At 45.6% G+C, this 237,437-nt stretch overlaps 4 protein-coding genes across 5 annotated transcripts; 2 read left to right on the forward strand and 2 right to left on the reverse strand.

The window, feature by feature from the left end:
- Positions 1-24,294: 24,294 nt before the first annotated feature.
- ing5a (inhibitor of growth family, member 5a) lies at positions 24,295-70,343 on the reverse strand. Of its 2 annotated transcripts, none has more exons than XM_068041765.1 (8): positions 70,268-70,343; positions 69,063-69,134; positions 58,653-58,819; positions 57,313-57,415; positions 51,624-51,717; positions 30,404-30,539; positions 29,441-29,502; positions 24,295-29,022 (listed from the first exon to the last, which is right to left on the reverse strand). In XM_068041765.1, the coding sequence occupies exons 1-8, from the start codon at positions 70,302-70,304 to the stop codon at positions 28,983-28,985; spliced, it is 711 nt and encodes a 236-aa protein (XP_067897866.1). In that variant the 5' UTR covers positions 70,305-70,343; the 3' UTR covers positions 24,295-28,982. The 2 variants fall into 2 exon arrangements, with proteins under 2 accessions (XP_067897866.1, XP_067897865.1); XM_068041764.1 differs by having other exon boundaries at positions 57,304-57,415.
- Positions 70,344-88,172: 17,829 nt separating this feature from the next.
- Positions 88,173-100,226, forward strand: dtymk (deoxythymidylate kinase (thymidylate kinase)). Its single transcript, XM_068041766.1, has 5 exons — positions 88,173-88,368; positions 91,047-91,155; positions 93,909-93,999; positions 94,860-95,057; positions 98,521-100,226. The coding sequence occupies exons 1-5, from the start codon at positions 88,242-88,244 to the stop codon at positions 98,629-98,631; spliced, it is 636 nt and encodes a 211-aa protein (XP_067897867.1). The 5' UTR covers positions 88,173-88,241; the 3' UTR covers positions 98,632-100,226.
- Positions 100,227-102,959: 2,733 nt separating this feature from the next.
- On the reverse strand, positions 102,960-204,553 carry atg4b (autophagy related 4B, cysteine peptidase). Its single transcript, XM_068041767.1, has 13 exons — positions 204,495-204,553; positions 178,748-178,849; positions 163,046-163,117; positions 156,132-156,230; positions 155,639-155,740; positions 151,623-151,695; positions 128,023-128,102; positions 124,123-124,325; positions 122,406-122,484; positions 121,338-121,483; positions 120,014-120,070; positions 116,755-116,842; positions 102,960-116,650 (listed from the first exon to the last, which is right to left on the reverse strand). Exons 1-13 carry the CDS (start codon positions 204,502-204,504, stop codon positions 116,577-116,579), a joined length of 1,185 nt encoding a protein of 394 aa, XP_067897868.1. The 5' UTR covers positions 204,505-204,553; the 3' UTR covers positions 102,960-116,576.
- Positions 204,268-233,110, forward strand: LOC137375120 (peroxynitrite isomerase THAP4-like). The gene is made up of 3 exons (XM_068041769.1): positions 204,268-205,117; positions 224,513-225,291; positions 232,047-233,110. Exons 1-3 carry the CDS (start codon positions 205,044-205,046, stop codon positions 232,127-232,129), a joined length of 936 nt encoding a protein of 311 aa, XP_067897870.1. The 5' UTR covers positions 204,268-205,043; the 3' UTR covers positions 232,130-233,110.
- The last annotated feature ends 4,327 nt before the right edge of the window (positions 233,111-237,437 follow it).

Below are 237,437 nucleotides of genomic sequence, written 5' to 3' on the forward strand. Positions count from 1 at the left end.
GAAAGAGTGGGGGTGGGGAAGAAGGGGGTGTCAGGGGAGGGGAAAGAGTGGGAGTGGGGAGAAGGAGGTGTCAGGGGAGGGGGAGCTGGGCAGTTGAGGAGTGGGGGTGGGGAAGAAGGGGGTGTCAGGGGAGGGGAAAGAGTGGGGGTGGGGAAGAAGGGGGTGTCAGGGGAGGGGAAAGAGTGGGGGTGGGGAAGAAGGGGGTGTCAGGGGAGGGGAAAGAGTGGGGGTGGGGAAGAAGGGGGTGTCAGGGGAGGGGAAAGAGTGGGGGTGGGGAAGAAGGGGGTGTCAGGGGAGGGGAAAGAGTGGGGGTGGGGAAGAAGGGGGTGTCAGGGGAGGGGAAAGAGTGGGGGTGGGGAAGAAGGGGGTGTCAGGGGAGGGGAAAGAGTGGGGGTGGGGAAGAAGGGGGTGTCAGGGGAGGGGAAAGAGTGGGAGTGGGGAGAAGGAGGTGTCAGGGGAGGGGAAGGAGTGGGAGTGGGGAGAAGGAGGTGTCAGGGGAGGGGGAGCTGGGCAGTTGAGGAGTGGGGGTGGGGAAGAAGGGGGTGTCAGGGGAGGGGAAAGAGTGGGGGTGGGGAAGAAGGGGGTGTCAGGGGAGGGGAAAGAGTGGGGGTGGGGAAGAAGGGGGTGTCAGGGGAGGGGAAAGAGTGGGGGTGGGGAAGAAGGGGGTGTCAGGGGAGGGGAAAGAGTGGGGGTGGGGAAGAAGGGGGTGTCAGGGGAGGGGAAAGAGTGGGGGTGGGGAAGAAGGGGGTGTCAGGGGAGGGGAAAGAGTGGGGGTGGGGAAGAAGGGGGTGTCAGGGGAGGGGAAAGAGTGGGGGTGGGGAAGAAGGGGGTGTCAGGGGAGGGGAAAGAGTGGGGGTGGGGAAGAAGGGGGTGTCAGGGGAGGGGAAAGAGTGGGGGTGGGGAAGAAGGGGGTGTCAGGGGAGGGGAAAGAGTGGGGGTGGGGAAGAAGGGGGTGTCAGGGGAGGGGAAAGAGTGGGGGTGGGGAAGAAGGGGGTGTCAGGGGAGGGGGAAGAAGGGGGTGTCAGGGGAGGGGGAAGAAGGGGGTGTCAGGGGAGGGGGAAGAAGGGGGTGTCAGGGGAGGGGGAAGAGTGGAGGTGTCAGGGGAGGGGAAAGAGTGGGGGTGGGGAAGAAGGGGGTGTCAGGGGAGGGGAAAGAGTGGGGGTGGGGAAGAAGGGGGTGTCAGGGGAGGGGAAAGAGTGGGGGTGGGGAAGAAGGGGGTGTCAGGGGAGGGGAAAGAGTGGGGGTGGGGAAGAAGGGGGTGTCAGGGGAGGGGAAAGAGTGGGGGTGGGGAAGAAGGGGGTGTCAGGGGAGGGGAAAGAGTGGGGGTGGGGAAGAAGGGGGTGTCAGGGGAGGGGAAAGAGTGGGGGTGGGGAAGAAGGGGGTGTCAGGGGAGGGGAAAGAGTGGGGGTGGGGAAGAAGGGGGTGTCAGGGGAGGGGAAAGAGTGGGGGTGGGGAAGAAGGGGGTGTCAGGGGAGGGGGAAGAAGGGGGGTGGGGAAAGAGTGGGGGTGGGGAAGAAGGGGGTGTCAGGGGAGGGGAAAGAGTGGGGGTGGGGAAGAAGGGGGTGTCAGGGGAGGGGAAAGAGTGGGGGTGGGGAAGAAGGGGGTGTCAGGGGAGGGGAAAGAGTGGGGGTGGGGAAGAAGGGGGTGTCAGGGGAGGGGAAAGAGTGGGGGTGGGGAAGAAGGGGGTGTCAGGGGAGGGGAAAGAGTGGGGGTGGGGAAGAAGGGGGTGTCAGGGGAGGGGAAAGAGTGGGGGTGGGGAAGAAGGGGGTGTCAGGGGAGGGGAAAGAGTGGGGGTGGGGAAGAAGGGGGTGTCAGGGGAGGGGAAAGAGTGGGGGTGGGGAAGAAGGGGGTGTCAGGGGAGGGGGAAGAAGGGGGTGTCAGGGGAGGGGGAAGAAGGGGGTGTCAGGGGAGGGGGAAGAAGGGGGTGTCAGGGGAGGGGGAAGAGTGGAGGTGTCAGGGGAGGGGAAAGAGTGGGGGTGGGGAAGAAGGGGGTGTCAGGGGAGGGGAAAGAGTGGGGGTGGGGAAGAAGGGGGTGTCAGGGGAGGGGAAAGAGTGGGGGTGGGGAAGAAGGGGGTGTCAGGGGAGGGGAAAGAGTGGGGGTGGGGAAGAAGGGGGTGTCAGGGGAGGGGAAAGAGTGGGGGTGGGGAAGAAGGGGGTGTCAGGGGAGGGGAAAGAGTGGGGGTGGGGAAGAAGGGGGTGTCAGGGGAGGGGAAAGAGTGGGGGTGGGGAAGAAGGGGGTGTCAGGGGAGGGGAAAGAGTGGGGGTGGGGAAGAAGGGGGTGTCAGGGGAGGGGAAAGAGTGGGGGTGGGGAAGAAGGGGGTGTCAGGGGAGGGGGAAGAAGGGGGGTGGGGAAAGAGTGGGGGTGGGGAAGAAGGGGGTGTCAGGGGAGGGGAAAGAGTGGGGGTGGGGAAGAAGGGGGTGTCAGGGGAGGGGAAAGAGTGGGGGTGGGGAAGAAGGGGGTGTCAGGGGAGGGGAAAGAGTGGGGGTGGGGAAGAAGGGGGTGTCAGGGGAGGGGAAAGAGTGGGGGTGTCAGGGGAGGGGAAAGAGTGGGGGTGGGGAGAAGGAGGTGTCAGGGGAGGGGAAAGAGTGGGGGTGGGGAAGAAGGGGGTGTCAGGGGAGGGGAAAGAGTGGGGGTGGGGAAGAAGGCGGTGTCAGGGGAGGGGAAAGAGTGGGGGTGGGGAAGAAGGGGGTGTCAGGGGAGGGGAAAGAGTGGGGGTGGGGAAGAAGGGGGTGTCAGGGGTGGGAAAGAAGGGGGTGTCAGGGGAGGGGAAAGAGTGGGGGTGGGGAAGAAGTGGGAGTGGAGAGAAGGAGGTGTCAGGGGAGGGGGAGCTGGGCAGTTGAGGGGAGGAGTGGGGGTGGGGAAGAAGGGGGTGTCAGGGGAGGGGGAGCAGTGGGAGTGGGGAGAAGGAGGTGTCAGGGGAGGGGAAGGAGTGGGAGTGGGGAGAAGGAGGTGTCAGGGGAGGGGGAGCTGGGCAGTTGAGGAGTGGGGGTGGGGAAGAAGGTGGTGTCAGGGGAGGGGAAAGAGTGGGGGTGGGGAAGAAGGGGGTGTCAGGGGAGGGGAAAGAGTAGGGGAGGGGAAAGAGTGGGGGTGGGGAAGAAGGGGGTGTCAGGGGAGGGGGAAGAAGGGGGTGTCAGGGGAGGGGGAAGAAGGGGGTGTCAGGGGAGGGGGAAGAAGGGGGTGTCAGGGGAGGGGAAAGAGTGGGGGTGGGGAAGAAGGGGGTGTCAGGGGAGGGGAAAGAGTGGGGGTGGGGAAGAAGGGGGTGTCAGGGGAGGGGAAAGAGTGGGGGTGGGGAAGAAGGGGGTGTCAGGGGAGGGGAAAGAGTGGGGGTGGGGAAGAAGGGGGTGTCAGGGGAGGGGAAAGAGTGGGGGTGGGGAAGAAGGGGGTGTCAGGGGAGGGGAAAGAGTGGGGGTGGGGAAGAAGGGGGTGTCAGGGGAGGGGAAAGAGTGGGGGTGGGGAGAAGGAGGTGTCAGGGGAGGGGAAAGAGTGCGGGTGGGGAAGAAGGGGGTGTCAGGGGAGGGGAAAGAGTGGGGGTGGGGAAGAAGGGGGTGTCAGGGGAGGGGAAAGAGTGGGGGTGGGGAAGAAGGGGGTGTCAGGGGAGGGGAAAGAGTGGGGGTGGGGAAGAAGGGGGTGTCAGGGGAGGGGAAAGAGTGGGGGTGGGGAACAAGGGGGTGTCAGGGGAGGGGAAATAGTGGGGGTGGGGAAGAAGGAGGTGTCAGGGGAGGGGAAGGAGTGGGAGTGGAGAGAAGGAGGTGTCGGGGAGGGGGAGCTGGGCAGTTGAGGGGAGGAGTGGGGGTGGGGAAGAAGGGGGTGTCAGGGGAGGGGGAGCAGTGGGAGTGGGGAGAAGGAGGTGTCAGGGAGGGGAAGGAGTGGGAGTGGGGAGAAGGAGGTGTCAGGGGAGGGGGAGCTGGGCAGTTGAGGGGAGGAGTTGGGGTGGGGAAGAAGGGGCTGTCAGGGGAAGGGGAGGAGTGGGGGTGGGGAAGAAGGGGATGGGAAGGAGTGGGGTGGGGAAGAAGGGGGTGTCAGGGGAGGGGGAGCAGTGGGGTGGGGAAGAAGGGGGTGTCAGGGGAGGGGGAGCAGTGGGGTGGGGAAGAAGGGGGTGTCAGGGGAGGGGGAGCAGTGGGGTGGGGAAGAAGGGGGTGTCAGGGGAGGGGGAGCAGTGGGAGTGGGGAGAAGGAGGTGTCAGGGGAGGGGAAGAAGGGGGTGTCAGGGGAGGGGAAGGAGTGGGGTGGGGAAGAAGGGGGTGTCAGGGGTGGGGAAGAAGGGGGTGTCAGGGGAGGGGAAGGAGTGGGGTGGGGAATAAGGGGGTGTCAGGGGAGGGGAAGGAGTGGGGTGGGGAAGAAGGGGGTGTCAGGGGAGGGGAAGGAGTGGGGTGGGGAAGAAGGGGGTGTCAGGGGAGGGGAAGGAGTGGGGTGGGGAAGAAGGGGGTGTCAGGGGAGGGGGAGCAGTGGGGTGGGGAAGAAGGGGGTGTCAGGGGAGGGGGAGCAGTGGGGTGGGGAAGAAGGGGGTGTCAGGGGAGGGGGAGCAGTGGGGTGGGGAAGAAGGGGGTGTCAGGGGAGGGGAAGGAGGGGGGTGTCAGGGGAGGAGGAGCAGTGGGGTGGGGAAGAAGGGGGTGTCAGGGGAGGGGAAGGAGTGGGGTGTCAGGGGAGGGGAAGGAGTGGGGTGGGGAAGAAGGGGGTGTCAGGGGAGGGGGAGCAGTGGGAGTGGGGGGAGGAGTGGGGTGGGGAAGAAGGGGGTGTCAGGGGAGGGGGAGTAGTGGGAGTGGGGGGAGGAGTGGGGTGGGGAAGAAGGGGGTGTCAGGGGAGGGGAAGCAGTGGGAGTGGTGAGAAGGAGGTGTCAGGGGAGGGGAAGGAGTGGGGGTGGGGAAGAAGGGGGTGTCAGGGGAGGGGAAGGAGTGGGGGTGGGGAAGAAGGGGGTGTCAGGGGAGGGGAAGGAGTGGGGTGGGGAAGAAGGGGGTGTCAGGGGAGGGGGAGCAGTGGGGTGGGGAAGAAGGGGGTGTCAGGGGAGGGGGAGCAGTGGGGTGGGGAAGAAGGGGGTGTCAGGGGAGGGGGAGCAGTGGGGTGGGGAAGAAGGTGGTGTCAGGGGAGGGGAAGAAGTGGGGGTGGGGAAGAAGGGGGTGTCAGGGGAGGGGAAGGAGTGGGGGTGGGGAAGAAGGGGGTGTCAGGGGAGGGGAAAGAGTGGGGGTGGGGAAGAAGGGGGTGTCAGGGGAGGGGAATGAGTGGGGGTGGGGAAGAAGGGGGTGTCAGGGGAGGGGAAAGAGTGGGGGTGGGGAAGAAGGGGGTGTCAGGGGAGGGGAAAGAGTGGGGGTGGGGAAGAAGGGGGTGTCAGGGGAGGGGAAAGAGTGGGGGTGGGGAAGAAGGGGGTGTCAGGGGAGGGGAAAGAGTGGGGGTGGGGAAGAAGGGGGTGTCAGGGGAGGGGAAAGAGTGGGGGTGGGGAAGAAGGGGGTGTCAGGGGAGGGGAAAGAGTGGGGGTGGGGAGAAGGAGGTGTCAGGGGAGGGGAAAGAGTGCGGGTGGGGAAGAAGGGGGTGTCAGGGGAGGGGAAAGAGTGGGGGTGGGGAGAAGGAGGTGTCAGGGGAGGGGAAAGAGTGCGGGTGGGGAAGAAGGGGGTGTCAGGGGAGGGGAAAGAGTGGGGGTGGGGAAGAAGGGGGTGTCAGGGGAGGGGAAAGAGTGGGGGTGGGGAAGAAGGGGGTGTCAGGGGAGGGGAAAGAGTGGGGGTGGGGAAGAAGGGGGTGTCGGGAGGGGAAAGAGTGGGGGTGGGGAAGAAGGAGGTGTCAGGGGAGGGGAAGGAGTGGGAGTGGAGAGAAGGAGGTGTCAGGGGAGGGGGAGCTGGGCAGTTGAGGGGAGGAGTGGGGGTGGGGAAGAAGGGGGTGTCAGGGGAGGGGGAGCAGTGGGAGTGGGGAGAAGGAGGTGTCAGGGGAGGGGAAGGAGTGGGAGTGGGGAGAAGGAGGTGTCAGGGGAGGGGGAGCTGGGCAGTTGAGGGGAGGAGTTGGGGTGGGGAAGAAGGGGGTGTCAGGGGAAGGGGAGGAGTGGGGGTGGGGAAGAAGTGGATGGGAAGGAGTGGGGTGGGGAAGAAGGGGGTGTCAGGGGAGGGGGAGCAGTGGGGTGGGGAAGAAGGGGGTGTCAGGGGAGGGGGAGCAGTGGGGTGGGGAAGAAGGGGGTGTCAGGGGAGGGGGAGCAGTGGGGTGGGGGAGCAGTGGGGTGGAGAAGAAGGGGGTGTCAGGGGAGGGGGAGCAGTGGGAGTGGGGAGAAGGAGGTGTCAGGGGAGGGGAAGGAGTGGGGTGGGGAAGAAGGGGGTGTCAGGGGTGGGGAAGAAGGGGGTGTCAGGGGAGGGGAAGGAGTGGGGTGGGGAATAAGGGGGTGTCAGGGGAGGGGAAGGAGTGGGGTGGGGAAGAAGGGGGTGTCAGGGGAGGGGAAGGAGTGGGGTGGGGAAGAAGGGGGTGTCAGGGGAGGGGGAGCAGTGGGGTGGGGAAGAAGGGGGTGTCAGGGGAGGGGGAGCAGTGGGGTGGGGAAGAAGGGGGTGTCAGGGGAGGGGGAGCAGTGGGGTGGGGAAGAAGGGGGTGTCAGGGGAGGGGAAGGAGTGGGGTGTCAGGGGAGGGGAAGGAGTGGGGTGGGGAAGAAGGGGGTGTCAGGGGAGGGGGAGCAGTGGGAGTGGGGGGAGGAGTGGGGTGGGGAAGAAGGGGGTGTCAGGGGAGGGGGAGCAGTGGGAGTGGGGGGAGGAGTGGGGTGGGGAAGAAGGGGGTGTCAGGGGAGGGGGAGCAGTGGGAGTGGTGAGAAGGAGGTGTCAGGGGAGGGGAAGGAGTGGGGGTGGGGAAGAAGGGGGTGTCAGGGGAGGGGAAGGAGTGGGGGTGGGGAAGAAGGGGGTGTCAGGGGAGGGGAAGGAGTGGGGTGGGGAAGAAGGGGGTGTCAGGGGAGGGGGAGCAGTGGGGTGGGGAAGAAGGGGGTGTCAGGGGAGGGGGAGCAGTGGGGTGGGGAAGAAGGGGGTGTCAGGGGAGGGGGAGCAGTGGGGTGGGGAAGAAGGGGGTGTCAGGGGAGGGGAAGAAGTGGGGGTGGGGAAGAAGGGGGTGTCAGGGGAGTGGGAGCAGTGGGGTGGGGAAGAAGGGGGTGTCAGGGGAGGGGGAGCAGTGGGAGTGGGGAGAAGGGGGTGTCAGGGGAGGGGGAGCAGTGGGAGTGGGGAGAAGGAGGTGTCAGGGGAGGGGAAGGAGTGGGGTGGGGAAGAAGGGGGTGTCAGGGGAGGGGAAGAAGGGGGTGTCAGGGGAGGGGAAGGAGTGGGGTGGGGAAGAAGGGGGTGTCAGGGGAGGGGAAGGAGTGGGGTGGGGAAGAAGGGGGTGTCAGGGGAGGGGAAGGAGTGGGGTGGGGAAGAAGGGGGTGTCAGGGGCGGGGGAGCAGTGGGGTGGGGAAGAAGGGGGTGTCAGGGGAGGGGGAGCAGTGGGAGTGGGGAGAAGGAGGTGTCAGGGGAGGGGAAGGAGTGGGGTGGGGAAGAAGGGGGTGTCAGGGGAGGGGGAGCAGTGGGAGTGGGGAGAAGGAGGTGTCAGGGGAGGGGGAGCAGTGGGAGTGGGGAGAAGGAGGTGTCAGGGGAGGGGGAGCAGTGGGAGTGGGGAGAAGGAGGTGTCAGGGGAGGGGAAGGAGTGGGGTGGGGAAGAAGGGGGTGTCAGGGGAGGGGAAGGAGTGGGGTGGGGAAGAAGGGGGTGTCAGGGGAGGGGAAGGAGTGGGGTGGGGAAGAAGGGGGTGTCAGGGGAGGGGAACGAGTGGGGTGGGGAAGAAGGGGGTGTCAGGGGAGGGGGAGCAGTGGGAGTGGGGAGAAGGAGTTGTCGGGAGGGCGAGCTGGGCGGTTGAGGGGAGGAGTGGGGGTGGGGAGAAGGGGGTGTCAGGGGAGGGGAAGGAGTGGGGGTGGGGAAGAAGGGGGTGTCAGGGGAGGGGAAGGAGTGGGGGTGGGGAAGAAGGGGGTGTCCGGGGAGGGGAAGGAGTGGGGGTGGGGAAGAAGGGGGTGTCAGGGGAGGGGAATGAGTGGGGGTGGGGAAGAAGGGGGTGTCAGGGGAGGGGAAGGAGTGGGGGTGGGGAAGAATGGGGTGTCAGGGGAGGGGAAGGAGTGGGGCTGGGGAAGAAGGGGGTGTCAGGGGAGGGGAAGGAGTGGGGGTGGGGAAGAAGGGGGTGTCAGGGGAGGGGAAGGAGTGGGGGTGGGGAAGAAGGGGGTGTCAGGGGAGGGGGAGCAGTGGGAGTGGGGAGAAGGAGGTGTCAGGGGAGGGGGAGCTGGGCGGTTGAGGGGAGGAGTGGGGGTGGGGAGAAGGGGGAGGGGAGCTGGGGGGGGCGAAGCGGGGGTTGGGGAGGGGGAGAGGCGAAGGGCAAATCCCCAGCAGGCAGCAGGTTGGGGTCCAGTCTGTGGCTTTCAGGCTTTGTGATATTGGAGATTCCCTGGTCCAGTACCTCCATCCCCCTGTCATTAGAAGATGGGACGTGTACAAGCTGGATGGTCTGCACCTGAACAGGACTGGGACAAATATCCTTGCAGGAAGGTTTGCTAGTGCTGTTAGGGATGGTTTAAACTAGCTTGGCAGGGGGATGAGAACCTGAGCGCAGTCTTAGGACAATTTCAGGGCAGGGAACAGGAGGTAGAAAATTAGCAAAATTAGTGAGTGACTCTGAAAGGCAGAAGAAGCAAAGGTTAAAAGTGTGCAGCACAGGAATTTGGCAGTGTTAAAGGGTATTTATTTAAATGCAAGGAGTATAGTAAATAAAGCCGATGAGTTGAGCGAACAGATAAACACATGGCAACACGATATCATTGCTATCTTCATTACCGAAGACTAAATCTAGAATTGTGCCCCCTCTCATTGGGCTTGTTACGTGCTGGCTAAAAAAGTTCTCTTGAATACAGTTCAAGAATTTTGTCCCCTCTGTGCCCTTCACACTGTTTGTATCCCAGTTGATATTGGGGTAGTTGAAATGCCCAACTATTATTGCCCTAAAGTTTTTGCACTCAGAAATTTGCCTACATATTTGTTCTTCTATCTCCCTCTCTCTATTTGGGTGTCTATAGTATAGTCTCTATCCTTGACTTGACTTAAAGGGGGCAAGAATGGCAGCTCAACATTCCTGGATATAGAGTTTTCCGGCGGGAGAGAGAGGGAGGTAAAAAAAGGAGGGGGTGTAGCATTATTAGTTAAGGAATCAGTAACAGCTTTGAGGAGGGATGATATGCTAAATGAATCATCAAATGAGGCCATATGGGTGGAGCTCAGAAATGAAACGGGGGCAGCTACATTACTGGGAGTGTACTATAGACCCCCAAATAGAGAGAGGAGATAGAAGAACAAATATGTAGGCAAATTTCTGAGTGCAAAAACTTAAGGGCAATAATAGTTGGGCATTTCAACTACCCCAATATCAACTGGGATGCAAAGAGTGTGAAGGGCACAGAGGGGACAAAATTCTTGAACTGCGTTCAAGAGAACTTTTTTAGCCAGCACATAACAAGCCCAATGAGGGGGGCGCAATTCTAGATTTAGTCTTTGGTAATGAAGATGGACAAGTGGATGAAGTAATAGTGGGTGACTATTTTGGAGATAGTGACCATAATACAGTTAGTTTTAGAATAATCATGGAAAAGGACAAAGGTAAAGGTTCTAAATTTTACAAAACTGAGAGGTGACCTGGCGAAAGTGGACTGGATACAGCTACTTGAAGGAAAATTAGTGGCAAACCAGTGGGAAGCATTCAAAAGCGAGATTCTACAGGCACAGTGTAGGCATGTCCCCACAAAGATAAAGGGTGGTACTGCCAAATCTAGAGCCTCCTGGTTATCTAAAAGCTTACAGAGTAAGTTAAAGCAGAAAAAGAAAGCTTATGATGATCACAAATATCTTAATACTTTAGAAAGCCTAGAGGAGTATAGAAAGTGCAGGGGTGAAGTAAAAAAGGAAATTAGAAAAGCAAAGAGAGGACATGAAGTCATTAAATTCATTAAAAGCAAGAGGATAACTAAGGAAAAGGTAGGGCCTATCAGAGAAGTACAGGGGAACTTATGTGTGGATGCAGTAGATGTGGGCAGGGTTCTTAATGAGTTTTTTTGTCTCCGTCTTCACAAAGAAGAGGGTTGATGCAGACGTTGTAGTTAAAGAGGAGGAGTGTGAAGTGTTAGATATGATAAGCATAATGAGAGATGAAGTACTAGAGGATCTGACATCCCTGAAAGTGGATAAATCGCCAGGACGGATGGATTGCATCCCAGGTTATTAAAGGAAGCCAGAGAGGAAATAGCAGATGCCCTGAGGATCATCTTCAAATCCTCACTAGATATAGGCAAGGTACCAAATGATTGGAGGTCTGCAAATGTTGTACCATTGTTTCAAAAGGATGCGGGGATAGGCCAAATAATTACAGGCCGGTCAGTCTGACCTCGGTGGTGGGTAAATTGTTAGTTTATCCTGTCCCTCAGAATAGATTCTGTCACTTAGAAAGGCATGGATTTGTTAGGGGATGGTCATGTCTTACTAACTTGAATGAGTTTTTTGAGGATGTGACAAGGAGAATTGATGAGGGTTGTGCAATGGATGTGGTTTGCATGCATTTTAGTAAGGCATTTGACAAGGTCCCACATGGTAGACTGGTCTGTAAAGTGAAAGCCCATGGGCTACAAGGGAAGGTGGCAGCTTGGATCCAGAATTGCTCAGTGACAGTCAACGAAGGGTAGTTGTCAACAGATGTTTTTGTGAATGGAAAGCAGTTTCCAGTAGTGTTCCACAGGGCTCAGTGTTGGTTCCCATGCTGTTTATGTTATATATTAATGATTTGGACTTAAATGCGGGAGGCATGATTGGGAAATTTGCTGATGACACAAAAATTGGCCATGTAGTTAATAGTGAGGAGGATAGCCGTAGACTCCAGAATGATATCAATGGTTTGGTTGAGTGGGTGGAAAAGTGGCAAATGGAATTCAATCCAGAGAAGTTTGAGGTAATGCATTTGGGGAGGGCAAATAAAGGAAGGGAATATACAATAAACAGGAGCATATTGAGAGGGATAGAAGAAGTGAGAGACCTTGGAGTGCATGTCCACAGGTCCCTGAAGGTGGCAGGACAGGTAGATAGAGTGGTGAAGAAGGCATCTGGATTGCTTTCCTTCCTTGGCCGAGGTATACAGTACAAAAGCAGGGATGTAATGCTGGAACTGTATAGAGCGTTGGTTAGGCCACAGCTGGAGTATTGCATGCAGTTCTGGTCGCCACATTACAGGAAGGATATAATTACTCTGGAGAGAGTACAGAGGAGATTTAAAAGAATGTTGCCAGGGCTTGAAGGTTGCAGCGATGAGGAAAGATTGGATAGGCTAGGGTTGTTTTCCCTGAAACTGAGGAGGCTGAGGGGTGACTTGATTGAGGTGTACAAAATTATATGAGGCCTAGATAGAGTGTACAGGAAGGACCTGTTTCCCCTGGCGGGGAGGTCAGTGACCAGGGGGCACAGATTTAAGGTGATTGGTAGAAGGATTAGAGAGGAAATATTTTCACCCAGAAGGTGGTGGGTGTCTGGAATTCACTGCCAAGAATGGTGGTGGAGGCAGTGACCCTCAATTCTTTGAAAAGGTACCTGGACATGCACCTAAAGTGCTGTAACCTGCAGATCTATGGACCAGGTGCTGGAAGGTGGGATTAGTTTGGGAGGATAGTTTATTCACGTGGCGCAGACATGATGGGCTGAATGGCCTCCTTCTGTGCTGTATTTTTTCTGTAGTTCTATGGAAGGGGGGTTTGGGGGGGATGGGAAGGGGGGTTTGGGGGGGATGGGAAGGGGGTTGGGGGGAAGGGGGGTTTGGGGGGGATGGGAAGGGGGGTTTGGGGGGGATGGGAAGGGGGTTGGGGGGAAGGGGGGTTTGGGGGGATGGGAAGGGGGTTGGGGGGAAGGGGGGGATGGGAAGGGGGTTGGGGGGAAGGGGGGTTTGGGGGGGATGGGAAGGGGGTTGGGGGGAAGGGAAGGGGGCTTGGGGGGAAAGGGAAGGGGAGTTTGGGGGGAAAGGGAGGGGGTTTGGGGGGGAAGGGGAAGGAGTTTGGGGGGAAGGATGGGGTTTGGGGGAATGGATGGAGGAGAGGAGGTTTAGGAATGAGGGAGGGGAGAGGGGTGGGGAATGAGGGAGGGGAGAGGGGTGGGGAATGAGGGAGGGGAGAGGGGTGGGGAATGGGTGAGGGGGTTGGGAGAGGGGGGTGGGGAAAAGCGGTGGGGAGAGACAGGGAAATTGGAGTTCAAACAGAGGCGTGGGGGGAAAGGGCAGGGGAATTTGCGGGTGTAATGGTCAGGAGGGGGATTGGGAGGAATCTGGGGAATGGGTGGATAATGGGAGGCCGGTTTGAGGAGGAGTGGGTGAGGGAGCGAAAGGTAGGCTGGGGAGCGGTGTTACGACCCCAGTGAGACCGTTAACATTAAAAATATGAGATGTGATTCCCCCAGACCAATTAAAAAAATTACATGGCAAGATTTCACATTTTAAGACTTATGTCACGGTCCTGTAGTTTTTTTCCGGAATATGCGGTTTGCCTTTAAGGCTTGCAAGGGATCAGTATTGCTTTAAGAACCAGCAAGCCTCAGGGGTTCTAGGAAGGTGCATTTTCGTTGCCTTAGAAACAGCCACTGGGAGTGAGTGCCATGCGATACACTTGTTACAATTCAGTTTTGAAGTGGCTTTTAGTTGAAGACAGTTTGTTCTAACAGAACACAGACACAAAGACATACAGACACAGCTGGTGTTGGCACCTGAAGAAAGAGCTGTCAACTATTTAAACTGAAGGAAGAGGATTTTAGTCTGTTTAATTATTACCTCAAAATTCTAAAACATCAAGACAAAACAGAGATCTCTGTTAATTTAAGCGGAAGGGAGGGAAGTTAGACTGTGACAAGCTTTTATCCCTCAAAAACTCTAAAGTCAGATTGATTCTGTGGAAAGTGTTGGCAAGTTGTTAATTGTTGAAATTCGCTGGAGAAGGAAAGCAACATTCTGTGGGGACTTCAGGCAACATTGGACTGTAAATTTGCAAAGACTCTAATGTTTATATTTTAAAATGTTTATATCTTCATAGTGTTTAATAATTTAGTTCTTCTAATTAAAGAGTTAATTTGTTGATTTAAAGACACCTGGTTTGGTTAGCCTCATTCAGGGGTTAGTAGATGGTACAATTTGGCTGGGTCTTTCTTTAATTTGGAAAGTTTTAAATGATATGTTAGTCAATCTGTGGAGCGACGGGATTAAATTAACAGTGCGTTGGTCCCACCACAATCAGAATCATATATTTTGATTTGGGGCTTTGACAGGAGCGGTCGGTCATAACACTTATTATAACAACTCAACTAAGAGAAATCCCCATTAACTGAGTAGTACTTCGTAAGTAGCTGATACCCCAAATTACAAAGAAAGATATTTTCTTTACTTACTAAAATACTTGAAAACCTCACACCATACTTATACGTTACACAGGCCTCTTTGATTGTGAAATCTTTGTGGTTAAAAGTCCCATATTTGTCCCAGTTGCAATGGGTTGGATGTCCCAGACCTTTCTCAAAGTTAATGTCCTCTTCGTTCACTTCTCCAAGCACTTCTGACCTGGATGTCTGTGAATAAGACAATTCCTGGTGATCCTGTTGAGCTTTTACTTCTCTGCAAAACTCAACTTTCAAAACAGGTTCAACTCTTTGGGCCTTTCACTGTATCAATATTTTCTAAGAGGCTGCCACCTCTGGTTGTCTTCTTTCTTGCAGCCTGCTCTGAGGCTGCTACCCCTGGTTTCCTTTCTTACAGCCTGTCCGCCATCAGAAAATCTATCTGGACTCAAAAGTCAATAGCTTATTGTCCTTTTCCAATATGCAAAGTCCAAATGTCTGGTTTCACAGAGCCTCCTGGGCCTTCCTTTGTTTCCATGTGTTAACAGCTGCCTGGTACATTTGCATCCTCAGAATCACTGACTCCTTGTTTACGATCTGAAACTCTGGGAGGGTGAAACCCATTGTTCTTCAGGTGTTGCCCTGCAGTCTCTGTTTTCCAAAACAAGGTCTTGATCTGTATTCTCTGTTGTTCTGATAATCAAGATTTCTGTTTTGGCCTTAAGCAGAGTGGATGTGAGGTCACCTGACTTCCTGGACTCCATCTTACATTTTTAAAAATCACAGTTTTTTACAACATGTTACAAAGTCCAGCATTTATAACAAGCGGGAACAGAGAGGGGGAATGGGGAGGGGGAGATGGCAAGGGTGTGGCAGGTGATTGGGGCTTGGGCAGAGGTTAAAGAGAGGAAGACTCGGGTTCAAGAGAGCAGAGAGGCAAGACTGGGATTGGTTGGTTGGGCCTCAAGTATAGTGGGAGAGTGACTGAGGAATGGGACAGGTATAGGGCTCAGCATTTCCTGCTGAGACCAGAGCAGCAGTGACAAAATGGTGAGTGGGATCCTGGGAGAGGAGCAGCCAGTAAAGGGATGAGTGAAACCTGGCGACCTTATTGTGGGTAAACAGTGAAAGTTTGTTTCCACTCTTGAGTGAATGGGGAACGGGTGGTGGTGGGGGAGACTGAGGATTATCACTGGAGGAACGAGGGGGAATGCAGAAGGTAGGTTCTTGAACTGAAAACTCCTAGATCATGGCGTGCTGAACCACAAGAGGCTAGTGAGGCAGAGACCAGAGCACCATTTAAAACAGAATGGCTAAATAATTGAAAATAAATTGTCCAACAGGATCTGGGGGGAATGAGATTACAGGAGAGAGCATCAGCACTGTGTCCTGAATTTCTATCATTCTGTGAAAACTTTAGAAATGTTGGTGTTGAGATGAGTTTGGGATGATGTACCCTGTGAGACTTGCTCCAAACACCAAGCCCACTGCCCCTTTGTGCGATCTCTTGGTTAGCTTCAGATCAATCTGTGCCAGATGGTTTTGCTGTGTGAACTCTTAAGTAAAGATCAGCTCTGACTGAGGCTCCCAGTTCTGAGTTGTCACCTTCACATAGAAGCTGAGTCCAAGGAAATAGGGAGAGAGATAAGACCTGTTAAAATTGGCATTGAGTGGAGTGCCTGACCTCACCTTGTGCAGCGATATTCTGACTGTGTAGTTACACGATATCAGCAGATGATAGGATTACTACTAGTTACAGGTAGGATTTTGGAGCTTTGCACCTATTACTACCAGTTAAATATAGACTGTGAATTATTGATACTGGTTTCCCTCATAACCAATTGTACCATTGGTAATCAGTGCAATTTCAGTGAGTTATCTTTAGTTACTGGTGGAATCAAGGTTCCTCCCACTTCTGGTTTCACCTCTGCGAATCACTCCCCCACCTTCAGAGTCCCCTCTTCCCCACACTGATGGGTGGCCCCCTGGTTTTCATAACTTCTTGTACAAAGCTGCTGGTGCAAAACCACAAGGCAAAGATTATTATTATTGGCTATCCCTCGCAGGCGAGGATGATTGTCTTTTGTGAATCTGAAGATGTTGATGAGGCCGATTCAAGATCTACAAACTTTATGGCATGTCGGGCATTTGTTGTCATGTGGGATGTCTGGTCATGTATTATTAGTTCGGGTCATGGCTTGTTCTTTTTGCTGCTCTCACTTTTCCTCTTCATTTTGTCGTCGTTGGGTCTCAAATTGCTGGGATCCTTCCCACAGACTCTGCCTCCGTCTGGTTCGGTCCAGGGCGATGGTCTCCCAGGAGTTGATGTCAATGTTGCATTTCTTCATGTTGGTTTTCAGCACATCCTTGAAGTGTTTCTTCTGTCCTCCTCTGGTGGGCCTGCCCTGACTGAGCTGGGAGAGGACAACCTGCTTTGGGAGCCAGGTATCTGATATCCGGACAATATGACCAACCCAATGAAGCTGATGGTGGATAATCATAGCCTCGATGCTTGTGGTTCCTGCTTGTGAGAGGACACTGATGTTGGTGCGCCCGTCCTCCCACTTGATATGTAGGATCTTCCACAGGCAGCGTTGATGAAATGACTCCGGTGCTTTGAGGTGCCTCTTGTACATTGTCTATGTTTCAGCCCCGTACTGTAAGGTAGGGATCATGACCGCATGGTAGACCATGAGCTTAGTTTCAGTTTTGATGTCACGATCTTCAAACACTCGTTTCCTCAGGTGGCCAAAGGCTGCACCAGCAGATTTCAGGCGATGATGGATTTCTTCGTCAATATCAGCCTTCTGTGGAAGGTAACTTCAAGATACTGGAAGTGTTCCACATTTTCCAGGCACTCATCATGAATCCTAATCAATGGGGCTTGAGGGGTGGGGTGCGGGGGGGCAGTGCATTTGGAGCTTGCTGATGGAGGACATTGGTCTTCTGAATGTTCAGTGTAATTCCCATCTTCTCATATACCTCAGTAAGTACATTGACGATTCTCTGAAGATCCGTTTCCGACACTTACTGCAGCGTATTGGAGCTCAATGAATGAAGTCAGGATGGCCTTAGTTTTTGATTGGAGTCACCTGAGATTAAATAATTTACCGTCCATTCGATAAATAAGCTGCACTCCAGCAAAGAGCTTGTCTCTAGTCAGATGGAGCATGGCTGCTAGGAAGATCGCAAAAAGAGTTGGGGCAATGGCACAACCTTGTTTAGCTCCTGTCTTAACCTGAAATGGGTCTGTAATGGATTCATTGCTAAGGGTCGCCGCTCACATATCATGAAGGAAGCGAATGGTGATGAATTTTGCAGGACATCCACACTTCAACAGAATCTTCCAGAGTGCCTCACGATTTACAGAGTCGAAGGCCTTTGTCAAGTCAAAAATGCTATGTAGTGAGGTTGATGTGGTTTGCGAGCTGTGAAAATCATGTCAGCAGTGCCTCTTGATAGCTGAAACCCACATTGAGATTCGAAGAGTAGCTCTTCAGGAAGTGTAATGAGTGGGTTCAGAAGGGTTCTTGTTATGATCTTTCCTGCAATGGAGATGCCTCTGTAATTTTCAGAACTGCTTGTAAAAAGCTGCTGGCACAAAACCACAATACTCAACTACAGATCACCCGATATTTCTAAGGTGAATGCAATAACATCGTGCCATGTGATCTGATGTCAAGTGTCATGTGATCAAACCTCCAGGAATGCCTCAGACACCAAATGGCAACGTTGATATTTAGACACATCTGTGTTTACATGTTGGTTGATGGATAAATATTGCCATTTACACTGGAAGAACTCCTGTGCTCTTTTTTAAATAGTGCATGGCATCTTTTACTTCCATCTGAGAGGAAAGATGGGGATAAAAACTGAAAATGCTGGCAAACAGTATGGGAAAGGTAAATCCTGAAAGATACTTTAACTAAATTATAAGAGTAGGACAAAGGGACATAGATTCAAACTAAAAAGTAATTTGAAGAGCGATATCAGGAAGTTCGTCACAAGAGATTGATCAATACCTGGAATAGGGGTCAAACCCCTGCAATCATTTAAAACAGTTAGGATTTTTAGAATGACCAAAAATCAGGTCAAATTACCTTGTGTTCTTGTGAATGGTTGTTTTGAAAGAGATTGAACAATTTAATTGTGCAGTTTTCTGCTGGTCAGTAATTTCTCACTGATACATTTTACTATTTGTGATTTGTTCATAAAGGTCAATCAGATAACTAATTGATTGGTAATATAACAGAGCAGGCTGTGATTTAGAAAGGGCATATGGTAGAGGCTGGGTGGTGGAGACTAAAGTAAAGCGTGGCTACCCGACCGGAACCTGACGACGTGTCAGGTTCGGGTCGGGTCTCTCTTCTGGGTCCAGCATTCGGGCTCAGGTCGGGTTGGGCTGGACATGCACGGTGCTGCCTTGCTCCAGGAAGTAATCTTCAAATAAACATTCAGGACGTCAAGGCGGGAAACGTGCAGTTCGGACTCCGCACTCTGGCTGCCCCGACCAAACCCGACTGCATGGGTCGGGTCGGGCATTTAAAAAAATTCAAAGACTTGGGCCCGGGTCAGGTTCGGGTTGGCTGTTGTCAGGTCGGGTTTTAATTTTATACCCAAGCCAGCTTTAGACTGAAGAACAGGGGAGAATAAAATTAAGTTAGAAAATATGTAAAGAAGGAAGAGAGGTAGCATGAACTCAGCGTCTGAGAGCTACTGATTTGATCCTTTTTTGGGAGGGTTGTTCTTGGCCCTATTCACCAAATCTGGCATAGCAAGGAGGCACAGAAATGTGGGAGAATATCAATTTAACATCAGAATCTTAAGTTGAAAGATAAATTCTCTGCAGGAGTGATGATAGAAATGCATTTAGCCCGCACATTCTTACTGAGAAAAATAGAAATTCAGGGTTTCAGCGGAAGATGGAAGGAGTGCCACAGCATTACATCTGGAGGATGTTTATATTGCTGGAGTTAGCTATTACAGTTTTAGCTACAAAAGCAGTTCTCGACCGGGCTCCGCAGCTCGGGGTGCATGAAAAATAACCAACGTGTAGAAGGTGGGCATTGTGCAATCAAGCTATGACACTCTCTCTAATGAATATTTACTTTTTTTTCCCCAAAATATACTTTATTCATAAAAATCTGTAAAAAATACATTACAACACAGTTCAAAACAGCACCAATGTTGACATTCCAAAAAATGTAAAGGAAATCAGTTTTCTTCAATACTGGAGTGAGTTGCCTCACAACCCTTCCATTTTACCTGCCATGTACATTTTACAGCAAAAGCATATTTGGTGTTTACAGCCCGAGGGGTTTCCCAAGGGTCCAGCCCCTCAGTTCACTTTAGTGGGAGGACATTACACTGTGGTCTTTCCCCCATTGAGCCTTTGCAGCATCTGCCCCAAGCTTTAGTGTGTCCCTCAGCACGTAGTCCTGAATCTTGGAATGTGCCAGTCTGCAACACTCGGTCGAGGACAACTCTGTGGTGGAAGACCAGCAAGTTTCGGGCAGACCAAAGAGTGTCTTTCACCAAATTGATGGTCCTCCAGCAGCAGTTGATGTTTATCTCGGTGTGCAGACTCCTGTGTTATAGAGCTGATTGGGATGAACCTCAACAAAAACCACTGCATCTCTTTCCACACCTGCTTTGCAAAGGCACATTCCAGAAGGAGATGGGCAACTGTCTCTTTCCCACCGCAGCCACCTTGAGGGCAGTGTGTGGAGGGGGTGAGACTTCAGGCATGCAGGAAGGATTTGACGGGGAGGGCCTTTTTCACCACCAGCCAGGCTACGTCTTGGTGCCTGTTTGAAAGTTCTGGTGATGAGGCATTCTGCCATCCGACAGGATCCACCATCTCCTTTTTCTGTAGGGCCTTGAGGACGTTCCGTGCAGACCACTGCCTGATGGATTGGTGGTCAAAGGTGTTTTCCTGCAGAAACTTTCCCACGAAGTATCGGTGGTACGGCACAGTCCAACTAGATGCAGCGTTCCGCAGCAATGTGGCCAGATCTATCCTTCGCAATACCGGGGACAGATAGAACCTCAGCACGTAGTGACACTTGGTCTTTGCATACTGGAGATCTACACACAGCTTGATGCAGCTTCAGACGAAAGTGGTCATCAGGATGAGGGCAATGTTGGGTACATTTTTCCCGCCCTTATCCAGAGGTTTGAACATCGTGTCCCTCCAGACCCGGTCCATTTTGGATCTCCAGATGAAGCGGAAAATGGCTCGGGTGACCGCCACAGCGCAGGAGTGGGGCATGGGCCAGACCTGCGCCACGTACAGCAACAACGTGAGCGCCTCGCACCTGATGACCAGGTTCTTACCCACAATGGAGAGAGATCACTGCTCCCGCATGCTCAGTTTATGGTGTACCCTGGCTACTTGCTCCTTCCAGGTCTTGGCGCATGCCCCAGCCCTTCCAAACCATATCCCCAGCACCTTCAGGTAATCTGACCTGACAGTGAAGGGAACAAAGGATCGGTCAGCCAGTTCCCAAAGAACATGGCCTCACTCTTGCTGTGATTTACTTTGGTTCCCGAGGCCAGTTTGAACTGGTCGCAGATACTCATCAGTCTACGAACGGACAGCGGAACCGAGCAGAAGATGGCGACGTCATCCATGTACAGGGAGGTTTTTACCTGAGTGCCTCCACTGCCTGTGATTGTCACCCCTCTTATACTCACATCCTTCTTAATGGACTCAGCAAAAGGTTCGATACAGCAAACAGGGAAGAGAGTACAGTCCTGTCTGACCCAGATTGGATCGGTAAACTTTCTGATTCCCACCCATTGATTATGACTGCGCTACTGATGTTTGTGTAGAGCAGTTTGATCCAATTGCAGATTCCCTCCCAAACCCCATTTTGGAAAGCACATCCATCATGTAGGTGTGTGATATCCTGTCAAAAGCCTTCTTCTGGTCCAGGCTGATGAGGCAGGTGTCCACCCTCCTGTCCCGTACATCGGCGATTGTATCCCTGAGTAGCGCGAGGCTATCGGAGATCTTCCTGCCGGGTACAGTACAGGTCTGATCGGGGTGGATCACCAACTCCAGAGCAGACTTGACTCGACTGGCGATGACTTTGGACAGAATCTTGTAGTCAACATTAAACAGTGACGCCCAAATTCCATGAATGAATTAAAAAAAAAATCATAGAGCTCTCTCTCTGTACCTTTTGGAAGAAGTAACGCAATCCCCTCTCATGCTGCTCAATGGAGCAGACTCTGGACCAGAAGATGATCTTGGAGGCCTCCGTGGCAAAGAACAAGGCCTGCTGGCTCTTCACCTCTTGGAGATCCTCCTTGACCTCGTCCCCATCGACTGCAGCCGGAGCAGATTTTGCATTCTTTTCTGGAGTTGGGACACTTCTGTCTCTCTCTCGCCCTCTGAACTTCTTGATGTTCTCCTTCATTGCCTCCCACCAGTGAACTGGAGACTCAAAGAGGGGTTTCACGGTTCTCGAACCTTTGTAATCCCTTTGTAATCCCGCTGGTCGTCCTGTCAATGACAGTCGGCCAGTAAGAGGCAATGGTCAGAGAAGAACACATGCTTGATGTCACTGGATCTGACGGTTAACAGCATGGGACACAAACAGGAAGTCAATCCTGGAACGGGCAGACAGGTCCGATCTTGACCAGGTGTATCTACGCTGCGCTGTCTGCAGGTTTGCTGAAGACTTCGTGCAGCTTGGCATCTTTTACTATTTCCATTAGGAATCTGGACGTAGCGTCCAGTTTCCTGTCGTCACTGCCGGATCGTCCAGCTGCATCAATGATGCGGTTAAGTCATCACCTAGAATGACCAGCCTGGACGTCGGCAGCAGCAGTGGGAGCTGCTGGAAGACATTCAGCCGCTCACAACATTGAACCGGGGCACACACGTTGATCAACCGGAGCGGAGCATTGTTGTACATTACATCTGCTACGAGGAGGCAACTGCCCACCACCTCCTTAACTTTGGAGATGGTGAAGTTACCTCCCTGCAGCAGAATACCCAGGCCGGAAGAACGGGAATCAATACCCCCTGACAAGATCGCTGGCCCGTGGGACCACCATCGTTACCATTGCTTGTAGCTGCTGAGGTGTGGTATTCCACACTCCTGCAGAAACAGTAGGTCGGCTTTGACCTTGGCGAGGTAGTCCATGGTTGAAACACATCGCGTAGTGAATTTAATGCTACGCATGTTAATCAAAGCAATCCTTATACCAATTTTTAAGTTAGTTGTTGCTTCCCACACCAGTTGTCCTTGCTAGTCTCAGTCCTTGGGTATGTTCCTGCATACCCATCGTCGACACAAGCTGTTTCAGATTCGTTGGGTTTCGAAACCCCTCCTGGTTTTTCATGGGGGGTTTGTTACACTGGGGTGACATGGTCGTGGCGGGGCGGAGGGGGGGGCGGTCTTGTAGGCAGCAAGGATGGGGCTGTCCTCTGCTGTTGTTGTCTTTCCCCTCTGTTCCTCCTTGAAGACATCACTGCTCCCGGCTTCCCGGAGCTGGAGTGCGCCAGACGCTTCTTTACTCTCGGTGTCCCAGAGCTGGGATGCGCTGGGCATGTCGCTAGGTTCAGTGCTTCGGGTTTGGGGCGTGCTGGACCCATCACAGCTTCCAGTGCCCTGGAGCTGGGGGGCTTTCTCTTTCAGCTCCTTTGAGTTCTGCTGCTTCTTTTGCAGGTGCCGTCTTTCCGGCCCTTCCTTGTCCAATGCGGAGGAGCTGCCATCGTCTGTCTCAGACGGTAGCTTCCTCTTGCCACTGATTTGGTGGTGGCCAGTTCCTTTTTTGAAGGTTTTGTCTTTGTGGTTTTCCTTTGTACCACTTGCCACTGACCAGTTTGTCCATCTGCTGCCTCCCCCTCCATTGATTCTGTCTGTAGAGGGGTTTCCGGGCACGGGTTATGTGTTGGGTCGCTGATTGCAGCTGCCTCCCCTTTCTTCTCCTTCTTAGGTAGACATTCCTCGCTGCAGAGAGGGTTGCTTGTCTCCTTCCCAGCACCAGACGCATTCGCCGTTCCTTCCCCTGGCCTTTCCTTGGATTTTGTTGCCTGAGCATAACTGAGGCAGTGTTCGGGGCAGGTTTTGTACAGGTGGCCTGCCTCACCGCACAGGTTGCAGCATTTACTCTGCTTACAGTCCTTCGTCTGATGGCCTTCCTTCTTTCAGTTCTTTCAGACGACTGTGCTGCAGTTAGCTGTCACATGACCAGATTTGTCACAGGTGCGACAAACTCTGAGCTGCCCCGCATAGACCAAGAAGCCTCGACTTCCCCAGATAGCGAAGCTGGAGGATGGATGATGGCTCCGTTGGCATCGACCTTCAAGGTCACCTTGACCTGCCGCTTGCTGGTCCAAAGCCCAAATGGGTCCTCGACATCAGTACTGCTCCCGCCCCCTCGACGTACCTGGTGAGGAAGATGAGCATATCGACGACAGGAACATGGAGCTTGTAGAGGTGGATTGTCACCACCCGGTCGCATAGTGACAGCAGCGTGAAGAGTGGCTCCACTGTGAGGATCAACAGCAGCACCTGGTCTCCCCTTTCCTTGAACACCTTCAGGAACTTGATGCATCCCGCCACATTCCTGAATGTCACGTCGAAATATCTACTGCTGGGGAAGTCCTGCAGGCAGAAGATGTCCGCAGCTTGTAATCCACAGCAATCAATAAGGATTTTCTTAATAAGGTATGGTCAACCGGTGCCCCACCTTCATTATCCTTCACCACCAACCGAACGGTGTTACGCACTCCCTGGCCTGAAGCTCTAGAATTAGTTACAGCTATTTTACTCAAAACGTACCTGGAACAGGATCAAAGGCCACTGATCATGGTTTCTTCCTCTGCCAGGTAAGTAATGAATATTTACTGTACTTTCAAAACTACATTTTCTGATTTTACTTTTTGAAAAACCTTTGGACTTTAAGTTCGCCCATCAATTTCCCACACTTCTTGGTCATAATGTGTATGCATTTGAATCGAAAAGGTATTTCCTTTCACATACGAGTCTGCAGAATAAAATTACACTTCACGTCTCCTGGGGTGGGGCATTACTGAAAGGAATCAGCTTTAAACAGTGGGCCAATCGTGCAAAGCAGTGCTTTTCTGAGCTGTGGTGCGTCACCGCACGCAATATCACTGGAGTGGATTGAGACTAGGGCTGTGAGATTCAAAGGTGGGAGGCGGGCACATGGACAAACAGGGTCACCAGGAGCAATGGATCAGCCACTATCTATTTGAACAGTAGAATATGCTCAAAGGACTGGACGGCCTATTCCTGGTCCTATGTAACGCTTGTGCTGTAGCATTTCAATCATACTTTCCACCAGGGAAATTATTCCAAATTTTTAGCATACTTTCAGTGAACCAATTCTCCTGAAGCTATATAGAGAATGTATGTTTGCTGTAAAATTGATATTCTTCCTCATTTCTGTGTCTCCTTGCTATGCCAGATTTGTGAATATGGCAAGAATCCCCCCCCCACCAAAAAATAAACACTTACCAATTCTGCATTTACGTAGTTTAGTCTATTTTCCTGGAACACTCAAAGGTATAGTAATAATCTGGGTTTGTTCTACAATATTTTATCTACCTCAATAGGGGATTATGCCCTTAAAGCCCGCCTTATGTATGTGAGGCTCATCTTTAATATATTATCATGCTCATTCTTTTTACACTTTGATTCAGTCTTATTTCCCTTTCTACCGTTTACTGTGCAATGTTCAAAACTTGAACACAGTCGTCTGTGTGGTTTGGCCAGGTCATTTGTAAAGCCTGAGCTTCTGCAACTTGTGTTGGCTACAGAAAGACTCAAATAAATGTGTCCACTTTCATGCTGAATAAATACACTAGACCTAACAGATCTCCTCAACAGAAGGTGCAACCAACTATATATAGGCAATACTAATGCATTTATATTTATTTGGAAGACAATACAGTTCTCAAAAATACTTTATTGACAATATTGACATTATTACATGATCTAAAAATACAGATATACATTACTATCATTTTCGTTTTAAAAAAGTTCACAATTTTTCTCGTTTACAAAGGGAACATCCACACAGTCCAAACTAAAAGGCATTATGAGCAACTGTACAACAGGAGATGAAAAAGATCAACAGTTAGGAATCAGATTGTGAGAGTTATCTGATAAACCCATGGTTTAGCTCAGCCATAGTTTTTCCAAATATAGCTCTGGAAATCAAAGATATAGCTGCTTCTTCATTACTGTGGTTAACCCTGCCAACCAAGCTGATCCAGACAGAAAAATTGACCAACAAAGCCTACACAACAGGCAACATCCATCGCCCCACTTGCCATCTCCCTACTGTCCAATGTTCATGGTGACAGAGCATTTTCTTGTGAAGAATATATACTAAACACTGAACTAAAAGCCTGTCTCACACACATACACTACCTTTCATAGCAAGGTCTGAAACAACTAGTCTCTTGCTACACACTCAAGATAGATTATAAACAACTCATGGATTACGTTTTATGTATGAAAGTGCTTTTAGACTTGCCAGTATAATTGTTCCTGTCTAGGGAGAGGGCTCTCTATGCTGTTCCCCGTTTATAAAATTTCACTCAATTGCTGATCTCTGTTGTGTAAGGTGGGAACCCAATTACTATGGTGTGCAAACAGTAGTGAGCAAGGTGGTGTATGCTGCATCCTCATTGTACAGTTTTTGTTTATGTTGCATGAACATGCAGCCTCAAACCAACAGCAGATGTACATATTTACAGATCGATAATGTGCTCAGTTCCCCAAATGGTAGGCGGTTTATACTACTGAGTGCACTGCTGCACTCAATGATAATAACCGTGACTTTGATTAATTGGTGAGAATGAGGGTAATAAAACATGTTGCAAGAAAGGTCATCATCATAAAGCAGGAACCACACAGCGGAGGTCTAACATGCTACTGATTTGATGCAAGTTACTCCCACACAAGTTCTCAAACTTAACTGTGATACAGGAAAGTAGGGGTTGGGAGAGCAGCAATCACCCAAGTGGGCACTCAGTTGTTTTTTTAAATATGAAAAAAAAACCTTGTTTTTAAAAAAAAAGCTGCATCCCAACCCACCTATGCAACCCTCCCCAAACAATAACTTTTCTCTCAATACATTCATGTGTTCCTAATACTGTGTTCCTCTGGATTCTCACTCCTTGTTTGATTCAATTGGATCAGACCAAGACTGGACACAGATCATAAGAGGAACTAGACACTAAATCCATCCTATTTTAAAAATTCTTCTTTTAGCTATATCTTCAGTGATACCAACACATCTGTATGAGTGGGAGGACACACCCCACCATTCACAAACATTAGATACAAGAGGATTAAGGAAAATACATGGCCAAAATAATCTTGGAATAATAGTGGCCAGTGAGTCACACGGCAAAACCATTTCCCATCCAAACTTCTTGAGACTGTGATCACTCTATGCAACAGATGTGCTGATGTTGGATTATGTGTCAATATCTCTGTTTCTCAAAACTATTTTTGGTAATTAATGTTCATGTTGAAGCTGGGTACTGTATTTTCCTTTATTACTGCACTCTAGGAGAGTTGTAATGTCTACCACATGCACTAAATAGGGAACCTGGTCCCAGGCTTTATCTAGACTACAGGTCAGATTGGTTCACTGTGGCATTCTCCCTCATTGTGGAAAGCACTCAGCTCCACAAGAAGCAATGTCTTGCCACTTCTGAACAGGCCAATGTACATTTTTCTATTAAGGATAACACTGAAGAAGGATGTTGTGTAGATTTTATCAGTGATACGTTTTCAAACATGGTCCATGCAGCAGTGATTAACAAAATCTGAAATGGGAATCACTGATGATCTTATCAGTTAATCAGCACTCATAAAAAAAAATTAAAAATTCAGTAACAAGGAAGAGCTATTTCACCTTTCCAAGCCCATTCAGCTAATCCATTAGAACTCTATAATGGAATCCAATTGTATCTTAAATAACCCCAATATTTTTCTTTCATCACCCTGGTTGTAAATTATTCCAAACATTTTTCATTGCTCGAGTAGAAGTTTTTCTCGGTACCTGTTCTGTTTACTTTTCATTCCCATTTATGGCCTCCAATCCTACATCTTTGGCATATTTTGATACATTAGATAATCTGTATCTGATGTACAGCAGTTAGTATTTAAATGCTTCAGAGTCCATCATTAATCACCTTCTTTCTAGACAGTAAAGTATTATTATTATTGTGCCTAGGCTCCTTCATACTTGGGTTCAAGTTGTCTTTCTCTTCTTGTAGTGGTCCAAACCATCTTTTGTGGTACGATGACCAAAACTGAACACAACAGTGTGGTGCATTGTAAACAAATTGAGGAGCGGAACTATCAGCAAGTGGGTGCTACATGAGGCCGATTATCATTGGGCTTTGTGGCCTGTCACCAACAGCTGACAGACCTAAGCCAAATAGATTTACGATAGAAACATTCCAAACAAATTCATATAAACAATCTGCAACTATGTATTAAACGGGTCAGTGCTGGCACAATATATTTTGGATCTTGTAACGGACAAGTGGTCGGGTAAACAGGAATTACAGCCAGTAGCACACGTTTCTCATTCACCTCTGGTTTGGAGAAACTCTGTTTCTATACAGTGCTTAGAGTTCTACCCACGTCTCTCTGGAGTTGAGGTAGCTCCAAGATTATCTGCCTGATGACAGATCAGAACTCTGTGGCAGTCTTGATAATCTGATGCCTGAACCAGAACAAGGTCTGCAGCACTCCAGTGCACTATTAGTGACTGACCAGATGGGATCTGAGGATAGACCAGTCACTGGCAGCTGAGATTCATTCTACTCATCTTCATTAAACCAGTGGCTTAATGGGTGGAGCAGTCCCAGCCAGACAAGCAATGGAGTCTTTACCAGTGTTTCTAAATGATATGCAGCATGGTTACACTCCAGCTGTACTTCGATACACAGCTGGGTCTACCAACCTACACCAAAGCTCTCCGGACTTGGCTAAGCACAGTGTGCCTCTACAGAATAAGAATTTGCACTCCTGTGAGACAAACAGGAATTATACAGGTGTAGGTTTCTCAGGAGTTCAGTTGAGATTCTTAGACAGGCTCGACAGGTTTCCACATGTGTAAGACACTCAGCTGACCAAAAACAAAAACTACTCTAAGTGGCAGGCCATATCTAATTTCCCCACAAATTTATCATTTAATTGTAGGAAGCATGAGAAGGGTCACTCCTGAACTTGGACCTATAATGCACAATCCTTTAAGATCTATAAACATGCGTTCCTGCACATTCAGAATCTCTGAGCTCCACAGATACACATTGGTTATGCCAGCCACATTGAGTCACTGTTTATTCACCACGGTAAGACTGACTTCATATTATTCTTCAAGAAAAGAAACTGGTTCCCGTTTTGATTTGTTTTGTTTTGGTTTTAAATCTTCCTTCAATACTGAACAGGTTGAAGCATTCTTAAAAATATTCAAATCTATATATTAAAAAGACACGTGGTATAAAGAATACACACCAACAGCAGTGGTTTAAAATAAAATATCCCGTTTTTGAGGTGTGGACCCTATGGGTTACAAGCTCCAACTTCAGTGAGATATTTTCCAGGGTTTGCAGCCCTGCCATATAATCCTTTCAATGGATAGTCCTTTACGAAACTTATCACAATGCTTCTATAAATCATAATATTGCACGATAAAATGGACATTCCCATTTTCTTTAAAACATATTTTTTGTCAAAGTATAGAGGTTTTTCTTACTATCACAATCATATATATTATTTTGCATATCACAAAACAGTGTGCCCCATTTAATATCATCAAATTCCTATTAATATCAATTTTAGAGAGGCTGTCATTTCCTTTCTTAAAGCAGCTTTGGTCTCAGGTAACACCAAATCCCCGTCAACAGTTGCCACCGTGGGGGACACATGCTGTGCTCCACATGGATTCTACATAACTGCAACTGAGATACAAATCTGGTGCCTTCATGGGACCAGGGATAGCAGTGGTTGAAATGGTAAATGCTATCTTTAATATCCAGTGAATTACAATTTTTTTAAAATTCCTTTGGCAGTAGGGAGCTGTGTATATCTCAGTTTCACTGTACTGGTATCTCTAGGGCCTAAGGGACCAGGAGTTTGGAGTAATCAAGTCGCTAAAGCCAATGTTTATTGCTGTAGTTTCAATATGGTGACTTCAAAAAAGGTTTGAGAATTTCCACAATGGCTCCTTGTGCTCTAACTTCAACAGGAACCCCTTTACATTTTCACATATCATTCCCATTTATTAATGGCACTCCCACGTTTTGCCAAGTTGACCCTGGAATGGATCACCAATCTCTCGACTCAGAAACTATCATGGAATGAACAGTACATTCCAGCTTATTCAGCTAGAGATGCACCTTCAATGTCCAACAGAGGTTCATTTACCTGGAAATGAAATGTCAAAAGCCTCAACTGGTTTTCATCAAACCAGTCAGAGGAGTGAAATAAAACAAAGTCCCCACCCTCCCATTCCAGACACAAATTAAGGAAGGTTAAGTAAAATTGCAACTATCTTGAAGACACAAGAACAAAAAGCACAATGTGGAGGCAAGTGAGCGTGGAGTAGCTTCACTTCTTTTTCCTTTCCTGGGTACATCGTGGACAGAACCTGTACACAAACAAGAAAAGAGAAGTAAACAGGCAGTATTCATCATGTGCCTCACAAAGTACTCCTTCAATTCCTCAACATCGTCCTCCCCCATCTCCTAAATTGAGTTGTCACTCACCTCAACAAAGCTTTCCCCGAGGAAAGAGACAAAGGGTGTATTTACAGCAGCTGAATCAGTGTGAATGATTAAATTTTGCTTTTGCTTTAGTGTAAATTAACATGTAGATGTCTGGAGCTCTGATTTCTCTAAGACCACAGCTAACAGCACTTCTAATATCAACAACAAACCAAGCACCTTCTGCCTCCAGGATCATTCTTCCTTTGGCCAGAAAATCAATGATCAATTCAATCATCTGTCACAGCACAGGCATTTCTCAAGTAGAACTGTACAATACCTGTGCTGGTCAGTCTTACTTACCATTTCCCTTTCGGTTTTGTTGCGAGGTCCACGCATGCAAAGTGAAACCACTCAATTGGACACTATCGATAATAAAGTAGAAAACAACAGATTAATCCCATTGTCACAAACAAACAACTGGCATATCTCCACAACAACCAGAATAACTATTTTAAGTTTCTACTTGCTATTACAGCAGAACCCACAGGTAACGGTTTTGAGTTGCAGGTGATAAGTTCCTGGATTTAAATGAGTAAGTCACACAGCATCTACTGCTGATACTTAAAGCATATTGATAATAACTGGATATAACTATCAGGTGGTTGGCAGCCAAGTGAAACTGAGAAGAGGCTGGAAGTGACCTTGCAGTACGTGGTTACTGTTGAGAGCAGCACATACAGAAGGCTCTGGAACTGGACCCCTTGTTCACCTACAGATTATAGATAGATCGTCATGCAGAAGGGAAATTAAATTGAATAAAAACTAAAAAAAAAAAATGGAGGCAGGAGAAAGGGAATGAGGGGGTTGGCAAGGAAAACTGGATTGTAACACGATTAATTACAAATTGGTCAGGTTCCAGCTACTCCCTCCACTTAAACCTTGTACAGAAAGAATTTCCAACAGCAGATGATGGAATTTTTCAATCCAAGTGGTGATTTTTCAAAATCACATCAAGGGTCTGCAGAATGTACAAATATGGAGTTATTTTATAACCAAAGATAAATCAAACAAATGTGTCTCTTGTAACTGAACAGAGACATGGAGTTCTCGTAACCTAATGCATGCTTCAAAAATCCTGGTTCAGTAAGATAATTACTCTGCATTTAAACCTCTATGCATGAGGATAGATACCAACTACTCCCTTTACCCAGCTCTACTCACTAACAGGAATGGTATTTAAAACAGTATTGGCAGCAAAAAGTGAAAACAAAATACTGGAAATATTCCCTCACAATTCAGATAATCTAAATCAAAGACACTTACATCCGGGTTATCACAGCCAATCATTTCTCCGTAAGAAACCTGGTGACACAAACAGTAGGTGGGTTCATTGGGATCAACTGGCATGTCCAACACATCAGATGGGTGCATTTTCAAAATGGAGTCAGAGTATTCTGACCTAGAGAAGAAGAAACAAAATTAGTTCCAGACACAAACCTCTTGCAGACTGCCTTACACCCTCCTACAGAGCGGGGCAAACCAAAAGCTTAGGCCGGAATTTTACGCTGGGCGGACGGGAGCCGGACTCCGACGTAAATGTCGGTACCGATCCCGCCCAGCTTGGGGATCCGTCCCGTATTTTACAGATCCCCAGGCTTCAGGTAAAAGAAGTAGGTAGATGGGTTACCGTCAGGGGAAGGAGAGGGAACCAGCAGGCAGTGCAGGGATCCCCTGTGGTCGTTTCCCTCAACAACAGGTATACCGTTTTGGATACTGTTGCGGGGGACGACTTACCAGGGGTAAGCAATGGGGTACAGGTATCTGGCACAGAGTCTGTCCCTGTTGCTCAGAAGGGAAGGGGGAAGAGGAGCAGAACATTAGTCATTGGGGACTCCATAGTTAGGGGAACAGATAGGAGGTTCTGTGGGAACGAGAGAGACTCACGGTTGGTATGTTGCCTCCCAGGTGCCAGGGTTCGTGATGTCTCGGATCGTGTTTTTGGGATCCTTAAGGGGGAGGGGGAGCAGCCCCAAGTCGTGGTCCACATAGGCACCAACGACATAGGTAGGAAGAGAGATGGGGATTTAAGACAGAAATTCAGGGAGCTAGGGTGGAAGCTTAGAGCGAGAACAAACAGAGTTGTTATCTCTGGGTTGTTGCCCGTGCCACGTGATAGCGAAGCGAGGAATAGGGAGAGAGAGGAGTTGAACACGTGGCTGCAGGGATGGTGCAGGAGGGAGGGTTTTGGTTTCCTGGATAATTGGGGCTCTTTCTGGGGTAGGTGGGACCTCTACAAACAGGATGGTCTTCACCTGAACCAGAGGGGTACCAATATCCTGGGGGGGAGATTTGCTGGTGCTCTTCGGGGGGGTTTAAACTAATTCAGCGGGGGAATGGGAACCTAAATTGTAGTGCCAGTGTACAGGATGTTGAGAGTAGTGAGGTCAGGGATATGGTTACAAGGACGCAAGAGGGCACTGGCAAGCAAGAACCTGGTTTAAAGTGTGTCTACTTCAACTCCAGGAGCATCCGGAATAAGGTGGGTGAGCTTGCAGCATGGGTTGGTACCTGGGATCTCAATGTAGTGGCCATTTCGGAGACATGGGTAGAGCAGGGGCAGGAATGGATGTTGCAGGTTCCGGGATTTAGATGTTTCAGTAAGAACAGAGAAGATGGTAAAAGAGGGGGGGGTGTGGCATTGTTAATCAAGGAGAGTATTACAGCGACAGAAAGGACGTTTGAGGACTCGTCTACTGAGGTAGTATGGGCCGAGGTTAGAAACAGGAGAGGTGAGGTTACCCTGTTGGGAGTCTTTTATAGACCTCCAAATAGTTCCAGAGATGCAGAGGAAAGGATAGCGAAGATGATTCTCGACAGGGGCGAGAGTAACAGGGTAGTTGTTATGGGGGACTTTAACTTTCCAAATTTCGACTGGAAATACTATAGTTCGAGTACTTTAGATGGGTCAGTTTTTGTCCAGTGTGTGCAGGAGGGTTTTCTGACACAGTATGTAGACAGGCCAACCAGGGGCGATGCCACATTGGATTTGGTACTGGGAAATGAACCCGGCCAGGTGTTAGATTTAGATGTAGGTGAGCACTTTGGTGATAGTGATCACAATTCGGTTAGGTTTACCTTAGCGATGGGCAGGGACAGGTATATACCGCAGGGCAAGAATTATAGCTGGGGGAAAGGAAATTATGATGCGATTAGGCAAGATTTAGGATGCGTAGGATGGGGAAGGAAACTGCAGGGGATGGGAACAATCGAAATGTGGAGCTTATTCAAGGAGCAGCTACTGTGTGTCCTTGATAAGTATGTACCTGTGAGGCAGGGAGGAAGTTGTCGAGCGAGGGAGCCGTGGTTTACTAAAGAAGTTGAAGCGCTTGTCAAGAGGAAGAAGAAGGCTTATGTTAGGATGAGACGTGAAGGCTCAGTTAGGGCGCTTGAGAGCTACAAGCTAGCCAGGAAGGATCTAAAGGGAGAGCTAAGAAGAGCAAGGAGAGGACACGAGAAGTCATTGGTGGATAGGATCAGGGAAAACCCTAAGGCTTTCTATAGGTATATCAGGAATAAAAGAATGACTAGAGTTAGATTAGGGCCAATCAAGGATAGTAGTGGGAAGTTGTGTGTGGAATCAGAGGAGATAGGGGAAGTGTTAAATGAATATTTTGCATCAGTATTTACAGTAGAGAAAGAAAATGTTGTTGAGGAGAATACTGAGATTCAGGCTACTAGGCTAGATGGGATTGAGGTTCACAAGGAGGAGGTGTTATCAATTTTGGAAAGTGTGAAAATAGATAAGTCCCCTGGGCCAGATGGGATTTATCCTAGGATTCTCTGGGAAGCTAGGGAGGAGATTGCAGAGCCTTTGTCCTTGATCTTTATGTCGTCATTGTCGACAGGAATAGTGCCGGAAGACTGGAGGATAGCAAACGTTGTCCCCTTGTTCAAGAAGGGGAGTAGAGACAGCCCTGGTAATTATAGACCTGTGAGCCTTACTTCGGTTGTGGGTAAAATGTTGGAAAAGGTTATAAGAGACAGGATTTATAATCATCTTGAAAAGAATAAGTTCATTCGCGATAGTCAGCACGGTTTTGTGACGGGTAGGTCGTGCCTCACAAACCTTACTGAGTTTTTCGAGAAGGTGACCAAACAGGTGGATGAGGGTAAAGCAGTGGATGTGGTGTATATGGATTTCAGTAAGGCGTTTGATAAGGTTCCCCACGGTAGGCTATTGCAGAAAATACGGAAGTATGGGATTGAAGGTGATTTAGAGCTTTGGATCAGAAATTGGCTAGCTGAAAGAAGACAGAGGGTGGTGGTTGATGGCAAATGTTCATCCTGGAGTTTAGTTACTAGTGGTGTACCGCAAGGATCTGTTTTGGGGCCACTGCTGTTTGTCATTTTTATAAATGACCTGGAAGAGGGTGTAGAAGGGTGGGTTAGTAAATTTGCAAATGACACTAAGGTCGGTGGAGTTGTGGATAGTGCCGAAGGATGTTGTAGGGTACAGAGGGACATAGATAGGCTGCAGAGCTGGGCTGAGAGATGGCAAATGGAGTTTAATGCGGAAAAGTGTGAGGTGATTCACTTTGGAAGGAGTAACAGGAATGCAGAGTACTGGGCTAATGGGAAGATTCTTGGTAGTGCAGATGAACAGAGAGATCTTGGTGTCCAGGTGCATAAATCCCTGAAGGTTGCTACCCAGGTTAATAGGGCTGTTAAGAAGGCATATGGTGTGTTAGCTTTTATTAGTAGGGGGATCGAGTTTCGGAGCCACGAGGTCATGCTGCAGCTGTACAAAACTCTGGCGAGACCGCACCTGGAGTATTGCGTGCAGTTCTGGTCACCGCATTATAGGAAGGATGTGGAAGCTATGGAAAGGGTGCAGAGGAGATTTACTAGGATGTTGCCTGGTATGGAGGGAAGGTCTTACGAGGAAAGGCTGAGGGACTGAGGTTGTTTTCGTTGGAGAGGAGGAGGAGGAGAGGTGACTTAATAGAGACATATAAGATAATCAGTGGGTTAGATAGGGTGGATAGTGAGCGTCTTTTTCCTCGGATGGTGATGGCAAACACGAGGAGACATAGCTTCAAGTTGAGGGGTGATAGATATAGGACAGATGTGAGAGGTAGTTTCTTTACTCAGAGAGTAATAAGGGTGTGGAACGCCCTGCCTGCAGCAGTAGTAGATTCGCCAACTTTAAGGGCATTTAAGTGGTCATTGGATAGACATATGGATGAAAATGGAATAGTGTAGGTCAGATGGTTTCACAGGTCGGCGCAACATCGAGGGCCGAAGGGCCTGTACTGCGCTGTAATGTTCTAAATTCTAAATTCTAACTGGCCCGAGGCAGGACTTCCACCCACTTGAGGGAGGAGGTCCCGCCTCAGTGAGCTGCCGGCCAATTAGCGGGCCGGCAGCTCTTAGTCTCAGCAGCGCCACCGGGAGCGGTGGCCATTGCTGAAACTGCAGCCCAGCCAACAGAGGAGGACGCAATGGAACCGGGACAGAAGGTAAGTTCGGGCAGCCTCACCAGGGGAATCGGTCGTGCCCTGGTGAGGCTGGGGTGGTCGTTTGGGGAGGGGGGGGGGGAGGGGGCCGTCTTGGATCCCGAGGTTGGGTTGGGAGGCGGGGGCGGCCCTCAATCTGTGCCCGATAACCAGGCCCCCTCCCCGTCCCCCGGGGTGCGGAAAGGCCGACTGCTGTAGCTGGGTGGCCTTTCACGTCCCCGGCATACCCGCTTGCCTTGGGTAAATTACCCGTGGAGGCGGGCGAGGGCCCTGAAGTGGCCGTTAAGTGGCCACTTAACAGTCTTGATTGGCCTTGGGCGGGCTGGCCGCTTCTCACCCCGCCCCCCGCCGGACCTCCGTAAACTTGGTCGGAGGCGGAATCGGGGCGTTTAGGCCTCCCACAGCCTGCCATTCAATTTTACGCCACCCCCACACCACCATCCGACCCGCTGGGGCGGCGTAAAATTCCGGCCTTAATGTCTGATACTCCCTCTTGAGGACTGGCTTACTGAGCTGCTAATCAAAACAACTAACTTAAATAAGGAACTCCACCGCCCACTGCAGCCCCAGCTTCCTGCTGTTCTCAATGCATGAAATTAATCCAACATTATGAAAAGATAAACTTGTATTTCTATACTGCCTTTCATGACCTCAGGATGTCCCAACGTGCTTTACAGTCAGTGAAGTACTTTTGAAGTGCAGATACTGTAGTAATGTAGGAAAGTTCTCTGGCATGTGTTAACAGTGCCACTCATTGTCTCAAACTGGTATCGTATTTCGAGTACACATAATTCTGTTACCTACTTCATCTGGTACACCAGTAAATGAATACTTGGCATCCTAAATAACCTGTTTGTCTAAAGGACTTAACACTTTGTAAACAAAATTAAAATCCATAGCCATGTTGTACATAATGTTGCTCAAAACTCCTTCTCAGACAAATAGGTAAAGATTTTAAGAACATAAGAAACAGAAGCAGTAGACCAAAGGGCCCCTCGAGCCAGCTCAGCCATTCAATGTCATAGTTGATCTTGGGCTTCAACTCTACTTTCTGCCCGCTCCCCATATCCCTTGATTCCCTGAGATCAAAAATCTGTCTATCCCAGCCTTAAATGTATTCAATGATGGAGCATTCACTACCCTCTGGGGTAGGAAATTCCAAAGATTCACAACCCTTTGAGTGAAAAAAAACTTGTCAGTCCTAAATAATCAGCCCCTTATCCTCAGACTGTGCCTCTGTGTTTTAGATTCCCCAGCCTGTCAAGCCCCTTCAGAATCTTGGAAGTTTCAATGTGATCATCTCTCATTCTTCTAAACCCCAAAGAATATAAGCCCAATTTACTCAGCCTCTCATCACAGGACAAGCCTCATCCCAGGGACCAATCGACTGAATCTTTGCCTCCAATGCCTTAAATATGGAGACCAAAACTGCAAAATAATCTAGGTGTGGTCTCATGAAAGCCCTGTATAATTGTAGCAAAACTTCCTATTCTTGTACTCCAATTCCCTTGCAATAAAGGCCAATGTGCCATTTGCCTTCCTAATTGCTTGCTGTACCTGCATGCTAACTTTCTGTATTCTTTGTACAAGCACACCCAAGTCTCTCTCAACATCAACATTTACAAGTTTCACACCTTTAAAAAATTATTCTGCTCTTCTATTCTTATGACCAGTGAATAATCTCGAACTTCCCTACATTATACTCCATCTGCCACTTTGTTGGCCACTCACCTAACCTATCTATATCTCTTTGCAGCCTCTCTATGTCTTCCTTACAGCTTGCACTTCCACCTACCTTTGTATCATCAGCAAACTAAGATACATTACACTCTGTCTCTTCGTCTAAGTCATCATAAACTGTAAATAGCTGAGGGCCCAACACTGATCCTTGCGGCACTCCACTAGTCACAGCCTGCCAACTGGAAAATGCCCTATTTATGCCTACTCTTTGCTTCCTGTCCATTAACCAATCCTCTATCCATGCTAATATATCACCCCCAACTCCATGAGCCCTTATCTTCCCTTAAATCTTTTGTGTGGCATCTTATGGAAAGCGTTTAGAAATCCAGGTATGCTACATCTACTGGTTCCCCTTTATCTACCCTACTTGTTACATCCTCAAAAAATTCTAATAAATTTGTTAAACATTATTTTCCTTTCATAAAATCACATTGACTTTGCCTGATCATACTATGATTTTCTAAGTGCATTGTTAAGACTTCCTTAATAATAGATACCAGCATTTTCATGACAACTGATGTCAGGCTAACTGGCCTATAGTTCCCCACTGTGTCTCTCCCTTCTTTCTTGAATAGCGGCGCTACATTTTCTAACTTTTGATCTGCTGGGTCTGTTCCAGAATCCAGGGAATTTTGGAAAATCATAGTCAGTGCAGTAACTATCACTGCAGCTTTTAGAACCCTTGGGATGTCAGATTTTAATCCCTTAAGATTCTCCAATACTTTTTCTCTACTGATATTAATTACCTTAATTTCCTCATTCTTTTTAGCCTCTGTGTTACCCTCTATTTCTGGCATACAATTTATGTCTTTTATTGGACAGTTATATGAAAAGGAAGAATGTGCAGGGTTACGAGGAGAAAGCGGGGGAAAGGAACTGAGGGAATTGCTCTTTCAGAAAGCCAATGTGGACACGATGGGCCAAATGGCCTCCTTCTGCACTGTAAAGATTCTGTGATTGTGAAGACAGATGCAAAGTTCAATGTCTCTGCCATTTCCTCATTCCCAATAATTTCACCTGTTTCTGCTTCTAAAGGGCCAATGTTTACTTTAGCTACTCTCTTCCTTTTTTATATTACTTGTACAAGCTCTTACAATCTATTTTAATATTCCTAGCTAGTTTACTCTTGTATTATATTTTTTCCCTTTTTATCAACTTTTTGGTAGCCCTTTGTTGGTTTCTAAAATATTCCCAATCCTCAGACTTGCTACTATTCTTTGCAACATCATAAACCTCTTCTTTTAATATACTATCCTCAACTTCCTGAGTAAACTATGGATGGATCTTTCTTGCTGAGTTTTTATTTTTCAATGGAATGTATTTTTGTTGAACATTTTAAATGTTTTCCTTAAATGTTTCCCACTGTTCATTTACTGCCATTCCTTTTAGTCTCCTTATCCAAATGTGATATTGTGAAAGACAATATACTTTAAATCATCATCTCAAATTGTTTCCATCACAAACACCTGTTCACATGACATACATCTCTCTCTCTCATTCATTATTCTGTTCAACCTGTTTCTCATTAAAAGTATCGGCATCCCAGCCAAACAGTACCAGACTCATCCTTGCAGACAAAACTGGAAAACTGTTAACGCGACTGTTCCCTTTACAGAAGACAAATGGACCTGCTGGATACTTTCTGCGTTAGGAACTTTTATTTAAGATTTCCAGGAATTATTTTTGTTGTTGAAATATTTATTTGTTCCTATGACCTGTTACTGTCAGTGAGATCAAGTATGGTTTTTTTTTTTTTAAAACTCAGGGCCGAACGTTCTGGCACTATATGCCCCCACGGACACTTGTAGTGTTCACCTTTACTCAGCCTGTTGTTCCAAATGTTGCACCTCTATTTCTGACTGTTTTTAAGGGGGCACAGCTACCACTTATTCAACAGCCACCTCTAAGGTCTCTCACACGGCACATAGTAGGACAAAATGACAACTCATTGTGAAATAATTTAGCTGGCGGCTGGCAACAGAGATACATGGAGTATCCTTATACTAGGGAATCATTTCTTTATAATGCATAGACAAGGCAAAAAAAAAGCTATTTGAGCTTAAACATTGAGCAACTTTTGTTATTATGCATGAGTATGACAGACAGTTCTGTGGCAGTGTTCATCATGGGGTTATCTCAAGAGGTTGGATAAAGTAACATACCATGTACATCACTCTGTCCTATCCAGCTATCTCAAATCAAATGCACAACTGTTGTTGAGAAGCTTATGAATAGTACCACAGAGAATAATCACAAAAATCAGCAAATGAACTTTGGAGCTCATGATCACTCCCACCTGAAAAACTTATCCTTTTTGTCTCTTCACCTACACAGCTTAATGGAAGGTGTGTGTGCATCTGTGTGTGTGGAGAGCAAGTTCAATATACAAAAAGTCTCCCATCAATGCAATGGGGAGAGAACTTACATAAAAATCTGTTACCTTGTTGGAGATATTCAGCTACCAATCATCTTTTCTGGTTCAGATGAAGAAACACTTGCATTTACAAATGACTTTTCATGACTTCACAAGGTCCCAAAGTACTTTACAGTCAGTGACATTACAACAGAGCAAGAGAGGTGGCTTGAGATCAGTACGCAGGCTAATCCCAAGTCCAATGTTAGAATTAGAATTAGAATATTACAGCGCAGTACAGGCCCTTCGGCCCTCGATGTTGCGCCGATCATCTGACCTACACTATTCCATTTACATCCATATGTCTATCCAATGACCACTTAAATGCCCTTAAAGTTGGCGAGTTCTGGTTTTTCTGTATAATTGCTCACTTAAGCAGCTCTCCTGTGTTAGGAGACACCCACAGGGAGAAACTAATTGATTTAAAGGGTAAAAAAAAATCCCTCATGGGGTTTTTTAAAAAATGTACATCCTCCAACTGCAAGAGTTACTCAATGGTCTTTGATGTCAGAGACTTTGGGGAGTATTGCACATTGCATTCTGCTACTGTGTCTTCTTACACAAGTCCATGTCATACAAGTCCATACATACTGTGCTAATTCATGCTGACCCACAGAAAATCCAAGTCAATTCCTCAAGCCTAAAAAACAAGCATTTGTTCGAGGTCTGGGGGAATGATTTGGGGGAGTGGCATGTGTCAAAAAGAACATATCGTTCAAAGACTGAAGATAAACCTACAAGGTTCATGCACCACAGGTGACTAACCAAGCAACATTAAGAAACTCTAACTATCTTCCAAAGTTTGAACTAATAAAGGTATGATCACCAGACAATGTGTGTGGGTTACGACAGACACTATTGACTGAACTCGAATTAGTGATGCTCAGAAACAGGCCGTAGAGTAGCTGGAATGATCTTTGAACCATTAGTCTTTCCCCAGAAGAATGATAGTAGAGAATGCAGTGCTCCACCCATTTCTCTGCCATTTACACACGTACAAATGTATGAACTAGGAGCAGGAGTAGGCTATGCAGCCCCTCCAGCCTGCTCCGCCATTCTAAAAGATCATGGCTCATACGTTTGTGGACTCAATTCCACTTTCCTGCCTACCCTGATAACCTTTGACTCCCTTGTTTGTCAAGAATCTGGCTACCTCTGCCTTAAAAACATTCAATGACCCTGCTTCCACCGCTCTTCAAGGAAGAGAGCTCCACAGACTCACAACCCTCAGAAAATCTTTTTCCTCATCTCTGTCTTAAATGGGACACCCCTTATTTTTAAACTGCCTGCTAATTTGAGTCTCTCCCACATGGGGAAACATCCTTTCAACATCCACCCTGTCAAGTTCCTTCAGCACCTTAAATGATTCAATAGGATCACCTCTCATCCTTCTAAACTCGAATAAATACAGACCTAACTGTCCAACCTTATCGCATAAGATAACCCTCTCATCCCAGCAATCAGTCGAGTGAACCTTCTCTGAACTGCTTCCAGTGCAATTATATCCTTTTTTAAATAAGGAGATTAAAATTGTACACAATACTTCAGATGTGGTCTCACCAATGCTCTGTACAACTGTAGCAAAACATCTCTACTTTTATATTCCATTCCTCTTGCAAGAAACGACAACACTGCATTTGCCATCTTAATCACTTGCTGTACCTGCACACTAACTTTTTGTGTTTTGTGTACAAGACATCCAGATCCCTCTGCATCTCACAGTTCTGCAATTTCTCTCCACTTAAATAATACATTGCTTTGCTATTCTTTCAGCAAAAGTGGACAAGTTCACACTTTCCCACATTATACTCCATTTGCCAAATCTTTGCCACTCACTTAACCTATCTATATCCCTTTGCACACTCCTCATGCCCTCTTCACAACTTACTCTCCTACCTTTGTGTCATCAGCAAATTTAGCAACCATACATTCTGCCCCTTCATCCAAGTCATTGATATAGATTGTAAATTGTTGAGGCCCCAGCACTGATCCCTGTAGCACTCCACTAGTTACAGCTTACCGACCTGAAATCAATCCATTTATGCCTACTCTCCGTTTCCTGTTAGCTAACCAATCCTCTATCCATGCTAATATGTACCCACTATACCATGGGCTCTTATTTTGTTTAGTAACCTTTGATGTGGCACCTTGTCAAATGCCTTCTGGAAATCCAAGACCACACGTCCGCAGGTTCCCCTTTATCCACATTGCTTGTTACTCCTCAAAGAACTCTAATAAATTAGTCAAGCATGATTTCCCTTTCACAAAACTATGTTGATTCTGTCTGATTGCACTGATTTTCTCAATGACCTGCTATAAACTCCTTAATAATAGATTCTAACATTTTCCTTATGACAGATGTTAAGCTAACTGGCCCGTAGTTTCCTGCTTTCTGTCTTCCTCTCTTGAATAGTGGAGTTACAGATGCTAATATCCAATCTGATGGGACCTTTTCAGAATCTAGGGAATTTTGGAAAATTAAAACCAATGCCTCTATCTCAGCAGCCACTTCTTTTAAGACTCTAGGATGACGTCCATCAGGACCTGGGGACTTATCAGCTTTTAGCTTCAATAATTTTCTCAGTACCCTTTCTTTGGTGATGGTAATTGTTTAAGTTCCTCCCTCCCTTTCAACGCTTGATTCACAATTATTTCTGGGATGTTATTTGTATCCTCTACAATGAAGACCGATGCAAAAAATCTGTTCAATTCCTCCGCCATTTCCTTATTTTCCATTATTAACTCCCCAGATTCTCTCTCTGGAGGACCAACATTTTACTTACTCTTTTCCTTTCTAAATACCTTTGGAAACTCTTACTATCCATTTTTATATTTCTAGCTAGATTTCTCTCATACTCCAATTTCTCTCTCATTATTCTTAATCATTCTTTGCTTTTTTTATATCCTGTCCAATCTTCTGACCTGTCACTCCTCTTCGCTGAATCGTACGTTTTTTTCTTTCAATTTGATACTAGCTTTAACTTCCTTTGTTAGCCACGGATGGTGCGTCCATCCCCAAGAGACTTTCTTCCTCACCAGAATGTTATCTTTGTACACTGGATTGTCCCAAATACCTGGCTTTTCAAGGGAATTCAAGGTCTATGTTTGAATAGACTCTTCTAAGCATGTTCACACAATGAAAACATAGCTCTCGCTTCAATTTGTGCTCACATAAATTATAAAAATAGAGAATTCTAATTTCCAATCCTAAATGAAACAGAGGAATAGCTAGAAACCCACAGTGCACCCAAACTTAAGTCTAAAGTGGTCTTTCAATTTAAGTTAGAAAATTTAAATTTTTTTTTTAATCGCCCTGCTCCAACAGGATGGCACATCAAACTGTGCAGATCAACTTCTGAAGTTTTTAGTTCACTAAACCGGTACACAGAAATTAGAGCCATTAGTAGCAGCAGTTCCCATGGTGGAAACATAAGGTCAGAGGATACATTAATTTGAGAAGAACTGGACTGAGGTTCAAGATAGCCAATAGTGACCAAAACAGAAAATGCTGTAAATGCATAGCATCTGTAAAGAGAAAAGAAAGGATTCAGATGAAAGGTACACAACCAAAACATCTGTTCCCTTTCTTTACTTGGTCAGCTGTATATTTCCAGCATTTTCTGTTTTTATTTCAGCCTTCCAGTGTTTGCAGTTTTCCCTTTTTATTTTACTGTGTAACTAACTATGCCTGTAGTAAGCAAAAGTACCAAGGGGATGTGCTCTGTGGATTTGATGCGAATCAGTCATGAAAGACATTAACTTCAATAAGTGCACAAGCACCGATACATTTTACCCTAAGGGTCACAGACTTGAAACGTTAACTCCGTTTCTCTCTACACAGATGCTGCCAGACCTGCTGAGTATTTCCGGCACTTTCTGTTCTCATTACACTTTAACCTAGATGGAGATACACAAGGATGGGATTAAGCCTATGTGAGATGGAACCCACAGATTGGCTACAGCCCCAATTAACTTCCTTTCGATTTGCTTTCACAGGCCCCACTTAAACAGGACTTGCTTAAAATTAAGGAAGGTGGTAACAACTGTAAAAGTCAGGCTATCAACCAGAAATTGGCCTGACAATTGACAGAAAAAAAATCTAATTTCATCTACTAGAAAGGTGGGCGGTGTTTGATACTAGGATAGCTGGGAAATAAGGCTTGCAGCAATGGTAAGGTATCACTAAAATCTCTAACCGTTTTCCCTCTAAACGTATGGGATCATCAGAAAAAGCAAAGATCTATTTTGAAGAGAAGGCGAATATATCCCTGATCTTTGAGCAAACTTCTATGATCCTGTGACTGCTAGTGAGACAAACTGTTTTCATCTCCAGGTACTCCTTTTGGTGTGGATGCACAACTTGTATGGTTGGGGGGGGGGGGGTTCAGCTACTGTACTGTCTATCCAGCCAAGCTTTGAGCTGAGTGCATCACCCGTTGTTCAGGGACCAATAGCAAGCAGGATCAATGCTTGGCAGAGGGTCTGGGAATAGGTTCATACATGGTTAATTTTCAACTTCTACCTGTTAAGCAAGTTTCTGTTAGAAGGCTGGAAAAGTCAGTCTTGCTTACCAGACAGAGCCTTTAACTGATAAGAGTTCAGCTTTCTTAACCTTAACAGCTGCCCTCCTCAGGATTAACTCCTCCAAGGACATACCTGTGCATGGCAAATGATATCTCAACCAGTTGAATGATTTAATTGACAACTCAGTCAAGATAAAGCCTTCATAAAGGTTTATGGGAGGCCTTCTTGTTCAAACTGAAATTTATTAAGTGAACAACAGAATGAGGTAATCCCTTGATAGTATGACAGTTCTCACGCAGACAAATTGAAAGATATAAAAAGAGGGACATTATAATACATACTTAGAATTCAATGGGGATAGGATGACTGATCCCCACAAACTCAAGAACTGTAACTTGTGAATTAACAACTTATATTTATAAAGCACCCTTAATGTAATAAAACGTCCCAAGGCGCTTCACAGGAGCATCATAGAACAAAGTATGACACCAAGCCACAAAAGGACACATTAGGTCAAATGATCAAAAGCTGGGTCAAAGAGGTAGGTTTTAAGGAGTATCTTAAAAGAAGGAAAGTGAGATAGAAAGGCAGAGAGGTGTATGGAGGGAATTCCAGAGCTTGGGGCCTAGGCAACTGAAGGCACGGCCACCAATGGTGGAGCGATTAAAATCGGGAATACTATAGAGGCCAGAATTAGATGAATGCAGATATCTCAGAGAATTGTGGGTCTGGATGAGATTATAGAGAGGGAGGGGCGAAGCCATGAAGGCATTTGAAACCAAGGATGAGAATTTTGAAATCAAGATGTTATTTGACCGGAAGTCAATTTAGGTCAGTGAACACAAGGGTGATTGGTGAATGGGACTTGGTGCAAATTAAGACATGGGCAGCAGAGTTTTGGATGACATCAAGTTTACGATGGGTAGAATGTGAGAGTGTCCAGCCGGGGGTGCATTGGAATAGTCAAATCTGGAAGTAACAATGGCATGAATGAGGGCTTCAGCAGATGAGCTGAAACAGGGCGAAGTTGGGCAATGTTACTGAGGTGGAAATTGACAGTCTTAGTGAGAATAAGGTTGGAAGTTCATCTCGGGGTCAAATGTGACAACAAGGTTGCAAACAGACAGTTGCCTGGGAGAGGGATGGAATCGGTAGCTAAGGAATGGAGTTTGGAGTGGGGACAGAAGACAATGGCTTCAGTCTTCCCCATATTTAATGGGAGGAAATATCTGTTAATCCAAAACTAGATGTCAAATAGGTAGTCTGATAATTGAGCAACAGTGGAGGAGTTGAGAGAGGAGGTGTTGAGGTAGAGCTGGGTGTTGTCAGTATACATGTGAAAACTAATGCTGTGTTTTCAGATGATGTTGCCGAAGGGCAGCATATAGATGAGAAACAAGTGGTGGCCCAGGGTAGATCCTTGAGGACACCAGAGGTAATGATGTGGGAGCTGGAAGAGAAGTCATTGCAAGTGATTCTCTGTCTACGAATGGATAGATAAGAATGGAACCAGGTGAGAGCAGTCCCACCTAGCTGCATATCAGTGGAGTGGCGCTGGAGGAAGATGGTGTGGTCAACCATGCCAACGGCTGCAGACAGGTCATGAAGGACGGGGAGGGAAAGTTTACCTTCGTCACAGTCACACAGGATGTCATTTGTGACTTTGATAAGAGCTGTTTTGGTACTGTGGCAAGGTTGGAAACCTGATCAGAGGGATTCAAACATGGAGTTCGGGAAAGACGGGAACAGGTTTGTGACAACACTTTCAAGGACTTTGGAGAGGAAAGGGCGGTTGGAGCTGGGACAGAAGTTTGCAATGACGGTAGGGTCATCGGTTGTTTTTGAGAGGGGTGAAGACGGCAAATTTAAAGAGGGAGGGACAACACCTGAAGAGTGGCCAGGAGGGGAAGCTAGGTGATCAGCAGCTTAGTGGGAGTAGGGTCGAAGAAGCAGGAGCTGGGTCTCATGGACAAGATGACCTCAGAGGAGAGGGCACAAGGGGAGTGAGTAGAGAAAGATGCTAATTCAGGGCTAGGGCAGGGGGCGGGGGTGGTGGTGAAGTATTAGAGGAAGTTTGGCCAGGTTGGCTAGTGGAAAAGAAGGACACAGCAGAGGCAGCTAATCGATGGTCTTGATCTCAGTGACAACAAAGTCCATGAGCTCCTTGTATTTATTGGAGGTGAAGGGGGAAGGGACAGGGGAGAGGGTCTTAATAAGATGGTTTCCAGTAAAGAGAAGCCAAGTGTTATCATTGCATTCCAAGATAATCCTCCAGTAGTGAACAGTTTGAGCAAACGAGAGCAGGACCCAATAGTGGTTTAAGTGGTTCGGCCAGATCTGGCAGTGGATGGCTAAACCACTTGTCCACCGTATCCTTTCAAGTCTGTGTCCCTTGGACGTAAGGGAGTGGAGATGAGGGCCATACTGGGGGAACAGCCAGGATGAGAGAGAGTAATGGTTTTATTGAGAACTAGGGCAAAGGTGGAGGTGAAATCGGAAGTGTAATCTTAAGTATAATTATCTTCGTATGCCTGATTCCTATGAAAACACATACATGCTGCTGAACTCTATTATCATGTGGAATAACATATAAACTTATCAGTAAGAACATACATTCCCTAACAAAATAGCTCCACTGTCACATCAGATAATAAAAGATTTGCCCTACATAGTATCAGGAAATATTGCAGACCAAGCTGCAACAACTTTGAATGGTTGTTATTAAAAGCTATTTCTTTGACTAAGCTTTTGGTCAACTGTCCTAACGTATCTCTTTTTTTTATTCCTTCATGGGATCTGGGCATCGCTGGCTAGGCCAGCATTTATTGCCCATCCCTAATTGCCCTTGAGAAGCTAATGGTGAGCCGACTTTTTGAACCACTCCAGTTCATGTGGGGTAGGTACACCAACAGTGTTGTTAGGGAGTTCCAGGATTTTGACCCAGCGACAATGAGGGAACAACGATATAGTTCCAAGTCAGGATGGTGCGTGGATTGGAGGGGAACTTGCAAGTGGCGGTGTTCCCATGCATCTGTTACCCTTGTCCTTCTAGGTGGTAGAGGTCACAAGTTTGGAAGGTGCTGTCGAAGGAGCATTGGTGCGTTGCTGCAGTGCATCTTGTAGATGGTACACGCTGCTGCCACTGTGCGTCGGTGGTGGAGGGAGTGAATGTTTGTGAATGGGGTGCCAATCAAGCGGGCTGCTTTGTCCTGGACGGTGTTGAGCTTCTTGAGTGTTGCTGGAGCTGTACCCATCCAGGCAAGTGGACAGTATTCCATCACACTCCTGACTTGAGTCTTGCAGATGGTGGACAGGCTTTGGGGAGTCAGCTGGTGAATTACTGTGGCTCAGTGTCAAAGACTTTTTGCTATCGCTCTTGATAAGTGCCTTTGGACGTTTTAGTACTTTAAAGGCGCCATATAAATTCAAGCTGTAGTAGTAGATATGCCAAGCTGATTTGTCACATTTCACTTACATTGAGCCCAAGCATCTTGAAGGATTTCTCCCCCCAAGACAGGGATGTCTCTGGTTATCAGCTGAGGAAAAGATGGCAGAGGGGAACTCCAAAGGAAGATACTGTGATCCTAGGCCCATCACCTGAAATCCAGAGCTGCAGCTTGGACAATCCACACTGGCTGAGATAAAGGAGACCATTGCTAAAGCTGAGGGCATCCGCCGTCATGTTGTGTGACATTAACACCGTGCTAAATTTGATAGACAGACCCAGTAGCTCAAAACTGGGCAACCATGAGGCAATGTGGACCATCAGCAACAGAATTGTATTCAACCACAATCTGTAATCGTGGCCCAGTATAGAGGTATAGAGTCATTTACGGCAGAGGAGGCCCTACGGCCTATTGAGTGCATGCTGGCTCTCCACGGAGCTAATCAGTCAGTCCCACTACCGCGATCAATCCCTGTAGTACTGCAAGTCTATTTCCTTCAAATAGCCATCCAATTTCCTTTTGAAGTCATTGATTGTTTCCACTTCCACCATCCTTGTGGGCAGTGAGTTCCAGGTCATTACCACAAATCAAAGACTAACCTAAGCATTTGCCTTTCCAATTCCTCCTCTTTTTAACCATTTATATGCAAGTTGTTGTTGAAACCAGGAGCATGGCTCTATTACCTGAACTTAACAGGTAATACGTGCACAGATAAAATTTAATTGTACTTCTGTAATATTCAGAGTCACAATTCTATTAAGTTTAAGATTGCTCAATAAGTAGTTAAAAAAAGCAAACAACTGGTGAGGCTACAGCTGTCCATAAATTTTAGCTTTAATCTCTCTGAGCAAGATGTTCATCAAGATGCAGATAAAAATTTTTTTTTTTTTTTTTAGAGATACAGCACTGAAACAGGCCCTTCGGCCCACCGAGTCTGTGCCGACCATCAACCACCCACTTATACTAATCCTACCCTAATTCCATATTCCTACCACATCCCCACCTGTTCCTATATTTCCCTACCACCTACCTATACTAGGGGCAATTTATAATGGCCAATTAACCTATCACCCTGCAAGTCTTTGGCATGTGGGAGGAAACCGGAGCACCCGGAGGAAACCCACGCAGACACAGGGAGAACTTGCAAACTCCACACAGGCAGTACCCAGATTTGAACCCGGGTTGCTGGAGCTGTGAGGCTGCGGTGCTAACCACTGCGCCACTGTGCCGCCCATTCTCTGTGGAGAAGCAAAATACTCCACATAAATACATATCCCTCAGTCTACCATTATCATCAAGCCAGGAGACCAACCTTGGATCAATCAGCAGTGTAGGAGGACATGCCAGGAGTAGCACCAGGCATACCTAAAAATGAGGTGCCAATCTGGTGAAATACAGCACACGACTTCATGCATGCCAGGCAGCGGAGAAGCATGTTACAGACAGAGCTAAGCAATCCCACAACCAAGGGATCAGATCAAAGCTTTGCAGTCCTGCCACATCTAGTCAGGAATTGTGGTGGATAATTAAACAACTAACTGGAAGGTTGACTGACATCCTTCCATCTACGAAAGATGATGGACATGCAGTAAACAATCCATTTAAGTGGGGTATCTTCTCTTGGTGCACCTTTGCTAATAGCTGTGAAGGGCATTCCTTGAAGGAGGTTCTGCCACATGCCACAGTTGCATGTGAAGCTGCCAAATGATGCTGAGAGTTGTTGATTTCGACGTTGGTGCCTGTTGCCAAGCTGCTGTAGCAACTGGTCATCGTGGTAGTGCACACTAGTCCATAGAATGTGTCGTCATTTCCCTCTTTCACCAGCTATTGACTCCCAAGTGCAACAGTCAACATTTAGGGCCTTCATGTCACACTTGCAAGCATCCTTGAAGTGCTTTGGGAGCCCCAGTGGTCGTCTGGCCCTGGCTACCTCACCATACTGAAGGTTCTTGGGTACGTAACCGCCTTCCATCCTGTGGATATATCCGATCCACCGAAGTCGCCTGCTTGATTAGTGCCAACACACTTGGGTGCTCTGCCTTTGAGAGGACTACCACATTTGTGATTTTGTCTTGCCAGGATGTACCCATAATATGCCGCTGACAGCAAAGATGGAAATTACTGAGCTTCTTTTCCTGGTAGCTGTAAGCCTCCCATGTTTCACAGCCATACAGCAAGGTGCTGAAAACACAAGCCTTATAAACCATGAGCTGGGTCCTAAGGGTCAGCTTGGTGTTATCCCATGCATGTTTCGCAAGTCGGCCAAAGGTGGTAGCTGCTTTCCCTATGCGTATATCAAGCTCTGCATCAAGGGACAGATTGTCTGTCACTGTGGACCCAAGGTAGCAGAATTTGCTAACCACTTCAGTGGGTGTTATTTAGTGCGATCAGGGGCAGAGATGCAACACCTTGTCCCATGACCATGGTTTTCTTGACGCTTATAGTCAAGGAGAACAAGTTACAGGTACAGGAGAGACTGTCTATGAGTCAATTAAACAACTAACTAGAGAGGAGGCTCCAAAAACATCCCTATCCTCAATGATGGTAGAGCCCAGCACATCACTGCAAAAGACTAGGCGGAAACATTTGCAACCAGGAAGTGCCAAATGGATGATCCATCACAGCCTTCTTCTGAGGACCCACCATCATAAATGCCAGTCTTCAGATAATTCAATTCACTCCATATGCTATCAAGAAATGGTTGAAGGCACTGGATACAGCAAAGGCTATGTATCCAGACAACATCCCAGCTATAGTACTGAAGACTTGTACTCTAGAACTAGCTGCACCCTTAGGCAAGCTGTTCCAGGTCAGCTACAACACAGGAATCTACTTGACAATGTGGAAAATTTCTAGATATGTCCTGTTCACAAAAAGCAGGACAAATTCAATCCAGTCAATTACCGTCCCATCAGTCTACTCTCAACCAGTCCGTCATTGACAGTGCTATCAAGCAGCAATTACTCAGCAATAACCTGCTCACTGATACTCAGTTTGGGTTCCACCAGGGCCACTCAACTCCAGGCCTCACTACAGCCTTGGTCCAAACATGGACAAAGGAGCTGAATTCCAGAGGTGAGGTGAGAGTGACTACCCTTGACATCAAAGCAGCATTTAACTGAGCGTGGCATCAAGGAGACCTAGCAAAATTTAAGTCAATGATGATTGCGCAGTATTCAGTACCATTCACATATCCTCAGATGCTGCATATGGGCAAGGACTGCTGCAGTAGACCTGGACAACACTCAGGCTTGGGCTGATAAGTGGCAAGTCACACACCAATTCTTCAAGTGAGAAACAGCCAAATACAATAAGTTGAGAGAGGAGGTGAAGAGGAAAATAAGACCGACAAAGAGAGAATAGCAGAATAGAATGGTAAACAACATAAAAGGGAACCCAAAAATCTTCTATCGGCATGTAAATAGAAGTGGGTAGTAAGAGGTGGAGTGGGGCTTATTAAGGACAAAGAGGGTAATATACGCTTAGAGGCACAGGGCAAGGCTCATGTAATCAATGAGTACTTTGTATCGGTGTTTACTAAAGAAATCTGACAAAATAGCGGTGGGAGTAGAGGCAATAGATAGGGTAAAAATTGAGAAGTTGCTGGTACCAGAAAACTGGCTAGGCTTAGGGCAGACAAGTCACCTGGTCCGGATGGATTGCATCCCAGATTGCTAAAGCAAGTGGGGGTGGAGACAGCGGAAGGGATTGCTATCATCTTCCAATCTTCCCCGGATACGGGGGAAGTGTCAGAGAATTGGAGTGGGAAATGTGACACCCCCATTCAAGGAAGAGTATAAGGACAATCCTAGCAACTACAGATCAGTTAGTTTATCAGTAAGGTTATAGAAACAATAAATCGGGGGAAAGACCCAAGAATTAAGGATAGCCAGCACGGATTTATAAAAGGCAGATCATGCTTGACTAATTGAATTTTTTGATGAAGTAACAGAGAAGGTTGATGAAGGAAATGCAAAGGCTGGATAACAAAATTCAGGCTCATGGAATAGGAGGGTTAGTGTCCAATTGGATAAAAATTTGTTTTAAGGACAGAAAACAGCGAGTCATGGTAAGTGGATGTTTTTCAGACTGGAGGATGGTAGACAGTGGTGTTCCCCAAGGGTCAGTTCCAAACCCTGCTGGTAGATTCGTCTGTCCAATTAATCTAACAGCACAGATGTTAGGACAATGCCTGGAGAGCAACTGCTCAACCTGCAGCCAAGGTTTCAGCATTTTTGTCCATTTTGGTCATCAGTCCACCTTGGACATTAGCTTAGACACGTTAGCCCAGAGGCTGTATAGCCATGACCTAAATTACATGAAAAATCCTGTATAACTGCCACCTGGGGACATTCCAAATTTTGTTGCAGGAGCTCAGCCTTCAGGACAGCGATGACTGGGGTCAGTTCATTCAGTTTGAGCATTGACAAGTAAACCTAATACTCTTCATCAGACATGCTGTTTGTGGGAAGATCAACATCAGTATCCTACATTATTTCAGATTTCCAGCATCCGCAGTATTTTGCTTTTATTTCAGTATCCTACTCCTCCTGCTTAAGGCTGCCCCCTTCCTACATGCTGGCTGAAGTCCAAGTAAGCTCCAATCTGGCATCAAAACATTAAGCAAATACACCAAGCACACAGCTTCCCCAAAACAAATCCATACTTGCACGAATTCCTCAGGATTGTGGAGAATATAAAATGATGAACCTCACCTCTTATAAGCTAGTCCTTTTTTACAGTACGCTCGAGAAGGGGTATTTTAGATTCATATACTCCCCATATTTGTGAACTTGCACCTGCTGGGAACTGTCTTGATATTATGGAATGGTGGCAGGGAGGAAAAGGAATATTAAGACGAAAAATCGACAAGCTGTTTATGACTAGTCAAACATCCACCCTACCCTGCTTTCTGCTTCTTCTTCTTTGGTACATCATCATCAGATCCCCGTCTGCCACGACCCCGAGATCCCCTCTTGTCTTTCTGACCTCTGCTTTCTAAAAAGGGGGAAAGAGAGAAGCAGGTGAGATGTGCATGTAAATAGAGTGTATATGTAGCTCGATTTGTCAGTCAGTTTTAGCATTTTGAGTTTCAACTCATCTTTTTCTCCTGTTGCCAGTTTATAGAGGGTTTGAATTTATTCTTTACCCTCATCTTAGAGAATGTATTTTTTTCATTTTACATGTATAGCAAAAAGAGGGATCTTTCCTGGACACAATAAAAATAGAAACTGCTAGAAATACTCTGCAGGTCTTGCAGCATTTGTGGAGAGAAACAGAGTTAACTTTTCAGGTCAATGACCTGATGCAACTTTCCACACCAGTGTTTCTGATATTTCTTCAATTTTCCTCACCCAAGGATTCCCCCCAAACTGTGGCTGACAGAGCCCTCGACCGTATTGGTGCCATCTCCCACACTTCTGCTCTCACCACTTCCCCTCCCTCCCAGAACCATGACAGGTTCCCCGTGTCCTCACTTTCTACCCTACCAGGCTCTGTAATTAACAGATCATCCTCCATTTTTGCCATCTCCAGCATGATGCCACGAAACACATTTTCCCTCCACTTTCAGAATTTCGAAGGGACCGTTCCCTCCGCTCCTCAATTACCCCAAACATCCTCCCTCCCCTTTCCATGGCACCTTTCCATGCAAGCGCAAGAGATGCAACACCTGCCCTTATACCTCCTCCCTCTTCACTGTCCAAGGCCCCAAACACTCCTTCCTTGTGAAACAGTGATTTATTTGTATTTCTTTCCATTTAGAATATCGTAGTATCACAGCTCACAATGTGTTCAGCTCTACAGTGGGGAGACCAAATGCAGATTGGGTGACCGTTTTGCAGAACATCTCTGTTCAGTTCACAACTGTGACCCCGAGCTTCCAGTCGCCTGTCATTTTAATTCTCCAACATGCTCTCACACTGACCTCAGCCTCCTGCAGGGTTCCAATGAAGCTCAATGCAAGCTTGAGGGACAGCACTTTATGGCTCAACATTGAGTTCAACCATTTCAGACTTTAACCTCTGCCCCCATTTTGTTTCCTTTTTCTTTGCAGGTTTTAGTTTTACTGTCTTGTTTTTCTCTTTTGCTTTTGGGCAGCAGCTGTTCATCCTTCTGCCATTCACACCTCCTCTAGACACATCTTTTCTTTCTTTACTTGTCTCGTTACCACTCCCTTTCGCCTTGTACCACCACCTTTTTGCCATTTAATCTTTCCTGTCTTCCACCCTATCACAGACCTTCCCTTTTGTTCTTTTTCCAACACTCTCCCCTTTTACTTGCTTAAAGCCCATTACATTTCTAACTTTTCCCAGCTCTGATGTAAAGTCACAGACCTGAATTCTGTTTCTCTCTCCCCAATGCCACCAGACCTGTTAAATATTTCCGGTATTTTCTGTTTTTATTTCAGATTTCCATCATTCGCAGTATTTTGCTTTTGTTCCCTGGACACAGTTTTATTTCTTAAAGGCAAGAGTCCAAATAAGTGGCCCGAGCCACAAATCTCTGGTAACTTCATATTTCTGACACCTGCTTCGATCCTGCACTCCCAAAAATCAGTGTGTGGCCGCTCAACCCTGAGTTAGCTTACAAAAAAACCCAGACATTCATTTATGGTAACAGAAATACAACTGCAGTTCCTTTACTGAGCATAACTGAACAAAACAGGGAAGCAGAAGAGAGTAATCTGGGAGAAGTCTGCATCAGGATCATTAAGTTGATTAACACAACAATTAATTAATCTTTATCGAGTGGGTTGCAGCAAGTTTTCTCCTTATTGAGAGAGAGAGATGGTAAATGGATATCCTTCTGGGCTACTTGAAATCTGCAGTCCAGCTAGCTTCATTGTCATGGTTCAAGGCTGATATGTGGTCATGAATAGTAACATCAAAGAAAAAGATGACGATATAAACAAAAAAGACAGACGTTGCATGAGGCACAATTCTCTGCCAGCTTCATATTTCTGGCATCCATTGGAAACCTGCGCTCTCCAAAAAAAAAAATCAGTGTCTGGCCTTTGGACACCAAGTTAGTTAGCAAAGCCAGTTTTAAATAGAATTAAAAGTTCCCCAAAACTGAGACTGGTAGATGTTTGAAATAAAAACAGAAAATGCTGGAAACACTAAGGAGGGCAGGCAGCATCTGTGGAGACAGAAGCCAACATTTCAGGTCTGTGACCTTTCATCAGAACTGGCAAAGGTTTCCTCTAAGGACTCCATCCCATTCTCCGACGCATCTGCTCTGGTGATGCAACCTTCCACAACAGCGGTTCTGACATGTCTTCCTTTTTCCTCAACCAAGGATTCCCCCCACTGCGGTTGACAGGGCCCTCAACCGTGTCTGACCTATTTCCCACACTTCTGCCCTCACCCCTTCCTCCCAAAACCGCCACAAGGTTCCCCTTGTCCTCACTTTTCACTCCACCAGCCTCCACATTTGAAGGATCATCCTCCGCCATTTCCGCCACCTCCAACATGATGCCACCACCAAACGCATCTTCCCTTCCCTAGCCTGTCAGCATTCCGAAGGGATCATTCCCTCCACGACACCCTGGTCTACTGCTCCATCACCCGACACATCGTCCCCTTCCCACGGCACCTTCCCATGCAATCGCAGGAGGTGTAATACCTGCCCTTTTACCTCCTCTCTTCTCACCATCCATGGCCCCAAACACTCCTTGCAGGTGAAGCAGTGATTTACTTGTACTTCCTTTAATTTTGGTATATTGTATTCGTGCTCACAATGCAGTCACCTCTACACTGGGGAGACAAAACGCAGATTGGATGACCGCTTTGCGGAACACCTCTGCTCAGTCCAAAAGCATGATCCTGAGCTTCTGGTTGCTTGCCATTTCGCCACACCCCCCTGTTCTCATGCCCACATTTCTGTCCTTGGCCTGCTGCAGTGTTCCAGTGAGCATCAACGCAAGCTCAAGGAGCAGCATCTTTGATTAGGCATTCTACAGCCTTGTGGACTCAACCTTGAGTTCAACAATTTCAGAGCACAACTGGCCTTTTCTTTATATTTTTCTATTTTTTTTTTAATTTTATTATATTTTTTTTTAACCACGTGCCTGTTTTTTCATGTGAGCAGAGCTGCTCATCACTCTTCCATTAACACTCTATCTGGACTAATGCTTTGTCTTTCACCACAAGCATTAACACACTCTTTGCCTTTGGCGCATGACAGCTTTGTTATTTAATTCTCCTACCTTCTGCCCTATGACACACCTTCTCTTTTGTGTTCTTCCCCACCAACCTCCCCCCACCGCTTAAAACCGAATTCTTTTCTAACCTTTGCCAGTTCTGATGAAAGGTCACAGACCTGAAACATAAACTCTGCTTCTCTCTCCACAGATGCTGTCTGACCTGCCGAGTATTTCCAGCACTTTCTGTTCATATTTCAGATTTCTAGTACTGCAGTATTTTGCTTTTATACTGATAGACGTTTGTTCAGCAACAGTTTTAAGGGTTACAGAACCAAGGTGGATAACAGATCAGCCATGAACTAATTGAATGGTGGAACTGGTGTAGAACTGAATTTATTTTATTATAGGACTATTAGAACTTAGTTGTCATATCCTTAAGTATATCATTTAAAATTGTATTCTAGATGTAACATAACCACAAAAGCATGATGGATAAGCTCTGTCGAATGTTAGTTAGAGTTCTCTACAAATCATGACATGTTGAGAAGCGATAAAAAGGACTAATTCAGATTATGTAAAGATCCTTTGTTTAAAAGTTATTAGAATGTGGATAACCCCAGGGGGGCTGTTAGCCTTTTAACCAGAAAAGACTGAAAAAATGTCCCGTTTCATAGCTATTTGGCTAGACAAGTGCCTATCAATCTCGTTAAGTGGTCATTTTGATGAATAAACAAGGAAGCACGAATCTGGAGCCCCCCTGAATGGCAATGACCTAAACCAGGTTCAAGGTACCATTATGGAAGGGCAATTAGGTAATGACTGACCAATCAGATGGATAGAAACAGGGTTTTATCCAATAGGGCACACAGCCACGCTGGGAAGTGTATAAAATTCGCTACATTTGCTGACAACGCAACCACTAGATGGCACAGTACAGGCAAATGTGCGCTGTCTGCGACGTCTCAGGCAGCTGCCAGTAATAAAAATGACTGCTCAATTTCACACAAAAAAGCAAAATTGAACCCAAACCCACTCGCCCCTCAATGGCCTTGACTGCACCTCCACACCCCAACAGTACCCCACTTCCTCCCACAATAGCCATTTCTCTTCTCTGCTCCCTCATGCACCGCCTTCTCGCCACTCCATCCCTCCTTCCCGCTCGCCACTTCATCCCGCTGCTCCCACCTGCTCGCCACTCCATCTCGTCATTCTCTCCAGCATCATTCTGCTCGCCGTTCCCTTCCGTCACTTGCTTCCCGCCTCGCCGCCCGGAGAAGCAGTGGGATGGAGCAAGCAGGGTGGGATTGGCGAGAGGGAAAGCAGCGGGACGGGGGAGCAAGCAGGCGGGAGCGGGATGAAGCGGTGAGCAGGGAAGAGAAATGGCGATTACGGGAAGGAGCGGGGATTACTGGAGGGAGCAGTTGAGGCGGCGACTGCGGGAAGGAACGGGGTACTGTTACATTCTAGGGGCGGCACAGTGGCGCAGTGGTCAGCACCGCAGTCTCACACCTCCAGGGACCCGGGCTCGATTCTGGGTACTGCCTGTGTGGAGTTTGCAAGTTCTCCCTGTGACCACATGGGTTTTCGCCGGGTGCTCCGGTTTCCTCCCACAGCCAAAGACTTGCAGGTGATAGGTAAGTTGGCTGTTGTAAATTGCCCCTAGTGTAGGTAGGTGGTTGGGAATATGGGATTACTGTAGGGTTAGTAGAAGTGGGTGGTTGTTGGTCGGCACAGACTCGGTGGGCCGAAGGGCCTGTTTCAGTGCTGTATCTCTAAAATTAAAAAAATTTTTTAAAAATTAAAATTTAAAAAAACTGTTGGGGGGATGGAGGCGGTGAGGTAACATTCCGACATTATGATATCTGACATCATTACACGGTGATATCGACGTGTGTATGGGTGGACTCATACTATCAAGCTGGCAAATGCTCGGGCACACCGATGACGCGGTGATCACTCTGCGCATGCTGTGTTGTCAGGAGACACTCCGTATAAAATAAGGATCTGTAAGATGCTAAGCGCACATCAAGAGGAGAAGACAGAAAACAGACAAGAGACAAGGTCCCTAGTTAACTGGAGGTTGAGGACCGGTGTTCCATCGTGAACGCAAATGCTGATCGCTATCCTTTGCTAAGTATTACAATTTTGTGCTTATTGTGGAAAACTTAATAAAGTCTGTGAAGCTTGTGAAAACACCGTCGTACCCATGTGGTTCCATAGCTAGTCTGAGCTGGAAGTCCCTTTGAGATCTACTCTCCCAACTTAGTCAGTAATTGACCAAGTCTTACAATTAAATTAAAGCAAATGTCAGATCTTACACAGGCTGGAGACATCAAATGGCCTACTCCTGTTTCTATGCAGGTAATTTTCTATTGAATACCATGGATCTCTATTTCAACATCATTTTCTGCTTCAAAAAAGTTAATACCATTACTTACTCTTATTACCTCTTCCTCCTGAGCTTTCATAGTCACTCGATTCCAACTTTTCCTTCAGATCAGCTTCAAACCTAGCCAGTTCAGCATCCAGCCGCCTGATGTGTTTATCAACCTGCCATAAACAAATAAAAAATTTCCTACACAGTGAAACATAACTTGTGTGTTCAGATATTCAAATGTGCATCACTGTGACAATATGCCTTGAAAATGAGACAAAGAATCTGAGACAGGGAGGTGGAAAATGTCACACCTTTCTATCACTCGGGCACCTAGCCCAACTGACACTTACGTGCCTCAGATGCTACTACATCAGAAGATAGTCATTATTGGAAATTAGGGATCTTTGAACACACAGCAATACTGTTCCACTTGAAAGCATCAATGCTCCTTTGGCAGATGAATAAAATAACAGTTTTGAAATTATATCACCTTTTCAGTATGCAGAACAAAAGTAGTATTATTTTTACCTTGCTATGTCATTTCTGTCTGTACTATGCCCTGTATACTGAAGGGGTGATGTAATTTCAGAATGGTGCTGGCAGAACAACACATGAGGTAAATGTGGAAAGATGGAAAAATGAAATACCCGGCTGGTCAGAAAAAATTACAGACACCTATATGTCCAGATATAATTTGCAGTATTTCCAATTTGCCCCACCTCAATGTCCCAGTTCTCTTGTGGTACTATTGTCATACTAGACAGTTTGAGGTACTTTCAGAATTTGTACTAATTTAGTGCATAATGTGTGGTTTAGTTCATTTGGATTGCACCAAGAAAGCTGCTTTTTTTGCAGTTTTATGTAATGTCATGACTTGGGGAAATGGAAATATATAAACCATGAATATTTTAGAAACATTCCTTGGACTATTGGAGCATTGCACATGCAGTGATTAAAAAGCCATTGTCCATCAGGTCCATTTCCTGCACAGAGTATGTAAAACCCACCTAATGACACTTTGTGAAATGCTGCTGCATTACCCTAACCCCAAGAATTAATTAACCTTAGGTTCCCTGCAGACTAACAGACCACCTACCATTTCGGGCAGCCATAAAGGCGGGGCTAAAGTGTGGCGAGTCAAAGAGACTTAGCAGTTGGCAGGAAAAAAGACAGAAGCGCAAGGGGAGAGCCAACTGTGTAACAGCCCCCGACAAACAAATGTTTCTGCAGCACCTGTGGAAGAGCCTGTCACTCTAGAATTGGCCTTTATAGCCACTCCAGGCGTTGCTCCACACACCACTGACCACCTTCAGGCGCTTACCCATTGTCTCTCAAGATAAGGAGGCCAAAGAACGCTAACCCCAAGAATTAATTAACCTTAGGTTCCCTGCAGACTAACAGACCACCTACCATTTCATACGTGTCCATTGCTAACTGCACTTTGTCATCGCTGTATTCTCTGCATTTATTGTAGGCAAGCTGAATCTTCTTCAGTTGATCAACCCGTTGATTCAGAGACAGTTCCTTCACGTTTGATATATATTCAGTTGCCAATTTGTCGATCTCGACTTTTTTATCTGCAAACAGCGAGCAATGCAATTAGACAGGTACAAGAACACAGTGGCGCAGTGGTTGGCACCGCAGCCTCACAGCTCCAGGGACCCGGGTTCGATTCCGGGTACTGCCTGTGTGGAGTTTGCAAGTTCTCCCTGTGTCTGCGTGGGTTTCCTCCGGGTGCTCCGGTTTCCTCCCACAAGCCAAAAGACTTGCAGGTTGATAGGTAAATTGGCCATTATAAATTGTCACTAGTATAGGTAGGTGGTAGGGAAATATAGGGACAGGTGGGGATGTTTGGTAGGAATATGGGATTAGTGTAGGATTAGTATAAATGGGTGGTTGATGTTCGGCACAGACTCGGTGGGCCGAAGGGCCTGTTTCAGTGCTGTATCTCTAATCAATCTAATCAACATATTTAGTACCCTCTACATATATGATTTATCACCTCCCCATACGCCCACACCTCCCTCTACTCCCATTAATAATTCACTGCTCTCAAATACACACTTTTGCCCATCAAAAAATAAGATGTAAAAATTGAGTTCTTCATTGTCTTACTTCTTTTTCACCTATTTGTGCATCACCACCACTCCACCTCCGCCATGAAATGTTGATTCCTCCTGGGTTATTAATCCAAAGGAAGCAGGTATTCTTTACTGCATCACCCAAATGACCATGATTTACACAGAACACAATGCTGGCAAGATCATTAGAATCATACAAAGAAATTTACAGCAGGAAAGGAGGCCATTCAGTCCATCATATTTATGCCAGCCGAGAAGTAGCCATCCAGCCTAATCCCACTTTCCAGTTCTTGGTCCGTAATCTTGTAGGTTACAGCACTTCAAGTGCACTTCCAAGTAATTTTTAAATGTTATGAGGGTTTCTGTCACTACCACTCTTTCAGGCAATGAGTTCCAGATCTCCACCACCCACCATCTGGATAAAAACATTTCCCATCAAATCCCCTCTAAACCTCCTACCTCTTACCATAAATCTATGTCCCCTGGTTATGGACCCCACAGCCAAGTGGAATAGGGCCTTCCTATCCACTCTATCTAGACCACTCTTCAATTGGGTCTCCCCTCAGCCTTCTCTGTTCCAAATTAAACAACCCTGGTCTACCCAATCTTTCCTCATAACTAAAATTCTCCAGTCCAGACAAGGTCCTCATAAATCTCCTCTGTATCCTCTCTAGTGCAATCATATCTTTCCTCTAGTGCAGTGACCAGAACTGCATGCAGTACTCCAGCTGTGGTCTAACAAGAGTTTTATACAGTTCCGGCATAACCATCTAGCTTTCGTATTCTATGCCTCGGCTAATAAAAGCAAGTATCCCATATGCCGTCTTGACCTCTTTATCTACCTTTCCAGACACTTTCAGGGATCTGTGGACATGCACTCAAAAGTCCCTCTGTTCCTCCACACACACAATCCTGCCATTTATTGTGTATTCCCTTGCCTTGTTAGCCTTCACCTCACACTTCTCCAGATTGAACATTTGTCACTGTTCTGCCCACCTGCCTATCCCAGTGTTATCTTCCTGCAGTCTACAGCTTTCTTCTTCATTACCAACATCACAGCCAATTTTTGTACCGTCTGCAAACTTCTGACCATTACCTTTTGCTTTCAGACTCTGAACCAATTTTGGAACCAACTTGCTTTCGATCCCATGGGCTTTTACTTTCATGACCAATCAGCCATATGTGACCTTATCAAAAGCCGCACTAAAATCTATAAAGATCAACCCTCTTTGTTACTTCTTCAAAAATTTCAATTATGGTAGTCAGACGAGACCTTCCCTCATTGATTAATCTGTGTCTCTCTCAGTGGAGATTTAGCCTGTCTCTCAGAATTTTTTCTAATAATTTTCCCAACACTGGGATTCGGCTGACTGGCTTGTCATTAGTTGGTCTACCCCTTTCTCCCTTTTTAAATAATGGTACAATGTTAGCTGTCCTCCAGTCCTCTGGCAGCAAACCTGTAGCCAGAGAAGATTGGAAAATGCTTCCCTTAACAGTCTAGGATACATTTTATCTGGGCCTGGGGATTTATCCACTTTTAAAGATGTTAAACCCCTTATTTATCCTCTGTCACTATGTCATTTCCATCTAATATTTCACACTCCACCCCCCCAAATTGCAAAACCTGTATCACACACTCTTCTGTGAAAACAGATGCAAAGTATTCATTAAGAATCATAACCAACTCCTCCGTCTCCACACATTACCCTTATGGTAACAAATAGGCCCTACTTTCTAGATATCTTCTGTTCATAGAGTCATAGAGTTATACAGCACAGAAACAGGCCCTTCAGCCCATCGTGTCTGTGCTGGCCATCAAGCACCTAACTATTCTCGTCCCATTTTCCAGCATTTGGCCCATTGCCTCATATGCTATGGCATTTCAAGTGCTCATCTAAATACTTCTTAAAATGTTGTGAGGGTTCCTGCCTCTACCACCTCTTCAGGCAGTGTATTCCAGATTCATTCCACCCTCTGGGTGAAAATATTTTTCCTCAAATCCCCTGTAAACCTCCTGCCCCTTACCTTAAATCTATGCCCCAAATCTATGTTCTTTATGTATTTATTTTTTTAAAAACTTTGTGCATTCCTTGATTTTACTTGCCAATAATTTTTCAAGCCCTTTCTTTTCCTAATTTCCTTTTTTTAATTTCACCCCTACACTTTATACTCCTCTAGGTTTTCTACAGTACTGAGCCTTTGGTATATGTCATAAGCGTCCCCTTTTTTTCCTTTATCCTCTCCTTTAAACTCTGATATCCAGGGGACTCTGGATTTGTTAGCCCCACTTTATGTCTTGAAGGGAACATACTTGCTCTGAACCCTCTCCATCTTGAATGCCTCTCTCTCATCTGGCACTGATTTATCTTCTAGTAGCTGTTTCCAGTCCGATTTTGTTAAATCGCATTTAAGCTTAATAAAATTAGCTTTTCCCCAATGCTGCATTTAAACAACACAACGACTAGGTGGTGCAACCTGTCACTTTTTATTATTTGTTTGGGGATGTGGGCTTTGCTGGCTAGGCCAGCATTTGTTGCCCATCCCTAATTGCCGTCGAGAAGGTGATGGTGAGCTGCCGTCTTGAATCGCTGCAGTCCTTGGCATATAGGTACAATGCTGTCAGGAAGGGAAATCAAGGATTTTGACCCAGCGACAGTAAAGGAATGACGATATAGTTCCAAGTCAGGATGGTGCGTGGCTTGGAGGGGAACTTGCAGGTGGTGGTGTTCCCATGCATCTGCCGCCCTTGTCCTTCTATGTGGTAGAGGTCGCAGGTTTGGAAGGTGCTGTCGAAGGAGCCTTGGTGAGTTGCTGCAGTGCATCTTTTTTTTGATACTCACTGCTGCCACTGTGCGTCAGTGGTGGATGGGGTGCCAATCAAACAGGCTGCTTTGTCCCAGATGGTGTCGAGATTCTGGAGTGTTGTTGGAGCTGCACCCATCCAGGCAGGTGAAGAGTATTCCATCACACTCTCGACTTGTGCTTTGTAGATGGTGAACCGGCATTGGGGAGTCAGGAGGTGAGTTACTCGCCACAGAATTCCCAGCCTTTGACCTGCTCTTGTAGCCACAGCAATGTGGCTGGTCCAGTTCAGTTTCTGGTCAATGGTGACTCCCAGGATGTTGATAGTGGGGGATTCAGCGACAGTAACGCCATTGAATGTCAAGGGGAGATGGTTAGATTTTCTCTTGTTGGAGATGGTTATTGCCTGGCACTTGTGTGGCATGAATGTAACTTGCCACTTATCAGCCCAAGCCTGGATGTTGTCCATATGGACACGGGCTGCTTCAGTATCTAAGGAGTCACGTATGGTACTGAACATTGGTCAATCATCAGCGGGCACCCCCACTTCTGACCTTATGATGAAGGGAAGTTCATTGATGAAGCAGCTGAAGATGGTTGGGCCCAGGATACTACCCTGAGGAACTCCTGCAGTATTGCGGAGTAATGCGCAAATACAGCCTCATCAAATGAAAAGTTAGTATCTGCGACGCCTCAGGGAGCTGCCAGTAATAAAGATGGCACTGTTCAATTTGACACAAAAACGAATTAAACCCAAACCTCCTCATTGGCTGCGATCACCGCCTCCATCCCAGCCCCAACAGTCCCCCGCTTCCTCCCGCCATCCCTGCTTCTCTTCGCCAATCCCTCCAGCGCATGTTTACTCACTCCCCACCACCTCCCCTCGGCAGCTCACTCCCCATGTTGCCCCATCACCCCTCAGCTGCTCGCAGCTGACCTCGCCACTTCAGCCGTTCGCTTCCTGCCTCACCACCGGAGAAGCAGCAGGGAGCAAGCTGCCGGGTCGGGAGGTGGCGGGGAGGTAGGCGGCAAGGCCAAATTGAGCCCTGAGTGGGAAACTGAAAGTGGCGATTGAGGCAGGGATGGAGGGAGAGAGCGGGATTCTGGTGGGGGGAATGGAGGCGGCGATTGCGGCTATTGAGGGATGAGGACGTCATTGCACGGTGACGTTAGTGTGCGCATTCATACTGGCAAATGTTGACACATACTGATGACATCCATGATTGCTCTACACATGCTCTGCGTTGTCAGGAATCATTCCCTTCCCCATTTGAGAACTTTTATTCCTGCTTTTTGTCCTTTACCATAACTACCCTAAATTTAACTGAATTATGATCACTTCCACCGAACTGTTCCCCAACTGACGCCCCTTCCACCTGTCCAACTTCATTCCCTAAAACTAAGCCAGAACCATGTTGAGGTTGCTACGTACTGGCTAAAAAAGTCCTCCCAAATGCAATTTAGGAATTTTGCTCTCTCTGTGCTAAAGGCCTGCTACCCGACCCGAACCCGACAATGTGTCGGGTTCGGGTCAGGTCGGGTCACTCTTCTGGGTCCGGCTTTTGGGCTCGGGTCGGACACACATGGTATGCCAGACTCTGAGTCTGCGCAGTGAGCATCTTGATGACATCATCACGCTCATGCTGCAGCAGTGCAGCTTCCTTCCATTCCATCCATCCAAAAGTGCTAAGTACAGTGAGTTGTGTCGGGCTCGGGTCGGGCGTGGGAAAAAATGAAAGGACTCGGGCCAGGTTGGGCTTGGGTCCGATGTGGTTCTCTCGGATTCGGGTCGGGTTTTTTTTTCCAGACCCGAACAGGCCTTTACTCAGTGCCTTTCACACCAATTCTATCCCAGTTAATATTAGGGTAGTTGAAATCCCCCACTATTACTGCCCTACTGTTTTTGCATTTCTCAGAGATTTGCCTACATATTTGCTCTTCTACCGCCCTCTATTTGGGGCTGTATAGTGATTGCCCCTTTTTTGTTCTTCAGTTCAACCCATGTGGCCTTATATGATAGAAGGAAGTGGACAAACTATTTAACCCTACAAGTGCGCAAAAGCAAGACCTAGACGGACAGAATAAGGTACAGAACAAAAATGTTAAATCTAGTAATTTCTTCCTTTAAGCAAGGTATATACAGAAACAGCAATGACCACATAAGTATTTAAAGGATAATTTGAATAATAACCACAAAGTTCTCGTTATCCAGAAATGTATCTGCCATTTGTAATTCAGGTAGCTTCCAGATCCTGTTCCCTTCAATTGGGTAAAATGGAGCATGTTCTCCCTGTGCTTGGAAAAAAAATTAATCAATTCATTAAAACAATGTCAGAAGCTATATCTACAGGGGAAGCCTGAGCCTTGATTTCATACTGGTTCATTTTTAGGACAAAGAAAGTAGCCAGGCCATTTATATTAAACACTGAAGAAAAGGTAAAACACAGACTCCAACATCTTGTAGCACACTTGGTATAATTTAAAAAGCATAAGTGTGCAAATACCATGGCTACAAGAGCAGGTCAGAGGCTGAGAATTCTGCATTGAGTAATTCATCTCCTGACTCCCCAAACCCTGTCCACCATTTACAAGGCACAAGTCAGGAGTGATGGAATTCTCTCCACTTGATGTAGGAGTACAGTTCGATAACATCCAGGAAAAAGCAGCCCTCTTGACTGGCACCCCATCCACCACCTTAAACCTTCACTCCCTCCACCACTGGCGCACAGAGGTAGCAGCAAGTTTAAGAAGTTTGCAGACAATACAAAAATTGGCCATGTGGTTGATAATGAAGAAAAAAGCTGTAGACTGCAAGAAGATATCAATGGACTAGTTAGGTCGGCAAATGGAGTTCAATCTGGAGTAGTGTGAGGTAATGCATTTAGAAAAGGCTAACAAGGCAAGGCAGAGGAGATTTACAACAATGAGGCCTGAACTGGAGAATTTTAGTTATGAGGAAAGTTTGGATGTACTACGGTTGTTTTCTTTGGAACACAGGAGGCTGAGGGGAGACCAAATTGAAATGTATAAAATTATGAGGGGTTTAGATAGAGGGGATAGGAAGGCCCTATTCCCCTTAACTGACAGGTTCATAACTAAGGGGGCATAGGTCTACATAGGACATAGGACAAGAGTTAGGAGATTTAGAGGGGATTCGAGGGGAAATTTTTTACCCAGGTGCTGGGTGGTGGGGATCTGGACCTCACTGCCTGAAAAGGGTAGTAGAGGCAGAAATCCTCACATTTAAAAAGTAATTGGATATGCACTTGAAGTGCCATATCCTACGAGGCAATGAACCAAGGAGGACAAAGGCAGCAGACGGATGGGAACACCACCACCAGCAAGCTCCCTCCAAGTTACAAACCATCCTGACTTGGGACCATATCACTGTTGCTGGGTGTAAATCCTGGAATTCCCTCCTAGCAGCACTGCGGATGCATCTACACCACATGGACTATAGCAGTTCAAGGCGGCGGCTCATCAACACCTTCTCAAGGGCAATTGTGATGGACAATAAATGCTGACCTTGCCAGTGACACTCACATCCCATGAAAAAATAAAAAAATTTAGTGGGCAGGTACACAGGTTGCTAAAGGTGGCAATGCAGTAGAAGGCGATAAAAAGGCAGATGCAATTGGTATTGTATCTAAAGGCACAGAATACTAAGCAAGCAGGTAAGTTAAACTTGTACAAGACCACGAAACATTAACTCTGCTTCTCTATCTGCAGATGCTGCCAGACCTGATTATTTCCAGCACTTCCTGTTTTTATATCAGATTTCCAGCATCCACAGTATTTTGCTTTTATAGTACAAGACCACAGTTAGATCTTTTAGAGGACTTCAAGAGGGACGGTAGCATTGCGGTAATGTTACTGGACTAGTAATCCAGAGGCCTGAATTTATGCTCCAGGGACACGAGTTCAAATCCCACCACAGCAGCTGGAGGAATTTAAATATGAATAAAAAGTTCACCTGAAGATTATGCTTTGTCTTAAATACCCTTGTGCTGATATTAAAAAAAGTTTAAGATATAGAATCAGTTTGGGTAGAGATAAGAAATAGTAAAGGTAGGAAGTTACTTGTGGGAGTAGTTTATAGGCCCCCTAACAGTAACCACACTGTAGGATAAGGTATGCAGGAAAAAATAATGGGGGCTTGTGTGAAAGGTACAGCGATAATCATGGGTGATTTTAATCTACAGATAGATTGGACGAATCAGATTGGCAAAGGTAACCTGGAAGATGAGTTCATGGAGTATTTTCGGGACAGTTTCTTACAGCAGCATGTTCTGGAGCCAGTGAGCAGGCTACTCTAGACCTGGTAATGTGTAACGAGACAGGATTAATTAATGATCTCATAGTAAAGGCAGTACTAGGTAGCAGTGATCACATGATTGAATTTCACATTCAGATTCAGGATGAGAAGAGTGGATCTAAGACTAATGTTTTAAACTTAAATAAGGGTAATATGAGGGTTTGAGGACAGAGCTGGCTAGAGTCAACTGGGAAATTAGTTTAAAAGAATCGGTCACTAGGGATGCAGTGACAGACATTTAAGGAGATATTTCATAAGTCAGTAAAGATACATTTCAGTGAGAAAGATAAACTCTAGGAGAAGGACATCAGTGGCTAACTAAGGAAGTTAAAGATATATTAAATTGAAAGAAAAAGCGCTCAATTCAGCGAAGACTAATGACAGGTCAGAAGATTGCAAAGAATATAAAAAACAGCAAAGTATGACTAAAAGAATAATGAGAGATAAATTAGATTATGAGAAAGTAAGAGTTTCTACAGGTATTTAAAAAGAAAAAGAGTAAGTAAAGTGAGCGTTGGTCTCCCAGAGTGAGAGTCTGGGGAATTAATAATGGAAAATAAGGAAATAGCAGAGGGAGGAATTGAACAGATTTTTTGCATCAGTCTTCACTGTAGAGGATACAAATAACATCCCAGAAATAGTTGTGATTCAAGAGTTGAAAGAGAAGGAGGAACTTATAACAATTACCATCACCAGTGAAGGCTACTGAGAAAATTATTAGAACTAGGATGCATTGGTTTTAATTTTCCAAAATTTCCTAGATTCTGGAAAGGTCCCATCAGATTGGAAGATAGCAAATGTAACTCCACTATTCAAGAAAGGGGGAAGACAGAAAACAGGAAACTGCAGGCCAGTTAGCTTAACATCGGTCATAACGAAAATGCTGGAATCTATTATTAAAGGAGTTTATAGCAGGTCATTTAGAAAATCTCAATGCAGTCAGACAGAGTCAACATGGTTTTGTGAAAGGGAAATCATGTCTGACTAATTTATGAGTTCTTTGAGGAAGTAACAAGCAACGTGGATAAAGGGGAATCTGTGGATGTGGTGTACTTGGATTTCCAGAAAGATTTTGACAAGGTGCAACATCAAAGGTTACTAAACAAAATAAGACCCCATGGTATAGGGTTAACAGATTAGCACGGATAGTGGATTAGTTAGCTAACAGGAAAATAGAGTAGGCATAAATGGGCCATTTTAAGGTTGGCAAACTGTAACTAGCAGAGTGCCACAGGGATCAGTGCTATTTACAATCTATATCAATGACCTGGATAATAGGACAGCATGTATGGTTGCTAAATTTGCTGATGACACAAAGATAGGCAGGAGCGTAGTTGTGAAGAGGACACAAGGCGTCTGCAAACGGATATAGGTAAGTCTAAGTGAGTGGGCAAAGATTTGGCAGATGGAGTATAATGTGGGAAAGTGTGAACTTGTCCACTTTGGCTGAAAGAATAGAAGAGCAACATATTATTTAAATTGCGAGAGACTGCAGAACTCTGAGATGCAGAGGGATCTGGGTGTCCTAATACACAAACACAAAAAGTTAATAAGCAGTTCAGAGAAGGTTCACTTGACTGATTGCTGGGATGAGAGGGTTATCTTATGAGGAAAGGCTGGCCAGGTTGGGTCTGTATTTATTGGAGTTTAGAAGGAAGAGGGGTGATCTTATTGAAACATTTAAGATCTTGAGGGAACTTGACAGGGTGGATGTTGAAACGATATTTCCCAGTGTGGGAGAGACTCAAACTAGGGAGCACAGATTAAAAATAAGGGCTGCCCCATTTAAGAGAGAGATGAGGAGAAATTTGTTCTCTCAGAGGGTCATGAGTCTGTGGAACTCTCTTCCCTGGAGAGCACAACAGGCAGGGTCATTGAATGTTTCTAAGGCAAAGGTAGACAGATTCTTGACAAATAAGAGAGTCAAAGGGTATCAGGGCTAGGCAGGAAAGTGGAATTGTGTCCACAAACAGATCAGCCATGATCTTATAGAATGGCTGAGCAGGCTCCAGGGGTGGAATAGCCTACTCCTGCTCCGGGTTCGTACGTTCGTAAGATCATTAAGGGTTACGACAGGGTAAATAGATTCAGATTGTTTCCATTGATCAGAGAGACAGTAATGAGGACATAAGTTTAAGATAATCACATAAGCAGACTGCATGAGTACCTTCAAAAAGGATTGCATGATTGCTTTAAAAAAAAAAGGAATATTAAGGGTACTGGAAGCAAGCAGGAATGAAAATGAGATTAGAATCAGTAGCAAGTACAGGAGAAAACTAGGACAGACTTAATGCGACAACCACAATTCTGTTGGAAAACGTTCCAACGCGCACTGCTTACATTTCTCATTTTAATAAGTTGAAAAAAAGCTTTGTGGGATACTGCTCAAATTTGAAGTATTGGAAAATACTTTGCAGAACTGCTACAGTTTTCTATATATTAGAGGTTCCAATTAAAAGCTAACAGATACCTTTTCACACCTCAAAGCCAAAATCTGAAAACTCACTGCTGCACTGCACAGCACAATGAAACCCCAACCTGCCACCGCACCTCCCCCCCCGCCCCCCCACCACCACCAAGACTCTAGGCTGGCCACATATTTTCTAGTCGCCTTGTACGCACCTTCAGTTCTCTGGTCCAGGTCTCGCATCAGATGGAAGATCCGCTGAAGTTCACAGGGAAGATTTTCAATACCTGTCAGAATGCAGAGGTGGCTTAAGTTTTCATTTTCACTACAAGCATATTTTCAAATTAAGCATCTTAACTTTTATTGAATGAAATGGGTACCTTTTGAATCCTACATTTACAAACTCTCCATACTCATGAGTACATTTTAACTTTTTTCATTGTATGAACTGGTCATTCAGCTCGCTGCTGTTTGTGAAATCTTGCTGTGTGCAACAGACTGCCACATCTGTTACCATAACAGTTCAACATAAACAAAATACCTGGTACATGAAGCGTTTTGAGAGCTGCACGAAGGTGCTAGATAAATCCAAGGGTTTTTGTTTAATGTTTTGCCCATGCTTTCAGATCTAATACATGAAATAATACAAAGAGCAACAGGAATAGAATCCTAAACTTATGAAACTGTTTTTTATTTTTAAGAGGAAAATAAATTAAAACTGACACAAATTAGTAATCAAAGCTTCTCATAAATGACAGGACCCTGCAGATTCCAACCCAACCATTCCTCCAGCAGACTTCCTGTTATACTTCCCAATACCCCTTTTCCAATAGATTCTCAATTAAATCCCCTCCCCGACACACAAACACTCCCGCTGTGTTTCTCCCATGTTTTGTTGGAATTCACCATCCGTTGCAAATCACTGATCCTACTGTTTGCAGATCACCGCCCACTACCCCCACTGTTGCAGATCAATGCCCCCTTTGTCCCCACTGTTGCAGATCAATGCCCCATTGCCTCCACTGTTACAGGTCAATGCCCCCATTGCCGCTACTGTTGCAGTCTCCCAATTGTTTACATATTTGCAGCCTGTTGCAGGCGGGAAAGGATAATTTCTATACGCATGCGCAGCGCGGGCCGAACGCAGCCTGGAACTCTGGAACCCCCTCCCCCTCACTTTCCACAACCTAAAGGAAACTTCTCCCTTCGCCAGACAGCGGCAACGGTTTGTGCAGCAATACCAGAGGAGCCGGACCCGCTTTGGCCGGGCTGAGCACTGGGCCACACTGTCTACACCCCGGGGCCAGGCTGCCAACAGCTCGCCACAACCCATTCCCCGGGGATATAGCGGCCCGCCAACTAGGCGGGCCGCTGCGACTGTGTGTAAACCTGCACTGGACAGAGAGCCCGCCGTACTCACTGTCCAGGTAATGTTCCAGGTACATCGCGGTCGCCATCTTGTCATCCTTTCAACCCGCTCGCACTGAGCATGCGCGCCGCCGGCCCGTCACCATGGCAACCCCGCCCAATTTAAATAAAAACAAAATACTGCGGATGCTGGAATCTGAAATAAAAACAAGAAATGCTGGAACCACTCAGCAGGTCTGGCAGCATCTGTGAAAAGAGAAGCAGAGTTAACGTTTCTGGTCAGTGACCCAATTTAAAGGCCATTTAGCAGGAATGGACGCCGCCTGTGCACAAATCTGCCGGTGCCAGAGAGCCGGACCGTACAGAGGTCCAGGTGTCAGTGACAGAGAGCCCTGGGAGCCAGACCATACAGAGGTCCAGGTGTCAGTGACAGAGAGCCCTGGGAGCCAGACCATACAGAGGTTCAGGTGTCAGTGCCAGAGAGCCCTGGGAGCCAGACCATACAGAGGTCCAGGTGTCAGTGCCAGAGAGCCCTGGGAGACAGACCATACAGAGGTTCCCGTGCCATGCCAGAGAGCCCTGGGAGCCAGACCATACAGAGGTCCAGGTGTCAGTGCCAGAGAGCCCTGGGAGCCAGACCATACAGAGGGACAGGTGCCAGTGAGCCCCAACTGGGAGCCAGACCATACAGAGGTCCAGGTGCCAGTGCCAGTGAGCCCTGGGAGCCAGACCATACAGAGGGACAGGTGCCAGTGAGCCCCAACTGGGAGCCGGACCATACAGAGGTCCAGGTGCCAGTGCCAGTGAGCCCTGGGAGCCAGACCATACAGAGGGACAGGTGCCAGTGAGCCCCAACTGGGAGCCGGACCATACAGAGGTCCAGGTGCCAGTGCCAGAGAGCCCTGGGAGCCGGACCATTCAGAGGTCCAGGTGCCAGTGCCAGAGAGCCCTGGGAGCCGGACCATACAGAGGTCCAGGTGCCAGTGCCAGAGAGCCCTGGGAGCCGGACCATTCAGAGGTCCAGGTGCCAGTGCCAGAGAGCCCTGGGAGCCGGACCATACAGAAGTCCAGTGCCAGTGAGCCCCAACTGGGAGCCGGACCGTACAGAGGTCCAGGTGCCAGTGCCAGAGAGCCCTGGGAGCCGGACCATACAGAGGTCCAGGTGTCAGTGCCAGTGAGCCCCAACTGGGAGCCAGACCATACAGAGGTCCAGGTGCCAGTGCCAGTGAGCCCCAACTGGGAGCCGCACCATACAGAGGTCTCCTCTTTCCTGATTGCCTGACAGACCTGTGCTTGTTTGTCCCCTTCCCGGCTGTGATACCATTTTAACATATTGATGTGGCACAGCCTATGCTTTTTCCTACGATCTGGGGTGTCAATTATATAATTCATCTGGCTAATTCTCTTTACTACTCTGTACGGACCACTGAACCGGGCTTTCAATGGTTCTCTGGGCTGAAATGTTCTGGCCTTGGCATGTTTATCTCCCAGCCTTTTCATAGTTGTCTGGGAGGTTTTTATGTGTTCCTGATCCACCACACAGGCTCTCATGAGCCGTTTCCGGAACGTGGAGATGTAGTCTAACAGGGAAGGCTCGTCCCTGTGTCCTAAAAATCTCTGTTTAATTAGTTTTAGAGGACCTCTCAACTTGTATCCACAAACTAAATCAAAGGGACAAAAGCCAGTGGACTCATTGGGTGTGCCCCTGGTGGCAAACAGAAGAAATCCCTGCCTTTTGTCCCAGTCATGGGGGTACCCATAGCAGTATGCCCTGATCATTGTCTTTAGGGTCTGGTGGTACTGCTCCAAAGTCCTTTGTGGCTGTGGTGGTAGGCTGAGGACTTTAGCTGGGTTATACCCAGATTGCCCATGATATTCATAAAATTGATGTCCTGATCCAACTGGATCTCAGCAAAGAGCCTATAATCGGGTGAAGAATTCGGTTAGCCCTTCCACCACTACCTTGGCAGAGATAGTTCTTAGAGGGATAGACTCTGGAAATCAGATATCCACATCCATAATGGTGAGAAGATACCGGGACCCCCTTTTTGTTTTCAGCAGGGGCCCCACACAATCCACCAGCACTCTGCTGAATGGTTCCCCAAAAGCCGGTATGGGAATTAGGGGTGCAGGCTTTATTGCAGGTTGGGGCCTCCCCACAACCTGGTACATGTGGCAAGTCTTACAGAACTCCACCACATCCTTGTGGAGTTGTGGCCAGTGAAAATGCTGTCTGATGTGGGCTTGGGTTTTTATGATACTGACATGTCCAGCCATTGGAATCTCGTGGGCAATTCTCACTATTTCCCTATGGTACCTCTGCGGCACCACTACCCGGTGAATCACTGTCCACTCTTCGTCTGCAGGTCTGTGAGGAGGTCACCACTTCCTCATCAGCACCTCATTCTTTAAATAGTAACACTCTGGAACTCCCTCTGCTTCAGCTTCAGTTTGGGCAGTCTCTGCTAAGTTGGCTTGCTGATCCTCAACCATGGAAGACCTGCTGAACACTTCCTGTGGTTTCTCTAAATTCCTGTAGAAGGTTTCTGATAACCAGACAGTAGGGTTATCTGTCTGCAGTGCCAGTTCAACCTCCTCTGATGGAGCTTGTTTGGCTATGGACTGGGTCACCACACAGACAGGAAAAATGCCAGGGACCTTTTCCTGTAACTGCTCTATCTCCCTGACCTCTTTCAGTCTCCCTAAAATCACTGGGGAAGCTACCATCTTCACCCCCACCAGGTCATTATCCTTCAACAGATCGACCCCGTCCACAGGCAAACGAGTGACAATCCCCATGGTTATTGGTCCTGAAACTAGGTCGCACTCCAGGTGCACCCGATATAAAGGTATGGGCATATACCTTCCCCCAATACAGTTTACTAATACTTTTAACATTCAGTGCACTCTCTTTTCTCAGCAGAAGGAATTGGGTAGCCCCTGTATCCCTAAGTATGACTATGGGCTTACTCGCTTCACTCAAGGGGTATGGGTTCACTTTTCCTCTGGACACAAAATCCTGGTAACTCTCAGTGGTATGTTTACTGGGTTTTATTGCTGCAGTTAAAGCCACAGCCTGGTCTGCTGTGCTTTCCATCAGGGCCTCTTTTCCTGCACTGGTCTGGTGTACTCTGACTGAACCTATGGGTTTTCCCTGTAACTTCCAGCAGTCAGCTCAAAGGTGACCTGCCTTGTTACAATGGAAACATACAGCCTTCCGGGCATCACTCCTGGTCTCAGCACCATCCTTTTTGGTCTGAGGAGGGCCCCTGTATTTCCAACTCTTCCATCTCGCTCATGGCTCATCTTCCTCCTATCACCTTCTCACCTTCTATCTTTTTCCGGTTTCTGGAGGTGACAAGGGAACAGTTTCCCTGGGGGAAAGGGCTTGTGAATAAGTGTACAATCATCAGGATTTCTGTCTGCCTGACTCTTGGAACGTTTTGTTCCTCCACGTGGTTTTTTATGGAAGAAGTGACTTTTTGAACTCCTTGAGGAGGATCACCTCTCTGAGGCTTTCATAGGTGGACTCTATCTTAAGTGCCCGTATCCATTGGTCGAAAGTGAGTTGCTTAACCCTTTCAAACTCCATGTAAGTTTGTCTGGCTGCTTTCGGAGAGTTTGGAATTTTTGGTGGTGCCTCCGGTACCAGCTCATATGCGCGGAGGTTGCATTTTTGGTGATCTCATAGTCTGATGAACTCTCGTCAGACAATAGGAAATAAACCTCATGGGCTTTTCCCATTAATTTGCTTTTCAGTAGCAGGGTCTAGCGCTCTGCTGGCTACTTCAATTGTTTTGCAAGCTTTTAAAATGAGATGAAAAATGCTTCCACATCCCTGTCATTGAACTTTGGTATCAATTGGGAAAATTTTAAGATCTCAGCACCCGGGCCTGAGCTAGGAGTAGTTCCCTCACTAATGGTGCCTTAACTGGGTACATTAGGTTGAATTTTCTAAGCCCGCCGCCGGGCAAAATAAATTGCGGGCTGCATGCCAAAGAGCTGCTGAAATTCCAAGCGCAGTGGCTCATTTAAATAGCTGGGGCAGACTGCGCCCCCCCCCCCCCACCACCGATCACATGGAGGGGCGGGCTGCCTATCCCCGGCAATGGCGTCAGCTGCCTGTGCGCAGGCGCTGATGCCATTTTTAAAGGGCTGTCAGCCCTACCATGAAATTTAAATATTGAAAGTTAAATGGAATTTTTTTTTTAAATCTCTTTTTCCACTCTCCCACCCCGTAACAAATAAATTAATTATTTACCTTTTACCCCCCCCACAACACTTACCTTTACCATCTGACCTCCCCCCCCACCCCCTCCCAAACTGCACAAACCTTCACCTTTCCCAACATCCCCTACACTTATGACGCTAATTTGACTCCATTCCCCACCCCCCCCCCGCCCCCACCACAAGCGTTCCGCCTTGGTTCGCCGGACGGGGTTCCGCAGGCGCAGCAGTGCTGGCTGCTGGGGTGAAGATCATGGCGGGACATCAGGAAGCGACGTGAAATTAATTACTTCAGGTATTTTAATTTATCAAAATATTTAAATTGCGGTCCCATCGCCGAACGGCGGGTGGTCCGCCACGAGGCCTTGCTGCCAACAGTAATATCGGGCTGCACCCTCCTGGTGTCGAGGTTCGTAGGCAGGCCTCAACCGGGACCATCTTCAGGCCCCCCTGCCACGGATGTCAATGTTGAGGGCTCCTTAAAATCCAGCCCATTGGGTCTTGCCCTATTCAGTTCGAGCTACTTTAACTTGAATTCCCACTCTTCCTTCCATCTTAAAGAATTCTCTTTCTTTCGCCCTTTCCTGAAGTTTTCTTTCTTCCTTCTTCTGGAAAGCTCTTTCCTGCTTCCTTTCTTTTACCCTTTCCTGGAATTCTCTCTCCTCTTTCTCTCTCTGGAAAGCTCTTTCTTTTTCTTGGAATTCTAATTCTAATCTCCTCCGTTCTAGTTGTACTTTAGCTAATCTTATGTTGTCTGTTTCTGATTCTATGCCTGTCTCCAGTTCTTCAGTGTCAATTTTAAAATGGTTGGCCACAAGTTTTAGGATTTTGGGTTTCCTAGCTTTAGGACGGATAATTATCTCTACATGCCTAGCTATACTCCTTAATTCTTCAACGGATAGGGCTTTTAAACTGTCCCAAGTTACTTCCCTCTGTTCTAGGTAGGTACTGGCCTTGAATGTGGACATTTTAGCATTCTAACACTGAAAACCACAAGAAACTCTGTATTGAAGTTTTTAAATTATTGCTAGGGATCATTTTGGTTTCCCGCTTCCAATTTCCCATTTTTCTTTGGGTTTGATCCCAGACGTGAGCCCCCAAATTTCTGTTACGGTCAGATGAGAAGGGGTGGAAGGGCTTCCCTCTTTTCCCTGTCCTTATTTGATCACAATAGATTTAGTTCTTTCTTAAAGTGGATGTACTGGCCAATTCAGTAGGTGTTTGATTACTTACTTGCTATGATCATAATGTCATGAAATCCCTATATGGCAAAGGGGAAATATTAATTTCATCAGTTGTAACCTTACATTAGGCTTTTAATTGAAAAGTCTTACAAGTAACTTTTTAAAAAACTGGCAGCCAAGAAGGCCACTGCAATTTACATTTGAAACACCAAAAGTTCAAACTGGAGACATCAAGTCTCATTCCAGCCTAGCCAGAACAATGGGGTGCTCTCAGTGATTAAATTACCTAGAATGGCCATATCAACATGTTCATCACAACCATCTACACCCATTGACTTTGAAAGAGCCAACCCCCTTCAAGTGTGACTGGACATCTTGAGATGAAGCACCTTGAATCTCAGAGAAGATTCCAGAGAAACCTCATTAAAAGAATAAGGGGGCTTGATAGTGTCATGTGACTGCCTGCACAGCTCTGGGGAGACTGCAAGCTTTGTCACATGGAAAGCAGAGGGAGTAACTGAAAAGCCATCAGTGAAGCAGTTCTCTCTCTCTCTCCCCAGTAAATACCAAGAGAAGACCTGGCTGCATCTAGGAACTCCCTCAAGACTGCCACAACCAGCAACCAGGGGACAAGAATCAAACCCTTCTTCTTCCTACAGTAGCCCTGAGAAAAGCAAGCCCACAACCGTACACATGGCCCAGTGAGGACTTCAGGACTACAACTTCAACTGAGGACTATGGGACTAATATTTAAATTTCACTTATTCCGGACTTTAATCCAACCACCAAATCTGTTTTCACTCTGTAATCTATTTATGACACTCATGTGAATGTGTGTATGAATGTGTAGCATATTTTTTAGTAATTTTAACTGGGTTAGAGTGTTAAGAGTAACAAACTTACATCTTTCTTGTTTAAACTCAAGAAAACCTGTCTGATTGGTTCTTCAGCAATTACATTAGAAGAGCAGGAGCAAGCACTCACAGAGGTGGTAAGTTCAACCACTGTGTTAAAAAAGGATAAACCCTGTTGCGGTCAAACCAGAGAAGGGGCGAAAGGGAGCCGAAGAACCTCTCCTCACCTGGCAGTAACAATAACAAGAACCAATTGGACAGGATTTCTTGAGTTCAACAAAGAAAGAGGTTAACTGTATTGTACTTAAACCAAACTAATTAAAATAATAAACTACGCACCAACTTTCGCATGCACACACACACTAGAGGTACGGACACACACACTAGAAGTTCACACACACATAAAAAGGTTACAGAGTGGGGAAGGGTAGATTGGTTGAGTTAGAGTCCATAGAAAAAGGGGTACACAGTCCGTGGAGTTTGGTGATTCGACTGGCTTCTAGCTGAATTCGGTGGTCCTGAGGCTTTTAGTTTGAAGGGGTAGATGACTGATTCGGTGCATCTTTTGGAGACAGCGATACAGATGATTTATTCCAAAGGGGTTTCTGATTGTAGCTGGAGTATGCAAAGGTGGTCAGTCAACAGGCAGGATTCAAAGCTTGCAAGCTGGAATGGAGAGACAAAGAGAGATCCCCATTTGGCTCTGCATGTGTCAGAGTCCAGATACTTCTCCTTGTTGCTGCAGAGAAACACCAGCTTAAAACCACCGGGGGCGGTGGGTGGTGGGGGCAGTCTTGTCACATGACAGTCACCCAGTGATTCAAGCATGGTTGTTAGCAGTGTATTTCTTCTTGCTAAAAAGAACAGACGGTTCCCTTAAACTTCCTGGGTCTTGGTTCTTGCTGGGATGCACAGACATTTTGTCTCCACCTCAGAGGCCTTGCAATGTAGGATAGAGTGTTGCAAATTAGGTGGCCATCTTAAGCTGCCAGCAAAGTCATCTTTTATCTGTTCCTTTTTGAATTTCTTTAAAAAATATAAATCTCCAGTCAGTGAATTAATGAAAATTATCATTTGACAAAGCACGTTGGCGTGATAATATTCCTTCGGGGATACCAGAGGTAGCTGTGGGGGAGCTGGAAGAGAAGCCATTGCAAGTGGTATTCTGGCTAAGATTGGACAGTTACGAATGGAACCAGGCAAGAGCAGTCCCACCCACCTGGACAACAATCACGAGGCGTTGGAGGAGGATGGTGTGGTCACCATGTCAAAGGCTGCAGACAGGTCGAGAAGGACAAACAGGGACAGTTTACCTTCGTCACAGTCAAATAGGATGTCATTTGTGATTTTGATAAGAGCTGTTTTGGTACTGTAACAGGGGTGGAAACCTGATTGGAGGGATTCAAATATGGAGTTCTGGGAAAGATGGGAATGCATTTGGGAGACGACAACACGTTCAAGGACTTTGCACAGGAAACAGATGTTGGAGATGGAGCGTTTGTTTGCAAGGACAGTGGGGTCAAGAGTTTTTTTTTTAAGGAGAGGGGTGATGACGGCGGATTTAAAGGAGAGAGGGGCAATATCAATACAGAGAAAACCGTTACTATTAGCTAACATGGGTCCAAGCAGGGGAGCTGGGTGATCAGCAATTTAGTGAGAATAGGATCGAGGGAACAGGATGTGGGTCTTATGGACAAGATGAGCTCAGAGAGGGCATGAGGGGAGATAGGAGAGAAACTAGAAAAAGATGTGAGTTCTAGGCTAGGGTTGGCGGGGCAGCTTTAGAGGAAGTTTGGCCTGGTGGGCTAGTGGAAGGGAGGGAACGGGTCAACAATAACCTGCTCAGTGAAGCTTAATTTGGGTTCTGCCATGGCCACCCAGTTCCTGACCTCATTACAGCCTTGGTTCAAACATGGACAAAAGAACTGAACTCCAGAGGTGAGGTGAGAGTGCTGGCCCTTGACATCAAGGCAGCAGTTGACCGAGTATGACATCAAGGAGCCCGAGCAATACTGGAGTCAATGAGAATTGGGGGGAAACTCTCCGCTGTTTGGAGTCATACCTAGCACAAAGGAAGATGGTTGTGGTTATTGGCGGTCAATTATCTCAGTCCAGGACATTACTGCAGGAGTTCCTCAGGGTAATGTCCTAGACCCAACCATCTTCAACTGCTTTATCAATGAACTTCCCTCCATCATAAGGTCAGAAGTGGGGGTGTCCACTGATGATTGCACAATGTTCAGGACCATTCGCGACTCCTCAGATACTGAAGCAGTCCATGTAGAAATGCAGCAAGAGCTGGACAAAATCCAGGCTTGGGCTGATAGATGGCAAGGAACATTCACGCCACAGAAGTGCCAGGCAATGACCATCTCAAACAAGAGAGAATCTAACTATCCCCCCTTGCCATTCAATGGCATTACTATCGCTGAATCCCCCACTATCGACATCTTGGGGGTCACCATTGACCAGAAACTGAACTGGACCAGCCACATAAATGCTGTGGCTACAAGAGCAGGTCAGAGGCTGGGAATTTTGTGGCGAGTAACTTACCTCCTGACTCCCTAAAGCCTGTCCACCATCTACAAGGCACAAGTCAGGAGTGTGATGGAATACTCTCCACTTGCCTGGATGGGTGCAGCTCCAACAACACTCAAGAAGCTCGACATCATCCAAGGCAAAGCAGCCCGCTTGATTGGCACCCATCCACTACCTTCAACATTCACGCCTTCCACCACTGATGCACAGTGGCAGCAGCGTGTACCAACGTGCACTGCAGCAACTCACCAAGGCTCCTTCGACAACACCTTCCAAATCCGCGACCTCTACCACCTAGAAGGACAAGGGCAACAGATGCATGGGAACACCACCACCTGCAAGGTCCCCTCCAAGTCACACACCATCCTGACTTGGAACTACATTGCCGTTCCTTCACTGTCACTGGGTCAAAATCGTGGAACTCCCTTCCTAACAGCACTGTTGGTGTACCAACACTCCAAGCACTGCAGAGGTTCAAGAAGGCAGCTAACCGCCACCTTCTCAAGGGCAATTAGGAATGGGTAATAAATGCTGGCCTAGCCAGTGATGCCAACATCCCCCGAACGAATAAGAAAAAAGTCACCAGAGGTCTATATTAGGACCATTGCTCTTTTTGATATATTAATGATTTGATCTTGGGCATGCAGCCCATAATTTCAAAATTTGCAGATGACATGAAATTTGGAAATGTAGTAAACAATGAAGAGGATGGTAACAGGCTTCAGGAGAGCTTAGACAGACTGGTAAAATGGGCAGACATGTGGTCGATGAAATTCAACACAGAATCTGAAATGATAGATTTATGTGGGAAGAATAAGGAGAAGCAAATGAACTAAATGGTACAATTTTAAAGAGGTTCAGGAAGAGAGAAACCTGTTCACAAAACTTTTAAGGTGGCAGAAGAAGTTGAAAAGGCTGTTAAAAAAGCATATGGAATTGTTACGGCAACATGGTGCAACATGATGGTTCCCACTGTTCAACTCCCCACCTGACCGCAGAAAGTGTATTTTTATTAGAGTTTACCTCCTTGGTGTTTTTCAATTGTTTCTTGATCAATACATCTTATCCCGAAATTGTGGCAACCACATCCACTCACACATTCGCTCGCACACACACACACACAAGAGACAGATAGAGAGGAGGAAAAGGAAAGTGCCTTTTAGTGGGGGGGTGGGTTTGGCGGGGGCGGGGGAGGTCAAGATAAACCTGTTGAATTCTCTTGGAAATCAAGTTCTCGATGGATGCAGGCCTGAGATGATTGTACATTTCTCTCTTGATTGAACCTTCAGTTGAAGATTGGGGGTCACTTATAGCTCTCACTGCTGTATCATGTAGATGTAGGATTTTGCAGCAGGTCACATGCCTTCTGGCTTGGCTGGAACACAAGCTGTTGGGATGTTGCTTCTCTCTCTCTGGCTGTCTTTTTTAAGCATAAACTGTGTCACCTCTCACCTCCTAGTAGATGTTCTCATCTCTTACCAATGGTGATCGCATAATGGCCCTGGACGTGGCTACTTCACACCTTCATTGTTTCAGAAGACTTTCAATTCTGGAATGTTTTTAAGATGGGGTGCAATTGACACCTCTTAGCTTTGAAGATTTGTCCTTTCTCTTTGTCAGATAGTTTGAATACACAAAAGGCCAATCCCCTTTTCTTCGGTGACCAATTTGGACCATTGTTCACTTTTTAAAATAAAGGGTCAATTTTTGAAAAGACAAAGTCAGTTGTCATAACTCCTCATGATTGTTGCGCCATTGCACTTATGGTGTGCCTGACAGGATCCTTGGCTTTATTAATAGAAGGATAGAGTATAAAAGCAAGGAAGTTAAAGCTAAACCTTGATAAAACACTGGTTAGGCCTCAGCTGACGTATTGTCTCCAATTCTGGGCACCACTCTTTAGGAAGATATCAAGGCCTTGGAGAAGATACAGAGGAGATTTAATAACATGTTACTAGGGTGAGGGACTTCAGTTATGTGGAGAGAATGGAGACGCTGGGAATGTTCTCTGTAATTGTTATGATCTGATATGCACTGCTTGAAAGAGTGGTGGAAGCAGATTCAATAGTAACTTTCAAGAATTAATTGGATAACTACTTGAAGGGGAAAATTTACAGAGCTATGGCGCAACAGCAGAGTAGGGGGACTAATTGGACAGCTCTACCAAAGAGCTGGCAAAGCATGAGGGGCTGTATCATTCTATGATTTATGATTATCACAACCTTTCACCTTGTAACATTGTCCCTTTTATCATTGAATCTCTCCTGCCTTCCACCCCATCACCTTCCTTTTTGTTTCCCCCCTTTCCCTGTCTCTGTACTGGCTTAAATCTCTAACTTCTCCAGTATTGATGAAAGGTCCTCAACCTGAAATGTTAACTCTGTTTCTGTCTCCAGAGATGATGCCTGACCTGCTGAGTATTTCCAGCACTTTCTGTTTTTATTTCAGATTTCCAGCATCCGCAGTATTTTGCTTCTGTTTGAATGTCTGTTGATCCCATGCTGTGAAGGGGCGGAGCTGCCAGGTGGCAGCCAATCAGTTCTGATGCCAATGACAGGCTGGCAACAGCCAATCAGTACCTGGCAATTTAGGAGGCAACCAATGGGTGCGCTAGTTTCACGGCAGCACCAGCCAGGTAATGTCCTAAAATAAAAGCAAAATATTACAGATGCTGGAAATCTGAAATAAAAACAAAAAGCGCTGGAAATATTCAGCAGTACGAGATTCTGATGAAAGGCCGCAGACCTGAAAGGCTAACTCTACTTCTCTGAATTTTTAGAGGAGGTGACTAAGTATGTAGATGAGGGTAAAGCAGTTGATGTCGTCTACATGGACTTCAGTAAGGCTTTTGATAAGGTCCCGCATGGGAGATTGGTCAAGAAGGTAAGAGCCCATGGGATCCAGAGGAATTTGGCAAATTGGATCCAAAATTGTCTTAGTGGCAGGAGGCAGAGGGTGATGGTTGAGGGTTGTTTTTGCAATTGGAAGCCTATGGTATACTGCAGGGATTGATGCTGGGACCCATGCTGTTTGTAGTGTACATTAATGATTTAGACGTGAATATAGGAGGTATGATCAGTAAGTTCGCAGATGACATGAAAATTGGTGGTGTTGTAAATAGTGAGGAGGAAAGCCTTAGATTACAGGATGATATAGATGGGCTGATAAAATGGGCGGAGCAGAGGCAAATGGAATTTAATCCTGAGAAGTGTGAGGTGATGCATTTTGGAAGGACTAACAAAGCAAGGGAATATACAATGGATGATAGGACCCTAGGAAGTACAGAGGGTCAGAGGGACCTTGGTGTACTTTTCCAAATATCACAGAAGGCAGTAGCACAGGTAGATAAGGTGGTTAGGAAGGCATATGGGATACTTGCCTTCATTAACCGAGACATAGAGCAGGGAGATTATGATGGAGCTGTATGAAATGCTAGTTAGGCCACAGTTGGAGTACTGTGTACATTTCTGGTCGCCACACTATAGAAAGGCTGTGATTGCACTGGAGAGGGTGCAGAGGATATTCACCAGGATGTTGCCTTGGCTGGAGCATTTCATAAGAAGAACTAGGAGCAGGAGTAGGCCATCCGGCCCCTCGAGCCTGCTCCGCCATTCAATAAGATCATGGCTGATCTTTTCGTGGACTCAGATCCACTTACCCGCGTTCTCACCGTATCCCTTAATTCCTTTATTGTTCAAAAAGATATCTATCTTAGCTTTAAAAACGTTTACTGAAGAAGCGTCAACTACTTCACTGGGCAAGGAATTCCATAGATTAACAACCGTCTGGGTGAAGAAGTTCCTTCTTAATTCAGTCCTAAATCTGCTCCTTCTAATCTTGAGGCTATGCCCTCTTGTCCTAGCTTCACCTGCCAGTGGAAACATCCTCTCTACTTGTATCTTATCTATTCCCTTCATAATTTTATATTTTCTATAAGATCCCCCCTGATTCTTCTGAATTCCAATGAATATAATCCCAATCTACTCAGTCTCTCCTCATAAGCCAACCCCCTCAACTCCGGAATCAACCTAGTGAACCTCCTCTGCACCCTCTCCAGTGCCAGTACATCCTTTCTCAAGTAAGGAGAACAAAACTGCACACAGTACTCCAGCTGCGGCCTCACCAGTACCTTATACAGCTGCAACATAACCTCTCTGCTTTTAAACTCAATCCCTTTAGCAATGAAGGACAAAATTCCATTTGCCTTCCTAATTACTTGCTGTACCTGCAGACCAACCTTCTGCGATTCATGCACAAGGACATCTAGGTCCCTCTGCATAGCAGCATGCTGTAACTTTTTACCATTCAAGTAATAATCCTTTTTACTGTTACTCCTACCGAAATGAATGACTTCACATTTATTAACATTGTATTCCATCTGCCAGACCTTTGCCCACTCACTCAATGTATCTATGTTCCTCTGCAAAGTTTCACAGTCATCTGCACACTTTGCTCTGCCACTCATCTTAGTGTCATCTGCAAACTTCGACACCCTACACGTGGTCCGCAACTCCAAATCATCTATACAAATTGTAAATAATTGCGGTCCCAACACCGATCCCTGAGGCACACCACTAGTGACTGATTGCCAACCAGAATAGCACTCATTTATCCCCACTCTCTGCTTCCTGTTAGTCAACCAATCCTCTATCCATGCTAATACTTTACCCCTAATGCCATGCATCCCTATCTTATGCAGCAGCCTCTTGTGCGGCACCTTGTCGAAGGCCTTTTGGAAATCTAGGTACACCACATCCACTGGGTCCCCATTGTCCACCTTGCTCGTAATGTCATCATAGAATTCCAAAAGATTTGTCAAGCATGACCTGCCCTTCATGAACCCATGCTACGTCTGCCCAACGGGACAATTTCTATCGAGATGCCCTGCTATTTCCTCCTTGATAATAGACTCAAGCATCTTCCCCACTACAGAGGTTAAGCTAACCGGTCTATAATTCCCCACCTTTTGTCTACCTCCCTTTTTAAACAGTGACGTCACATCTGCTGTTTTCCAATTAACTGGGACTACCCTAGAGTCCAGCGAATTTTGGAAAATTACCGCCAGTGCACCTGCTATTTCTCCCGCCATCTCTTTTAGTACCCTGGGATGCATTCCATCAGGGCCAGGAGACTTATCAATCCTTAGCTCCATTAGCTTGCCCAACACTACCTCTTCCGTAATAATGATTATTACCAGGTCCTCACCTACGTTCGTCTCTTTGTCAATTATGGGCATGTTATTAATATCCTCCACTGTGAAGACCGATACAAAATACCTGTTCAATGCCTCGGCCATGTCATCATATCCCATAACTAAATTCCCCTTCTCATCCTCTAAAGGACCAACGTTTACTTTAGCCACTCTTTTTCGTTTTATATATTTTTCGAAACTTTTGCTATCTGTCTTTATATTCTGTGCTAGTTTTTTCTCATGTTCTATCTTACTTTTCTTTATAGCTCTTTTTGTGGCTTTCTGTTGACCTTTAAAGTTTTCCCAATCTTCTAGTTTCATGCTGTTTTTGGCCACTTTGTATGCCTTCTCTTTCAATTTGATAGCCTCCCTTATTTCCTTAGACACCCATGGCAGATTACCCCTTTTCTTCCAGTCCTTCCTTTTTACTGGAATATACTTTTGCTGAGCACTTTGAAAAATTGCTTTGAAAGTCCTCCACTGCTCGTCAACTGTCCCACCATAAAATCTTTGTTTCCAGTCTACTTTAGCCAAATCCTCCCTCATTCTATTGTAGTCCCCCTTGTTCAAGTGCAGGACCCTGGTATTGGATTTTATCTTCACACTCTCCATCTGTATTCTAAATTCAACCATACTGTGATCACTCCTTCCAAGAGGATCCCTAACTATGAGGTCATTATTTATTCCTGTCTCATTACACAGGACTAGACCCAGGATAGCTTGCTCCCTCGTCGGTTCCATTACATACTGTTCAAGAAAACTATCACGGATACACTCAACGAGCTCCTCCTCAAGGCTACCCTGACTGAGCTGGTTTGACCAATCTACATGCAGATTAAAATCCCCCATGATAATTGCCGTACCATTTTTACAGGCATTAGTTATTTCTTTGTTTATTGCCCGCCCCAATGTGATGTTATTATTTGGTGGCCTATAGACTACGCCTATCAATGACTTTTTCTTCTTAGAGTTTCTAATTTCCACCCAAATGGATTCAACCTCATTCTCCATAGAACCTATATCCTGTCTCAGCACCGCCCTGATGTCGTCCTTGAATATCAGAGCTACACCACCTCCCTTACCTTCCTGTCTGTCCTTCCGAATAGTCTGGTACCCCTGGATATTTAACTCCCAGTCGTGACCAACCTGTAACCATGTCTCCGTAATGGCTACCAAATCATATTCATTCGCGATGATTTGTGCCGTTAACTCATCAACCTTGTTACGAATGCTACGAGCATTCAGGTAAAGTGCCTTTATGCTAGCTTTCTTACCCTCATGATTTCCAACATCTCTAATAATAACTCCTGAGTTATCCTTCCTTTCTGCTTCTTTCATAGTCTGCCTTGAACTTAAACCCTCCTGCACACATGTTAACCTGCTGCTTACCTTTTTATTTACCATCATACTCCCTGTCGTTTTCCCTTTCCCTTCCCCCCGAGTCACTAGTTTAAAGTCCTAGAGACCACCCTATTTATCCGTTTCGCTAGAACACTGGTTCCAGATCGGTTCAGGTGGAGACCGTCCCATCGGTACAGATCCCCCGGTTCCAAAACTGATGCCAATGCCCCATGAAATGGAACCCCTCTTTCCCACACCACTCCCTTAGCCACGTGTTTACTTCCCTAATATTCTTATGCCTAAGCCAATTTGCACGTGGCTCGGGCAGTAATCCAGAGATTATGACCCTCGAGGACCTGTTCCTTAATTTCGTTCCTAGTGCTTTATAATCCCCAAACAGGTCCTCCATCCTAGCCTTGCCTATGTTGTTAGTCCCAACGTGGACCACAACAAGTGGATCCTCCCCCTCCCGCTCCAATATCCTTTCAAGCCGGTCAGAGATGTCCTGCACCCTGGCACCGGGCAGGCAACACACCATGCGGGACTCCCGATCCGGCTTGCAAAGGATACTATCTATCCCCCTAATTATAGAATCCTCTATAACTACCACTTGTCTTTTTGCTCCCCCCTCTTGAATGGCCTTCTGCACCATGGTGCCATGGTCAGTTGGCTCATCCTCCTCGCAGCCCTTTTCCTCATCCACACAGGGAGCAAGTATCTCGTACCTGTTGGATAAGGTCAAAGGCTGAGGCTCCTCCACTCCTGAACTCAGGATCCCCCTACCTGCCTCACTTGCAATCACACCCTGTTGTCCCTGATCACTAACTGAATTTGAATTACTTAATCTACCAGGTGTGACTGCCTCCTGAAACAAAACGTCCAGGTAACTCTCCCCCTCCCAGATGAAGCTATGAAGAGAGACTGGCTAGGCTAGGGTTGTTTTCCTTAGAGCAGAGAAGGCTGAGGGGGTACCTATTTGAGGTATACAAAATTATGAAGGGCATAGATTGGGTAGATAGGAAGAAGCTTTTTCCTTTAGCAGAGGGGTCAATAACCAGGGGGCATAGATTTAAGGTAAGGGAGGGGCAGGAAGTTTGGAGGGGATTTGAGGAAAAACCTCTCACCCAGAGGGTGGTTGGAATCTGGAATACACTGCCTGAAGGGGTGGTAGAGGCAGGAAAACTCACAACATTTAAGAAGTATGTTGATAAGCACTTGTAATGCCATAGGCATAAACGGCAATGGGCCAAGTGCTGGAAAATGGGATTAGAATAGATAGGCGCTTGATGGCCGGCATGGACACGATGGGCCTGTTTCTGTGCTGTATGACTCTATGACCTTATGACTCTCCACAGATGCTACCTGACCTGCTGAGTATTTCCAGCAATTTTTGTTTTTATTTCAAGTAATGTCCTAGTTTCTTGGTGGCAGCCAATGTTGCATTCGTCTTTCAGGGTGCAAGCCAATGGTCCTCTTGTCTCTCCAGGCGGCAACCAATGGTATGCTAGTCTCTTGGGGAGGCAACCAATGGTTCGCTAGTCTCTCTGGGCAGCAGCCAATGGTACTCTAGTCTCTCATGGCAGCAGCCAATCGGATGCTAATTTCTCTGGGCAACAGCCAATGTTACGTTAGTTTTTCAGGGTGACAGCCAATGGTACTCTAGTCTCTCTGGGTGGCAGCCAATGGTACGCTAGTCTCTCCGGACGGCAACCAATGGTACGCTAGTCTCTCTCGGCAGCAGCCAATGGTACTTTAGTCTTTCAGGGCGGCAGCAAATGGTACTCTAGTCTCTCTGGACGGCAGCCAATGGTATTCTCGTCTCTCTGGGCAGCAGCCAATGGGACGCTAGTTTCTCCGGGCAACAGCCAATTATACGTTAGTCTTTCAGGGTGGCAGCCAATGGTATGCTAATCTCTCCCTGCGGCTGCCAATGGTACGCTAGTCACTCTGGATGGCAGCCAATTTTACATTGCACTTTCAGGATGGCAGCCAATGGCACTCCAATCTATCCGGCTGGCAGCCAATGGTATGCTAGTCTCTGTGGGCAGCAGCCAATGGTACTATCGTCTCTCTGGGTGGTGGCAGCCAATTTTATTTTATTTAGAGATACAGCACTGAAACAGGCCTTTGGCCCACCCAGTCCGTGCTGACCAACAACCACCCATTTATATTAATCCTACGTTAATTCCATATTCACTACTACATCCCCACCATTCTCCTACCACCTACCTACACCAGGGGCAATTTACACTAGCCAATTTTCCTATCAACCTGCAAGTCTTTGGCTGTGGGCAGCTAATAGTATGCTAGTCTCTCCGGGCGGCAGCCAATGGTACTCTCCTCTCTCTGGGCGGCAGCCAATGGTATGCTAGTCTCTCCGGGCGGCAGCCAATGGTATGCTAGTCTCTCCGGGCGGCAGCCAATGGTATGCTAGTCTCTCCGGGCGGCAGCCAATGGTATGCTAGTCTCTCCGGGCGGCAGCCAATGGTACTCTCGTCTCTTTGGGCGGCAGCCAATGGTATGTTAGTCTCCGAGCGGCAGCCAATGGTATGCTAGTCTCTTTGGGCGGCAGCCAATGGTATGTTAGTCTCTCCGAGCGGCAGCCAATGGTATGCTAGTCTCTTTGGGCGGCAGCCAATGGTATGCTAGTGTCTTTGGGCGGCAGGAGCCTGTCGGTGTTCCAACGTCTGGATGGCCAAGCGGGGAGCTTTGATTGTGCTGGAGGGAATGGATCGGAGTGGAAAGAGCACCCAGTGCAAGAAGCTGCAGGAAGCGCTGCGGCAACATGGCCGGTGCGCCGAGGTGCTGCGGTTCCCAGGTGAGGGTCCGGGTCCGGGTCCGGGTCCGGGCCCGGGCCTGGGCCTGGGCCTTGGCCTTCAGGAGCGGCTGAAGAAGGGTCACTGACCCGAAACGTTAACTCTGCTTCTCTTTTCACAGATGCTGCCAGACCTGCTGAGTGGTTCCAGCATTTCTTGTTTTTATTTCAGGAGCGGCTGGCTGTGTCCCCCTGAGGCCCTCCTTTCTCCATTGTTACTCCCCCGTTCCCCCCAGGCTGTGACCACCAACCCCCAGCCCGAGATCAGGCTATAGCCTGATTGTGATCAGCAGGGAGAGGCTATTAGGCAGCGAGTATCAGAAAACAGGAATTTTTAGCTGAACCAGATGCAACTACTGGTGGAGCAGAGAACAGGTCAGAGGAGCAGAGGGCATGTGTGGAGATTGTTTAGATAGGGTGGGCATCACCATGCAGTACAATGAACGCAAGGACGTGAATTTTGAAGTCAACGTGCTGGAGCTTGTTATACTGCGAAAGCTATGGGCCATGACAATATTCCGGCATTGGTACTGAAGACTTGTGCTTCAGAACTTATCGCGCCCCTAGCCAAGCTGTTCCAGTACAGCTACAACACTGGCATCTATCCTGCAATGTGGAAAATTGGCCAGGTATGTCCTGTACACAAAAAGCAGGACAAATCCAACCCGGCCAATTACCGCCGCATCAGCCTACTCTCAATTAGTAAAGTGATGGAAGGTGTCATCAACAGTGCCATCAAGCGGCATTTGCTTAGCAAAAACCTGCTCAGTAATGCCCTGTTTGGGTTCCGCCAGGGCCACTCAGCTCCTGACCTCATTACAGCCTTGGTTCAAATATGGACAAAAGGGCTGAACTCAAGAGGTGAGGTGAGAGTGACTGCCCTTGACATCAAGGCAGCATGTGACCGAGTATGGCATCAAGGAGCCCTAGCAAAACTGAGGTCAATGGGAATCATGGGGAAAACCCTCCGCTGGCTGGAGTCATTACTAGCGCAAAGGAAGATAGTTGTGGTTGTTGGAGGTCAATCATCTGAGCTCCAGGACATCACTGCAGGAGTTCCTCAGGGTAGTGTCCTAGGCCCAACCATCTTCAGCTGCTTCATCAATGACCTTCCTTCAATCATAAGGTCAGAAGTGGGGAAGTTCGCGGATGATTGCACAATGTTCAGCACCATTCATGACTCCTCAGATACTGAAGCAGTCCGTGTAGAAATGCAGCAAGACCTGGACAATATCCAGGCTTGGGCTGATAAGTGGCAAGTAACATTCTCGCCACACAAGTGCCAGGCAATGACCATCTCCAACAAGACAGAATCTAACCATCTCCCCTTGACATTCAACAGCATTACCATCGCTGAATCCCCCACTATCAACATCCTAGGGGCTACCATTGACCAGAAACTGAACTGGAGTAGCCATATAAATATCGTGGCTACAAGAGCAGGTCAGAGGCTAGAAATCCTGAGGCGAGTAACTCACCTCCTGACTCCCCAGTGCCTGTCCACCATCCACAAGGCACAAGTCAGGAGTGTGATGGAATACTCTCCACTTGCCTGGATGGGTGCAGCTCCAACAACATTCAAGAAGCTCGACACCATCCAGGACAAAGCAGCCCGCTTGTATGTCATAAAAACAAGAAATGCTGCAACCACTCAGCAGGTCTGGCAGCATCTGTGAAAAGAGAAGCAGAGTTAACGTTTCGGGTCAGTGACCCTTCTGCGGAACTGGTTCCGAAGAAGAGTTGCTGACCCGAAACGTTAACTCTGCTCTTTTCACAGATGCTGCCAGACCTGCTGAGTGGTTCCAGCATTTCTTGTTTTTATTTCAGATTTCCAGCATCCGCAGTATTTTGCTTTTGTTTTACCGCTTGTATGTCACCTCATCTACAAACATTCACTCCCTCCACCACCGATGCACAGTGGCAGCAGTGTGTACCATCTACAAGATGCACTGCAGCAATGCACCAAGACTCCTTAGACAGCACCTTCCAAACCCGCGACCTCTACCAACTAGAAGGACAAGGGCAGCAAATACATGGAACACCACCACCTGCAAGTTCCCCTCCAAGTCACACACCATCCTGACTTGGAACTATATCGCCGTTCCTTCACTGTCGCTGGGTCAAAATTATGGAACTCCCTAACAGCACTGTGGGTATACCTACCCCAAATGGACTGCAGCGGTTCAAGAAGGCAGCTCACCACCACCTTCTCAAGGGCAATTGGGATGAGCAATAAATGCTGGCCTGGCCGGCGTCGCCCACATCCCATGAATGAATAAAAAAAAGCATGTGCAGTCAGTGTATTTTGGAGAGTGCAGGTTGGTGGGAGTAGACAGGACCGGGGATGTGGACTGCAGCATTTTGGTTGTGGAGGTTTGAGACAAGGAGGCTATGTTCCACCATTGTCTTCAGCTGTCAAGGCCCTAAACTCTGGAATTTGCTCCCTAAACCTCTCTGCCTCTGTCTACCTTTAAGATGCTCCTTGAAACCTTCTCTTCGGCCAAGCTTTTAGTTACCTGTCCTATTATATTTCATGTGGCTTGGTTTGGTAATGCTTCTGTGAAGCACCTTGAGATGTTTCCATTTAATGTTTACATTAAAGGTGCCATATAAATGCAAGTTGTTGTTGAATGAAAACATGGCACGAGGTCAGTCCTGATCCATATCTTGTTTGGTTTCAGACAGAGGGACTGAAATTGGACGCCTGATCAGTTCATACCTGGAGAAGAAGAATAACCTAGACGATCACACTGTGCACCTGCTCTTTGCGGCCAACAGATGGGAACGAGTGTAAGGGACTTCTAAGGCACTTTGCTTAAGAATGTAAATTTGGAGACAAGCGATGGTTTTGCTTTAATGGGGAGTGGATGTTACAGTGTGTTGGGTAAAAGTACACTTTTGGATTAGTTACTGATATATTCTGTTCCTGTCTGCCTTTCACTTGGAGCTTGACTTGTAATCGGGATTGTTTTTCATATTTGTTTATGGGATGTGGCCATTGTTGGCAAGGCCAGCATTTACTGCCCGTTCCTAATTGCCTTTGAGAAGGTGGTGGTGAGCTGCCTTCTTGAACTGCTGCAGTCCACATGGTGTAGATACATCCACAGCATTGTTAGGGAAGGGAGTTCCAGGATTTTGACCCAGGCATAGTGAAGGAATGCCGATATAGCTCCAAGTGAGGGTGGCGTGTGACTTGGAGGGGGAACTTTAAGGTGGTGATGTTCCTATGCATCTGCTGCCCTTGTTGTTCTGGGAAGTAGAGGTCGGAAGGTGCTGTTGCAGGAGGCTTGGCGAGTTCCTGCAGTACATCTTGCAGATGGTACACACTGCTGCCACTGTGTGCCGGTGGTGGAGGAAGTGAATGTTGAAGATGGTGGATGGGGTGCCGATCAAGCGGGCTGCTTTGTCCTGGATGGTTGTGCACTTCTTGAGTGTTGCCATCCAGGCAAGTGGAGAGTGTTCCACCACACTCCTGACTTGTGTCTTGGTGGCAGGCTCTGGGGGAGGAGTCAGGAAGTGAGTTACTTGCTGCAGAACTCGCAGCCTCTGACCTGCTGTCATAGCCACAGTATTTATGTGGCTGGTTTGGTTAAGTTTCGGATCAATGGTGAGACCCCTTCCCCCGCTTCTCCAAGACTATTGATAGTGGGAATTCGACAATGCTAATGCTGTTGAATGTCAAGGGGAGTTGGTCATTGCCTGGCACTTGTGTGACACAATTGTTAACTTGACGCTTAGCAACCCAATGTTATCACGGTCTTGCTGCATGCAGGCCCAGACTGCTTTAGTATCTGCGCAGCTGTGAATGGAACTGAACATTGTGCAATCATCAGAACTTCCAGTCTTATGATGGAGAAAAGGTAGTCCTGTGTTGTAGCTTCACCAGGTTGGTGCCTTATTTTTAGGTGTGCCTACTGCTGCTCCTGGCATGCTCTCCTACACTCATTGTATCAGGATTGGTCCCCTCTCTTGATGGTAACGGTAGAGTGAGGGATATGCCAGGCCATGAGAGAACAGATTGTGATAGAATACAATTCTGCTGCTGATGGCCCACAGTGCCTGATGGATACCCGGTTTTGAGCTGCTAAATGTGTTCCAAAGCAAAGCCATTTATCATGGTGGTAGTGCCACACAACACGATGGAGGGTGTCCTCAGTGTGAAGACAGGACATTGTCCCACAAGAACTGTGCAATGGTCACTCCTACCAATAAGAATATAAGAAATAACAGGAGAAGGCCATTTGGCCCCTCGAGCCTGCTCCTTCATTCAATAAGATCATGGTTGATCTGATTGTGGCCTCAACTCTACTTTCCTGCCTGCACCCCATAACCCTTGACTCCCTCGTAGATAAAAAATCTGTCAAACTCAGCCTTGAATATATTCAATGACCCAGCCTCCACTGCTCTCTGGCGAAGAGAATTCCAAAGATTATTAACAACCCTCTCAGAGAAGAATACTATCATGGGCAGGTAGATTGGTGAGGATGAGATAAGTAGGTTTTTTCCTCTTTTTGGTTCTCTCAATGCCTGCAATAGGTCCTTCAGGACTCGACCAGCTCAGTCAGAAGTGGTGCTGTCGAGCCACTCTGGTGATGGACATTGAGGTTCCCTCACCCAGAGTACATCCTGTGCCTTTACCACTCTCAGTGTTTCTTCCAAGTGGTGTTCAACATGGAGGAGTACTGATTCATCAGCTGAGGGAGGGCGGTAGGTGGTAATCAACAGGAGGTTTCCTTGCCCATGTTTGACCTAATGCCATGAGACTTCATGGGGTCTGGAGTCAATGTTGAAGATTTCCAGGGCCACTCCCTCCTGTCTGTTACCGTGCCGCCACCTCTGGTGGGTCTGTCCTGCTGCTGGGGCAGGACATAACTAGGAATGGTGGAGGAGGAGTCTGGGACATTGTAAGGTATGATTCAGTGAGTATGACCATGTCAGGTTGTTGCTTGACCAGTCTGTGGGAAAGCTCTCCCAATTTTGACACAAAATCCCAGATGTTAGTGAGGAGGACTCTGCAGGGTGGACTGGGCAGGCTGTGTGTTTGTTGTAATCAGTGCCGGATAGTCTGCCTGGTTTTAAACGTATTTAACTTTTTTATAGTGGTTTGATACAACTGAATGGCTTGCTATGCTTTTTCAGAGCAGTTAAGAGTCAACCACATTGCTATGGGTCTGGAGTCAGACCAGGTAAGGACTGCAAATTTCCTTCCCTAAAGGACATCAGAGAACCAGTTGGGTAATCTGGTTGTTTCATGGTCGCCATTCCTGATTCTACCTTTTTATTCCAGATTTATTTAAATTAAATTCCCCAGCTGCCGTTTAGACAAGCCCTCTGGATTACCAGTCCAGTACCGTAACCCCTATGCTATTGTTCCCTGTTACTAAAATGTAACTTGGTGATATAGGAAAAGGAGCTTCACACACATCGGTGGAGTAATGCCAGAATAATCACCTGTTGAAATAAGTGTATTTGATGTGGATTCCCTGCTATTATTGGTCTTTGCTTGCTGCTGTGACATATTGTTCACTTGTTCTGTGTTCCAGGCCACTGATTAGAGAGAAGTTACAGCAAGGGGTCACATTGATCGTGGATAGATACGCATTTTCTGGAGTTGCATTCACAAGTGCAAAACCAGTAAGTAACAAAACTGAGCAAAATAGTATTTGAGCTGTAATGCGGGTAAACAGTAAATCCGTAAAATATGTAAACCAGTTTCAGTCAAAGGATATCAGACACATTTTTCCACATTTCCCGACGCGTGCATCAGAGCACTGTGTTGGAATTGAGCATTTATATTTACGATTAGTAAGATGCCTTGCTTTTGTGCAGCAAAAGATAGATAATGATCGTTGAGTTGTGTAACCTTCAGAACTGAAGGATGAGAGAAAGACAGTTTGGTAAGGTATAGTAAATAGAAAAAATCAACAGAGATACTGATCACAGAGAAAGAAAAAAGACTTGCATTTATATAGCACCTTTCACGACCTCAGGATGTCCCAACGCGCTTCACAGCTAATGGAATACTTTTGAAATGTGGTCACCTGTTGTAATATGGGAAACATGGCAACCAATTTTTGCACAGCAAGCTCCCAGAAACAGCAATGTGATAATCACCAGACAATCTGTTTTTAGATATGTTGGTTGAGGGATAAATATTGGTGAGGACAGAGGAATTAACGAGTTGAATGATTTACAATTTTCTGAAAGTAAACTGTTACATCTGTTCAGTCTTCAGTGGGGGGGGGGGGGGGAGATGGGTTTAGTTTCTTTGTAAGACTTCATCAAAGGTGACGTGATAGACGTCTTTAAAATTACAAAGGAGTTTGATAGGGCAGATCTAGATAATATGTTTCGACTTGCTGGGGAGTCCAAAACTAGAAGCCATGAAAATAAAGTAGTCACTGTCCATCCACATGTAAAAGGTGTTTTATTAATTTTAATGCTGATCATCTCTTCTCGTTGTCTAATGCTGCTTGAACTGCTTTCTCAAATAGGATTTCACAATGGAGTGGTGCAAACAACCAGACATTGGAATTCCAAAGCCAGATGTAATCCTGTTCCTTCATCTTAACCCTTCAGTAGCTATCGAGCGAGGGGGCTTTGGCAATGAGCGGTATGAAAACCTTGCCTTCCAGGAGCTGGTGCTTCAACAGTTTAGAGAGCTTATGAAAGACAAGAGTCTAAACTGGAAGGTATGGGCAGTGTGTCTCAGATGGGCCATGGTTTTACAAAGGAAGGGGTGGGGTGTTAATGACAGGCCCAAGGGGGAAGCATTCATTGTCATCAAAAGGTGAAATAATTCAGAGAGGTGGGGGAGGAAGGTTGGTGTCATCCATGGGGAATAATACTAAAAGCACTTTCCACTACATTGACCAGTTAGTTGCGAGAGGTACATCAGGGTGAGAGCCTGTGTGATAATGGATACAGAGCCCAAGTTAAAAGTATGGTACCATCTCAGCTAAGGTGTTTATTAATGTTTTACCAGAAACTTGTCTCATTCAGAACTCAAGTTCACCACCCCGACCCCCCCCCCACCCCGACCTTGCCTAGTATGGGTTGCCTGGGGATTGAATGGGAACCACTCAGCAACATGATGGCATTTCCTGCACATCTGTTCTCGCCCTTTTTTCTCCCTCCAGGAACCACAATAGGATTCCCCTTGTTCTCACTTTCTGCTCCACCAGCCTCTACATTCAACATTCAAATCCTCCACCATTTCCGCCATCTCCAGCGTGATGTTACCACCAAACATATCTTCCCCTCCCCTCCTTTTTCAGTATTCCGAGGGGACAGTTCCCTTTGCAACACCCAGGTTCACTTCTCAATCACCCTAACACCCGTTCCCCTTTCCATGGCACCTTCATGAGAAAATGCAGAAGATGCAACACCTTCCCTTTTCCCTCCTCCATTTCCACCATCCAAGACCCCAAACACACTTTCCAGGTTGAAATAGCAAATTACATGTACTTTTTAAAATTTAGTATACTGTACTCGCTGCTCGCCATGCAATCTCCTCCACATTAGGGAGACCAAATACAGAAAAGGTAATCACTTTGCGGAACATATGAATTAGGAGCGGGAGTAGCCATTTGGTCCCTCAAGCCTGCTCCACCATTCAACAAGATCATGGTTGATCTGATTCTACACCACATTCCCACCTACCTCCCGTTAACCTTTCACCCCCTTGCTTATCAAGAATCTATCTACCTCTGCCTTAAAAATATTCAAAGACTCTGCTTCCACCGCCTTTTGAGGAAGAGAATTCCAAAAACTCAAGTCCCTCTGAGTGAAAAAAATTCTCCTCATCTCTGTCTTTAATGTGTGACTGACCCCTTATTTTTAAACAGTGACCCATAGCTCTGTATTCTACCATCTGAACACCTCTGTTCAGTCTGCAAGTGCGACCCCAAGCTTCCAGTCACCTGTCATTTTAATTCTGCGCCCTATTCTCACTCTGACCTCTCTGTCCTCAAACTCCTACATTGTTCCAATGAAGCTCAACATAAGATTGATGAACAGCACCTCATGTTTCAATTTGGCACTTTACATATTTCATAACTCAACGTTAAGTTCAACAATTTCAGATCATAACCTTTACCCCCATTTTTTCAGACAGCAGCTGCTGGTAATTAGTTTGTTCTTGTTATTTACACCTCTAAGGCCCATCTTCTGTTTCTTGTCCCACTACCATCTCCTTTTGCCTTGTACCATCATGCCTTTTGTTATTTAATTTCTCCTATATTCCACCTTATGCAGACCTTCCCTTTTGTTCTTCCAGCACTTTGTTTTTATTTCAGATTTCCAGCATCTGCAGTATTTTGCTTTTGTAATAGGTCCTCTATTGTTTCTTTCTTCTAAGAAAATAGATTTCTTTCTTTGAACTCTCAAATAAATCATCAGTTTCTAGTACTGTAACGGTATCTTGGATCAATATTACCCCCCCTCCTTTTGTACCTTACCTATCTTTCCTGAGTACATTGTAGCCAGGAAGATTAAATGCCCATTCCTCCCCTTGCTTGAGCCAGTATATTGTAATCCTATGTGGCTACTTGTGCCTACAGCTCACCAACCTTATTCATACACATCCACTCCAAACCCATCTTAGACGGCTTTGCATTGTTCCCCACCCCACCCCACTCCATCCTCCCATCTGATCCTTCCTATTTCTGAACTACTCTTTACTCTAATGTCCTCCGTGCACCTTGTATCTCCTATCTAATGCTTCATCCTGATGCCCCCTTTCTCAACAAAGTTAGTTTAAGCCTTGCCCACAGTGCTGGTTAACTTCCCTGCAAGGAGATTGGTCCTGGCCCTGCTGAGGTGCAATCTGTCCCTCCTGCCCCACAACTAGTCCCAATACTCCAGGAATCTAAAGCCTCACTCTTGCACCATTTCTCCAGCCGTGCGTTAACCTGTTTTATTGCTCCTATCCTCACTGGCACATGGCACTGGGAGTAATCCAAAGATTACCAGCTTTTGAAGTCGTGCTCTTCAACTTCCTCCTTGGCTCCTGAAACTTTGTAGGACTTCAACCCTTTTTATACCTATGGAATTGATTCCAACAAGGAGCACACATTCCGGACCTTCCCTCACCCTTAAAGTGTTCTACACCCTCTCAGTTATGCCCTTAACCATGCGGAACTCACTTCGGCAGTTGCAGAAACACCTGTCTATGCCCCTGACTATTGAATCCCCTATGACCACTGCATTTCTATGCTTCGTGGTGCCCCACATTGCCAGTGATGTGTTCTAGACTGCACTTCCCCATGGTGGTGTCACCTTCACCAGTATTCAACACTGAAACACTCAATAAGGATTCCTGGACCGTCTGCATCCCCCTACTCTGTAGGAGGTCATGCACTTAGTATTCTCCTGAACTCTAGCTGTGGGGTGACCACCTCTTCAACCTCCTATATGCCCTGCAGTGACCCCAGCTGCACCTCAATCTCAGAAACCCTGAGCTTGACTTCAAGCAACTAAAGGTACTTCGTGCACACATGGTTATCCAGGACACATGAAGCATCCTGAAGTTTCCCTATGGCAGAGGAATTGCAGGCAACAGGTCTTAAGTTATCCCATCATTTTACTTAAAAGTCGACTTAGTGGTGTATGTGTATGTATGTATATATAAAAATATAAGTAAAATGTTTTTGGTGACGGGGCAGTGAAAATGATGGTCGTACTAGCGCTGCTGAAGGGCCTGGACTGCACAGCCTCTTCTCTGGTTGAATCAGTTTTCACATTATTACATGTTTTACTTTATCCTTTAATCTTTTACTGCATCATAGAATGTTACAGCAGAGAAGGAGGTTATTCAGTCTATTGTGCTTGTGCTAGCTGTTTGGTAGAGTGATCCAGTTACTCCCACTTCCCTGCTCGTTCCCCAAAGCCCTGTAAATTTTTTTCCTTCAAGTATTTATCCAATTCCCTTTGGAAAGTTACTGTTGAATCTGCTTCCACTGCCCTTTCAGGCAGTGCTTTTCAGATCACAACAATTTGCTGCATGTTGGAAAAACGTTTCCTCACATCAGGCTCTGGTTCTTTTGTCAATTGCCTTAAATCTGTACCCTTTGGTTACTTATTCTCTGTTACTGGAAACAGTTTCTTTTAGTCTATCAAAACCATTGACGATTTAACTTTATTTTAATAAAACAGATGTTAGATGCTTCTCAAAGTATTGAAGATTTACACCAGGAGATAATGTCTAAGGTGAAGAAAACCATTGAATATGCCAGCGAGGAGCCGATCGGGGAACTCTGGAAATAAGATCCTTTCTAGCACAGAGGATGAGAGATTTCAAGGAGGTTGTCGCTCTCCCTTTACACTCAGCAAGTTTCCAGATTCAGCTCGTGTATTCTCCTAACAGCTAATGTAAAAGGACTTGGTTCTGCTGCCTAACTTTTCTTTTAAAGAAAGGGGGTTGTTTGAATGGGACAGTCTTGTCCTTTTTTATGAAAACCAGAGTCATTCAGTAATATTAGAAAAATCAAACTGAACATCTGTAACTTGGTAAGCAATCTTCCTCGTTCAGTTGTCTCCTACACTCTCCTGACTTAGGCTGCAGTGCAGTTTTACTGTATCACTTCACTTCAGCCTTCTTGATGTGTGAGCAGGGATTCTGATTGTTAGGTAGCACAGGGAAAGCTTCACAACTGGATCCGATCATCCTCATGAACCTCCACTTACCAGCACTGGGTCCCAGACAGCAATCGGGAGCAGGTACTCCAACATCAAACCAGGGTGCTGAGCCCTCACCCTTGCCCTCCTCCTGGCCCGAGACCCGTTCCCGATTCCGAGTCCTCATCCTCTCCCTCCATCTTAGCTCTCTGCCTCCTCCTATTCTGAGCCAATGTTGCTGGTGCTTGTGAAACCCAAGCCAGTGTGGGGCCACAGTAAATGGCAGTGGCCATCAATGTTGCTGAGCTGAGTAGAGACCAGTTGGCTATAATTTTTATAGGGCCTGTATTGTTACCTGATCTTTCTCTGTCTGAACCTGCTCCAATGGCCCCAACAATATCCACCCTATGATGTGGGAAAATGATTCAGAAACAGTTCTGATGACCCTAGTGGAACGCCTCTGTACAGCACTGGCAGATTCAACTAAGCCTGGTACCCGATGGCTGAATAACCTGCAACCAGCTGTTAGAGCTAGCACCTGAGAAAAGAATACATGGGCAAGACTGGTGCCTGTGGGACTATGTTCCAGTATTCAGGGGGAGGAAGGAAATTGGGAGAGGTACATGCTTGTGTTTTGATTTTCACTCCAGTGAACCATGTAACATTCCTGATTGATTCATTTTATTACAGTAATCTGTTTTACTTCCAGTAATGGGGACACAGCTGGTTTGAAGGTAACTTCTGAAAATATCATTGACCCATTCTGTATCGATCATTGCCAGCTCTAGCTGTCCTCCTTTAATGCAAAGGGTAATGTTTCCCAGGAAGAGGCAGACTTTACAACGGAATAAGTGGACGGAATAGATAGACCTTTTTATTGTGTTTTGAGGTGAATGAATGACAGGAATACAGCTGCTCAACAATGTCTTTCCAAGCCTTTAAATGCATCAGTAGAGTTAGAATTCATTGACACAAACATTTACCGGCATGCCTTCCTTTTGATTGTTCAGTCCTGTCCACGCAGCTTCTGTTACTGGCGACTTTGATCAGTTGCTGATGATGTATTTCCCCTGTGTTGTGCTTTAAGCATTTTATTCCTAAAACTTGGAGATGTGGATCTCCACTTGTTACAAACCTGTAGCATAGATGTGCAGCTAGGATTCAGGTCATTGTATAAATACATGTTGGTGGTAAACTATCTTTATGCAACAAGAGGCTATAAACATGTTATATTTATTTCCAAATGGAGTTATTGTCTGTTTTATAATGTGTGGATAGATGAAATACTGTCTGAGGAGATGAAATGTTTAGCAATGATCTCAGTTCATTTCACTTTTTGTCCCACAGGTGAATCTTTGACTGATTCAGGGTGTATTTTCCTTGCTGTGGGGTGGATTTGTTGTTTAAATCTAGAATGGTTTAAGTGCAGTGATATTTTTAGACTTTGAAACCCCAAAAAGCTGGCATTTATATCTAGAGTATTAGAATACAAGGGGTATAAGTTATGCTTCAGCTATACAAAGCCCTGGTTAGGCCACACATAGAGTCATAGAGAGATACAGCACTGAAACAGGCCCTTCAGCCCACCGAGTCTGTGCCGACTATCAACCACCCATTTATACTAATCCTACATTAATCCCATGTCCCTACCACATTCCCATCTTCCCTCAATTCCCCTACTACCTATCAACACTAGGGGCAATTTACAATGGCCAACTTACCTATCAACCTGCAAGTCTTTGGCTGTGGGAGGAAACCAGAGCACCCGGCGGAAACCCACGTGGTCACAGGGAGAACTTGCAAACTCCACACAGGCAGTACCCAGAACAGAACCCGGGTCGGTAAACGCTGCGCTGCCCTGGAGTACTGTGAGCAGTTCTGGGTATTGCATGTTAGGAAGGATATATTGGTCTTGGAGGGAGTGCAATGTAGATTTACCAGAATGATACCTGGACTCCCAGGGTTAAATTACAAGGAGAGATTACACAAACAATGGTTGTATTCCCTGGAATTTAGATGGTAAAGGGATGCTTTGATTAAAGTTTAAGATGAAAGAGAACAGAAAGGGTAAAAAGAGAGAAACTACTTCTGCTAGCTGGGGAAATAGTTTAATAATTAGAGCCAGACCTTTCAAGAGTGAAATTAGAAACACTTCTTCACACAAAGTTTGGTAGAAGTTTGAAATGCTCTTCTGCAAATGATGTTAGAAGAATTCTAAATTTTAGATCAGAGATTAATAGATTTTTGTTAACCAAAGTTATCAAGGGATATGGGCAAAGGAGTTAGGTCTCAGATCAGCCAAGAGCTCATTGAATGGCAGCACAGGCTCAAGGAGCTGAATGGCATACTGCTGTTCGGAAGTTCCTTTGAATGCTGAGCTCTTGAGTAATGGACTTGATCTTTTATCCTCTGCGTTTGGCTTTGCTGACTTCATAGAGGACTCATGCTAGATTCTGATACAAGCACAGCCTGTAGTCATTATTACTACAGACAGAATTGTTTGGGCTGTGAGCATACCGTGTAGCAACCTCTATTATGCATGCAATTTGAGTTTCTACAGGAATCGATCGATACCTGTGTCATTGCCATCAAGCTGTTTTATATCCAATGTGAATGCCACAGTACTACTATAATGGTTACAGACCTCCATCCTGATTCCAGAGTGACACCTTATAGGGATCATGCTGAGTGCTTGAGTAAACAGGACTCCATTGTACTGTACCAATTCAGTAATTTAACAACTGGGCTTAGGTGGCTGTTTTCCTTGGAGTGACGCATCCTGACTGTCTCAATTGATCAGAATTTGCATTTGTTGGTCAAAACTCACACTAGCTCAGTTTAATTTGAATAAATGAGCTATTTAACTTAAGCATTGTTTTTGAGTCCTTTTCTCACTCATTTGGATAGTATAGCATTTGGGTAAATTTTCAGTTATGCACCCAGGGTAAAAACCACTGGTTTTCATTCCATGAAAATTCTTCAGCTTACATTCTGGTGAAGAATGTACCTCATTGTGTCTGGAATATTGCACAATGGGTATGAGGAATAGGTAGATCACATCCAAAACAGAACTAAACAATCAATCAAGTCAAAGCTCTGCAATCCTGCCATATCCAGTCATGACAGTCAAACAACCAACAGGAGAAAAAAAACTCCATGAATATCTCCATCTTCAGTCATGGCAGAAAAGCAGCACGCAAGTGAACAAGACAAAGCTGAAGCGTTTGCAACCATCACAGTGGCGCAGTGGTTAGCACCGCAGCCTCACAGCTCCAGCGACCCGGGTTCGATTCCGGGTAGTGCCTGTGCGGAGTTTGCAAGTTCTCCCTGTGACAGTGTGGGTTTTCCTCCCACAGCCAAAGACTTGCAGGTTGATAGGTAAATTGGTCATTATAAATTGCCCCTAGTTTGGGAAGGTGGGGATGTGGTAGGAATATGGGATTAATGTAGGATTAGTATAAATGGGTGGTTGATGGTCAGCACAGACTCGGTGGGCCGAAGGGCCTGTTTCAGTGCTGTATCTCTAAATAAATCTTCAGCCAGAAGGGTCCATAGGATGATCCATCTGGGCCTTCTCTTGAGTTCCCCACCATCATGCATGTTAATCTTTGGCCAGTTCGATTCAATCCAAGCTGTGCGCAAATACTACAGAATTGTGGCCATAGAGTGAACAGAAAGGTTAATGGAATGTTGACTGTTGAGAGTTGCAATAGAGGTGGAAGTTGCACTTCAGTTGTACAGAGCTGTGGTCAGATGCAGCTATAGTTGTTGTTATAACTGGGTGAGGAAGGGGTCTCGGGCTCCCCTCTTGCCCCTTTCCTGGTTTGTCCGTAACAGGATTTATCTTTTAAAACATTGTGATTTTAGCTTACCACCTTAGTGAGCCTTTGCCCACAGCACTCTAATTGTAATTGCAAATGAACTAATCAGACAGGTTTTCTTAGGTTTAAACAAGAAAGATATAAGTTTATTAGCCTTATTACTCTAACCTGGTTAAAATTACTAAAATATGCAACATAAATGAGAGAAACACACAAATAGATACAGAGGGGGAGAACGAATTGGAGGGCGGTGGGGGCTGAAGTAACATTTGTAATAAATGGAATTCAGTTACTGGGTGGTAATGTCCTTGGTACAATGTCCTCAATTAAAGTTAAGGTCATGGAGTTCTCACTGGGGCCCGGTGCACAATTTCAAGCTTGCTTCTCTTGTACCAGAAGGCCGAAGATATGCTTTGTCTGTAGTCTTGAAGTGTAGAAACTGCCACCTTGGTTTTTCTGGGACCTTGCTGAAGAGAGAGGGAGACCTTTCTTCTTCTTTCTGTTCAAATTGCAGTCAGATTCTTTTCTGTGGCACAATTCAAAAAAGCCCCCAGTCTGGCCAGCAGGTAAGTCATGTGACCACCTGTGCGAAATAACTGCTTCTGGGAAGGCTGTTGATTTCAAAGCTTTCCAGTCACACTTGGTTGGGGGTGGAATTCTGGCTCTTACACAGAAAGATGTGGATCATTACTATTGCCCAGACCAATCTTGTTAATTGAATCAGTGAGCACTCCCATTGTCTCTATTCAACTGTCTCTCTGAATGCAAATGCGCAACCATGTTTTCAGGTGTTCGGCTCTGTTCTTTTAAACAAGTTATGTGCAATGTCCAATGAAAAAAGGTTCAAGTGGTGTCCCATATGACAAAATTAATATGTTTCCATTTGGGCAGGTGTGATTTCTGTCACATTTATTTATTTAGAGATACAGCACTGAGTCTGTGCCGACCATGAACCACCCATTTATACTAACCCTACAGTAATCCCATATTCCCTACCACCTACCTACACTAGGGGCAATTTACAATGGCCAATTTACCTATCTCCTGCAAGTCTTTGGCGGTGGGAGGAAACCGGAGCACCTGGCGAAAACCCACGTGGTCACATGGAGAACTTGCAAACTCCGCACAGGCAGTACCCAGAATTGAACCCAGGTCCCTGGAGCTGTGAGGCTGCGGTGCTAACCACTGCGCCGCCCTGTACATTGGTACATTCTGTTTTGGCCATTGCACCTCAGGCAAGATATATTGGCTTTAGCTGGGCTATAGCACAGATTTACCAAAATGAAAGTGGGGTTTAAAGGGTTACGTTATGAGGGTAAGTTGCACAGACATGGTTTGTATTCTCCAGAGTTTAAGGTTGAGGGGTATTGAAAAGGATTCAATTACCACCCTATCAGCAACATTTACTTACCAATAACCTGCTTATTGATGCTTAATTTGGGTTCCACTGGAAACACTTAACTCCAGACCTGAATTCTTGGGAGCCAAGGCAAAATTAAACTTAATGGAATTCAAGGACCTAACACATAAGATGGTTGTGGCTATTGGAGGCCAATCATCTCAATCCCAGGACATTGCTGCAGGAGTTCCTCAAGAGAGTGTCCTAGTCTCAACCATCTTCATCAGTGACTTTCCAAACATCACAAGGGCATATTTGCTAATGAGTGCACAGTGTTTAGTTCCATTTACAATTCCTCGTTAAGCAGGCCATACCCATATGTAGCAAGACCTGGACCACATTCAGGCTTGGGCTGATAAGAGGCAAGTGCCAGGTAATGGCCATCTCCAACAAGAGCGAGCCTAACCATGTTCCCACAAAATTCAGTGGTGTTCCCATTGCTGGATTCTTGACCATTCTGGGACGTCACCATTGATAGAAATTAAACAGAACCTGTCATTTAAATGCCATGACCACTAGAGCAGGCGACCTGATTTCCCCAAAGGCTGTACCTCCTACAAGGCACAAGTCAAGTGTGATGGAATACTCTCCATGTACCTGGATTGATGCAGCAACAACACAAACATCTCAACACCATCCGGCAGTCTACACACCACTTTAAACATAAAATCCCTCCACCACTGGTGTAGCATGGCTGCAGTGTGTACTATCTACAGTATGTAGTGCAGCAACTCACCAAGACTTCCCAAACCTGTGACCTGTGTCACCTGGAAGGAGATGGGCAGAAGAATCACCACCACTTACAAGTCACACACCATCCTGGCTACAACACATATCACGATTCCTTCCTTGTCGTTGGGTCAAAATCCTAAAACTCCCTATCTAACAGCACTGTGGGAATATCTTCACCACATGGATTGCAGTGGTTCAGGCAAAATGCTTCACCACCATATTCTCTAGGATAATTAGGGATGGGCAATACAGGCTGGCCTTTCCAGGACGCCCACATCCCGAGAATGAATAAAGTCTCCTTTGCACAGAGTATACAATATTTGTAAGATTGATATTCCATGGAATCTTCCAGAGGCTGATGGGGTTAGAGGAAGTAGGCAACACATTTTCTTGTACCTGACGAAGGTAAATTTTTCAAAGGAATGCAAAGGAGAATGGATCAAATACATCTCATTCAGACAGAGTGTAACTTTTGGGGTAAGAGACACAAAAACTACAGCCAATTCAGGATAAACTCTGGGAGGTTCCTCAGACTTCTTAGCCCAAAGCAAGTTCTGAGAGACTTGTAGTCCAATACTCATAATCCCTGCTAATTGGCAACTTGCCCTCTATAACCTTTATAATGTTGTATTTATTCTGGCACTTGTCAAGTTCCCTTTGACAGGCCTATACCAAAGCTAAATCCACCACATTTCCCTTACAGGGTCTGAGTACAGTGTTCTTTTGTTTATACTTAATGATTCTAGTAATACTGTTTAAAATCTTCCCTAATTCACATCACACTGCTAGTGAAGCTTTGATGAATTATTACCCAGGTTGGACTCTTAATTGGTTACCTTTAACAGGATCTACTAAATTTTATAAGTTGCCTAAACCTTTCCAGCCCCAAGTGCACACCATCGCATTTGATTGAAGCGCATTAACCAACTACAAGCCCATTCCCATAACGTGCCAAAATAGCCTGTAACATTTTGATTTGATTTGAATTACTAAGCTATCGTCCACATTTTTGTATTATTTGCAAATAACTAGTCAATTATTTTCATTGATGATTTGCATTAAAGGGTTGGCCCAGAAAGCCTTGTGGAACTCCATTCATGACCAGGCCCCATTCAGATCCATTCTAATTAGACAGCCCCCTACCTGTGACATTGCAACTAGTTGTACACAGCCAATAACACCATCCTCCTCCAATGCCTCTCCTCCATATTTCAGCTGGGTGGGATTGCACGCACCTGAATCCATTCTTATCTATCTAATCACAGCTAGAGAATCGCCATCTATGACTTCAACTCCCACACCATTATCTCTGGTCTTACCCAAAGATCTATCCTTGGCCCCACCCTATTTCTCATTTACATGCTGCTCCTCGCCAACATCTGGCTCAGAAAAATTAGAATCAAAAGTTGGGAGGCAAAATGGTAACTGAACAATGGGCTGCCTTTAAAGACTGGAGACATTTGGGAGAGGCAGCAGACCTGCAGGGAAACTACTGAAAAGATAAAGTGAGGCCCAGTCTTGGGGCCTTCACGCACCTGGAGACAGTCGGGAGAGGTGGCGGCAGAGCGCTTCACTTATCTCCAGGAGTCGGCGTGCGCTGACTGAGCTTGAAAAAACTGAAATCACAAGAAATCCATAAGGTGATTGGTGGGTGAGTAACTGCTGTTAGGGAGTGTCTGTAAATAGCTAGGTTAGTACACTGTTATTAGGGTATGTGTGAAAATAGCTGGAAATGAGAAAAGCATAAACATCTTTTAAATAACCCTTAAGTAACTACCTTATTAAGAGATGCAAGCAGAAGAGAAGTAATGAGCTGGTGAGTCTGTTCTTTTAAGTGATGTTTTATTATATTACACAGTTTAAATAAGTATAATAAGTGGTGGTGAGGAGAGGCATTAATTAAAAATTATTAGTTAAAGTAATTAGTTAATTAAAACACAATCAGGAAGGCAAGGCAGGTGATGTGGCTGCAGTAGGTGGGAGCTCATAGACACCAATGTGATCCATGGCAACCGCATCAGCAGTAAGCGTCTACGGGTTGAGTAGCTACGGCTCAGAGTAGATGAGTTGGGGCCGAGCTACAAACGCTGTGATCCATCAGGGAGGGGGAAAGCTACCTGGACACTTTGTTCCAGAAGGCAGTCACACCCCTTAGGATAGGGTCTTTTGATTTGATCAATGGAGGATGTGACTGCGAGTAAGACAGGTAAGGGGATCGAGAAGGCAGAAGTAGAGGAACCTCAGCCCTTGCAATTTTCCAACAGGTTTGTGGTTCTTTCAACTTGTATGAATGAGAACGAGGGCTGCAGGGTGCATGGGTAAACTGACTATGGTACAAGAAGCCATTCAACAGGGTGGTAGTCAGGGGGATACACACCATTCTCTGCAGCCAAGAGCAAGAGTCCAGAAGACTCTGTTGCCTGCCAGAGTTCAGGACATCTGCTCAGGGTTGGAGAGGAACTTGCAGTGGAAGGGGGAGGATCCAGTTGTTGTGGTCCATGTGGGTACCGATTACATAGATAGGACTAGGAAAGAGGTTCTGTGTGGAGAGTATGAGCAGCTAGAGGCTAAATTAAAAAGCAAAACCTCAAAGGTAATAATCTCTGGAGCCATGTGCAAATTGGAGTAGGATAAATAAGATTCGAGTTAAATGTATGGCTCAAAGATTGGTGTGGGAGAAATGGGTTTCAATTCATGGGGCACTGGCACCAGTACTGGGGGAAATGGTCTTCACCTGAACCGTGCTGGGACCAATGATCAAGTGAGATAATGTAATAATTTAGAGGGAGAAGGCGGCAAGAGAGAAATGTAGCAATAACAGAATTGAAAATCTGAGCATGGCAGGAAGGGGAGATTGGAGGGAAGTAGTAAGCGAAATTGGAAGACCAAAAAAGCGAAGGCAAGCATCAAATAGAATCAGAATGAATAATGTTAAAAAGAAAAAGTTAAGGGCATTCTATCTGAATGAATGCAGCATTTGCAACAAGGTAGATGATTTGAAGGAACAAATAGAGGTAAATAGGTATGTTTTAATTGCCATTACAAAGACCTGGTTACAGGGTGACCAAAATTGGGAACTGAATATTCAAGGATATTCTTCATTTAGGAAGGATAGGCAAAAAGGAAAATGAGGTGGGGGTAGCGCAGTTAATAAGGGACAAGATCAGTATATTAGAGAGAGGGGATCTGAGATCTATCTGGATAGAGCTAAGAAACAGCAAGGAGCAGCAAACATTGGTGGGAGTTGTTATAGGCCAAACAGTAGTGGTAATGTTGGACATGGTATAAATCAGGAAATTAGAGGTTCATGTAACATGGATATACAGTAATAATGGGTGACTTCAATTTACATATAGACCGTGTAAACATAATCAGCACTAATGCTTGGAGGACGAATTCCTGGAGTGTGCGCGAGATGGGTTTCTAGAGCAGTACGTTGAACACACTAGGGATTGAGCTATTTTAGATTTAGTATTATGTAATGAGAAAGGTATATTAATAACCTTGCTGTATTGGAGCCTTTGGGAAATAGTGACCATAATAGGATAGAATTTTACATTAAGTTTGAAAGTGATATAGTTTCATTCTGAAACTAGGATCTTAATTCTGAACAAAGGAAACTATGAAGGTATGAGGGGCAAGGTGGCTATGTTGGATTGGGAAAATACACTAAAAGGTTTGACAGGAGTGTTACGACCAGGTGAGAAAGAGGTCTTGGGTTCCCTTTCAGCCTTCACCTGGTCTTACTGTAACATGGTTTTATTTTTAAACAGTGTTTTGAGCTCTGCCTTGGTGAATCCATGTTCACTACTTTCCAATTATAAGGCAAAGAAATGAGCACAAACAGGCTTTCTTAGGTTTAAAGAAGAAAAGTAAAATTTATTTAACTTAAAAACTCTAATTCAGTTGATGCCTATGAATACACAATGCGCCCACGCTAGCATGCATATGAGGTACACACATGTAAATAGAGACAGAAAAGAACAGAAGAAAAATAAAGTGGAAAGGTTTGAGGCACTATCTGAAGAGTTTTTTGTTATGGGTCTTCGAGCTCACTGTATAGTCCTTGCTTGTAGGTAGATCTTGCTTTTCGTTTGGGGCCCAGTATTCTTCTTAAACCTTGTTCACTGAAGGAGACTTTTCTCTCTTGGGGTTCATGTGTCTTCAATGGATTCTGAAGCTGGTGAGAAAGAGATGGGAGCTGACCGAAGAGAGATGTTCTCAGTTCAGGAGCGAAACTGCCTTCTGCCAATTCACTGTCTCTACAACTTAAGACTCCCCAAGTTGGCCAGCAGGGTGGTCACGTGACTGACTGGTTTGACAGCAGGGGATAGCTCCTTTGTTCCAGCACTGTCTGCTAATGTGCAAAGATGTCTTTCCGGCCAGGGGCCTGGCAATTCCTTGCAACAGGCCTTCTTCCCAGCAACAATTTGAAATTTAATCTCCATGTGGCAAACTTAATGGTGCCTCATTCTTGGCAGGTGGGGCCTGCATGACAGTAGACAAGTAATGGCTAGTATTTAAAGAAGTATTACATGGTCCACAACAAATATACATTCCTCTAAGATACAAAAACCCAACAGGAAAGGTGAATCAACCGTGGCTAACAAAAGCAGTCAGAGATTGCATTAGATCAAAGGAAGTGGCTTAGAAAGTTACCAGAATAAATGGTAAACCCGAGGTTTGGGAGTAATTTAGAATCTAGCAAAGGATGACCAAGAAACTTATGAAGGGAAAGGAGAATACGAATGCAAGCTAGCGAGAAAACTAAAGGTGAACTGTAAAAGCTTCTTTAGGTACATGAAAAGGAAAAGATTAGCAAGGACAAATGTGGGTCCATTGCAGGCAGAGACAGGAAAATTTATAATGGAAAATAGTGAAATGGCAGAGAAACTAAACAATTACTTTGTGTCTGTCTTCACAGAGGAAGATACAGGAAATCTCCCAGAAATACTTGGGAACTAAGTCACTTGTGAAAATGAGGAACTGAAAGAAATTAGTATTTATAAAGAGGTAGTACTCAAAAAATTAACTGGACTGAAGGTTGATAAATCCCCTGGACCAGATGAACTACATCCTAGAGTATTGAAGGAAGTGGCTAGAGAGATAGTGGATACATTGTGGTTATCTTTCAAAATTCTGTAGATTCTGGAAAGGTTCCTGCAGACTAGAAAGTAGCAAATGTAAACCCACTATTTAAGAACGGAGGGAGAGAAAATAGGGAACTACAGACCTGTTCGTTTGACATCAGTAGTCGGGAATATGTTAGAATCTGTTATAAAGGATGTGGTAACTAGACACTTAGAAAATAATATGATTGGGCAGAGTCAACATGGATTTATGAAAGGGAAATCATGTTTGACAAACCTGTTGGGAGTTTTTTGAGGATGTTACTTGTAGCATAGATAGAGCAGAAGCCGTGGATGTGGTGTATTTGGATTTAAGGCTTTTGATAAGGTCCCACACAAGTTAGTAAACAAAATTAGAGCAAATGGAATTGGGGTAATATACTGGTATAAATTGAGGATTGGTTAACAGACAGAACAGAGTGTAGGAATAAATGGGTTATTCTCAGATTGCAGGCTGTTACTAGTGGGATACCGCAAGGATCAGTGTTAGGTCCATTGCTGTTCACAATCCATATAAATGATTTGGATGAGGGGACCAGAAGTAATATTTCCAAGTTTTCTGATGACACAAAATTAGGTAGGAATGTAAGTTGTGAGGAAGATGCAAGGAGGCTTCAAGGGAACTTGGACAGGCTAAGTGAATGGGCATGAACATGGCAGAAGGAAAAACAAAGACTGAGTATTTCTTAAATGGTGAGGTTTGGAAATGTTGATGTCTAAAGGGACCTGGGTGTCCTTGTTCATGAGTCACTAAAAGCTAGCATGCAGGTGCAGCAAGCAATTAGGAAGGAAAATGGTATGCTGTCCTTCATTGCAAGGGGTTTTGAGTACAGGAGTAAAGAAGTCTTGCCACAATTGTATAGAGCCTTGGTGAGACCACACCTGGAATATTGTGTCATTTTGGTCTCCTCATCTAAGGAAGAATATACTTGCCATAGAGGAAGTGCAACGGAGGTTCACCAGACTAATCACTGGGATGATGGGATTGTCTTATGAGGACTGATTGAGGAAACTGGGCCTGCACTCTCTTGAGTTTTGAAGAATGAGAGCTGATCTCATTGAAACTTACAAAATCCTTACAGGGCACACAGGGTGGATGTAGATAGGATGTTTCCTCTGGCTGGTGAGTCTAGAACCAGGGGAAGCGGTGGCGTAGTGGTAATGTCACTGGACTAGTAATCCAGAGCCCAGGCTAATGCTCTGGTGACATGGGTTAGAAACGGCCATTTCTGAGGGCATTTAAGAGTCAACCACATTGCTGTGGTCTGGAGTCACATGTAGGCCAGACCAGGTAAGGACAGCAGATTTCCTTCCCTAAAAGACATTAGTGAACCAGATGGGTTTTTACAACAATCGACAATGGTTTCATAGTCAGCATTGGACAAGTTTTTAATTCCAGATTTATTAATTGAATTCAAATTTCACCATCTGCCATGGTAGGATTTGAACCCATGTCCCCAAAGCATTCGCCTGGGTCTCTGGATTACTAGTCCAGTGACAATACCACTATGCTACTGCCTCCCCTGTAGGGTGGTGCCAGAGGAATGGAGAATTGCAAATGCTACACCCTTGTTCAAAAAAGGGTGTAAAAAGCCCAGCAACAGCAGGCCAGTCAGTTTAACCTCGGTGGTGGGGAAACTTCTAGAAATGATAATTCAGGACGAAATTAATAGTCACTTGGGCAATTAGGGAAAGCCAGCACGGATTTGCGAAGGACAAATTGCGTTTGACTAACTTAGAGTTTTTAAATGAGCTAACAGAGAAACCTTTTCAGGGTAATGCTGTTGATGTGGCATACAAGGACTTTCAAAAAGCATTTGATAAAGTGCCACACAACAGACTTGTGAGCAAAGTTATAGCTCATGGAATAAAAGGGACAGTAGCAACATGGATATGAAATAGGCTGAGTGACAGGAAACAGTGGTTAACGGATGTTTTTCAGACTGGAGGAAGGTTTCTAGTGGAGTTCCTCAAGGGTCCGCAGCTATTCACAATATACATTAATGATTTAGATGAGGGAACTAAATGTAATATCTCCAAATTTGCAGATGACTCAAAACTGGGTGGGAGGGTGAGTTGTGAGGAGGATGCAGAGAGCCTTCAGGGTGATTTGGACAAGTTGAGTGGGTGGGCAAATGCATGGTAGATGCAGTATAATGTAAATAAATGTGAGGTTATCCAATTTGGTAGCAAAACAAGGAAGGCAGATTATCTGAATGGCTATAAACTGAGAGATAAGCATGCAGGTGCAACAGGCAGTAAAAAAGGCAAATGGTATGTTGGCCTTCATAGCGAGAGGATTAAAGTACAGGAGCAGGGATGTCTTGTTGCAATTATACAGGGCCTTGGTGAGGCCACACTTTGAATATTGTGTGCAGTTTTGGTTTTTATCTGAGGAAGGATGTTCTTGCTATAGAGGGAGTGCAGCGAAGGTTTACCGGACTGATGTATGAGGAGAGATTGAGTCAGTTAGGATTATATTCGCTGGAGTTCAGAAGAGTGAGGGTGGATCTCAGAAACCTATAAAATTCTAACAGGACTTGACAGGGTAGATGCAGGAAGGATGTTCCCGATGGTGGGGGAGTCCAGAACCAGGGGTCATAGTCTAAGGATACGGGGTAAACCTTTCAGGACTGAGATGAGAAATTTCTTCACCCAGAGAGTGGTGAACCTGTGGAATTCGCAACCACAGAAAGCAGTTGAGGCCAAAACATTGTATCTTTTCAAGAAGGAGTTAGATATAGCTCTTGGGTTTAAAGGGATCAAAGGATATGGGACGAAAGCGGGAACAGGTTACTGAGTTGGATGATCAGCCATGATTATAATGAATGGCGGAGCAGGCTCAAAGGGCTGAATGGCCTACTCCTGCTCCTATTTTCTATGTTTCTATGGGTCAGTATTAGGAGCCTTGCTGTTCCTGATATATATTAATGACCTAGAGCTTAGTGTACAGGGCACAATTTCAAAATCTGTGGATGATATAAAACTTTGAAATGTAAGCTGTGAGGAGGATAGTGTAGAACTTTAAAAGGACATAGGTGGGTTGCTGGAATGGGCAGACAAGTGGCAAATGAAATTTAATGCATAGAAGTGTGGAGTCATTCATTTTGGTAGGAAAAAGGCGCAGAGACAATATAGAATAAAGGGTGCAATTCTAAAGGGGATGCAGGTGCAGTGGGACCTGGGTGTATATGTGCATAAATCATTGAAGGTGGCAGAACAGGTTGAGAGAGTGGTTAATAGAACATACAGTATCCTAGGTTCCATTGATAGGGGCATAGAGTACAAAAGCAATGAAGTAATGTTAAATTTGTACAGGACACTGGTTGGCCTCAGCTGGAGTACTGTGTACAATTCTGGGTGCCGCACTTTAGGAAAGATGTGAAGGCACTAGAGAGTGTGCAGAAAAGATTCACGAGAATGGTTCCAGGGATGACAAACTTCAGTTACGTGGATAGATTGGAGAAGTTGGGACTGTTTTCCTTGAAGAGAAGGTTGAGAGGAGATTTGACAGGGGTGTTCAAAATCATGAGGGGTCTGGACAGATAGGAAGAAACTATTCCCATTGGTGGAAGGGTCAAGATCAGGAGGGCACAGACTTAAGGTAATTGGCAAAAGAATCAATGACGACATGAAGAAAATGTTTTTCACACAGCGAGTGGTTAGGATTTGGAATGCACTGCCTGTGTGTGGTGGAGGCAGGTTCAATCGAGACATTCAAGAGGGAATTGGATTGTTATCTGAAAAGGGAGAATGTGCAAGGTTACAGGGAGAAGGCGGGGGAGTGGCACTAGGTAAATTGCTCTTTTGGAGAGCCAGCACAGATGCGACAGGCCAAATGCCTTCTTCTGTGCCATAACAATTTTGTGAAGGGGGCATAACCTTAAAAACTTAGAGCTAGACCATTAAGGAGTGAAATCAGGAAACAATTTCCACACAAAGGGTAGTAGAAACCTGTAATTCTCTCCCATAAAAGGTTAGGGATGCTGGGAGTCAATTGAAACTTTCAAGGCTCAGATTGGTAGATTTACCTTGGGTAAGGATATTAAGGGATATGGAGCAAAGGTGGATAAATGGATTTGAGGTACAAATCAGCTAGGATCCAACTGAATGGCAGAGCAGGATCGAGGCAGTGAAAGGACTATTCCTTTTCCTATGAGAAATACCTAGTTTTTGAAATGCTAATTTATGTAAATTTGCAGACTGGGGAAGGAAATAAAGCTCATTTTAAATGGTTGAATTATCAGAGAAGTTTTGTTCCCGTTGAAATTCAAAGAAGCACTGGTTTGGGATTTGGTAGGTGTGAAACTCTAATGTGTTCCCTGCTGTGTCACTTCCAGTTCTGGTAGAATTACAACACTTATATTCAATTCAACTATTAGTTTAGCCTGAAAAGTATGGTTATTTACAGCCTTGTGGAGTTGGTGCGAAGTATCACAGCAACTGGTAATCTGTAGCACAGAGAAGGCTGCATGTTTCAGTTGAGAGGAAATACAGGGCTTCTACAGGTAGCTGACTGTGCTTTGAACACAAATTAAGACAGCCCAAACTGTAACTGCCAGTCAAGAGGAAGAGTCTAAGTTATGAAACCACTGTGCGGGAATGCAGTCTCCCCACATCGGCCAAAAGCAAACTACAATTTGTTCCAGCATTATTGTGTTATTTTAAACAATTTATTCAGATACATTATAATTTCAGCAGTCCTTTTATCAGCCAGTTCAAAATAGGTGCTATTTAAACATGGTTTACAGTTAACTATCAGCAGGCTGGCAGAATCGGCCCCTTTTCACAATAGATATACCTTCCTTTTCAATGAAATTAAGAACGTGGCCAAATCTCCGTTAACTGTCACCTGAATCAAATCAACTGTCGCAGTTAATCCTGACACAAAACCATGGCAACCCTATTAATATGGCAGATAGCCAGCACCAGCCTCTTTTCTACAAAGTTTAGTCACGCAGGGAGGACTGACCATAAGAATTTAGTGTCTAAAGTGTGGTAACATTTTTTACCCCTCTCTTCATCCCACTCCAATACACACACTTATTTGCTTGAATGTTTTTGCACATTGATGGAGTTATTAAAACAATAAGCTGATATAATCACAATGTCAGCAACAAATATACTTCATACAATGAAAACAGTTCATATGCTTGTACGTTAATTATATGAAGTGGTTAACTGAAATATTTTGTGGGTTTAGTGGCGACCTATTGTTCTTTGCTTCTATAAACACTATTTACTATTGTGCTTACTGTGTATGATGTTCATTGGAAGTTGCGTCATCTGTCCCCACTCCTCTTCCCCGCCAAAGTACTTGCAGGATCTTGTTCAAATATAGTCAGAAGGAATATATTGAGACAGACATCAAACTGGGCCTGTCCGTTCAGCAGCATCATTAACCCCATTTAGCTATTGATAGGCATGGTGAAACTGGGAGCCAGTATACAGGGCTGAGACATATCCTCAATAGCCCTATGCTCATGCCACTGATTATAATTCAGTAATCTGCTCCAAAGGACTGCTACATGTCACTTGGTCCTCAAATGAATTAGATGAAGTCTGACACACATTAAAATCTAAAACTGATTCTTGGATCAGTGGTAGTAACATTGTTGAGCTGCCCCCTCTGTCTCCCAAATCTGCCCTTATAAACAGAACAAAATTGAGCACAACAACTGCCACAATACAGCGTGACCTTTCCTTCTTACCAACATAGTCAACCACAGTGTGACCTTTCCTCTTGCCACATACTGGTCAAGTTAGTGTGTTTCAATTCCATTAACTGGGCTGAACGTAACAAAGGCAATTGGTCATATCCTTTTAAGGAAAATAAGTCACCCCAATTACATAGGAAGCGATAAATCACTCCTCTCACCTGCCCCCCCCCCCCTCACCACCACCTTTACAGGAAAATACTCCCACATTTGTACCTGTCAACAGTCCCAGATTTACCCACAATTCTCTGTCCAACTCAGGTTTAACCTGGGCAAACAACTAATCCAACTCAGTTGGAAGAGAGATGGTTTAACAAGCTCTTGTTGACATGACAGAGGAGAGAACCCAACCTGTCTAATCTTCTCCACTTTTTCTTTTCATTTTCTGACGCTGCCCTAACTGCAACAGGACACTATTCTGTTGCTGCAGGACTGCTGACGAACAAGCTGCTGGATAAAACACCAGGAGCTTTCAAATTACGTCCTCCAAATATGCTGCTAAAGTACAACAAAAAATGTTGCTTAAAGAACATGATAAATATGATGTGTTGGTAAAAGCAGAGGCACGTTTGCATTTAGTCATCAAATAGTCTGGAGGATGATCCGAGCTCACAGACAAGGGATATATCCTCTCAGTGAGGACCAGAGCAGCACGCACCATCTGAGAATCTCAGTGCACTGATGGTGATGATGTGAATTCATGAAACCTGTGCCAATTTGCCAATCCTTCAGAATATTGGCTCTGAGAATCACCAAACACTTTGCTCTCAAAAAACTGAACCCAAAAAGTCCTGTTTTATAATGAGAGGATCTCAAAATCTTCATCTTCAGAATCAAAGAATCGTTCCAGTCTTTCAGAATCTGTAAAGTCTGAAAAAAGATGCATACTGGTTAGTTTGATATTCTCGGGGTGGGACATTGCAGTTCACACAAAATCAATGGACTTGAATTCAAGGGGAACATTTTTTGGTTACCAGGAGTAAGACAATGGACATCAGGGAAACGAGAGGTCTGGTAATCCATCAATTCAAACATCAGTAGTGCATCCTTCTCCTGTGAAATCTGCAGTGAGATACAAGGTCTAAGTAAGACTGGCAAGTGACTGAGCTTTAATCCAACAGCAGCAAATGTATAATATGTGGGAGGTCTAATTGAATACTGAATATTAAAGTTACTGTTGAACCACACAGTGTGACAGGTAGGGTGTCCCATGAGCTGAATGTTTATTCATCACAGATAAGGAACATACAATGACAATTAAGGCCAATCATTTAAGGTTTTCAAGAAAAATGGCCAAGCATCAAATTTAATCCCCAAAATAAATGGAAAATTCCAAGAAAACCATGTAAAAAAAATAGAATAAAAGCAAAATACTGCAGATGCTGGAAATCTGAAATAAAAACAGTAAGTGCTGTAAATACCCAGCAGGTCTGGCAGCATCTGTGGAGAGAGACACAGAGTTCTCACAGCCAACTCTGCTTCTCTCTCCACAGATGCTGCCTGACCTGAGTATTTCCAGCACTTTGTTTTTAAAATAAAAATCGAATGTGACTTGAAAAGAAACACACTCTTTAGAACTGTGCCATTAAGTATATATTGCCTCACCCTTCTGCCAAAATACATCACCTCACGTTTCTCTGTATTAAATTCCGTCTGCCCATTCTGCCACCCTACCTATGTCCTGTTGCAGGCAGTTCATATCACCCTCACTGCTTGCCACACCTCCAAGTTTGATATTATTGGCAAATTTTGAAATTCTACTCTGTATTCCAAGATCCAAATCATTTATATATAGCAAAAAAACCCAGCACTGACCCTTGGGAAACACCAATGTCTACCATGCTCCAATCTGAAAAACAACCATTTACCATGACTTGCTGTTTTTTGTCCTTAAGCCAACATGTTATCCAATTGGACACTCACCCTCCTTTTCCATGAGCCTTAATTTTGTTTCCAGCCTTTTATGTGGTACTTTATCAAACATTTTCTTAAAATCCATATAGACAACATCCACTGCATTCCTTTCATCAACCTTCCCTGTTATTTTGTCAAAAAATTCAATTAAATTAGTCAAGCATGATGTGCCTTTTACAAATCTGTGCTGGTTATCCTCTCCATGCACCTGTTGATTTTTTTCCCTGACTATTGTTTCTAAAACCTTAACCATCACTGATGTTAAACTAACTGGCCTCTGGTTGCTACATCTGTCCTTGCACCCTTTCTTGAATAAGGGTGTCACATTTGCCACTCTCCAATCCTCTGGCACCTCCCCCATATCCAGGGAAGATTGGAAAATTATGGCCCTTCTGCGATCTCCACCCACAGTTGCTTTAGCAAACTGGGTTGCAAGCTATCTGGACCAGATCACCTATCTACTCTAAGCATAGCCAGCTTTCTGGTACCTCCTCCCTCTTAAATTTTACCCTATCCATTGCCTCTACTCTCTCCTTTTCTACTGATATTTTGTCAGATTTCTCTTCCTTAGTAAACACCGATACAAAATACTCGTTAAGTATTCTAGTCTTGCTCTGTCCCTCTAAGCATATATTACCCTCTTTGTCCTAAAAAGCTCCACTCCACCTCTTACTACCCGCTTACTATTTACATGCCGGTAGATGATTTTTGGGTTCCCTTTTATGTTGACTGCCATTTTATTCTCATTTTCTCTCTTTGCCAGTCTCAATTTCCTCTTCACCTCCCCTCTCAACTTATTGTATATAGCCTGGTTCTCACTTGATCAGTTCACCTGACATGCATCACCAACCTCTTTTTTTGTTTCATCATAATCTCTATCTCCCTCATCATCCAAGGAGTTCCCTTACTTTTCACCCTGTTGGAATGTACCTAGCCTGTACTTGAAACATCTCTTCCTTAAAGATAACCCATTGTTCCGCTACAGTTTTTCCTGTCAATCTTTGGTTCCATTTTATCCTGGCTAGATCCCTCCTCACTGCGTTGAAATTAGCCGTCTTCCAATCTAGCCATTCTACCTTATATTGTTCCTTGCTTTTCTACATTACCTGTCTAAACCTTATGATACAATGTGATCCAAGTGCTCCCCCACAGACACTTGGCCCACCTCATTTCCTAGCACCAGATCCAGAAATCCTTCTTTTCTAGTTGGGCTGAGAACATACTGATCAAGGAAGCTCTCCTGGACACAGCCCAGAAATTTCACCCCTCCTTTTCCTTTACTCTAAAATTATCCCAATTGATATTTGGGTAATTAAAATCCCCTAATATCACCATTCTACAGTTCTTGCACATTTCTGTGACTTCCCTGCAGATTGCTCCTCCATCTTTCTCTCACTATTTGGAGGCCTGTAGAATACTCCGAGCAGCTTGAACATACCCTTTTTGCTTCTCAATTCTAACCAGATGAATTCTGTCCTTGCCTCCTCAAGCACATCCCCTCTTTCCAACACTACAATGGTTTCCCTAAATCAATACTGCCACCCCACCTCCCTTTTTTCCTCTTTATCTTTTCTGCACACTTTATATCTTTATATACTAAGCGCCCAATCCTCACCATTTTTAAGCCACATTTCCATTATTGCTACTACATCATATTCCCATTCTGCTATTTGTGCTTGTAGCTCACCAACCATATTCACCACACTTTGTGCACTTACATATATGCATTTTAATCCCGTCTTTGCATTCCTCGTAGCCTTCTCAGTCCACTACCATCTAATATGGAACTACTCCCTTCTCTTGTACTGCCCAGCACACTCACATTATGCACCTTATTCTTCTTTTCAACTTCTATATGCTGGTACCTAACAGCTGCCAATTTAGTTTAAGCCCTCCCCAATGACACTAGTGCATTCAAATACCTCCTTCATCAAGTTCTTCACAGGAAATGGGACACTTTTTTCGAAGTGTAGTCACTAATTTTATGTAAGCAAACACAGTGTGACCTTCTGACTTGGAGGCAAGTGTGTTACCACTCAGCCATGGCTGACAGTTCCAATTCAGGTAATCAACATTTGCACGTTTTAAATTACTGCTGTGAAATGGTATGCTCAGATACTAAAATCTCTACAAGTTGCTTTACCATTTAAAAAAAAGGCATGAGAAAACTGTGCCTCTTCCTGTATTCAAAGTGCTATTCCAGGCTCAGTCACCACATGGCCTGCTTTAAATGGAGATAAAGGTGAGCAGATTAACAGAGGCACGTCAAGAAAAGCTTGGCTGTACGGATTCAATTAATTTTAAGAGAATTATTCGTACCATTTTCATTCTTTTACACCAGTCGTTAAAATCCTCCTCAGTGCTGCAGAAAAAGCCCTGCAGGAGAACACACAAAGCAGTCAAAGGTAAACGCCCAGCACTGGTGTTCACAGATAGTCACCCATCTCTGGCTTCCACCCGACAGATTGTTGATCATGTGAACAGGAAGCACCCTGAATACACTGGATATTACTCTAGGGAAACCCCGTGGGGGAGTCCTGCATGCATCCTGGGCTGTACAAAAGCTGGGGAGGGGTGTGTCTGTGGGGTAACTGGATGTGAAGGCAGTGTGGTGGGGGGGTGCAGACAGAGTGGTTAATTGGGTTGGGGGAGTGTGTGAAGAATGCTTATTTGAAGATCATCGTATATGAGAAGCAATCTTTCACTCCTCATCCTCCAAGTACTGTTGAAGGCGAATCCATTAGTAACGTCTATTAGGAGAGTGTAGTTTTTGGGAGGAGGAAAATCGAGGTCACAGCTACCAGGAAAAATCTGAAAAGATGTTTAACCATGGCTACTCCAAGCAGCAGTGTGTGGATTATCAGGCGCATATTTACAGTCAATGCTGACTTACTTGCAAGAATGTGCAGCTGCTACTGTGGAATTACTGCTCACTGGCCCAGTGCAGGGAACTCCTGACAACCATGCAACCTGGATCCATCCCCATGCACCTTTCCACTATTTAAATGTTCCATCAACCTGTTAATCAGGTTTGTTGGGACAGCAACTCTTCCTATCTTAGTTTTCTCAAAGGCTATTCAGATATTAAATATAGAAAGGTCCAAACTGGGAACATCACTCCAACTGAAATTACATTTACAAATCTCTATGCTTTTAAACCCCACCACCGCCGCCACACTCCAAATCTCCAACTGATTTTTATGCCATTAGTTTGAACAGGGTGCTAACCCAAATCCCAAAGGTAACAGGACAATCTCATGGACCTTGCACTACCCAGTACTCAGAGTTACAGTGCCTTTTACTGGGTACTTCCTTGTGCTGGAACAATATCCACTGAGAAACATCAGAATATTAACAGCACAGTCTGTTTCCTTTCAGCTGAGGTAAGTGTTGAAATGTATTTTTTTTTAAAGCAAGGGCGCTGGATGGTTCTCTCTCTCTTCAGGTTTTCTTACGTTTTGTTCAATGCAAGTTCAAGCAGTAACTCTCATTAGTGGCTTATTATTCATACATCCTTCAGAGATCAGCTGTAATCCAGAATTGCTATTTGCCAGCCCATACCACCCAAAGCACTCATAAGCTGGCTAAATTGGATTAGCAAAAGTGTTTTTGTGCTCAACAAATGTTGAGTTACTGCACGTACCACTGCGATGGAAGGGTCCAGGTCACAGATGCTCATTCTACAAGGAGGGTGCTGACAGTGGAAGCTCTCGTCTGGTATAGAGAAGTCCTCCAGTGGCTCCACCACAGGCTGCGTTGTGTGTGGGTCAAGGTAGATCAGCTCATCTTCTGAAAAACCAAATGACAGAAGAATTTTTATGGCAGCAGTTGGCTCTTATCAAAGGATCCGTTTACAAAAGCAAGCAAAGGTCTTATATCATGTCTCAAGTCACACTTCTGGGCATTTGTGTACAATTTGCAGTACCTGGCAGAAATGAAACCAGTTACAGTCTCATTAATTATTCAGTACAGAATTGTTACAAACCATTATTTGTAGAAGTAATCACTAGCTCATTTGTATCGAGCTCCAGTATTTGAGGGAATTGCTCTTTGCATGGCCAAAGGGCACTAGAACACCAAGAGATTTTCCGGTGTGCTGTACACTCAAACAAAAATATGGAGCCAATTGTGGCATTCAACTGAATATTTTGGAGAGCTATTTGCTGTATAATGTCATTCTTATATTAGGGATAGCTTTTCAGTTCAATTTAAAAGGTAAAGCTATTTATTGGCACATCTCCTGTGGTGTTGCTGATGGTAAATCAGAGGAAACTCTGATTTATAATGGTGCAATAGAAAAAATGTTACAGGAACTATAACTTGGAAAGTGTACCAAGTATACCACTTAGTCTGAGATTTACTCACTCTTCTGCACTGTTCAATACTCTCCACTGCCCTGTTCACTATCCATGCCTCAACTGTTCACTACTCAACTCTCCCGAAACTGCCACTGTTCACACTCACCTACCCATCCACCGATCATCCACCCCAGTACTACACCCACTGTTAACTACTCACTGCGCCCCTCCAACACTCTTCACTATTCATTCCCGTCCCCTCTTTGTTCAATACTTACCCCACTGTTCAATATTCCTCCCCCACCACTGTCCAGTTTAAAAATGTATCCATGTAGAGTTTGCAGTCAGCTGAAACTTTGCAACGGCCATTCAGAATTGACAAGAATGAAAGGTACATTTCAGCACTGACTGACCTACATATCCAATGAAATAATGGGCACTGTTGGGTTTTCCACCGATGACTCCGAGAGATTGTGGCATCATGAAGCATTTCTGAAAAAGAAAGTCCAGTTAGTGAGTAAAACAGACATGGAATGGGGGCAGGGGGGAACAAGGGAGTGGCGGGGCGATGCAGGGGGAAGGAGCAAGGGGAGGCAAAGTGGGAGGCAGTGCAAGGGGTGGGGAAATAAAGCAAGGGGGGCAGAGTGACAGGAAGGAGCATGGGAAGGCAAAGTTGGGGGAGGGAGATGGGCAGAGCAAGCGAGGGAGGGAAGGGGACAGAGGAATCAAAACCACATAAAGAGATTTTAGGACAGCTGATCAAAAATTTGGAGAGAAAAGCAGAGAGATTTAAGAAAGGAATTCCAGAGCTTAGGGTTAGGCAGCTGCCAGTGGTGGAGAAATGGAGATCAGATGTACAAGAGGCCAGAAGTGAAGGAGTGCAGAGATCTCAGAGGGCTGCAGGGCTGGAGGAATTACAGAGATGTGGAGGGACCTGAACACAAGTACGAGAACATTAAATTGGAGCTGGAAGTCAATGCAGGGACAGCGAGCACAAGGGTAATGGTACACGAGACTTGGTCTAAAATGGAATACAGCAGCAGAGTTTGGATGAGCTCCAGTTTACAGAGGATGCAAGTGGGAGGCTGGCCAGGAGAGCATTGGAATAGTCAAGTCTTAAAACAACAAAGGCATGGATGAGGGTTTCAGCACATGAGCTGAGGCAGGGGCAGAGACGGGCGATGTTATAAAGGTAGAGTTGGTGATCTTGGTGATGGAGCGGATATGGAATCGGAAGGTCAGTTCGGATCAAATAGAATGCCAAGACTGCAACAATTTTTCTTAGGCTCAGAGTGACCAGGGAGAGGGATGTAAACAATAATTAAAAACAGAAAATGCTGGAAATACTCAGCAGGTCTGCCAGCATCTGGGGAGAGAGAAACAAAGTTAACGTTTCAGGTCAATGACCTAGCGATCTAACAGGCTTTAAGCAAGTGCTGAGGCAGACAAAAGGGGGGAGAAAAGAACAAAGGGAAGGTCTATGATAGGCAGGAGAGATTAAAGGAGGGATGGAGTCAGTTGCGAGGAAACGGAGTTTATGGCAGAGACTAAAAACAATGCTGTTCTAGTATTTAGTTGGAGGAAATTTCTGCTTGTCCAATATTGGATGTTGAACAAGCAGCACGACAAATAAAAGGCAGTGGAAAGGTTGAGCTGGGTGCTGTCAGTGTACGTGGAAACTGACACTGACTTTTCAGATGCTGTCATTAAGAGCTAATATGTAGATGAGAAATAGGAGGGGTCAAGGGTAGATTACTGGGGGACTCCAGAGGTATTGGTGTGAAAACAATAACAGAAGCCATTGCAAGCGATTCTCTGGCTACGATTAGATAAATAAGAATGGAACCAGATGAGAGCGGTCCCACCTAGCTGGACAACAGTTGAGAGGCACTGGAGGAGGATGGTGTGGTTAGTTGCGTCAAAGGCTGCAGACAGGTCAAAGAGGTTAAGGAGGGATAATTTACCATGGTACAGTGGGGTTCATGCAGAGCACTAACACCTGCATAGCCTTGTTGGGTTGAATGAGCTGCTTCGATACTGTAAAATTATATATAATCTCCAACATTCACAATTATTTCCTTTTTATTCTCATCACAGGTCCATTGCCTTCTGCCAGGGGAAAAACTGTACCTTCAGTGTTTTGATGTAAGCTTCATTGATCTCGCTGAGTCCCAGCCTTAGAGGTATTAGCAACACTAATGGTTTCCATGCTAAAGTGTCTTCTGAGAAATTTGCACCTGATGGATACCCATTGAACGGCCTCTGACCAGTCTGTGGGAATGCTGCTGCTGCTGCTGCCCCCGCACATGGACTCTCAAACTTGCACAACATCTCTGTTATGAAACAAGATGTGAAATTGGTGATAGCCTGCTGAACCCAGTCTCATCTCTGCCCATATGCAGCACCAACACCAGAGGCATCTGATAAAGTCCTTCAGAACAGACTGTTAGCTGAAGTTGAACCACATGGAATTGAAGACAAATTATTGACCCGATTAGAAAATCAGCTAAGCATAAGGGATCTTGGGCTTCATAAATAGAGGTATTGAGTATGAAAGCAGGGAACCTTCATAAAGCTCTGGTTGTACCACAGCTAGAGTACCATACTTTAGGAAGGATGTGAGGGCCCTTGAGGATGCAGAGCAGATTTACCAGAATGGATCCAGGGAATTTAGCTACAAAGTTAGGTTGGAGAAGCTGAAGTTTTCTCCTTGGAGGAAAGCAGGTTGAGGGGACATATGATAGAGGTGTACAAAATTATGACATGTTTAGATGAGGTAGATAAAGAAAAGCTGTTCCCATTAGCTGATGATACAAGGACTAAGGGACACAGATTTAAGGTTTTGGGCAAGAGATACAGAGAGGTTGCGAGAGAGAACTTTTTTAATGCAGCGAGTGGTAATGATATGGAACTTGCTCTGTACAAGGGCGGTGGAAGTAGAGACAATGAATGATTTCAAAAGGAAATTGGATAAACACTTGAGGGAAATAAACTTTCAGGGCTATGGGAATAGAGTGAGGGATGGGACTGATTGTATTGCTCTACAGAGAGCCGGCATGAACTCAATGGGCCAAATAGCCTCGTTCTGTGCTGAAATGGCGATGACATTAACTTTTCAGTGTTTATTTAACAGTATCAGTCTCTTAATTGATCTGCGAACCTATCCAGTGTTTAGTCAACAGCAAATAGACTTTGCAGTCCTAGAGGGACTGTAGGTTTCAGGATTTTTGACTGCTGCTTTGGGAGAGGATAGAGAACTGTAGTGTCATTTATGTCAGAAATGATACTAGTGAGTTAAACTTATGTCTCAAGGGTTTAACTTTGCAGGACACCATGGCAGGAAGATGGAAAGCAATTTGATAATTTTGTAATTAAGTTTAATCATGTTATTGTTAAAAAATTGATTTTTATGTGATGTTTTATTTTATAAGCCTTATTTGAACATTAAGAGCACAAATTACTGATGGGAAAAGGCAGCTGAAAGGATTGTGACGTTTTTAAGCTTCAGGTCTGCAAGATTTTCCTAAAGTTGCATCAGTAGAGGTGAGTTATTTATAAATTTCAGTTAATCAACAAGTGTCATACCAGAGCATTATGAACAGGGGAACACGTGCTATATCATTTTTAACTAGCAAATAACTTGTACTGCTCATGGCAAGCCAAAGATTGCTGATTGATAGCAGCAGGAAGATTATACCATGTGAAATGCAATGTATTAATTATCTGTTAAAATCTAGGTACATCCCCTTTAAGACTACAAAGTCTACCCGGTTAAGTAAACACTGGCTTGGATTCATTCAGGTGGAGATCAGAAAATAGACTTTGCAAGCACATTTCAGTTATGATTACAGATAAGTATGTAATATACACTTCTCCTGATGGTTTGTTGGGTGAAAGCATCACCCAGTGTAATACTGAGTTACAAAAGCCAATAGGTGCCAGAATGGATCTCTGGTTTTAGCTGGATTAGCTAATCCAGATCAACAATACGACACAACAACTGATCCCAAAGCTCAAGGTTAGGAAATGGGAGACAGGCCAAATTCTTGCTCCTGATCGCTACTCAGCAAGTCCTTCATAGTGTTTGCCAACAGGTGAGACCAAAATCGAGTACAGCTGTGATTGCCAAATGGTAGAAAAAGCCCACCAATATCATTGTCAAAGTTCACGTGAGATAATAGCCAATTAGTCAAGCTCAGTATGTGACTGAAGATGACAGAGCCATACCCTAAAAAGGAATCGAAACAAGGGAAAAAAAAACTATGGATAGAATTTGATACAACAGATTCCACAAAAGCTTACGAAGGAATAGGTTGTTCATATTAGGATCTTAGCCTTTAGATTGGTCTTGGGCCATTAAACCCCAAGCTTGACGTCATCCAGAGATCATTCGCTGATTCACCTGGGCTCCACTGCTAGCTTTGGCACTTTCCCTAGGCTTAATACAAAAAGAAGTTTAATAGGGAGGCTAGTCTAAGCATTGAAAGGAGAAACAGAAATGCTTTAAAATAATCTCTCTCTGTAAGATGATTAGAAAACAGATTATACACAAACTGTTAACTTTGGCTCAGTGGTAGGACTCTTGCCTTTGAGCGAGAAGACTTTACGTTCATGCCCCACTCCAGAGACTACAGCACAGAATCTGACTGATTCTTCAGTGCAGTACTGATGGACTGTGGAGGGGCCATCTGTCAGATGAGATATTACAGATAGGCCCTGTCTGCCCTCTCAGATGAATGGAAAAGATCCTGAGACACTATTCAAAGAAGAGCAGGGGAATTTTCCTAGTATGTGGCCAACATGTATCCAGCAACCACCACCACTAAATCTGGTCATTTATCTCAATACTGTTTGAGTTTTTGCATTGAGATCCCTTGTGGAAATTGGCCACATTGCAACAGTGATTACACTTCAAAAGTACTCAACTGGCTGTAAAGCGTTTTGGGATATCCCAAGGATGCTATATAAGTGCAATTTCTTCCTTTCTTAAAGCTAAAATGATAATTGAGATCAATTAGCCTCAGGCACTCTCAGCTAAAGAGAAGGGCATTAAAAAAAACCCTTCCCTGGTTATCAGCAAGTGCCACATGGCATAAAAAGCAGGTAATTAAACAAGAACTATTAACAGAATTAGGTTAAATAGCCTGCTGATATTCAATGCCCAGGTTTGCGCATTAAAAATGGCCACATAGGTGACGCGGGGTTTGGGTTGGCGTGGGGGGGGGGGTGGAAAAAGAGGAGAAAAAGAAGGGTGTACATCAGTCTTTTGGAAAAATGGGGAGAAAGGTGAGGGAAAAGTGTCTACCATGTTCACTAGTGTACCATTGAACATCACAATGTATTCCTGATAATGCTACTGGCTCACAATAATATCATAATGGCATGAAACTCCTATAAGGTGGCTACACCTCTTACACATTTGCATTGTAACAGCAGTAACCTGCAGCCGCCAACAGTGACTGCATTAAATTATGGGCACAAATGGTTGGGCCAAAGGCTCCCCTGGGAAATGGATTTTATTGATTATTATTTAATACTTATAAACTAACTAGTTAATCTCCTCTGGCACTGCAGAGAGACATTCAACAATAAATGTAGTCTGCAAGTGAAATGGGGTCAGAGATTAAGGAATATATGGATCAGGACATGCAGACATAATTTAAAGCCCTAATTTTGTTCAATATTTGGATTTGCTATGACAATTTAGATAGCAGAGGTAGATGATGTGTACACATAGCAGGATCCCACTAAGAACAATGGGATGAAATACTAGTTAATCTTCTTTTGCTAGTGTTAGTTTAGAGAGGAAAGTGACCAGGAGAATGCCTTGATTTTCCTCAAATAAAACCACAGGGTTATTAATGTTCAACTAAATCACAATGACAGACAGATTAACACATAATTCAGAAGGGTTGCTCAGTGCTGCACAGGAAGGGGGCTTAGACCTACATTCTTTCAACCGTAGGGCTCAAACTCAGGGAGGTATCAGGAGCACAGAAATTTACAGATTCGCTCTGTGATAACACTTACTGATGTCATCAATTATTACTGTGTTATCCATTGCCACATGAACTGCTAACGAGCTCCAGTTGTCAAAGAATGTGAGCTTCCTAAAAGAAAAGATGAATATCGTTATCCACCATGAAGCAGGTCAAAGAAAGAAAGCATGCATGCACCGTACCATGTACTGAACCATGCAGATCAGGTCCCACGTTCAATTCCTGGTCTATGAGTTAGCTGATCTTCAGCAACTGCGGGGACGGGGAGGGAAGGGAGAAAAAAAAATTGTCAAATCGAGAAACATTCACAATGCCTAGCGAATGGCATATATAGCATTGTATATCAGTAGAAAGGCTGCGTTCCTCAACAGTACACTTACAAGAATCCAAATGCTCAAAACTAACAGGCTCCACACAGCATATTGTAATTAATCTTACAACCATCAAATTTATGATATATGGCATAGAAACATGCCGTTAGGCCCAATCAGTCCATGCCAGTATTTATGCTCCACACGAGCTACCCCCCGTCTTTCCTCTTCTAAATCTATCAGTGTAACTCTCTATTCCTTTCTCCCTCATATGCTTGTCTAGCCTCCCTTAAATGTATCCCTGTGGTGGCGAGTTGCAGATTCTCACCACTCTTCGGGGAAAGAAGTTTCTTTTGAATTTTCTATTAGATTTCTTAGTGATTAGCTTATATTCATGGTCAAATTTTACAAATTTCACCATCACAGCATTTTAAGGATCGTGAATTTCACAATTTCACTTATTTAAATCGTAAATTTCACTGTGTCGCAACCACAGCATGAAAATGATCTATTACAAACAAGACAGACGACGAGGCAGGTTTCTGGTTTCAATGGCATTTATTGTAAAAAGCTGACTTTAAGCAGGTCACTTTCTTTTCTCACTGAAGTCAGTGGTTGAATGTGGGCATGGAGCAACCTGCAACTGTCTCTTTCTTCATTCCCTGTTTCTGCGCTGTTATGATGAGGCAGTAGTGCACTGTTTATTCTAGTCCCACTTCTCCACAAGTCACAACATATATTTAAATTTTCTCCACTTACCGATACGGTCAATCGTATACTCTATTTTTCCCCAGAATAAAACACACCAACCAGGTTTCTTTAATAAACAACATTATGTTTATTATAAAACTAATCTTAACCAGTAATGAAGTAAAGCATAAACACACAGATTGAAATATAAAAGCTCCTTTTTTACCTTAGCCCCTCACACACATACACGTATACTGGTTAATTGGAAAAATAAAAGGGAATTTTGCTTTAGAGCTCTGTTACAAAAAGAAACACAGGCTGAATACCTGCTCATTCTTGGAGAAAAAAAAAATATGGAAAGATATCCTTTGTTTTGGTTTGGCATCCCAAGTGCGTGTAGAAAGCTGTCACTGGGATCTTCCTAGAACAGTTCTTTCCAAGCGATGTTGAAGATCAGTATGAGTAGGCTTTCCAAGAAATGCAGCTACAGAGGCTTCAGATAGGTCTTACAGCAAAAATGCTGCAACAGGGGTGTCAGTTTCCACACATTCAATACACAGGGTTTCTTCAAATACCGGAGGAAAATGGAGACTGACACACTGGACATGCGGAGTTTCTTTCAAAGGGGGAGAAAGAGATGAACTGGGTTTCCTTGGCAAAGATCAACTGTCTTTTATAACGATTCAAAGTGAAATCAAAAACATTCCAGAAGTCAAGCCTCCTGACATCTATAAATCTTGACCAAAAACCCTCAGTAGGTAGTCCTGTCATAGTTTATTTCCACTTGGCAAGCAACCAACCACCATTTTGTACATTACGTTGAATGAATACTCGCAGCTTTGGGTGATCAAGTTTTTCCAATGATATGTTGGTGCTTGCAAAAACATCCGCAAGTTCCATTGTAACCAACTGATGATTTACTGAGTCCTCTGTCAACTTTTTAAAAAGAGATGAAATTGTTCCTTTTTTTTTTTGCATGTTCATTTTCCAGCAGTGTGGTGTCAGATGCTCTCTTTCTGCGGTGCTGACCGTTGCTGTGTGTGATTCAACGAAACCTTGCAGCTTGTACAAAACTGTATTCCACCATCGGCTTGAAGAATTTGGCTTCCAAGTTCTTTCACTCAATTTGTTGCAGTAATGATTGTGGACTTTTTTTGATTTGCTCATTCTGGCATTCTCACTTGCCTGCCAATACTTGAGACTGCTACTCTCAAAATTGCACAGGAAGCCCTCCCTCATCTCCCACTCAGCGAGGTGAGCCTTGGGTCAATGAATAAAACGTGTGAAGTTCACAAAATGGTCAATTTCACAGAGGACCCGAGACTTCACTGTCTAACGCATTTTTCACAACTGTAAATTTGGTAGAGCCCAACTTATATTTTTGGCCTCTAGTTATGCTCTTCCCCACAAGTGGAAATATTGTCTCTGTATTCACTCTATCAAAACATTTCATAATTTTGAAGACCTCTATTAGGTCACCCCTCGGCCTTCTTTTTTCAGTAGAAAAGAGACCCAGCTTGTTCACCCTTTCATGATTTGTATTCCCTCGCATTTCTGGCATCATCTTTATATATCTTCTCTGCACCCTCTCCAGTGCCTTTATATCATTTTATAATATGGCAACCAGAACTGCACACAGTACTCCAAGAGTGGTCAAACCAAGGTTCGATACAGGTTTAGCATAACTTCCCTACTTTATAATTCTATTCTTTGCTTTTTTATGGCCCTGCCAATCTTGTGCTCAGAGATCCCATTGTTCCTCTATCCCACCTAAACTTGCACTTTCAAGTAATGTGACCTCCCTATTCTTCCTACCAAAATGTACTACCTCATATTTGTGCTGAACTTCAATTGCCAATTATGTGCACATTCTGAATATTTATTTATGTCCTCCTGTAATTTGTTGCAGTTCCCTCCTTCGTATCGACTATCCCCCAAATTTGGTGTCATCCGCAAATTGAGAAATGTGTTTTTGATTCCAAAGTCCAAATCATTGATGTAAATTGTGAACCGCACTGGTCACAGCACTGATCCTTGTGGGACACCCCTATCCAGCCTCCACCACTGTGAACACCTACCCCTCTACACTCTCCTTTCTATCTTGAAGCCAGCTAGCAATTCATTCTGCCACTTGTCCCCTGACTGTATTCTCAACCATCTTCATTAATCTATTATGGCGCACCTTATCGAAGGCCTTCTGAAAATCCAAATCAATTACGTCTATGCATTACCATTGTTTACCTTTAGTCACCTCCTTGAAAAATTCAATAAGGTTGGTCAAGCAAGATTTTCCCTTTTGAAATCAATGCTGACTGTTCATTATTATACTTTTCATTTCTAGACGTTCTTCTATTCTCTCTTTCAGTCACGATTCCATTATTTTTCCTACCACCAATGTTAAACTGACTGGCCTATAATCCCCCGGACATGTTCTATCCCCTTCTTAAATAGAGGTATTATGTTAGCTATTCGCCAGTCCTCTGGCACTACACCTTTTTCTAAAAAATTATTAAATGTGTGTAATAATGCCTTTGCTATCTCTTCCCTAGATTCTTTTTAAATGGGTGGATGCAATCCATCCAGACCAGGTGATTTAGCCTCCAAGTTTGATTAATTTATTCAATACAACCTTTTTCTTTCTTCTAAATGCACTTATCTCATCATCCAATATCAAGTCCACCTGTTCCATATCCCTGGTAAATACTGAAGTAAAATAATTATTTGATATTTCTGCCATCTCTCTATTGCAACTTGTGGTATTATCTTGTCTATCCCTTAATGACGCTATTCCCATCCCAGCCTTTTTTTATTGATGTCCCTGTAAAATATATTATTTTGTTTGATGTTCCTTGATAATTTAATTTCATAGTGCCTTTTTCCTAACCCTCAATTGTTCCTTTATGTCTTTATTCATCCATGGAGTCTCATTAGTATTTTGTTTGTTCTTTTAGCGGATTTTTTCTGCACTCTGTTGAAAAGTTTTAAATCCCTCCCATTGTTACTGTTAGCCAATTTTATTTTCCTAAATTTTATTCTGAGCCCCTCAAAATCAGCCTTTTCTCTAATCTATTAACCTGGTTGTGTCTTACTTATGTCCTTCTCTATTATCATCTTAAAGCGTATTATATTATGGTCACTATTGTCTAGATGGTCCCCTACTTTTACTTCTCTTCTCTGCTCTGGTTCGTTACCCATTACTAGATCCAATAGTGAATCTTCCCTTGTTGGGCGTTTTAACAAATTGGGTAAGAAAGGAGTTCTGTAAACATTGTAGGAACTCCATTCCCTTTATCTACCTCTTCTGTCCAATTATTATCGGGTAGTTGAAATCCCCCATGATCATTATTCTATGACTTTTACTCAATTCCCTAATTGGTCTGCATATTTCATCTTCCACCTCCCTTTCACTATTAGGTGTTCTGTAGACTACACCTATTAGTGTGATTGATCCCTTATTATCTTTTGTCTCTATCCATATGGATTATATTTTTGTCTTTCTGATAACTGCATCCCTTTTCTCTACTGCCATTGTCATCCCTAATAAGTACAGCTACTCCACCTCCCCTTTTTCCCTATTTTTTCTAAATATGTTTACCTTTCCCTACGTTTAATTCCCAGCCCTGATTTTTCTGTAGCCATGTCTCAGTAATCCCAACTTATGTCTGCCCAATGCATGATTGCCTCCAGCTCCCATTTTATTACAGACACTGGCTGGAATTTTATGCCCCTCTCCTACCCCAGGAGTGGGCTGGGAGGCAGGGTGGGGTGTAAAATTGTGTGGGAGGCGGGGGCTGCCATGCCCATCGCCTACCCATCCCCACTGCTATTTTACCAGCGACAGGGGAGGTGGCAAATGGCTTGCCTGCCCAAGGCCAATTGAGGCCCTTATGTGATCAATTAACTGCCACTTAAGGGTCTCCTCCCGCTGCTGCTGGTATTTTACCAGCGGCAGACAGGCACTTCAGCACCTGAGGAGGCTGCCCAGTCATACGGCGACCTCCTTGTGGGCTTGGGGGCGGGTGGGAAGAGGGGCCCTCCTGATTGGGCACCCTGTATCCCACGAAGGGCCCCCCCCCAGCAGCAGGGGCCATTCCTGCTAAAACTACCCGTCCCCGCCCTGCTCTCTGACTCACACCCCCCCTGCCCCCACCTCCCTCTCGCCAGGGCCTAGCCAATTGTGCCCGGCAAGGCCCGATCCCCATTTACCTGCTTTGAGGCTGGCATCCATGGTCCTCTTCTTGCTCGGTGCAGTCCCAGCAGTGGCAGGACTTCCTGCCTCAGAGGGGTGGAGGCCCGACCAAGGCCAATTAAGGGCCTGGGCCACGCAAAATAGCAGTGTGGCTTCCAGGCCTGGCGAAGGCGAGCTCTTCCCCAACCTTTCAGCCGGCGGGCGGGACCACAACCTTAACGTTAAGTTCCAGCCACTGTGTGCATTGCCTGTCAGACAGTTTAACTCGTTTTTAATAGGATTTACTCTCACTTTATGTTTAATCATTTTTTTTAAAGACTCCTGTTCTATAACTCTATTTACTCTATTTATTTCTAACCAGATAACCATTGGCTCTTTGTTAAAGCTGTTAATCACTGCAGCATTCTGGCAGTCTACTCTAATATTGACTACTCTGCAGAAACAAAATACCTTCAATCTCAAATTGCTAATTTTATACTCATCTTCTGGCTCTGTCCTCACAGTGGAGTTAAATAACCTGCAGTAACTACATAATGAACATCTTGAATGAGTCTGCTCTGCACATCCCAGCACAAACACCTCTAAAGCATCACAGAACAGCCACATACTCAGCATTTTATGTCAACAACATAACACAAGGTCTACATAAGGCAAGATTCACAATCAAGAGCTACAATGAAAAACTGCTCCCCTCACTGATGTTTGCTCAGCAGCAGCTTCAGTCATCCAGGGTCAAGTGCAGCAATATACATCAATATGATCCATCGCAACCCACATCACATGACACCACAAACTAAACTGACTCACAGGCTCACATCAAATTCAACAGACACTGCTAGGCCATCACAGAACTGTAGAAAGGTGTTTTATCACTAGTCCTGACATTACCTTTGAAGGTGAAATAAACTGCAACTACAAAAACTTCCTAACTGTCCAGCTATTTCATCCTCACCCGTAACTCACCAATGTTGTGCAATCTTCACACCCATGCCTCCCTACCCACCAATAGTGCGCAGTCATTGCACTCACCTCTCCTTTACCAATTACAGCAGACATTTATGACAATCTTTCTTATGCACTAGCAGTGTATAATAATTACACCCTTTACCCTCCTTTTCAGCCATCCCCATGACCATTTCCTGCTTTATACTTTATCAAATTTCTACTAGTGGAAATAATCACTGTGCATGGCTTTTGCAACCCTTTGGATTTCTGTGCAAAATAATTCTTGTCAAAACTAATCAAAAATAAATAAAATGCTTTGCATAAATTAGAACTGCCTTCCCTTATCTCACGCCCGCAATTTTAGCCAACCAATCACGCTTCACGTGTACAGGGAAGGCTCAGTGGGCATTACAACTGAGTCTTATCCTGTTCTCACCCTAATTCACACATTATCTCCAGGAGTGGATACGTCAATACATAGTCACCAAGAAAGGACATGTATCCAAATATAGTACCTTGACTGTTGTCCCAGCTGACACTCAACACCTAACAGAAACACAAACCTCCTGAACAAACAGGTTTGGTCTTGCAGACGGTCCACTGCATTATGGATGCCATCTTTCACATGAGACGTTAAACTGAGGCACTGGCTGTCCTCTCAGGTGGATGGAGAAGATCCTATGGCACTAATTGAAGAGGAGCAGTGGAGTTCTCCCCAGTGTCCTGGCCAATATTCAAAAGTACTGCATTGGCTCTAAAGGTCTTTGAGACATTCGATGGTCGTGAAAAACACTATATAAATGCAAGTTTTTTTTGCAGAGAGAGTATTTCTTGGGCACTGCTCATGATAGGTCAGGGAATATGCTGTTTTACAAGCATGATAGCACATAATTCTCATTAAACTATTCTGAGATACTTGGAGGCCTCAGCCTCTCTGAAGATGTGCAGATGGAGTGGACATTCTTCCCAAAGCTTTCACTTGTTAGCTGAAAGAAATGACCAATTACAGCTGAGTCTGGATTTCCCAGGATGCCACAGCCTGCAATTTCGAGAATCTCCCAGCAGGCATCAGTGCAGCAGCTGGCAGCATGTCTTTCCGCCAGCTACAACAGTACTCAAACTTGTTTTTCTAAATCATTTGAAAAAGTTACAGCATATGTTTTAGAAATTTTTAGATAAGGTTTCACAAGAAAGCTATTTTGAAGTTCTTACTTTTACTTCGAGAAATAAGAATGATTACAGCAACTATGCTTTACATTGTCTATGCTCAAAATTCAAGAACAGTGATTTTATATTAAGTTTTACCCAACTGCAATGGGTCAGGGAAACATTAGTTTGTATTCCAGGAATCAACCAGAAAACACGATGCATTGTAAAGCCCTGCTACCCGACCTAAACCTGACACCATGTGTCGAGGTCGAGACGGGTCGCACTTCCGGCTCCGACATTCGGGGTCGGGTCGGGTCAGATCGGACACGCTCTAGCACAACCTCAGGGAAGTGACTCTAATGTTAATTTACTTTTTGGACTTTAAAGGTGGTTTTGTTAGTTATTTTAAGCTTGTGCAGGTCATAGAGATACAGCATTGAAACAGGCCCTTCGGCCCACCAAGTCTGTGCCGACCATCAACCACCCATTTATACTAATTCTACATTAATCCCATATCCCCTACCACATCCCCACCTTCCCTCAATTCTCCTACCACCTACCTATACTAGGGTCGATTTACAATGGCCAATTTGCCTTATCAACCTGCAAGTCTTTGGCTGTGGGAGGAAACCGGAGCACCCGGCAGAAACCCACACGGTCACAGGGAGAACTTGCAAACTCCGCACAGGCAGTACCCAGAACTGAACCCAGGTCGCTGGAGCTGTGAGGCTGCAGTGGTAACTACTGCGCCACTGTGCCGCCCCGGCACAGGTAAAGAACAAAGTGCAAAACGGAAGGTAGGTTAACTGACGGTCGGGGCGGGCACAGGAAAAAATGGAAGGACTCAGGCCGGGTCGGGCTCGGGATCAATGGGATTCTGTCAGGCTCGGGTCGGGTCTCATTTGCAGACCCGAACAGGCCTTTAATAGATTGATCCTGATGTGGTAGAGGCCACTTTTTCCACTCTGGTGTAGTCCCAAGCAACAATTCTGCTCAGACCCAGCCTTGTCCACTCCAACCTGTTCCAAGCTGCCCTGAGATATTCCTTGCACAACCAACCCAAGTCTTCACAGTGGCAGGGTTCAGCCCAGCTGCCACAATTGCTCATTACCCGATAATGGATGGATCCAAATGGTGCTGCCAAATACTGAGCCCTACAGACAGAAGGGAGCAGTAGTGGAAGAGACACAGGAGATAGAAAGATCCAAACCAACCAGGCTAAGTACAAGAGCAAAGAAAGCAAAAGAAAAAAGGTAGGGAAGCTGAATGTGAGGCAGAAGTGGAGTAACGTTCACAGCAAGGACCCCTCTTTGGAATGGAATCCATCATAGTGGCAAAGGAAAGTCACACATGAAAGAGGACTGACAGACTGGCCTGTTCTAAATCTGAAAAATTTAAGCAACTTAAGACTTCATATTTCAGAAATGGATAAAGTAGGCAATTATTGAGGAATGAGGGAGGGTTTGAAAATGAGATCAGTTGTACAGATTTATATGGCATCAAAGCAAGATTAGTAGTTCGCAAAATAAGAAATTAAAGCACAGAAGGAGGCTATTTCAGCTGACTGAACCTATGCCACTGGTAGCAAAAACCTCTGTCCTAATCCCACTTTCCTGCACTCCAACACATTTCTTTAAGTGCTTATCTAGGTGCCTCAAACATCACTGAATTAGGTGACTAGTACAGTACTTGTGGTAATACCTTTTGTTAAATCAATTAAATCGATTAGACTTAGACGAGGGGACCAACTGTAATGTATCCATATTTGATAGAAATTTAGGTGGGAAGTAAGCTGTGAGGAAGATGCAAAGAGGCTGTGAAAGGATAGTGTGTGTGTGGTCAAAAACAATGCAGATGGAATATAATGTGAAGTTATCCATTTTGGTAGAAATAAAAAAGAATATTTTTTTTAATGATGAGAGACAGGGAAATGTTAGTATTCAGAGGGACCTGGGTGTCCTTGTACACGTACAGAATGTTCACGTGCAGGTACAGCAAGCAATTAGGAAAGAAGATGGTATGTTAGCCTTTATTACAAAGGAATTGGAGTGTAAGAGTACAGAAGTCTTACTGCAATTGTACAAGGCCTTGTTAAGATCACACCTGGAATACTGTGTACAATTTTTGTTCCCCTTTCCTAAGGGAGGATATAATTGCCTTAGAGGGAGCACATCAAAGGCTCATTAGGCCAATTGCTGGGATGAGTGGCTTTCCTATGAAGACAAATTGAGTAGACCGGGCGTATATTCACTAGAGTTTAGAAAAACGAGGTGTGATCTCATTGAAACATAAAATTCTTAAGGGACTTGATAGGGCCAATGCGAGGAGGATATTTCCCCTGGCTGGGGAGTCTAGAACAAGGGGCAAAGTCTCAGAATTAGGGGTCGGCCACTTAGGACTGAGATGAGGAGAAATTTCCTAACCCTCACAAGATTGTGAACCTTTGGAATTCTCTACAGCACAGAGCGGTGGATGCTCAGGCATTGAATATATTCAAGTCAGAGAACGATAGATTTTTAGATACTAAGGAAATCAAGGGATATGGGAATAGTGCAGGAAGGTGTAGCTGAAGTAGATCATCAGCCATGATCTTAGTGAACAGTGCAGCAGGCTCGAAGGGCCGAAGGGCCTACTCCTATTTACTATTTTCTTATTTGATATTCTACATTCTAATAATTCAATGTCTTTTGACCCTGAGCTGAGCTTCCATTCCTATATTCCTTCCCATCCTAAAGATCACTTACTTCTACCAATACCATAAAGCTGTAGCCAAGGCAAATAGGATATTAGGTTACATTGATAGGGATATTCAATATAAAGCAAAGCAGACCATTTGTCCTTGTACAAGATCTTGGTTAGAACACATTTCAAATACTGTGATATAGAGGCTATGGAAAAGATTCAGTGGAGGGACTCAAGACAACGGCCTAATATTTAACCCAGCCCTACCCTTGCACAACATACACATGACCCCGATCTTACCCAATCTATTAAATTGCAATTACCAATAGGAATACAGTATAGTCCAATAACTATTTTATATGCCTCTATCAAATCACTCCTAAATTACTGGATAGAGGGTATATTTAAATTCTCTGTCTCTCCCACTCCTCAAAAAGAAATGCATGACTGCACATTTGTCTCCGATGAACTGCATTTGCTACATATCTGCTTACTCCCCGAACTTATCTGCATCCTCATAGTCTCCTACATTCTTACTCAGTTTGTCTAGCCCAATCTATCAAAGTAAAACAAGGGGATCAATCTGCAGCCATCTAGTTGGTGATCAAATTAAATAGGAGACTGCGTTGAATTGAACTGAATTTGTTGTGTGTCTTGACAGGCAGAAAACTTGCAGGGGTGGCAGGAAAACAGAGCAAGAAGGGGAGAATCTACAGCACAGAAAAAGGCCATTCAGCCCAACTGCTTAATGCCAATGCATAGACTCCACACAAGCCTCCTCCCACTCTAATTACCTCTTCCCAACCTGCCCTCTTATCCCTCTATTCCCATGTCCCTCATGTATGAATCAAGCATGCTGCCGATCCCAAGGAAACTAATATTGAATTAGGAACAGGGACTCACCAAAATTAATGTAAACAAAATAATAAGGAAGATGATCATGGCTCTAAAGTGTGACAAATCTCCAGGACCATCCCAAGGTTTTAAAGGAAGTAATTAAGAACATTGCAGATGTCCTAATTGTAATCTTCCAGAATTTTCTTAATTCAGGAGGATGGGAACCGGAGCTACGGATCAGTGGATGGGGTAGCTGTTGAACAGGCAGATACAGAATGCAGAGAGTCTGTGAGGAAGGTTAGACAGTTGACAGAGCAAAGTTGCAGCCAGTATGATGGGTTGAAGTGTGTCTATTTGAACGCAAGAAGTGTCAGGAATAAGGGTGATGAACTTAGAGCATGGATCAGTACTTGGAGCTACGATGTTGTGGCCATTACGGAGACTTGGATATCACAGGGGCAGGAATGGATGTTGGATGTTCCGGGGTTTAGATGTTTCAAAAGGAATAGGGAGGGAGGTAAAACAGGTGAGGGAGTGGCATTGCTAATCAGGGATAGTATCACAGCTGCAGAAAGGGAGGTCGTCGAGGAGGGTTTGTCTACTGAGTCATTATGGGTGGAAGTCAGAAACAGGAAAGGAGCAGTCACTTTATTGGGAGTTTTCTATAGACCCCCCCAATAGCAACAGAGACATGGAGGAACAGATTGGGAGGCAGATTTTGGAAAGGTGCAGAAGTAACAGGGTTGTTGTCATGGGTGACTTCAACTTCCCTAATATTGATTGGAACCTCCTTAGTGCAAATAGTTTGGATGGAGCAGATTTTGTCAGGTGTGTCCAGGAAGGTTTCCTGACTCAATATGTAGATAGGCCGACTAGAGGAGAGGCTATATTGGATTTGGTGCTTGGCAACAAACCAGGCCAGGTGGCAGATCTCTCTGTGGGAGAGCATTTCGGTGATAGTGATCACAACTCCCTGACCTTTACTATAGTCATGGAGAGGGATAGGAGCAGACGGGATGGGAAAATATTTAATTGGGGGAGGGGGAATTACAATGCTATTAGGCAGGAACTGGGGAGCTTAAATTGGGAACAGATGTTCTCAGGGAAATGCACGACAGAAATGTGGAGGTTGTTTAGGGACCACTTGCTGCAACTGCTGGATAGGTTTGTCCCGATGAGGCAGGGAAGGGATGGTAGGGTGAAGGAACCTTGGATGACAAGAGATGTGGAACAGCTAGTCAAGAAGAAGGAGGAAGCTTACTTAAGGTTGAGGAAGCAAGGATCAGACAGGGCTCTAGAGGGTTACAAGGTAGCCAGGAAGGAACTGAAGAATGGACATAGGAGAGCTAGAAGGGGACATGAAAAAGTCTTGGCGAGTAGGATTAAGGAAAATCCCAAGGCGTTCTACACTTATGTGAGGAACAAGAGGATGGCCAGAGTGAGGGTAGGGCTGATCAGGGATAGTGGAGGGAACTTGTGCCTGGAGTCGGAGGAGGTAGGGGAGGTCCTAAATGAATACTTTGCTTCAGTATTCACTAGTGATAGGGACCTGGACGTTTGTGAGGACAGCATGAAACAGGCTGATATGCTCGAACAGGTTGATGTTAAGAAGGAGGATGTGCTGGAAATTTTGAAACACATGAGGATAGATAAGTCCCCGGGGCCAGATGGGATATACCCAAGGTTATTACGGGAAGCGAGGGAAGAGATTGTCGCGCCTTTGGCGATGATCTTTGCGTCCTCACTGTCCACTGGAGTAGTACCAGATGATTGGAGGGTGGCAAATGTTATTCCCTTGTTCAAGAAAGGGAATAGGGATAACCCTGGGAATTACAGACCAGTCAGTCTTACGTCGGTGGTGGGCAAATTATTGGAGAGGATTCTGAGAGACAGGTTTTATGATTATTTGGAAAAGCATAGTTTGATTAGAGGCAGTCAGCATGGCTTTGTGAGGGGCAGGTCATGCCTCACAAGCCTTATTGAATTCTTTGAGGATGTGACAAAACACATTGATGAAGGAAGAGCAGTGGATGTGGTGTATATGGATTTTAGCAAGGCGTTTGATAAGGTTCCCCATGGTAGGCTCATTCAGAAAGTAAGGAGGCATGGGATACAGGGAAAGTTGGCTGTCTGGATACAGAATTGGCTGGCCCATAGAAGACAGAGGGTGGTAGTAGATGGGAAGTATTCAGCCTGGAGCTCGGTGACCAGTGGTGTTCCGCAGGGATCTGTTCTGGGACCTCTGCTCTTTGTGATTCTTATAAATGACTTGGATGAGGAAGTGGAAGGCTGGGTTAGTAAGTTTGCCGATGACACAAAGGTTGCTGGAGTTGTGGATAGTGGGGAAGGCTGTTGTAGGTTGCAACGGGACATTGACAGGATGCAGAGCTGGGCTGAGAAGTGGCAGATGGAGTTCAACCTGGAAAAGTATGAAGTGATTCATTTTGGAAGGTCGAATTTGAATGCAGAATACAGGCTTAAAGACAGGATTCTTGGCAGTGTGGAGGAACAGAGGGATCTTGGGGTCCACGTCCATAGATCCCTCAAAGTTGCCACCCAAGTTGATAGGGTTGTTAAGAAGGCGTATGGGGTGTTGGCTTTCATTCACAGGGGGATTGAGTTTAAGAGCCGCGAGGTTATGCTGCAGCTCTATAAAGCCCTGGTTAGACCACACTTGGAATATTGTGTTCAGTTCTGGTCGCCTCATTATAGGAAGGATGTGGAAGCTTTAGAGAGGGTGCAGAGGAGATTTACCAGGATGCTGCCTGGACTGGAGGGCATGTCTTATGAAGAAAGGTTGAGGGAGCTAGGGCTTTTCTCATTGGAGCGAAGAAGGATGAGAGGTGACTTGATAGAGGTGTACAAGATGATGAGAAGCATAGATAGAGTGGATAGCCAGAGACTTTTTCCCAGGGCGGAAAGGGCTATCACCAGGGGGCATAATTTTAAGGTAATTGGAGGAAGGTTTGGGGGAGATGTCAGAGGTAGGTTCTTTACACAGAGAGTGGTGGGTGCGTGGAATGCACTGCCAGCAGTGGTAGTAGAAGCAGATACATTAGGGACATTTAAGCGACTCTTGGATAAGTACATGGATGATAGTAGAATGAAGGGTATGTAGGTAGTTTGATCTTAGAGCAGGTTAAAGGGTCGGCACAACATCGTGGGCCGAAGGGCCTGTACTGTGCTGTTCTATAGGAGCCGTTCCTTTGGATTGGAAAATCACTCCATTATGTAAGGAAGGGAAAACAGGAAATTATAGACCAGTTAGCCTAACATCTGTTGTCAGGAAATTACTGGGGTCTATAATTAAAGAGAGAGTTAAGATCCTTAATATAGACTAAGGAACACCTTGAAAACTTTCAGTTGATCAGAGAGAGCCAGCGAGTGGATCATGCCTGAGGAATGTGACTGAATAAAAGAGGTGACTAAAGTAGTGGACAGGGAAATGTCCATGAATGTTTTTCATATGGACTTCCAGAAGGCATTTGACAAAGTTCCTCATAACAGATTGTTAGCTACAGTAGAAGCTCAAGGAATTAAAGGCAAATTATTGACCTGGTTAGGAAATAGGTTGAGCAGCAGGAAACAGACAGTAGCGATACTGGGCAGTAACTCTAACTGGCAGGATGTGATCAGTGATGTCCCACAAGCAGTGGGGCCTCAACTATTAACATCTTAGATGATGGAATAGAGAGCCACATTATCAGGTTTGCCAATGATAAAAAGATAGGCAGCATTGTATGCAGTCTAAGAAATAGGAGGAGTAGGCCATAAGGCCCATTGAGCCTGCTCCGCCATTCAATAAAATCATATGGCTGATCTGATAGTGAGTGGCCTTAACTCCACTTCACTTCCCCATCAGCCCCCCGTAACCCTCGATTCCCTTGCAGATGAAAAATCTGTCAACCTCAGCCTCGAATATATTCAATGACCCAGCCTCCATTGCTCTCTGGGGAAGAGAAATGCAAACATTAACAACTACGAGAAAATAAATTCTTCCTCATCCCCTGTCTTAAAAGGGAGACCCCTTATTTAGAAACTGTACCTCCTAGTTCTAGATTCCCCCACGAGGGGAAACATCCACTCAGCGTCTACTTTGTCAAACCCCCTCAGAATCTTATATGTTTCAAGATCACCTCTCATTCTTCTAAACTCCAATGAGTATAGACAACCCAACCTGCTCAACCTTTCCTCATAAGACAACCCCTTCATCCCATGAATCAGCCTTGTGAACCTTCTCTGAACTGCTTCCAATGCAAGTAGATCTTTCCTTAAGTAAGGGACCAAAACTGTACGCAGTACTCTCGGTGCAGTCTCAGCAATGCCCTGTACAGTTGTAGCAAGACTTCCCACCTTTTATACTCCATCCCCCTTGCAATAAAGGCTAACATTCCACTTGCCTTCCTAATTACTTTCTGTACCTGCATGCAAACTTTTTGTGATTCATGTACAAGGACACCCAGGTCTCTCTGTACCGCAGCATTCTGCAGTCTCACTCCATTTAAATAATATTCTGCTTTTCTATTCTTTCCGACAAAGTGGACAACCTTACATTTTCCCACATTATACTCCATCTGCTAAATTTTTGCCCACTCACTTACCCTATCTATATCTCTTTGCAGACACTCTGTCTTCCTCACAACCTGCTTTCCTACCTATCTTGGTATCGTCCACACGTTTAGCTATAATACACTTGGTCCCTTCATCCAAGTCATTGATATAGATTGTAAATAGTTGAGGCCCCAGCACTAATCCCCGTGGCATGCCAAATGTTACGAGCATACGAACGTACAAACATACAAATTATGAGGAGTAGGCCACTCGGGCCCTCAAGCCTGCTCCTCCATACAACAATAGGGCGGCACAGTGGCGTAGTGGTTAGCACCGCAGCCTCACAGCTCCAGCGACCCGGGTTCAATTCTGGGTACTGCCCGTGTGGAGTTTCCAAGTTCTCCCTGTTTCTGCGTGGGTTTCCTCCGGGTGCTCCGGTTTCCTCCCACATGCCAAAGACTTGCTGGTTGATAGGTTAATTGGCCATTATAAATTGCCACTAGTATAGGTAGGTGGTAGGGAAATATAGGGACAGGTGGGGATGTGGTAGAAATATGGGATTAGTGTAGGATTAGTATAAATGGGTGGTTGATGGTCGGCACAGACTTGGTGGGCCGAAGGGCCTGTTTCAGTGCTGTATCTCTAAACTAATATCATGGCTGATCTGATTGTAACCTCAACTCCACATTTCCACCTACCCGATAACTTTTCCCCCCTTGCTTATCACGAATCTATCTGCCTCTGCCTTAAAAATATTCAAAGACTCCGCTTCCACCGCCTTTTGAGGAAGAGAGTTCCAAAGACTCACGACCCTCAGAGAAAAAATTCCTCATCTCTGTCTTAAATGGGCAACTCTTATTTTTAAACAGTGACCCCTAGTTCTAGATTCTCCCACAAGAGGAAACATCCTTTCCACATCCACCCTGTCAAGACCCCTCAGGATCTTGCATGTTTCAATCAAGTCACCTCTTACTCTTCCAAACTCCAGCGGATACAAGCCTAGCCTGTCCAACCTTTCCTCATAAGACAACCCACCTATTCCAGTATTAGTCTAGTAAACCTTCTCTGAACTGCTTCCAATGCATTTACATCCTTCCTTAAATAAAGAGACCAATACAGTACACAGTACTCCAGATGTGGTCTCACCAAAGCCCTGTATAACTGAAGCATAATCTCCCTACTATTGTATTCAATTCCCCTCGCAATAAACAAGAACATTTTATTAGCTTTCCTAATTACTTGTTGTACCTGCATACTAAGCTTTTGCGATTCATGCAATAGGACACCCAGATCCCTCTGCATCTCAGAGCTCTGCAATCTCTCACCAGTTAGAGAATATGCTTTTTTGTATTCTTCCTGCCAAAATGGACAATTTCACGTTTTCCCACATTATACTCCATTTGCCAAGTCTTTACCCACTCACTTAATCTATCTGTATCCATTTGTAGCCTCACGTCCGCTTCACAACTTATTTTCCTATCTTTGTGTCATCAGCAAATTTAGCAACCATAATGTCGGTCCCTTCATCCAAGTCATTTATATAAACTGTAAAAAGTTGAGGCCCCAGCATTAATCCCTGTGGCAGACCACTCATTACATCTTGCCAACCAGAAAATGACCCATCTTATGTCTACTCTGTTTCCTGTTAGCCAGCCAATCTTCTATCCATGCCAATATGTTACCCGCTAGACCAGGAGCTTTTATTTTCTGCAATAACCTTTGATGTGGCACCTTATCAAACACCTTCTGGAAATCTAAGTACAGTACATCCACCAGTTCCCCTTTATCCACAGCACATGTTACTTCTTCAAAGGACTCCAATAAATTGGTTAAACATGATTTCCCTTTCACAAAACCATGTCAACTCTGCCTGATTACCTTGAATTTTTCTAAGTGCCCTGCTATAACATCTTTAATAATAGCTTCTAACATTTTCCCAAAGTCAGATGTTAAGCTAACTGGCCTGTGGTTTCCTGCTTTGTCTCTCTCTCTTTTTGAATAAAGGAGTTACATTCGCTATTTTCCAATCTAATGGAACCTTCCCCACATCTAGGAAATTTGGAAAAATTAAAACCAACGCATCAACTATCTCACTGGTCACTTCTTTTAACACCCTAGGATGAAGTCCATCAGGACCCTAGTCAGCCCACAGCTCCAAGAATATGCTCAGTACCACTTCCCTGATGATTGTAATTTTCTTGAGTTCCTCTCTCCCTTCCCTGACTTACAGCTATTTCTGGGATGTTAATTGTATCCTCTACAGTGAAGAACGATGCAAAATACCTGTTCAATTCATCTGCCATCTCCTTATTTTCCATTATTAATTACCCAGACTCATTTTCTATAGGATCAAAGCTGCCTTTGTTTACCCTTTTCTTTTTAAAATATCTACAGAAACTCTCACTATCTGTTTTTATAGTTCCAGCTAGCTTTCTCTTGTATTCTAATTTTTCCCTCCTTATTAATCTTTTAGTCATTCTTTGTTTTTTTTAAATATTCTGTTACAGTTTCCAACCTGAAATGCCCCAGTTATCCCCACTCTCTGATTCCTGTTAGTTAGCCAATCCTCTATCCATGCGAATATATTAACTCCAATACCATGAGCGCTTGTGTACTATTCTTTTATGTGGTACCTTATTGAATGCCTACACTACATCTACTGGTTTCCTTTATCCATCCTCTTGTAACAGCCTCCGAGAACTCTAATAAATTTGTCAAACATGGTTTCTCTTTCATAAAACCATGTCGACTCTGCCTGATTGCATTTTGATTTTCTAAATGTCCTGCTGGTACTTCCTTCATAATGGATTCTAGCATTTTCCCAATGACAGATGTTAGGCTAACTGGCTATAGCTTCCTGCTTTCTGTCTCCATCCTTTCTTGAAAAGTGGTATTACATTTGCAGTTTTCCAACCCGCTGGGTCATTTCCCAAATCTAGAGATTTTTGGAAGATTACAACCAATGCATCCACGATCTCTGCAGCAACTTTTTTTTTTAAGACCCAAGGATGCAGGCCATCAGGTCCAGGGGCCTTGTCAGCCTTCAGTCCCATTAGTTTTCATGGTCCTCCCTCCCTTTTGCCTCTTGATTTTCTACTATTCATGGGATATTTTTCGTGTCTTCTACTGTGATGATAGATACAAAACACTTATTCAACATCTCTGCCATTTCCTTGTTTCCCATTAAGTCCCCAGTCTCGTCCTCTAAGCGACCAATGCTTACTTTAGCTACTCCCTTCCTTTTCAGAGATTTGTAGAAGCTTATATTGTCTGTTTTTATATTTCTTGCTAATTTACTCTCATAATCTAATTTCTCCCTTTTTTTTTTAAAAGCCATCCCCTGCTGGTTTCTAAAATGTTCCCCTATCTTCTGGCCTACCACTAATCTTTGCAGAATTGTATGTTTTTTTTTCCAATTTGATACCATCCACAACTTCCTTAGTTAGCCACGAATGGTGTATCCAACTCAGAGTCTTTCTCTCTCAATGGAATATACCTTTGTAGATGGAAGCATAAAATTACAAAGCTATTTATAGAGTTAGCGAATGGGGAAAATAGGGACAAATGTATTTTAATGTCGGCAGGTCATCGACTTTAAAAAGGATAGATTAGAGTACTTTCTAAATGGTTAAAAGCTAGAAACAGTGGAGGTCCCAAGAAATCTAGGGGGTTCATGTACATAGATCATTAAAATGTCACAAACAGGTACAGAAAATAATCAAAAAGGCTAATGAAATGCTGGCCTTTATATCTAAAGGACTAAAATACAATGGGGTAGAAGTCACACTACAGCTATACAAAGCCCTGGTGCCTCGAGTACTGTGTTCAGTTCTGGGCATCACACCCTAGGAAGGATATATTGGCCTTGGAAGGAGTGCAATATAAATTTACCAAAATGATACCTGGATTCTAAGAGATAAATTCTAAGGACTAAAGTTGTATTCCCTGGAATTTAGATGATTAAGGGGTGATTTGATCAATCTCAAGATTTTAAGGGGAACTATGTTTCTCTTTATCTATCCTATTTCCACTGGTCGGAGAGTCTAAGACTGGGAGATGTAGCTTAAAAGTTAAAGCCAGTCCTTTCAGGAGTGAAGTTAGGAAACACTTCTGTATACAAAGGGTGACAGAGGTTTGGAATTCTCTTCCACAAACGGCAATTGTTAATTTTAAATCTCAGGCTGATAAATTTATAGAGTCATAGAGAGATACAGCACTGAAACAGTCCCTTCGGCCCGAGTCTGTGCCGACCAACAACCACCCATTTATACTAATCCTACATAAATCCCATATTCCCTACCATATCCCCACCACTCTCCTATCACCTACCTCCCTACACTAGGGGCAAATTACAATGGCCAACTTACCTATCAACCTGCAAGTCTTTGGCTGTGGGAGGAAACCGGTGCACCTGGCGGAAACCCACGCGGTCACAGGGAGAACCTGCAAACTCCGCACAAGCAGTACCCAGAACCAAACCCGGGTTGCTGGAGCTGTGAGGCTGCGGTGCTAACCACTGCGCCACCCATTTCTATTAGGCTGCGTTTGCTGACAATGCTACCACTAGGTGGCAGTGCAGTGGCACATGCACAAATGTGTGACTTCAGGCAGCTGCCAGGACTAAAGATGGCGCTGCTCAAATAATCACACGAAGGCAACCTGACCTAAACACATGGCAGCACACAATGGCGGGAGGGAGAAAGCGAGCGAGCCGGGTCGGGTCCGGGGGGTGGGGGAGTGGAGCGGAATGGGCCGGGCCCGGGGACGGAGGGGGAGCAGCAGACCAGGCCAGGGCCAGGGGGAGCGAAGCGGGGCCGGTGAAAGGGGTGGGGGGGAGCGGAGCAGAGTGGGCCGGGACAGGGGGGGGGGGGGGGGGAGCGGAGCGGGGAAAGGAGCAGCTGGGGGGGGCGGAGCTGCCGGAAGGAGCAGCGAGGGCGGGGGAGTGGAGCGGCTGGAGAGAGCAGTGAGGTGGGGGGGACGGAGCGGCTGAAAGAGCGGAGTGGCCGGAGAGAGCAGCAGGGAGGGGGGGAGGGGGGGAGGGGGACAGGACAGAATGACCGAAAGAGCAGGGAGCAGAGCGGCCGGTGAGAACAGCAAGGGGGGGGGAGCGGAGCTTCACGCGATGACATCATCGGCACATGCGCTAACCAGTCCTGGCAAGTCGGAAAGCAGCACACGCGCAGAGAGCAGGAGCCCGTCTGCACATGTGCGCACCTTGGTGCAGCCTGATGACGTCAGTGGCCAGCTTCGTTGTCAGGAATCACTTTGTTTCTATTAACTAAATTCATTAACTATTAATGGCTATGGGGCAAGGTTCGGTATATGACGTTAGGTCACAGATCAGCCATGCTCTCATTAAATGGCGTAGAACAGGCTTGAGGGACTACATGGCTTCCTCCTGTTCCCACGTTCCTAAGCCTCCCCTTAAATTTGTCAATGTTATCTGTTTCAACCACTAAAGTGGCAGCGAGTACCACATTCTCAGCAACCACTAAAGAGAGGAAAATGAATGAGAAAAAAGGAAAGATCCAAGATGAAGGCAGGCAGAGTGAGACAAAGAATAACAGTGGGAAAACAGAGTTACTTAAAGGTATGCAGGCCCAAGTAAAACAGTTGGCAATATTAGCTGAGAAAAGCTGCAAGTGTTCTGCCTGCTGTTTTAGCAGAGACATTAACCTATTTAAAACAAACAGGTCAAATAACACACAGGAGAATGTTATGAAAGTAATTAGCATCTGCCTGATATCACCAGTCATTTCTGGGCATAAATTTCTGTACATGATCAATGCAACAGGAGATCACTTGCATTATAAATAAGCTGAGACATATAACCTTTCAGTCATAAAATGGCTTAACCTTAAGCTCATTTTGAGGAACTTCACAAACAGTTATAATTTATTAAAAATCCTACATTTTTGTGCCTATTTCCTGTCATTGTTTTCCATTATAAATTCCCATGTCCACATTTACAATGGAAACTGCCTATGAACTTTAAAAGAATGGTTCTGGGGTGAATGCAGTTGAAGTTTCTGGACACTAGTTGGTGCTGACTCTCCACGTTTGTTTACTGGTCTACAAGAGCAAGGGCTTTCATTTTTCAAAACTTGTATTTTAAATTTGTAATTAAGTGCCCAGTGTGCAGGCTTTTCCTATTCCTCCCCCAAAGAGATGGTATTTGTCCCCTAAACACTTCGGGCCACTTCTTGGGCCAGAGACATGAGTACGCACCGCTCAAGCCCATACCCGAAAAGGTGATCTGTTTCATTAAAATCACACTTCTAGAAAGAGGATATTGTGCCCATGAAGTCTGTCAAATCGTGGAACGACTGTACTGAATAGGGTGACCCAGGAGGACAGCGACTATTGAAATGATCAGTGTGATCCAGAATGAATCATGGTCTGAGGGAGGGTGCTGATTCTTTAGCAGTGCAGTCAGGGAGAAGGTACAGTTCAACCAGGGTGGGAATTTCTGCCTGACTGGTTTTTCACTACTTCCCACCATCTTTTCTCCTCTTCACCTCAAACACCTGCCTGCTAAATATGGCGACTAATCCCAAATACCATAGCTTTCCATATACATCATACTTGCTTCTATTAATATACTTTTCCATCACACTTGAATAGCATTCTAATTTTGAGAAAACAAATCCTCCTTCTCACCATAAGCAATATCACAAGAGATCTGCTGGGAATAAATTCTGCATGCAGTTACAGCAGTCATTCTGCTTTAAAAAACAAAGTTAACTTGCAACAATGAAATTACATAGAAAAATTATATTAATGCACAGCATTTTATATTTGTCAAAGAACAATCTATGCATTTTGATTGATCAGCAGATTTCATCTCAAGGGCGTTTCTGTGCAGTTGAATAAGCAGCTCAGTATTGCATCCATTACTGATGCAGCAAAACTTCCAACTGAATTATACAAGCTGTCAAAACAATCCCGGTCCTACTCCCTGCCTGAAGCTACCCCTTCATTCCAAAGCAGGGACTGCTACATGCTGTGGGTGAGAATTCCTGATTTCTTAAAGCTATCACAAAATTAAGAACTTTCGACTGCAATAAATGGCAAAGGGAACTCACAGGTTGAAGCGATAGTGTCAGGAAGGAGCCAGGAAAAAGCAGCTCACACGATGGAACAGGGCAGAGAGGAGTGGAGAAACAAGAAGACAAGGAGAGAGTTCCATTGGCTGACTGCACAGATATTTGAACTGGGCTACTGAGGAACTTCATCATTTGACAGTGTTTCAAACAGAATTGTCAGACGTTAGTACCTTCTGTAGTATGGAAGAGTCCGCATTGGAGATTTAGTTAAATCTTTTAAATTCTTTATAAGGTATTTTAATTTTACAAATAGACACACAATCCCTGACCTTATCTGGTCAAGCTGCTACTTGTATATCTTTAGGGCTATGAGAGTCAGGTATAGTTACTCCTACGAAATGGAATCAACACATTCTCAATTTGGGCTTGATGTGTCAATTTTGGGCGTGAGATCCAGTGCAGCAGGACAGTTGTACGAGCAGATCTTTAGGGGGAGATGGTGGCATAGTGGTAATGTCACTGCACTAGCAATTCAGAGCACAGGCTAATTTTCTGGGGACATGGGTTTGAATCTCACCATGGCAGATAGTGAAATTTGAATTCAATTAATAAAAAAAATCTGGAAGCTAGTCTAATGGTGACCATGAAACCATTGTCGATTGTTGTAAAAACCCATCTGGTTCACTAATGTCTTTTAGGGAAGAAAATCTGCCATCCTTACTTGGTCTGGCCTACATGTGACTCCAGCAATATGGTTGACTCTTAAATGCCCTCTGAAATGGGCAAGCCACTGAGCCACTCAGTTCAACGGCAATTCGGGATGGGCAATAAATGCTAGCCACGACGCCCACATCCCACACAATGAATTAAATAAAATACGAAGTTTGAAATACTCGTGCCATGCCCAGACTCTCTCAGGTCCTGGGCACTCGAGCTAGCTCTGTAAGTGGAGTACAAGCCAGCAGGACAAGCTGACAACCAGATACTGAATCTTTGATCTGGCTGGTTTTCGTTAACTATGTGCTTGATGGTGACCAATCAGAAAAAAAGCTATGATCAGAGGCTCAGGAAACAGATATGTGCAGATAGATACTTTAAAAAAATGTATATGCAAAAGATAAAATATATTTGTACATAGTGTAAAAAGATTAGTTCCAGAGAGCTGTTTTTATTCTCATTCACAAGGTTGGCCAGACTCTCTCATGCTACTGCTGTTGTGATTCATACTTACTTCAAAACTTGCGCTGCCGTGTTTGGACCGTACCACTGTCCAATCGATTTTCCTTCTCCGACTCCCATTTGAGCTGGTCCAATATAAAGGAGACACAATTACAATAGTCATCCTTTCCCAGAAGCAAACTCCCAATCTACACATCATTCCCGATAGCCAACTTCTCCCACAATAATACAGAAGTCAGTGGATATCTCCAAATGGAATTATATAAGTGACTCAACTCAGCATTTCAGGTGTGGCTTGTAACCCACTCTGCCTTGGATTGCTGTTACACATTGGGCCCCTACCCTGAAGTATAGAATCACAGCAGGTTTATGGCACGGAAAGAAGCCACTTGGCCCATCGTGTCTGCACCGGTCGTAAAACGAGCCACCCAGCCTAATCTCACCTTTAAGCATTTGGTCCATAGCCCTGCAGGCTACGGCACTTTTGGAGTAATCCTGAACAGGACTGGTTTGGCTGACACTATTTAGCAACACCAGCAGTGTGTTCAAAAAATTGTTTACAAAATAATTATTTGTAAGATATTAAATATTTAATATTTTGAGTAACTTAAAGTTGAAATAATTATAAGTATAGTAATTAAGTGACCAGATAAAAACTCAAAACACTTCTATTGATGAAGTGCTAATACCTGCTTCCATGCTGGATTGTTGCCTGTAATTGGACAGCCTTGGCAGAAGTTTCCACTTCCACATTAGAGTTGCATGTAATCGGAATGGAGGACAAATCCATTCCATGACCAACCTGAGGTTGACCCATGCATTCCAGAGGCTATTTTAGGTGAAACTGAGGAGCTCGCCGATACAGTACTCGACCTCCTAACATTGCTGCACTCTAAAATTGATAGGTGTCCCTTCCTGCAGTTGCACCTCACTCAATTCCACACAATGACAGACACTTTTTTCCATCTATCCAGCCAAGTTGAACTGACTGTGAATTCTGGACATTAATCCAATGCCTGTTAAGCTCCAGTGTTTCTTTTCGGATGGTGTCTAATAAGCACTTCTCCCACATGGTGTAAACTACTGTGCCTGATGTTACATTTTGACAGACACAGCACATCCTCACGTCAAGTTTATTGCGTCACTTTGAGTGTGACATGGTTCTGCTTCAAGTCTGATCAAGAGCCCTCTCTGACACCATATTCACCCGTGACCATTCTCAAGCATGTCTAGTCTCAGACAACACTACCTTCCTTTTGCGGCTTGTGGGGAGAACGGGCAAAGACAATGAAGATGGATAAATAAAGTGCAAGAGCCGACATCAGATTGCGAGGAAAGTGCGTTCCGGAATGAGAACAAGTGTGCAGGTGGTACATGCCAATAGGGGCAGAAAGGGTCCTTTGGAGGAAGGGTGACCTTACATAGAATTACATTGCACAAAAACAGGTCATTCGGCCAAACTGATCTGTGCCAGCGTTTATACTTCACAGGAGCCTCCTCTGGCTCTTTTCATCTCTTCTCACCCTACTCCATATCCTTGTATTTCACTTATACATCAAGTCTCCCCTTAAATACATCATTGCTATCTGCTTCAACCTCTTCATGTGGCAGCAAGTTCCACATTCTCACCACTCTCTGTGCAAATGAATTCCTCTTAAATTCTTTATTTTATATTTCAAAGTGACTTCTGACAATGCAGCAGCCCAATGTCACCAGAGCGCTCCAAGCTGCGCACATGCACAAAAGGTCTCCTGCTCTCACTGTGATGCTGCGCATGCACAGCTTACATCTTGCCAGGACTCATTGGTGCATGCACAGGAAAACATCATCGCGTAACACCTGTGTCACCAAGCGGCTGAATGGGGCACTTTGAGGCTGCAACTCGATTCCCGCCACTCGCTCCCTCGCCTGCTTCCCCCCCCCACTCCATGATGCTTTCTCCCCCACCTCCCCACTGACCGCTCACTGCAGACCTCGCCACTGCTTCCCCCCACCCCCCCCCACCAGACGCTCGCTCCCCGCATCCCCCCTCCAGCCGCTAGCTCAAGGCCGCATTGCTTCCCTCCTCTTGGTCACTCGCTCCTACGTCCCCCTTGCGGGGCTCCTTGCTTCTTCGGGCGGTGCACAGAGAACATGGGAGCAAGTGGCTGATAGGAAGGAAGTGGCGCGACCCGGAGCTAGCGGCTGGGGTGGGGCAGAGCGAGCAACCGGAGAGCGGGGTGGCGGGGCGGGAAGCAATGAACAATCAGCCAAGGGGAGTGGCGGGGACCAATAGTGAGGTCTGGAGCGAGCGACTGATTCGGGGTTTTGGGGGGGTGGAGGGGAAAGAGAACAGGCGAAGCTGTAGCGAGTGCTTAGGGGAAGGCAGGGGGCAGCCAGCGGTGAGAAGATGGGCACAGGAGGGACCGACTGAGAGAAGTGCAATGGCAAAAGGGAGCGGGGAACTGCTGGAGGTGGGATGGTGGCAGCAATGGCAGCCATTGAGGGGATTTTCGGGTTGAAGTTATTTTTCTGCAATAATTGAGCAACGCCATCTTTAATCCTGGCAGCTGCGTGAGACATCGCAGTGAAGTTTCAGTGGAAGAGGCTGCATTTGCACACGTGCCAGTATTGTGCCACCTAGTAGTTGTGTTGTCAGCAAACGCAGCCTTTATATTTATGCCCCCTTGTTCTGGATTCACCTACAAGTCAGTCTACACCCTTCTCAGTTAGTGCAGCAGTTTGTTCCCCTTCGCAGTTTGGTGAGTTCAGCAGTGGTGGGTAGCCTCCCTCCCTAACTTGATAGGAAGTGTACTCCCAAGCTATCAGTGGGGCAGCAGCAACGTGGGGTGCTGCACTCAGTTGGGGCAGCAAGGGTGGGTGAACCCCTCCCAAATGACTAAACACAGTTGTGGGCAGTAGCCCCCTAACCCTGATAGTGTGTGTCGTATTGGGATCTACAATAGGAAGGATATTGAGGCTTTTGCAAATGATACAATGAAAATTCACTAGATTGCTGTCTGGTATGAGGAAATACAAATATAGTCCTATCACTGAATGCCCATTTTAAAGGTCGGTGTGGTGGCTTATTTGCATTGTCAATTTCAAAGCTGCTGGTTACAGCTATGCTTACTTGCCTGGCAGGCTTACAGCATTGTTACTGGATGCTGTACAGTATATACTGTTCGCCGGTACATCCAAATACATTACACATTTACCATTGCGTACAGTTGGCAAATTATGTTTGTACGCGCCCACTATAAACGGTGGGGACTACATAAGGAAGACTTGAAAAATTTGGTTCGAATAAAGCAGATTACAGAGTGATACGATAGGAAGGTTTAAAATTATGAAAGGATGGGATGAAATGCACAGAAGCAGATTGTTTCCAGTAGTTGATCCCTCAACTAAAGGGGCCATAGGTACAAAATTACATGCAAGACATTTTTTTTATTCTTTCATGTGATGTGGGCATCACAGACAGGGACAGCATTTGCTGCCCATCCTAATTGCTCTCAACAACTGAGTGGCTTGTAAGGCAATTTTAGAGGGGCAGTTAAGAGTCAACCACATTGCTGTGGATCTGGAGTCATATGTAGGCCAGACCAGGCAAGGACGGCAGATTTCCTTCCCTAAAGGACATTAGTGAATCAGATGGGTTTTTTTTACAACAATCAATAAAAGTTTCATGGCACCATTACGGAGACTAGCTTTCAATTCCAGATTTTTAGTAATTGGATTTAAAATCCACCAGCTGCCATGCTGGTATTTGAATCTGTGTCCCCAGGGCATTAGCCTGGGCCTGTGGGTTACCAGTCCAGTGATATTATCCTTCTACCACCATCTCTCTCTTCAGGAAAGTCAGCAGGAGAAACTTCATCACAGTTGTGAGACTGTGGAATTCACTTCCAGGGTTAGTAGTTAAGGCATAAACTATGTCAACATTCAAGATTAGATTGGATGATTGAAAAGGGAATGAAGAAATATGGGACTAGGGTGGGTAAATGGCAACACTGACTAGTTGGGCCAAACAGCCTCTTTCCATATTAAAGACTTCTATGTATAACATAGCAGTAACAAATAGCTCACCTATCTGATGAATGGAGTAGTAGCTGTCCTTTTTGTCAAGAAAAGCATTCAATATGTTGTAATATTCATCCCTTTGCTGCTTCCCATTTACCCATCTCCAGTCTGCGAAGAAAGAGGAGGAGGAAATTAAGACAAATTGGAAATTACAAAGCACAAATTAGAAAGCAGGAAACAGCTTCTGAATGAGCAGGAAAACTGTGTTATTCCTCAAAATCGCAGGGAGTAAGTGGGGGAGTCTGGAAGATGGCGACCCTTCACATAGTTTTTCTTTACAGATCGACCACGCCCAAGTTGAATTTTAAGGCCCCCAGTCCAACATTCCAGCTTCAGTCACTCAGCAACTTGACAGGGACACAAATAAATGCTGAAACAATATCTTTCACACCATACATAACCCTGAGCATCCACCCCCACCATTCAAATACTTCAGACACAAGGCCTGAATACAGGTAATCGGAGACCCAAACCCGAGGGATCAGTTCTCAGAACTCACCTCGACCCAAATGTCTGCAGATGAGAGCCTGGGCGAAAATCATTTGTCCACACCGCAACATACAGCCCCAGCCATTATCGGAGGTGGGTCCTGTGCCTCCTGTCCACAATAAAACAATCCAGAAGTTAATATTTACAACATATAATGCATCTGGCACAAAAGATACACATACTATAATGCTTATATCCCTTCTCCACAGTACTTTGCTAACAATTTTAATGTGCAGAATAATCTGAGGATTAACTGTACCACTGAACTGTACAGTGTCAGTATCGGTTTTTTTTACTTGTAGCCCAATGCTGTCCGGATGGACCCCAGAACCTGATTTTCCCTACTTTAGGGAATGCTTAGCTACTTCATGTACCTCCCCTGAAATGAAACCAAGCATTGTTAAAACATCTCTAATCCTCAATCGTCCTTTCGAAAACCTATTTTCCAGCTGCTGAAGATGTGAATTAACGATCTTCTTTGGGAGTTAGTTCAACATATGCAGTAAGAAGTCTACTTTCTAATCTAGCTCCAGTCTTATGAATTTGGTACTTCTTGTGCTCTGGTCCTACGCTTGTGATCAATGACAGCTTGATTACTTCCACCTCATCAAAACCTATCATTTTGACACCTGTACCATATTACAATAACTTGCATTTATAGAGTAACTTTAACATGGTAAAACGCCCCCAGGCGCTTCACAAGTGCGTAATCAGATCAACATCGACACCGTGCCGAAGGAGAAAGTATTAGGATAAGTGGTTTTAATGAGGGTCTCAGAAGGAGAAAGAAGGAGAAGTTTATGTAACGAATTCCAGAGGTTAGAGTTTAGACAGCCAATGGTGTGTTGAGGAATGGGGTGAGGGGTAGTGGTGTACAAGAGGCCAGAGTTTGAAGAAAGCAGCATTCTCAGAGGGTCACAGGGCTGGATACAAGCAAAACCTTACTTCATAATTGAGTCGCCTGAATTTTGGAGTAAATCTGGTTATTCCCCTCTGAATCCTTCCTAAATCCATCTGCATTCTTTTCCAAAGTAGGGTGACCAGAACTGCAACCAAACCTGTTCTCAAGTACACAGTTACATCAATGTTACTGTCAGTTGAAAAGATTCTGAAGCTTACCTCAGAAATGATGGCTCAGATTTTGCAGTGGTAATGATGGTGAAACTGTCAGCATTCACCGTCATTACTCCTCTGAAACTGCAGCAACTTCTGCAGTCCACACATGTGCATTTAAAGGCATAAATCCAGACGCTGCTGTCAGTGATTCTATGCTTCTTCAAATGGTGTGCCATTGAAATGCCCCCAGACTGCAATCAAGTAGAAATCACTGAACTGACGAAAACTTGCCCTTTTATGCTATTAGTTTCACTGTAAAAACCCTTGAAGAAGCTACAAATTGCTGAATGAGGTGTAACTGGGTTTTTAAAAGGCATACTAAGTTCATAATTACTGCTGGTAAAACTCTCTGACCCTGGAAAACTAACTTTATATTTGTGGAAGGTCAAACTTCTCCATGATGATAAAAATCTACATATTTATAATTTTTTTTAAAGTTTATGAGATTTCACCTTCCACTTTAATCCCCATGTGTATATCCCAAACATTTATTTTGCTTTCTATAAAATTTAATTAAACGTGAAGAACTAATCAGCGTATTTTACTTCCTAGTTTGCTATCTGAGAGAATACTTCAATGTGATTGGCTGTTTACCCTACTTGATGACATCACTGTTGCTGGATGCCTAGTGATCCCCTTGATTAGGTGCCAGATTCAAATTAACATTGGCAAAAGGGAAGTCCATGCACAGAAATCGCTATATCTTTGTGGGCAGTGACGAGCATCAACATTCCACCACTGACTGCGAAATCCAGGTTGATCTTTTATCTCTTAAGTGTTCATGTGACTGAAAAGTGAACAATTCTTAACTATAGTGTAGTCAAAAAGACGACATCAAGGACATTTCACTGTGAAGATAAATATTTGTAGCTTTGGAGAAGCATGAATAAGAGAAAGGATAACTGTGATTAATCCCTAGGATGAGAGGGTTGTCTTATGAGGAAAGATTGAGTAGAATGGCCCTAAACTCTCTGGAGTTTAGGTGACTGGGAGGTGATCTCATTGAAACATCAAAGATTGAGAGGTTTGAAAGGATAGATACTGTCAGGTTGTTTCCTCTGACTGGAGAGTCTACAAACCAGCGGTATGGTCTCAGGATAAGGTGAAACCCCTTTAGGGCTGAAATGAGGAGAAATTTCTTCACTCGGAGGGTTGTGAATCTTTGGAATTCCCTACTCCAGAGGACTGTGGATGCTCAGTCATGGAGTATATTCAAGACGGAGATCAATAGATTTTTGGACTCTGGGAGTTTCAAGGAATATAGGAATTAGGCAGGAAAGTGGAGTTGAGGTGGAAGATCAGCCATGATCTCACTGAATGGAGAAGCAGACTCAAGAGGCTATATGACCTACTTCTTAGGTTCTGTCTGGCTTCCTCCAAGGCATTCTTTCAGTAGTTTAACTCAGCAGTCAATAATAAACATTATCGAAGAAAAAACATTGTTTTCCACAGTGTTTTAGTAAAGAGGGGAAAAGGGAAGAGATTGGAAGAAAATAAATCTTGTCACCGAATGAATACTAGCAAAATCCTACTCATACATGGTGAGGAAATTTAAACAGATACACTTAGATTGTGGCATCACTGAAGCTAACGGACTGAATGGTCCAGGTCAAAATCAAGCCCAGGCTGTTGACAGAGATAGAGGCTGGGGTTCCTTTCTTTAGAAAAGGGAAAGCGGACAGGTGACCTGATAAAGTTCTTAATATTATGAAGGGGTTTGATAGGGTAGACAGAGAAGATGTTTCCACTTGTGGGGGAATCCAAAGCTCGGAGCCATAAATATAATACAATCACGAATACACCCAATAAGGAATTCAGAAGAAACTTCTTTATCCAAGAAGTGATGGGAATGTGGAACTTGCTACCACGAGGAGTGGTTCAGGCTAATAGCACAGATGCATTAAAGGGAAGCTCGATAAGTGCAGGAAGGAGAAAGGAATAGAAGGATATGCTGGTAGGGTGGGAGGGGGCTCGTGTGGAGTATAAACACAAGTATGCCTGTTGGGCCGAATGGCTTGTTTATGAAACATTGGCCTACTCCTGTTCCTTTCAGTCCCACAAGCCTGTACTGCCATTCAATTAGATCACGGCTGATCTGTATCTTAATTCCATCTTCCCACTTTCGGTTCTGTAACCCTCGACACCCTTGCCGAACAAAAAAATTAATTTCAGTTCTAATGACCCATAGCCTCAAAAGCTTTTTTTGGCGGGGGGGGGGGGGGGGGGGGGGGTGGGTGGTTGGTGGGGAAGTGTTCCAGATTTGACAACCCCTTTGCCTGAAGGTGAGCTTTCTGGCATCATTCCTGAATGATTTAGACCTAATTAGAATTAGAACATTACAGCGCAGTACAGGCCCTTCGGCCCTCGATGTTGCGCCGACCTGTGAAACCATCTGACCTACACTATTCCATTTTCATCCATATGTCTATCCAATGACCACTTAAATGCCCTTAAAGTTGGAGAGTCTACTACTGTTGCAGGCAGGGCGTTCCACGCCCCTACTACTCTCTGTGTAAAGAAACTACCTCTAACATCTGTCCTATATCTATCACGCCTCAACTTAAAGCTATGTCCCCTCGTGTTTGCCATCACCATCCGAGGAAAAAGACTCTCACTATCCACCCTATCTAACCCTCTGATTATCTTATATGTCTCTATTAAGTCACCTCTCCTCCTCCTCCTCTCCAACGAAAACAACCTCAAGTCCCTCAGCCTTTCCTCGTAAGACCTTCCCTCCATACCAGGCAACATCCTAGTAAATCTCCTCTGCACCCTTTCCAAAGCTTCCACATCCTTCCTATAATGCGGTGACCAGAACTGCACGCAATACTCCAGGTGCGGTCTCACCAGAGTTTTGTACAGCTGCAGCATGACCTCGTGGCTCCGAAACTCGATCCCCCTACTAATAAAAGCTAACACACCATATGCCTTCTTAACAGCCCTATTAACCTGGGTAGCAACTTTCAGGGATTTATGTACCTGGACACCAAGATCTCTCTGTTCATCTACACTACCAAGAATCTTCCCATTAGCCCAGTACTCTGCATTCCTGTTACTCCTTCCAAAGTGAATCACCTCACACTTTTCCGCATTAAACTCCATTTGCCATCTCTCAGCCCAGCTCTGCAGCCTATCTATGTCCCTCTGTACCCTACAACATCCTTCGGTACTATCCACAACTCCACCGACCTTCGTGTCATCCGCAAATTTACTAACCCACCCTTCTACACCCTCTTCCAGGTCATTTATAAAAATGACAAACAGCAGTGGCCCCAAAACAGATCCTTGCGGTACACCACTAGTAACTAAACTCCAGGATGAACATTTGCCATCAACCACCACCCTCTGTCTTCTTTCAGCTAGCCAATTTCTGATCCAAAGCTCTAAATCACCTTCAATCCCATACTTCCGTATTTTCTGCAATAGCCTACCGTGGGGAACCTTATCAAACGCCTTACTGAAATCCATATACACCACATCCACTGCTTTACCCTCATCCACCTGTTTGGTCACCTTCTCGAAAAACTCAGTAAGGTTTGTGAGGCACGACCTACCCTTCACAAAACCGTGCTGACTATCGCTAATGAACTTATTCTTTTCAAGATGATTATAAATCCTGTCTCTTATAACCTTTTCCAACATTTTACCCACAACCGAAGTAAGGCTCACAGGTCTATAATTACCAGCGCTGTCTCTACTCCCCTTCTTGAACAAGGGGACAACATTTGCTATCCTCCAGTCTTCCGGCACTATTCCTGTCGACAATGACGACATAAAGATCAAGGACAAAGGCTCTGCAATCTCCTCCCTGGCTTCCCAGAGAATCCTAGGATAAATCCCATCTGGCCCAGGGGACTTATCTATTTTCACACTTTCCAAAATTGCTAACACCTCCTCCTTGTGAACCTCAATCCCATCTAGCCGAGTAGTCTGAATCTCAGTATTCTCCTCGACAACATTTTCTTTCTCTACTGTAAATACTAACGAAAAAGTTTTTAATTCTAATTTTAAGGTTACGGTCCGTTCTCCTGGACTTTTCACCATTAATCTCTCAATGTCCCTTGGCAACTTTCTACATCCACCAACACTATTTATTGCGCCACCTAATTTGGTGTTTTGTCAACAATCTTAGATATATGGTTGTCTATTCCTTCAAAAAAGGATGTAAAGATAAGTCCAGCAACTACAGACCAGTCAGTTTAACTTCGGTGGTGGGAAAACTTCTAGAAAAAAATAATTCGGGACAAAATCAAAAGCCACATGGACAAATGTGTGTTAATTAAGGAAAGCCAGCATGGATTTATAAAGGGAAAATCATGTTTAACTAAGTTGCTGGAGTTTTTTGAAGAGGTAACAGAGGGGGTTGATGCTGTTGATGTGGTGTACATGGACTTTCAAAAGGCGATTGATACAGTGTCACACAACAGACTTGTGAGCAAACATAGCTCATGGAATAAAAGGGATGGTAGCATCATGGATACGAAACTGACTGAGTGACAGGAAACAAAGAGTAGTGGTTAATGGTTGTTTTTCGGGCTGGAGGAAGGTTTGTAGTGGAGTTCCCCAGGGATCAGCATTGGGACCCTTGCTTTTCCTGATATATATTAATGACCTAGACCTTGGTGTATAGGGCACAATTTCAAAGTTTGCAGATGATATGAAACTTGGAAGCATTGTGAACCGTGAAGAGGATAGTGTAGAACTTCAAAAGGACATAGACAAGTTGGTGGAACGGGCAAACAGGTGGCAGATGAAGTTCAATGCCGAGAAATGTGAAGTGATACATTTTGGTAGGAAGAACATGGACAGACAATATAAAATAAAGGGTACAATTCTAAAGAGGGTGCAGGAGCAGAGGGAGCTAGATGTATATCTGCATAAGTCATTGAAGGTGGCAGGACAGGTTGAGAGAGTGGTTAATAAAGCATACAGTATCCTGGGCTTTATTAATAGGGGCATAGGGTACAAGCGCAAGGAAGTTATGTTGAACTTGTATAAGATACTAGTTCGGCCTCAGCTGGAGTGTTGCGTCCACTTCTGGGCGCCACACTTTAGGAAAGACATGAGGGCATTGGAGAGAGTACAGAAAAGATTTGAGAGAATGGTTCCAGGGATGAGGAACTTCAGTTATGAAGATAAATTAGAGAAGTTAGGACTATTTTCCTTGGAGAAGAGAAGGCCGAGAGGTGATTTGATAGAGGTATTCAAAATCATGAGGGGTCTGGACAGAGTAGATAGAGAGAAACTGTTCCCACTCGTGAAAGGATTGCGAATGAGGAGGACACAGGTTTAAAGTATTTGGTAGGGGAAACAAAAGTGACATGAGGAAAAACTTTTTCATGCAGCGAGTGGTAAAGGTCTGGAATGCGCTGCCTGAGAGTGTGGTGGAGGCAGGTTCAATTGAAGCATTCAAAAGGGAATTGGACAGTTTATATGGAAAGGAAGAATGTGCAGGGTTACCGGGAGAAGGTGGGGGAATGGAACTGAGGGAATTGCTCTTTAAGAGAGCCAGTGCGAATACTATGGACCAATGTGATTCATCCAAGTGATGTGCTGTAAACTCAATGTATAAAAATAACCATGAGGATAATCAAGCACTCAAAAGTTATCATGTTACCGTGAAATATCTATTATCTGCTTTAACAATGAATGCGGTCCAAAATTTAAAAGTTGAGCCATTGTCACATAACTGCCTCTTTGTCCTGATTTTAGTGACGTTCAATCTTCAAACTATGCACCTTTCATATGCAGAACATTTCTTAAAGGAAGGAAGTGCAAGACTGTGAAAGACAGGTAATAAACACCTACCAATAGGAGAGAAATTCTTCCTGTATGTAAACCAGAGCCGTGAGGTGACATCTGCAAAGATCTCATCTTTATCTAGAGAAAAAAAAAGGAACAAACTCACAATAAAGAGGTAAAAACATCACTCATTGGCCTCTGAACTGCAGTCTGGCTATAAGATTGGATTTAAAGGATGCAAGAATGAATTTGTATTAATCTAGGTGAGAAGGGCCCTCCCAGTCAGATCCTTCACGCACGCCCGAAGTCTTGCCCCCTCCGCACAATGCCCCCACGGTGGCTGTGGTGGGGAAGAGACGGTCGCCCACCTCCTCCTGGAATGTGCCTTCGCAAAGCAGGTGTGGAAAGAGATGCAGTGGTTTTTGTGGAGGTTCATCCCAAGCAGCTCTGTAACACAGGAGTCTGTGCTCTACGGGCTGTTCCCAGGGACGCACACCGAGACAAACATCAACTGCTGCTGGAGGACTATCAATTCGGTGAAAGACGCCCTTTGGTCTGCCCGAAACTTGCTGGTCTTCCAGAGCAAAGAGTTGTCCACCACCGAATGTTGCAGACTGGCACATTCCAAGGTCCAGGACTACGTGCTGAAGGACGCACTAAAACTTGGGGCAGCCGCAGCAAAGGCTCAATAGGGAAAGACCACAGTGTAAGGTCCCCCCACCAAGCTGAACTGAGGGGCTGGATCCATGGGAAACCCCTCGAACGGTATCGTTAATATTTTCATTTGCTGTAAAATGTAAAACTGTAATTGGCATGACAATTGTGAAATGGAAGGGTTGTGAAGAAACTCATGATAGTATTGAAGGAAACTGATCTCCCTTGCAATGTTTGTAATTTTTTGGGTGCTGTTTGAAACTGTTTGGCAATGTAATTTTTACAGATTTTTATGAATAAAGTATATTTTGGAAATAAAAAAAGTATTAATCTAGCCCTAATCACACCCTCAGGATGTGTCAAAGCACTTCACAACCAATTAGTAACTTCATTTGTCATGCAATCATTGTTTTGTAGGCAACATGACAGCTATTTGTGCAGAGCAAAATCCCACAAACAGCAATGGGATAAATGACCAAGTGATGTGTTTTTTTGTTGATGGTTAAATGAAAACTCCCTACTCTTCTTCAATTAGTGTCATGGGATGTTTTTGCTTCAACAGGTGAGTAAGGCTTTGATATAACATCTCAACATCTGACAGTGCAGCACCTCCTGAGTGCCAACCTAAATGATGTACTTAAACCCTGCATTGATGTTCAAACAAGTTTATTTCATGACCACTGTCTGCTGACTTCCTGAAAGAGATATGTAGTCTTGTGATATCCTCAGACAATAAACATTTTCATTTTCTATCGTGCCTTTCACAACTTCCAGATGTCCCGAAGAGATTTACAGCCAATTAAGTACTTTTGCAGTCAATTTGTTCACAGCAAGTTCCCACAAACAGCAATTAGACAAATTTCCAGATTATCAGTTTCAGTGAAGCTGTTTGATGGATAAGTGCTGGCCAGAGGACTGGGAGAACTCTTCTTTGACACAGTGGCATGGGATCTTTTATATTAACCTGAGGGGGGAAATTGGGCCTCATCTACTGCTTACTTATGCAGATAAAAACTTTCTTCATTAAACAGTTCAATTAAAACAGTTTCAAATTTATAAAGGCTGAGATATAGAGGAATAATGGATACAAGTGTAACCTGGGATTAGAATTATACAGTGCAAGTTTATATTTTGTGACTCAATTATTTACCATTAAAAGGCCACAGCAATGTGGTTGACTCTTAACTGCCCTCTGAAAAGGCCTAACAACTCAGTTGTATAGGGATGAGGAAGTGATGCCCACATTTATGAATAAAAAATGACTTCCTTCGTGTGTTGTATTAATGATATATCAATGGAAATGAAAAGAGCAGTTGCAACAGATATATACAACAAAAATTTGTACTAATAGAGTAGCAAGGGTGTAAGAAATAAGATATTAGAAATAAAAATATAGGATTATGCAAGCTACAGTATAGGGCGGCACAGTGGCGCAGTGGTTGGCACCGCAGCCTGACAGCTCCAGCGACCCGGGTTCAATTCTGGGTACTGCTTGTGTGGAGTTTGCAAGTTCTCCCTGTGTCTGCGTGGGTTTTCGCCGGGTGCTCCGGTTTCCTCCCACAGCCAAAAGACTTGCAGGTTGATAGGTAAATTGGCCATTATAAATTGCCACTAGTTGGTAGGTGGTAGGGGAATATAGAGACAGGTGGGGATGTGGTAGGAATATGGGATTAGTATAAATGGGTGGTTGATGGTCAGCACAGACTTGGTGGGCTGAAGGGCCTGTTTCAGTGCTGTATCTCTAAATAAATAAAAAATAAAAATAAAAGTATACAAGCCAAAACAGGAGAAAGAATGTATTGCTGAAAATAATTTCAATTGACCAAATCACCACTGCTTTTTGTTTAAAAGCAAAACCAGCACATTACAGGAGGGCAGGATGTGAATGACCTTAAAACATAATGTCATGGGAACAAGCAATTGCACAGCTGTTCAAGAGGAGTGTTTGAAAGTTGTAGAATCTGCAAAGGAACAGAGGTACAGAGTATTTCTTAAATGGTGAGAGATTGGAAAGTGTTAATGTCCAAAGGAACCGAGGTGTTCTTGTTCATAAGTCATTGAAAGCTAGCATGCAGGTGCAGCAAGCAATTAGGAATGCAACAGTATGTTAGCCTTTATCACAAGAGGATCTGAATACAGGAGCAAAGGCGCCTTGCTTCTATCGTATAGAGCATTTGGCTGCATCTGAAATAGTGCGCGCAGTTCTGGTTCCCTTGCTTGAAGAAGGATATACCTACCATAGAGGGAGTGCAGCAGAGGTCAACCAGACTGATTCCTGGGATGGTGGGATTGTTCGATGAGAAGAGACTGAAGAGACTGGGCCTGTAGTCTCTGGAGTTTAGATGAATGAGAGGCGATTTCATAGAAACTTACAACATTCCTCAAGGGATAGACAGGGTGGATGCAGAAAGGATGGTTCCCCTGGCTGTGGGGTCCAGAACCGGGGAGACAATCTCAGAATAAAGGGTTAGCCATTTAGGACTGAGATGAGGAGGAACTTCTTCACTCAGAGTGGTGAATCTTTGGAATTCTCTGCCCCAGAGGGTGGTGTAAGGTCAGTCACTGAGTAAGTTCAAGACAGAGATTGATAGATTTCTAGTTGCTAATGACATCAAGCGATATGGGGATAGTGCAGGAATATGGCATTGAGGTAGACGATCAGCCATGATCTAGAATGGCGGAGGAGACTCAAAGGACTGAATGGCCTTATCCTATACTGGAGAGCTCAGAACTTGTGATAATAACCCTATTATTTCTGTGACTTGCAGGATGTGTTACATCAACAGGTCTATACACAATGCTTGTATATATTGTATATGTGTGTGTGTGTGTGTGTGTGTGTGTGTGTGTGTGTGTGTGTGTGTGTATGTACGTATGTATGTGTGTGTATATATATATATATATATATATATATATATATATATATATATATATATATATATATATATAGACACACAATACACGACCAAACAGATAGCACATTACAAGGAGTTCAATTGCCTCCTTGTACACAACAGAAGGTAAGTTGGGCAGAGTGAAAGTGTTCAATGCCCACACAGGAACTCCCATCTCCCACAAATGATGGATCTCATAGATAAATGGTTCTTTAAACTGCAGGCGGTCATTGAACACATGGCAGCACCTATGTCATCTGTGACTTCAGCTATATAAACAATAGGCACAATCTGGTGACCCTTAACTTCCCTCTAAAGTGGCCAAGCAAGCCACTCAGCTTTATCCTAGGCAACCACGGGGCAGGGGTAATAAATGCTGGCCTTGCCCACGATGCCCAAATCCCAAGACTGAATTAACAAAAAACAAGGTGCATTTCACATGAATGCATCCATTGAGGTCCATGCTCCGAGATGTAGTTATGGCCAGTTTCAACTCCCTTGAGGAATGGTTACAAGCACACAGGCAACCACAGGGGAGGGGTGTCGAGACCATGGACTGGTGACTAGCGTAAACCACAATTTCTCTCGTCAATCAGCTCTGCAAGCTTATATCTGGACACAATAAGAGAACGGCCTCAGTACTGAAAGGGTCAACAGGCTAGTCCTCATTTGGTCTAGCAGGAACATCAAGCACATTCTACTGTGTGAAGATTTGAATAGATTGCGTACCTTTGAGGCACAGCAAGGTCGAGTGCTTCACTTGTGGTCACTGCAACATCTCCTGTGACTTTATCCACAGGTAAGCAGAGACCCGGAGTGCAGTTAATGATATTTCTTGGGCCCCTAAGTGGACACTGAGGGCTGGATATTCCTCCTCTGTAGCTATCCCACTGGAGCTGCAGTGACTGAGCTTGGTACCTGCCCACACGGCTCCCGACACTGGCTGAGGTTATAACTTTCAAAAGAAAATGGAATATATATTTGAAAAGTTGACATTTGCAAGGCTATGGGAAAGGACAAGGAAGTGATACTAATTGGATAGCTCTTTGAAAGAGCTGGCACAGACACAATGGGCTGAATAGCCTCTTTCTGCATTAGATTCTTTGATCAGGAAGGCCACTGGACAGATGGAGCTCATCCCTCCAGCAGACCAATTCTTTGTCTAACTGCATTTTGAACAGCCCTAATACTACACATTTTGGCAGATTGCCCAAACATTTATCACTGTTAAGATATTCTCCCTTATATCTGTTTTAACTCTACATTGCAAAACCTAAAACTATAAATTAGTGATCTTGGTTTACATCCATATACTAACTATTTGACATATTAAAACTTCAGTTAGGTCCCTTTGAACACCTTCCCCGCAGAATGTGGAGTTTGAGTTTCTATAACCTAACATGATCAACCATGATCGTATTGAATGGCGGAGCAGGCTCGAGGGGCTGAATTGCCTACTCCTGCTCTTAGTTCTTATGTTCTAACATAATCCATCCTCATTACATCCAAGAAAACTGGATAGGTTATTATCCTTCCGCGTAAAATATACAAGGGTTCAGTTACGATAGGTCCCACAATGGAATATCCTGTCAGTACTCAATTTATAGATACATGGAGGAGTAGCCACTAAAGCAAGGTAACAATGGGTCACTGCTCCTCACTGAACCAAACGCATGTCAACACCTTCAGGACAGAGCAGATAAGGGAGGAGATGATTCCTCGCCTTCTGAGGTAAAAAGACAGAACCCACATCCATTGGGATTAGGCTTTGTACATTACTCCACTGTGTCGGCATTGGTTGGGTGGGGGTTGGGGGGGAAGAGGGGGAGACTAATCATCTTCAGCTGCTTCATCAATGATCTTTCCTCCATCATAAGGTCAGAAGTGGGAATGTTCGCTGATGATTGCAAAATGTTCACCATTCGCAATTCCTCAGACACTGAAGCAGTCTGTGTCCACATGCAGCAAGACCTGGACAACATTCAGGTTTGGGCTGATAAGCAGCAAGTAACATTCGCACCACACACGTGCCAGCCAATGACAATCTCCACCAAAAGAATCTAACCATCTTCCCTTGATATTCAATGGCATTACCATAGCTAAATCCCCAACCATCGGCATCCTGGGCATTACCATTGACCAGAAACTTTACTAGACCAGCCATATAAATATTGTGGCCACAAGAGCAGATCAGAGGCTAGGAATTCTCCAGTGAGTAATTCACCTCCTGGATTTCCAAAGCCTGTCCGCCATCTACAAGGCACAAGTCAGGAGTGTGATGGAATACTCTCCACTTGCCTGGATACTGTAGCTCCAACAACACTCAAGAAGCTCGACACCATCAGGACAAAGCAGCCCACTTGATCGGCACCCCATCCACCACCTTAAACATTCTCTTCCTCCATCATTGGCACACAGTGGCAGCAATGTGTATCATCTACAAGATGCACTGCACAACTTGCCAAGCCTCCTTCGACAGCACCTTCCAAACTCACACCTCTACCGCCGAGAAGGACAAGGGTAGCAGATGCATGAGAACACCATCACCTGTAAGTTCCACTCCAAGTCACACACCATCCTGACTTAGATTTGTATTGCTGCTCCTTCACTGCTGCTGGATCAAAAACCTGGAACTCCCTTCCTAACAGCACTGGGGGTGTACCTGCACCAGATGGAGTGCAGAGGTTCAAGGAGGCAACTCACCACCACCTTCTCAAGGGAAATTAGGGATGGATAATAAATGCTGGCCGTGCCAGTGATGCTCACGAGAGAATAAATAATTTGAAATTAACTCTCAGTGCATCAAAAGTGCAATAGAAATGAAGATTACAAATCTTACTAACCAGTCTGAAGATGGACCACACTGGCAATAATGTTCAGAAGCTTGCATGCTCTTGTGCAATCTCAATCTCATTAATTACAAACAAATTGCTCCTGTTTAGGAAAAGTTTACAGGAAGTTGAAACATCTAACTTGAGCTGGGATGTCGGCGGAAGACAGTACTAAAAACTGAGGTCTGCTATGAGAGAAGGTAAATGAAGACGAAAAAGAGAGAAGGGTATGGAAAGATAAGGTAGTAATAATTGATGACTTCAACCAACTTGATATAACATCCTTTGAGAACTATGCAAAAGAAAAAGCACAAGACTGTTTAATACAGTATGTTGCAAGTTCGCCTGGGAGAGCTCACATCTAGACTTGGTTCTTGAAAGATAACATCCATGGTAGTGAAACTTCTGCAGACATATGACAATTTAAACTCTTCCATATCATCGGCAATTGGCGCCAGCCAGGATATGGGAATATAATTTCAGGAAATTACTTAGGAATGAACAAAGAAATTAAGTGAGACACACTGCTGACAGATAGGTCAGTTGAAGAAAAATAGTAACTTATAAAACTGTAATATCTCCAAGAAAAAGCTGCTACGTAAACCATCAGTTGTGAAAATAGATGCTAAACAAAGAAACCTGCATTTATCTCGTCTCTCAGGACATCTAAAAAGCAATTCACATACAACAAAATGCTTTGACATGTGGTCACTGTTCATTGAAGTTGCTCATTTTTACTGTTTTGAATAGAGCAATTCAAATGCAAAGGAGGAAAAATATACAAAAGATAGGGAAATGGGAGGGGAAGCATATTGGGAAGAGTATTGGAAATGTTAAAAAAAAGCTACAACAGATATTAAAGGTGCAAAAGGGCACTGGAGATGAACACAAGGGATGTTGATACAATAATAAAACATTTAAGCATACAAGAGTGGTTAGGGAGAAATTAGAACTCCAAAAGATAAAATTTACACAGTAATCAAAAATAAAAAGGAAAATAGAACTAGGGAAATATTACCTATACAATTATTGCAGTACATTAAAATATCCTCAGGATCAATGCGGAGGGTATTTCATAGGTTCAGAGACTGAAGGCCTACAAATTCCTCAAGTCATATAGCATATATCCTCGGGTATTTTAGGAGATTAATTGGGTGCTGGAAAGACACTGCAGGTTTGGAAACATGCAAATGTAGTATCTACAAGGACCATTATCCAATGTAAAGTAATGTAAACCATTCTGAGGAACATGCTGAAGAAGCACATACGTGACAGATTAATAAGGGGCCATTGGCAGGGAATTGCAAGAAGTACATCTTACTTGGCAAACCTCCTCCGCTATTTTGAGATTACAAATAAAATGGAAACTCCTGAGGATATAAACTACTTCAGAAAGCATTTAACAAGGTTCCAAAAGAACTTTTCATAAAATTCCTGCTTAAAGGAACTAAAAACCATGGGACTCCAAGGTAGAACGTGGGACTGACTAGGACATTGGATTTTATAAAACACAGAATACAGAAATTACTCGACAGGTTTAGCGTCAGACTCGGAGCTGGAGGTCTCGCGTGAGGTACTGAAGGGGTAATCAATCCGGACTCTTGTTTTAAATCAACATAAGTGACCTGGGCATGGAAACTGAACATAAGTTTGTTAAATTTGCTGATGATACTGAAGTAGGAAGAACAGCAGGGACAGAGAATGTTGTTAATGAGTTGCAGATTTATATTAGTTGTGCAACTGGGCAGATCATTTCAATATTGACAAATGTAAAGAAAAGCAATATTGGGATTAGAAATAAGTGGCATGATAAATGAGAGGACTTAATTGAAAGATACATGAAAGGAATCTGCTACTAACAGTAGACTCATCATTTCAATATTGAGACTATGTGCAGAAGCAATTTAAAAGAGAAAATAGAATTTTAGGATACAAATAAGAACAATGAACAAGTCCAATTAGGCTTTACAATATAGTCAGAAAACACAGCAAATTCAATAAATCTAAAACCAATACACAGCAGTCAGTCAGCATTGGTAAAGAGGAGGTCATGATGTTTCAGGTCTGTACCGTTCAGCGTCAGATAAAACATTAATAACCAAAAACATGAGTAACCTGCCTTCCTTTATATACATGTTGTCGTACAGTGTATTTCTAACATTTTGCTTTCTTTTTTGGCTTTGTACTGGTCAAACCATACTTAGAGTAGCATGTACAATTTTAGTCACCTCATTTCAAAAGGAACATACATGGTGATGGTGCAGAGAAGAGGAATATGATCAACCTCAAGTATAAAGGGGGTGAGTCATGAATGAAGTTTAGAACATCTTAAATTTTGTAGTCTCGAAAAATGGTGATTATGGGGAACCTCATCTACTGTACAAAGAAGTAAATGAATAGCTAAATGTAGTAAAGAGTGAAGAGGGTAAGAACAGATTTCAGGAACAGTGGCGCAGTGGTTAGCACCGCAGCCTCACAGCTCCAGCGACCTGGGTTCAATTCTGGGTGCTGCCTGTGTGGAGTTTGCAAGTTCTCCGTGTCTGCGTGGGTTTCCTCCGGGTGCTCCGGTTTCCCCCCACATGCCAAAGACTTGCAGGTTGATAGGTTAATTGGCCATTATAAATTGCCCCTAGTATAGGTAGGTGGTAGGGAAATATAGGGACAGGTGGGGATGTGGTAGGAATATGGGATTAGTGTAGGATTAGTATAAATGGGTTTTCTCAATGAAATTGATCCGGATGAAACTGACGAGAACAGCTGCCGATGCTTTAATCTCCGATCCTGCTGTCTTCACAGTCCAGAGTGTCTGCAGCCACGGCATGCGGTAAGTCCATTGAGGTGAAGAAGGAGCTGCGGGACCCGAGAGAGGTCCTGGGAAAAGGTGCCCCGAACACCCAAAACATCCACGAACGGCCCCCCCGGCCGCAACTTCAAAGCGCCCGCGGGAGATGGCTCGGAGAGCATCTGCAGCGCACTGTCGGCAATGCTGCATGCCTTTATTTAAACCACTGCAAAAAAAAAAACCCTTAACAAATGTAATCACCTCTAAGTCTGCCAAATGATGCTTCACCTCCCGAAGGACGTGGATGAGCTTTCCGGACGTCGATGGTGGGCACTGAGGAAATGGCTTATTACCTGCACCAGATTCCACCCCCCCCTCCCCCCCCCCTTTACCCCCCTTCCACCCCCCCCCACCCCCGTCCCCTTCCCTGCTCCACCCTCTCAGCTCACCCCCTCACAACCCCGTCCCAGCCCGCCCCCCCCTCGCACCATCTTCACCCCGCACCCCCTTCCCCTGCACCCCCCCCCCACCCCCTCCCTCTACCCCTCCCCCTTGCATCCCCTCCTCCCACCGGCACCATCCTACACCTGTGTAGGGGCCCCAACAACCCCACTGCCTTGTGGGCGTCTCGGGAGAGACCAAGGCTAAGGGAGTAAACCCTAACAGAAAATCCGGAGCGGAACCCCGTAGGCGGTCATGTGTCACCTTTGGCATGTTTCCGGCAGTTCCTGCAGCCATACTGGTGCCAAACGTCGTGTCCTGCACTCCTTTGGACCCCACCAGAAAGGCCGAGAGGGGGGTTTTGACGACTGGGCAACTCTCAACCTCCATAAATTTGCCCAGGCATGCGCCATGGAGAGGTCACTCCATAGTTGCCTCACAGCGACTGAAACAACACGGAAGGCAGCAGTTACGGGTTATAAGTCCAGATAAATTGGCGTAGAAACTGGGCGCCACGGGTTGCCTTTGTCGGTGGGAGAGGTCATTGCACCTCACTGGACAGCTACCGCCCGCCTCAAACCGGGCAGCCCCCGGTCAATAAGGTTCTGTCCCGCCACAGTCTGCCTGCTTCAATGGGTGCTTGGAGCTCAGGGTCATTGCCCGAAAGGTGGACTGATACACCGCACCAAACAACATGAAAAAAGGAAAGAAGGTACCAGCCCTTCGCTTTGCAAGCTGGAACGTCAGAACTATGTGTCCTGGCCTGTCGGAAGACCTTACACAAATCAACGATTCTCGGAAGACCGCCATCATTAACAACGAGCTCAGTAGACTCAATGTGGACATTGCAGCACTTCAGGAGACTCGCCTCCCCGCGAGTGGCTCTCTAGCAGAGCAAGACTACACCTTCTTCTGGCAGGGCAGGGATCCTGAAGAACCAAGACAGCATGGAGTGGGCTTCGCCATCAGAAACTCCTTGCTCAGCATGATAGAGCCTCCCTCAAATGGCTCGGAACGCATACTGTCCATCCGACTGCTCACCACCTCTGGTCCAGTACACCTACTCAGCATCTATGCTCCAACACTCTGTTCTGCACCTGAAGCTAAAGACCAGTTCTATGAACAACTCCATAACATCATTAGCAGCATCCCCAACACCGAACACCTATTCCTGCTGGGGGACTTTAATGCCAGGGTTGGGGCCGACCATGACTCATGGCCCTCCTGCCTTGGGCGCTATGGCGTTGGAAGGATGAATGAGAACGGGCAGAGACTGCTTGAGTTGTGTACCTATCATAACCTCTGCATCACCAACTCGTTCTTTCACACTAAACCCTGTCACCAGGTTTCATGGAGGCACCCAAGATCACGTCGTTGGCACCAGCTAGACCTCATTGTCACAAGGCGAGCCGCCTTAAACAGTGTTCAAATCACACGCAGCTTCCACAGTGCGGACTGCGACACCGACCACTCCCTGGTGTGCAGCAAGGTTAGACTCAGACCAAAGAAGTTGCATCATTCCAAGCAGAAGGGCCACCCGCGCATCAACACGAGCAGAATTTCTCACCCACAGCTGTTACAAAAATTTCTAAATTCACTTGTAACAGCCCTTCAAAACACTCCCACAGGGGATGCTGAGACCAAGTGGGCCCACATCAGAGACGCCATCTATGAGTCAGCTTTGACCACCTACGGCAAAAGTGCGAAGAGAAATGCAGACTGGTTTCAATCTCATAATGAAGAGCTGGAACCTGTCATAGCCGCTAAGCGCATTGCACTTTTGAACTACAAGAAAGCCCCCAGCGATTTAACATCCGCAGCACTTAAAGCAGCCAGAAGTACTGCACAAAGAACAGCTAGGCGTTGCGCAAACGACTACTGGCAACACCTATGCAGTCATATTCAGCTGGCCTCAGACACCGGAAACATCAGAGGAATGTATGATGGCATGAAGAGAGCTCTTGGGCCAACCATCAAGAAGATCACCCCCCTCAAATCTAAATCGGGGGACATAATCACTGACCAACGCAAACAGATGGACCGCTGGGTTGAGCACTACCTAGAACTGTACTCCAGGGAGAATGCTGTCACTGAGACTGCCCTCAATGCAGCCCAGCCTCTACCAGTCATGGATGAGCTGGACATACAGCCAACCAAATCGGAACTCAGTGATGCCATTGATTCCCTAGCCAGCGGAAAAGCCCCTGGGAAGGACAGCATTACCCCTGAAATAATCAAGAGTGCCAAGCCTGCTATACTCTCAGCACTACATGAACTGCTATGCCTGTGCTGGGACGAGGGAGCAGTACCCCAGGACATGCGCGATGCCAACATCATCACCCTCTATAAAAACAAAGGTGACCGCGGTGACTGCAACAACTACCGTGGAATCTCCCTGCTCAGCATAGTGGGGAAAGTCTTTGCTCGAGTCGCTCTGAACAGGCTCCAGAAGCTGGCCGAGCGCGTCTACCCTGAGGCACAGTGTGGCTTTCGTGCAGAGAGATCGACTATTGACATGCTGTTCTCCCTTCGTCAGATACAGGAGAAATGCCGTGAACAACAGATGCCCCTCTACATTGCTTTCATTGATCTCACCAAAGCCTTTGACCTCGTCAGCAGACGTGGTCTCTTCAGACTACTAGAAAAGATCGGATGTCCACCAAAGCTACTAAGTATCATCACCTCATTCCATGACAATATGAAAGGCACAATTCAACATGGTGGCTCCTCATCAGAGCCCTTTCCTATCCTGAGTGGTGTGAAACAGGGCTGTGTTCTCGCACCCACACTTTTTGGGATTTTCTTCTCCCTGCTGCTTTCACATGCGTTCAAATCCTCTGAAGAAGGAATTTTCCTCCACACAAGATCAGGGGGCAGGTTGTTCAACCTTGCCCGTCTAAGAGCGAAGTCCAAAGTACGGAAAGTCCTCATCAGAGAACTCCTCTTTGCTGACGATGCTGCTTTAACATCTCACACTGAAGAATGCCTGCAGAGTCTCATCGACAGGTTTGCGTCTGCCTGCAATGAATTTGGCCTAACCATCAGCCTCAAGAAAACGAACATCATGGGGCAGGATGTCAGAAATGCTCCATCCATCAATATTGGCGACCACGCTCTGGAAGTGGTTCAAGAGTTCACCTACCTAGGCTCAACTATCACCAGTAACCTGTCTCTAGATGCAGAAATCAACAAGCGCATGGGTAAGGCTTCCACTGCTATGTTCAGACTGGCCAAGAGAGTGTGGGAAAATGGCGCACTGACACGGAACACAAAAGTCCGAGTGTATCAGGCCTGTGTCCTCAGTACCTTGCTCTACGGCAGCGAGGCCTGGACAACGTATGCCAGCCAAGAGCGACGTCTCAATTCATTCCATCTTCGCTGCCTTCGGAGAATACTTGGCATCAGGTGGCAGGACTATATCTCCAACACAGAAGTCCTTGAAGCGGCCAACATCCCCAGCTTATACACACTACTGAGTCAGCGGCGCTTGAGATGGCTTGGCCATGTGAGCCGCATGGAAGATGGCAGGATCCCCAAAGACACATTGTACAGCGAGCTCGCCACTGGTATCAGACCTACCGGCCGTCCATGTCTCCGTTATAAAGACGTCTGCAAACGCGACATGAAATCGTGTGACATTGATCACAAGTCGTGGGAGTCAGTTGCCAGCATTCGCCAGAGCTGGCGGGCAGCCATAAAGACAGGGCTAAATTGTGGCGAGTCGAAGAGACTTAGTAGTTGGCAGGAAAAAAGACAGAGGCGCAAGGGGAGAGCCAACTGTGCAACAGCCCCAACAAACAAATTTCTCTGCAGCACCTGTGGAAGAGCCTGTCACTCCAGAATTGGCCTTTATAGCCACTCCAGGCGCTGCTTCACAAACCACTGACCACCTCCAGGCGCGTATCCATTGTCTCTCGAGATAAGGAGGCCCAAAAAGAGTATAAATGGGTGGTTGATGGTCGGCACAGACTCGGTGGGCCGAAGGGCCTGTTTCAGTGCTGTATCTCTAAACATGGACAGATTGGTGAAATGGTCAGACAAGTGATGAATATATTGAAGTGTGAAGTACTACATTTTGATTGGAAGAATGAGGAGAGACAGCATGAACTAAATGGTTCAATTTTAATGGGGGTGCAGAAGCAGAGACACCTGGGGTTGTATATACACAAACCTTTGAAGGTTGTAGGACAAGTTGAGAAAGAAGTTGAAATAGCATTTGGGATCTTTGGCTGTATTAGTAGAGCCATAGAGTACAAAAGCAAGGATGTTATGCTAAACCTTTATAATATACTGCTTATGTCTCAGCTGAAGTATTGTGTTCAGTTCCAGGCACCACAATTTAGGAAGCATGTCAAGATCTTGGAGATGATGCAGAAGAGATTTACCACCATGGTACCAGGGATGAGGGACTTCAGTTATGTGGAGAGACTAGAGGAGCTTGGATTGTTCTCTTAGAGCTGCAAAGGTTAAGAGGTGATTTCATAATGTTCAAAATAGTGAACAGAGCTGATAGAATAAATACCGTATATACTTGTGTAAAAGTCGATCTCGTATAAAAGTCTTCCCCGGACTTTAGGCCAAAAAATCTTTAAATTTTTCCAGTATCTCATGTAAAAGTTGACCTTAACTTTCAGAGAGCAGACAGAACGTTCTAATCACACACTAGTATAAATATCCAAAAGTTTGCTCATCTGGGACACGTTTAAATTACACCTAGTGGATGATGGTGTCGCTGAGGATCCATCACAAACACTGCTACTGCAGTGATTCCCAGCGTTATCACTGTGGCCCAACCATTAGATGTCAGTATCAACAAGCCGTTCAAGGACACCAGCAAAAATAAGTGGAGCAACTGGATGCCACAGGGACAGAAAACAGTTACCAAGGGAGGCAGCATGATTGGGAAGAATTATTCAGAGCTGCAGACGATGACGAGAGTGATTTTGATGGATTTTAACACACGTTTAGTTCTAGCTAGTTTGTTATTAAATTGTTCCATTTATTGTAATAATTGTATAAAATTGTATATGACTTTTGTTTAAATAAATGAGTTTACAGTAATTATGCCTGTCTGCATGGTGGCTATTTGAATAAAGTTCAAAATATGACTCATGTAAAAGTCAATCACCACGCCACCCCCACCCCCCGCCGCAAATGCTAGCCTCAAATATTGGTTTCAAAAATTTGCCTTTTACATGACCATATTCAGTAAGTAGAAACTGTTTCCAGTTGCAGAAGGGTCAGTAACCAGAGAACACAGATTTAAAGTGACTGGCATAAAAAACCAGAGGTGACATGAGGAATCTTTATTTTTAAGCCTGGTGAGTTAGCAGGAATATCTTGCTAGAAAGGGCGGTGGAAGCAGATTCAATAGCAACATTCAAAAGGGAATTAGATAAACACTTAATGGCAAACAAATTTACAGGGCTATGGGGAAGGAGCAAGAGAGTGGGACTAATTGGATAGTTCTACCAAAGAGCCAGCACAGGCACAATGGGTTGAATGGCCTCTTTCTTTGCTGTATAATTCTATGATAAGGTGAAACCAGACTATTACTTCAAGCTAAGCCCACTTGGGTCAGTGGAAAAATTTTAAATTAGTGAAAAATTTTTTTTTTTAAAAAACAGCTATCAGAAAATATTTCTTTACTCAAATGGGTGAAAACATTTGAATAAATCAACCAGGTAAATTAGTGGATTAAAAAACACAAGTTCTTTCAAAATGCAGTTGGCTACCAGTTTGATACAGTTGATTAACGTGGTTCATGTAGTTGAGTGATAAGCTTGAGTGGACCAAATGGCCTTTTTTGATTCAACTCATTACATAAAAAAGTTAAACCACAACACAGTTAAGGGTACATACTGATAGTTACATTCTCCTTTAAATGACTATTTCAAGAGAGAAACTGAGATTCATTCTCTCCGACTGGGGGATTTTATCCTATCAGAATGGTAAAAGAATATTCTAACTTGCTGTTACGCTGGCCCAACTTCTTCCCCAACCTCCCAAAAGCAAGCCCTCTGCTGCAGAGTCAGCCCAGCAACAGCCGAACTGCACCCCACCACCACCACCCCTCCCACCCTCTTGCCCCAGCCTAGGAACAGTCTAACTCCCGCCAACTCTCTCCCAAGCTCCTATGATCACTGTGCCCCAGTCTCTCCGGTACCTGTGATTGCACTGTATTTTGTTCCTAAAATCCAAACTGGCTCTGTTGTTTCTGGAAAGTCTTCAAAATCGCCAAACCGCAAAGTGTCGTATGTTAAAGTAGCTGAGAAGAAAGAAGAAAATGAGTTACAGCATCCATCTACTAAAGGATTCTGAAGATGAACACACACTCCCAGAGTTTCCAATCCTCTATTTCCCCACATTTGTCACCCCTTCCTTTGTGGAATGCACGAACTCATACTCATAGGTGACATTGGCAGCCAATGACGATGCTTTGACAGTTTCAGATGCTATATTTAATTTACACATAAAATAACCTGGCTTCCTGTTTCAGGATTTTTTTTTCAGTCACACCTTTACATGTCAACACTTCTAAATTAGTTGATCTACATGTTAACACTTAGCTATCACACATCTAGAGTATTAAAGCTTGCAGGCCTCCTGATACTCATTGCATTTATATTTATACTAAATTTTATATTGGCCTGCATTGCACCTTCCTCTTCATCCACTATTTTCTCTAGCCTTTGATCCCAACCTTCCTCAAGCAAGGGAGAGGGGGGATGGGGTTGAGGAGGGGAACATGGGGTGTGGATGACAGAGGGGTATGGGGGTAGGCGCGATAACAGAGATGGAATGGCATAAAGGAGGAGTGAACAACATGTGCTGGAAAGGGAGATGGGGGTGAGTGGATGACAGGGTAAGGCAGAAAAATACAGGAGGGAATGGGAACAAGGGGATAGTGGATAGGGCACAAGCAAAAAGAGAAAGGTGAAAATGGGTGCAGCTGGAGTCAGGGGATTGCAAGAAGTCAGAATGACTGGGAAGAGAATTTGGAAGAATATAGAGTGGTGACGGTCAAAAAGTTCCAGGAGTGAGGTGATGAGTGATGGAGATGAGACAGAATATGGGTGGAAACATCAGATAAGGTGTCTGTAGTGCTGTCCCTTTCATATTGCTTCCTGCTCTGGTCAGGTCCCTTCATTGATCCATTACCCACGAATAGCACCTGACTAAATTCACAGCCGTGAAAAATGCGACATGGATCGTGAAATCTCGGGTCCTCTGTGAAATTGCTAATTGCTGGGCACGTTGCGAACATCACGTATCTTACAGATTAAACCAAGGTTCAACTCATTGCTTGGTAGATGATGGAGGACATCTAGTACAGTTTTGAATGTAGCCATCCCAAGTATTAGTGGACAAGTGAGAATGCCAGAATGATCAAATCAAAAATGGCCAATAACATTACTGCAGCACATCAAGTGAAAGAATTTGGAAGCCAAATTCTACATGCTAATGGTGGAATACTATTTTGTACAAGCTACAATGTTTCATTGGATCACACACAGTGGGCAATGGTTCAGTGCCACTTATAGTCTGAAAGCCATTGCAGCAGAAAGAGAGCAGAAAAGACATGGCACTACTGGAAAACCAACATGCAAAAGCACAAGCAACGATTTCATCTCTTTTTGAGAAGTTGACAGAGAGGTTGGAAAATCGTCAGCTGGGTACAATGGAACTGGTGGCTGCTTTTGCAAGCATCAACATAGCATCGGGAAAAACTCGATCACCCAAAGCTGTGGGTATTCATTCAACATAACGTGCAAAACTGCGATTGCTCGCCAAGCACAAATAAACTACGACAGGACTACCTACAAAAGGCTTTTGCGACACATTGTGATGAGATGAGGTCTCAGATTAATGCATGTGAATCTTCTGCAATTATTTGTGATGAATCTACAGATGAGCAAGACAACTAAGTGCTGCATGTTTTGATTTTATGTCTGGTAAGGCCAAAGATGTGCAGTCAGGAAAGCCAACAACAGTTCTCGCAGAATACGTCTACTTGGAAGCTGTTAATTATACCAGTTTCCCAAGCGATAATCAAGACTGTTTCAAAATATGGTGCAGATTTCAACAAAGTGTCTGCTTTCATGAGTGACATGCAACTTACATGACAAAATCTTTCAAATCTGTGCTCCAAGGCATAATGCCTAATGCTGCCCATATTATCTGTTAAGCATATATAATTTCTCGTCAGTGAGCTGTGGAAAAGTGAGTTTGGTAAAGTCGACAAACTGGTCAGCTACATTAAAAAGATCTTCAAACACTGGCCTAGCCTAAGCTTCTATACAGGCAACATATTCCAAATGCGGATGAAATTGGGGAACAAAACATTGCCTTTCCTCCAGAACCAGTAATTATACATTGAAATTCTTGGTTTCAGGCAGTACAGCATCATGCAGCTCACTTAAAATACTACTCAGACTTTGTCTCAGAAGAGCTCTCACGGACACTGAAAAAACAGGTGTAAAATGACATTGTAACCCTTCCAAATGATGGTCAGCTGAATGAGGAAGTTCAGCTTGTTGCCAAGAATGCAACACAACTGATGGATTTAGTCACTTGGTTTAAATTTCGACACGTCACAATCCTTGAAGCTTTCAATAAAGTAATGGATGTACTGTTCTGGGCTGAAGTACAGTGAAAAAAACACTCGATGAATCTGAATTAAATGCCTGTGCTCAACAGGTATTTTCTTGCATTGCAAATAAGCTCAAACGACATTACTGCTACAGGGAAGAGCCAAGTGGGGAAGAAAAGGCAGCTCAGAGGTTTCAACGAACTTCTGCAGCATTCCTGAAAGCAGTGCGTAACTTTGACCCCAGACCTGTTGGTGGATTTAAATTCGTTTGATGTGATTCCTGGCTTTGACAAGAACACTAGGCTGGAGATTCCTGCTTATAAATGCATTACAAAAGCAGATTGTATTTTGTCTGTGCTGCAATTTTGGAACTTTGTGGAATGCAGAATCCCCCAGCTTGCAACGCTGGCACAGCGCTGTCTAACAATTCCAACAAACTCTGCAGATATGGAGATTGCTGTGTCTAAACACAGACAGGTGTTCACAGCACAGAGACAGAGAATGAAGAAAGACACAGTTGCAGGTTGCTCCCTGCTCACATTCAACCACTGACTTCAGTGAGTAAAGAACGTGACCTGTTTATAGTCAGCTTTTTACAATACTTTTTGAGTATACAATAAATGCGATTTGCATTCAGAAACCTTTTTTTGATTTAATAGATCATTTTCATGGTTTGTTGCAACACAGTGAAATTTATGATTTAAATGTGTGAAATCATGAAATTCACAGTTCTTAAAATGTCATGACCGTGAAATTTGTAAAATTTGACCATGAATTATCATCTGCAAGGCTGCAAGTTAACAAGCAGAATGAAATTCCTGTAGCTTGCTTACTCTTTTGTTTTGAAGTGTGATTGCTGAGATTGCTTTTACATCATGGCTGCATCAGATCTCACTTCTGTCTTAACACAAGTGTCTTTTGTCAGTGGAACAGATTCTCAGTATGTTCCAAACGACTGCACTTCTACTTTTTAAGAATGAATGTTGAAGAAATTTTCACAAGCCAGATTAGTTTCAAATAACTTGTCCAGAATAAATGTGACACAAATGTGTCAGAGGGAGCGTGGTGATGACAACAAGTAAAAGCGTACTGTTTTGTTATATCAATACTGCACTTGAAAACAGCAGATCTCATATGGTGTTGCAAAGAACTAAAAATGGCTGCAATCGCAATGGGTATTGTGATGCAGCAGCAATGGTGTGAGCTCTGGTTGGGAAGCATGCAGCAAGCACGTCAGTAGTGGGATTGGGATTTAAAACAGCAAAATTGAGTGGCACATTACTAGAGGAGTTCTTGGAGTGAGTAGGATTTTTTACTAGTATATTACAATTACCAAGGTGTCAGCCGTGGCTCAGTGGGAGCACCCTCGCCTCTGAGTCAGTAAGTCATGAGCACATAATCCTCACCGACATTCCAGTACAGTGCAGAGGGATTACTGCACCTTCAGATGAGAAGTGAAACCAAGGCTCTATCTGCTCTTGGGTGGACTCAAAAGATTCCATGAGACCATTTTAAAGAAAAGCAACGGTGTCCTTGACCAACAGACTATCTGGTCATTATGGCATTGCTTTTGTGGGATGCAGCTGTGCACAATTTGACTGCCGCATTTCCTACATTTTGACAGTGACTATACTTCAAATTACTTGATTGGCTGTGAAGTGCTTTGGCACACACTGAGGTCATGAAAGGCAATTCTGTGTTATTTGTTTATTGCATTGAACTGTCTGGAAGGACTGAGGGCAGGGGAGGGGACAGCATTGAAGACAGTCTAACAGTAGTTAGGGTTTGATAACAGGGTCAGGAATTGAAGAAAGGATCAGGAAAAGAGTAGATGCAAAATTATCAAGAAGCCAATAAAGGATCAGGAGTGGCAACAGCAAGAACTAAGAAACAATGATATTAAAACCGAGTGCTCATGATACAAAGTTAGGCGGGAAAGCAAGCTACTAGGAAAACGCATAGAGGCTGCAAAAAGACTTAGATGGGTTAAATGAGTGGCCAAGAATGTGGCAGATGGAATACAATGTGCAGACATCCACTTTGGTAGGAAAAATAAAAATGCAGAATATTTGCTAAAAGCTGATATACTGGAAAATGTTGGTCCTCAGAGGCATCTGGGTGTCCTTGTACACAAATCACAGAACGTTAACATGCAAGTATAGCAAGCAATTAAGAAAGCAAATGGTATGCTAGCTTTTATTGTAGAGGGATTGGAGCAGAAGAGTAAAGAAGTCTTACTACAATTGTGTAGAGCCTTGTTGAGACCACACCTGGAGTACTGTAATAAAACATCCCAAGGTGCTTCACAGGAGTATTACAAAGCAAAATATGACACCAAGCCACAACAGTTAGAAACAGTGGATGGGTCAAGAGAAGTGGTGGTGAGGTTGAGCTTCATGTCGTCAGCATACATGTGTAAACTGACGTAATATTTTTGGATGATGTCGCAGAGGGGCAACATGTCGAAGAGAAATAGGAGGGGGCCAGGGGTAGATGCTTGGGGGACACCAGAGCTAATGTTTATGGAGCGTGAAGAGAAGCCAGTGCAAGTGATTCTCTGACCCCGACTAGATAGGCAAGAACAGAGTGCTGTCCCATCCAGCTGGACGACAGTGGAAAACCACTGGAGGAAGACAGTGTGGTCAACAGTGTCAAAACTGCAACCCGGTCGAGAAGGCATAGTTTACCTGTGCCACAGTCATGTTATGTAATTGGTGACTTTGGGACGAACTGTTTCAGTACTGTGGCAGGGATGGAAACCTGATTTGAGGGATTTAAACAAGGAGTTCTGGGAAAGATGGGCATGGATTTGGAAGGTGACAGCACGGTCTTGTGAGGAAAGGGAGGTTGGAGATGGGGGAGGAGGGGGCAGTATTTTGCAAGGACAGAGAGATAAAGGGATTTTTTTTTAGGATAAGGGTGATGACAGCAGATTTGCAGGAATAGGGGATAGTACCCGAAGAAAGGGAACTGTTAATATTAGCTAGCATGGGGACCAGGAAGGGAAGTAGGGTGGGCAGAAATGTTGTGGTAAATGCAGAGCCAAAGATTAGGCAGTTGGGAATGTGAAAGTGCAATTATGAGCGACTTGGGAAGAGTTTTTTTCCGGGGCAGACACAGAAGTAAGTAGGGTTGAGAGGGGGAAGAGTGTGTAGAGCGACACAAGGAAGTGATTACCAATGTTTTGCTAGTAGCAGCAAGGCCACATGAGATGGCACGGTCAAGTGGGTGGCTGAGAGTATAAGTTGGGAAGTTTATATGGAGGGAATGATTCAGGGAGGAGAGAATAGTGAACTCAGCAGAGAGAGAGCATGATGAATTGAGATGGAGGATGAAGTCACTGAGGATGAGAAGTCGCTCAGTGCACAGGCGGAGGGAGGAAAACAGTAAAGGTATCCTTTCAATGAGAGATGAGAGGGGTGGAACAAGGTAAGATGCTCAAAAGAGAAGTTCAAACTCCTATCAGATTAGTTGATTTATCAGTTGCAATAAATGTGAATGGAGGTGGGATACATTTACTAAATGTAACAATATAAGTAAATGCAACAGGAAATATGTGCTAGATTCAAGGTAGATTATTAATGGATGGGTAATCAGTCTTTCAATGCAGTTATTTCTCAGCCCCATTGTTCATATTTCTGTTGAAAGGTTTAAAGACACAGGATACAATGCAGGGAAGTTTTTCAAGAGCAATTTAAACTGATCAATAATTGCACTTTTTGATTGTAACAGCATCAAGACAAGAAAAAAAAAATCGGAGTGCTGGCAAGTAACTTCAATGAAAAGCGTACAAACTACGAGCAGGTATTGTCACGATGACATTTGCTCCAAGGTGGGAAAACTGCAACCGAATGACAGTTCTTCTAAGGCACGGGAGAAAAGGAAAGGATGATATTCGTCAGTATGGGTGGGCGTGCCATTCAAACCTTTATTAGCACCTTTGTCAATGTACAAAGCTTAAGGTTTCTCCTGCATGTAGGATCCTTGAAAATAGACATAGTTTCAGTTACCCCATGCTAAACCCTGAAATGCAGCATCAATTATCAAAACAAAAATGTAGCATCACTGCAGAAAAATGTTTTAAAAAGTGCACAGTTGAAGCAAGATGCTATTAAGTCAACAAATTCAGAAATCTGATGATTTTGCTGATGCCTGGCATCTTTCAGGTTTGACGAACCCTACTAACTTGTGAAATCCTATACTTTTAAAGAACTCCTGTAGATTGTAGCAAGATTTTATCAATGTAAGTCCCATTAAATGAAAAGAAATGAGTTTCAAAAGGTATTTTCATTACATTCAATGTTACAGTGGTGCAGGCTTCTGACTGAAAACATATCGCTAAGATGCAACTGAATGCATGTGTTCATAGAAACATAGGAATTGTTCGACAACAAAAAAAAAGTCCAAAGACCATCTAGTCGCAGCAATCGTGGAGTTACTGACTAATCATAGCACTCAAAATCTATTAGTGTGCAACAGACCCAGACATAAAGCAAGGAAAACACCTCACAGTAGCGGAGCACTTTGGGAACCATGGATCCAAAGTTAGGTGTTCCTCCCAAGTATGCTACACCTACCACATGTCATGTCTCAATTTACTCAAAGTGTACCCCAAAATATTAATTGCTCAAAGAAATGTTACTAATTTGCTATTAAATGAATCAGAACTATCAACTTCCTCTGGCTCCCGAAAAAGCCTATTCCACAGATTGACCGCTGGCTCACTGAAATAATTTTACTGCTGATTTGTTTTGAATTTAGCGCCTTCAAGTGCAGGACGTGTTCTCTGGTTCTCTTGTTCTGTACAAGGTGAAAGAGCCCGCGATACAGTTTCATCCAGCCCACATGTATTGCGCTTAAGGCTGCTGTGTGTCTTGGAATGAGACACAAATCTCTGAGGTAAAAACAAAAAGTGCTGGAAAATACTCAGCAGGTCTGGCAGCATCTGTGGAGAGAGAAGCAAAGTTAACGTTTCAGGTCAGTTACCTTTCATCAGAACTGGCAAAGGTTTGAAATGTAATGGGTTTTAAGCAAATAAAGTGGGGTGGGGTAAAAGATAACAAAAAGGGAAGATGCTGATAGGACAGGGTCGCAGAATAACTGACCAGAAGGTCATGGAGCAAAGGGTGTGTTAATGGTGCGGTGAAAGACAACACATTAGTGTAGAGAGTGTTAAATGACACAATAATGAAAGCCCTAGCCAAAAGCACAAACACGAAACAAAACAGTGGGCAGGCACATGGTTAAAAAAATTGAATGATGGAACAAACAAACAAAAATGTAAAAAAAGTAAAACTAAAAATAAAGGGGTGGGCCAGTCATGCTCTCAAATTATTGAACTATTGTACTTGAAATTATCTTGACTATCTTTTCTCCCCAGGTCCAGTCTCTTCCCACCTACATCCGTGACTCTTCTGACGCCCTACGTCATTTTGACAGTTTCCTGGCCCCAACCGCCTCCTCTTCACTATGGACGTCCAATCTCTCTACACCTCCATCCCCCACCAGGATGGATTGAGGGCTCTCCGCTTCTTCCTTGACAAAGGCCCAACCAGTCCCCATCCACCACCACCTTCCTCCGCCTGGCTGAACTTGTTCTCACATTGAACAACTTCTCCTTCAACTCTACTCACTTCCTTCAAGTGAAAGGTGTTGCTATGGGTACCTGTATGGGTCCTAGTTATGCCTGTCTTTTTGTGGGATATGTCAAACATTCCTTGTTCCAGTTCTAATCAGGCCCCCTCCCCAACTCTTTTTCCAGTATATTGATGACTGTATCAGTGGTGTTGCCTGCTCCCGCCCCGAACTGGAAAACTTCATCAACTTTGCTTCCAATTTCCACCCTTCTCTCATCTTCACATGGTCCATCTCCGACACTGCCCTTCCCTTCCTCGACTTCTCTGTCTACTAATATTCATTATAAGCCCACTGACTCCCACGGCTACCTTGACTACACTTCCTCACACCCTGCCTCCTGTAAGGACTCCATTCCATTCTCCCAGTTTCTATGTCTTTGATGCATCTGCTCCGGTGATGCAACCTTCCAGAACAGCGCATCTGATATGTCTTCCTTTTTCCTTAATCAAGGATTCCCTCCCACTGTGGTTGACAGGGCCCTCAATCGTGTCCGGCCCATTTCTCGCACCTCCGCCCTCACCTCTTCCCTCCCAGAACCGCGAGGGTTCCCCTTGTCCTCACTTTCCACCCAATCAGCCTCCACATTCAAAAGGGCCGTGCTCCGCCATTTCCACCGCCTCCAGCGTGATGCCACTACCAAACGCATCTTCCCCTCCAGTCAGCATTCCAAAGGGATCGTTCCCTCCGCGACATCCTAGTCCACTCCTCCATTACCCCTGACACCTCGTCCCCTTCCCACGCAATCGCAGGTGGTGTAATACCTGCACTTTTACCTCCTCTCTCCTCACTATCCAAAGCCCCAAACTCTCCTTTCAGGTGAAGCAGCCACTTACTTGTACTTTCAATTTAATATACTGTATTTGCTGCTCGCAATGCGGTCTCCTCTACATTGGGGAGACTAAATGCAGATTGGGTGACCGCTATGTTCTATGACTCCGAGCTACCTGTCGCTTGCCATTTCAACACACCCCCCTGCTCTCATGCTCACAACTCTGTCCCTGGGCTTGCTGCAGTGTTCCAGTGAACATCAACGCAAGCTCGATGAACAGCACCTCATTTACCAATTAGGCACGCTGCAGTCTACCGAACTGAACACTGAGTTCAAAAATTTCAGAACATAACGGGCCCCCTTTTTTTATTTTTACTTTTTATTTTTATTTTAGTTTGTTTCTTCATTCAATTTTTTTAACCATGTGCCTGCCCACTGTTTTTTTTAATGTTTGTGCTTTTGGCTACAGCTTTCATTATTGTGTCATTTAACACTCTCTGCACTAACGCTTTGTCTTTCACCACACGATTAACACACTCTTTGCCTTTGCCCCATGATCTCCTTGTCAGTGGAGGGTAACAGTGGATGGGTGTTTTTCTGAATGGAGGGATGTGACTAGTGGTGTTCCAAAGGGATCAGTGCTGGGACCTTTGCTGTTTGTAGTATATATAAATGATTTGGAGGAAAATGTAGCTGGTCTGATTAGTAAGTTTGCGGACGACACAAAGGTTGGTGGAGTTGCGGACAGTGATGAGGATTGTCAGAGGATACAGCAGGATATAGATCGGTTGGAGACTTGGGCGGAGAAATGGCAGATGGAGTTTAATCCGGACAAATGTGAGGTAATGCATTTTGGAAGGTCTAATGCAGGTGGGAGGTATACAGTAAATGGCAGAACCCTTAGGAGTATTGACAGGCAGAGAGATCTGGGCGTACAGGTCCACAGGTCACTGAAGTGGCAACGCAGGTGGATAAGGTAGTCAAGAAGGCATACGGCATGCTTGCCTTCATCGGTCGGGGCATAGAGTATAAAAATTGGCAAGTCATGTTGCAGCTGTACAGAACCTTAGTTAGGCCACACTTAGAATATTGCGTGCAATTCTGGTCGCCACACTACCAGAAGGACGTGGAGGCTTTGGAAAGGGTATAGAGGAGGTTTACCAGGATGTTGCCTGGTCTGGAGGGCATTAGCTATGAGGAGTGATTGGATGAACTTGGATTGTCTTCACTGGAACGACGGAGGTGGAGGGGCGACATGATAGAGGTTTACAAAGTTATAAGCGGCATGGACAGAGTGGATAGTCAGAAGCTGTTTCCCAGGGTGGAAGAGTCAGTTACTAGGGGACATAGGTTTAAGGTGCGAGGGGCAAAGTTTAGAGGGGATGTGCGAGGCAAGTTTTTTTTGTTTTTTTACACAGAGGGTGGTGAGTGCCTGGAACTTGCTGCCAGGGGAGGTGGTGGAAGCAGATACGATAGCGACGTTTAAGAGACATCTTGACAAATATATGAATAGGAAGGGAATAGAGGGATATGGGCCCCGGAAGTGCAGAAGGTGTTAGTTTCGGCAGGCATCAAGATCGGCGCAGGCTTGGAGGGCCGAATGGCCTATTCCCGTGCTGTACTGTTCTTTGTTATAATGACAATGGGAGGGAAGCCTGTAATTTGAACAATTGAGTCAGAGGGAAATAAGCAATGCAGGTAACGAAGCAGTTGATTTAAAATTATTTGAAAAGAAAGAGAAATTCCATAGCGCATTTCACCAGATCATATCCTGGATGCTTATGTGTAAGTCAATCAAAATCTAAATCACATTTCAGTGCATAACCCTGCCAAACAAATTGTAGCCAATCCTCTCCTGCTATCAGCATGGCCTGTTCTAAGTGGAGATGTTACATTCGCTGATGTCACTGCTGTTACGAACAGGTAGTTAATCTTTTCTTCTCCTTGAACAAACTTCCCTGTTTTTCCAACCACTCGTCCGTAAATAGAGATTGAATTTCTTTCCCTCCCTTAAACCCCGATAATAAATGACCGCAACAACACAGTTGTTAGAGTTAAATCAAAGAATTAGGGTTTATTTACACACTCAAACTCAGGAAGGGGTTTAACTTTGCCATGCACACATACAAACATTCAGGGAAAGGTTAAAGGCATAAAAAGGCAAGGACATTTACTAAATAGAACTACAAACTAAAATGAATTTCAGTTAAACCCAGCATCCATTTAAATTATCAAAAAAAGAGTTCAAAAATTGGAGATCACTGATTAGAAGTGCTGAATAGAGGAGAGCTGTTGGAACTATCTCTTCTCTTAAAAATTTCTTCTTCTTTGCACTCTCAGATATAAGTGGAGATAGCTTGATTCGGCTGAAGTCACCTTTTTCCTAAGATGGAGAGGAAGCTAGCAGAAGGTAGGTTTTTTGCTATTTTTGCAGACTGTGTCTTTAATTTTCTTTGCTGTTTGCAGTCTGGGTCTTGAATTTTTCTGGCTTCTTGCAAACTGTCTGAGAGAGATGTGCATCTTCAGACAGCTGGGCTAATCTGAACCAAAGGCAGTTGTATATTGGAAACAGACTGTACCCTCAAACTGTTACAGTTTCAAGTCCAGGCAAGTTGGATTGGGGTTTCCTGGGTCCTAAAATTAGATCCTTGCAAGTATCTGTTCCACCTGACTTCTCTCCTCCATTTTGACAATCGGAACACAGAAGTAAATATATATAAAATGACAGTTAACAATACCCAAATGCACAAATCACAATTTACAAGGGGGTTCTTACCATTCGTAACACTGCACACATTTATATTTCCCATTTAGTCCACTCTGCTCATAAGGGTTATCTGCTCTGGGGTCATGGAAACATTTCAACTCACAACCCCGAGGAACTCCTGCAGCAATGCCCTGGGGCTAAGACGGTTGGCCTCCAGCAACCACACCGCCTTCCTTTGTACTAGGTATGACTCCAACCAGTGCAGCGCTTCCCCCTCGATTCCAATTGACTTTAATTTTACTAGGGCTCCTTGATGCCACACTCCAGATTCACCGAGTTATGGATTATGGATTTAACTGAATTAATGTTCAGCTGCTCAATAGCTTGTGGATATCGTAAATTGCAGATCGGGAAGAAAACTTAGATTTGACCTATACTGGTTAGTTTAAGACAGTTTGGCAAGGCTCCACAACCATCATTTACTCCTTGATCTAAACTGGGTGGTAAAATCCCAGATAGTTCCTTAGTGAGGAGCAAAGAAAGGGCATTAAAGATTCATCTGATTCCTTGGTATATATGTCAAGATGCCTAAACCCAGCCTTCTTACATCATCCGAGAACAGAAGATAGACAAGCAAAGAAGCACTGCAGAGGCTGACAGAGGTAGAGCAGGTGTTTTCATGTGAAATCATGCAAGAAATAAAAGCACCATTTAAAGATGCAATTAAAAGTGAAAGCATTTCACCTCAGTGTAATTGAGACTGCAGCAATACCGGAGGAACAGATGGAAGAGTCACAATTGAAAACAAATATTCAAAAAGAAACCATTTTTAATCTTATTTCATAAGGTTCAGGGGATGAAAGTGGAAAAGTCATCACATCAAGCCTAAATAGTTCACAACAGAAAGAAACACAAACAGGAGGAAGGCCAATAGCAGCCTTCAGTGAAGCCACAATAAAACAATTGCCACAAAGAGCATGGGTAAAGTATGAAGCTAGAGGCTTCCCCTAGGCTGAGGCCCATCATCTTTCATTTGTTAAGTCTTCACTCCCTACTTCCTCAACCTTACACAAGTATCCATATAGACAAAGTACACTGCTATTGTTTGAAGGCCATCTTCCAGTCAACTTCGTAAGGTATGTGCGGTTTCCATTTTTGTAGGAGTGCCCAGGAAGCTGGCCAGCAGTCCCAGTGCCACTGAAGCAAGCAGCATTTCATAAGCACCCTGCGTCATTCGCAGCACCTGTCACAAGAACCAAATTACACCACCCTAGAGGATTAGCAAGTTTAAGGAGGTAGTACAAGGTGAATCACAATGTATCTGTGAGAAGCAACAAGTTGCGCTTGCAGACCCTAGGATTCAATCCTCACAGAACCTGCTTCTAAAAAGATTGCTGTCTGTGCAAAACTGTTGAGTGGAGCTATTAGAGTGTCATAAGCACCCCGCAAGGTGTGGCTGAGTAGCATAGAAAGTCCATATAGCAGTTGTGCTGGAAACATCTCTGCATCTATTCTACAATGGAGCATGTACCAACTCCAGAAGCATCTGCAGCAGAGCCTACGTGGGAGAAGTCCCAAGTCCGTTTGCGACACCAGTTGTGAATTCAAGATATTAAAAGTGTTATGATCGGTGAGGAAGGGATCTCAGGCTCCCCTCTGGCCCCTTTCCTGGTTTGGCCGTAACAGGGTTTAACTTTTTAAAAATGCAGCGTTTTAGCTTCACCTCAGTGAGTCCTTACTCACTGCTCTCTAATTGTAATTGTAATTGTAAAGAAACCAATCAGACAGGCTTTCTTCAGTTTAAACAAGAAAGGTGCAAGTTTATTAACCTTATCACTCTAACTCAGTTAAAATTATGCAAAGCAACCAAACTAGCATGCATATTAAACATACACACACAAATAGATACAGAGGAGGAGAAAGAATTAAAGGGGGAGGGTTTGGAGTAGTAGATGGGATTCAGCTATTGTCTTTAGTTTGGATGTAAAATCCTTCATTGCAGTTAAGTCTTGCAGTTCTTGCTGGGGCCCAGGGCACACTTTCAAACTTGTTTCGCTGGTACCAGAAGGCTGAAGAGGTCCTCTGTCTTGAGGCTTCTGCTGCTTCCGTGAGCGTGAGCGAGCAAGAGAGAGATAGTGAGGGGGAGGGACTTTCTTTCTCTTTGGTCTTCAACTTGCAGTCTGCCCTTTCTGTGTGGCACAATTCAATCAATTCCCAGTCTGGTCAGCAGATAGGTCATGTGACCTACTCTTTGTTTGAAACAGCATCGTCTGCGGGGATTGTTAATTTCAAAAGTTATCCAGTCACACTCAGTGGGGATTTGGCTCAAAGTCAGTGGCTCGCAATGTCTTTTGATCATCATTATTGACAAAACCCATCTCGCTAACTGAATCAGGGACAACTCCCATTGTCTCTCTATGCAACTGTTTCGCGAAATGCAAATGTGCAGCCAATTTTTAGATGCTCAGCTGTATGGTCCTTTTAAACATGTTCAATGTCCAGTAAAAAGTTCAAGTAGTGTTCCATATGATGAAATTAATGTGTTTCCATTTGGCAGGTGTGGTTTCCGTCACAAGGGGAACAGATAGGGTAGATAGAGAGAAACTATTTCCACTGGTTGGAGAGTCCAGGACTTAGGGACATAGCTTACAAATTAGGACCAGATCTTTCAAAAGTGAAATTAGAAAACATTTCTATCCACAAAGGCTGGGGCTTTGGATGGCCACTTGAAGGAAATGAACTTGCAGGGCTCGGGGATTGAGCGGGGCTGACTGGATTGATCCATGGAGAGCCGGCATGGACTTGAAGGGGTGAATGGCCTTCTTCTGTGCTGTAAATGATTAATAGTTTGGAACTCTTTCACAAATGGCAAATGATGCTAGATCACTTGTTAATTTTAAAACGGAGACTGATAATACCTTTGGATAACAAAAATCTAAGGGGTCTGGGGCGGGGGGTCAAAGGCAGGTATGTGGAGTTAGATTGGACATCATCCATGATCTCACTGAATTGCAGAACAGGCTTGAGGGGCTAAATGGCCTACTCCTGTTCCTATGACTGTTACAGACATCTTAAACTGGCAATCTACAAGTGATTCTCTTGTCCAGCTTCCACATGCTGGCCCTCTGGATTATGGGAACCCCAAGGCAGGATGTCATGGAGCCGACTGCTGCCCAAAGTCATTCCCATGCAAATCAGTAGCTATGCTAATGGAGTCCCAAGGCGACACCACACTTGGACCATCCAACACACCCTCCCCCCACAAGCAAATGGCAGATGTGCCAGAAAACAAGTGAGGTGAGCCAACAGAAGCAGATGCAAAGTCACCTGAGGAAGCAGCACAGGAAGTACAGGACCAACTCAAATTCCAAGTTGATTTCCACAAAGCCCCAGCAGCTGCCCAACACACATATTCCTTCCACTGGGATGTCACAGATTAGGAGTCAAAAGACACAGACAATACACCCACTAAAAGGAAGCACTGTGACAAAAAACACTAACATAGCAGAAAATTATTAGGTAAATATACTGGTTACACTTTGATATTGGGTCAGAAAGTTTCTTCCTGAAGTTGCAGAATAAAGTAGCAAAGGATGGGCATGGATACTAACTGGGGTAGTGCACAGGCCAAGGTCAGTGACAGCGCTTTGGACTAATTGCTCAAGTGCAGGCCGACAGAAATGTTGGTTCAGGCATCCAGCTGAATATCTATGCTGTACTTTTTGTTTACAGTTTGTTCTCAGGATGTGCAACTTTATTGCCCATTCCTAGTTGACTAGAATCGCTGTACAAGGTCTTAATTATTCCTGACACTGCTGTGACTCATTAGCCATAGCTGAAGAGGATAGCCTCAGTCTGAGGAATCATCCTTGAAGTTTGTATTTGCCTTCAAATAAGGGTGACAAAAACAAATGCCTTGGAATGAAGTGGGCATTGACCTAACCACTGATCAGCTGAACACTGATGACATTAAACTCCTTTCTGTTCATGTTGGCCATACCATTGTGGGGATGGCCCCAATGGCCACATGTAACCACCTAGACTTTGGGGCATCTGGTAATTGGGTAGCTCTCACACTGTTGTCATTGTTCAGTGGGAAAGGTATTGAATGAAATAAAAGCAAAATACTGCAGATGCTGTTGGTACTGAATGATTGGTCCTACTGAACAGTACACTAGGGACCAATTTTATATGTCTATGCTGCACATTGCCTTTTATTGCAAATGTCCCTGTGGCAATCTGGAAGTGTCCAGATGTATAAAGGCGAAGGTGTTTTTTAAAAATATATTTATGTTTTCATGGGATGTGAGCATCCCTGGCAAGGCTAACGTTTGTTGCCCATCCCAAATTGCCCTTCAAAAAGGTGGTGGTGGGCCACCTTCTTCCATCTGGTGCAGGTACACTAACAGTGCTGTTAGGAAGAAGTTCCAGGTTTTTGACCCAGTGATAGTGAAGGAACAGCAATATAGTTCCAAGTCATGATGATATGTGACTTGAAGGGGAACTTGCAGGTGGTGGTAGTCCCATGCGTCTGCTGCCCTTGTCCTTGCAGGTGGTAGAGGTCACAGGTTTGGAAGGTGCTGTCGAAGGAGGCTTGGCAAGTTGCTGCAGTGCATCTTGTAGATGGTACACACTGTTGCCACTGTACACGGGTGATGAACAGAGTGAGTGTTTAAAGTGATGGATGGAGTACCAATCACATGGGCTGCTTTGTTCCTGATGGTGTCAAGCTTCATGAGTGTTGTTGGAGCTGCACTCATCCAGGCAAGTGGACAGTATTCCATCACACTCCTGTCTTGTGCCTTGTAGATGGTGGACAGGCAGTGGGGAGACATGAGGCGAGTTACGTGCTGCAGAATTCCCACTTTCTGACCTGCTCTCGTAGCCACAATATTTATATAGCTGGTCCAGTAAAGGTTCTGGTCAATGGTAACCCCCAGGATGCTGATGGTGGGGGATTCAGCGATGGGAATGCCACTGAATGTCAAGGGGAAATGGTTAGATTTTCTCTTGTTGGAGGTAGTCATTGACTGGCACTTGTGTGGTACGAATGTTACTTGCCACTTACCAGCCAAGCCTGAACGTTGTCCAGATCTTGCTGTACGTGGACACGGACTGCTTCATTATCTGAAGAGTTGCAAATGGTACTGAACATTATGCAATCATGGTTAAGGCCCTGTTCACAGTTCTGTTCCTGTGATGAGGTTGATTGTAGGTTTCTTTACAGCAGCTGGCACAGCTCGACAACTGTCCCCTGCTGAATAGAGTCTGACAATGGCACATGGATGTAGCTGGACTTGTAGAGACAGTCACATGGATAAGGTGACTGTATAAAGTCTGCATGGCATTCAATCTCTTCACCCCGTTCCTTCAAATTCAAGGACAGGCAAATGTTGAATCCAATTCCCATAACTTACAGCTTAATCACAGCAATAATTTACAGAGCAGTGCAGCTTGAAGAAATCACTTCATAAAAAGGCAAAAATGTGACTGGTTCTTCACAGCCATTATAAATGGGTCGGCTGAGCACACTGCATCTGCACAGCGTTAACCTGGGAGTTCAAGTGCTGCCAATTTTTCATTTGCATATAATTACATATTTAAATTAATTTCCTACAGGAATAATCAGTGCTGGTGATCCACCAGGGTCATCATCTCGGTCAGAGTGCTAAAAAATGTGGAGGGCAGGGGCTGGAAGGAGGGAGGGTGGAGTTCAGAGTGTCCAGTCACAGCTTGCCTAGATTTTGAAAGGCAAGTCTACACTGTTATGCCCCTAAAATATGAATATAAATGAAGACTGAATGCAGTATACAATGACAATCAGAAACACATGAACGTGAATCACACTCAGCAAAGAATGACAGTGCCAGCCTTAGGACAGTGGTAGCACTTGGTCCTGAATCAGAGGGTCATAGGTTCAAGCCCCACTCCATAAATGGAGCACATAATCTGGATTGACACTCCTGTTGGGATATTAGTAAGGATCAAATACAGTGTACCTGGACATGGAAGATCTGTGTTGAGGGCAAAGTAAGCTATAGGATTGTTTAATACACTAAAGGATGAGAGATTAGGATGGGTGACTAAAAATTTTGGTCAAAGAAGTCGTTTTTAAGGAGCACCTTAAAGCAGGAGAGAGATGTGGGGAGATTTGAGAAGGGAATTCCAGAGCTTTAGGCAGAGACAGCTGAAGGCAGAGCCACCAATGGTGGGATGAAAGGAGTTGTGGATGAGTAAGAGGCCAGAGTTGGGAGAACACAGAGACTGCAGAGGGTTTTAGGGCTGGAGGAAATTACAGATATAGGAAGATGGAGGTGGTGAGGTTATGTAGGGACGAGAACGAGGATAAGAATTTGAAAATGGTGGATGGATGCCAATGTAGGCCAGCAAGCACAGAGGTGGTGGCTGAACAGGACCTTGTGATCAAAGGGTAATTATTGATGGGTGTTTTTGCAAATGGAAGACAGTTTCCAGTGGCGTTCCACAGGGCTCACTATTAGGTCCCTTGCTTTTTGTAATCTATATTAACGATTTGCATATAAATGCAGGGACAAAATCAAGAAGTTGGCAGACAACACGAAAATTGGCCATGTGGTTGATAGGAAGATAGCTGTTGGACTGCAGGAAGATATCAATGGACTGGTCAGATGGGCAGAAAAGTGGCAAATGGAATTCAACTCAAGAAGTATGAGGTGATGCATTTGGGGAGGTCAAACAAAGCAAAGGAATGCACAATAAATGGGAGAATAGAGAGAGATGTAGAGGAAGTGAGGTACTTGGGAGTGAATGTTCACAGATCCCTGAAGGTAGCAGGACAGGCCAATAAGATGGTTAAGGCGGCATATGGAATCCTTTCCTTTATTATCCCAGGTAAAGAATAGAAGAGCAGGGAGGTTATGCTGGAACTGTATAAATCATTCGTTAGGCCACAACTTGAGTACTGTGTGCAGTTCTGGTCATCTCATTACAGAAAGGATGTGACTGCACTGGGGAGGGTACAGAAGAGATTTACGAGGATGTTGCCAGGACTGAAAAAATGCAGCAATGGGGAAAGACTGGATAGGCTGGGGTTGTTCTCCTTGGAACATAGGAGGCCAAGGGGAGATTTGATTGAGATGTACAAAATTGTGAGGGGCCTGGATAGAGTGGATGGAAAGGGCCTATTTACCTCAGCAGAGAGGTCAATGACTAGGGGGCATAAAGTGATTGGTAGAAGATTAAAGGGGAGATGAGGAAATGTTTTTTCACCCAGAGGGTGGGTGGGGATCTAGAACTCACTGTCTTTAAGGGTAGTACAGGCAGAAACCCTCAACTCATTTAACAGCTATCTGGATATGCACCTCAAGTGCTGTAACCTGCAGGACAACGGACCAAATGTTGGAAGGTGGGATTAGGCTAGGTGGCTCATTTTTTGGCCGGCGCAGACTCAACGGGCCAAGCGGCTTCTTTCTAAGTCATCAACTTTCTATGTTTCTAAGATACAGGAATAGAGTTTTGGATGAACTGAAGTGCATAGAGGGCCATAGATCTGGGGGTGGATACGGTGGGGAAGGCCAGCCAGGACAGCATTCAAATAGGTGAATTTGAAGGCAACAAAAGCATGGATGAGAGTTTCAGCAGCAGATGGGCTGAGGCAGCGGTGGACACAGGGGTGATAGTAGGCAGTCTTTGTGATGGACAGGATGTGGGGTCAGACACTCATCTCAGGATCAGAGATGATGCCGAGACTGTGAACAGTCTTGTTTAGTCTCAGACAGCAGCTGGGAAGGGGGATGGAATTTGTGGCCAGGGGCTGAAGGCAATGGCTTTGGTTGTGCCAGTGTTTTAGTGCAGGAGACTGTGGCCCATCCAGGATACTGAACAAGCACTTTAGCAACACAAAGACCATGGAGGGGTCGAGAGGTGGTGGTGAGGTAGAGCTGGGCGTCATCAGCATTTATGCTAAACTGGACGTTGTGTTTTTGGATGATGTCACCAACAGGTAGATGAGAAATAGTTGGGGGGGGGGGGGCTTAACAGTTTGAGGGTGGAAAGAGAAGTCACAGCAGGAGAATTTCTGACTATGACCAGATAAATAAAGAGCAGAACCAGGCGAGTGCATTGCCACTTCGCTGGATAACAGATGACAGGCAATGGACGAGGACAATGTGGTCAACGATCAAAGACTGCAGGACAATCAAGGTGGAGGAGGGAGAGTGCATCATGGTCCTAGAGAACGTCATTTGTGACCATGACTTAAAACCATTTTTCATGCTGTGGCAGTGGTGGAAACCTGACTGCAGATGTTCAAACACGGCATTACAAGAAAGAGGCGACAACACATTCAAGGACTGGAAAGGAAAGTAAGTTTAGAGATAAGGCGGTAGTTTGCAAGGACAGAGGAGTTAAGGGTGTGATGACAGCAGATTTGAAAGGGAGTGGAACAATACTTGAACAGAAGATTCCATTTACAATATCAGCCAGCATGGGGCCAGCAAGAGAAGTTGCGTGCTCAGCAATTTAGTGGGAATAAGGTTAAGAGAGCAGGAGGTGAGTCTCATCGACAAGATGAGCTCAGAGAGGGCATGAGAGGACATAGGAGAGAAAAAGATGTAAGTTCAGGGTTAGGGCAAGGGGGAGCATTAGGGGAAGCTTGGCGTGGTGGGAAAGACGATAGGAGGGATGCAGCAGAGGAAACTGAACAGATGGTTTCAATCTTGGTGAGAAAGACAAGGAAATGCATGCACTCCTCGTCAGAGGGGACAGGGGTTTAAGGAGACTGTTGGTAGTGGAAGGAAAAAGCCAGGGGGGCATATTCACAATCCAAGGTGATCCTGGAGTAGTATGTTGTTTTAACAGAGAGCAGGGCCTGACAGCGTTTGACGTGGCCCATCCAGGTCTGGCAATGAATGGCTAAACTAGTTGTGCACCACACACATGCAACCCAGTGCCCTTTGGACTTAAGATGGCTGGTACTATAAGGAAAATAACCAGGGTGTGAGAAAGGAAGGGTTTTTTCTAGGGACAAGGAGATCAAAGACGGAGGTGAGAGAACAATTGAGCAGATCAGTAGGTGCAGAAAAGTACTGTAACAAAAGAATAGGCCATTGGGAATTTGAAAGTGCCATTGTAAGGTTTTGTCCCAGGGACTGATGCAGAAGGAAGCTATAGTCACCAATTTGCATTTATAGAGCACTGTACATAAAGGACAACATCTCAGAGTGCTTTGTGGAAGATGGACACAAAGCAGGAGAGAAAAGTGGGGCTCCAGTCCCACACGGTGCATTTATCACAACGTCCTCAGGGAAATTAAGGATGGGCAATAATTGCTGCCTTGTCAGAGATCTCAAGAATAAAGAAATTTTCACAGAACCAGAACACTGATTAGTCCTCTGATGGACCCCTACTGAAAGCCGTATTCCCAACACAAAAATCAGAACATTTAAACACTGCCTTTTTCGAATGTTTAAAAGGCTTTGTTATAGCGCCCTTCATTTTCCACATAAAATTCAGTTATCATGGCTCACAGCATCGACAGAACAGTTGCTTCTGAGCCTCCATTACCAACTGCCAGAAAGATCAGCTCAAAGGGACCAGCCCTCTAATTTCGGCCTTTCTCCTCATTCCCGAACAGCAACACCTGGCCTCTGACGGCCTGTGACTGAGATCAATAACTCTATACAAAGGGTCATGCTTGCAAATCTAAATATTGCTACCTGCAGTTTTCTTAAAGTCAAATCAAACACAAAAGTCTGAGTGTTTCAAGTCTTGCTCTACGGCAGCGAGGCCTAGACAACGTACGTCAGCCAAGAGTGACGTCTCAACTCATTCCATCTTCGCTGCCTCCAGAGAATCCATGGCACCAGGTGGCAGGACTGTATGTCCAACACAGAAGTCCTCGAGGCGGCCAAAATCCCCAGCATATACACCCTACTGAGACAGCGGCGCTTGAGATGGCTTGGCCATGTGAGCCGCATGAAAGATGGCAGGATCCCCAAGGACACATTGTACAGCGAGCTCATCACTGGCATTAGACCCACCAGCCGTCCATGCCTTCGCTTTAAAGACGTCTGCAAACACTACATGAAGTCCTGTGACATTGACCACAAGTCGTGGGAGTCAGTTGCCCGTGATCGACAGAGCTGGCGGGCAGCCATAAAGGTGGGGCTAAAAAGTGGCGAGTCGAAGAGAGTTAGCAGTTGGCAGGAAAAATGACAGAGGTGCAAGGAGAGAGCCAACTGTGTAACAGCTCCGACAACCAATTCTATCTGCAGCGCCTGTCACTCCAAAATTGGCCTTGATAGCCACTGCAGGCGCTGCTCCACTAACCACTGACCACCTCTAGGCACTCACCCATTGTCTCTCAAGACAAGGAGGCCAAAGAAAGAAAACGAAAGGAAAGAAAGAAAGAATCAAACGTAAATATTGCGCAACTTTAATTAAGACAGCACTCTTACAACAAACACAATATGCCAGAAACCACATATAGAAACTCCTGGTAGCTACGCAGGGGAATTTGGGGGTGGGGGGGGGGGGGGGGAGGGGGGGTTGGGGGACAGACGGGGCGGGGGAGGGGGGGGTTGGGGGACAGAAGGGGCGGGGAGGGGGGGGTTGGGGGACAGAAGGGGCGGGGAGGGGGCGGGTTGGGGGACAGAAGGGGCGGGGGAGGGGGCGGGTTGGGGGACAGAAGGGGCGGGGGAGGGGGGCGGGTTGGGGGACAGAAGGGGCGGGGGAGGGGGCGGGTTGGGGGACAGAAGGGGCGGGGAGGGGGCGGGTTGGGGGACAGAAGGGGCGGGAGAGGGGGCGGGTTGGGGGACAGAAGGGGCGGGGGAGGGGGCGGGTTGGGGGACAGAAGGGGCGGGGGAGGGGGCGGGTTGGGGGACAGAAGGGGCGGGGAGGGGGCGGGTTGGGGACAGAAGGGGCGGGGGAGGGGGCGGGTTGGGGGACTGAAGGGGCGGGGGAGGGGGCGGGTTGGGGGACAGAAGGGGCGGGGAGGGGGCGGGTTGGGGGACAGAAGGGGCGGGGGAGGGGGCGGGTTGGGGGACAGAAGGGGCGGGGGAGGGGGCGGGTTGGGGGACAGAAGGGGCGGGGAGGGGGCGGGTTGGGGGACAGAAGGGGCGGGGGAGGGGGCGGGATGGGGGACAGAAGGGGCGGGGGAGGGGGCGGGATGGGGGACAGAAGGGGCGGGGGAGGGGGCGGGATGGGGGACAGAAGGGGCGGGGGAGGGGGCGGGTTGGGGGACAGAAGGGGCGGGGAGGGGGCGGGTTGGGGGACAGAAGGGGCGGGGAGGGGGCGGGTTGGGGGACAGAAGGGGCGGGTTGGTGGACAGAAGAGGCGGGTTGGTGTCGGGTTGGGGGACAGAAGGGGCGGGGGAGGGGGCGGGATGGGGGACAGAAGGGGCGGGGGAGGGGGCGGGATGGGGGACAGAAGGGGCGGGGGAGGGGGCGGGATGGGGGACAGAAGGGGCGGGGGAGGGGGCGGGTTGGGGGACAGAAGGGGCGGGGAGGGGGCGGGTTGGGGGACAGAAGGGGCGGGGAGGGGGCGGGTTGGGGGACAGAAGGGGCGGGTTGGTGGACAGAAGAGGCGGGTTGGTGTCGGGTTGGGGGACAGGAGGGGCGGGGGAGGGGGACAGGAGGGGCGGGGGAGGGGGCCGTGGGAGGACTGACGGGGGAGGGGGCCGTGGGAGGACTGACGGGGGTGGGGGCCGTGGGTGAGAGGACTGACGGGGGTGGGGGCGGTGGGTGAGAGGACTGACGGGGGTGGGGGCGGGGGGTGAGAGGACTGACGGGGGTGGGGACGGGGGGTGAGAGGACTGACGGGGGTGGGGGCGGGGGGTGAGAGGACTGACGGGGGTGGGGGCGGGGGGTGAGAGGACTGACGGGGGTGGGGGCGGGGGGTGAGAGGACTGACGGGGGTGGGGGCGGGGGGTGAGAGGACTGACGGGGGTGGGGGCGGGGGGTGAGAGGACTGACGGGGGTGGGGGCGGGGGGTGAGAGGACTGACGGGGGTGGGGGCGGGGGGTGAGAGGACTGACGGGGGTGGGGGCGGGGGGTGAGAGGACTGACGGGGGTGGGGGCGGGGGGTGAGAGGACTGACGGGGGTGGGGGCGGGGGGTGAGAGGACTGACGGGGGTGGGGGCGGGGGGTGAGAGGACTGACGGGGGTGGGGGCGGGGGGTGAGAGGACTGACGGGGGTGGGGGCGGGGGGTGAGAGGACTGACGGGGGTGGGGGCGGGGGGTGAGAGGACTGACGGGGGTGGGGGCGGGGGGTGAGAGGACTGACGGGGGTGGGGGCGGGGGGTGAGAGGACTGACGGGGGTGGGGGCGGGGGGTGAGAGGACTGACGGGGGTGGGGGCGGGGGGTGAGAGGACTGACGGGGGTGGGGGCGGGGGGTGAGAGGACTGACGGGGGTGGGGGCGGGGGGTGAGAGGACTGACGGGGGTGGGGGCGGGGGGTGAGAGGACTGACGGGGGTGGGGGCGGGGGGTGAGAGGACTGACGGGGGTGGGGGCGGGGGGTGAGAGGACTGACGGGGGTGGGGGCGGGGGGTGAGAGGACTGACGGGGGTGGGGGCGGGGGGTGAGAGGACTGACGGGGGTGGGGGCGGGGGGTGAGAGGACTGACGGGGGTGGGGGCGGGGGGTGAGAGGACTGACGGGGGTGGGGGCGGGGGGTGAGAGGACTGACGGGGGTGGGGGCGGGGGGTGAGAGGACTGACGGGGGTGGGGGCGGGGGGTGAGAGGACTGACGGGGGTGGGGGCGGGGGGTGAGAGGACTGACGGGGGTGGGGGCGGGGGGTGAGAGGACTGACGGGGGTGGGGGCGGGGGGTGAGAGGACTGACGGGGGTGGGGGCGGGGGGTGAGAGGACTGACGGGGGTGGGGGCGGGGGGTGAGAGGACTGACGGGGGTGGGGTGGGGGGTGAGAGGACTGACGGGGGTGGGGGGGGGTGAGGACTGACGGGGGTGGGGGGGGGAGGACTGACGGGGGTGGGGGGGGGAGGACTGACGGGGGTGGGTGGGGGGGGTGGGAGGACTGACGGGGGTGGGTGGGGGGGGTGGGAGGACTGACGGGGGTGGGTGGGGGGGGTGGGAGGACTGACGGGGGTGGGTGGACTGACGGGGGTGGGTGGGGGGGGGTGAGAGGACTGACGGGGGTGGGTGGGGGGGGGGTGAGAGGACTGACGGGGGTGGGTGGGGGGGGGGTGAGAGGACTGACGGGGGTGGGTGGGGGGGGGGGTGAGAGGACTGACGGGGGTGGGGGGGGGTGAGAGGACTGACGGGGGTGGGGGGGGGGTGAGAAGACTGACGGGGGTGGGGGGGGGTGAGAGGACTGACGGGGGTGGGGGGGGGTGAGAAGACTGACGGGGGTGGGGGGGGTGAGAAGACTGACGGGGGTGGGTGGGGGGGAGGACTGACGGGGGTGGGTGGGGGGGGTGGGAGGACTGACGGGGGTGGGTGGGGGGGGTGGGAGGACTGACGGGGGTGGGAGGACTGACGGGGGCGGGGGGGGGGGTGAGAGGACTGACGGGGGTGGGGGGGGGGTGAGAAGACTGACGGGGGTGGGGGGGGGTGAGAAGACTGACGGGGGTGGGGGGGGGTGAGAAGACTGACGGGGGTGGGGGGGGTGAGAAGACTGACGGGGGTGGGTGGGGGGGAGGACTGACGGGGGTGGGTGGGGGGGGTGGGAGGACTGACGGGGGTGGGGGGGGGGTGAGAAGACTGACGGGGGTGGGAGGACTGACGGGGGTGGGTGGGGGGGAGGACTGACGGGGGTGGGTGGGGGGGGTGGGAGGACTGACGGGGGTGGGAGGACTGACGGGGGCGGGTGGGGGGGGGTGGGAGGACTGACGGGGGTGGGTGGGGGGGGTGGGAGGACTGACGGGGGCGGGTGGACTGACGGGGGTGGGTGGGGGGGGGGGTGGGAGGACTGACGGGGGTGGGAGCGGGGGGGGTGCGGCACAGCCCTCTATCTCCCAGCCCTCCCCCACCCTGTCTGTCCCCCAGGCTGCACTGATCTTCCTACTGTACCAGCTGACAGAGCACAGCCGGTCACAGGGTGCGAACTCGGAGCAGGCCAGACACCGGGACAGCTGCGGACACAGGCAGCACACACCGTTCCCAACTCATCGACTCTCCGCCAGGCCAAGGCCCTCGGGAGCTAAGCAGACACCGCGCTTCAAAAACTTCGGTTAGCCTCGGAAACTCAAACAGGCAGAGGCCTGGGCCTACCTGCATCCATTGTGCACAATCTGCTGTCAGAACACAGCCACGCTGGGAACCACCCGGCAACGCTGATTGACAGTTTCCGCAGGCCAATCAGAGGAACAGTAACGGAGTTCGGGCACCGCCCCGAATAGCTCGGCCATGCGCAGAAGCGGGTGCGCCATAACTTATTGTTGGCTTTCTTGCCGTATGGGAAGTTGGTTGGACACCGGAAGTTTTGGCAGTGCCATCTTGCCATACGGAAAAAAGATTCCATGCAGCTTGCTCGAACTGATGAGCAATTATTACGCGGAGTCGTCGGGGAACTGGTATTTTCGTTTATAGGGCGAAATTCGGAGCGTAAGGCTTCGTATTTCTTTCAGTTTCGTGCTCGGTGGACCAGAGGTGGTCAACGCCATTTTGTACGTTAACTTCACCTCCCCGCAGTCGTCTTGAACAGTTCAGAGTGGAGGTGATGAGGACCCCATTTTGTTGTACGGATGCTGGAACTCTGATTATTGCCTCTTGACTCGGACAAGTGTTTGGTAGATTTCCGTCTGTCTTTTGATCTGAAAAATGGTGATATCGTGTTCAGCTCACTGCTGTACCAATAGACAGGGAAAAGTAGCCAGTTCTATCTCATTCCACAGGTGGGTATACTCTGCTAGATCAGGATTGTCTGTTTTTTGCAGTGTTCAATGTATTCAACTTTAAAAGATATTGCCTATCCAAAAATATTTTCTTGTACATTCGAACAAACGAAATAGGAGCAGGAGTAGGCCACTCGGCCCTTCGAGCCTGCTCTGCCATTCAATAAGTTCAAGACTGAACTGATTACTCCACATTTCCACCTCCCTCCGATAACCTTGCAGCCGCTTGCTTATCAAGTCTGCCTTAAAAATATTCAAAGACTCTACTTTTTTGAGGAAGAGAATTCCAAAGACTCGCGACCCTCTGAGAGAAAATATTTCTCCTTATCTCTGTCTTAAATGGGTGACCCCTTATTAAAGGACACCCTTATTAAACAGTGACCCCTATTAAAGGTTCTCCCACAAGGGAGAACTTTCCACATCCATCCTATCAAGGGAAAACATCCTTTCCACATCCATCCTATCAAGATCCCTCAGGATCTTAGATGTTTCAACCAAATCACCTCTTACTTTTCTAAATTCCAGCGGATACAAGCCTAGCCTGTCCAATCTTTCCTCGTAAGACAGCTCGCCCATTCCAGGTATTAGTCCAGTAAACCTTCTCTACTGCCTCAAACACATTTACATCCTTCCTTAAATAAGGAAACCTGTACAGTACACAGTACTCCAGATGTGGTCTCACCAATGCCCTGTATAGCTGAAGCATAACCTCCCTACTTTTGTATTCTGCCCCCTCACGATAGGATGAAGTCCATCAGGACCCAGGGACTTGTCAGCCTGCAGCTCTAACAATTTGTTCAGTACCACTTCCCTGGTGATTGTAATTTTCTTGAGTTCCTCCCTCCTGACTTAGTTAATACTGGGATGTTATTTGTATCCTCTATAGTGAAGATTGATGCTAAGTATCTGCCATTTCCTTATTATCCATTATTAATTCCCAAGACTCACTTTTTATAGGACCAATGCTCACTTTGTTAACTCTTTTTAAAATATCGAAAGAAACTCTTACTATCTGTCTTTATATTTCTAGCAAATTTTCTCTCGTACTCTAATATTACCTTCCTTATCAATCTTTTTTTTTATTCATTCATGGGATGTTGGCGTCACTGGCCAGGCCGGCATTTATTGTCCATCCCAAATTGCACTTGAGAAGGTGGTGGTGAGCTGCTTTCTTGAACTGCTGCAGTCCATGTGGGGTAGGTACACCCACAGTGCTGTTAGGAAGGGAGTTCCAGGATTTTGACTCAACGACAGTGAAGGAACAGCGATATAGTTCCAGTCAGGATGGTGTGTGACTTGGAGGGGAACTGGCAGGTGGTGGTATTCCCATGTATTTGCTGCCCTTGTCCTTTTAGTTGGTAGAGGTCGCGGGTTTGGAAGGTGCTGTCTAAGGAGCCTTGGTGCATTGTTGCAATGCATCTTGTAGATGGTACACACTGCTGCCACTGTGCGTCGGTGGTGGAGGAAGTGAATGTTTGTAGATGGGGTGACAATCAAGTGGGCTGCTTTGTCCTGGATGGTGTCGAGCTTCTTGAGTGTTGTTGGAGCTGCACCCATCCAGGCAAGTGGAGCGTATTCCATCACACTCCTGACTTGTGCCTTGTAGATGGTGGACAGGCTTTGGGGAGTCAGGAGGTGAGTTACTCGCCTCAGGATTCCTAGCCTCTGACCTGCTCTTGTAGCCACGGTATTTATATGGCTACTCCAGTTCAGTTTCTGGTCAATGGTAGCCCCTAGGATGTTGATAGTGGGGGATTCAGCGATGGTGATGCCGTTGAATGTCAAGGGGAGATGGTTAGATTCTCTCAATTTGGAGATGGTCATTGCCTGGCACTTGTGTGGCGCCAGGTCATTGCCTGGCACTTGTGTGGCGCCAATGTTACTTGCCACTTATCAGCCCAAGCCTGGATGTTGTCCAGGTCTTGCTGCATATGGACATGGGCTGCTTCAGTATCTGAGGAGTCATGAATGGTGCTGAATATTGTGCAATCATCAGCGAACATCCCCACTTCTGACCTTATGATTGAAGGAAGGTCATTGATGAAGCAGCTGAAGATGGTTGGGCCTAGGACACTACCCTGAGGCACTCCTGCAGTGATGTCCTGGAGCTCAGATGATTGACCTCCAACAACCACAACCATCTTCCTTTGTGCTAGGTATGACTCCAGCCAGCGGAGGGTTTTCCCCCGATTCCCATTGACCTCAGTTTTGCTAGGGCTCCTTGATGCCATACTCGGTCAAATGCTACCTTGATGTCAAGGGCAGTCACTCTCACCTCACCTCTTGAGTTCAGCTCTTTTTTCCATGTTTGAACCAAGGCTGTAATGAGGTCAGGAGCTGAGTGGCCCTGGCGGAACCCAAACTTAGCGTCACTGAGCAGGTTATTGCTAAGCAAGTGCCGCTTGACGGCAATGTTGGTGACACCTTCCATCACTTCACTGATGATTGAGAGTAGGCTGATGGGGTGGTAATTGGCTGGGTTGGACTTGTCCTGCTTTTTGTGTACAGGACGTACCTGGGCAATTTTCCACATTGCAGGGTAGATGCCAGTGTTGTAGCTGCACTGGAACAGCTTGGCTAGGGGCATGGCAAGTCCTGGAGCACAGGTCTTCAGTACTATTGCCAGAATATTGTCAGGGTCCATAGCTTTTGCAGTATCCAGTGCCTTCAGCCATTTCTTGATATCACGTGGAGTGAATCGAATTGGCTGAAATCTGGCATCTGTGATGCTGGGGACTTCAGGAGGAGGCCGAGATGGATCATCAACTTGGCACTTCTGGCTGAAGATTGTTACAAATGCTTCAGCCTTATCTTTCGCACTGATGTGCTGGGCTCCCCCATCACTGAGGATGGGGATATTTGTGGAGCCACCTCCTCCAGTTAGTTGTTTAATTGTCGTCCACCATTCACGGCTAAATGTGGCAGGACTGCAGAGCTTAGATCTGATCCGTTGGTTATGGGATCGCTTAGCTCTGTCTATTGCATGCTGCTTATGCAGTTTGGCATGAAAGTAGTCCTGGGTTGTAGCTTCACCAGGTTGACACCTCATTTTGAGGTATGCCTGGTGCTGCACCTGGCATACCCTCCTGCACTCTTCATTGAACCAGTGTTGGTCTTCTGGCTTGATGGTAATGGTGGAGTGGGGGATATGCCGGGCCATGAGGTTACAGATTGTGGATGAGTACAATTCTGCTGCTGCTGATGGCCCACAGTGCCTCATGGATGCGCAGTTTAGCATTGCTAGATCTGTTCGAAATCTATGCCATTTAGCACGGTGATAGTGCCACATAACACGATGGACGGTATCCTCAATGTGAAGGCGGGACTTCGTCTCCACAAGGACTGTGCGGTGGTCACTCCTACCAATACAGTCATGGACAGAAGCATCTGTGGCAGTCAGATTGGTGAGGACGAGGTCAAGTATGTTTTTCCCTCGTGTTGGTTCCCCCACCACCTGCCGCAGACCCAGTCTAGCAGCTATGTCCTTTAGGGCTCGGTCAGTAGTGGTGCTACTGAGCCACTCTTGGTGATGGACATTGAAGTCCCCCACCCAGAGTACATTTTGTGCCCTTGCCAACCTCAGTGCTTCTTCCAATTGGTGTTCAACATGGAGGAGTACTGCGTCATCAGCTGAGGGAGGGCGGTAGATGGTAATCAGTAGGAGGTTACCTTGCCCATGTTTGACCCGATGCCATGAGACTTCATGGGGTCCGGAGTCGATGTTGAGGACTCCCAGGGCAACTCCCTCCCTACTGTATACCACTGTGCCACCATCTCTGGTGGGTCTGTCCTGCCGGTGGGACAGGACATACCCAGGGATGGTGATGGCAGTGTCTGGGACATTGTCTGTAAGGTATGATTCCGTGAGTATGACTATGTCAGGCTGTTGCTTGACTAGTCTGTGGGACAGCTCTCCCAACTTTGGCACAAGTCCCCAAATCTTAGGAAGGAGGACTTTGCAAGGTCGACAGGGTTGGGTTTGCCATTGTCGTTTACGGTGCCTAGGTCGATGGGTGGTCTGTCCGGTTTCATTCCTTTTTATTGACTTTGTCGTGGTTAGATACAACTGAGTGGCTTGCTAGGCCATTTCAGAGGGCATTTAAGAGTTGACCACATTGCTGTCATTCTTTGCTGTTTTTTATATTCTGTCCAATCTTCTGACCTGCCTCCCATCTTTGCTCAATTATAGGCTTTTTTCTTTAAGTTTGATACCATCTTTAACTGTTTTAGTTAACCACGGATGGCGAGTCCCACCCTTGGAATTTTTCTTTCTCATTGAAATGTATCTATCCTGTATATTCTGAAACACCCCTTTAAATGTCTGCCACTATCCTTTAACCTAATTTGCCAGTTCACTTTAGCTAACTCTGCTTTCATGCCATCGTGGTTGCCCTTATTAAGTTTAAAATACTCGTCTTGGACCCACTCTTCTGTCCCTGAAACTGAATGTAAAATCAATCATATGATGATCGCTACCACCTAGGTGCGCCTTAACTTTGAGGTCATTAATTAATCGTATCTCGTTGCACAATACCAGGTCTAGTATAGCCTGCTCTCTGGTTGGCTCCAGAACGTATTGTTCCAAGAAATTATCCCAAAAACATTCTATGTACTCCTCATCTAGGCTGCCTCTGCCCACCTGATTTTTCCAGTCTATATGTAGATTAAAATCCCCCAGAATTATCGCTGTACCTTTCTGACAAGCTGCCATTATTTCTTCCTTTATACCCTGTCCTACAGTGTGGTTAATGTTAGGTGGCTCCCACTCCCACAAGTGACTTCTTGCCTTTATGATTTCTCATCTCTACCCAAATTGCTTCTACATCCTGGTTTCCTGAACTGAGTTCATCCCTCTCTATTGCACTAATATCATCATTATTAATAGAGCTACCCCTCCACCTTTTCCTAGCTTCCTGTGCTTCCTAAATGCCATGTACCCTTCAATATTCAGGTCCCAATCTATGTTGTCCTGTGCCATGTCTCTGTAATGGCTATCAGATTGTACTTATTCATTTCTATTTATGCTCTCAGTTCATCTGTTTTGTTTCGAATGCTATGTGCATTCAGATACAGAGCTTTTAGTTTTGTCCTTTTTTATTATTTTTGAAATCTCTAGACTTATCTGTTGATTTACTCTTAGGTTTGTACGCTTTGTCCCTTCCTGTCACGGTCTGATTATCATCTCCCATATTCATACCTTTCTCTCTTGCCTTGTCGCTACTCCTTGATTTACCAGAAAATCCCAAATCCTGAGAAGTGTGAGGTGATGTATTTTGGGAGGACTAACAAGGCCAGGGAATATACAATGGATGGCAGGACCCTAGGAAGTACAGACGGTCAGAGGGACCTTGGTGTACTTGTCCATACATCACTGAAGGCAGCAGCACAGGTAGATAAGGTGGTTAGGAGGAAGGCATATGGATACTTGCCTTTATTAGCCAAGGCGTAGAATATAAGAGCAGGGAGGTTATGATGGAGCTGTATAAAATGCTAGTAGGCCACAGCTGGAGTACTGTGTACAGTTCTGGGCAACGCTATAGGAAGGATGTGATTGCACGGGAGAGGGTGCAGAGGAGATTCACCAGGATTTTGCCTGGGCTGGAGCATTTCAGCTATAGAGTGAGAGACTGAAAAGGCAAGGGTTGTTTTCCTTAGAGCAGAGAAGGCTGAGGGGGGACATGGTTGAGGTATACAAAATTATGAGGGGCATTGATAGATTAGATACAAAGAAACTTTTTCCCTTTGGAGGGGTCAATAACTAGGGGGCATAGATTTAAGGTAAGGGGCAGGACGTTTACAGGGGATTTGAGGAAAAATTATTTCACCCAGAGGGTGGTTGGAATCTGGAACACACTGCCTGAAGAGGTGGTAGACGCAGGAACCCTTACAACATTTAAGAAGTATTTAGATGAGCACTTGAAACGCCATAGCATACAAGGCTACGGGCCAAGTGCTGGAAAATGGGATTAGAATAGGTATGTGCTCTATGGCCAGCACAGTCACGAAGGGCCTGTTTCTGTGCTGTATGACTCTATGATCCCTTGCCCCCACTATTCATTTAAAACCCTCTCTACTCCCTCGTTATGCAGCTCGCTAGAACACCAACCCCAGCACTGTTCAGGTGTAGACCATCCCAATAGTACAGCTACCACTTTCCCCAGTACTGGTGCCAGTGCCCCACGAACCAGAACCTACTTCTATCACACCAGTTTTTGAATCACGCATTAATTTCTGTAATCTTACTTGCCCGATGCCAGTTTGCGCGTGGTTTAGGTAATAATCCAGAGATTATTACCTTTGAGGTTCTGCTTCTTAATTTGGGGATTAGTTCCTCATACTGACTATGCAGAACCTCTTTCCTTGCCCTGCCTATGTTGTTGGTACCTACATGGACCACGACAACTGGATCCTCCCCCTCCCACTGTAAGTTCCTCTCCAGCCCTGAGCAGGTATCCCAAACCCTTGCATCAGGCAGGCAGCGTAGTCATCTGGACTCTCGCTCTTTGCTCCAGAGAGCAGTGTCAATCCCCCTAACTATACTGTCCCCTACTACCACTACATTCCTTTTTTTCTCCCGCCATGGGAGAATGGCTTCCTGTAAGATGGTGCCATGGTCAGGTTGCTCATCCACCCTGCGGCCCCCACTCTCATCCAAACAAGCTGAAAGAACCTGAAACCTGTTGGACAATCACAAAGGCTGAGACTCCTGCCCTCTGGGTCCCCTTACCTGCCTCGGCTGCAGCCACACTCTCCTGCCCCTGCCCGCTGACCAAATCAGAAGACCCTATCCTAAGAGGTATGACTGCCTCCTGGTACAAAATGTCCAGGTAACTTTCCCCCTCCCTGATGTGTCGCAGTGTCTGCAGTTCAGTGACCGAGCCGAACCTCTTCGAGCTACAAACACTTGCTGCAGACATGTTTGCCCTGGATCCCACTCTCATCCAGGAGCTCCCACATGCTGCAGCCATGACACATCACCTGTCCTGTCATCCTTAATATGTTTTAATTAATTACTTAATTATTTTATTCAATTATTTATTTTCTTTTTCTATATTAAGCTTACCACTAGCTCCTTTACTATTTTAAGCGTTAGGATTAGAATGGACTTAAATCACTTACCAGATGCTCACCAACAAGTAGCTTCTTCCCAAACCAATCACCTACCTGCTTGCCTGTGATGTCACAGCTGACCAGGTACTCACCAAACAGCTCCTTCTGCTTCACCGAAGCAAGAACCAAGTACTGGAGGGTTAAAAGAGTGCCAAAAAAATGGAGCACCTCTGCCCCCTTCACCGAACTTGCCACGCACCAAATTCAAATCTCCACACTCAGCTTTTAATCTGCATTCCATGAGTCTAATAGATGTTACCAATGATAATAAAGATTTGCCAATACTAATAAACCTTACTACTATTAGTAAACCTTACAAATACTGATAAACCCTAATAATACTTCATACAGCTTCTGTATTAAGTTTATATTTTATATTTATATTTAGAAATACTGCACCCTTCAGCAAAAGTTGTCCTATTTGGAACTAATACACTCACTACTGGTCTCTCTCTCACTCTATATTATATATTATAAAATTTGCAGTAGTTTTTAGTTTATATGTTAATAAATTGATTAAGTGTTATGCTATGTTTGATTTAAATTAAATTAAAAGCTTACCTGTATGCTCACCTGGCGGCTCTCCGTTTCCCTGCTCTCACTGTCGATTGTGATGTCACTCTGTAATTTAGTTTCAAATTTTATTTCCAAAACCCATTGTACTTTTGAGTTGAGTCCAACAAGCATGGAAACCCATCAACATGCTTTAGAATCTTCAAATCAAACTACTGAGAAATCCGCACAAGAATTTTTGTTTGCACAATGTGAAGTTGGCACTTTCTTCCTGTAAAAACACAGCACAACAAACCAGTGTCCAAAGAACTTTGGGATAGTTGATAGAGCCAAGGCTTAAGGAGTTGTCAACTCCAGTTGGAGGCATACCTGTGAAGATTTGATCACGTGATATCTATAAATGTGATTGTATTTACCTTATAATCTTGGGTCCCATGTAGCTGAGTATTTTTGTTTGTGTTTTCACACCTGCAGTTGTTATGCAACAAGTTTGATACAGTGCTGCACAACAGACTTGTGAGCAAAGTTATAGCTCATGGAATAAATGGGACAGTAGCAGCATGGTTATGGAATTGGCTGAGTGACTGGAAACAAAGAATGGATCTTTTTTGAGCTGGAGGAGAGTTTGTAGTGGAGTTCCCCAGGGGTCAGTGTTGGGACCCTTACTTTTCCTGATGTATATTAATGACCTAGACCTTGGTGTACAGGGCACAATTTCAGGGTTTGCAGATTATATGAAACTTGGAAGCATTGTGAACCATGAGGAGGACAGTGTAGAACTTAAAAGGACATAGACAAGTTGATGAAATGGGCGGACAAGTGGCAGGCGAAGTTCAATGCAGAGGAATATGAAGTGATACATTTTGGTAAGAAGAACATGGACAGACAATATGGAATAAAGGGTACAATTGTAAAGGGGGTGCAGGAGCAGAGGAAACTTGGTGTAAATGTGCATAAGTCATTGGTGTTGGCAGGACAGGTTGAGAGAACAGTTAATAAAACATACAGTATCCTGGGCTTTATTAATAGGGGCATAGAGTACAAGACCAAGGAAGTTATGTTGAACTCATATAAGACACTAGTTCGGCCTCAGCTGGAGTATTGCATCCAGTTCTGGATGCCGTGCTTTAGGATGGATGTGAAGGCGTTTAGAGAGGGTGCAGAAAAGATTCACGAGACTGATTCCAAGGATGAGGAACTTCAGTTATGAAGATAGATCGGAGAAGTTGGGACTGTTTTTCTTGGAGAAGAGAAGGCTGAGAGGTGCTTTGATAGAGGTATTCAAAATCATGAGGGGCCTGGACAGTGTAGATAGAGAGAAACTGTTCCCACTTGTGAAAGGATCAAAAATGAGAGGGCACTGATTTAAAGTAATGGGTAAGGGAAGCAAAAGTGATATGAGGGAAAGCTTTTTCACGCAGCGAGTGGTTAAGGTCTGGAATGCACTACCTGAGAGAGTAGTGTAGGCGGGTTCAACTGAAGCATTCAAAAGGGAATTATACAGTTATACAAAAAGTAAGAATGTGCAGGCTTACGGGGAGAAGGTGGGGGAGTGGCACTCAGTGAAATGCTCGTTAGGAGGGCCGGTGCAGACACAATGGGCCAAATGGTCGCCTTCTGCACTGTAACAATTCTGTGAAGTTCCAAGAACCAGGAGGCCACCCTAATAAGGGAAGAGGAGAATTTGTAGGTGGGGGAAGAGATACAGAAGAGTTGCGAGGAACCTTGATTCCACCAGTAACTAATGGTAACTCAATGAAATTGCACTGTTAATTAATAGTAAAGCGATATCACTGAGATTCCCCTCATAACCAACAGAAATACAATAACTCTCAATCTTTAACTGGTAGTAATAGGTGCAATGCCCTGATATCCTACCTGTAACTGTTAGTAATCCTATAATGTGCTGATGTTCACGCTGAAATCGTAGTCAGAATCTCACTACTGCACAGGTGCAGTCAGGCACCCCAGTCAATGCCATTTTTAACAGGCCCAATCGCGCTCTCTCCCTTTGAACTCTGGTTTGGACTCTAGTTCTGTGTAAAGGTGACAAATCTGAATTCAGAGCCTCAGTCAGAGCTGATCTGTACTTGAAGGTTACAAACCAAAAATGTCAAACCGACCTGAACTAAACCGAGAGATTGCATAAAATGTAGTGGGCCCCGTGTTTGGGGCAGTTTTCGTAGGGCATATTGTGCTAACCTCAGCTCAGCACCAATATTTCTAAACCACTTGTATTATAAAGGAAAATTTTTATAGAGATTGTGTCTCTTTTTCCCCCCCCCCAACCCAGTTCTGCCACTCTGTCCTGTAGGCCCCATTTCTCCCCAACCCGCCAAAGATCTTTTCTGTTCCCCCTTTTCAAATATGTATCCCATTCCTTTTTGAAATGAACTTTTAGTCTCAACCTCAACAGCCACATGCAGTGAAGTATCCCATGTCTAATAGCTCTCAATTCAAGAACCTTTCTCCTCCCTTGCCTCTTGTTTTTTTTGGTGAAAATCCTTGTTTTCCATTCCCAATTCACCTACTATTTATCCACGGTAAGATCACTGGGTTTCACTTACCTCTTTACTGCTCTTTTTTCTCAGTGCCGCTCCCCCTCACCACCTTGCTGCTGCTCCCAGCTCTCTGTGAAATGCTCATTTCCAGGCCTACCCTCAACCCATTTCACCACCCCCCAACCTCTAATCCCCGACAGCTCGTCCCTTTCTCTCCCATCCCCTAATACCCGTCTGTTCCCCCAAGCTCCCATTCAGCAGTCTCGATCCCTTTCTCCGAATCTTCAGGACCCTTCCCTGGTCTGCCCCTTGTTCTCTGCACCCCCTTTTTCCCTAGTCTCTCCCTCTTCCTTACTGCTTTCCTGTTATCTCTCTCCTTTCCCCAGTCTCCATGTGGAACACGCGTGGGTACGTTCTGTTCTGTATTTGGCCCTCAATGTAAATTCTTTAAAAAAAAAAAAATTGCGCCAAAGGTGAGACAGTATTAAAATATCTCATGTTCTGTTCATTTGAGTTGGCTTGTTGGGTAAATCACTTGTCACTCAAACCTCTTTAAAAGTTCCCTGCTTTTCCTCTTCCACTGCCCCAGACATATATACAGGGTTGTTCGAAAGGAAGCGTACAAGAAATCACTACCTATGTGCATTCTCCCCTGCTCCACTTCCATCGTATGAAAAATCTGAAGTACACACTTATAGCCATGATTTTCTTCCATTTGATAACCCATCACTACACATCTGTCAACACCTTCCATGCAAACCGGGGCAGGGAGGAACCCTAACTGGCATCTTTTGAACTCTTGTTGCTGATGGGGGGGCACCACAGATTGGGAAAAATCCCCTCCCCCAAATACACCTTCCTTCTGAGGGGGGAACAGCATCCTACATCAATGAGTATCTGCTAAGAGGTAGATATTTTAGTAAAATCAATTTTCACATCCTGAATGGGTGGAAGTGAGAAAAAGAAAGCTTTACACTAACATTCCTAGCAAAATTCCTTCTCATCCAAGAAATTAATGGGGATTGTTTTCAAAGTAGATGAGTTGAGTGACTGGCGTTTTTAATCAATGTGCAAATTGTTTTCATTCCATGAACACCTATTGGTAAATTGGTTTTATGACTTTTTTAGTAGCTCTAAATTTAAGTTTTTTTAAAACGTTAGCATCAACAGTGCTATGTTATTTCAAGTCGTTCACTGCAGACCAACACTGATTGCATTTTCCTCTGTGGCTATCATATGAGCCACACTTTAAATCATTGCAATGTTATTGTTTCCGTTCAGGGTTTACTGTTATTTTAGAGCCATTTAGTAAAAATTAATTTGATTTTGGGCCCGATTCAACATCCTGGCACTTGGCATGGGCCACATTCAGCATAAGTTACAAAAGCCAAATGCTGTGGATGCTGGAAATGTTGAAATAAAAACAAAAAGTGCTGGAAATGCTCAATAGGTCAGGCAGCATGGGTGGAGAGAAAAACAGTTTGATGACCTGTCACCAGAACGGGCAGAAGTTAGCAATCTAACAGTGTTTAAGCAAGTCTTTTTCTTTTGGGCCTCCTTATCTCGAGAGACAATGGATACGCGCCTGGAGGTGGTCAGTGGTTTGTGAAGCAGCGCCTGGAGTGGCTATAAAGTACAGAGGCATGAAAGGGGGGAAAAACAGAAGGAAAGGTCTGCGTAGGGTAGAGGGCAGGAGCGATTAAATGACCTGAGGAAAAGTTAAGCGGAACAAATGCCATACAAATTCTGCCTAAGCTATTTTACAGTAGTGTTTAAAGGGGTCACTGAGGAAATGATTGGAATGTTTGTTTTACTTCCCTTCTGTGGAGCATGGAATAGTGAGACTCTGGACTTCTGGCCCACACTCAGCCCACCTGCATCTCTTGCATGTATTGGAGGTTGTGGTGCTCCCTGAGCAGAGTGAGAATCCTCTGACCCATCCCCTTGTTCTTCGTTTCCACCAGTGAAAACAATCTTTCATTATTTACCCTCAGTAAGGTCCCCGTTTTCACTTGCCACTTTACTGGCTGCTCCTTTCTTGGCACCACACCCATTCACTGCCTTGCTCTTACTCCCAGTTCGGCAGGACATGCTGGGCTTCATCCCATTCTTTCTTCCTCCCCTCCCCGAGAAATGCAGGTGGACACCAAAGGTACAGCGCCACCTCACCAGTATTTGGTTCTGACAGTACCCCCACCCCAAGCATCAACCCATCTTTCTCCTCCCTAGAAATGTTCGAACACCCATTCTCACAGTACTAGCAATTTTTGCCAGAGAGCGAATAGAAGGTATAGTTAAGGTCTGAAATTAATAGACAACTTTTTCCACCATACACTGCGTGTGAGACATTAGTCAAATAGAGCACCATAGATTTAATTCTGCAGGGTCTCGGGGGAATACCAGTTAACATTGTGCACAGCTTTTGTGTTAAATTGCATCAGATCAACAGTTTAGCAACCACAACAATTAGTCTAATTGTGGTAATTCACATGTACAGACAAAGGAATGTCTCCTTAACTCAGGAAGGCAATACTATTTCTTTGGGCAAACCCACCTTGGGATTGTAATTAATTAACCACAACAATCTGCGTGCTGTCTCATAGCTTATTTTAACCACAAAAGCCTTGGAAATAATGGGAGAGAGCAACCCTGTTAAGTGGAGCATAAAACAATGTGGTGGCATTAATTACAGTAATTAAGTAATAGTAATTTGTGCATGACACGAAATAAGATCAGTCTATTGCAGATCCTTTTCCCAGAGTATTACTCTTAAACGCCAACTTCCCAAGCAGAACTCTTGCTACACCAGCGTGACATTTACAATATTTTATTTTATTGTAGAGATACAACACTGAAACAGGCCCTTCGGCCCACCGAGTCTGGGTCGACCAACAACCACCCATTTATACTAATCCTACATTAACCCCATTTTCTCTACCACATCCCCACCATTCTCCTACCAGCTACCTACACTAGGGGCAATTTATAATGGCCAATTTACCTATCAACCTGCGAGTCTTTGGCTGTGGGAGGAAACTGGAGCACCCGGTGGAAACCCACGCAGACACAGGGAGAACTTGCAAACTCCGCACAGGCAGTACCCAGAACTGAACCGGGGTCGCTGGAGCTGTGAGGCTGCGGTGCTAACCACTGTGCCACTGTGCTGCTACAGCAGTCATCCTTGAAGCCTATTTGGGTGCAATTACCACTTTGTGCTGAATTACAGGCATAGGCCCACAAGAGGAAACCACGCATAAAATCAGATTGTTCTGACAACTAGTTAAAGGAGGAGACTTGGATTTGAATCCCGGTAACAAAAACCGTATAACCCCATAACAAAACAGGCTCCTAAACCACTCAGTTTGCCTGGAGTGCTGGCCTAGCCTGGTTTGAGCCGAGCTTGTTAATGTGCCAATTGTAATAAAGGAACTTGTCACTTCTTGTTTCAGCAGGGAGGGACAAAGCGCAGAAGAGCAATAGTTATAGGGGACTCTATAGTCAGGGGCACAGATAGGCGCTTCTGTGGATGTGAGAGACTCCAGGATGCTATGTTGCCTGCCTGGTGCCAGGGTCAAGGATGTCTCTGAACGGACAGGGGGCATTCTGAAGGGGGAGGATGAACAGCCAGAGGTTGTGGTACACATCGGTACCAACGACATAGGCAGGAAGAGTGATGAGGTCCTGTAGGGGGAGTTTAGGGAGTTAGGTAGAAAGTTAAAAAACGGGACCTCTAGGGTTGTAATCTCGGGATTACTCCCTGTGCCACGTGCCAGTGAGGCTAGAAATAGGAAGATAGTGCAGCTAAACACGTGGCTGAACAGCTGGTGTAGAAGGGAGGGTTTCAGATATCTGGACCATTAGGATCCCTTCAGGGACAGATGGGACCTGTACAAGAAGGACGGGTTGCATCTAAACTGGAGGGGCACAAATATCCTGGCTGCGAGGTTTGCTAGCGTCACTCGGGAGGGTTTAAACTAGTGTGGCAGGGGGGTGGGAACCAGAGCAGTAGGTCAGCAGGTGAAATAACTGAGGGGGAACTAGTAAATAAGGCCAGTAAGACTAAGAGGAAGAGCAGGCAGGGAGATGTTGCGGAGAACAGCGGGACTGGTGGTCTGAAGTGCATTTGTTTCAATGCAAGAAGTATAACGGGTAAGGCAGATGAACTTAGAGCTTGGATTAGTACTTGGAACTATGATGTTGCTATCACAGAGACTTGGCTGAGGGAAGGACAGGATTGGCAGCTAAATGTTCCAGGATTTAGAAGCTTCAGGCGGGATAGAGGGGGATGTAAAAATGGGGGGGTGGTGGGGGAGTTGCATTACTGGTTAAGGAGTATATCACAGCTGTACTGCGGGAGGACACCTCGGAGGGGTCCATGCAGCGAGGCAATATGGTTGGAGCTCAGGAATAGGAAGGGTGCAGTCACGATGTTGGGAGTTTACTACAGGCCTCCCAACAGCCAGCGTGAGGTAGAGGAGCAGATATATAGACAGATTTTGGAAAGATGTAAAGGTAACAGGGTTGTAGTGGTGGGTGATTTTAACTTCCCCTATATTGACTGGGACTCACTTAGTGCTAGGGGCTTGGATGGGGCAGAATTTATAAGGAGCATCCAGGAGGGCTTCTTGAAACAATACGTAGATAGGCCAACTAGGGATGGGGCCGTACTGGACCTGGTATTGGGGAATGAGCCCGGCCGGGTGGTCGAAGTTTCAGTAGGGGAGCATTTCGGGAACAGTGACCATAATTCCATAAGTTTTAAGGTACTTGTGGATAAGGATAAGAGTAGTCCTCGGGTGAAGGTGCTAAATTGGGGGAAGGCTAATTATAACAATATTAGGCAGGAACTGAAGAATTTAGATTGGGGGCGGCTGTTTGAGGGTAAATCAACATCTGACATGTGGGAGTCTTTCAAACATCAGTTGATTAGCATCCAGGACCAGCATGTTCCTGTGAGGAAGAAGGATAAGTTTGGCAAGTTTCGGGAACCTTGGATAACGCGGGATATTGTGAGCCTCGTCAAAAAGAAAAAGGAAGCATTCGTAAGGGCTGGAAGGCTAGGAACAGACGAATCCCTTGAGGAATATAAAGACAGTAGGAAGGAACTTAAGCAAGGAGTCAGGAGGGCTAAAAGGGGTTATGAGAAGTCATTGGCAGACAGGATTAAGGAAAATCCCAAGGCTCTTTATACGTATATAAAGAGCAAGAGGGTAACTAGGGAAAGGGTTGGCCCACTCAAGGACAGAGAAGGGAACCTATGTGTGGAGCCAGAGGAAATGGGCGAGGTACTAAATGAGTACTTTGCATCAGTATTCACCAAGGAGAAGGACTTGGTGGATGATGAGCATAGGGAAGGGAGTGTAGATAGTCTCAGTCATCTCATTATCAAAAAGGAGGAGGTGTTGGGTGTCTTGCAAAGCATTAAGTTAGATAAGTCCCCAGGGCCTGATGGGATCTACCCCAGAATACTGAGGGAGGCAAGGGAAGAAATTGCTGGGGCCTTGACAGAAACCATTGCATCCTCATTGGCTACAGGTGAGGTCCCAGAGGACTGGAGAATAGCCAATGTTGTTCCTTTGTTTAAGAAGGGTAGCAAGGATAATCCAGGAAATTATAGGCGGGTGAGCCTTACGTCAGTGGTAGGGAAATAATTAAAGAAGATTCTTCGGGACAGGATTTACTCCCATTTGGAAACAAATCGACTTATTAGCGAGAGGCAGCATGGTTTTGTGAAGGGGAGGTCGTGTCTCACTAATTTGATTGAGTTTTTTGAGGAAGTGACAAAGATGATTGATGAAGGAAGGGCAGTGGATGTTGTCTATATGGACTTCAGTAAAGCCTTTGACAAGGTCCCTCATGGCAGACTGGTACAAAAGGTGAAGTCACACGGGATCAGAGGGGAGCTGGCAAGATGGATACAGAACTGGCTCGGTCATAGAAGACAGAGGGTAGCAGTGGAAGGGTGCTTTTCTGAATGGAGGGATGTGACTAGTGGTGTTCTGCAGGGATCAGTGCTGGGACCTTTGCTGTTTGTAGTATATATAAATGATTTGGAGGAAAATGTAGCTGGTCTGATTAGTAAGTTTGCAGACGATACAAAGGTTGGTGGAGTTGCGGATAGTGATGAGGATTGTCAGAGGATACAGCAGGATATAGATCGGTTGGAGATTTGGGCGGAGAAATGGCAGATGGAGTTTAATTCGGACAAATGTGAGGTAATGCATTTTGGAAGGTCTAATGCAGGTGGGAAGTATACAGTAAATGGCAGAACCCTTAGGAGTATTGACAGGCAGAGAGATCTGGGCGTACAGGTCCACAGGTCACTGAAAGTGGCATCGCAGGTGGATAAGGTAGTCAAGAAGGCATACGGCATGCTTGCCTTCATCGGTCGGGGCATAGAGTATAAAAATAGGCAAGTCATGCTGCAGCTGTCCAGAACTTTAGTTAGGCCACACTTAGAATATTGCGTGCAATTCTGGTCGCCACACTACCAGAAGGACATGGAGGCTTTGGAGAGGGTACAGAAGAGGTTTCCCAGGATGTTGCCTGGTCTGGAGGGCATTAGCTATGAGGAGAAGTTGGATAAGCTCGGATTGTTTTCACTGGAACGACGGAGGTGGAGGGGCGACATGATAGAGGTTTACAAAGTTATAAGCGGCATGGACAGAGTGGATAGTCAGAAGCTTTTTTCCAGGGTGCAAGAGTCAGTTACTAGGGGACATAGGTTTAAGGTGAGAGGGGCAAAGTTTAGAGGGGATGTGCGAGGCAAGTTCTTTACACAGAGGGTGGTGAGTGCCTGAAACTTGTTGCCGGGGGAGGTGGTGGAAGCAGGTACCATAGAGACGTTTAAGAGGCATCTTCACAAATACATGAATAGGATGGGAATAGAGGGATACGGGCCCCGGAAGTGCAGAAGGTTTTCGTTTAGGCAGGCATCAAGATCGGCGTAGGCTTGGAGGGCCGAATGGCCTGTTCCTGTGCTGTACTGTTCTTTGTTCTTTGATACAGGATTAATCTCATTTGACTCGTCATTTAATTTTGCTTTCCAATCTCTGTTAGCTGTAAGTTTTTTTTAGTCGGAACATTGGCCTACTCCTGCTCCTTTCAGCCCATTGAGCCTGCCCCGCCATTCTATGCAATCATGGTTGATCATCCACTTTAATGCCTTTTTCCCACACTATCCTCATATCTCTTTAGATCATTGGTATTTAGAAATCTGTCAATCCCTGCTTAATGAGTGAGTGACATTCAAATCTCCAACGCCTTGTATCCAGGCATGACGGAGTCGCACTTCATATAATAAATTAAAAGTCAAGTAATTTATACTAAGTGCTTTGAGATGTTTTGTGATAAGGTGCTATATAAATGCAAGTACTAACATTGAATCTTTCTACCCATGCTTGAATAATGAAAACCTACAATTGTCAGATATTCAAACAGGAGACCAGCATAACTGATAGAACATTTTGTCCATCTCTCTGATTCAGAAAAGCTCCTGTTGTCTAAGCTGGGAACAACAGAGACAGGGAATATTGGATGCTGTTGCAACTCTGAATGGTTGAGTATGAGGACATTCACTGTCAGCTGACTGAATGTATTGTTCTTTGTCATAATGAAGAGCTTGAGCAAGAACTGTGGGCACAACCTATTTCCATGACTGCTCAGTCTAGAGGCAGTCCTGGTCTGGTTCTGATAAATACCCACTTCAACCCATGTATCCAGGAATACTTGAAAAATAACTCTAGTTGAGAAGCAATGGCCAGAACTTTGAAATTGAGCAAGAGCGTCAATGGGCGGGTGGGTCAACGGGTGGGCAAATTGCACCTTCAGTCTGCTGCCACCTGCTTTGCGCCTTGCCACAGTTGTAAATTCTGCCCAAGTTTTTTCCTCATACTTTCCTAGTGAGTAGTTATAATTATTTTTGTTCTGATCAAAGGCATTGGGATTATTGTAGGGGTTGATGCACAATACAGCTGTCTCTACTCTCCAATAATGTGCCTTAACTCTTGTGGCTTCTTCAGAAGAGACCTTCCATTTTGGTGCTGAATTATGGGCAGTTTTGTTCTCTAGGCCTAAGGCATCACAAACTTTGCCATTCTACTTGGGACCTGTATAACTGTTGCAGAGACATTCTTCCCATCAGTATGGACTGAATTCAGACGCTGCTCCAGGAAATGAAAAGATAGACTTCAAACTGATTACACTACCCAAATCTGTCGCTTTGGCCTTTTGAAAACATGGGTTCAAGAGCTTGCCATTCAGCTCCTCGAGCCTGTTCTGCCACTCAATTAGATCACAGTGGATCTTTACTCCACGTACGCGCTTTGGTTCCATAACCCTTAATACTCTTATCTAACAAAGATTTATCAATCCCAGTTTTGCAATTCTCAGTTGATTTCCCCCACCCCAGCCTCAACAGCTTTTAGGGGGAGAGAGTTTTGAGATTTTCACTACCCTTTGTGTGAAGAAATGCTTCCTGACATCACCCCAGAATGGCCTAGCTCTCAATTTAAGGTTATGCCCCCCTTGTTCTTTTTTTATTTAGAGATACAGCACTGAAACAGGCCCTTCGGCCCACCGAGTCTGTGCCGACCATCAACCACCCATTTATACTAATGCTTATACTAATCCCATATTCCTACCACATCCCCACCTGTCCCTACATTTCCCTACCACCTACCTACACTAGTGGCAATTTATAATGGCCAATCTACTTACCAACCTGCAAGTCTTTTGGCTTGTGGGAGGAAACCGGAGCACCCGGAGGAAACCCACTCAGACACAGGGAGAACTTGCAAACTCCACACAGGCAGTACCCAGAATTGAACTCTGGTTGCTGGAGCTGTGAGGCTGCGGTGCTAACCACTGTGCCGTTCTGGACTCCTCATCACCACCACCCCATGGAGAAAATAGTTTCTCTCTAACCATGCTATCAATTTCTTTAATCATCTTAAACACCTCAATGAGATCAAGCCATAATCTTCATTAGTCAAGGGAGTGCAAGCCTAATCCAGAAAACCTGCCAGCACAGCATTTAGTGCTAGAAACGTGGCATCTGAGCCTCACTGTTCTGTCTCAGTATCTATAACATATATATAGTCAAGCTGGCACTGGCGAACAGTACTTGTCAACTTTACTTTAAAAATTAGTTCTAGATATTGGAAGAGTAACTATATTACATATTTTTTTGCAGAAACTGAAAGCTACAATTGAAAGGGCCTTTGGAGAATGTGGCCAGTCTTTGTTTTCAGTGTTCTGTTTTCTCTGCCAGATTCCCTTTGAAAGATGCCAAACGTTTAGCGAAATGGATTACTGCTGTTGGTCGGACTGACTGGAAACCAACCAAGTTTTCCTTCTTGTGTAGTGCTCACTTCACCAAGGACAGCTTTCAAAAGCGACAAGAGGACCAGCATCATCGACTCAAATTTAATGCTGTTCCTTCAATCTTCCACTTCTCAGAACACCAGAAGAAAATGTACAGTGGACCCAAAAGTTGCCAGGGTGCAGCCAAAATACAGCTGACTCCAGTCAATCAGGAAAGGACTTCAAGTGGCTATTTGGCCTCTGAATTATTGGGTGATGAAGCAACTGAACTCCTTAAACCCAAATGTGTAGCTGTGGACGGTGAACATGTGCTTGAGAGAGTTTCTGTGTTGGGTGAAAGTGATGCCACTTTGCACCCTTCCTTAGTGGCGGGTGAATCCATTGTGTGTACAGTTGCTGAACAACAGTGCACTCTGAAGTCTGACGGCAGCAAAGCCACAGCTACTGAAAGATTGCTGATTGACAGCATTATTCCATTTCCCGATGACGCTACCCCATCTGCCTCTGGTGCATGTAAACTAATCAATTCACTGCATTCATACTGCTTGTCTCCACCGCACAGTACCTTCCTCAAAGATCAAGTCATGAAAAAGAACACCAAACTCAAGATCCTGAGACAGCAAAGTAGTCGGGTTATGAAGCGAGTAAAACGACTAGAGGGGTTGATCCGTAAACTTCAAGAAACCAATTCCACATTAGTAAGATGCTTTCTGCCTCAGGATCATGGTTAGTGAAAATCTACTTTTTCATTGCTTGCAATGAGTGGATATCCAAATCCATAGGTGTGTGTTTGTGCAACTTAAAATTTCACTTTTGACAAACTATTTGCTCTAAAGCTGAGAAGTTCCAGACACAAAATTAAATCTTTGATTTAGCTCCAAAGAAATGTGGTCAACCTACTGCCACCACCATTTTCTCTCATATTTATTGCCCAAATTTGTGTCCATCTTTCCCGGAACTCCATGTTCTCTCCAGTCAGGTTTCTGCCCCGCCACAGTATTGAAACAGCTTTTTATCAAAGTCACAAATGACACCCTATGTGACTGTAACAAAGATAAACTTCCCTTCTCATCCTTCTCGATCTGTCCGCAGCCTTTGACACGGTTGACCGCACCATCCTCCTCCAACACCTCTCCACTGTTGTCCAGCGGGGTGGGAGTGCTCTCATCTGGTTCCATTCTTATCTATTTAATCATAGCCAGAGAATCATTTTTTTTTTTTTTAGAATATTACAGCGCAGTACAGGCCCTTCGGCCCTCGATGTTGCGCCGATCATCTGACCTACACTATTCCATTTACATCCATATGTCTATCCAATGACCACTTAAATGCCCTTAAAGTTGGCGAGTCTACTACTGTTGCAGGCAGGGCGTTCCACACCCCTACTACTCTCTGCGTAAAGAAACTACCTCTGACATCTGTCCTATATCTTTCACCCCTCAACTTAAAGCTATGTCCCCTCGTGTTTGCCATCCTCATCCGAGGAAAAAGACTCTCACTATCCACCCTATCTAACCCTCTGATTATCTTGTATGTCTCTATTAAGTCACCTCTCCTCCTCCTTCTCTCTAACGAAAACAACCCCAAGTCCCTCAGCCTTTCCTCGTAAGACCTTCCTTCCATACCAGGCAACATCCTAGTAAATCTCCTCTGCACCCTTTCCAAAGCTTCCACATCCTTCCTATAATGCGGTGACCAGAACTGCACGCAATACTCCAGGTGCGGCCTCACCAGAGTTTTGTACAGCTGCATCATGACCTCGTGGCTCCGAAACTCGATCCCCCTACTAATAAAGTCTAACACACCATATGCCTTCTTAACAGCCCTATTAACCTGGGTAGCAACTTTCAGGGATTTATGTACTTGGATACCAAGATCTCTCTGCTCATCTACACTACCAAGAATCTTCCCATTAGCCCAGTACTCTGCATTGCTGTTACTCCTTCCAAAGTGAATCACCTCACACTTCTCCGCATTAAACTCCATTTGCCATCTCTCAGCCCAGCTCTGCAGCCTATCTATGTCCCTCTGTACCCTACAACACCCTTCGACACTATCCACAACTCCACCGACCTTCGTGTCATCCGCAAATTTACTAACCCACCCTTCTACACCCTCATCCAGGTCGTTTATAAAAATGACAAACAGCAGTGGCCCCAAAACAGAACCTTGCGGTACACCACTAGTAACTAAACTCCAGGATGAACATTTGCCATCAACCACCACCCTCTGTCTTCTTTCAGCTAGCCAATTTCTGATCCAAAGCTCTAAATCACCTTCAACCCCATACTTCCGTATTTTCTGCAATAGCCTACCGTGGGGAACCTTATCAAACGCCTTACTGAAATCCATATACACCACATCCACGGCTTTACCCTCATCCACCTGTTTGGTCACCTTCTCGAAAAACTCAATAAGGTTTGTTAGGCACGACCTACCTTTCACAAAACCGTGCTGACTATCGCAAATGAACTTATTCTTTTCAAGATGATTATAAATCCTGTCTCTTATAACCTTTTCCAACATTTTACCCACAACCGAAGTAAGGCAAGGCTCACAGGTCTATAATTACCAGGGCTGTCTCTACTCCCCTTCTTGAACAAGGGGACAACATTTGCTATCCTCCAGTCCTCCGGCACTACTCCTGTCGACAATGACGACATAAAGATCAACAACAACGGCTCTGCAATCTCCTCCCTGGCTTCCCAGAGAATCCTAGGATAAATCCCATCTGGCCCAGGGGACTTATCTATTTTCACTCTTTCCAAAATTGCTAACACCTCCTCCTTGTGAACCTCAATCCCATCTAGCCTAGTAGGCTGTATCTCAGTAATCTCCTCGGCAACATTTTCTTTTTCTACTGTAAATACTGACGAAAAATATTCATTTAACGCTTCCCCTATCTCCTCTGATTCCGCACACAACTTCCCACTACTATCCTTGATTGGCCCTGTTCTAACTCTTATCATTCGTTTATTCCTGATATACCTATAGAAAGCCTTAGGGTTTTCTTTGATCCTATCCGCCAATGACTTCTCATGTCCTCTCCTTGCTCTTCTTAGCCCTCCCTTTAGATCCTTCCTGGCTAGCTTGTAACTCTCAAGCGCCCTAACTGAGCCTTCACGTCTCATCCTAACATAAGCCGCCCTCTTCCTCTTGACAAGCGCTTCAACTTCTTGAGTAAACCACGGCTCCCTCGCTCGACAACTTCCTCCCTGCCTGACAGGTACATACTTATCAAGGACACGCATTAGCTGCTCCTTGAATAAGCTCCACATTTCGTTTGTGCCCATCCCCTGCAGTTTCCTTCCCCATCCTACACATCCTAAATCTTGCCTAATCGCGTCATAATTTCCTTTCCCCCAGCTATAATTCTTGCCCTGCGGTATATACCTGTCCCTGCCCATCGCTAAGGTAAACCTAACCGAATTGTGATCACTATCGCCAAAGTGCTCACCTACATCTAAATCGAACACCTGGCCGGGTTCATTACCCAGTACCAAATCCAATGTGGCATCGCCCCTGGTTGGCCTGTCCACATACTGTGTCAGAAAACCCTCCTGCACACACTGGACAAAAACAGACCCATCTAAAGTACTCGAACTATCGTATTTCCAGTCAATATTTGGAAAGTTAAAGTCCCCCATAACCACTACCCTGTTACTCTCGCTCCTGTCGAGAATCATCTTCGCTATCCTTTCCTCTACATCTCTGGAACTATTCGGAGGTCTATAGAAAACTCCCAACAGGGTGACCTCTCCTCTCCTGTTTCTAACCTCGGCCCATACTACCTCAGTAGACGGGTCCTCAAACGTCCTTTCTGCCGCTGTAATACTTTCCTTGATTAACAGTGCCACAACCCCCCCTCTTTTACCCTCTTCTCTGTTCTTACTGAAACATCTAAATCCCGGAACCTGCAACATCCATTCCTGCCCCTGCTCTACCCATGTCTCTGAAATGGCCACAACATCAGGATCCCAGGTACCAACCCATGCTGCAAGCTCACCCACCTTATTCCGGATGCTCCTGGCGTTGAAGTAGACACACTTTAAACCAAGTTCTTGCTTGCCAGTGCCCTCTTGCGTCCCTGTAACCTTATCCTCTACCTCACAACTCTCAACAGCCTGTACACTGGAACTACAATTTAGGTTCCCATTCCCCTGCTGATTTAGTTTAAACCCCCCCCGAAGAGCACTAACAAATCTCCCCCCCAGGATATTGGTACCCCTCTGGTTCAGGTGAAGACCATCCTGTTTGTAGAGGTCCCACCTACCCCAGAAAGAGCCCCAATTATCCAGGAAACCAAAACCCTCCCTCCTACACCATCCCTGCAGCCACGTGTTCAACTCCTCTCTCTCCCTATTCCTCTCTTCGCTAGCACGTGGCACAGGCAACAACCCAGAGATAACAACTCTGGTTGTTCTCGCTCTAAGCTTCCACTCTAGCTCCCTGAATTTCTGCCTTAAATCCCCATCTCTCTTCCTACCTATGTCGTTGGTGCCTATGTGGACCACGACTTGGGGGTGCTCCCCCTCCCCCTTAAGGATCCCAAAAACACGATCGGAGACATCACGTACCCTGGCACCTGGGAGGCAACACACCAACCGTGAGTCTCTCTCGTTCCCACAGAACGAGAGTCACAGGAAGAGTCTCTCTTCCTGCTCCCGCACTGTTACCTCTGGTGTCCCCCAAAGATCTATCCTTGGCCCCTTCCTATTTCTCATCTACATGCTGCTCTTCAACGACAACATCTCCAAACACAGCATTAGTTTCCACATGTACACTGATGCCACCCAGCTCTACTTCACCACCACCACCTCCTCTTGCAACCCCTTCACTGTCTGTAAACTGTTAGACTGCTTGTTCATCATCCAATACTGAATGTCCAGATAATTCCTCCAATTAAATATTGGGAAGACTGAAGTCATCGTTTTCGGTTCCCCCTCCAAACTCTGTTCCCCAGCTACTTACTTCCATCCCTCTCCCTGGCAATAGTCTGAGGTTGAGCCAGTCTGTTTGCAACGTTGGTGTCATATTTGGCCCCGAGATGAGCTTCTGACCTTATATTCACGCCATCACCAAAACTAATGTAATGGACAGGTGGTAAAGGGTGTGGGTGATTCCCACTGTTCACCTCCCAACTGATCGCAATTGTGTTTTGTTTAAAATGATGAGTTATCTCCTGAGTGCTTTTTAGGTTCAAATAAACGGACAAATAACGGGTTTTCTCATAGGTTAAACAAAAGATAACTATTTAGTTTTACACCATTCCCGAAATGGTCGCAACCTCACTCACCCACACATACATAAGAATAGATAGGTAGAGAGAAAAGGGTAGGATGTAGTTCAAAGTGAGGTTGGTGTTCGTAGTTTATGGTAAACCTATTGAATCTTCTAAGACGCGGGGGGTGGGAGGGGATTGCTGTCTCTTTTAAAGGTACAGGCCTGGGTGTTTGTAGTCTTGAACTTGTTGAGGTGTTATAGATTTCTGGTGGTTAAGACTTCAGACTAGAGGTGGTGGTGGTCACTTTCAGTACTCTGCTGCAGCAAGTTGAAGTGCAGAATTTGCAGCAGGGTTTCTTGCTTGTTTTGGCTAGATCTCTTTCCAAGGCCTCTTGCTGGACTGCTTTCTTTGATGTTGTTGAGATCTCTCCTCTTGCTCCAAAGGACTATCTTTTAAGGTCACTCCATCACATTAGTGTTTGTTAGTTGACATATTGCCTTCTCCCCTGGTGTGACCACACAATGGACCAGGATGTGGAATCCATGGCTATCTATTGATCTCTGGTTGGGTACCATTTTGATATGATGTGGCTACTTCAGACCTTCTTTGTCTCAGAAGAAGCCCATTCAATTGAGGAATGTCTCTTGGTTTCAGGATAGGTGTAGTTGACACCTTAGTCTGGATAGTGTCCTTTTGTCCTTTCAAGACAGTTTTTGAAAATACAGGCCAGGTCATCTGACCTTCGGTGGCCATATTTGCAGCACATTATCCATGTTTCTTTTTAAAGGAAAAGTCAATTTCAAAGAGTCCATGGTGAATGAAGTGAATAAAAGTTAGGAATATGATATGTCTTTACTGGGCAAAACACCACCTATTTCCACTTCCATAACTTTGCCCCTATCTCAGCTTATCTGATGCTGAAATCCTCAATCATTTTTTTGTTACCTCCTAGACTTAAGTATTCCAATGTACTGCTGGCCAGTCTCCCACTTTCTGCCCTCCGTAATCTTGAGGTCATCCAAAACTCTGCTGCCCGTGTCTTAACTCACACCCTCCTGTTCACCTATCCCTCTGTGCTTACTGATCTACGTTGCCTCCTGATCAAGCAATGTCATGATTTTAAAATTTTCATCCTTGTTTTCAATTCCCTGTGACGTTGTTTCTGTAATTTCCTCCAGCCCCACATCCCTCCAAGATATATGCGCACCTCCAATTCTGGCCTGCAATATCCCTGATTTTAATCACTTGGCCACACCTTCAGTTACCTAGGCCCTAAGCTCTGGAATACCCTCCCTACACCTCTCTGCCCCTCTACCTTGCTTTCCTCCCTTAAGACACTCCTTTAAAACCTACCCTTTTGACCAAGCTTTTGAACATCTGATCTTGTATCTCCAAGTATTTTGTTTTATAATGCTCCTGTGAAGCTCTTTGGGACGTCTTATTACATTAAAGGCGTTATATAAATAGATGATTTTGGTTGTTGTTGGTGTCCAGAATTAGCTTACAGCTAGGAGTTTGTGCCTCATGCCCACATTCACTCTCCACACTCACACATGAAGAGTGACCACTGCAGGGAGGTGCTGGAAAACTTCCATTGCCTGTGACCCATCCAACAAGTCACCAATTTTCACTCAAGTTCCCACACTCACTGTCTCGAGTCATACATTGTGAAAATAGTAGCTGATGTTTTGAATCAGCATCCCATTGAGCTATGCTAATGCACAGTAATTCTGTTCCAGCTCCAAGATTCATGTAAAGGTAGTTAGAAGACTCTCACTAAACCATCTTTCTTGAAAGAGGAGTGATACAGGATTATCTATTATTACTCGTCCTAATCAATCTCTTCACCAATGATGTGCTGCATGGCATTGTAAAGGACAGGCTCAGTGTGGCTGTTTCAGACATTACTGAAAAATTCTGGGGTCCTTTTTCATAGAAAAGTCATTGAAGGATTCTCCTGGGGGCAACTGTGCTCTACATGCCATCTTGAGCAATGAGCTAACCGGTGGGAATATGGTGGTGGGGGCCACCAGGGTGCTGCTGGAGCTTTGCGAGGTTCAAGGAGGTGTTGGAAGTAAGGATCAGAAAATACAAAGGGTGTCTGTCCCAATTAATAGTACATATCAGTACCTAAGAGTGTGCTCACTAAGAGTGACTGCTCTTCAAAAGTAATTGGCTAGTTGTAAATTTCTTTGGGATGCCCTACAGGTGTGGTGAGACCTATATTGATAACAGCAAATTCTTTCTTTTTCTTTAGTGAATCCCAACTTTGATCTGGATGCAACACTACAGGACAGACCTGAAAAAGCCAGCAAGTCTTTCAGTCGGTCTTGTCTTTAATGAAAATAATGTTTCATTGCAGTTTTAAAGTTTGTGGCATATTGTAAATTTGTGCAAACAGTTGTCCTTCATCACTCAGAAAAACTAAGTTTGTCATAGTAAAGCTTCCTTCAGCCCATCTGAGAGGTTAGGAAGTTGTGAGGTGGATTCACGGTAAACAAAGGAAATAGGGATGGCTCCGGCCAACACTGGCATATCTGTCAGTTGGTAATCTGGAGGAGCGGTGGGTTTCACAATGGGCACATCTTTGTCCAAGTCCCTGTGTTGTGGATCTGGATTAAGTTGGCAGTATGACTGTGTTTGGCATGTGTTTCAGACTTGGATAAGGTGGCTGACACATTACTATATCTCCTTATGGTTCCTGCCATTGTGCTTATAGCCAATCGCCGTTGTTCAGCTGATGAGGAAGCTCTTAGCCTTGGCACAATAGCTGCTGGATGATGCAACTTGGAGGCTGGGTATGGGACCACATGCTCATATTCAAAGTTCTGGCCTGGACAATGTCCCACTTTTAACCAACCCTAAACTTGAGTTCATCCAAAACTCTGCTGCTATCCGAACTCACACCAAGTTCTGTTCACCTATCATCCCTGTGCTCGCTGACCGACTTTAGCTCCCAATTGGGCAAGAACTTGATTTTAAAATTTTCTTCATTGTGTTCAAATCCTCCATTGTCTCACTCCTCCCTGTCTCTGTGACCTTCTCTAGCCTTACAACCCTCAGACCTCTGCACTTTCCTAATTCTGGCCTCTTACAAATCCCTGATTTCCTTTGCTCCATCATTGGCAGCTATGCCTTCATTTGTATAGGCCCTAAACTCTGGAATTCCCTCCTTAAACCTCTCCACCTCTTAACCTTGTTCCTCCTTTTTAAAATCTATCTCTTTGACCAAGCTTTTGTTCACCTAGGTCCTAAATGTGGTCCGATGTCATATTTCATCTGATAACTATCCTGTGAAGCTTCTTGAGGCATTTCACTATATTAAAGGTGCTATATAAATGCAAGTTGTTGAGTTCAATGTCTGTCATCTCTGGTTTACAAAGGGGTGAGGTGTTGCCCCTGAAGCTCCGTGGCTTCAACTGATAGCAGAGAACCACCATTCAGGGGCTATGTGTCCATACTTTGGTTCAGAGGAAGGTGAATCACTCGCATGTTGAGGTGTGTTGCTGACCATATACTTGGGAGGAGCTCCTCTTATCTGCTGTCAAAATTGCATGGGCTTCAACAATGCTTGTTTCAAATTCGCATCTGCATAGATATTGGTGACTCTTAACTGCCCTCTGAAATGGCCTAGCAAGCCACTCAGTTGTATCAAGCCACAACAGAAAAGTCGAAGAAGAATAAAACAGGATGGACCACCTGCAAATGACAAAGGCACAGCCTGCCCAGTCGACCCTGCAAAGTCCTCCTTACTAATGTGGCGGCTTGTGCCAAAATTTGGGAGCTGTCCCACAGCCTAACCTAGTCATACTCACCATATCATACCTTACAGACAATGTCCTAGACATCTCCGTCACCATCCCTGGGTATGCCCTGTCCCAGTGGCAGGAGAGACCCAACAGAGGTGGCAGCACAGTGGTGCACAGTCGGAAGGAAGTGCCCCTGGGAGTTCTCAACATGAAGTCTCATGGCATCAGGTCAAACAAGGGCAAGGAAACCTCCTGCTGATTACTATCTCCTGTCCTCCTTCAGCTGATGAATCAGTACTCCTCCATGTTGAACACCACTTGGAAGAAGCACTGAGGTTAACCAGGGCATAGAAAGTAATCTGGGTGGGGGATTTCAATGCCCATCACCAGAGTGGCTTCGTAGCACCACTACTGACTGAGCTGACCGAGTCTTGGAGGACATTTCTACCAGACTGGGCCTGAAGCAGGTGGTGAGAAAACCAGTAAGAGGAAAAAGCTTACTTGACCTCGCTGACCCCGCTGTCACCAATCTACTTCTGGCAGATGCATCTGTTCATGACAGTATTGGTAGGAGTGACCACCACACGGTCCTTGTGGAGACATAGTCCCATCTTCATACTGAGGGCTCCCTCCATTGTGTTGTCAGGCACTGCCACTGTGTTAAATGGGATAGATTCAGATCAAATCTAGCTGCTCAAAACTGGCCATCAGCAGCAGCAGAATTGTATTTAACGACAATCCATAACCTCATGACCTGGCATATCCCTCACTTTACTGTTACTGTCAAGCCAAGGGACCAACCCTGGTTCAAAGAAGCATGCCAGGAGCAGCACCAGGCATAACAAAAAATGAGTGCCAACCTGGTGAAGATACAACACAGGACTATGTGCATGCTAAACAGCAGAAGCAGCATGCGATAGATAGAGCTAAGCAACCCCACAAGCAATGGATCAGATCTAAGCTCTGCAGTCCTGCTGCATCCAGTCATGAATTGGTGGTGGACAATTAAACAACTAACAGGAGGAGGTGGTTCCACAAATATCCCCATCCTCAATGATGGGGGAGCCCAGCACATCAGTGCCAAAGACAAGGCTGAAGCATTTGCAACAATCTCAGCTGGAAAGGCCAAGTGGATGATCCATCCCGCCCTCTTCTTGAGGTCTTCAGCATTACAGATGCCAGTCTTGAGCCAATTTGATTCACTCCACTTGATATCAAGAAATAGCTGAAGACACTGGATGCAGCAAGACCATGACCCCTAACAACATTCTGGCTGTAGTACTGAAGACTTGGGCTCCAGAACTAGCTGCACCCCTGGGCCTGGCCAAGGTGTTCCAGTACAGTTACAACACTATCATCTATCTGACAATGTGGAAAATTGCCCAGGTATGTCCAGTCCACAAAAAACAGGACAATTCCAATCTGGACAATTACTGCCCTATCATCCTACTCTCAATCATCAGCTAAGTGATGGAAGGTGTCATTGACAGTGCCATCACGCGCTACTTAAACAGCAACATCCTGCTCATGATGCTCAGTTTGGGTTTTGCTCGGCTCCAGATCTCATTACAGCCTTGGCCCAAACATGGACAAAAGAGGTGAGGTGCAAGTAACTGCCCTTGACAATAAGGCAGCATTTGACCGAGTGTGGCGTCAAGGAGTTCTAGCAAAATTGAAGTCAATGGAAATCGGGGGGAAAACTCTCCATAGCGCAAAGGAAGATTGTTGTGGTTGTTGGAAGCCAATCATCTTAGCCCCAGGACATTGCTGTAGGAGTTCCTCAGGGTAGTGTCCTAGGCCCAACCATCTTCAGCTGCTTCATCAATAACTGCCCCTCCATATGGTCAAATGATTGCAGTGTTCAGTACCATTCATGAATCAGATGCTGCATGCAGGCATGGACTGCTTCAGTAAGACCTGGATAACATTCAGATTTGGGCTGATGTGTGGTGCAAATGTTACTTGCCACTTAAGTGCCAGGCAGTGACTATTTCCAACAAGAGAGCATCTAACCATATTCCCTTGACATTTAGTGGCATTACTTTACTATCACTGAATTCCCCACCATCAACTTCCTGGGGGTTACCACTGAGCAGAAACTTGGACCAGCTATATAAATACTGTGGCTACAAGAGCAGGTCAGAGGCTGGGAATTCAGCGGCGAGTAACTCACCTCCTAACCCACCAAAGCCTGTCCACAATCTACAAGGCACAAATCAGGAATGTGATGGACTACACACACAGACGGAATACGCACAGTGGCAACAGCGTAAAATGCACTGCAACAACTTGTCAAGCATCCTTCGACAGCACCTTACAAACATGTGACCTTTTCCACCTAGAAGGACAAAGGCTGCAGATGCATGGGAACACCACCTGCAATTTCCCCTCCAAGCTATTCACGGTCCTGAGTTAGAACTATATCGTCGTTCTTTCATTGTCACTGGGTCAAAATCCTGGAACTCCCTTCCTAACAGCACTGTGGGTGTATATACACCACATGGACAGCAGTGGTTCAAGAAAATGGCTAACCATACCGGCTGGAGGGCAATTAGGGAAGGACGTTCACATCCCATGAAAGAATGAAAAAAACCGTCCCAGGTTCAGATGCGCCAGTTGCTCCTATAAGTGGATCCCACACCTTTATATGTGCTGGGCAGACTGTCGCTGCCCAATATCTATTCGTGCACTGGAATAACACTGGGGAGGTGGGGTAACAAACACAACACTTAAATGTTTTCCCTCCCCAGATTCTTTCTGTGGGAAAATGGTTATATAAAAAAAAATCTTAAAAAGTGACACTGCTGTTAGTTGTCTAATTTTGGAAGGTCTAATGCAGGTGGGAGGTATACAGTAAATGGCAGAACCCTTAGGAGTATTGACAGGCAGAGAGATCTGGGCGTACAGGTCCACAGGTCACTGAAAGTGGCAACGCAGGTGGATAAGGTAGTCAAGAAGGCATACGGCATGCTTGCCTTCATCGGTCGGGGCATAGAGTATAAAAATTAGCAAGTCATGTTGCAGCTGTACAGAACCTTAGTTAGGCCACACTTAGAATATTGCGTGCAATTCTGGTCGCCACACTACCAGAAGGACATGGAGGCTTTGGAGAGGGTACAGAGGAGGTTTACCAGGATGTTGCCTGATCTGGAGGGCATTAGCTATGAGGAGAGGTTGGATGAACTCTGATTGTTTTCACTGGAACGACGGAGGTGGAGGGGGCGACATGATAGAGGTTTACAAAGTTATAAGCGGCATGGACAGAGTGGATAGTCAGGAGCTTTTTCCCCGGGTGGAAGAGTCATTTACAAGGGGACATAGGTTTAAGGTGCGAGGGGCAAAGTTTAGAGGGCATGTGCGAGACAAGTTTTTTACACAGAGGGTGGTGAGTGCCTGGAACTTGCTGCCAGGGGAGGTGGTGGAAGCAGATACGATAGCGACGTTTAAGAGACATCTTGACAAATATATGAATAGGAAGGGAATAGAGGGATATGGGCCCCGGAAGTGCAGAAGGTGTTAGTTTCGGCAGGCATCAAGATCGGCGCAGGCTTGGAGGGCCGAATGGCCTGTTCCCGTGCTGTACTGTTCTTTGTTCTTTGACTGCTAAATCTTCTCCTGGAGGATGAGACAAAGTGAGGTTGCTTTGGCTCGAGTTTTTTTTCCAAGATGCCAATACCTGGCAGTGGAAGACTTTAACAGTGAACCATCTGTGGTAGAGTCAGTGATTTGATACTACAGCCAGGAATGTCCACAGTACTCCAGGGCACAGTTGATGATTAACCTGGAGGGATAGAGCAGTCAATGGTTCCTCCCACTTGGGTCCAGATGGCCCAGCAAGCCGATGTCCTGCTGTGCTGTGCAATTTGAGCTGATTTAACACAGCAATGTCGTTGCGCACA

Source organism: Heterodontus francisci, chromosome 11, assembly GCF_036365525.1.
Source record: "Heterodontus francisci isolate sHetFra1 chromosome 11, sHetFra1.hap1, whole genome shotgun sequence".
Taxonomy (NCBI): Eukaryota; Metazoa; Chordata; class Chondrichthyes; order Heterodontiformes; family Heterodontidae; genus Heterodontus; species Heterodontus francisci.

Coding starts and splice junctions, on each gene's coding strand:
- atg4b (XM_068041767.1), bottom strand. Junction 155,741..156,131: donor CTGCAGACATTTGGGTCGAG/GTGAGTTCTGAG, acceptor CTTTCTTCGCAG/ACTGGAGATGGGTAAATGGG. Junction 116,843..120,013: donor GGTGTAAAAGAATGAAAATG/GTACGAATAATT, acceptor ATCTCACTGCAG/ATTTCACAGGAGAAGGATGC.
- ing5a (XM_068041764.1), bottom strand. CDS start 70,304: ATGGCGACCGCGATGTACCTGGAACATTACCTGGACA. Junction 69,135..70,267: donor CCTGGAACATTACCTGGACA/GTGAGTACGGCG, acceptor GCATTCTGACAG/GTATTGAAAATCTTCCCTGT. Junction 57,416..58,652: donor CAATGGACACGTATGAAATG/GTAGGTGGTCTG, acceptor TGTTTATGGCAG/GTTGATAAACACATCAGGCG.
- dtymk (XM_068041766.1), top strand. CDS start 88,242: ATGGCCAAGCGGGGAGCTTTGATTGTGCTGGAGGGAATGGATCGGAGT. Junction 91,156..93,908: donor GCCAACAGATGGGAACGAGT/GTAAGGGACTTC, acceptor TCTGTGTTCCAG/GCCACTGATTAGAGAGAAGT. Junction 94,000..94,859: donor CATTCACAAGTGCAAAACCA/GTAAGTAACAAA, acceptor TTTCTCAAATAG/GATTTCACAATGGAGTGGTG.
- LOC137375120 (XM_068041769.1), top strand. CDS start 205,044: ATGGTGATATCGTGTTCAGCTCACTGCTGTACCAATAGACAGGGAAAA. Junction 205,118..224,512: donor AGTTCTATCTCATTCCACAG/GTGGGTATACTC, acceptor TTTCTCTGCCAG/ATTCCCTTTGAAAGATGCCA. Junction 225,292..232,046: donor CTTTCTGCCTCAGGATCATG/GTTAGTGAAAAT, acceptor CTTTTTCTTTAG/TGAATCCCAACTTTGATCTG.